The 288,358-nt window shown below is 37.8% G+C and overlaps 5 protein-coding genes across 7 annotated transcripts; 2 read left to right on the top strand and 3 right to left on the bottom strand.

Annotated features, from left to right (window-relative positions):
- Positions 1-45,059: 45,059 nt before the first annotated feature.
- Positions 45,060-102,324, top strand: CNGB3 (cyclic nucleotide gated channel subunit beta 3). Its single transcript, XM_086609325.1, has 17 exons — positions 45,060-45,075; positions 46,921-47,032; positions 62,395-62,546; positions 63,987-64,172; positions 64,647-64,855; positions 67,072-67,122; positions 69,062-69,148; positions 70,437-70,501; positions 75,760-75,882; positions 83,766-83,907; positions 85,836-85,995; positions 86,412-86,509; positions 87,588-87,671; positions 93,149-93,267; positions 97,777-97,923; positions 100,727-100,907; positions 102,085-102,324. Exons 1-17 carry the CDS (start codon positions 45,060-45,062, stop codon positions 102,322-102,324), a joined length of 2,172 nt encoding a protein of 723 aa, XP_086465451.1.
- Positions 102,325-107,178: 4,854 nt separating this feature from the next.
- CPNE3 (copine 3) lies at positions 107,179-140,606 on the bottom strand. The gene is made up of 16 exons (XM_086608722.1): positions 140,212-140,606; positions 130,711-130,850; positions 129,967-130,146; positions 128,546-128,620; positions 128,018-128,089; positions 127,114-127,197; positions 125,383-125,472; positions 121,811-121,909; positions 115,339-115,425; positions 114,676-114,735; positions 113,669-113,802; positions 113,161-113,215; positions 113,011-113,062; positions 112,228-112,361; positions 110,275-110,511; positions 107,179-108,876 (listed from the first exon to the last, which is right to left on the bottom strand). Exons 2-16 carry the CDS (start codon positions 130,840-130,842, stop codon positions 108,766-108,768), a joined length of 1,602 nt encoding a protein of 533 aa, XP_086464848.1. The 5' UTR covers positions 130,843-130,850; positions 140,212-140,606; the 3' UTR covers positions 107,179-108,765.
- On the bottom strand, positions 130,815-217,433 carry WWP1 (WW domain containing E3 ubiquitin protein ligase 1). Of its 3 annotated transcripts, XM_086608719.1 has the most exons (24): positions 217,375-217,433; positions 193,791-193,881; positions 190,188-190,326; positions 187,737-187,861; positions 184,853-184,990; positions 184,693-184,759; positions 181,955-182,136; positions 178,528-178,876; positions 176,304-176,399; positions 175,503-175,677; positions 173,069-173,123; positions 172,890-172,974; positions 172,662-172,790; positions 171,885-171,957; positions 171,724-171,795; positions 170,616-170,704; positions 167,801-167,960; positions 164,831-164,964; positions 164,596-164,736; positions 163,095-163,215; positions 161,665-161,769; positions 160,302-160,398; positions 159,910-159,982; positions 158,384-158,718 (listed from the first exon to the last, which is right to left on the bottom strand). In XM_086608719.1, exons 2-24 carry the CDS (start codon positions 193,858-193,860, stop codon positions 158,619-158,621), a joined length of 2,775 nt encoding a protein of 924 aa, XP_086464845.1. In that variant the 5' UTR covers positions 193,861-193,881; positions 217,375-217,433; the 3' UTR covers positions 158,384-158,618. The 3 variants fall into 3 exon arrangements, with proteins under 3 accessions (XP_086464847.1, XP_086464845.1, XP_086464846.1); XM_086608721.1 differs by lacking the exons at positions 158,384-158,718; positions 187,737-187,861; positions 190,188-190,326; positions 193,791-193,881; positions 217,375-217,433 and adding an exon at positions 130,815-130,850 and having other exon boundaries at positions 184,853-184,972; XM_086608720.1 differs by lacking the exons at positions 187,737-187,861; positions 190,188-190,326; positions 193,791-193,881; positions 217,375-217,433 and having other exon boundaries at positions 184,693-184,756; positions 184,853-184,972.
- On the top strand, positions 141,152-154,879 carry RMDN1 (regulator of microtubule dynamics 1). The gene is made up of 10 exons (XM_086608723.1): positions 141,152-141,289; positions 141,778-141,889; positions 144,525-144,612; positions 146,350-146,509; positions 147,187-147,276; positions 147,929-147,984; positions 150,075-150,162; positions 151,807-151,837; positions 152,584-152,717; positions 154,707-154,879. The coding sequence occupies exons 1-10, from the start codon at positions 141,155-141,157 to the stop codon at positions 154,743-154,745; spliced, it is 933 nt and encodes a 310-aa protein (XP_086464849.1). The 5' UTR covers positions 141,152-141,154; the 3' UTR covers positions 154,746-154,879.
- A 21,838-nt stretch (positions 217,434-239,271) lies between the features above and the next one.
- ATP6V0D2 (ATPase H+ transporting V0 subunit d2) lies at positions 239,272-257,703 on the bottom strand. Its single transcript, XM_009984387.2, has 8 exons — positions 257,574-257,703; positions 251,227-251,398; positions 249,093-249,271; positions 246,804-246,883; positions 244,874-244,951; positions 241,410-241,586; positions 239,958-240,035; positions 239,272-239,433 (listed from the first exon to the last, which is right to left on the bottom strand). Exons 1-8 carry the CDS (start codon positions 257,701-257,703, stop codon positions 239,272-239,274), a joined length of 1,056 nt encoding a protein of 351 aa, XP_009982689.1.
- Positions 257,704-288,358: the final 30,655 nt, after the last annotated feature.

The following is a 288,358-nucleotide window of genomic DNA, read 5'->3' as shown; positions in this document are numbered from 1 at the left end:
ATTTTATACTTGCCTAAATTCTGTCAGCTTTTAACAAGTCTTTGTTTGTTATTGGAGATCAAAAAACTGCTCCGAAGTAAAATATCTTACCTCAAGAAGCTATGTAAAAGTAAGAAAAAAAATCAGTGAAAGATTGCAATGGTTACCACCATTTGAATGTTATGGTTATGCACCATTCAAAACAGTAAGATACAAGCCATAGGCACTACCTCTGTGGAAATCAGGAAAAAAAAAAGGCTTAAATACATCAAGGAATCACATATTTTTCCTAAGAGCTACCCAGTCTGTACTCATAATGCTTAATGTGTAATAATATGGAAAGATGGATATTTTTACTATTAATTGAAGAAGTTCCACAACCTAACCTAAGGAAGACGTGTCATGTAACTACACAAAACAAGATTCTATTTTACGAAAGTCTAAAAGGGGTCCAAAAAGACATTACTTACACACTATCATATAAATGCTGAAATTTGTGTTGAAAATAAATTTTGATTAAGATTTTTTTTCAGGAATTTAGACATAGAATCATAGAATCATAGAATGGTTAGGGTTGGACGGGACCTCAAAGATCATCTAGTTCCAACCCCCCTGCCATGGGCAGAGAAACCCTCCACTACACCAGGTTGCCCCTTTAGCAGCTGACAGATATTATGATCTTAAATAGAAAAATATCTATTAATATGTATTAGAATAGCACCTTCAGGACAAAAACAGACAGGGTACAATAGCACTTCAACAGCTTTGATTAGGATCCTATGCACTGATCAAAACAGCCAATTTTCCATTGTTCGGGTATATTCAGCTAGACTGGCTGAGGAGCACAGATGCTTTAAGACTGAGGTCAGAGACCACAGAGGTTTGAAGTCGTGGAGACAGGAAATAAAAAGACTATTACTAGGATCAGTAGGAAAAGAAACTAAAAGGTATCTTAATTGCAGATAAGGTTGCTTAATTTCCCTTCCCCCTTTCCCCTCAGAAGATGGCTTCCTTCCTGGTGGTGATGAAACACAGAAGAACTTCGCAAAGTCAGCTTTCAAAGTGAGACATCCGAAGTACAGATACTCCCTGTTCCAGCCTCGCTCTTTCTAAATATATCTGGCTGCTGGGCAGTTTCTTCACTTTGGGGTATTGACACCTGCTGGCCAGTATAAAAATAGCAAACTGGTTTTTCTCAGGAACACAGTCCCAGTGCTGGATGCATGTGGTTTCATATGCTTTCTCAGCCATATGGTAGAAACTTTCTGATTCAAACTGGTTGCAAGTAAAAATTGTAATTTTCAAATTATTACATCTTTAAAAAATATCTGTTTGGGGATTTGTCATACTACTAATGCCAAGACATGACATCCTGAACAATGGAAGTGTTACCAAGTCTTTCCAAATACTCCAGTATGCTATAAACAACAAAAATGTTCCTTGGTTTATGATTTTTACAGATTTCAATAAATCCAAAGAACTGTGTACTCCAGATTTTCCTGGAAAATTTCTGTCTTTCCTGTGTATATGGAAATCTCTACCTTTACCTTCTCAATTGTTTGCTATGATTCATGAAAGAAAAGCCACTGAGGGCCAGTAACTGCACAGAAATGACATTTGGCTTGATGCAGAAAATTTGGAACCTGAGAGATCACCGGGGAAAATGCAATATAATTGTTATTTCTGCTTTCACTCTTCAAACTACTTTTCTTAAGCATCTGCTTTTTATTGTTCTCAATGACAGGATATTGGGTTAAACTGCCTTTTTGGTATGGTCCCATATGAACATTCTTAAATACCGGAAAATGTCTATTAATGAATACATGCTATCACAGATAAATGCTGTTCCTTGCAAAGTGGGTCTTAGGACACATTCATTTGTATTGTTTTATGATCCCACTGAATTCTGAGGCTCACAAGAATTTTCTACTTTATATCAAATGATATCTCAGTGTTTCCCCTAATTACAAAAATAAAGCTTTACATTAGATATTCCACTATTGGTACTCGTCCGCTTACATTTTACAGACTGTATGTTCAATATCCAAAAAGCAAACACATTAAGGGTGTAAATTCAGTTCTCATCTTTAGTGTGTGTTAAATCCCTGTACAAATTCCTTCACTGAAGAGTCTGAAGAGTAAAATGCTTTTAATTAACTGCAGAATAATCCTTAGAACATTGGCATTGACTTCACAATCTCCATCAGTTTTCTTCAATATTTCTGAATGTTCCTATGTAAACAAACCATAAGAAGGGTTAACATTTTTTCTCTCAATCTTTATTTTGGCTAAACTGTTGTATTCAGAGAGCATAAAAATTAATTAGCCATACTGATGAGGAAGACTGTAATCTGATTGTCATCATATTTTCACTGCAGGCAAGATGGAACCACTCATTTTCAGCATTTCAGCTCCCTTCATCTTATCCAAACAGTCTGAGCTACTGTAAATTGAAACGGCATGACGCATGATTGAAGGGACATTGCAATGCAGTATATTTTTAATGCCAGCTATTTTACATTTCAATTTATACAAAATCTTCTCCACCTTCTATAGCATTAGTAGACCAGTTTCCTAAACTATTTCATGAGATGAAAGAGGAGGAATTATAGTCATTGCTAGACAATGAGAGGCAGGTATTGAAACATTAATCAGAATGAGAGAAAAGAGAGGACATAAGAAAAAGAAAATATCTTTGTAATCTTCATAAGTGATAGTAAAACATTTAAATAAGAAACAATGTAAATCTGCACTGTAAACAAGTAAGTGTCATGTTTCTTATTGTGAAAAACTCATAGTCTCAGATAGGACAAGACAAATAAAAATCAATGATATGCATGAGACATTAATGAGGTGAGGGAAAGAAGAATGCCAAGAAGGAATAGTGGTCAGGAGCGGGTGAGCTAACAGTCAACAACCTGAACAATCAAAACATTCTGTGTTTTGACAGACTTTTGTAGATGGAAGAACATCCTTTCAATACTCCATAGGAATTGAGTAAGTTCCTTCATCATCACCAAGGAGATCTGCCCATATGAATAATCTTACAAACAAATGAATAAATAAAGCCCAGAAATTAACTGATTCCTTGCAACGTATTCTCATGTGAAGGAAACACTGATTAGTAGCTTAACAAAAATACAAACAAGCAAAAACATACAGGCGTGGCTGACTTTGCAAAATAAGTACAAATCCAGAATACATCATGTGATAAAAATTAATGCAAACCACTGTGTCTGGAAATATAGGTAGTAGCTTACACGAATCACTCTGTGGTTCATATTCTTCTCACTTGTCTTACTTTAATTTGCAATTCTTTTACTTATATGGTCAGAGTGTAACACTGTTTCTCTCACATAGTTGGCACTAGTTTCCAGGTTTTGCTGAAACCAATCAGAATTGTCAGAATGGAGGTAAAGAGAAAGTGAATGCAATGCCATGACATCTGGGGAACTAGCTCAATTTCCAGTCTGGTTTTAGAAACTCTGTGAACAACCAAATGCTCTTGGTTATCTTTCTCTGCTTCTTAGCTCTACCGTTTTTGCATCAAGAGGAGAGGAATGGCATTTGGATGTGTGTCATACCCGGAATGGACCCAGATGACATTTAAATATTCTTTCTTTAGAAGAAAACACTTCTGGGAGCATTGCTGATTTGCTAATGGTTCTATTATCCCTGTTACCCCTGCTGAGGCAAAGGAACAAGGAGAAAGCAGACGCGTGAGTTTAATGCACTTACCTAACACCACCTGAAACCTGGTAGCATTCCACTTCAGTTTGCAGCATTTATTTTCACAACACTCTTTCACAATTGGAGAATAATATTCCTCACATTATTCTTCACATTCCTTAGGGTGAAAGCAAGCACCTGCTTGTTTGCAAGTCTTAAAAAAAAAAAAAAAAGAAAGAAAAAAAAAGAAAGAAAAACGCATTAAGCACCGGGTGAAAATTAGCTGGTATGGAAGCACCTGAGTGAGAAATGCAAATTACTGACATCATAACCTGAGCAGCATCTGCATACATTAAGTTTTGCTAATTCTTACGGTCAGAACTCTTGGTTTCCTATCTGTACTGAAATTGCGCTCCTTATTTCACATGCAGGCTTGTCTGGGGTTCACAAGCTAGGCATCCCAGCCCCCTAGAAATGCTAAGAACACACCACCAGTGCAGTTCGTACAAAGCAGAGCAGTTTCAGCTGCTCCCATTAAATGCATCGCTTGAAGAGACAGAGTGCTACCAGCCTTATACTCTAGCCTAGAACTTTCCTCTAGGGAGCAGGACACCTGGATTTCCCCACTAGGTACCCTAACATTAATGCAAAGGCATGCTTCCTCATGCTTGTCTTCTTTTACTGTACCTTGAATCTTGTGTTCCCAACAGCACAATGGTTCAGACTTAGCAAAAAAAACCCCAAAAACCTGAAAACACCACCACTGCTCTCTACCCTGTTTGTATTAGTGCTCTCCTATAACACAGTAGATGTGTTTAGACCTCACAGTACCAAGGAGTGCACAGACCTTAAACTGACTGCTTTGGTTGTTAACCACAAATCTGTTACATGCCCTGAATAATATCACTTTGGTTTGCATTAAAAGAGACAGGGATGATCCAGTCATATCTTCAGTACCTAAATTCAGGTAAGGCAGAATTTCAGTGAGCTCCTACTGTGCAGCACAATCTGTTGGCCTATTTAGGCACCTGGCACTTGACGTGCTTGTGAATCTCAGGTTAGGTCTTGACTTAACTTGAGATTTTCACTTTTGGATCCAGCCTTCAGGCTGAATTTTTGCAGACATGCATCACAGATACTTTTTGTATCCAGAAATTCTGAAACAGTTACCAATATCTACTTAACTATATTGTCAAGCTGATGTAAAAATCAGATATATTAATTTTAACTGCTCAATCCCACAATAGACTCTGAATCATCCTTCTGTTTCAGTGGTTCAGAATTTTAAAACTTTCTTTTAATTACCCTTAGATTATAACTTTCATATCTTCTCTAACATGGACAATTTGAAGAGACATGAGACTGCCAGAGGGGAGAGAAAAAAAATAATGCAATAATAGGACAACTTATGAAACAAAAAATGTTTAATTTGTAGTCTGTATTTGTTTAATTTGTATTCTGTATTTGATTACATATTTCTCTGCTTTTTACCTTTCTGGATTTCCAGGAGAATTTTGTTAATATATACATTGACCTTTTGTAAACAGTATAGGGAGAAAGGGGAAAACTGTTTAATCGGTTTAATATTCATTTCAATCACTGCAAAGGTTTCAGGCAGCCCACAAAATATATACTAACGTGAAGTTTGTGGGTTTATGTTGGTGAGGTGACATGTAATACAATAGGTATCTAGAAGCTTAATTCATGAAATGTTGGACGATAAGCACTATTTATCTTTTCTCTGATAAAGAATACCACTTTAAAGAAATAAGACGTTTTTATATTGATTTGGAGTTTCTGCTTTCCTCTGGTAAGGGAGGAAAAGGGAAATGAAGAAAAAGGAAGTTAAACTTTATCCCTGAGGTTTCAGCAGATTGAGACAACTAATCTGTCTTTCCCAAAACTATATGAAGAGATGCCTGATGGTCTGCAACATGTGATTCTTGGCTTTGGGAGTGTCATAGGAGGCAAAGTTCAGTATTCACAACAGGCCTGCATTTACCTCTAGCTATAAGCTATAGAAATGTTGCACAGAATCTGCGTGTGGAGATCTAGGGTAAATTTTTCCATTACTAAGACGTTTCAGTTAGAGTGGAACATTAACATTTTTGTGTTCTGACGACAGGGAAAACCCTACACTTCTGATTATGGCATTTTAGTATTTGTGAACTCAGGTTAAATTAAGTTATTTAACCACTCGACGTGATCTTCCTCTGCAAATGAAGGAGTAGGACAGAATTATGACTATGTGAGTGTCTTGGATAAGTATTTCCATATTCTTACACAGCTGGATCTAAATTCATTCCTTTCTCTGAACTCCATGGATAAACAACTTTTGGTTTCCTAGCAACCTCGTTAGTCCTAGGTCATTTAGACACATTATTACAACTCAGTTCTAAAAGAGTTTCATTTGAAATTATAAAAAATAGCTGTGTTGCAGTTGCACAGTTCCTTTTGCTGTTAAACTCTTGCACTAAGCAGCAGAAACAAGCTGGAAGAGATGCTTCAAGTACTTTGTTAATTTCTCTCCTACCCCTTACACTCAGAGAAAGGATGTTGTGGTTATAAACCAGAAAAAAACAAAACCATCCCTTGCCCTTTGTGTATAACAGAAGCTTAAGGAGGGATACAGAAATGTCGCACTAAAGTGAGTCCAGCAGAGGTTACCCAGTTGGACAGTGGGCTGAAGCTCATGGCATGCAGAGTGAAACTGAGAGCCAGGTTTGATCAGCTTTCAGGAGAAGGCTTGTGGTGATCTAGCTGGAGATGCTGCCTAATGGGGCAGTGAGATGATGGAGTCAGACTGTTCTTGGTGGTGTACAGCAATAGGGTAATGGGTCACAGATAAAAGTATCAGGAAAAAAATCATCACAATGAAGGCAATCAGCCATAGGAACAGCTTACCTATCTGAATAATCTTCATCCTTGAAGATATTCAAAACTTGATTGGACAACGTCCTGAGCAAATGCCCTAGGTCATCCCTAATTTGAGCAGGGGTTGGATGAGATGACCTTGAGAAATCCTTTCATTATTCTACAGTTCCAGCTTCTGTACATGTTACTGTTGCTGAAGCAGCTGTGTTTCAAGTAGACAGATGTGCTAGGGGATGCCTACTGTACAGAGCAGGTCCCAGACTCAAGCCAGCAAAGTCAGCTTGAGGTTCTGCAAGAGACTTCGGCAGAAGCAGGCCCTAGACTTCAGTTCCAACTATTTGCATTTATTCATCACTGCCAGTTTACAAGTTCTGATACTCATAAAGAAATGTTTGAAGTTGCTTCCTAACAATTCTGCTTCATTTAAAGTATATGCAAGAGTAAAGTAATCCAAATTCAAGTGACTTGAAACTATGATTAATCTCTCCCCACGATGAAATATTTTGTTTCATCTCAAAAACTAATTTAATAGCTTTGCTTTTCCATCCTGCATTTGCATCCATCCCTATACTTCATTTTTTCCATCGTTTTTCTCTGACACTTCAAAGAAGGAAAATAGAGCATGCAGTGTAAATCAGAATAAGTCTTTCTTGGATATCTACTTTCCATTTGAAAAAAAAAAAAAAAGAACTATTACAGAATTTTATTATTTCCATGGCTGCTACTATCCTACTGAGTTCTATACCCCAAATGACCTCTTGCAGCAGCTCCAAGAAATAGCTAAACACAGAAGTTTGTATACTTCTAAGTCTGGGTTTATTACATTTGATATTGCAATTCTTGGATTTTTTGTTGTCGTTTTTTTTCAGACAGGTATGCATCAAAGCCTTAATCAAACCTGAAAGGGACTTTTGCAAACCACATAGACTTTAGGATCTCAACTTTTTATGTAATGTTTTTTGCATCTTTTTGAAGGCCTTCACTTTGTTAAGCCATACAAAAGAACAGATGATAATTTTCACTGTACTGAGACAAAAGACCTGAAATTTCTCCCTACAAACACACTCAAGACAGAGGAGGAGAAGAATAAAAATGTATGCATGACCAGCACAGAAGCATTCCCCAGGCATTGTGCCTGATGACCAGAAACAGTATCATTCTAGACCAAGTTGTTGTTCCAGCACCTACAAATCAATGGGAATATCATCAATTGTTTTAGACAGAGGAAAAGGTGGCATAGCTACACTGACAGTGTTGCACTCCCTTGTAAGGAGCATCTCATTGATTGTAGATCACTGCGTTTCAATAGATTTCCAAAGTAGTGTGTACCTAGTGGTGGCCAAGCTTCATATTCATCCCTCTCCAGGGCACGCTGCCGCTCTGAAATTCAGACTGAAGAAAATCTGCTTTCTCCCTGTTTTTCATTGTAAAAGATGAACATACTGCGTCTGTTAGAATTTATACAATCAGATCAGGCAAGGTTTCCTGCACACATTTGGTCAGTGTAATTCAAGGTTGGCTTTTGTTTAAGCCCAGTTCTATTTTCTATCTGAAAATGTTAGTAAATAAGGTGTTTCTGCATGTGTAACGTTATTCACATCAGTCAATGAAATTTTTAAGTGGCAACTAATTTGTTTCTGGTTTGATAAATCCTTTTTAGTTGAGATTTTGCATCTCAAAATTTCACATTATTTCCCTAAAAATGACAGTTTAAGAGTACTTATAGTTGTGATTTTAGGCTGATCCAGCAACTAAAACTCACACAGTCTCTCCTTCTCCAGTAAAGTAGAGAGGAGAGAAAAAAAAACAAACAAAGGGACTGAGGGTTGAGACAAGAACAGAGGGAGCACCCACCAACCATGGTCCTGGGCAAACCAGACAGGGCTTTCTCAAAGCAAAAGAGTTTATTAATGATTACTTAGAAGGACAAAGGGAAACAAAACCTGATTACTCGAGAGGACAGAAAGAAACAGAACCAGATCTTAAAACTGACACCTTCCCCCCCCCTTTCCTTTTCCTCCCGGCTCTACCTCCTCCCCCCAGCAGCACAGGGGGCAGGGACTGGGGGAGTGCAGGTCACTTCATTCCGTGCTGTTACTGCTGCTTCTTTCTTAAAGGAGAAGGAGTCCTTACACCCTTTTCCCCTGCTCCAATGGATCCCTACCCACGAGGAAAAATCCACAAACTTCTCCAGCGTGAGTCCAGCCCACTGGAAACAATCCTTCCCCACAGATTGCTCCGGTGTGGGCTTTACCACAGTCTCGGGTACTTAGGGAGCTGTAGCCACTCGTTCCGGCGTGGGTCGTCATGCAGACTCCAGATGCCTCTCTGCCTTGCCGTGCACCCCAACACGACCATCCTCAGGCTCAGGCATCTTCTCCCCACGGGCTGCGAGTGAGTCTCTGCTCCACCGAGGCCGTCCGGGTTGCAGGGGGGCCGCCTGCTGTCTCACCATCAGCCGCAGGGGAAACTCGGCTCCGGCACACCTCCTCCCGCTCCATCCTCACTGACCTGCTGTCGATGCGGCTGTTTCTTTCAGATCTCAGTCCTCTCCAGGTGAACTCCGCCCAGTGGGCACCCCAGGAGTGAGGTGCCCCGGAGTTCCCCAGCTGGCTCCGCCGCCGCCATTCTCTGTGGGCGGCGCTGGCCCGACGCAGGCAGCCGCCCGGCCGGGAGCCAGGGAGCGGGGGCAGTGCCCTCCTCCCTTCTCTGGTCGATCCTGGGCAAAGCACCTTTTCCGGTTCCCTTGTCCTGACTTAAATAGGGCAATTCGCAGAGGCGCCCTATTGGCTCAATCCCGAGGGGGGTGGCAGTCTGATCTGGTGGCCAGAACTAAGCCTAACCCGGTTCCAAAACCGGGGAGGTCGCAGGGAGCAAAACCCCTCTCCTGCCACCAGCACCACCCCCACCTCCACATCAAACCATGACACTTATGCAAATATTTTCTCTCTACAGCTAAACATCATAACTTCTGGGAAATTATATGCAAACATCACAGGTGTAACTATGGGTATGATTCTGACTAGACAATTAACATACTACTGTCAAGGAAAAGGATGTAGTGAAAGCCAGATGAGACGGAGCTTTCTAGCAAGTGGACCACTGTGCCTTATGGATGCACATCCAGAGGAACATCTGAGGTAGAAGTTTCAAGCTATCTACTCATCTGTGTTCCCTTCAGTCCAGTTTCCCCAGCTGAAAATTCAAAACCTGCTGAATTTTACAGCTTCCAGCAACTTAGTCTAGTTCCTTTACAGATATTTTGAGTATTTCTACATTGCACTGGATCCCAACTTACTGGTGTGTCTGCAGCTGGACCGCATGCTACTGAGGTAGGAGACCTAACACCATTCAGTTTTAAGGATGAAAGTATTATTACTGTTTCTACTTACCCTAGCTTATTCCTGCACTGGGTGGATCTTAGGTAGAAAAAAGAACCTGGGCCAAACTGTAATGATATCAAATACTACTCTAGTGACAACTGATTTTTTAATGGTGACAAATTGGAAACATACAGATATTTTCATCTGAGGAAGCAGAGCAATTACACTACTCACATAGTGCAAGGAAAATTGAGAAATACATCTGAAAACCTTGATGCTGAGATACATGTTTTAACTGCAAGAATACTTACTGCTCTTCCCGTATTAGAAAATGGTAATGACTGTCTTTCAAATACAGCGTTATTGGAGAGACCAAGGGGAAGCCATCTTCAATCTGAGCAGGAGTAAATTCTCCCTGATCTTACATTCTCTTTTTTCAGTAAGATGAGTGAGGAACTTCATATGCCTATCTGCCATCCTTTGGAACTCAGTATGCAGAGCTGCATATCTCATCTTTAATGTTTGAACACTAGAAACTCAAACTGCTAATAACTGCCTTAGGTAAGTATAATTTTCAGAACGTGACCAATGTATTTACTCTATTGACTGTACTCTCTGAAGTAAAGTGTGGTGAGAGAGATATCCTGCAGAGACTAAAGTAGCTATATCTACTTTGCATTGGTAAAACTGCCATCATCTTTTCTGTATTGCCACTAGCTGGTCTGATTACCCTCACAATGGAGCCAATTTTACACTGGAACAATTCTACCATCTTCAAAGAAGGTTGTCTACATTTAAATTTAATCTGAGGAGGCTCCAAACATGTATAGGATGATTTTCTGTTAATCCACAGAAAATCGTAAGAAACTTAAAGTAGGTCAGCTTGAATCTCAAACTATTTGATTTCATCTCTTTTTTTTTTTAAAAAAAAAAGTCTTTTACCACTGAAGAAGCAGTCAAGAGATTTGCCCATCATAATCATTTGAGTTACATAGACCTTTTTTTGCGCCCTTTTCTCCAAAGTTACTCATTTCTTCTAGTTTCCTGCTTTTCTACTCTCCAAGGGAAATTAAATCAGGACTAAATAAAATCCGTATTTTCAGGCTTGAGGTCTTAGATATACAACATTTTTGAACATTCAGCAGAAATTCTCCAGGGTTATAACAGGTATTACAGTAGTTTATCAAGACAGAACTCAACTGCAGGGGATTATTCAAAATAAATTAAAACAAAACATGAACTGTATTACTGGGATATACCTTATATTAAGTATACTTATTAGACTTCCAGGGCTTCCTTTTCTCCTACCAAAATGTTGGTGTGATTTTGTAAGTGGAAGCAGTACCATTTTGAGTTTTGAAGACACAACACTTTCTCCAAAGCCCAAGTTATTACAAAAAGATAATAGGCATTGGATGAAACACTTTGAAAAATATTCCTACATAGACATGTTTCTATATTTAATTGTTTTTCAAAAAAAAAAAAAAAAAGTTAAAAAAAAGAATAAAAAAAAAAGTAAAAAAAAAAAGTGTGGCCATCACTTGCCTTCCAAGTTATTTCCTAAGCAGAAATAGCAAAACTCAATGATCACTGAGTGTGTGTCCCACAGCAACTCTCCCAAGAACAGTAAATTATATTTCTTTTCCCTCCTCCAGATCCCAGACTTGTCCTTCATCTGGCTACACCACTATGACCAAGCACAAGTCACGATGCAGATGGTTGATTCAGAGCTATGGATGGACTGATAAGTATCATAGACTTCTTGGCTGGCTGATTTCTCTTTGAATCAGCTCAGGGCTAACATCTATCTGCAGCATGAACACAAGGAACACAAATTCAGATCTCTATCTAATTTAGTGAAAGTTTTATACCTTTTAAGTTTTTTTCAGATTTGGCTAAACAGGACAACATAAAAAAGAAATATTGGGATGAACTAAAGACAGGTAGTATGATTCTATAAGCCTGATTTTATTAAAAAGTCAGGCTAAAAGCATTATCGCTTTGTTATTGCAAGCAATGCTGTTCTGTTACAGTTTGAGTCACATTTGTACAGGATAGTTTAAAGATTTGCAAAAGCATAGAAATCCTGAACAGAAATATGCTGTAAATCCCAATAAAATATTGTTTATTGTCCCCTGGAAGTACTTGCACGTTCTGGTTCTGTAAAAACTCTGCCTGTTTTAAATGCTTAATGCAATGCTCTGTGTAACTTAGACCTTAAGCTAAAGCAGAACAACGGAAATGCTGTTTGCAGTATTATTTATTTGACCTGAGAATGCCTTGGGATTTATTGTAAATTTGGACCCTGCAGAGCTCTGGAAGAAGCTTTTAGTAATTCACTAATTTACTGTCTTTGGACACATCCTGAAAGATAGAGATAATCAATTTATTTTTATTTTTTTTACTTAGACTTGGATTCTTTTATGCTTACTTTGGCAAACACAAAACCATTTATAAGTAGAAAAAAGAACAAGTTTCCAAGAAATTAGTGAGGTTCACAGATGAAAGGGCTAGAGCAGTTACCTATAAAGAACTGCATGTAGGACTATTATTACTTAATTTCACAGTGAGTGATGCCTTCAGAAAGAAAAATTATTATCGTTCAGCCTTAGAAAATAGAATACTACACATGAAGAATTTTTAAACCTGTGGAGAAAGGAGCACTGAAGAACAGCTACCTTTATATAAAGTAATATCCACCTTGTCCATGAGTACATCTGATGGTCAACTGGCACATATCTCCCATGGGAACTGTTACCATCACTCTCTTAATCAATTCAGTTCTATGGTTGAGAGTACTTTTCTTCAAAATTTGTATCATAACTTGAGGATATTAACTCATTTAAAAAAAAAAAACCCTGAATTATTCCTGACATAGACTCTTTTACATCCAGTTCTGATATTTGTACTAAATAGTTTAACTGTACTGTGAGAGCTTTAAATATTTCTTTTATTGTAGCAGGAACTTCTACTTTTAGAAAAATGTGGAAAATCTTCAGCTACCTTACAATAATGAGTAGCTGAGGGTTAAGATGTAAAAGGTAGGTGGGGGTGTAAAGACTCAAGTTTCTGCATAACATAGTTTGGAGTTGCCCCTGAATCCCACTGATAGACAAATGAGATGAGTGGTTGTCTGTAGAACTGAATGATTCTACTTTCAACTGTCTGCTTTCCGTTGTCCTTCCTCAAGACAAACTTAATCCACATAACCACAAGCAACCTTTCTAAAAATAAAATAAGAGTTTAAAATCAGTCTATTTCCTGTTCTTTTCTTGATGAAATTATTCTTCCTTCACTTAAAGAGTGTTGCCTGTCAGATTCTGTATGTCCTTTTCCAGGAAAAGTTCAGTTTTGCTGAAGCAACATGTTCTGATGGAAAAGAGCCTTTCCACTGGAAAATTCCTTACTAGCTCTAGTTCAGTTCCCTTCCTTCAGGTCATAACAAGAGCTATAATATTCACTCCTGCTATGTTTTCACCATAACTTCAAACTGGACATGCTGCCATTCTAGCAGCATTATCCTGGGTCCCTTAAATTGCTGCCCCAGAGGTATTTTGCCCATCTAAAGGCCAGTTAAAGCTGAAGCTTTCACTCTCCCTCTATTAAAATGCCTGCTCTCGAAGCTGATGTGAACAGTAGCTACAGAAACTAAGTGACATGGCAGAAGTTTTAAAGCACTCGCAAACCTCAGGTGCACTGTGTGTCCTTCAGTGCCTCCTCCTGCCACACAGGAGTTTGTAACTGCGCAGAACTACACGGGGTCTCAGAGCAGCCGCCCCCTGCTCTCCCCAGCCCTGAGAGCCCAAAGCAGTAGCAACGGGGCCGATGAGACACGGCACAGCCTGTTGCCATCTGTCCCCAGCTGTGGTGCCTCTTCCAATCTAGTACAGCCATCCCACAGATTTGGAGGAAGCAAAGGATTCCTGCTCACTCTTGCTTGCCAGGCAGATTTTCTTAGTGCAGTAGCTGCTGCAAGGCAAGACACTGAAAACACACATTTCTTTTCTTCAGAGCCTGCTTTCCCTCTCATACTGCCTCGTTACAGCTCAATTCTGACTTTGTGCCATTACAAGCTCTTACAGGTTTGTGCTGCCCATGTACAGCAGGAAGTCTACATGCCCCGAGAAGTAAGCTGCAGATGGAAGATGGCTAGGCTTTGGCTCTCCAAATTTGTGCTATAGCTGGAAGAAAGAGTTCTACAAGATATTTGTTTCCAAATTCATAATTTCTCATTGTTCCCCATTCAAAAAAACAGTCTATGTGAAACTGAACAGAGACATATCACCATCCAAGTTCAATCAAAAAGACAAGAAATCCATCATACAATCAGGAGCACTTTATCACTTTGCATAGCTGGGAGATGTAAACTATTAAAAATACAGTACTCAATATATATGGTATGTGTAATACAATGCTGTGTAAAAGCTTATTTATGTGACAGTGGCCTTAACGATAAATAAAATGGACTTGACAAGGACAGACTTAATGATGTGGTGCTCTCATTTTAACTCCGATTCTGTCTCAGGACAGTGGATAAGAATTCATCCATTCTTAAATGGGTTCTTCTGGTAAGAACTCCCATTAACCTCTTGTGAACCTTTAATAAACTGAGGAGTATTGAAAATGTTCTAAACCAGTAAATGGTGAAAATATGAAATAAATGTTGCAGAAACACAAATCCGCTGGGATTTATTCTTTGAAATCTTTCACCTTGCATGGATTTGAAGACAAGGACTTTCTTTCCTTCATAATAGGTATAATTTGAGTGATTGATTGCATGGTTGAAAATTGAATTTAGTATTTTTGAAATATGCTTTGTTTAAGAACCCAATATATTTGAGACGCCTTTTGTTTATGGCTCAGTAACTGCTCCACTAGCTTGCTTTCAAAGATACAGCAATTTTTTCCCTCTGCTTATTGTCAGTTTCTCTAGAAAATGATGTATCTTGTTTAATGATTTTCTTCTCAGAATCTCTTTCAAGTACTTAAAAACTTTTTCTTTCAAATAAACAAACATATACAAAGAAACACTATAAAAATTCTTATCCCAAGGGATTGCAAGACTTCTGTTCCTATTCAAATACAAATTCTTGTCACAGACTCCATACAGTCCATGATTCACAAATCCTACGGGATTATTGCAAAGCATTAAAGACCTATACACACAGGTATACTTTTCATCAGTAAAAACAGTGTGAGAGGAAACTACAGAGAACAGAGATCACTCTATACAAGGACTTGACTCCAAAGTTTATGTCTTCATAGAAAGAAGCAGAGTCCGCAGAGAAATAAAGAAGTGTTTTATTTCCTTAATTTGTTTTTATTCCCAGGCAGACACTGAACAATTAAACAAACTCCAAAACAGTGGGAGAATCCACTCACTATGGCTCTAAAACACAGCAGAAATGGAAGGACACTCTTTAAAGTTAAGACATCTTCCAGGATTAAGATGCCTTTGGAACCAGGTGAGAAGGTGAAGAATTTTATTCCCCTTCTTCTCATCAGTAGAGTTTGGGGCATCAGAATTCATCATGACTGTGACATCAAGTTACATTTACCTGTTTGTCCTGATGTGCAGCCATGTGTAATCATCATGTTCTCTGTAGGAAGTTATCCTTTCATAATACACAAATATCTCAATATTTTTTTCTTTCTGAGGAATTTGCTCTCTTATCTTGGATTTTTGTACTAAATATCCCAATAGCCTCTTGGCTCTTCCAGTCTCAGCAGTCTTATTTTGAATAGCTTATTTAATTGCTACTACTAGTCCCCTTTTAATCATTCATGTCATGTTCAATCCATGCATGGAACATAACCTAGTCTCTTCAAGTAAGCCTCTGTTAAAATCCTATTTCAAGTGAGAACACTTCATTAATTTTTCCACATACACACATATTTCTTGAATTGATGAAAATATTCTCCCTTCTTTGTGCTTGTCTTTTATACCATTAACTCTTCTTAGCAGATACCATGTTTAATTTGTCTATTCAGAGTTGTGGAGTGAATTTCTGAAGTTGAATAAATATTTGCACTTCCCATAAAAGCATAACATCCTTTATATATGTTGGATCATAAATGGAATTCTGTATTTTAGCATTGCATGTGTTTTGTGTATTTTTGACCTTCATGTATGCATTTGGCACAGTGATGTTAAGAAGCACGAGTCTGTTAAAAGACAGGGTGCTTTTGAATAGCTGGTCAGATGAGAAGATAAGTGTCATAACATGGATTGGTATCATGAGCAATTTTTTTAGTCCAAGTCACAGAAAACTACATTTTGGAAGTCTAAGATAGACAGTCAATTTAGAGCTACATAAGCAAAACAGATAGTCATCTAGGACACCATGGCACTGCTAGCTACCCTTACTACACTAAGCTGTCCCGACTTCTGCATCTGAGAAAGTAACAAGGATGTATGTCAGCTACTAATAGGAGGGAAGGGACATCATCTCCCAACAGTAACCTCAACCCTTCCATCTGTCCACAATGCAGAAGCAGAAAACTCAACCACCCAGTGTGCTCTCATTCCAGCTCACAGCCTTGCTGTGACAATGTGGAGTAGATTCTTGAAGAAGGAAAACTCAGTTTTAACAATATTTCTGATAGACCAGGAGGCAATATTTGGCCCCCATTCATATCACATGTATCCAGTAACTAGGTCTGGTACCTGGAGCACATCAATTCATTAGATTAATCTAGCGTCCAAAGTCAGTAACCATTATAGGAGTTTTCCTATCTACATTAATAATCCCATTCTTTCCCAAACAAGAGTACAGGAATAACAACAACAACAAAAAAACAAACAACCCCATCACCCTTCCAAATTATTCTTTGAATTACCTTTGCAGAGGTAAACAAACAAAGTATAGAACAGCAGCCATGGTCTTCCACTGTACAGAAAGGAAACGGCATATAAAGACGGTGCAGGAGAACTCTAAACTACAAATTACGCTAAGAGCAGGACTTGGTGACTGAGTCCAGAATACAGAAAAGCTGTGCATCTTCTGAGAAGGGAAGGAAATACAGCAGGACACTCATCCCTGGGTACTACTGCAATACCACACCTTCTGTGATATGAATTATTATAGAGTTAACATGTATCACTGAACAAAAAGAGAAGAACTCTTGATATTTACATTCTTGTTTTGCTATAAGACATCTGAGAGACCATGTGAAGTAACTTCATCTACAGGCACTTCTCTGAATTGCCCAACTCACTATTCAGTTGTCCTGATTCCTTCCATAATGTTGTGAGAAGAAAGGCATAAATGAACCCATTGTCCCTTCAGGAGGTATGTTGCTCCCCCTCCAGATAGCTGGCATGAATCTCAGTCTGTGTGCTCAGCTCCCCAGTGAGACAATAGTACCTCTTTAAGACATAACAAAGAAATGAGAATACACATGTTACAAGATGAGTATGTAGTCAGATGTTGATATAATGAGGTATCACAAATGCTGAGGAGAAACAAAAACAGGGATAAAAATAAGGACAATTTTATCGAGAATGTTGCAAAAACCTTTCCCTTGCAATATGTTTTGTTTCTATGAAATAGAAAGTTTTTCATTCTTTTTGTTTAGTTTCATTACAAAAATAAAAAAAAAATCTGTATACCAGTGGTCCTTGCTTTAAAGGAATCATTTGCTAAAGGCATTGTGATTTGCTACTGAGAAAACTAGTGTGTAGGCTGTCGTGGTTTAGCCCCAGCCAGCAACTAAGCACCACGCAGCCACTCCATCACTCCTCCCCCTCAGTGAGATGGAGAGGAGAAAAATATAACAAAAGGCTCGAGGGCCAGGTGAGGACAGGGAGACATCACTCACTAATTATGGTCACAAGCAAAATAGACTCAACTTGGGGAAAATCAGTTTAATTCGTTACCAATCATATCAGAGAAGGATAATGTGAAACAAAGCCAGACCTTAAAACACATCTTCCCCTGCCCCTCCCCTCTTCCCAACTCTACCTCCTCCCTGCAGCAGCACAGGGGAACGAAGAATGAGGGTTGCAATCAGTTCATCATGCATTGTTTTCTGCTGCTCCTTCCTCTTCAGGGCTGGATCCTCATCCTCTTCCCCTTCTCCAGAGTGGGGTCGCTTCCCACAGGAAACGGCTCTCCGCGAACTCCTCAACATGAGTCCTTCCCATGGGCTACAATCCTTACCCACCAGACTGCTCCAGTGCGAATTATTCCCATGAAGTCACGGCTTCTTAGGGTGCAGCCACCTGCTCTAACATGGGGCCTCTGTGGGCTGCAGATGCATCTCTGCTCCACCATTGATCTCCAGTAGCGTGGGGTCTTTTCCCATAGGAGACAGGCCTCTACGAAATCCTTTGGGCACAGCCACTCCCTCCAGCTGCAGGTTCTCAATCCCCTTCTTAAACATGTTATTCACAGAGGTGCTGACTGGCTCGGCCTTGGCCAGAGGAGTGTTCAACCTGGAGCCAGGGAAGCTTCTTACAGCTCCTTTCAGGGGCTACCTCTGCTACCAAAACCCCACCACATAAACCCACCACATAACCGAAAAATGGAATAGAGTGATTTGAAAAGAAAATATATGCATACGTATAGATTTCCCATGTGACCTGAGAACTCTTGTTCCTAGAGTTTTCCATGCTGTGACGGCAGGTTTTAACCAGTGCCATTCAAAGCACACTTCTCATCATACACAGTCCACGGATTAACAGCTGTAGTACAACAGAGAAGAAAAAAATACAAAAAAAATGCATACAGTTATATTAACTTGGAATCCCGAAGCATAGTATCTCCTCTTAAAGAAAATGTAACAGTCAAAAAAAGAGTGATTTGCATTCCTGAAACCTGCATTTCAAAAATAAATATATCTCAAGGCAAAAACATCTCCCTGGGATACTTTGTCACTTCAGACCGCAGAACAGTCTCTTTATTTGAAGAATGATTTTCTGACGGTCAAATCAAGTTGGAAGAAACTTTGTGGAGTTCCAGAAGAAAAATAAACCATATCAATTCAGAGTTTTTAAACACAGCAGACCAGCAACTGAATATTGTCAAGGGAATCCTTTACCAAATTGTCACTTTCAAATCGATTGGATAGGTGTGTGACAAAAAGAAAATCAACATAAAAAGGTGAGCAAATAAAATACACAGCAGGATTAAGAAACAATTAATGCAACACAAAGAGATGGCAAGAAAGTGACTGACAATTTATAGACTGCTATTTATCAAAGGCTAAAGCATAGCGGGTGGCTGAGGTTATTGTATTTTTCTAGAAGTGACATACGGTTTCCTGGCAGATTCTGTAGCAGTAAGCACATCAAAGTCATTTTTAGATTTACATGTGGTTGGTTAGGCTACTGAATCCAACGGAATGCATAAACTCTTCTGTGTTTAAATACGTTCTGTATATGTGAGGCCATATAAATATGTCCTTATCCTACAGGACATATTTATCTCATGGTATTGTGCTACAGAGCAGTATAGCAAAATCTGCTTGCTCCTACCCAAAAAATAGACATTTAAAGAAACATCCATACTAAATGTTGGTATATTCAATATGAACTACTTATTCCATTTAGAAACAGCAAGATATAATTTCAGTCTATGTTAAAAGAAACTGTAAAGACTTGACATATCTTCACAAACAGGCTGCTACCCCTGTGAGTCCAGGATCATACCTGCACACTTAGAAATATTTGTAACTGTTTTTACCTCTTTGATCCTTCAAAACCAATACAGCTGAAAGCATATGAAAAGATTACACTTTTGTCCAGCTGACAGTAGTGCAATTATCTGACAATTCCCCATCACTTGTGCCTGAGGGCACCACTAAAGGAGGAGTAGTGCTGAAAGCAGAACTCGTTCTTTTACAAGAAATGGCAGGACAAATCAGTAATTTAACTACAGGCTACTCACATTTTCAGAACAACCTGGGATGGGAGAGTGGTTAGCTGAAAGTTTGACTAATGTCTAAGATGAAGTTTGATTATTTCCAGAAGACTGTAATACATATCTAACAACTGTAATAGGGAAGCAAGATCTGATGATGAGTGGCATCTTCTACTACAACGTTATGTGCTAGAATAAATTAATACATGAACAGTTTTAAGTACTATCCAGCAGGAGAGTAGAGACTTTAGCAGGAGACTAAGAATCTATAGCATTTGGTTCTAAATTTGCCAGATCTGGTCCCTAAGCATTCAGGATTACATTCACAGAAAGTATTTATGTGTGCCTTATACTGTAATAGTCATTTAGTATTTATTGACTTTAGAGGGAGGTAAGCAATGAAACTTAGCTTTTACCAAAGTGTAGAGCACTTCTAATTTACTGGTATGAAGAGGATGCATGAAGATACAAAACCCAATCTTTTTTTGAGGGTTTGATGTTACCTTCACAACCGCTTAATGTGTGTACTGGCAAATAGCAGGACTCTTCAACTCACGACCCACTAACTACTTTTGCTCAATAAGCAGGAAAAACAAATCTGGTGAACCATTGTCATCTCCTGCTTGGTTCTAACAAAGTTCTTCTCCAAAAATCTAACTGACGAGCCCTGGATGTACATTAGTGGTGCAAGAAACTTCATTGACCACTGCTCTTTCTAATAGCACACAAATTGAGGATCCAAAAAAGCTTGTATGGGCTGCTTTCTCTATGACAGATCATAGAATCATAGAATCATAGAATGGTTTGGGTTGGAAGGGACCTCAAAGATCCTCTAGTTCAAACTCCCCTGCCATGGGCAGGGAAACCCTCCACTACACCAGGTTGCCCAAAGCCTCATCCAACCAGGCCCTTGAACACTTCCAGGGATGGGGCATCTACAACTTCTCTGGGCAACCTGTTCCAGTACCTCACCACCCTCTGAGTGAAAAATATCTTCCTTATATCTAATCTAAATCTGCCCTCTTCAATTTTAAAGCATTGCCCCTTGTCCTGTCACTACACGCCCTTGGAAAAAGTCCCTCTCCAGCTTTCCTGTAGGCCCCCTTTAAGTACTGGAAGGCTGCAAAATCAAATCATAGAATGGTTTGGGTTGGAAGGTATGGCACCAATCATTCTTATCCATCTGGACTGAGTTGAGCTAATGAACTACTAATTAACTACTCAACTCAAGGTACCTATCCTGCCTACAAGAGGCAGGCCATTTCCTCCTGGCTGCGGAAGATGCAACAGCGTCCCTGGTGCCGCAGCCCAGGCTGGTGAGCAACAACTGGTGACCCTGACGTGATACATCCACGAGACCCTGGGAAGCCCCGACTCCCTCGCCGAGCTGAGAGCCCTGGCTGCAAAGGAGCCTGAGCCAAAAGAGCCGGAGCCAGGAGCTCGAGCGAGAGTCCTTCGGAGAAGAAGGTAAAGCTGCAAGCCCTGACGTGGTATTCGCGGGAGGGAAGCGTGCTGGAGTTGGATGAATGGGCCGGGTCTCTGCTCACCCATAAAGCCTTTGTGAAAACAAAAATTGGAAAACAAAAAGGGGGAATTATGGCACCAATCATTCTTATCCAGCTGGACTGAGTTGAGCTAATGAACTACTAATTAACTACTCAACTCAAGGTACCTATCCTGCCTACAAGAGGCAGGCCATTTCCTCCTTGCTGCGGAAGATGCAACAGCGTCCCTGGTGCCGCAGCCCAGGCTGGTGAGCAACAGGAAGGGACCTTAAAGATCATCTAGTTCCAACCCCCCTTACCACACCTAGAGACACTTTCTACTACATCAGGTTGCTCAAAGCCTCATCCAACCTGGTCTTGAACACTTCCAGGGATGGGGCATCCACAACTTCTCTAGGCAACCTGTTCAGTGCTCACCACCCCACAGAGTGAAGAATTTCATCCTTAGATTTAATTGAAATCTATCTTCTTTCAATTTAAAGCCATTGCCCCTTGTCCTAGCATTACATGCTTCTGTAAAAAGTCCCTCTCCAGCATTCCTGTAGGCCTCCTTTAGGTACTGGAAGGCTGCTAGAAGGTCTCCCTGATCCAGGCTGAGCAACCCCAACTCTCAAAGCCTGTCTTCATAGGAGAGGTTCTCCAGCCCTCGGATCATCTTCGTGGCCCTCCTCTGGACCCCCTCCAACACTCCATGTCCTTTTATGTGAGGACTCCAGAGCTGAATGCATTGCTCCAGATGGGTCTCATAAATCACTCCCTCGACCTGCTGGCCATGCTTCTTTGATGCAGCCAGGATAAGGTTGGCTTTCTCAGCTGCAAGTGTACATTACCAACTAGTGTTGAGCTTCTCCTCAAACCAGCACTCCCAAGTCCTTCTCCTATGGGCTGCTCTCAATCTAGTCTTCATATAGTCTGTACTTGTGCTTGAGATTGCCCCAACCCTCATGCAGGACCTTGCATTTGGCCTTGTTGAACTTCATGAGGTTCACACCCTCCTAGCTTGTCAAGGTTTCTCTGGATGGCATCCTCCCTCTGGAATGTCGACCACATCACATAGCTTGGTGTCTCAGCAACTTGTTGAAGGTGCACTCAATCTCACTATCCACGTTGCCAACAAAGATGTTAAACAGCACTGGCCCCCAGTATCAACCCTGAAGAACATCATTTGCCACTGGTCTCCACTTGGACATGGAGCTGTTGACCGCAACTCTTTGAGGTCCATCCAGCCAATTCCTTATCCACCGAGTGGTCCATCCATCAAATCCATGTCTCTCCAATTACAGACACAGGATGTTGTGCAGGACAGTTGTCAAATGCTTTGAACAAGTCCAGGTAGATGGACGTCCAGTTGCTCTTCCCTTTTCCACCACACTGTAACCCCATGAGAGAAGGCTTCTGCTATTACAAAAGTAATACTGGATTTTAGGATTCTCTGGTGTTGGCATGATAGGAATCAACATAAGCACCTAAGGAAGAATATAATGCTTTATGTGGAGGAATATAGTGTTTAATGGTTGTGGAGAAGCTGAAGAGGGAAATCAGAAGATTTAAGAGACACTTTGCAGAATGGGAATGGGAAGAAAGGAATTCTGAGGGATTATACAAGTAAAAAATGAATAACTATATGACTGATCATGGATATTCTGGGTTGACACTAGGTTTGGGGGTGAAAACGGGAAGTTTTGCTAAGCTACTCAAGGAACATTTTTCTCATGATACACATGGGTTGAGGAGAGAAAGACCAGGGTAACTTGAGGTAAGAGTAGATGCCATCCTCCATGCTCACACATGCTTGCACATGCTCACACATGCACACAGAAGGAAATAGAAGATGAGGTTTTCCAGGAGCTCACGGCACGTTGTTCTAGTCCACCTCCATCAGTCAGACGCCCTTAAAAACAGGGGTTCTTTGCTAAATACCAAATAGCCATGCATGAATAAATAGGAAAGTTGTAAGTAAGAACAACCTTTCCAGGATTTTATCTGAAGGAAAACTGACTACTGGTCTGCTGCTTTATAACTCTGGAAAAACTATAATTTTAAAGAGAAATATAAATCTGCTTTCCCTGATAAAATTTACTGCTCTTCATAAACTGCTTAATCACAAACTTACTAGTGCTTTGATTAATGACTAGGAGGAGGAAAAAAGTCGTACTTTTATCTGAACAAGAAATGGCAGGTTTGTAGCAGTGAGAGCTACAGCCACAAGCTAACTCTATAATACAAGGGAAACTGGCTTCTTTCCAGCTTTTTATAGCATGATTGAGCTTTTAAATACTAAATAAATCTCTTTTCCTACACTGCTAAAACTTTCATTGTTACAAGAACAAGCTTAAAACCTGAGAGGATATCAAATACATTAACAAAGTCTAATAAAGAAGGGGGAAAAATAAGCCTTATTTTAACCAGTCCTTCAGATGTTCTGTGGCATTTTTTAATTCCTTAAATAGAAGTAAATTCCAGCACTAGTGAACTTAAAAAGAAAATACTTATGCATCTTACACCAAGATATTATATCACCTTTGGAATCTCTTTGCCTGGGTTTATCTCCAGTACACAGTACTTCAGAGTCTAAGAACATTCAAGTGTAACTCCTAACACTTTAAGGCCACAGTCTTCAAAGACTTATGGACACGGTTGAACTTTAAACAGAGAAATAATTCATTTTTTTTCCCCTCAGAATTTCAGTGAAGGAATTTACCTTTTTTTGTTAGCCCATATGCACTTATCTCAGCAGACCCAGAAATCACAGGGCACAGTAGCTCATGGCAAGTAGAAGAATCACTAGCGTAAGTAACTGTCTCACACAGCTGTTGTATGTCTATGAGAATCACTCCCAGTGTTATGTGGGGACACAGGAGACAGATGTATTTCAATGAGTGCAGGCTAATTTCAGAACATTGAGTTAGAGAAGGTTAAGATACCCTTCTCTCTAAATTGTGTGACAGCTGTGTAGAGGTAACCTTAAAAGTAAAGAAAGATGCTTTTGTAGAGAAGTCGGAGTATTGATGTTAAAGATGCAATCAACTAAAATGAAAAGAAACCGATTAAGTTTAAAAGTATTGTGGTTAGCAGGGCTCTGTTGTAGGATTTTCCTATCTACAAGATAGAAAAGTCATAATTAAAAGAATTCTTTTTAATGAGGAAAGCTTGTGCTAGTAAAAATCTATCAACTTAAAATTTGAAAAGAACAGATCTTCATTCACATTGCCTTGAAAATCTAAGTAAAAATGGAGCATGAATTCTTCACAGCGCTACCAGAACATAAGTAAACTCCTTTCTGTGAATCTAAAGTGAATATAGTAGGTGAGCCAAATCAATAAAGGACCTTTTTTGCCATGAAAAATTCTTCTTTTTAAACCTATGTCACTGTTTAGCAGGAACGACTCTTAATGGTGAAATACTAGCCTCTGCAGCTTCTCTTAGAGCTGATATATGTTACCAGAAGTATAATCAATGTTAAATTTGCAAATGAGAGGTCCAGGAGATGCAAGTGGAGCTTGACTTGCTCATAGAGTCATCACTCTTCTACCTTTTGTCACTGAATCAAATGAGTTGCCAAATCTAATTCTATCTTTAATACTAGACCCTCGTGAAGTGCAGGACAAAAAGGCCTTGAGTACTGTACAGGTCAGGCTTATTTTCCTTTTGATTTTCACATATTTTATCCAGTAAGTTGAAATGAAATTCTTTGTACAAGATTTCCTGTCTTTACAGTAGAAGCTACCACCCTGCTCTGCATTTCCCAAATGATGGAAGTGCAGGCTAGCAATTGCTCTGCTCTCTTTTGTGTTTGAGTTAATCTTTGAACCGAATCTATATGGCTATACTGAATTCACAGGAATGTTGAGAAATATTTCTTTTCATCTTTGTTAAAAGGTCAGCCTAAGTACGCAGAAGAGTGGGAGCTGTGAATATGAATCCCTTTTTGTCAGAGGTCAGAACTGAAGCCAGGTTCTGTATTTGAGCTTAGGACACAATCTAATAGATAGTTGCATTAAAAATTCTCTGTGCTCTCTTTTAAAGAAGATGAGATGGACAAAAGAAAGCAGAAGCCAATACGCACTCTGAAGAAGTTAATCATGTTAGGCACTACTTTTTTTGAACCAAGCTGTTCACACAAAAAGTGAATGTTTGTCTAACATCTGTTTTTTGTAATGTGCTATCTCATCAGAGTGAACTGGGCTGTTAATTTGCTTTAGAAGTACGACTAGTACATGGATTAAAAATGAGAAGAATTCCTGTCCTTCCACCAGAGGTTTCCTCATCCAACAACCAATTTGGCATTCATGACAGCTGCAAAAGCACAAAAAATGCTAGAATCGAAAACAAATAGATTGGTCCTCAATCCATGCATGGCAGGGAAAGAATCCTCAGACAGTAATTACAACTTTACTATTAAATAGAGAAAAATACACAAAGGAACACCATAAAAGTTTGATGGACTGCTTGAAACTGGGGCAAGTCTCAATTCAGTACTTTATCAACTATATCAATTAACTTCATATTTAAAGAGGTTTTTTTTAAGAGGTTTTTGTTCTCCACTAAGCCACTGTTTGTGCAGTACGTGGTTCTCTGTTTGCTATGTTGTTGAGTAGTTTAGATAGCTTGTGTTGGTGGCATGCTTTAAATACTTATGTCAGTAAAAACATAAGGCTTAGCATCACTGCAGTGGTAAGAGGATGTTCTGAGGGTATGTAGAAATACGATGGGTTTAGAGGAATTAAACATTAAACATTACCACCTTTTGAGACTTTTATTCTTTTGATAACACAGTGAATTCTCAGCTTCCAGAAGAGATGCAATTTCTAACCAAATTTCTATTTCCATTCCTCATGCAGAAGTGTATATTATACAAGTGTTAACATACTGGCATGAAACACCCTAAATGCATACCATCTCTTCCTCCCCTTCCCCACAATGATCCTTCACTTACAAGAGCATACAGGAAAGCAGTGGCCACAGATGTTTGTCCTGCACACTTATTTCTGCTCGTCCCCACAGGTTCCTGCCTTGCATCTCTGGGTCCCCTTTTTCATCCACATGTTCATCTCCCAGTCTCTTCAAGAAGTACATCAAGCTTTTATAACTAAAATATTGAAAAGTAGAGTAATCTTAGGAAAAAAGTAATGGGACGGCACCACTTAAGTTATCACATTTGCATCAGTTTCTTAACCTTCTCAATTTTATTAAAAAGGGAAGCTTCAAAAGGCTACAAATATGGAACATGAAACTCCAACTGTATCCTGATCACTTTCAGATATTTTTCAGTGTAAATGAAATAAAATTTTCTTCTCTAAGACTTTCTCCCCTCTGTTCCTAGAAGAGAACATAATTGAGGAATGTTGAGAGCTCATTGGTCAAGCATCAGGCACCAAGAATGAGATTATATATTGAAAACCTTCTGAACAAGAGATACTTATTTTGATATTTTTTGTAAACAGAAAAAAAAATCCTTTTTTTTAACAGGATCTTCTTTTCACATCTTATTAAATAGTTTTGAGTTCCAAAACAGAACATGTTCTAGACCTAAATCTTACCAAAACTTGAGATTCAGTCATAGTTCAAGAATTTCTCTGCTTTTCACGTACATTGAAGTTTCCTTTCCCTGATGTGCTCACACATATGAAAGTTAAACTCACTTGAGGTTTTCTTACAGTTTTATTTCCTTTCTACCACTATGCAAAGATAAATACTACCTACATCCTTTTTGTCCATGGGTATTCTACATAAGAGAAACAATGATTAGCAGTTAAAAAAGTCAATGATAACCAGGTAATTGTGTGCGAAATCACATGAATAATTCCCACATTCTAGCTTTGAGTATAAAGTTATATGCAAACTAGTGGTTCTGAAACCAATATCACAATATCTTTTCCGAAAAAAAAATATTCAGATTTTTAAACTTTTTTTCCTTTTTTTGAAAGAAAAATAAAGAACAGATAGCAAGATGTGCTCCAGGATGCTGCTATTTGACAAAGCTAGACAACAAAGCAGCAGAACCACATCTTTTTTTCCAGGAGTCTTGGCAGCTTACCGAGATTTTCGGCAGCCTATTGTTTCAGTGTGTGCTCACAGGGTTCAGAGAAGATTTTACTGATGCTACTAGCATTTTGCAGAAAATAACTTTAAGAAAGTGATTTACTTTTCAAATTCTTGATGTAAATAGCCTTCAGGCAGGAAAAACAACTTTTCTAGTGGTTTTCAGTAATTTTTTTAGATGTGGTGCACAGTCAGTCCATGCAGATCCATGCTGAAGTACAGGCTGCAGTCCAGAAGACAGCCCTCTTGAAGAGAAAGGTTGTCTGCCCTCCCTATCTTCTTCCTGGGGTTTCCTACTGAAGACATTCAATAAAGGAGCCCTTGTTATCTTCACTACTGTAAACACCTGCAGCATATATTCACAAAAAAAAAAAATGTAACAGTACAGAACAATGTTTGAGCTTATCTCACATATTTTGAAAAACTGTAGTACTGGAACTTCATATTTTGAATAACCCCAGTCTCCCCAGAAGCAGCTCACACACAGAGGGCTTCCCCTGGGAAATATCCAGCAGACCATATACAGGCAATTTCCTACCTAAAGGATGTGGCAGCGAATCTATTTGCTTCTATAGTAATCTACTCTTCTCCATGGAGATGCACAGAAAATGGGAAGAGAAATGGAACTATGACCTCAGTAGTATAAGTTACTAAACAACTACATGTGGCATGAGAGCACTGCTTTTTAGGCTGTTTGCTTCTGACACAAGAATGACTTCTTACACATTCCAAATCAGTACTGCTTACCAACTAAGGTAGTGAGGAGACCCCAAGCTGCCATAGTTTGAAATTCTGTGGTCTTCCAGTAGGGGCTGCAAGAGGCGTAATTCTTCTAGCCCATGGCTGAGACTCCTCCAGGTAGATCTCATGAGCATCTTTCTGGAGAGGCTGTTCCTTTTTCCCCCTAGGTCCAAATACTCGTTATGGATATTCATTTAAGTGAGAGAAATAGACTTTTGAGCACTATCCTAGTTGATAAAGCTTTCCCATGTGATGAGTCACATTTTAGGCAGTAACACACTGTTACTGAAGAAATTCTGCCCATAAGGACACATAAGAAATACAGGCATAAACATCTAGTGTTGATGCCTTTTTCATTCTGAGGGGAAAAAAAAAAAAAAGAAATGAAAAAAAGAGAGAAAAAAAGAAAAAGCCAGAAATACTAAAAGAAGTGTACTTTCTACCAGTAGACAAGAACCTTTCCTCACTTTTCATTATACCTGCAGACCAATGACGTAATTAAAAATAAGTGGGCTTATCTTTTTTCTTCTGTCTTACGCCTCATTGCTTTGATTCACATGTTACTTTCATCACAAGAGGTCACTAGCAAGAGGTGGCATCAGCCATCATAATTTTGGCGGGCTGACAGTCGATTTTGTCACCTCCTCCAATCCACCCATCACGTTATGGCATGATAGTAGTATCACACTCAGGACTAGCCAGGATCTGGGGAAAGCTCCAAAAAATGAGTCTTTAGGATATGGTTCCTACCTTAACTAAGTAATTTTATACAGAGGAATGTGAAAAGGAATGAGAAATACCAGCACCCTGTCTTTTCCAGCCTATTGCCACAGAAGTGTTCCCATCTGTTTTTTCTTGTAAGCTGAACAAATCCTGTTAATTGGATTTGACATATAAAACTGAATTTGAAAGTAAAAAGTAGAATCTGCATTCCTTGAAGGTGAAAAATCAAGATTATTGTGTATTTCCAGATTCCTACAGACCACAAGACCTATTACTGCCTCAAACTTAAGATGCAGAGGCTGATTCTGGTACATTTGTGCCAGTGTATAAACTGCAACATAAGAAAATCCTTATGAATCAGCTCAATATTAGCGATATCAAAACAGCAAAGAATCATCTCTTAAGTAACCTTTATTATTTTTAAAGATATCTCACTGAATGTTACAGTTACAATGCATACATAGTTAGATGATAGCATCATCTGAGTTTAAAAAAGATGACAATGAGTAGATATGAAAAATCTGAGCTCCAGAACTGTTTTCTGAGAAAAAAAAAAATAGTCTTTCAACAAAGTCCTTGAAATTAAGACAGATAAATTAGTGCTAATATTTTTTTTAAATTCATAAAAATGGGCAAAATTGTCAAACCTTACACTGTGCAGAGGAAAAATTAGGGTAAGTGCCAGACTCAACTTCTGTCTGACTACTATTACAGAGCTCCAAAGAAGAATGTACTATACTTAGCTGTCAAGATCCTTGAATCACAGAGAGAAAGTGAAGAAAGATACTTATGAAAAACATCTGCACATTACGTTTTGCATGGTGGGAAGATCTAAATAGAAGTGAAGCTCAGACTTTGATCTTTTTAACATGCTACATGATTTAATGCAAAAATAAAAACTTCAGATGACATCTCTTGATCTGTACATTCAAACAAATGGAGCAACTGACACTGCCTGTTAAGGAATGCAAAGCAGTCCTTGGAATTCACTCTGTGCCTGTTAAATACAGAAGAAAAATGTTATCAAAAGTTTGGAAAGCCCATGCATATGCCAAATTTTTAAATGGAGGAGTAACTTTTCCTTGAAGGAAAAAAATGGGAAAGGGGGTACATAATTTATAAATATAGGATGTACTGCACCTATACCTAAAGAATGTATAAGACAAGTTTGAAATCCCTGTATCCTGTAGAGTTTACCATAAATACAGCATATATTAAGCACTGGTCAAAGCCAACATAGCTAAGAAGCTAACAGCACACAGGCTATCTGCTTTGCTGCTGCACTCTTAATCTTCTTACTTAACAGTGCATCTTGATATTCAATTAACTGAAGTGTTTTTAGCATCTTCAGAGCCTGATAAAAATAACTAAATAGCCATAGTACACTGAAAAGAAATGAAAAATTGAAGTAGATCAATCATCTTAACAGAGTCAGGAGGTGAACTTGTACCTCTGTTGGTATCAAAATATTAAGTTTGTTGTGGTCTGCTTATTATTCACAAAATCACATCATGTGAAGGAGTTTCAAACATTTATTTAATTAGTCACAGTCTAAACCAATATAACATTCATGAACCGTGGATGTCAATAGTTATTAACAGGTTCCCAAAGGTACTTTCCTTGTAATGTCTGCTACATTACTTTTGCATGCCTTTTAATTATTAATTAAAACCAGCATAAACGCTGTAATAAAAAAAGAATTAAAGCATGTTGTTGTTTGACATTTTTTAAAAGGCAAATGTGCATAATTTCGCAGAAATTCTTACTAGAGATATGTATTTTCTTTTAATAAATGCTACATTTTCATTGTATTTTGCTTTATGCACAACTTCACCACTTTTAAAAAACAAGAAACAAAATTACATATTCTTAAAAGTTTTAATAATGAAGATTTTCATTTTTATAATGAGAAAAAAGTTGCTCTCAAAAAGACTCAGTCTGTGGCTATTGTTTTCATGTGTCTATTGATTAAACTTTCCTGCATCAGCCAATTTAATCCACTAAAATTTCACACAGTAAAAGAAAAACTAACTTGTTTTCTACGATTTCTTCTGAGATTCTTCTGTTATGAGCCAATGTAAAGAGAACATGGTGGCAGAATTTCACATCCAAAAGAAAATAAGTTACCTATTGTCCAGACCTGCATAAATGAGAATATTTTAGATCTTAATTTATCATTTAGTCATTGAAACACTAAGGTTAAACACAGACTGAAGTATTAGCAAGAATTGCATTGCTTTTAAAGTAAAACAGGACACAGACCTTAATAAAAAGGGAAGTTCCAGGCTCTTCCTGCATCTAACAACTATGAAATCGTGCATGAGGGGTGATTCCCAGTTACAAGACTAAAGTGCAGTCAACTATTATAAGGTCTGCCTCTTAAGCATTGATGTAGGAAAAAGGCTTACAAACTAACCAACAAAAATTCTTGGCTCAATCTTATAGTAACTATTATGACAAAATAAGGACTGGAAACCATCTTTGCCGGACAATAGAAGCCGCAGGGAGGTGGCTATTGGGACATTTTCAATGCTTCAATGTAATTGCTAAAAATGTAATTATGGAAATAACTCAAAGAAGTAAGTTTCTGCAGTTCTTGATGCCTTGATGACCATCATAAATCAATTATAAGCTGTTAGCTGAAATTCAGAGCTTAAAGTGAAGGTATAGACTTGTAATAAATAAAGTAGAATTAAGGACAAGAAGAGTTAATTAAGTTGTAAAGATCCTTGTTAACAGGGTTTGAATCAACATGGCACTAGAAGTATTTGAAATTGAGTTTTACCTATAAACTAAACCATGCTTGATTATATAGAGATTTATATAGGATGACCCAAAGCCTATAGAATCTCAAAATTATGTCCTAGTTATAACTCTATAAAAATTTATATTTTACTAATTTGTAGGACGTTCATCTAAAACTTAATCTCATCAGAATTGTATCTCAGACTCTGCATAAAATAGTACTGTCTGTAAATACGTTGGAAAATGAAAGATGGAATTATTTCCATGTTTTAAAATACAAAAGGTGGAATAAAACCAGGTATAAACTTGCTAAAACAAACCCTGAGAGAAGACATTTTAGTGTCATTTACTAAAAAAAATAGTAATTAAAAAATAAAACTTTAGAGATTTCAAGACTGCAAAGAAATTAAACCTCTTGAGATCTCATGTAAGCTACTGGGTAGCTGGTGATTATTGGTCAATTAATCCTTTTCATTTCCTGGTTAAACTACAGGTGTCTTTAGGACTTAAAATTTCATTTCTAAGTATAAACTAAATGCTTAATATCCAATACATAAAAGATTAGATTTATTCTAACCAGAAAATTTCACTCTCCTCTGAATTCGTACACTGTATATAGTGTAACCATCAAGACTAGAAATAACTTCATCTACAACATAAACCAAAAGTACTAATGTGAGAAAAAGCCGTCACTGGAAAACAGACTGTGCAAGGAATTTCTTTAAGGCTTTAAATCAGAACTAAACCTGATTAAGTGTCTAATTGGCTTGATTCCTGTGGCCAGAAACATGTGCTGTATACCTGTTCTTGGTAAAAGAGTTATAGAGGCTTCTGGCGAGTTGAAGGAGCAAGATGTTTAAAAAACTAAACGCAGTATTTTCTAGACCCAAATTATCACCTGAGAAGCAGATTGCAAGAACGAAGATGTCCCTCCACCACCCAGGCACCTACAGGCCAGTATGGTTTTAGTATTGTTTAGTAATAAACTGAGTAATACTACCTTTTGTTACAAGAGCATTTATGTAAGTAAATGTCAAAGGTTCGATTTTCAAACATACTTACTGTGCATGGTATCAATTCTTACTTAGCAAAATCAAATAAATGCTTTTATTCTACTCCTCCCTCATGCCTTTTATGAAGACAATGTGTATTTCCTGCTTTTGCAAGTTGCTTTCCAAATAGGAAATACTGAAATAGTACAAATTATGAGAGGTCTTGATCAATGCTGCAAATATAGAATTAGAATTGTTGGTATGGCTGCTTTAGATGTGCTGATGTATTCCTCTTGGTCTTGGTCCCTGCTGGCAGAGAATGTCAGTATATCCTCTCCGAATATTGCAATGGCATACAGGTATATATCAGCCTGCTTCCTGATAACTATTGGAAAGGAAAAGTAATTTAGTAGTTTTTTTAAGAAGTATTTTATTTGGCTTGGTTTTACTAATATAACTCCTGTTTGATAGATACAGTAAGTCATGTTAGTCTACAGTCTATATTTTTTATTTAGTATTTCTTTACTGTAAAAGTTAACTCATTCTTTTCATTCTAATGAATGGAATATTTTAAAATGAGATAGAAGGATAGATACTCCTTCACTTGTTTTCTTCGAATTTTTGTTTTTTCCCGATAATGTCCTAGAGAGCGTTTTGGTTTTTTCCAGCTTGACATAATTAAAACTTTACAAGGCAAAATGGTAACAATTTAGAGGTTTACCAAATAATTTGGAACTGAAAAGAGTTCCTTAGCACAGCCTGAGCTATTAATCTGAATTCATGCTCAATGAAACAATTGAAACTCCACCTTTATAAAGTTAATTTTAACTAAGCAGTGTCTTTTAACATGTTCACAACATTTAAGCATATACAAAGACTGACGTAATTTCTGGGAACCTTGATTTACATGTACCAGAGTTCCATAAATTTTTCAGTTTTAAGCAAAATTGATAGAAACATAAACGTTCATAAGACAAAATAATTTCCTAGTACTGAAGTTTTTCTGAAGCTCATAGGTTTAATCCAGCCCAACTACAACTCAAATTTGATTTGTTGTTGTTATAAACATGCAAAAAACAATTGTTCGATGAACAGGCATATCCATACTGCCATACACACAAAATGGCAAAAATATCTATGTTCAACAAACTTCATATACTGCAGATCTGCAGGCAAAGTATATTTGTGCTTCTTTTAAGGTTCTGCACATCTGTTTTCCTGATCAATAAAATATTGTCTTCAAAGAATAAATATCCTGAATTTCAACAACTGACTTCTGTGCAGCCCGACACCTCACTTGGCAAACTGCTCTAGGAAAAAACGTATATATAGATTTCCCTGGAGACATGGATTACCAGGATCACCAGGACAATTCTGTACACCAGCACAACGCTCAGATCGTGTCTCTATCAGCCTCAACTATTATAGATACTGCTAAAATGGAGGCAGATGAATGGGTCAAAGATTAAGACATTTTCTGCCTGCAAGGAGATACCATCCAAAGAGGAAAGAAAAAATGTACATAGTATATGGTAACTGTATGTACATAGTATATGGTAACTGTAGAGCGCTATTCTCACATAAATGTTTTCACGCTATTAAGAGGAAGCCTGAAACAAAGAAGATAATCTTTACAACAAAGCATCATGCAAGTATGTCTAGTTTGCACAGAGATTGATTTGGCTTTTAATTTTCAATTGTATATATATAATATCTAATTTAATCATTTATACATATATGTATATTAGAAATTCAATGCTAGATTCTCTGGAAAAAAAGCAGACGGGAAAAAACAAATACTTTAATAGGAAAAGACAAACCCAAATTAATCTCAGAAACTCAAACAAAGGGAAGGTCATTGAGCTTGAAGAGGAAGAGAGGAAAAAAGTGCATGAGGACCTGAAATCTCCTAAAGTCAAATCATTTGCCATATGCTTATACTGTCTAATATCTTTGTCTTTAAGCCAGCATGAAAAGCATCAGGCAAATTCATTCTATCTGGGATAACAAATGCTCAGGAGCTTAATCTGCACTACACTCTTACGTATACTGTGAACATCTAAAACTTCCCATGCACTTCTCACTCCCTCCTCCAAAGGCCGCTCTGTCAAAGCTAAGATGAACCAAGATACAGGTACATGAGGGCTTGGTTCATGGATCTAAGCCAGCAAGTGTGGGAGGAAGTTCATTTTTCACAGCGACAGTTGATAGTGTTTCTATATTTTGTAAAGATTGAGATCAGTCATCACGGTACGGTAGCACGAAGTATACCAGGCCTATTAGCCTAGCAGAAGCTTTAAGCAGAAGAATGACTAATTCAGAGATGCAGACTGGCTTGCGAGTGGCAGCACTGAACAAGTAAGCCTTGACAACATGAAGAAGGCTCTGGGGACATGCAGAACTCCAAGCTCAGTAACTGGGTTTGCACAACAGATATGAGGTCAGCAGTTTCTTATTTCTGCATCCAAGTCCTTTTGTGAATCTATCTGGAAAGTCTTGTCCAAGAACACACACACAGCACCCAGGAACAAAGCTCGGTGCATGTCAACTTGGTTAATTGAATTCCTAGGAGAATGTTGTGGACATCAAACCATCCTTATCATTCTTAACAACTAGCATCTACAGTTTCTAATCCTATTTATTTTTTTCAAGGGTGAAAATAAAAAACCAGATGAACCAGAGAAAGCAGAGGCCAATAAGAAAGCAGAACCTGTACCAAAACAACAAGGTCAGTAATAAGCTATTTATGAGTATTTAAAGATTATCTGGACAAAATATATGTACACTACATAGGGCTGTAAATAAAACTATTCTTCTTCCAAATACTCTTGCCAGATGCTGATCTTGTTTTGTATTTGTGGAAGCAATTAAGAATTCTGAATTTCCATTGACCTCAAACTAATGTTTTGTTACAGAAATATGAGCACTATCCAACAACAATAAAAGGCAACACAGTTCCTTCATGAGCTTTTCTACTTTAATTAGCTGGTCCAACAAAATCTATTTCCTCTTACTGTAAATTATATTCTTAGAAACTTTACTTCAAAATAAAGGTATTTAGTAGCTTAAGAAATAAAACTGCATATTTTTAATGTACATTTTGGTTATACTTCTCATACATATTAAAAAGCCACAAAGATGAGACATTTTAAACTACCTGACATTCAAATCTTTTGTTGAACAGCCATTCAAAACGTTTTCAAAAAAAACCCAAATAAATAATAAAAAAAGAAAGCAATGTCATTACAAATTATTTGCCATCACCATTCAGAGGACAGGACATCTAGGACTAGAACACAAGAACACAGAGCTCAGGGCAGTAATACAAGATAATTATTTGCCTAAGTAGCTGGTTGCTGAAACAGTGGCAGCTGGCCATGGATATGCTGCCCCTCTCTTCTCCCACCTCCCAGTAGCCAAGCCTATTTTGCTTATACCACAATGACTGCTGCAGCAGCTAACACAATAAAGGCTCAGGATGGGTGAAGGATCAACTATTGCTGGGACATGTTCCCTCTTCCCTCCCTCACAGCATCAGTGGTGCAGCCTTTTCTTTTTCTGTCTTCCAGTACTGGAGAAAAACACCAAGTCCAGTTTTCCTTTCACCTCATGCTTTCCTTTGGGAAAAAAAATCAAGTTCATTTCACTGGAGCGGCAAAGCAAAGGCAGAGGAGCCTCCGGCTTTCTGTGACAGAGATGAGTTAAGGAGAGAGGAGCAACTGAAAAAAAGACTACAAGGAAACTTGCATAATCTTCGCCTGTGCTTTGTGTAATCATAACAACTATCACAATTCCTTTACTCATATAATGAAATCTTAAACAAAGTCCATATTATGTAATTATATTGTTATATAATGGCTATAGCACTTAATCAAGGTAAAACAAAATCTGACATTAATTAACTGTAGCAATAAGCCAATAATGGAAAAAATAAAATCTAGTGTTTCATGGCTTTTTAGCAACATTAAATCACAGCTGTTATCCCACAACAGAATGAAAAATATTTCAGAATTTTTTTTTGTTTCCATCCAAAATCTGATCTAGTTTTAATGTAATTCAGATTAATGTAATTCATGAATCTAAGTTTTTGGGATACTAAATACTTTTTTTCCTAAAATGTAAAATAAGTAGTGGCATAGAAGCAACTATCTCATCAACTACTTTAGGAAAATATAATAATATAGTTAGGCTCCTTGTTTGTTTGGGATTTATTTAAATCCATATCTTTCCGGAAGCTACTTCAAGTCTCATTTTAAACAGCCACAAGATAGTTTCCCTTAAAAGAAAAATAAGTATTTTTGTAAGAATCTCCTAAATAAGAAAATAAGAATATCTGTGGGTAAGTGAAGGGCAAGAGACCAGAGAAAGCATTTTGCAGTGCATGTACAAATTTGAAGAGAATTATTAAAAGCACAGCCAGGGCTCAACAAACACTTGTTAAGGGAGATCAGTTAAATGGAGAAGTTAAAACCAGTCAGTGAAAAGCCTTTCCAAGATACTCTCATTGGTTTCTCTGGTATAACTAGAATAAAATAGACCAGTAAAGCCTCTAATCACAGTCCCACTTTGCAGCTCCATAGCACTGAAACACAAACCAACAGGCTGTGCAGAGCTTATCTTCATCCCCTTCTTCTCACATGACCAAAACCATCCATCACCTTCTCCCTTTCTCCTAGCATTTCACAAGGCAGCACAATGTTCTCAGCACAGATCAGAACTCGGCAGGAGGCACAATTGGAGCTTGTTTGGTTAAAATTTGGCCACTTACATCACTCAGCAACACCTGGTACTTTTGGCTACTCATTGTCTCATCTCCACCTCTTCAGTTGCCTTCTCTCTCACTAGTTTGCTTTGTGATTTATTCTCCGCACAATTAGTTCATTCTGTAATTAATTCTCTGTGCTCATTTTGTTCCATAACGGATTCATTTTTTAATTTATTCCCTGCGTTTCTTTATGTACTTAACAAAGTGTGATTCACCTAACTACAGGTTGTCTGTGATACTGAATCCAATTGCTATAGTTTCCTCCCATATTTATCACCTCCCATAACTGACTGGCTATACAAATGCTTCACTTGTTTACCGTTGTTCAATAGCTCTGTTGGTGGTTATGCTATTTAGAAGGCCACATCCCGCCTCCACCTGCTAGATGGTGTCTGCATTATCATTCTCTGTATCACAATTTCTTTCGTCCTCCTAGCAAATCCTTCCAGTATGATTCTTACCAGCTCATGTCTTTTCTCTCCCTTTCTCTAAACTCTCTCAGCACCATATTTAAGTAGTTATCTTCTGAAGTCTGTCCTCATCTCCTTCTCAGTTTTCCCTCACCACAAACTGGCCTGTTTCAAATATTCTGGTTTTTGGTCCTCCTACTTCTACTTAATCAACAAGTGTCTCAAAGATTTTTTCCAGATTCACAGACATATTTATGCAGCTTTTACTAAAGTCCATACTGACATCGCTTTGTTCTTAGTAGGACCTGAGGGAGAAAACTAGACTAAAGCTGTCGTAGGTATTTCGACAAGCTATGTAGGACAAGCTACAACTGCACCTCTGGATCATAAACTAGAGAGAACCTCCCATCTGGGAGATTACCATGTTAATTTTCACTGGTATTTAGATCTTCAACGACTAGATGCTTTGGAAAGTACCCCCAGAGGATATATAAAAGGTTACATACCTGCCCACAAATTAAATGCAAGTACCATTCTATAGCTCATGAGATTTTGGTGCTTTCAACAGAGTCAGAAAATCTATATCCCAAGTAACAAGCCCAGATAGATGAGATAGAGAAAAGAAAAAAAACCCACAAACACAAACCCACACCCACCCAACCAAGAATTTTAATCAGCATCCCTGAACATGTAGCATCTCAAAGGAAAAAGGAAGGGCTGCTCAAAAGGAAATTCAATCCACTCCAGACACTCTCACAGTGAGTACACTTCTGTTTAGGTGCTCAAGGAACATTCACTTTTCCACTAAATGTTTGACTCAAAAAAGAAAAGCAGCAGACGCTGCTGTTAGCTGCCACCTTTCATATACTAGCCTAGCTGTTTTACCTCCACTCTTTCACAATAGGGTATTTAAAACCCCTATCTCTCACATTCCAGTAGAGTTCCGTAACTACATACATAAAGTCTAGGCTAGCAAAATGTGGAAGGAAATTCTCTGGCCTTCCTAATTGCTGGGCCATCATGCAGAAAAGAATGAAAAAATCTCTGAAGTCTGAGAAGATAGAGTATCAACACGGAGACCGGAACTAACCTAGAAGTTAATTGAAACAGTAACCTTGTAGGAGAAATGAAGAACTTTGATTTCAGCATGTATTTATATTATAACATTGTTGAATCGTCAAAAAAAGGAAAAAACAATTCTCACAACAGGTATTTGGCCCTATCACAAATAAACAAAGCCCAGAGCCAAGATTTCCTCTTGTCAGATGAAAGCTTTGATCATTAGCTGCAATAAAAGAGATGGTCACTCCCTCTTCCTGTAGATAGAAATAAAGCAGATGTACTTATTGAGGGTACCAAAATCCTGTTGCTGTGAGTTCTGTTGCTAGTTTCTGCTAATTAGGTACCAACTAACTCTATGTGGACTACGACCAAGTCCTTGAGAAGGGAGATTTGAATTAAATGTGAAATATCACAGCTAAAACCTGTCTTTGGCCTGTTATGAATCTGACTTTTAAGCTGCTTTACAAAACCTGTCCCCTAGCACCTCCAAATCCAGGGTTAAATAAGTGGTTTGTATTTCAAAAAATACTAACCAAGTACAGCATTTTTATATAATACACTGCAGCTCAATGAACCAAACCTGTCAATGCAAAGAGACTTTTAAAACATAATCTTATTGCTTGTCTTCTTATCCTTTATGCTCCTCACTGGCACTCAGTCACCAGGCAGTTATTATTCCCATAAAATGTATTTTTTAAAGATTACCAAGATCTTGAATATGTTTAATCAGCTTGCTTCCACTCCTGCTGATCTGAAGTCTTTTAATTCCTTTCAGATCTTCATTTTTCATATGAGTGACAGGCCTAAATGCTAGGAAAACAAACCCATACAATCTTTCTTTACATGGAAAATAAACTTTTATAATACTTTTGTTAGCCACTGAAGTTGAGGGTTGAGTTAAGACAGACCTACTTACTGATTGTTTTACTTCAGCCCCATTGATTTCTGAACATTTTTCCCCTGCACAAAGCATTTGTTCAAAATATTTTGCTTGGAAGGTCACAAAGGTGTATATTTTGTAGTGTCAGAGCTGAAGCTTCTTCTCTCCTTCGTTCAAAGATTTCTTGTGTGTTTATTTTTCTTGACATCTTCACGATCGTATAGCCATCTTTCAAATATTTATGAACTTAGCTCAAGAACATCTCTGGGAGGCAAGGACAATCATGCAAATGATTAACCATGTCAGAAGTATCCCAGGAAGTTTCTAGACCAGTTCTCTCAGTCCCATTCTACTGCTTCAAATGCAAAGTCAGTCCTTACTCCTGCTATTCAAGAGAACCTATTCGCTATGTTATTTCCAGGCAATAACATTTTAGAACCTGTTTGAGACTTCTAACCTATTTTGAAACTTTTAATAGTTTTAAAAAAAAAGAGGAAATTACAAAAAATCACCAATTTTAAATGCTTAAAATTATGTTTCTAAGGGATATACATCACTGAGATAGCTAAAATGTCTTTATGCAGTGTTTCCCATTTCAAAAAATGCTACCTTCATGTCCATGCACCGTTAAAATTGCCAACATCATTGACTGTATATTAACTAAAGTATTTTTATCATATGAGCACAAACATCAAGCTACACAAGGTTTTCAGGCAACCATTACATATACATGTTCAACAGAATAAAGAAAAGTATTCTTTTATCTTTGACTTTTTCTCTCCCATGACTGTCTTCTGTGTTTTTGCTGTGTTGAGAAGTTGACTGAAACTGCTCAGGCCAATCAGATTTTCAGGACTTTACCGAAGGAATACAAAAGAACAACATTACATGTTCTTTAAATAAAGATTGCCTACATTAATCTTGGTAATAAACATCAGAACTGAGTGTTAAGGTTTACAACTGTATTACATACACAGCATGTCAATTAATTATATTTAGTATGACACTGTCAGTGTGACATATTTTTCAAGCATCAGTTTATTTTAAAATGCCTAGATTTTTGTCATGAAGAATTTCGTAGTAGAAGAAAGTATTTGACCATATATTTAATTAATATAAAGTACACACTATACTAGGATGTTGTCATGGAAATATTGCTTCCATCAAAGAAAAATATATAAGCCAGTCAATGATTTGTAAATTGTCCTTTAAAACAATATATTGTGGAATCAAAATGAAGTAAGACTATTTCAGATTATGATCAAGGTGTACTAAAATGTGCTTTTGTACAGCCAAAAGAAGCACGGGGAACTCTTTGCTTTTTGAATGAGGGCTACAAGTAACTGCTAACTATTAAAAGTTCTGCTTTCACACATGCTCAACCAGTCCAGAAAGGGAGGGGAAGCATAGATAGGATTCTGGTCAGACTTGCTAGTACAAGGCAATTGAGCTGCCTGGGACATCTAAGGAAGAAAATCTCCCCTTTCTGAAACACGGTAAAGCAAAAGCACTTTTTCTCTTCTGTACTTAGGAATACATTTAACTACTACTATCCAGCTGGTGACATTTATTCATATCTTTACTCTAAAACCTAATATTTTTTCTGACGTTTTGCTTCTTTTAATTTTTTTGTAATATGAATAATACATCTGTGATGCTAAAGGCCAGTTATTATGGCTATGGAATGTGTATCTGGGCATAACTGATCTAAGAAATAGAACTTTTAAAGCCAGCCTAGTGACTGAGAGACTTATGTTTTACTACTTTCTGGAAGAAAGTCCCTACAGATTGGCTGACTGTCCCAGAGGCACACCTCCTGATGCTGAATAACCAGTAAGGCTGATGGTTTCCACAGTGCAAAGCATCTTCTTTCCTGTCCCTAAGCCTCCTGCTGCTGTTTGCAGGGACAGAAGCAGGGGTGAGATAGGAGAGAAGAGGCTGCTTGCTCAGGCAATCTCTTCCCTTGCTCTGAACAGCAGGCTGGAAGCTCAGCATCTCAGTCTGCATGTTAACCTTTGAAGGGAACGAGAGGAAAGAGCTGTCCTAGCCAGGCTGGAGAGGTGGTAATTGCATTTTGCAAATCTAGGGCTTTTGTAGAACACCAGTAACACCTGGAATAGGACAGGGAAGTAGAATAAATGATCAATTCATGTAAAATGACTGACTTAATCTGTCCTTCTGTTTGCTAAGTACTTACCATGTTAGAAAATAACATTTTATGCTCTACTGATGGAAGGATCATAATATTCATGGTCACAAGATAACAGCTATCTCAATGGATCCATGAGATTTGAGTGTCCTTTGCTGACATTGCCTATTGCCAGAAGAGAAGTCAGCAACACCTCTGTAGCACTAGGCTTATGACATAGATGTCTGAATCCACCAATACTTATTTACACTTAGGACTGAAGGCTTTAGAAGAATCAAAATGATAATGGTAAGAATGACAGCTCTGTAGGTCTGTGTCTTGGCATTGACAAATCTGCCTATACCAACAGCTTCCTATGTGGAAAAAGGTCCTTAGGACTAATGCTTACAGTTTTAGCACAGTGTGTACAGTGCTAAATTTTAGAAATATGACAGTGGAGTTGGTCCTGCATGAGCAGGTTTGAAATAAAAACAACTTTGCAAGCTCTTCCAATGTTATGCTTAGCCTCACAATATTCTGCTTTTTGCAAAGCCTGAACTCCTGGTTTCATGTGATTGTTACAGAGTTTTAATAAAACCCCAACATTCAGCCTTTTGAGTTGCAGAGGAGAAGAAAACTAAATTATCAATCAAAAAGGCTTAAACCCCATAGATAAGTACAAGTATTCTCTTTTTTGATCTACTGCAAGAATGTGAAATACTCTGCTACAGGCTATTCTGCAAGTGTGTGTGTGTGTGTGTGTGTGTGCAAGCACACAGTAGGAATTTGGAAAGACTGTCAAAGGCCTCTGTCCAAAATTGTGAAGTGAAAACTGAAGATAAAAACTGCTTTATGGAAACATGAACAAGGGAGCTGATGAGTCTCAGAATAAGTTGGATATACTCCTCCAACATGCAGAGATCTTCTGGCTACTCTAACCCTGCGATACTGTTCCAATGTTGCTTTACCAAAAGTATGAAAATAGGGGACAAGAATATAAAATGAAGGTTTAATAATTCTAACCTTCAGCTGGCAGCATCGTCAACTTGCCTAAGATAACACAGGCAAAAGACTGACATCCCACCAATAGCATTTTTTTACTATTATTTTGCTTGACTTCAGTCTGTCTGGGAAGAACAAAGACCTGTGGAAAACAAGAAAAATCTGAAAGACTAAAAAAGGGAAACGAATTGATCCTATAACCTGCATCTTGTGCTTTTCTCCTTGCTATCATAGGCAGATCACTGGTATGATGAGGTTTCAGTGGGCTTCTCGATTTAACCAGCTACATTTCTGAGGGATTCCATTAGGCAGTGTTTTGCCCACAAAGTCATACTTCCACAACTGGCACTTTTTTCCTTCCATCTTAATACAAAACCAGCTCACTTATCACAACTCAATTTTAAATTATATTATTCTTATGGAGAGGCCAAATGATCTAGAGTAAGTAGACAACAGTGGGCTGCATTCCTCAACTCTGACTACTAATACATTGGCAGCTCTACCTACCTATACTCCAAAATACTGAAAATGGAAATAATTTAGAAAAACTCAAATCCCTGATTTTGTTGAGTAAGCATGGATCTATCTGTTTTGAAAAGTGCTTTAGATGTTGGTGCCTTGGCATAATTCTGCCTCCTTTTTCTCACTCATGATCTCTTTACTAAGACCAAAGTCAAGTAAAGCCAATGGAAGATTTCTTTGTTTTCCTATAAGCCTTGCTGCCTACTTCATGGATCATTATTTATTCTAGAAACTAGTTGTTCTACTTTAAATGGCCCCTAAAATGACTACCACATTGTTCTTAAAGGCATTCCTTTGGAACTGGTCTCATAAGTCAGAGGGGTATGATCTAGATTTAAGCAGTGAAGAGTGAATAAGGTTTTTTAAGTGTGACTACAGAGATAGCCCTCACAATTTCACACAGTAAGAAACAACTAAAACTTGACACACATCTGGTAGTGCTGCCAGGCCATGATATCCTAATCCTAACACAAATAAGCCCTGTGCTGATCCTGGAGATTTATGAACTCTAAAAACTTGTGGAAGTTTGGAATATTCATGGGATTATAATGTTTTCCATCAGTCTGAGTCCAGTCAGAATTTAATGGTTGGTGTGGGTTCAGACCTCAGACTGAAATCCTTGAGAGTATCTAGCAGGCTGAGAAGCCATTTTCCTGCAATGAGATGCTTATGTGCGAGCACTGTATTTTTTTACTTTGTGGTCTTCCCTTCCCATACACATGTCATTCCAGAGATGGATTATCTTATTCAGGAGCCTCTTACTGTAAATAGTGAGTCTACACTGGCATTTTATTTCAGATTAATCATGCCCTTCTGAAACAAATCTCCTGGTTGACCCCCACTGTGCTCTGTTTTTGACCAAAAAAAACAATAGGATGCATGACCGGATTCCTTTAGAATAAAACTAAACCAGAAGCAGCACTCTGTGAGTCAATCTAATTAAGCTGCTGATGGTCAACCATTTCAGAGGATCACAATAGACCTGGTTTGAAATACAGCTGCCTCGAACAGATATATCTTGGATGCCAGGCCTCCAACACCATTTCAGTGTTCCGATTGTTCCTATCAGGTTGTATTCTATGCTAGTATAGATGTGATGTGGGGCAATTGTAACAAATGTAAGATGTAACAAAAAAAAAAATCCCAAAGTGAAATAATTACAGAAACATTGAGATTAGCCTTACTGTCACTCTCGAGTACACGGCTTTTTGGCTGGGGAAGTCAGGACAGGGACAACTGAGAAACTACAAACCATAAACTCAGAAGGGAGCAGAAACCACAGCAAGTGCTGAAATTTTTTGCTTTTGCATCTTCTGTTCTACGTCATGTTATGTTGCTGACAAAACCACAGGAGAATTGTGTGCCAAGGAAAGCATAGAGTCAGTAGCATCATTTGTAGACATCCCCTGGGGAAAGGGTCAAATAGAATTTTAACAGGTTAAGGTCCAGTAGCAAGACTCACAAATTAGTCAGTTATAAATAGGTTCAAAACCTCCTTATTTTCTGTAACTGCAGTTGCTCTGTGGTTTTCTTACAGAGGATGTCTATGAAATTCCTAGGAGAAATAAATTTTAGTTCACTATGAGAATGTATTCACTGTGCTAGGAGACTGAACCCATTTTAAAATTCCTCCTCCTAAAAAAAAAGTCTTTTTGACTGGAACTCACAGAAAATAATTTTGAACCTGTTTGAACAGTAATTTTGATTACTGTTTAATCAAACAGTAAGAAACCTTTTCATCCTTTCTTGAACCTCCTTGGCAACACAAACAGTAAAGTCCTCTTTGGAGTCCTCACTTCCCTGAATGTGTGCTATTCTGTATTTTGAAAATTCCATGGCAAATCCTTCAGGTAAGATGAAACATTCCCTAGTGTTATGTTTTCAACAGACTTTTCCTCAAGATAGTACTGCAACACTAACTGCTACAGAAAGGAGACAATAATCTGCATTTCCATTAAGTGGGCAAGATATCAATTTAAGCCATAAATCCAATTGAATATCAGAGTTTTAAATGGAATTCCTCACAAAAATATTCCCAGCTTACAGGTGATAAGTAATACAAATCCTACAGACACTATCTTCATGCTCAGTAGTGCTACATTTCCCCAAGACAATATTTGAAAACTAAGCCCTAAACTTGCTAAGTCAAAACTCAGTTGACCAGCACATCGGGAAACATGGATTTCTAATCCTTCTCTTCAGCTCTTTGTCTGACTCTGGCTTGAGTATTTCTGGCATCCACAGATACCTCTGTCTAGGTCCTTTCTTTAATCCTGTTTAAGAAATGAATTCCTCTAAGAGCAGCAGCGCTCACACAGGACATTCTTGCTTCTTAACCTCAATACTAAGAAAAAATACTAGAAATGCCCCACTGGTCCTGTAATCGATTGTCCATCTGGTAAAAGTCTGAAACTCAGCTCAAGACACATTATATCTCCTCTTTATAGATGACTGGAAGAAAATATTAGCCCAAATCTGAATAAATGGTGGTGAGAAGGTAGTTTGGTTGGTCAAGTGCTATAAACAAACTGACCCACTGTCCTTCACTAAGTTTTGTTTCAATGCCATTTCAAGGAACCACCTTCCAGCTGAGCAGCCTTTATCCCTCTGAAATGAATAACAACTCTCTAAATATGGAGATTAACTGTCAGAAAACTAATCTTACACTATCTATCCAAAATACTCAAGGTTTGATTTTCTTTGAGCTGTATTGAATTTAAAATACAACACACACAACAGGCTCCTGATTTATTTGCTATGATGTTTTGCTGCCAAGCTTTTTCCTCCATAATCATATTACTTAAAGTATTTATGAAGGTTGAGGTTGTTCCTCCCTCATGCAAACTGTGAGACTGATGACAGCTTTCAAATTATTTTTCACCATGAAAATGTAAAATAAAGATATAGGACTAATAGTAAAAATTATTTACATAAGGCCACTTAAATGGCAAGATACTATACCATTTGCATAGAGTTTGTTTCAAACTCTACAAACTTCCCACTTAAACTCCTTTTAAAGGGTTACTTGCAATAAAAACTAAGAAATAGACTAGCCAAAGTTCTACATGCTCACATTCTTAATGATGTATTTCAATCATTATTTACCAAGCAACAAACAGGACTGTCATGGCAGCTGAAATAACAAGAGGTTTAATGCAATTCAAACAGTGGCATATAAATAATGTCATTAGCATTTGCTATGCATAAGCAAAAAAGCTACTCTTCATTTTTCTTCCTGTATTTCATAAGGCATTTCTGGACAGATCTGTCTATCTGTCCTCTACATATTGTTTAAAATAAGCACACACTAAAATTCTATCATACTACATGAGTTCTTGTCGCTTATAAATATAGAAGAGCTCTGTATCGACCATTGTTGAGCTGATTACAGATGCATCTAGATTTCTAGGTTGGAAAAGACCTTAGAGATCATCGAGCCCGATCATCTAGTTTAAAAAGCACGAATAAGTTACGTATTCTAAAAGTTATGATTCTAAGCTTATCATAAACATATTCTGTACAGCTGGCACTGAAACAGATTTATGCAGGAAATTATTCAAAGGTCAGGTCACAAAATCAGTGTTGTGTAGTGCTTGTCCACTGCAGAAATAATGGCAGCCAAGCTGTGTTTCCTCAAAAAATATTATCATAATTCTTTAAAATCAGTATTTAAAAATTAAAATCTTTTTTTTTAGATACAGTACCAGCAAAAGCACCTGAGCCTTCAAAAACTGAAAAATCAACTGAACCAGCTAAGACAATTCAACAGGAACAGCCTCAGATCAATGATGGAAAAGAAGATGCTAAGTGAGTAAATTCAATTTAAAAATTTGAGGCTTTTTTCCTGACTTTCTGACTTAACATTTCTGTGTGCCATATTTCAGTTCTTTTAAAGTCCCTCCTGTCCTGTAACGATTTGAAGAGCTTTATTTCCATTCTAAGGCAACCATATATATCAGGTATTCATTTAGTATGTGCTTTTGATAATTCGTTATGTACATCATCTTAAATTGCAGGAATGAGGAAAAGGATTTGCTCAACTACACTTATATACTAATTTGAACAATGTTGCTGCTCAGTTACTATTACTCTACCTTAGCAAAGGAGTAAGTCCCAGCATGTTGCCCTGAGTAGCTGGAATGTTTGTCACATCATTCTAACTTAAAAGCTTTTTACCCTGCACATATTTTTGCTGAGTTATACCATTAAATAAGCATTCGTCTCTGCAACCAGAGGATTAGGACTGTCTCTTACTGCGAAGAGACAAATAAATTAAACAGTAATGTTCCTTCAACAGAAAATCTAGGGTCATTCAACCTTTGAAAAAAGCTTAGATGAATGTTTGTTTTGCTAAAATAGAAATATGAAGTATAGAAAACAATAATCTTAGAATAGTCTACATTACAGGGGCACAGATTCATAGAATCATAGAATCATAGATTCATAGAATCATAGACTCATAGAATCGTTGGGGTTGGAAGGGACGTTTAAATCTTTAAATCTAAGCCTTTAATCTCGCATGGGGTTATGCCATTCCAGGTATGGAAACTTGCATTTGCCTTTGCTAAGCTTCATGAAGTTCCTGGCAGTCTGTCCCACCAGCCTGTTGAGATCCCTTTGAGTGGAAAATCATAGATACACTCGGCATAGAAACTCCTCTTGCTTTCTTTTGCTTTCTATTATTTTGATTACCCTGATGACACAAAGCAAAAGTCATTCCCTGTCATGGAACTATTTAATTTATAGAGAAGATCATCTAGTTCCTCTCCTTCACCAGGACAGACTTTGTACTGCAGGGACAAGGAATAATCAAGCAAAATACTGATGCATACACCTTTATAAAATAATATATGTAATCAAAAATAACTCTGACTAGAATGACTGGAAATGTTATAAATAACTTGGTAACTTGAATGTGAATCAGTAGGTCGACAACTAAAACTTAGATAAAGCATCTCCCATTCTGTCATTGTAGGATATGTTATTAGACCCTTACAATTCCACTGGTAAATCTTGAAAACATGGTTAATATAATTACAATATGCTTATGAAACACAGGGGTATGTTGCTTACTAGTAGAAGACAAAATCTGTCTGTTAAAAGAAAATCAAAAATGTTCAGGTTAAATATTCTTTTCTTGGAGCTGTTCTGACTCACTGTCTTGTGTGCATCCAGTTATATCTAGTCAGTCTAATTTGAGCAACAGCTTCTAAAAATACAGTAAATCTTTGGTAAATGCTACTGTCAAAACAGTTACCCGCTAAATTCTGCAGTAGAGCTTGGAAGGCCTGGTGCTTATGTCATTGCGTTGGTATGAAACTAAACTAAACAGCTCTATTATGTGGCTTTCAGAGCTGGAGAGAGAATCATTTCAGAAATGTGCCTTCGAGAGAATTTAAGTCATTGCCCCTGAAGATTCATGGGAGTCTATTCAGACACTGTTCTTGATCAAGGTCACAACCTCATTGAGTCTATGTGTTCAAATTTGTACACTAGAATATTTTTAAGGAAATAACTGCCTTTATCACATGAGAAAAGCTACGTAAATGTGTATGCCTAAGGAGAATTCGAGTCAAATAGATGCATGTAGCCTACAAAAATAGCAGTAAATGAAACATGCGCAAATTACTGCCTAGCACCGAGGCCAACTAGGACAATACAAAATACCTCCTGAAAAAGTGTCGGTTGTGAATTATCTTAGCTCAATGCTAATTTATGGGTATTCACGTACCTGGGAATATTGGAAATAGTGCTAGTTTGACTAGTCAAAATCATATCAAGGACTGCTTGTACAACTCAACAGGATGGTCAACTGAGAGTCCCATTGTCCAGGAGTTTTCCCTGTCACTGTTTAATCTACATTTGGATAATGTCCAAATGGAGATCAATAACAAGTGGTGTCCTTCGGGGGTCTCTATTAGGAGCAATATTATTTAATATCTTTATTAATGACACAGATCTTGGGATTGCCCCAACCTACGTGCAGGACCTTGCACTTGGCCATCTTGAACTTCATGAGGTTATCACAGGCCCACTTCTCCAGCCTGTCAAGGTCCCTCTGGATGGCATCCCTTCCCTCCATCGTGTCCACAGCACCATGCAACTTGGTGTCATCTGCAAACTTGCTGAGGGTGCACTCGATCCCACTGTCCATGTCACTAACAAAGATGTTAAATAGCCCTGGCCCCACTACTGACCCCTGAGGAACACCACTCGTCACTGGCCTCCACTTGGACAACCAGCCATTGACTGCAACTCTTTGAGTGCAACCATCCAGCCAATTCCTTATCCACCGAGTGATCCATCCATCAAATCCAAGTCTCTCCAATTTAGAGACAAGGATGTCGTGTGGGACAGTTTCAAATGCTTTGGACAAGTCCAGGTAGATAATTTCAGTTGCTCTTCCCTTGTCCACCAATGTTGTAACTCATAGATTCATAGATTCATAGATTCATAGATTTCTAGGTTGGAAAAGACCTTAGAGATCATCGAGTCCAACTATCCCTAATCCCCATTAAACCATATCACTAAGTAGATCATCCACTCTATTCTTAAACACATCCAGGGATGGGGACTCAACCACCTCCCTGGGCAGCCTATTCCAGTGGCTGACAACCCTTTCAGAGAAGAAATGCTTCCTAACATCCAACCTGAATCTCCCCTGACTAAGCTTATACCCATTTCCTCTTGTTCTATCACCCGTCACTAATGTAAATAGCCCTTCCCCTACCTCCCCACCATCTTTTCTCAAGTATTTGTAGGCTGTAATCAGGTCTCCCCTCAGCCTCCTCTCATAGAAGACCACCAAATTTGTCAGGCATGATTTTCCCTTAAGGAAGCCATGCTGGCTGTCACCAATCACCTTTTTTACCATGTGCCTTAGTATAGTTTCCAGGATGATATGTTCCATGACCTTGCTGAGAAGAGAGGTGAGACTGACTGGCCTGTAGTTCCCTGGGTCTTTCTTTTTTCCCATTTTTTAAAAATGGAGGTTACGTTTCCCCTTTTCCAGTCGGTAGGAACTTCACCGGATTGCCACAATTTCTGAAATATGATGGATAATGATTTAGCAGTTTCATCTGCCAGTTCCCTCAGGACTCACGGATGCATCTCATTGGGTCCCATGGACTTGTCCACCTTCAGGTTCCTTAGATGGTCTCAAACCTGATCTTCTCCTACAGTGGGCAGTTCTTCATTCTCTCACTCCCTGCCTTTGCCTTCTGCGATTTTGGCAGTGTGGCTAGAGCACTTGCCAGTGAAGACTGAGGCAAGATTGTTCATATTGCTTTATCAACAATTATACTAATGTAATTAACTTATCTGAAATCAGTAGACTTCTTATATGTATGACAGTTTGCAAGATTGTGCACTAGCTGTGTCCTTCTTCTAGTTCAGCTTCATTAGAGTAGCTTTTTTCTCACGGTGCAGCACAGCCTCTATTATGTATTAATAGGAAAATAGGGTTTTGAACTTCATCTGAAAGAATAAATTATATTTTTATCTTACTAAGTGAACAACAGCTTTGACAAAGACTGCATTTACTCCTGAAAATGCCAATAGAAATTGTTTGTCCACAAGAAAAAAAAAAAATATATATATATATATTTCTGGCTTTCCCTTTCAGCACTTCCTCATTTTTAAAATATAGCAGGACACAGCAATGGACATTAATACACAGTAAAGAGACACAGCACTGGTCTCAGCCACCTGAACAAAACGTCTGAAAGAGGATACACACAGGAACGTCTGGTGTACCAAGGTGCTGAATTACAGCCAAGTGGCTGAAACTTTTAATGTCTGTTTCCTAATGGCTTAGACAGGATTGCACACAAGTCGGCCCTGTCTGCCAATATATTGTTTCTCCCCTCCACCTTTAATGATAATGTAACAGAATGATAGGCAATTTCCATGAATAGCTATTTGCTGAGCAATAATAATCTCTGGGAGGGAGGGCTAAGACTACACTATCTCTTCATAGCAAAAAATGAGAAAGCAGAACAACACTTAGGACCTAATTTGCACTCTAATAGAAGACAGTGGGTCTTATTAACAAGGAACTAGCACAAGACATCATTGCAGCCTTTAAAATGTATCGAGATTGCTTTCTGAGAGTACTATCTGGAATCCAAAATCTAACAACAAAAAATTATTAGAAAGACATGATTTAGATGCTCATAGAGGTGACATAGGAGAGGCAAAAGTGAGACCTTTCTATGACCCTACACTGAAGGTATGTGGTAGCTGTTGAAGGGAAGACTGTATAAAGTGTTTTGGTAGGTAAGAATAGAGGGGAGACAGATGCGTAGGGAGAAAGTAGTAGTGGATGCCTGGCGTCAGGGGATGAGACAAAGAAGTTGCAGCAAGTCCTAGAAAATTTAAAGTATGAGAAAATGGTAAACAAAGCATCTGAGAGCATAGATCAGAGAAAATGGAGGGATACAAAGAGCTTCAATGACCTCTTCTCTCCTCTGTGTCCTGTAAAAGCCTTTAAGCCTGTCTAAAGTTAGAAGAGTTTCATCATCCCAGATTACCAAAGTGATTGCAATGTACTATTTATGCTAAGGAAGTACTCTGAAACCCCAGTCAAGGATCATGAACACTACTCTGCAAAATGCTGTGTAAAACGACAATCTATATTCACAGGCTGCATATCCAAGAGTACATAAAAAAAAAAATACAGTGGGTAACCAGGACTTCAGATGTTTTTAGATTTCACCTCAAGATCTTACATATTCTGGGTTGTGTTTAGGGAGGAACGAAAAATTATATCTGATATGCCACCTTCAGACTCTAGGTATTATGAACAAAACATGTTCATATAAAAAACACTAAATTAATTTTAATAAAATATAAAAATTAGACAGAATACATTTAACATTCCCACCCAGTAAATGCACTCTTTTGATTCTGCTTTTGCGAAATGCAGAAAACCAGCTTTCAGCATTTTCAAAAAAAAGGGAGCTCCAGTGTTGTGAACTCTCGTATGAATGCAGGTGGTTCAGGAAGACTGAGTTTTGTGCTCATAGTTTGCTTTTTTCATAGCCACATCCTATTACCTAGAAGGCTACAACACCAGTCCTTCTCAGTCCCATAAAGGAGATTTTTTTCCTTTCTAATTTGTCTAATAGCAAAAAAAGATAACAAAACAAACAAAGATTAAGAGGTAATTTGCTATGTGGTGCATAGCCAGGTTAATAAAGAGAACTCCTGCTGGTAGCATGTTCTTAGTGAGTAATGCACTTCATTTAGCTCAATTACCTCAACCAAGAAAATTACCGTGCTTATTAGTGCTTGCCATCCACTAGTTGCAACACATCAATTCACCAAGCAGATGCATCTCTTAGCAAAACTATGTCCTATCACAAGAACAAAATCTCAGCACCCCGGTGAAACAGACCCAGTACCAACTCTCTGCAGCGTCTTCTCCAGAAATCCTTGATTACTGTAGGAGCACCAGGGACCCAAAAAGATGACACTCATGGCATTAAACTCCAATTGACTTGAGATAGGCAAGGACAATTCTGGGCACTTCTGAAAAATCCCAGTTTAAACATAGTTACAAGCATTTTTTATAAAGAGACTAATACCTTTCCTTAGTTGTTTCCAACTAATCACTGAAGTACTTGAAACTGTAAACAGATGGAACTCATCCAGTACATTTCTTAAGCCTGACTGAAAAGACATTAATGTATTAAAAAATTTAAATACTTTTCTCAGCACATACATTCCTTCTGCTTAGGACTTTCTTTCAGAGCTTGTCACTTTTAGTGCTTGGATTTGAATTTCTGCAATGGCTAAATTGAGAACCTGCAAATTAAATAGAAAGGTGATGGTGTGCTGCCTGTACCAAAATGGATTAAAGTTGCTGTAATCATTGCTGAGATGTATTTTCCTACAGCCTTTAAATTCTATCCGTTCTGCAGGATGCAGTTATCCATGCTATTTAAATGCCATTCACTCTGCACGACAATCAAGTAGGTAGCCTGAAGTTAAAAAAAGATAGCGAATTTGGAAGTTTTTCCTTGAAAACTAAATGAAGTGAGTAAAGGGACAGGAATGTCATTATACAGACTGACATGATGCTTTTTTCTTCTTTCCCTGCATTATTTTAAATTATATATTCATAATATACACATATATATATATTTCTGACTGTGTAAATGGGAGAAATTCTTTTTTTGGAATATGTGAGAAAACAAGGGTATAGTTTGTCATACTTTGCCTCTGATTTATTTCTTTAATTAGAAGCATTGTGTGTAAATCTTCCATTGACCTAACATTTTTCAAAGTAAAGATAGCCTTTTTCGTGGAGGAAGAAGTAATAATTTATTAAAAATATTATCTCTGCTATTATCTGTTGAGTCAATTGCAGAGAAAAAAGCCAAGCAATGAGCATTATGACAAGTACAGTAGTGTGTGTAATATAGTTGCACCAAACGATTGCAAATATATCAGTGTCTTCATAAATCTAAGAGACAAATAAATCTAAGACATAAAGCTTATATTCAGTTAGTAAAGGAAAACTGATTATTACTTCATGACTAGTATAAGTATTCATGCCTATAATTAATCTTGTCCAATATTTTTTTATTAAAATACCCTGTCTCCAGTCATTTAGTCATTTTCCAAATATTAGCTATTTAAGATTAAAACATCCCATTTCATGCAGCACAAGAGAAGAACACAGGAAACAGTGACAGACAGAAATATGAGGATCAGATGATAAGTCCAAGGGGTCTCACAGTCCAGTCTTATTCAGTGCCCTGGATAAATGATACTCAAGAGGAGATGTGTGATAATCTATTGTCCACAGGGAACTTCCCTACTTTGTTGCTGAATTTGAAAAAGAGTATGGCAGGAGCCCGCAGAGGGGGAAAGGATGGACTTAGTGGTAATTGAAAGTCATCTCAGAGAAATAGGTTCTTCCTCTCTCTCACCAAGTTTCTTTGTGATACTAGGAAAGCTGCATGAAATGAGTTCCTGCACAAGTGGTTGTATAGCAGTTTGGTACTAACGAATGTAGAATTGCAACCAAGTTGGTTGCACCGAGCTAATTTTGTATAATCAGCATAGGCAACAATAGTACATGGCATGAAGTTCAATATAGTGTGAATGTCTCCCAGGATTCCCAATAATGGAGCAACTTCAGTTGACACGCAAGCTGAATCTGTGCCACCAATTCCTTCTTTTTTATTTTTACCCTTGCTAGTTGAATTAAAGCTTCTGGAAACATATATCAGCTAAAAGATTGTTGTTCAAATGCTCACACCTCTCTGCACTGAACATTATAAAATTAACTAATATTCTAAGTCGTCATACAATTATTATTCTTTACCCAAATATTTTACCTTTGCAAAAAAAAAACCAAACAGTAATATAAAATGCAAATGTTCAAATGGCCAAAAAGTAAGATAAAAGAGAAGGGACTATTTAATACCATGTTCACAGTGGATAGGACAAATTGTACCTGAAGAGATTTATGTTGAGAAAAAATCGTACAATGCAGCTAGTGAAGCACTAGAATAAATTCTTAAGGAAGATTATGGAACAGCCATCACTAGACATATTTAAGAACAGGCTAGAAAAGAGTCTGTCAGGAATGGCATAGGTATACTTCATCCTGCTCTGATCTGTGGGGACTAGGATTACAGGATGTCTTGAAGTTCTCTACAGTCCTATGCTTGTGTGATTCTTTTAGGATCTGTATGAAAACAGATGAGAAATGCATCTATTGATAATTAACTTTCTCAAATTTGAGACATTTTATTGCAACTTTTTTTCAAGTTCACTATGGGAAATTTTGTAGTCTTTTCATTTTAGCTTTTAATTCCCTGCGTATTAATAAAAACTGAAGAATAGAGAATTTGAAGAAGGATTTGTGCTATGGTCACGAACTCTGTACAGCAATGGATCATACCCCAACTAAGGCATTTTTTTCCTTAGCAATAAATTATTGTATGCTTACATTAATAAAATATGAGTTTGCATTTAAATATCTGAATGTAACAGATGTTATGTGCATATGATAAGAAATACATTTTAAAATTTCTGATAAGAGACAAATGTCCCAGACAGATCCAATCGCTTACAGATAAGAAAGCCCTAATGACACAACGGCACCAGATAAGGAAATAAGTGAGGCAAGACTGCCTCACTTGTTATCATATAGTTCTTTCTTAGAATGTTGTATTTCTGTTATAAAGTGATTAGTGTCAGAAATTATGCTGCCCTTATTTTTGACATCCCAGTAAATATCCAGTGCCATTAATCAACTTCATATGACCAGTGACATTAAAGAAAGATGATTTTTCAAAGTTAATTGATACTTTCATCATTCATCCTACTTTCTTTTGCATAGTTCATACCGCAAAATTACTAATTAAAATAAAATCTTATTCACATTTTAATCTGGTACCTCAGTGAGGGTTCCATGTGTTCAACATTGAGACAGACTTCTCCTTGGAGAGCACTGTAAAGAAGATTAGAGGATTCACAGCCTGTTGTGATTGAATAACTAGGAAGATTGTCAAAGAAGCTGTTGTGACGAACCTTTGAACTAAACAGGAGGAATGTCATGCAGCCTAGATGATTAGATTTCAGTCTGCACTGCATCAAGAAGTTTCTTATGAGTTCAATGCCAGTAGATAACTCTGAAAGACAGTGGCTTCCCTTAACATCGTCCCTTCTATATCCATTTTGCTGTGTGAGAGATCAACATGAGATCTGGGAAATGGATGATCTCTGCATTTTATTTCAAGAATCATAGAATCATAGAATGGTTTGGGTTGGAAGGGACCTTAAAGATCATCTAGTTTCAAGCCCCCAGCCATGGGCAGAGAAATCCTCCACTACACCACGTTGCTCAAAGCCTCATCTAACCTGGCCTTGAACACTTCCAGGGATGGGGCATCCACAACTTCTCTGGGCAACCTGTTCCACTGCCTCACCAGCCTCAGAGTGAAGAATTTCTTCCTTATATCTAATCTAAATCTCCCTTCTTTCAGTTTAAAGACATTGCCCCTTGTCCTATCACTACACACCCTTTCAAAAAGTCTCTCTCCAGCTTTCCTGTAGGCCCCCTTTAGGTACTGGAAAGCTGCTACAAGATCACCCCGGAGCCTTCTCTTCTCCAGGCTGAACAGCCCCATCTCTCTCAGGCTATCTTCATAGGAGAGGTGCTCCAGCCCTCGGATCATCTCTGTTGCCCTCCTCTGGACTCGCTCCAGCAGCTCCATGTCCTTCTTGTGTTGGAGACTCCAGAGCTGAACACAGTATTCTAGGTGGGGTCTCACAAGAGCTGAGAAGAACACTTGCTTAGGGCCAAAATGAGCATAATTTCTGTACAAAGACTCTGAACTAAGAGAAAGTCATGAAATCCAATGGATGACATATGCAAGAGAATAGGTAGTAGGACAAAAGCAACATCAGTTTATATTCAAATTGCATTGTGAAGAATAACACAATCCTAAAATAGAATAAAAATAAAAATATATTTTATTCTTTTTTATTGCAAAGAAATCTTAATATACTGTCAGTATTTCAAAACTTGGAGCGAACAGAAAAAGATATAATCTTCAGGCTCACTAAAGATGGATAGCTCTCAAACACTTTCCCTCTTAAAAGAAGAGATTGTGAGGCAGAGAAAGATACTTGTTTCAAGACTGCTAATGAAAATTAAAATTTAATCAAGAGCTTTTTGAAATTCCATGAGATCTAACATGTCAACAGTTTGTTTCAAGACTGTAAGATACTATATTTATCTTGGAAACTCACTTTCTGAGCACTTCGGCTGTTTAGATTTTTGATAGTAGTGGGCTCAGTGGTACCTATACCAGTCACCCATTCATTTTCCAAACCTTTTTATATATTTCACGTTTGTTTGCTGAAAGGGATTTCTTGTCATGCTGTGTCCATTCTCTTACATTCTTGGGAATCACTATCTACAATATTTTTCATGATCTTAGCTAATATAACCTTTAAGTCTGTCACACTTGTTTCACCTGCTGCTGACCCATGTTAGAAGGCTGTCTAGAATCCCAGGCTTTAAAGCCTTTAAACTTTCTTCAGACGTTTAACTCATACTAATTTGTGATGTTTCTCATCACATTTATTCTTAGTAAAACATTGTTCCTCAGCTCAAATACCTCTTTTCTGTACATGGTTCTTCACCAAAATTTGAATTATAAACAATGATCCTATTGCTTTTCAATCTGTTTTGCTGTCCTTTTCAAAGCCAAGTTCGCAGGAGCTTGATCATTTTTAGAGACTTTATGCAGTTTACTATGTGAATTCACCTTTCGGTGTAGCTGGTCAGAATAACTTTCACCATTGCTTATACCAATATTAATGCTTCCTTCTCTGACAATGTGTCAGTTGCATTCTAGGGTTATATTTGCACCAGTGTTTTTTCATAGCCAGATTACCGTATTGGCTCGTAGGCACCTGTTGTTGACTAAAACACTTGGATATTTATCCTTTTTGTCATCTCCAATTGATGATCCCGTCATTTACAAAGAAGTTTTTACAATTTGTTTCTAAGTGAACATCTGCATTATGTAGCATTAGATTTGTTCTCATTTCTATTACTCAGTCTAATAAATCAATTTTTCCTGTATAGGAATCAGTCCTACTTTTAATCTCCAAATCCAAGTTCCTATCAAGCATCATTAGCACACTACTACATTTTGTACCAACATCAGTAAAGAAATATTAAGCTCACTCCTAAAACTCCATAACATTTCTGTGCAGGTAAAGGAGAAGGATAGACTACTTTCACAGACAATTCAGAGCAGAAACCTTAGTAATTCAAACCTCTCCTCAGAGAAGACTTCTATTGACTATAAAGGGAGCATAATCAGAATAGTTACAGTTAATACGAAGCAGATGACTAACATAGTTTTTTCTCTTACAGAGAAACATTAGGTTTCCTAGTCATTTAGGATGTGTGAGCTTAGACATGGAAATGGGGACAGACAGAAGGTTCTGGTTTCTATAACATTATTACCACAAGGGGATTGTCAGCCAAAACACTCTTTCATGATGCCTAGAACTACATTATTCTATCTCACTGAAATCTTTCTCAGCTATACCTCAATGTCATCATGTTTTGGGACATTTGTATAGCTATGCATTATCATAATCCTTCTGAAAATTGGTTATTTGAATTAGAGATTCTCCATAATTTATTCAAGACAATAAATTATTTTTTCAAAACACAAGTTGTAAATACAATCATAAATCATAATGTCAGTGCTCAAAAAGTCAGTAAAAGCTCTATTGCAAGATCAAGAATTTTATTTCCAGGTAGATAGGAGAAAGTTTCTCAAGTACTGCAAAAAGAAGGGTTATAACCGACATCAGCAAAAAGTGGTATGGATATTTTTTTTTCAGGCAGCAGCATACATTTATGAAATACATTTTCTCAGGGGTCCGTTGGTAGATAAAGATGGAGTTGAACTCAAGTATTTGGTGTTCATGACCAAAAAGCTAGAAAGAATTAAACTCCAGGTTACAACTCAGAAAGGGTAAAGTTGATTTATTCTGAAATAAACTATTATATTTCTTGATCCCTGTTTTTTTGATCTCTTAACACAGAAAACTTCAAAGCCACAGTACTTAACAGATGTACATACATTACACACTCAACATGGCATTCCATGGCCCGTTCTTTCAAGGCCAGCTTCCTCCTCTATGCTATAGGTGTCTAATCTTTCTCTTGGCATGGGGAGAAATTAAGGCACTGTAATGTTATTCACTAAACAACCAAGTTAAACCCTGCAAGTTAAAAAGATAAAACCTACAATAAAGTCATAAGAAAACGTCATTATTATTATACTTCTATTGTTACTATGTTGCTATGTTACACAAAATATGTGTGATGTTAATACAAACACTGTGTGCGTAGTACATGAGTTATCGTCCTGACTTAAGGTTTCCTAGGCCATTGTGAAATTATACTTCTGGAGGGAATAAACATTCTGCTCTGCAAAGGGCTATTTGGTGTAGTAAGTAATATAGACCTAGGCCTATTCTAACATATGCACAAAGGTCAGAGATAAATTCGCTTAGAGAATAACATAGCAGCTTCGAAACCAATCCTAGCATGCAGCACAGTCAGCACAGGAAACCAAAGGCAGAGTATCCTTCTGCCCAGGTAAGCAGTTGTGTTCGTAAGGGAGCAGATGTTCTGACTCTGCAGACCGACACTGTATGGCACAAACTATTCAGCTATATACACAGGCAGAGACAAACCAGGAATTGATCGATCTCCACAAGTTTGAACTTCCTCTGAGAGCTTTCAGAGAATAAAACCGAAAAGAGCCTAATATGGAATCATTACAGTCTGTAATTATAACTGTGGGATAAGAATGAACATAATTATGGATTCAAAATTAGGCATTATCTCCTTAACAAAGCATGCTAAAAACATAAGTCAAACTAACCTTCCCATAGACATAAGATCTGAATTTGACAGCAAACCAGAACCGAAAACATTGCAATGTAGCATGATGGGAGAAATTAAAATTGTTAAATGTAGTCTCTTCAAATAGAATTACCTTGGCAGGGTCTCTGACCTGGAAATTTACTCTTGCTCCTGCTGGCTGTCATATTCTGCTGGAAACTATGTGTTTATGTATATGAATTTATAAAACATATATTAATAGAGTTAATAAAAAGTATACCACCTGAAGAGCACATACATAGTGAAAGAAACATCACCAAGCAAAAAAAAAAGAGAGGAATAAAAGAGGAAAGCACCTCACCTCTGTCAGGGAAATGATCTCAGGCCAGTCAGGAAGTGCTGAGCCAGACCTTAATTTCCACCAAGAGCGCTGCATGCGGTGAAAGGCAGCTGCACAGCACTGGTGTCCACGCATTCATGGCAAAGCACCACCCAATGCAAGAGATGGAGTGATGTTTGAACAGGCTTCACCAGCCAAGGCAATTTAACGTGCACCTCCACAAGAAGCACAGGTACAATACACCTCTTCAAATTATCAGTATTTAACATGCAGCCTCCTCCATCTGTATTAACTAGAGAAAATTTAAAGTAAGTATTTCCTTACTGGAAAATAATAGAGGAGGAGATAATGCCAACCAAATGAGAAGTAAGGCAAGGAAAATCAATTTCTCATCAACTGTGGGGCAAATAACTTTAAATAAATTCACATAGTTTCTAATCAGTACCAGATGACAACATGGTTCCTTTGGGCTACACTGCAATGATAAAGCACCAAATTTATGACATAGACTTTAAACGTTTATTGGAAAAGTTGTGAAGAACAAGAAAATCCCACTCATCTTATAGCTTGTTCCTAGAAAGCAGATAGAAGGGGCCTTTGGCATGACACTTGTGATAAGTGTATTTTACTACAAGATAGCTAATGCCCTGAGCAATTCAGCAACAGCAAAGAGTAAGAATTATTTGAAATTCTATGCATAGAAGCTGAAAAACTACTTGTGACATGTTTGCTCAAACAAGAAAGGATTTAATTACAGTGCAGATGGCCTGAGCAAAGGGAATATGTGACACAAAAGGAACTGTGATGAGATTACAAAGTATATCAGAAACTGTTTGATTAATCTCCTGTCTGGGGAGCTTTAAGAAATAGACACTAGAGAAGACTTAAATTAGAGGAATGATAACCACATACTTCCAGACTTCCACTTCTTCTGCTTTTAACAGCTTATCTCTATTTTATCAAATGATTTTATTGCCGAAGGATTTTCACATCCTTAAATCATGCTTCCTTGGGCACCCTGATATGTGTTGTGCCTCCAGAAAACTGTGCTTCTCAAAAACTACACGCATTCCACTCTGACACTCTTCTTTTTTGGTTACAGCTCCTTCTGCTAGGAACTTCAAAGTAGGTTTAGGTCTTGAGGAGACATGCTGTTAATTCAAAGATCACTTTGGAGTGTATTAATTTCTTCCCTACTCAAGACTCTGTTATACCCCTTTCCCTCTATTCATCTTTGGGAAAGTTTTCTCAAGAACTTGGAAATTTCAGGCGTGCCTCACTCTTGATTTGCTGCTTCTCTTGCTGTAACATCCACATCCCTATAGTATTTGGGACACAGCTGATAAAATGGCAAGAAAGAATGAACAATTCTCTGCTGTATTCCCTGTATTTGGCATAGCTGGCAGGGTTTCGGTGCAGGGGTGGCAGTTGTGACCTGTGTTGGAGGAGACATTGAGCTGCCCTGTGCCAGTCACAGCCATTTCCAGACAGCTCTGACACCAGTATATGACACCAGCTGAGAACTGTTGAGTCAAGGATACAGAAGAAATCCCGTATCGTGGTCTCCACATAGAAAAGGTCCAAAGCATGGCCCATCTGACAGCTGGGTGGTACTCCAATACAGCCCCATTTTGCATAATCAGACACTAGAAAGTCATTGAGGATGAAATTTCAAAAGAGTTGATCAGGAAACACCTTCAGCAATATTTTATAATGGATGACACAGTATGCATAGATTCTACTAAAAGCATTAGTTTCAGTGAAGAATGTGAGACTGCAGGTGTTTGAAAATGAACAGTCCTCAGGTTTGAAGAAATGCAGTGAGTGACAGAATATCAGCTTAGTGTTACTATGACCCTGAGTAAACATGCAGTGGGGAACTTCTTAGTGGAAACACAAGAAGCTTCAGCAGGAACACTATTGTTTTGCTTCCACTTGGAAAAACATGCATTTTTTTTCCTCTTGTTATTTTTACCTCGTATTATTTTTACCTCGTATTAGCTGATATCCGTTACAAAAATGAGATTAAATCAATTTTTCCAAGATTAGGAAGCACAAAGTAAGCATAGTCTCTCCTCCTCTACCTGCACATCACATTCTCTAACTCAGCTTTGTCCTGTCATGATTAGGAGATTATGTCATAATAATGAGCACATTTTTATGCACAGTTGGTCAGAGCATAGTATTAGAGAACACACAAGATAAGCTCTAGGCCTTACATAGCCACAGTAGAACTTGGACATAAGCAGGAAGCAAGAGCAGATAACTTAGGTGTCCACATACTATGAATTAAGTGATGTGAGTAAGCACTGTGGCCAGTCAAGAACCAGTCTTAATGTCTGACTTCTGCTCAGAAGTAGATTTAGCACTGTTTCCTTGCAGTGCTTTCTAGTATATTATCTTTTTTTTTTCTTTTGTTTCAATTAGCACACAGAAACCAGCACCAGGTTTCCAAACAAATGAATATGCTGATGCCCAACTTCAAGACATCGTCAGAAAAATGCGGGAAAGGGCAACAGTCTATAAGGAAAAGCTGAAAGACCCAGTGCTGTCCTCCCCTGAAGGCAGTCCTACAGCTTGTAAGTGACTTTGGAAATAGCTATGCATTTGTTAAGCTGAAAGCCGAACATTATTATGTGGGAAAAGAAAATATCATGACAAAATTATCCAGTAAATATAGCATGTTTACCCACCAAAATGGATTAGTTTGTGCCCATTAAAGTCAATTTATCCTTATTAGTCTACAGTAAACCAGGTCCTAGGTATGAGCTCCTTTGAACCACATCACTAAAGAATCTGGGGAAAAATTCTTGAGCAATGTCTAAAATCATCCCAGTCAAGCAGCCTTATATATTTTAAAATAGCACCCAGATATGTTTATTCATGGGGATGAATCTGAAACATATGAAGAAACATAAATATCTTATGAGTAGATATTAGTCACTCTGAGATTAGATCTGCTGTGTAAAAGTAAATAAAATTTTAGCCATGGCAGCAATCTTCCAGACTCACCGAGGACTCTAAGTACGTACTTTGAATAGAGCAAACTCATTCAACATTAATTAAATATCTGCTTTTGACCAAATATGAAACATAAACCAAAGGTTATATTTTTCCTCTTTAGAGGAAATTTTGACCTCTTTTTCTTTCCTTTGCACAAAGAATTGAGTGTGATGATTTTATGTTCTGACATTTTTTAGAAGCTGTTTATTTCTTGCTTGTTTTTTAATATGTTAGTAAAAATAGTGCCTGAAGTATTATAAACTATACCAGCTGATAAAAAAAAATCTTTTTTTTTTTAAAAAAACTCATTTACCTCTTTTGTCTCTTTGTAGAACTTACAATCATTTATTTCCTAAACCATTATAGATCTAGTTTGCTAGTTTACTGCTGGGACTGTGTACCCTACTCAGAGGTAAAGCTACCAGAATTAATGGGGCAAATGTGTGGACAAAATTATCTGGCCCAAAGATGGAAGAACTGGGCTCAAAGGACTGCCACAAGACTTTTATAAGCCTAGAAACATGCAAAACCATAGACTTCCCATTAGGTTCACCTGCTGTATCTTACATATCAGTTCTCAGGAGAAGGGAGAGATCAGTCCATGGCACAGGCGTCCTTTCTTATCTCCATCCTAATGGCATGCATTATTTGCAAGAGTCATGTAAAGAGAATGCCCAATTGCATTAATGAATGATGAATTATGACTTGCCTGATTTCTTGTCAGTCTTTATGGCATTATTTTTTGGCACTGTCCAAGGAAATACAATAATATATATATTGCGCTCTGTAACAGAGTGGTGTTCTTGATAGAAGATTTACTTGATTATATAGGGGTGATTTTATTCTCTAATCTGTTTTCTAATGCACTCAGTATTATAATGAATTGTAGCTTTAGTCATCGCCAGGTGTTTTTAGAAGAGTTTTTAACATGATGAGGCTCTTGCACATGTTAAAACAGGGTGTAGTAATTGAGCCGTTATTAAAATGTCACCCTTTGCGGCATTCTATGTGGCTAGCACCATCAAAGAAGAAGCCTCCACCCCCACCAAAAGAAGAAAAAAAAGAAGAAAAGAAAGAGGAGGCAGAAGCAAAGCCAGAGGAGGATCATTACTGTGATATGCTGTGCTGTAAATTCAAAAAACCTCCAGTGAAAAAATACAAGGAGTATCTGCAGCTACCAGACAGCATAGATTCATACACAGGTAAATTAAAAGCTACGCAATAGAAGGGGGTAAAGGCATATTGACTCATAAAGAACATTTATTCCAAACAGGGAGAAGACATGAAAAGTGACAATAGCTGTAAATATGGTATGCACAAAGCTGGTATGCAAACAACCACAATTGAAACCCAAGTCTTGTGGTTCTTTATCTAGAATTTGTCCTGTTCGTTAGGGCCAAATAATTCCTTTGTCAGTTATAACATACACTGGCAGCATGCAAAATGTATGGAGTTTCTTCAGATGCATTAAATTCTACATGCTCTCATAAATCCATCTTTTTTCCCTTTGCAAATCCAGCCTATATCACTTTAGAAGCCTGTGTCATTGAAAAAGAGAGAATGGTAGGTTGCTCTGGGCAGAAACATTCCCAGAGACTGCAGTAGAATAAAAGTGTCTCTAAGAATGGGAAAAAATTCTAAGTTCATGCCTATAAATTCAATATTTTTGCTTTCAGATCGCCGTTATGTAGCATGGCTCATGGTCGTGACATTCGCCTATAATTGGAATTGCTGGTTTATCCCCCTTCGCTTTGTGTTTCCATATCAAACCCCAAGTAACACAATATATTGGTTTACCATGGACGTCCTTTGTGATATCTGCTACCTGTGTGACTTACTGATTTTCCAGCCCCGAGTGCAATTTTTAAAAGGTGGAGATATAATAGTAAGTATTGGAAGTGGGATCTCCACGGGTAGTAGTTGTGTGTTAAAGTACAATATAGAAGTTCCCTCTAATCTGACACATTTTTTCCTCCTATGTCAAATCTATGTAACTTTTGTATTTATAAAAGCATACCTATGTTCTTCTTCTCTGACCTCCATTATCCTATTTTGGAAGAAGGAAACATACTCATTGTCTACACTTTTAAAAAAAGAAAAAGTAGATTTAAAAGTAACAGATGAGAACAGTTGGAACAGGCATAAAACTCAGGAGTAAACAGGAGTAAACTGGTGCAGCTTCATTAAAATCAGTAATTATATGACTATGTACTCATATACATATGCATGTGTTTGTATGTTTGTGTGAATCTGTTGGCTTTCTGTTCACCTACTGCAAGAATCATAGTTGAAGACAATGCATATTCCGCTAGGGCTGGACAGGATATGCATGTTTTGTTACAGATTGTGAAGACTGTGGGCTTTTTTGATAAAATAAAACCAAATCCCTGCAATTTCAGGATGATTTGAAAATAATTTATTTGAAGGGATTTTTTGGGGGAAAAATATGTACATTAAATTTTACTTCTTGCTACTAATGCAAAACAAAACTCTAAGAAAGTATCTGAAAAAAAAGATTAAAGCTTGCCCTTATATCAAAAGGGCATCCAGAACATTAATTTTTCTTTAAATCTTCCCTATTTTTGACTCTTTAAACTTCTTATAGAATAAAACCCAATGAGGAAAAAAATGAGTCTAGATAACTTCAGTGTGACACTACTGTGCCCAACAGAGAGAAAATTCAAAATTATACATCCTCAAATGTAATTTGGAACCTGCTTTAGGTCAGTGCTTTTACATAAAATTTTACACATTGTGCATACAAGATATTACTGGTACCTTCACAGAGAAATCTCAAATGAAATGTGCAACTATAGTTTGGATAGACATTAAATTCAGTGCAGTGTAATGTACTTTTCCATACCAAGGCATTCAATAACTGGCAATCTTGCCTAAATCCTATAAAACTCAAGTTTTATGAACAGGTTAAAACCCTAAAGTAGGAAGCTTACTTTGTATTTCCCTTGAAGCTGTTTGTGCAATTCATAGATTTTAGTGCGTGAACAGAACATCTATTGCCTAATCTCCTGCTTAAACTGATGACAGTGAAAAGTTGGCATGGAAATACCTCAAGATTTCAAAGCTATTTTTAAAGTGTCCCTGGTATAAATACAGAAAGTATAATAATAGATACATTACTAGAGATACTTGTGATTGCACTTTCTTATTAAAGTATTAACATCAGTTCCCATGGAGAGCAATTTAAAAATAAATAGCTAATCATTGCTAATGAATGCAATGTTGATTATTATAATGCTAATAATGCTAGCATGTTATTGCTAGCTTTCAAAGAGCTGATTTTGTACAGCACCATCAGAAACATACTTTGTGTTTTTCTTGAAACCACTGAAGTCAAATGGAGTTTTTGGCCCTGAAATTGAAGGGGTTTAGGTCAAGCACCAACTGGAATAGATGTCTTGAGGGGGAAGATTTGTGAGAAAAATGTAACATGTTTTTCTAGAACAACAGCCAAACTTGGAAAAAATCAGACAAACTCCAAAACCTCATTTTTCACCTAGGTCTAATCAAATCTGGTCTAATGTAAACCAGTCTAATAAAAATGCTACTTCTTCCTACAGATATTTCTCCATTCATACTTTAGACCATCATTAATATACCTGTCATCATCCCTACTGCCAGAAGATCATAGAATCATAGAATGGCATAGGCTGGAAGGGACCTCAAGGATCATCTAATCCAACCTCCCTGTCATGGGCAGGGACGCCTCTCAACTAGACCAGGCTACTCAAGGCTCCGTCCAACCTGGCCTTGAACACCTCCAGGGAGGGGGCATCCACAACTTCTCTAGGCAATTTATTCCAAAGTCGTACCACCCTTGTACTGAAGAATTTCTTCCTAAGATCTAATCTAAATCTGTTCTCCTTCAACTTAAACCCATTTCCCCTTGTCCTATCAGTGGACACTCTTGTAAAAAGTCCGTCCCCAGCCTTCCTGTAAGTTCCCTTCAGGTATTGGAAGGCAGCTATTAGGTCTCCCCGAAGTCTTCTCTTTCCAAGATAATTATTATTATTGAGTAGCAGAGGCTCTTTCTTGACACTCTGTTCTTGACTATGCTTTTTTCTCCTTTCATTATCACTGTAGTCAGACAAGGTGGAAATGAAGAAATTCTACCACAGCTCTATGAAGTTTCGGGTAAGCAGATCCTGTGTTACTGATGTCAATATGTAAATTCTGGCTGTAGGATTTCACAGTATTTTTTTCATTCACTGAAAATCACTGTTGGTTTAAGAAGATCACCAGAAAGCATGGGCTTGATGGCATGTCAGTGCTCACCAGTTGAAGACCGCCATCTTCATAAACAGTGTTTAATTATAAAACAGACTAATTATGAATGTAATTATAAATATTAATTCTGAATAATAATAAATTAATAAAATAGAACTAATAAAATTCTCTGTTTTGATGAATTTGTGCAAGGTCATCCTCGCTCACACTGAAAGACAATAGCACAGTTTGCCAGAGATTCATTAAACAAAATAACAAGTCTTGACGTTAGATGATAACTCTGTTCAGTGAACTCTTATGCATGCTAGTGAATAGGTCATCACTCACACAAGTAAACAAAAATTCAAACTGAGATTTTTAGTGCTCATTGCACTTTGTAAAAACAAAGATGCATTTGATTTACGAAAATTGTTCATTTTGTTGCTAAATGTTGTTTTTGCCAACAGAGAATAGGTAGTCTATTCAATTCCTGACACGCATATAGCTCTATGACACCGAGACCACATCTCTGAAATCTCAGTTATTGGCCCCTCCTCTTCAGTAAATACTTTTGAGGCCTGCCTTGTTTCAGAGTTCAATTTGTCTCAGTGACTGTAGTATCACTGCTTATATACTTGAGGTTAAGCAATCCAAAAGTGAAGGATATACACTGCACAGGCAAGTGAGCAGGACAGAGTCAAACTTACAGCAAGAGAACTAAGTGGATATATGTGGTTTTGTTTTAAGTTCACACTTGCAGTATGTCTAGAGCTCTTGATTTCTGCAGAAACTAATGAGTTGAGTGTTCTCACCACATGCAAGATACAGATATAATCTGGGAATTTTTCATATGATTAAGTACTAATTAACAGATATTAAAGCACTACTGATATTAAAGATTAAATTTTGCCTTCTCTTAGACATGTGTCTGAGAGAGGGAGAGAGCTATAAAAGGCTATTTGTCCTCAATCAATTTTTTGCTTTGGTTTACTTTTTCACAGAGTTCAGGTATTAACTGCATCTTGCATGGAACAAAAGGTCAGTGCTGTAGGCTACTTGCTGCCAACACAAGCTATGTCTTTCAGGGCAAAGGCATTTCTGATTACAGTGAGATGAAGCCTACAGTTCTGCATGCCTCTTTTGTTCCCAAATGACATCAGCAACAGAGCAAGGTATCACAGGATCCTTAAAAGGCAAAGCCAAGTTTGCCACAGCTTTCCTTCTCTCCACAGAATTCTTGGAAAGAATAAAGTAAGAATAATCACACAGTTGATTGCAGGGACATGTTGAAAATTTCAGTGATACGGGAAGGAGAAGCATCCAAATATAACAAAAGACAGTATCTATTAAAAAACAAAAACAAAACCAAAAAAAAATAAACTTACCATCCTATGATGAATCTGTTGTTTGGAACACATGGCAAAGCATGCAAGCAAGGAGTCTAATTCATCGTGTTCGTCCAGACTGCTTTAGGCAGCGTGGTTTTAAAAGCTGTAGGACTACTAAGTGCTTGTGGAGTGCTCTCCCCACCTCCACTCACCAGCCACATGCCTACCATTTTAGTCTTGTCAGAACTAAAACTGAAATAACAGAAAGTATTAGTGAACAATATCTCAGATACTGTCAATAATCCCATGAAACAGATGCAGTGATCAGGCATGGGGGACTTAAAAGCAGGGCAGAGCAAAGCTGTTGGTGTTCTCAGAAAGATAATCTTGCCTGACAGTACTTAGAAAGTTACAGGCTTAGCATGCTGGCTGTTCAAATATTATACTTAGCTGTGATGCAATCGAAGTAGGGTTTTGACAGCAAGTAAATGCATTATGGTTATTGTGAAGTTTAAATTGACCTCTTTGCCCTTCAACAGCTTGATGTGATATCGGTATTGCCATTTGAAGTTTTATACTTCTTCTTCGGATTTAACCCAGCATTCAGAGCAAATAGGATGCTAAAGGTGAGATCTGTGTTAGTGATGGATGGCTAACCACACATGAATGTTTTTACAACCCAATGGAAAGTTGTTTATAATATTTAGGAACATGAAATTTAGCAACTGGAAAATATCTTCAGGATAAGCTACAAATCAGTAAACAAACCAGCAAAAAAACCCCGAGATATAATCTAGCCAAATGAAGCTCTTATTCTCTTGTTCTTCTTCTGACTCTATCCTTTCCTGCTTTCATACAGTGTTTTGTGATTAAGGCTGGTTTGTTTCCATTATTTAAATTAGACTAATCTTAAATTACCTGTTAGTTTTCAAAGATTAAAAAAAAAAAAAAGCTCACTTATTAATTTCGATGCATTTTACCCTACTGTTGGTATTGTCCGGTGTTTAAAAGCAAGGAAGGGAATTACGGAATTTTAAGGACAACATAAACTCTACACAGCATATTTAACAAGCATAAGCCCACTTTTGTTATCGAGTCCAAAGACATCTGGAGTTGTGCACTGAAGGAGTTGAGAAGGCATTAGGCAACAGCTCGCTCTCTGCATTTCATGGTACCTAGCAGGCCACTCTGTGGCTAAATACATTCTCCTTCACACAAGCAATATGTTGACAAAGAATTGAATTTCATTTAAAACTGGAGAGGGAACAAGAACTCTGAGAATAAAATGAGGGTGCTCTTCACTTCAGTTTTCAACAAAATTTAAAAATTCCATCAATCAGAACCAAAACAATATGAAAGAATGAAAACTTAAACACTACCTCATATTAAGCAAACAGACACATACCGAACAAAAACAAAGAAAAAAGCTACATGCAATGTCAAGGGCTATCACTGAAGGTAAACTACAAATAATTAGCAAGACGAATTCGATACAGCAGCAAATGTTACTACTTGGTATCCTCTAGTATGTGGTTGTTGATACATATAGTTACTTACTAAGAGTTACTGGAATTTCAGAAAGAGTAAAAGGGATTTTTATGTGTGTAATTCTCCCTGATAAGTTGCCCAAGCAATTATGTATGTTTGAGGAAGTAGGAGTCATTCATCTGCTGGAGTCTGACCTAAACAACAAGGTTATTTCTATAGTCGGATTAATGGGACACTCAACACCCAAAACATTGTTTAACTCAATTTTTATCTTTGCTTTGCAATTCACCTTTTAATTAAATGTTTAAAGAAAGTCAGACTACCAAAAAAGCCATTATTTCAAAATGTGTATGTGAACTAATGTCTGTAGAAAAAGATGTGTGGTGAGCAATAGTGATCGGATTACTTTAATTGTTTTCCATTCAGCATAATACATTCTTTGAGTTTAATGATCGTTTGGAAGCTATCCTGGACAAAGCATACATTTACAGGTATGTGCTTATTAAACTTTTGTAGCATGTAAATCTTGGCACAGAATGCATTTCATTTGATGTCATGACTTGTCACTGAAGCACTGGATGGAACTTTAACTGTTCAATTTCATATTTTTTTTAAATAGCTGTCTTCAATGTAATCATTAAAATAATAAATGTAAAGCCTCACTTGCATAGGAAATCTAGCTCAGTTCAGCTGGCGAAACGTTCACCAAACTTATGCTCCTGACAAAATTTAACTGATCGGAATTATCAGAAGGTTCTTTAGTGAAAGAGCCAAAGAATGCTTTCTTTAGGTTGTTAATAACAGTGCCAAATCCTCAGTAGCTGTTTATTTGTACTTAATAAGAGTTATAAGCTTGAGCCTGTGTCAACATTTTTCTTCAAATATGCTCTCACCATGAACCTGGCATATACAGAAACTTGATCTTCTACTGCATTGACTAAACTTGGAATGAGAACCAATTCAGCACAGATCTCAAATAGTGATTATAACTGTTGTCTGCTGCACTATGTTCTCACTTTCTGCATTGACTAGAATAATACTGGAACCAACTCAAGCAGCCCACGGACATGGGTATGGCAAGTTTCATAGGCCCCTCAGCAGTCAGTGATGCTGCTATTACCCAATGAACTTATCTACAGTGTCACCATTATTATCATCTACTGTCAGCGTCATCAGCCATAGTTGTCCTGTGCAATTCCTATACCGATAGATTTTTTTTCCTCTGTTCCAGTTTTGGGGCATTTCATAGATTCATAGATTTCTAGGTTGGAAAAGACCTTATAGATCATCGAGTCCAACCATCCCTAATCCCCATTAAACCATATCCTCAAGTAGATCATCCACCCTATTCTTAAACACATCCAGGGATGGGGACTCAACCACCTCCCTGGGCAGCCTATTTGTGTATCTATGCAGCAGAAATAAGAATCTGTTGGTTACCATCTTATTCTAGTTCAGAGATTATTGCACTTAAATGGCAGGCTTGGAATTTATACATTGCAAATGAGATATTTTATGAGATTTAGAAACTAGTTAATTTGAAAAAGAGTTTGAAATATCATCTTTTTCATATTTTCATGTACCTGAAAATGAAAAAAATCTAAAAAGTTTGAAAGTTCTGCAAAAGTATTTCTGAGATTCTGACCTCCACAAAGCTTATTCTTATGTTACCCTCTCCTTTCACTTGTTGAAGAGTCTTTTATGGTTTGTTTGGGTTTTGTGGTTTTATTTTCTTTTTTAAAATTCTTATTGGTACAAGAGAAGGCTTGTTTGAGTTTCCACAAGATAAAGAAATTACTTTTCAGTTTCTGAATCTCTACCTCCCTATTTTCTCCAATTTTTAATATCACTAAAAAGAATGACTTTTCATCTATTTTATTTGTATTTTTTAACTTTTTGTAATGTCGATAACTTTTTAAATTAATTAATTATTTTCCATATTATTTCCTTTGCTTTGCAGTTGTAATTCAACTACTTTTCTGTATCTCCTGTAGTATTTGCAGTGACTACTGGGAGATATTAATTTTTAATATCAATCGGTTTGAATCAAGTAATTAGCTTCTATGTAACAGTAATGTTGTGCGTATATGGCTTTTGAGGAAATGGGAACAAATTTGCAAACCCATTTTCACCCAAATAGGCAGTTTTGCAAGGGACAGTGTTTCACACTACGTAAAAATATGGAATAGGAAATAGTTGTTTAAAGGGCCATTGGAGAATGAGATGTGTATATCTTCAAACTCCTCTAACTTTGAAGGATGCGATATTGATTTGTATGTCAAAAAACAAAGAAGGTGCTCATTTAAAATGCTGAAACACACACAGGAAGATCTCACTGGTCCTGTAAAATGTATGAAGTAGTTGGAAAGACAGAGGCAGTTACTCTGCAAAGTTGTTCTGCCTTGTTAGTTTACACAGCTTTGTAGCATGGTATTGGTTAATATAATGTTAAATAATATAAGTAATAAGTAATATAATATAAGTAATAAGTATAATACTTATATAAGTAATAAGTAATATAATATAAGTAATAAGTAATATATGTTAAATAAGTTATTTCCTGGCTTGACATTTGGTGATGCTCAAGGGGAGGGCCTGTGCAAACCTCATGAAGTTCAACAAGGCCAAGTGCAAGGTCCTGCATGTGAGTTGGGGCAATCCTAAGCATAAGTACAGGCTGGGTGGAGAATGGATTGAGAGCAGCCCTGAGGAGAAGGACTTGGGAGTGCTGGTTGAGGAGAAGACGAACATGAGCCGGCAATGTGCGCTGGCAGCCCAGAAAGCCAACCGTATCCTGGGCTGCATCCAAAGAAGCGTGGCCAGCAGGTCGACCCCACCTGGAATATTGCGTTCAGCTCTGGGGTCCCCAGCACAAGAAGGACATGGACCTGCTGGAGTGAGTCCAGAGAAGGGCCATGAAGATGATCCGAGGGCTGGAGCACCTCTGCTATGAAGACAGGCTGAGAGAGTTGGGGTTTTTCAGCCTGGAGAAGAAAAGGCTCCAGGGGGACCTTCTAGCAGCCTTCCAGTACTTAAAGAGGGCCTACAAGAAAGCTGGAGATTGACTTTTTGCAAAGGCCTGTAGTGAAAGGACAAGGGGGCTTTAAACTGAAAAAGGGTACATTTCAACTAGAGCTAAGGAAAAAATTTTTTACGATGAGGGTGATGAAACACTACAACAGGTTGCCCAGAGAAGTTGTGGATGCCCCATGCCTGGAAGTGTTCAAGGCCAGGTTGGATGAGGCTTTGAGCAACCTGGTCTAGCGGAGGGTTCTCTGCCCAAGGCAGGGGGTTTGGAACTAGATGATCTTTAAGGTCCCTTCCAACCCAAACCATTCTATGATTCTATGATTCTATGATTCTATGGTTGGATGCCACAACTGTGTGTTGCTGCTTGTGTCTTTGCTTCCTGGTCACTTACATCTTCCAATACTAAATCACTTGCAGAATGTAAACTGCAGAATGAAAATATTACAAATTGAATCCATTTTCTACCTCATACTCTTAAGAGGCCAGAAACTCGAAATGTGTGAAATAGAGCACTCTTCATAAGTAAAATGCAATTTTAAATCCCACTGAAGGTGTGCAGAAAACAATGGTAGAGCACATGGACTTCAATATTGCTCAGCATATATAGGGTTAACAGTATTGACTCTTTATAGGCTTTCCTATCAGTGCATTGCTAAGGTTTGTGGCAGAAAAAAAAATGCCTGCATACTGTGCTGCCAAAATGTTATACTTCATATTTGCAAAAACACCTGTTAAATATCTCATGGCATGATACATCTCATGCTCTGATACAATGCTTAAAAACATACTTCAGAAAACACTGACTCCCAGTTTTTCAGGTGCTCATTTGTAAAAACATTTGTATAGCAAAGATCTTTCAATTGGCTTAACCAGAAGGCATTAGGGTAAAGAAAGGAAAAGGGCAAATGGAGAAGAGAGGTCGTTATAGAGAAGAGCACAAATGTGAGCTAAGAAATATAAAAAAAAAAAACAGGCTGTTTGTGCAAACTACTGCATTTTATTTCAATGTAGCACTGTTGTTTTGATCTGAGATCCTGATATGCTCACCATTTGAGTGATAAGGCACCAATTAACTGGCTAATGTCAAACTAAACTTTTTCACAGCAAGAGTATGTGCCTGGGTGAATTCTCTTATCAAACTCATTAGTTTGAGTTTATAGGAACAGAGCTAGAAAAAGTTACTACATCTTGTCTATCCATTGTGGTAGGTTTAACACATGCCTAGAGAAATATAATAGATACTGTAGTAAAGGCTTCCTGAAGCTTTACTCAGACCTCAGGAGTCCACTTGCATGGATTCAAACTTGTGCATAAGACCCAGCATGGTCAATACTGCAATATTACTAGATCACGTCAGCTATCTGCTGTTCTCAATAGCTCGCAACCCTAAACAGAGCTGTCCTGGAAGCATAAAAACATTTAAACAGAGAAGTGGCTTTCATTTGTCAACATCCTAAAGAAGAAGAAAGAGGGCTTACAAGAAAGCTGGAGAAGGACTTTTTACATGGGCATGTAATGCTAGGACAAGGGGCAATGGCTTTAAACTGAAAGAAGGTAGATTTCAATTACATCTAAGGAAGAAATTCTTCACTCCGATGATGGTGAGGCACTGGACCAAGTTGCTCAGAGAAGGTGTGGATGCCCCACCCCTCAAAGAGTTCAAGGTCAGGTTGGATGAGGCTTCAAGCAACCTGGTCTAGTGGAAGGAGGGTTGTAACTAGATGACCCTTAATGGTCCCTTCCAACCCAAACCATTCTATGATTCCAAGAGTACACGTAGGTAGATTGCTCAATGGGAGGAAGTGGCAAAGGAGGGTACCTGAAGAATCAGCAAAGGAGTGCATAATACAGAAGCAACCACAGAGATATGGTCTCCCATTAACTTAGTTTATAGACCTAACTTAGACCTTATTAAATTTTCATAAAACCATGCACTCAGTTACTGTGCACTGCCAACTACATTGAATTCTAGCTGTAGCAGATAAACTCATAATATACCAGCCTCCCTGTGTTTAGGTAAGTCCTGTACTTTTATTGCTTATTTATTCCTTACCTGTATAAATATTTGAGTGGAGAGTTAAATCCAGGAGTTCTTTCTTTTGATCCCCATGCACTGAACAGAGGATATACAATGAGGTCATTATTATATTAAACAGAAAGCTACTTGATGTTTAAGTAGTTCATCATTGGTGCTCTTCAAAGAACTGGCCATAAGCATAAGAACTGGGATTAGGAATGATATAACTCCTGCTGTAGCCACTAAATCATACTATTTAGATCTACTGCAGGCTTCCTAGCACAGCTCTTGTAAAGCAATTCATTTCTGACCTCAGACATTTCTTGGCTTTGGTTCACAAGTTTAGAGCCTATCTTGAACAGAGTTTAGAAAACACATTAATTTGTACCCTCTAGCCACACTAATATAGCTTCAAATTTCTGTAAATATTCATAGCCAGTTAAGGAAATGGATTATAAAGTCCTGAGTGAACCACAATTTAAAAATTACTCTGTCAAATATTTTAGGAAAGATATTTATTTGACCTTGGGCAAACGTGAGAGACGAGTAACTGCCGGCTATTTTTTTCATAGAATCAATACAGGTGGGGAACTACTCAGTGGATGCTTAACATAAATATTGTTAATTCAAAAAAGCAATGGGTTCCATATTAAAAGGAAGGGAAAATGTAAGGTTTTTTACAGGAATTTTTGACTTTTATAGGGTCATTCGAACAACTGGATACTTGCTGTTTGCCTTGCACATTAATGCATGCCTGTATTATTGGGCTTCAGACTATGAAGGAATTGGCAGCACTAGATGGGTGTACGACGGCAACGGAAACATGTAAGTCCTTTCCTCTTGCAAGAGATTTTTGTTGATTTTACTCCTTCCTGCATTCCCTGCCTTTTCCCATGTCTTTGCTTGCACGATATGCCGTTATTTTACAAGTGCTTGGATAGCAAACTTTTAGCACCATGACGGCAGATTAGCAGCTTTCATTACTCACGCATATTTGGAGGGCAGGTGCAGTGAATAATCAGTTTACCACTTTCAGCTTTTATAGGTTTATGAGTCAGTGCTAAGCACTAACTTAATTGAACATTTAGAAAGTAACAAGAGTCATAAATTAAACTTACTGATTGCATATGCACATGGGAACTGTTAGAAGGATTGCGGAACAATCCCTCAAAGGAATCAGAGGTACAGATTTTTTTCCTACCACACAGCATTGTGTCATTAAAATGCAACATTTTAGTCCCTCTAAACACCACAGTGATTGGTCTGAAAAAATTCCACTCACTTTCTTTGATCTTTTGAGAAGGTCATGCTTAAACACGTGGCAGATTGTCTCCAGTGGGAAGGACTGGATAATGGCACACTTTTCCACAAACTCCTTGTGACAGCACGAGGCTGGATGCCAAGTAAGGGACATTCATTAAGATGATGGAAAGAAAGCAAGAGAAGCAAAGTCAAAATACATTTTGTGTGTAGTTATACAAAAACATATCTAGTAGGTTTAGATGTATCAACTTTCAGTTCTTTTAAAGGCCATAATACAGTTAAAGCCACAGAAGCTCAATTTGTTCATTAACTACCTTCTTTGCAAAACTGCATATAATATACTACTGCTGTCATAAATCACCCTTTAAAGAATTCTTCATGTTTCTCTTGGAGACACGCTCCTTTTGCTTACAATTTTTTCAGGTTTCACGAGTTTGGTGTGAAGTCACTATCTTGAAGGATATGAAAATAGCCTTTGAGAGCAAAACGTGTTATGCAAAACAGCACTGATTTCTTATAATTAGGGTTCTCTCAAAAAAAAAAAAAAAGACACAGCTGAAGTTGCCACACACCACTAAAATACACAACTTGAGTACTGCAGTCAGACACATGCAAGCAGCCTCATGGAGCTCAGTGGGACCACTTATGTAAGTGAAGTTATATACAGGTATTTATTCACAGGATCAAAGCTTCCAGAAATCTGACAAGAAAAATGCAGAACAAATTTCCATTATAGCTATTTTTGTTAATGTCATTCTTGGGAATACTGGCCTCATAATTAAAAAATAAGGCAACTAAGACTGAGTAACCTGAAAACTCTGAAAGAAGAGTGTTTATTGAGTCTTCACGTTTTTAATGCTTCCTCAGAACAGCCCAGAGAGCAGGCAAGAAAGTCTTCCTGTTTTTCACAGACAATAATATTTTACATTTCACCCAGGGAAACAATTGGTAGAACTTATTTGCTCGCCTGATCACAGACAATGCAGTTGTGCCCAGAGGCAATGGTCAGCTTTCTTAATATTTTCTGATACCTTTTCCATGAGGAGACAAAAACACTTCTTCAATGATGTCATACTGAAATCACATGGGATTTAGGGCAGAATTTTTTATAAACAGTAATAATGACCTGATAATTCAAGGTCTGCATTAAACTGAGATGCTTAAATAAAAAGCATACATCCTGGTTTCAGCTGGGACAGAGTTAGCTCTTCTTTTTAGCAGCTAGAAGAGCTCCATGTTTTGGCTTTAGTCTGAGACTTACTCTGAGAAGAATGTTGACAGCTCACTGATGTTTATGTTGGCACTGAGGTCTCAAGGACTTTTCCAGCTGCCGTGTTCTAGCCGGTGTGCAGGAGCACAACAGGATAGGGCGGAGCACAGCCGGGACGGGGGTCCATGAGTCTCCTTATGATTTGTACTTAGATTTAGGATTGAGGGCCAAATTGGCCAATTAGTATTCCATATCATGCAGCGTCATGCCCAGTATAAAAGTGAGGGACAGCCGGAAAGAAGGGCCTTTGCTCTTCCGGGACTCTCACTCTCGGACTCTCGGAGTGCTCTCTCTCTCTGTCTCGCTCTCTATTTTTGGGCCTCTCACTCGTCCAGGATTGCGGTGTCGGGACTTATCTGTTTCGGGATTGTTAGTCCAGGACAGGACAGGCCTCGGTCAAGGGGTGGTGAGCAATTGCACCGTGCATCACTCATTTGTATATATCTATCATTGTACATATCTGTATATATTCATATATTAGTAGCAGTAGTATTAAATTGTTCTTATCTCAACCCATGAGTCTCTTTTCCTTTTCTCCTTTAACTCCCTTCCTCATCTCTGGGGGGTGGGGGAGGGTGAGTGAGCAGCTGTGAGGAGTTTAGTTGCCGGAACGGTCTAAACCATGACAGCATATTAGAATATATTCATGTGAGATTCCTTAAGCCATTCCTTAAGCCATCTACCTCATCTTGACATTGGTTGGTGAATGTATGATTTTATTCTTTTGCCTGTATCTAACACATACTGGATTATATGGTCCCAGGTACATGGAACCCCAAAGAGTATCCCATGCTGAGCCGCATTTCATAAAGTATAGCTTGGTATCCTACTAACAGCAAATGCCTTCTGTATGGGATAATCATTGCCTTAGAGAAACAGGCATGACATATTATCTGATTGCTGAAGATTTGAGGATTTTTGACAAAGAGGCATTGTGTGAACATTAATTATTACTGGAGATGTAATATGAATTTAAACATATCAGACAAGATACTATATATAGTATCTTATAGTATCTTATTATAGGTATATTATATATATATATATCTCTTATAGTATCTTATTATAGGTATATTCATTTCTTTGGAAAGCAGGAATTAAGAATAATCCAGGAAAAATCTATCAGAAAAAGTAACAAGAACTGCAGTATATATTATGGCACAGCAGTGCAGATGTAATTTCCCTTCACATAGCAGTCAGAGTTGCCAATGTTTGAAGCAAAATATGCCATTGGTCTCACATAGAATGGGAACACATTCAGAAAGAAGATAAGACAAACATAGCTTCTTAGCTAATTAAAAGAATGGCAGTAAGCAGTTTGATGGATAAACCAAATTTCTAGTGGTCTCAGATTACACTGACCCAAAGTAAATGATCTGGCACTGATTTAGTGGCATTAATATTTTATGTAGAATCCCCGCAGTGTCCAGAAAGTGTTGCTAGTTATGGTCAAAACCAGTCCTTAAAACTGTCAACACTACTAGGATCATTTTTTTTTCCTTTCCAGGCTAAAAAAGAATACACAGATAACAGTTTCCCGTATCAATTTGATTACATATATGTTCTTGAGCAGGCATACTAACCGGTGAACTTCAATTTATAACTAACAGCTGTAGATAGCACTCAAACCACAAGCAAAATTATCAAAGCAGCTCTTTTTGCAAATATCTGCTAGCTGTATTCTTTTCAAGTTCGTGTCCAGACTCCAAAGTGTTAGTGCCAGTCCAAGAAGATTTGAGGTGGTTTGCATGGCAGCCTTCAGTCAAAGCCTTTGACCTGAGGTGCAAAAGGCAGTCAACTATACCCCCCTGCAAAGCACCCAAATTAGCCACACGAGATGTTCCCAGCATTAAAACTGCACTCATCAGCTGGGTATAATTAGGCAGACAGACCTCAGTCTCTCCTAACACAGAAGATAGCATCCCTGATGCAACACCATCGTGTAGAGCCTATGTAACCCCTGCAACAGGATATTGAAAAGATCTCTTAATTATAGCTAAATGAACAATTCGAACTATATTTGTTTATTTATACTCTAATTTAACTATCTAAGTGCGTGATAGGTCTCCCTAATTCCTCAGGAAAATGGATAAATCGTCTAGAAAGGAATTCAAGGCAGGAACAGAATGTCATTGCTCTCAATTGTCCCATGGAAGTATCTGTCTCGTTCATCACTGCCCATAAGGGAAACTGAAACTTGGGAGCTGAAATTCTCATGCAACCCCCGCCAAGTCAGCATTAAATTTAGTCAAAACAAATCATTCCACTTTGCTCATGGTATATTTCTTCTGCTGTTTGCAAGTCATTCACAAGCAGTCCACAAAATTCTCCAGCATATTTATTATCAAGACAACTATTTGCATGTTGATTGTTTCTCTGTAGCTTGGTGCTTTCCTGCTCTGGGCGTAGATTTAGTGGATATCTGGAAGACCCAGAAAATGGACACTGTGCATCTAGAACAACTCTACTTGCTTGGTATGCGTTGCCCAATGCGCAGTAAGACTGGCATGTCTTAAAGGGTGTCTCGTGGGTATCAGCTACGTGTTGCACTTGCAATAGGTCTGACGTGTCACACTCGCAGTGCTTGCTACACAGAGGCAGTTTCGTGCCTCCAGACAACCTGTCTGGTTACAACCAACTCATGAGTATGTCAGATCTAAAGCTTTCAGACCTGCTACTTGCAGCCATACTTTTTAGATAAAAGCTTTGTAGTTTACACCATCCTGAGTCAGAGCATCATACCCACAGCCACTTGATGAATAAGTCACTCAAGAAAAAAAGGGTATCAAGAAGGAGGTCAGTAGAGTACCAGTTTATAAAGGCCACTTCTTTACGTTGTTTAAACCCATCCTGGTTGTAATCTCAGAGGAATCAAATGTGAAAGGCCTAAAATAATGCTTCCTTGGCCTGAAATGAATACCACCTTAAAATCTGATGGCCACATGCACAAAGATCGGATTTACCTGTACTAACCAAAACCATGTAAGAAGTTTAGCATATTCTGAAATGGACTTTTATGAAAAGGATATTTCTATTGGCATAATATTACAAGGTATCTATTTGCAGTGTTTCTGTTCAGCGTTTCTGAATGTTTTCATACCTAAGACTTATTTTAGGTAAAAATCTAGTAGCTTGATTGCCTGAAGGATAAACATACTCTCTGTGTTTTGCAGAGGGAAAATCCCTTTCTTGTCTCATGTTGTTTGCTTCAACAGAATTTTATAGCAGGCTAGTAAGCCATATGGTGAGCAATGATGGTTTCCAGACACTGGCTAGTAGGAAGCAGAGCTGCTAATACTGTTGAAATAGGAGTCTGTTTTTTCTGGCTTTCCTCAAATAAAATTTACAATCTCATTTCTCCCCTTCTTAGGGGAAAAAAAAAAAAAAAGCCAAAAAGCCTGCTTTATATTTCAACTGTGTAACTTTCATTTCAGATTAAAATGAAAACAATAAAAAGCATAAATGGAGAAAATATAAAACCTGTGCCTAAGAGATAGCGAATATCATGTGATTTTGCCAACAGAGTTTCTTTTGAAGTAAAATTACAGAAGAATAAACTGTATTAACTACATCTTCAGAAAGGGGTGGGCAGATCTGAAAAAAATCTCTCACATTTTGGATATACAACACTGCAAAGAAGAATGTGACCCCTAAATTCCTTTGAGGAGCTATTTTCTTTTTTTGTAGACATTCCCAGAACGAAGATTATATTGTCTATCATGGTGGACTTGGTAAGCTTGGCATCCGAGGCCATTGTGGGTGAGGGAGTTGGTTAATTATGTTTGTTTCTTATAGTAACTAGCATAGAAGTAATGTTAATTTCTTTACTTTTATATTCATAAATTATACATGTTTCAAGCACAATAGCATTCTCAGTTATGGCAAATGAATATGATATGAATATGGTTTACATGATAATTGTCAGACAAGCTAGAGACATCACTTTATGCTTAAATCTGCAATTCTTCCAAAAGATATCTGAGGCTTTTAGTACTATTTATTTATGCCACAGAAGTCTAAGTGAAAGCTGCCACTTACACATACTTTCCTGGAAGCATGCATAGGTGATGATTTTATTTGAACCCAAGTGAAAATATTATAGTGGTGTAATCCAGCTGTTCATTTTGCACCCTTAACAAGGAAAAAATATATGACATCAGAGAAGCAAAGAATTTTTTTACTTAAGGACTCTGAACGAAAACAGTCAGTTCTGGTTGTTAAAATCTAAAACTAGAAAACTATGGTAAAAGTGATCATTGTTACTGTATGTCAATAATCTGCAACTAAGTAAAAATTGACTTTGTAATGAAAAGCAAATATTGATTGCTTGGTAAAGCCTGACATTTTAGGTGAAAGTCTTGGAAACACTTTTGAGTAATTTAAATAAAAATTCTCATCAGAATTGGTTGTTATTGTGAGTTTATTTTCTAATATTTGCACAAAACTGACCCTCCGATTGAATTGTTACATGGACCATTTACTAATAGGAGTGGAGTTCATATTTTAATAAGAGAGGAGTTTAAAAGTGGAGGCCATCAAATTAAAATGTACACTTGAAGTCTGCAAGCAGAGCAGGTGGCCTCAGATTCAGGGTAGGCATGAGAAGATGCACGCAAGACTGTCTATTTTGAAACAAACATCTCCAAAAGTATTTCTTCTGTGGTTTGTTTGTGGGGTTTTTTTAACTTCAAACTCAATAAAATTCAACAAATAGAAGGAATCTTCATTGCTTCAGAAGCAATAGTCATAGACGAAATGATAGAAAATCTCATTGTACAATTAAGGAAAAGGAACTTCCACTCCTAATTATTAGTGAAGCTGAAGTCTGATTGTACAGAGGCTTAGGAATTAAAATTCTAAATAATAAGAGGCTTTTAAAAATATTCCTAAACCAATTACTTGTTAGCTCAGAAAAGAAGGAAATGACAGCACATTCACGACAATGATTTGAACTAATTAATCCCCAAGTATGGGAGATGCTGCATTACTAGTGGTGCCATGTTCTAGAACAAAATTTAAAACAGAATCTTAGAGATGCCAAGGCACTTCATGTATAGATATTTAAAAAGAGAGTTAGTATGATTATCCTCACAAAATAATAACAAAAAAAAATTCTCTCCAGGTTCTTAGTTGTTTTCAGAAACTTGTGTTATCTTACGAATAGAAACACACCACTTGAATGCAACAGGCTCTGTCATGCACAAGGCTGTACAAAGAGAGCTGTACAAACAGAACAAAAAAATCTTTGTCCAAAGAGCTCACGCTTCAGGTAGAAGAAGTGACAGACAGCACATGGGTACCGTAAAGAAGTCAATATAAGCCATATGTTAAAGCAGAGTCTTAGTGACTGACCATTGCTCACTGCTACGTTTGGTTACTAGATCAGAGAGTTCTGAGAAATGTCTTGAAGGGCATTAACAAGGTGGTTCTGTAGCCATTGATGAACAGCTCTTCCCAGGTAGGAGGGGAAATAGTGAAGAAGGCAAGCAAGTGTCTGTTAAGGTGACAGAAGAGGCAGTGGAGGCCAGACACTAGGAGAAGTTAATGCAGGAGCCAAACTTTCAGTGCTCAATAAGTGAAGTGGTTTGGAGAAGCTGGATTAACATGCAGCTTGTGGAAACGTGTAACTTCTGCTTGACATAGCCAGGAGGCAGGGCCAAAGGAGGGTGCTCAGAAGCAGAGTGAGAGGAAGACAAAAGTCGTTAAAGGGGTAGGAAAATGAATCAACACAAGACCAATACTGCATTTGTCAAGCCCACCATAAGGCTTCACCTTCACACTGGTGTCATCAAGTGACGCCATGGAAGAGACCTTTAGATATGTGTACATCTAGTATGCTACAGATAAACTCTGGGAAGTTTAGCATTCTAATGCTGTAATGTCCACCTTGGCAATTTGTTACATAAGTCCTTTGTAATGCTGCATAGAGTTACTGGAGAACAGTAACCAACCACTGCATTGCCCATCTATTCTTATTTTTCTGTCAGTAAGAACATTCAGCTCAATATGATTTACATAACCGTACCATTTGTAAAATTATAATCCTTTATAAAAAGTGCTGAAGGTCTTTTGGACTGGAAGTGTCACTGAAAGACCCAGCTCAGGTAGGTATATGCTTAACTTCAACCACATAAGTACCTCTGGTCAATAACAAAAATGCTGTCTGTACCCACAGGTACCTGAGGTGTTACTACTGGGCAGTTCGTACTTTAATCACCATCGGTGGCCTTCCAGAACCACAAACTCTGTTTGAGATAATTTTTCAACTGCTGAATTTTTTCTCGGGTGTCTTTGTCTTCTCCAGCCTAATTGGTCAGGTATATCAAAAAAAAACAATAACTAGATACGTACAAGTTACTGTAATGTAGTGATAAAATATTCTGTTTAATGGAGTTTAGTTCTGGGAAAAAGTTTAGCTTGCACCTGAATGTCCCTCTATTTAACTGTCATCCGTACTGATTCTTCTGACAAATATACGTGTTTAATCAGTTCTCAGTTTTGTAGCCCTTTTGCATACAAGCTGATTTAAAGCCAAGACTCTGCAGGACACGGATGATTCTTGAAACAATGTATAATTCCTTTTTTCTTCCTCATAGCCGAGGAGACAGTTCCTTGACATTCACATTATACTGTTAAATCTGATACAAAAATTATAATCGTAGGTATGATATTAACACGTACAAATTATTGAATAAGTCATACTTGATACTACTGCCAATGGAATACTGTGAATGGAAATGCCATTATTTTTATCAAAGTAGAATTCTGCTCTCTTCCATAAATTACAATATATTTGTAAACCTGAAAATTAACTGTTTTCTATTTCTCTTTGTTCTGATTTGGTGGGAGGGAAAAAAAATCCCATAGGACCACAAATCATTTATATTTCCAAATTAATATAACTGAAATATTTCTGTCTTGTAAGTATTAAACTTGGGCTTTTTAAAATATCTTGCTTATAGAAAAACAAATGCCATGGTCCCTATGTGTGTCTGTGTGCTATCGGAGTCCTGTAGAAATAATTCCAGACCTTTTGATTTATACATGTTTGTTATTGGAAGAATTATTATGAAAAAACAAAGATGAAAACTGAAATTTCATTTTTATTTCGAATACAGGATTTGAAAAGTTCAATCAAACGGTGAAAAAGTGGATATGTCTAGAAGAGGAGATAACAGTCATTAAATACTCTTGCCTGTAGGATTTAAAATTCATCCATAAACAAGAATTACCAAAAATAAACAAAAAGTAGTTCATATAAAATATGTATTCTGGAAAACTATTGAATTCAAGTATATTGGATAAAACTTTAGAGTTTACATATTTATATTTTTTTCCTAAATTGACATAACTGTCAATGAAAGCACCATTCCCTAAAAAGATGCTGCAGATGTTTTTGTAATGAGTATAGTCATTTGCAGACTCAAATCTCAAATCTTAACACACAAACAACTTCACTGCAGTTTGTTTTAATTCCTGTTTACAAAGAGCTCTTAATATTACCTATTTATTCCTGGTTTTGCACACTTGCCTAAAAATTGTTATTCCTGCGGCATTCAGTTGCATCTCTGTAATACAAAGCAGAATTCAGCCCACTGGCACACTAATCCTTGGCCATGCAATATGAAGTCATTCTATTAAAAACATGTCTACATAGTTATGCTTTTCAAGAAGGGATATCTATGAACATTAACTCATCCACTTTCTAAAAACTAAATTACATTTGTGTTGGTATGTTAAATGATGTTCCTGTACTAAAACCTTCAAGGTCACCTTTCAGCTCAAAGTGTATTTTAAGGACTGATCTGGATGCTTTTAGCTATTTTAACAGTGGTAGAATCTTAATTCTAGGGGGGACAGCTGATGTCACTAGAGAAATTTAGCTCCGTTTGCTTCACTTCTGACTTGCACTGCACACCAAATGAAGAGTAGCTTCATTATGGATTTTTAACAAAAGCCTTATCTATTTTTTTTCATCCATGTCCAGGAATGAGACAGAAGAATAAGCTAAAACTCACAAATGATTCCTTTAAAATCATAAATGTAGACTCTTCAACACAATTAGATTAAAGCTGTAATGCTTCTGAAAGCAGATGAAGCACCTATTCAAAACATGCAGCTGAATGTATAATTAATAAGTGATTTTGCAAACAAGTGGTTTATTCTTTTTATATATTGTTGACAAGATATTCAAATCAAGACTATTTTTTCTGAAATGTGTAGTAACAATAACTGATGTTTGCAGATGAGAGACGTAATTGGAGCAGCTACAGCAGGACAGAACTACTATCGTTCCTGCATGGACAACACTGTCTCTTACATGAACACTTATTCTATTCCAAAAATGGTCCAAAATCGTGTTCGAACCTGGTATGAATACACATGGGACTCTCAAGGAATGTTGGGTAAGGCTTTCCAATTCCAGTTACGTAGCAACTCCAAGTCAGAATGGCTGTATGGATACAGATATAGGGTGAAATTCACATTTCTCCTTTTCTGAATGGCATGCAAGAAGTGAGAAGAGGGTATTCAATTTACTTTAGAAAGGAAAAAAACTTCAAAAGAATATGATGCTTACTCCTTCACAAATTCTAGTAATTTATATAATATACTAGTTATAAATTTAGACAAGGTATGTAACTTAAACAACGGTATCTTAGTAAAATCATATTAGCAGCTTCCTCATTTGAGCTCATAAATGCTAGAATAACTCCATTAAGTTATTTCTCTGTACAATGCTCATTTTTATGGACATTCTTTCCTTCTTCCTTTATATTTTCTAACTAATAGAGTTTGCTTTTTTTTTTTCTTTCTGTTACAGATGAATCGGAATTACTGGAGCAGATGCCAACCAAAATGCAATTAGCCATTGCAATTGATGTGAACTTTGCCATTGTCAATAAAGTTGACTTATTCAAAGCAAGTAGTTTTACAGGAGAATGCAGAAATGTGTGGTATTCCTGAGACAGAAAACTTGTATTGTGCATCTTACAACACTTAAGAACATGTTTGTTAATATGGAAGGCAAAAGAGGTCTAAGAAATATTTCAATGGAGACGTGTCAGGGCAAAGCCAAGCGCCTGTCATTGATTTTTTTTGTGTCAAAGCAGGGACTTAAAAAAAAAAAAACAAATGAGATTAAGACACAGTCCTGTTGTATCAACATATTAAATCTGTTGTTATGGTCAGACTGTAAGTGATGCCAGAGTATAACTAATCTCAAGAGTCAGACGTATAAGAATGTCATTTTTAATACAGTCCACCTTGCTGTCTACCACCTAGCACTGCCTGAGAGATCACGAATGCTGTGTGTTCCGGCAACCTAACTTTAATCTAGTGAATGCTACCTTTTAGTAACTTCTTGCACAAAGGAGTTTTCTCTTTGTTATCATGACACTTTTCCAGAGATATAATTTAAATGTGGTACTCAAGATTGGATTTTTATAACAAAACCAAGGAGACACTGCATTTTTAGAAGTAGTCTCAACATACAGTAGCCTTAGCATTAATTTGTTTGTAAGGATAGTTGCAGGATAGCTGCAAAAAATCATATCTCTGTATAAACATTACACATCTGCACAGTTTGTGCCATATTTGTTGATGACATGGAATTCATAGATTCATACCAACATTTGACATGATCTGTTTTTTTTTCCTCTGGATCAGTAAAAAAAAAAAAAAAAATCACATAAGAGACTCATAAAGCTGTGAACATAGCACTAACTGAGCTTCCACAGCAAATTTAGATGTACAGAAGCTTACTTACTTTATAAAAAATGAAGAAATGGTTGACCCAAAGGGAACTTTATAATTACCTGAAATGACAATTCTTTTGGTCTTTTCTCTGCTCTAAAAGCTGATGATGTTTTGAGTTTGCATTCCACTTATGAATCCCTGGACCATTTATGTGTTGCTGGATTTTGCTGCCCAGTGTAAGCACTAATTATCACTTGTGTTACTGAATTAATAGAGCAATCAATTCTAACTATTTTAACAGGGGTGCGATACCCAGATGATATATGACATGCTGCTAAGGTTGAAATCCATTGTGTATTTACCTGGTGACTTTGTCTGCAAAAAGGTGAGCATTGTTCTCTATTTCAAATAATAATTATAGGGTGGTTTTTTTTAAAAAGAGTTCAGATATCGGTCATCAGTGTCCTTTAAATACAATTAATCCTGAGTGAATTAGATAGTATAAAAGTAATTAAGGTGCTCTGTGTAATAATAACAAATCTGTTCTCAAGTTTCAACCTAGAACAAGACAATATGGATTTTATTACTTGTATTATCAAACATAAAACTATATTAACATGGGAAAGTACTTTAATGTAAATATGGCTTATCTAATGATATATCATGAAGTTTTAATATTTAAAATGGTGCAAGCTTAATTTTTTATACATATATACATACAAACCTAGCCTACAGATTTCACTTTATGATGCTTTGCATGTGCTTCATTTGTGTATTCAGAAACTCTTAAGTGGAATTATCCAAGAATGAAGAAAATACTCTGGATCCCATACCGCTCCTCACAGCAGGATCACTCACAGCTCTGAGCCATCCCCAGACTTCAGCTGAATGCTGTCACACTGTCCCTTAGCAAAGAAGCCTATCTTTCTTTTAACATTTTGGCTCAAACAGTATAGTTTACATACTGTTATAGTAACACAGGTAGATAGCTCAGCTTCTGAGCAAGTGAGCCTAAGTCTCTTTTCAGAAGGCATGTAAACATACCTACAGACAGTGTCAGATGTAGTCACAGCATGGGGAGGGTGAAGTATCAGTACTGTTACTGTTCTGGCAAGTGACCCACAGTCCATATCACACCTAGAAGTTACCATCAGAACCCCTTAACCTGTCTTTAGCAGTTCTGGTCCAGCATGTTCACTAAGGTCCTGCTCCCTCCAAGAATTAAGCTGAAAGCTGAGTTAGTCCCACTGACTCCACTGTGTAGGAAGCTAAACATTTGTGAGTTCACTGAGGGATCAGGTGTGTCCCTTCAAAGACCAATCCCAGAATTGCTGTTGGCCAGGAAGGGTGGAAGAGTCGTTTGGTGTGTTTGCTGGTACAATGCCCAGCATAAAAGGATCTTAGGCTGTGGCAGGGACTCTGCCACAACAGAGACAATAAATAACAGTAACAGATTCAAAGTCTTGATACTACAGTTGGATCTAAATCGTTCTCAACAAGGACGGGTTATGAGAAAGGGAAGTATCAATTATTTCAGCTTGATTCAGACCTAGAAGGCCTCTCACTTGTATAGCTCTACTCTGTGGCCAACAACCACAGTAATCCTATTAATGCTGTAACATATAGTACGGAATAAGACTCTGTTGGAACTACCTCCACCAGACGTCTGTTGGCCTCATCGTACATTACCAAGGGGGCTCCGACACGTGGACTTGGAGGCGCAAGTGAAGGGGTAGGAAGTGAACATAGAAAGGAAGAAAAAAGGGGTAGGAAGAACATAGAAAGGAATAGAAAATCAGATTTGATTAACAGATGGCTCAGAGGCTGGTGCCATCGACGGAAATTTGGTTTCTTTGATCATGGGGAGGCTTTTGCTGAACCAGGTCTGATGGCACCGGATGGGACCTGCCTTTCTCAGAGGGGAACCAGGGTCTTAGCTCAAAAGCTAGCAGGGCTCATTGGCAGGGCTTTAAACTAGATTTGAAGGGGGAGGGGGGGAATATCAAGAACGGTAAAGAGATGCTGGAAGTACCTGTAGAACAGAAGAAGGGAATTTCAGCCACTCCAGCCAAGAAGTCAGATTTATACCGCTGTCAGCATGGCACCAGTGCCAGCACCGAGGGTCCAGAAGCTGAGGAAGGATCGCAGGTATGTTCGAACGATCTTACACTGCCGTCCAAGAGAACCCCTGTCGCTCCAGCCAGCGAGTCGGCTTTGTCGGAGGCCCAGCTGAAGTGTATGTACACCAACGCACGCAGCATGGGAAATAAACAGGATGAGCTGGAGATGCGTGCACATGAGCAGGGCTACGACCTTATTGGCATCACGGAGACGTGGTGGGACGACTCCTATGACTGGAGTGTCAACATGGAGGGGTATAAGCTTTTTAGAAAGGACAGGAAGGGGAGACGAGGAGGGGGTGTCGCTCTCTACGTCAGCAACCGGCTGGAGTGCGTGGAGCTTTGCCTGGGGTCGGAGGAGGAGCTGACAGAGAGCTTATGGGTCAAGATTAGAGGACGGGGACGGATAGGCAATGTTACAGTAGGGGTCTGTTACAGGCCACCTGGCCAGGAGGACAGAGCAGATGAGGCGCTTTATAGCCAGATAGAAGCAGCCTCGCGGTCACAAGCCCTGGTCCTCATGGGGGACTTCAACCACCCTGACATCTGTTGGAGAGACAATACGGCAGGGCACAGGCAGTCCAGGAGGTTCCTGGAATGCGTGGATGACAACTTCCTCCTGCAGGTGATAGAGGAGCCGACAAGGAGGGGTGCCATGCTCGACCTTGTGCTCACCAACAGAGAGGGACTGGTGGGCGATGTGACACTTAAGGATAGCCTTGGCTGCAGTGACCACGACACGGTGGAGTTCAAGATCCATGGGGCAGCAAGGAAACTATACAGCAAGCTCTGTGCCCTAGACTTCAGGAAGGCGGACTTCGGCCTCTTCAAGGACCTGATGGGCAAAGTGCCGTGGGAGGCGGCCCTGGAGGGACGAGGGGCCCAGGAAAGTTGGTCCACATTCAAGGAGCACCTCCTCCAAGCTCAGCAGAGGTGCATCCCGATGAAGAACAAGTCCGGCAAAAAGACCAGGAAGCCCACGTGGATGAGCAAGGAGCTCCTGGACCAACTGAAAATGAAGAGGTTAGCCTATAGAGGGTGGAAGCGGAGACAGGTAGCCTGGGAGGAATACAGAGAAGCTGTACGAGTGACCAGGGATCAAGTAAGGAAGGCTAAAGCCCTGAAGGAATTGAATTTGGCAAGGGATATAAAAAGCAATAAGAAAAGCTTCTATAGGTATGTAGGGGACAAAAGGAAGTCCAAGGAGAACGTAGGCCCCCTCCGGAAGGATACTGGTGCTCTGGTTACCCGGGACATAGAGAAGGCTGAGGTACTCAATTACTTTTTCGCCTCAGTTTTCACTGATAAAGCCTCTTGTCTTACTGCCCAAGCTGTGGAAAGAACTAGCAGGGACTGTGAGGATGAACCACCGCCCACTGTACTTGAAGAGCAGGTTCGGGAACATCTGAGGAACTTGAAGGTGCACAAGTCCATGGGACCTGATGAGATCCATCCGCGGGTCCTGAAGGAACTGGCGGATGAAGTTGCCAAGCCACTGGCTATTGTATTTGAGAAGTCGTGGCGGTCTGGTGAGGTCCCCGATGACTGGAAGAGAGGGAACATAACCCCCATTTTTAAAAAGGGGAACAAGGAGGACCCGGGCAACTACAGGCCGGTCAGCCTCACCTCTGTGCCTGGCAAGGTTATGGAGCAGATTCTCCTGGGAACCATGCTAAGGCACATGGAGAGCAAGTAGGTGGTGGGTAACAGCCAACATGGCTTCACCAAAGGCAGATCGTGCCTGACCAACTTGGTGGCCTTTTATGATGGGGTGACAGCATCGGTGGACAAGGGTTGGATATCATCTACCTGGACTTGTGCAAAGCTTTTGACACTGTCCCGCACGACATTCTTCTCTCTAAACTAGAGAGGCATGGGTTTGATGGATGGACCACTCGGTGGATAAGGAATTGGTTCAATGGCCGCACTCAGAGAGTAGTGGTCAACGGCTCGATGTCCAAGTGGAGACCGGTCACGAGTGGCGTCCCTCAGGGGTCCGTGTTGGGCCCGGCCCTCTTCAACATCTTTGTCGGTGACGTGGACAGTGGCATGGAGTGCACCCTCAGCAAGTTCGCCGATGACACCAAGCTGTGTGGTGCTGTCGACACGCTGGAAGGGAGGGATGCCATCCCGAGGGACCTTGACAGGCTGGAGAGGTGGGCCCGTACCAACCTCATGAAGTACAACCAGGCCAAATGCAAGGTCCTACATCTGGGTCGTGGCAATCCCAGGCACAAATACAGACTGGGCGGAGAATGGATCGAGAGCAGCCCTGAGGAGAAGGACTTGGGAGTACTGGTGGACGAGAAGCTCAATATGAGCCGGCAATGTGCTCTTGCGGCCCAGAAGGCCAACCGCGTCCTGGGCTGCATCAAGAGGAGCGTGGCCAGTAGGTCGAGAGAGGTGATTCTTCCCCTCTACTCTGCCCTCGTGAGACCTCACCTGGAGTACTGCGTCCAGTTCTGGAGCCCCCAACATAAGAAGGACATGGACCAGTTGGAGAGGGTCCAGAGGAGGGCCACGAAGATGATAAGAGGGCTGGAGCACCTTTCCTATGAGGACAGGCTGAAAGAGTTGGGGCTGTTCAGCCTGGAGAAGAGGAGGCTCCGGGGTGACCTTATAGCGATCTTCCAGTACCTCAAGGCGGCCTACAAGAAAGATGGGGAGAGGCTGTTCAGGAGGGCCTGTTGTGATAGGACAAGGGGTAATGGTTTTAAAATAGAGGGAGGTAGATTCAGATTGGATATTAGGAAAAAATTTTTTACCATGAGAGTTGTAGAACACTGGAACAGGTTGCCCAGAGAGGTGGTGGATGCTCCATCCCTGGAGACGTTCAAGGCCAGGTTGGACGAGGCCCTGAGCAACCTGATCTAGTTGGAGATATCCCTGTTCCTTGCAGGGGGGTTGGACTAGATGACCTTTGAAGGTCCCTTCCATCCCTAACCATTCTATGATTCTATGATTCTATGATTCTAAGTGCAAGCCCTACGTTGGCAGCGCTGGCTTTGCTGCTGTCGCTTTTCACTTTTAAAACGAAACTGCTGCTTTGCCTCAATTACTCCAGCTGCACAAGCGAAAAAATAAATATTTGCCTGTTTTACTGAGATGTTGTGAAGACTGTTATGGTCATGTTTGTGAAGTTCATTACGTTACTCATAAAAAGCAGTTTTCCTGCTTTTTGTTGTATATACTGATGTCATGCTTTGAATCATAGTAGATAATGTGGAACGGATAATAAATAAACTAATAAGTTCTTAAACCATCCAGTGATTTACACAAAAGTAGACAAAGTTTTGAATGATTGTTTATTATTATTTTCCTTTTATATTAGGTAAGTGATGATTGGAAATAGTAGTGTAAAAACTGAAGCTTGTTAGACTATGAAGCATAGGCTTTTTTGTACTTCTTTACAATTAAATATGCTGTTGAAGTACTTTAGTTTCCACCAGAACAGTTGATGGAAATGACTGCTACAGTCCCGATGATTATCTAGTCTTCTTTTTCCAAGCTGGCCTAGATAGCCTTACTCTCACATCATAATTATATCCGTGAGGGTCAGTCCTTGCACTTGTGCTCAGTGCTAAGAAAAGTAGAAAAAACATTTATTTCTCCATAATACCAGTGAACTGGTATATAAGAAAGGGGAAAGATATTTAAAGAAGAGTTTGTTTTGTTATTCTAACAAAAAAAAAACCACACTGCACTGCTAAAACATGAGACTTTTATGTGTTTGTATACCCAGGGAGAGATTGGCAGAGAGATGTACATCATCAAACAGGGGGAAGTTCAAGTCCTTGGAGGCCCTGACGGTACAAAAGTTCTGGTTACACTCAGAGCAGGAGCTGTATTTGGAGAGATCAGGTAGGTCCATTGCAATTTTTAACACTTTTTCTAGAACTGATCCAAAAAATCAATGGTTGCTTAACTTCTCTGTGGTTAAGCATGACAGCTACCATGGGAGGCTAGAAAGTTGGTAGGATCAACCAAGAGGACACTGAGCAAGGAGATGCAGGTCAGTGAAGGAAAATCTAAGTGAAGCATCAGAGACTAATCCAGCAAGATCTGAGACCAGTGTTTTGGGCAATGTATGCAGAGATATACAGACGGATTTCTCCTTCAGCATTTAAAAGATTTAACGCATCTTCCTGTTCCGAGACCTGCAATACAGCAGGAGCAAATGCATTTTATTGCCTGCAGAGTGAGACTAGGTGCCCTTACGCAGAAGATGGTAAAAATGAAAATTAATTTCCAACAAAGGAGATTAAAAATCCAAAATAGCAAACAAGATTGGTTCACTTAGGAGCTGAAGTAGGGATTAAGTTGCCAAAAATCAGGCATCTACATTTGAAAATATATTTGTTTAAGAGCATATGAAACAAGAAAAAGGTTGACAGACCATATTTTTGGGTGTGAGTTTATCTGGATGAGAAAATTTTTCTCAGATGGTTACGAATGTTTTTTATATTCTCCAAGTGGTTGCTATGCAAAATCCATTAACTCTTACATGCCATATTCACCAATTAGCCAAACGAGTGCTAGATTTTAGGCACTGCATCCCCTGCTGAGGTTGGCCTGAGGAAAAGTAATAAAATGCATGTGCTGCTGCATGTGATAAACTGGATCCCTGATTTCTTCCAGTTGCCTTCCTGTTATCGTTAATCCTCTTGCTGGTAGCTTTAATCTGCCTTTTGAAAAGTGGTAATCAGCTCTGTGCCAGGTTTACATTTATCTTCTCCTTGCGTCTCCCTTTGTGGTAGGGGAAATATTCCCGTTTATCCAGTGATGAGTGTACAGAACTTGCTTAGACCTCAAGTGGAAAACATCTGATATATCCCACAGATACAGACTTCTTTTCATTGAGTGGGAAAGTGAAATTATATCAGCTCTTTGAGAGAAGGTTATTTGAAAGGTATTTCTCTGTGCGACAACGTAATACCTGAGCAAAGCCTCAAAACAACCTACTGTATTGTAAGTTATGTGAAAAGGCTGAGAATGTACTGCTTTTCAGTAACGGCTGGATACTGACAAGATAAAAGAAAAAGGTACAGCAGCCCAGATATGTAGAACGCACACAGCTTTCAATTATTTATTAGTCTTGCATTTGGAGCAAGGACTTTATTTTTTAAACTGAGAAATTATAACAACTGTTTTTAAAACAAGGAAGGGATTTTCAAATTTTTGATCTAATATAGGTGAGCACTTGCTTCCACATAAAAGCTAAACAACGTCCTTTACGATTTGTTTCCAAATATGTGTTACTCTTCGCATAACTGCCAATACGGCCAGTAAAATCCTCCGCAATGCTATAACCCTACACTTCCAGTCTTGTTTTATTCATCACTGACCTACTGCGGCAGCAAACACATTCAGACACACATAATTTGCATATAAATGTCAAGCAGTGGATAAACTTGAGGAGAAAACACACAGCAACTGGCAGACATCTCTAAAATTGAAGAAAAGACATGAATTACTAAGTGTATCGGCAGAGGTTTATCCTCTTCCTTGTGGCAAAGTGTTAGAAAATAATGAGTTTGGATAGTGCCTCTCTATGTAAGTTTTGTCAAGGTCTTCTGAATACTGTATAGCAGAAGCAAATGAAAAAAAAATCTTTAATGGATTCATTTAGCACATCCAAGTTTTCCCCTCAGTATTCATAGCATGGTTAACACCTGATATCAGGCTGATTTCCTTCTGATTTCTGACTCAAGATTTGTTTAGAGAAATATGTCAGCTTCATTCCAAGTGGTTTAACTACATGATTTATAACACAACTGCTATTTAATCTCACTCTGTTCAAAAAGCATGTAAATGATGCTTAAAAAGTCTCTGAGGGCAAAGGAGTTGAAGAAAACAAAAATGTTTATTTCAAAAAATTTCCCTGAATTATACTAGAAGGCCAATGCAAGGCTAATGTTCAAACACGTCCTTTGCCAATTTCATCCTTGAAAATTATTACAGAAACAGATTAAGTAATAGGAGTTGCCTTCCAATTAACATCTTACCCTCATTACTACTTTCCTGTACAGATAATATCAGTTTGGGGAAGCAAAACACTCTCGGAATCCGAGGCAAACAGATTGCTGCCTTAATGAGAGCCTGTCTGCACAGACCATTGAGAAAGAGAGAATTTCAACTATAACACAACACTTCATTAGCCCAGAGAAATTTACACTTTAAGCCAGATGTCCTCATTCATCCATTTACTGCTATTTCACTAGAACGATTTCCTATCAGAAAATGGTAATTCTGGAAAAATGAAAACATTTCTCCATTATATGTAAATTTCTGACAGGAAGATCTCTAAATGTTCGATCTCCGCTTTAGCCTTTCAGCTGTTTTGTAACTTTAACTTTTATTAAAAAAAATAAAAACTAAAGGGAGCATTTAGCTTTGTGAAAGATTACATTTTCCACTTTGGCCAGGATTTCCCACAAAGTGGCAGCTGCTGCTTTTCAATGAGCTCTGCCCTTTGGTGTTTGACATCCTGCTCAGAAGCAAGATCCAGACCTATTTCCCTTTCCTGACTTACCAGTTCTCTCCATATGCACACAGGTGCTGAGCTGAGCTGCCATAACCCTGCTCTTTCAGCTGATATGCACTCCATTCCCTGGATTAATTTGCTAATTTCAATGAACAGTAGCTTCCTACAGAGATCAGCTATTAAAAAAAAAGAATAATAGATAAGCTGAGTCATCACTTCGACAACCTTATACCTCTAAATTAAATTTGCTAGCATAAGAATTAAAAAGTTATCATGTCATACTGATATTACAGCATTGCAGGCTAGCAACTGGAGTAAAAAATGTAAGACAAAAAAAGCAAATTTCTCTAATAATATAGATATCACAATACCAAGAACCACTGCAAGGCAAACGTAGTTTTTTTAAAAAAATTCCATCTATCACGTAACTCTTAGCACACTAGCCAAAACAGATTCAATCATGAAGTCCATAATGCTGTCCTTAGTCATTCTGCTTGAGCAAGGACTTCTGTAATTGTAAAATTCACCTCACATCATCACCATAATGAAAATGCTCATCTCTTTAGTCCCAGTCTGCCTCAATAAAATGAGCTTTCTGTTAGGAAAGCCTGAAAATGATTGTTCAATGACTTGTTGAGAAGTGATTCATCAGAACTCAAAAGCTGTTTGCAATTTTCTTTAGCTGCTTTTCTTATTGTGCAAATAATTTTATTCTATGTGAGGAATTGTACAGAATTTTTTTAGAAGAAGAAAATACACTGCATTTTCAGCTTGAGTTCATGTATTGATTGCTATCTTCAGTTGCAGAAAAACTGTGTGGTGTATAAAAATAGCCTTGTACACACAGTTGCAGAGGTCTCACACTATCCTTTATAATTCAAATATATTATCTCTATGATGTAATATTTATAATTGTGTTTTATATTTAATATTAAAACCAATATCCTTGATTAATATTTTAGATAAGTATTGATTCACGTTTTATGGGGTCCAGACTATCCTTTAATAATAACTTTCAAATTCAGAGATTACTAAATATTATTTTAAAATATTAACTCACTGCAAAACATTTAAGGGACAAATTTTCAGGGTAGATCTCCTTGAATACAGTGATAAAGCAATTCTAGTATAAGAGCAAAATGCAACTTCTCTTGCTTATCACCACAGCTGAGAAGGGAAATATCTTCACTTCATTTGCTTAATGCAAGACGGACAATTTAATTTTCATTTGTATAGCACCTAATTTTTATGTGGATATCCTTCCTATGGCCAACTGCTTTTTGCTAAACTGGTCTAACACCTCACTTTCAAAACAAAATAGCCTTCTTTTTCTGGCAGACACATTTGTAACCATCAGCTTGAGAGACCTTCCTAATCCATACCATTCAACTTGCCAACATTCAAATGTGAGATGCGGTATGTGAGAAAACTGAAAACCAGAATCGCACAGAAGTTATTCACTCAGGAAAATTAAAATTCTCGGAGAATCATTCGTTCATTGTAAATAACTGACAACAATGACCGACTTGAGCTGCTCTACCTCTGATGAAAATCATTTTCAACAATAAAATTGAGGAAATGCCAAGTTCACATGAGGACAAAAAGAAATGCAGTTCTTGCAGTGGGTGTCTTTTGGGAGAAACATCTTTATCTAGCAAGGCCTTTCACAGTCCTTAGCATCTACATACTCCTAACCAGCAGTGACAATTTGCCTTCCTGAGGCAAGGCAGTATTTCTAATCCCAACTGCAAAGGGCCTTTATAGAACATCAGATAGAACAGCTGGGTACGTAAGTGAGCTTTACAATGACTTTAATGGAGAACAGCAAAGAGAGTCCTCACCAGGGCAAGAAATGACGTGACTGACGATGCTTATTTTCATTCCAGCCTATTAGCTGCAGGTGGAGGAAATCGAAGGACTGCCAATGTGGTGGCTCATGGTTTTGCCAATCTTTTCATTCTGGACAAGAAAACACTCAATGAAATCTTGGTGCACTATCCTGACTCAGAAAAACTTCTCATGAAGAAAGCAAAGTATGTCCTAATAACAGCTTTTAAAATACATTATTTAGCTGCCAAATGGACAATTGTGGCTTCTAGACAGATTTGCGTTCATTTCTTGGAAGAGTAACAGATGTAAACACATTTGTATTTAGAGGTCAGATTTGCCTTATAGTATTTAGCGGAAGCCATAGTCTTGGCAGGGATTCCAACGCTTGTGGAAACGTGGTAAGTAGAACAAAATCCTGAATGTAGTTGCCTTCTCCAGTGCATTTAAAGTAACAAAACAAGTAAGAAACAGAGATGCATATCAGGACTCCTTACATAGTCAAGAAAGAGCCTGCAGGACACATGTAAGTTAAGGAATAGGTTTGCAAAGATGCAACTGAACACCTGCAATTAATTCTACAGAGATACATTTCCATACACTCGAAGACTTGTATGCATTTCGAAAATCTTAAAACAGTAGTTAGGAATGGATTTAAAGGCTGGAGCACCTCTTCCAACCCTAACCATTCTATGGTTCTATGATTAAAGTAAGGCCCAACAAGATGGAAGCACACAGTCTTGCGAGGTGAGCATTTTATTCAAAAGGATTGTGAAATGGGATTTCAAACCCAAACTGCTTTTCATCGTGCTTTGGCTTTGCTTGCCAGAATCACCATTTCCCCAGCTTTCAAAGAGTAAAGTATTGTCAGATTTTGCCACAGAATCATGACAGAATGAGTACCTTGCTACTTTGTAAAAGGTCCAAATACATGAAACAGTTTGTCATTATTGGTATACTTCAGCACTCTTGTTCTCAGCTGTTGCCTTTCATCACTATCAAAGGTTGGAAAGTTTCTCCCAGACGAGAAATTCCACCAGAGAAGACTAAACATAGCACAGGAGTGACATTTTGTTCAGTGGAAGTGCTAGCAGATGGTTATATTCAGCATGTTTCAGCAGCCTGGTTATCAGACGACAGACATCGTCTTGAGAATCAGAATGTCCCTGAGGAACAAGGGACCTAGATCCAGAATGGGCTGGTTGCCCAATTTTCAAAAGCGGCATCAACAGGTAGAAAGGTGGAACAAACCCACTGACTGATGGTCCCCATCATTTATCCTTCCTGACTTTCCTCCAGCTTCTTTCTTAACAGTTATACAACCATCATTACTTGTTACTCCTGTCTCTCTGTCCCACGCTACCTTCTTCTGCTTTCTTGCCCACCCTAATCATATCCTGCCAAGCCATTAAATTCTGCTTCCTCCAGATAGCTTCCAGATAGATGGATAATAGTCATCCATCCTTCATATCCGCATTCCCATTTGGGCCCAAAGCCCTCTCTAGATATCAGCCTCGATACAGGATACCCTGTTTAATTTTGAAGATATGCAGTACCTGCTCTGTGCTGGAGGACATGTATTCTGCTCACCTGTCCAGGCATCCACTAATTCCTCCAAAACTCCTGTGTTCTATGTATAGTCAGCCACGTCTCTACAAAAACTAGGCACCAACAGGAGATTTGTGAAATATTTTAATAAAGATTGCAGTTGTGTTCAGTTTTGGAATTAAGTTGTCAGTTGCTCTGCCCTGGAAGGCTCTGCTCCTTTACAGTTGTCAGTTGCTCTGCTCCTTTAAAGAGCACCTTGAAATAAATTCAATGGAGTTTTTCAAGCAAGAAATTTGTTCTATCGTCACCTGCCTGATAGTCACTGTGTGGTACTTACATAATAAACCCATGCAAGCTGCTGAAGTGTACTTTTTAAATTCATGACAACAAAACTTAAAAAAAGTAAAATCTTCACTTCTGAAGTCCCCAAAGTTACAAAGTAGAATACTCTGGAGAAAATTATAGTATTATGGGATTTATTGTACTTCAGAATGCAAGTAAAAGTTCATAAAAAGCCTTAAGTCAGGGATTTTGCAAGGATAGAAAAGTTGCCTTGAAAACTGTACAGTAACCTAGTGGAAATTGAAAGCATGGGAACCTTCTGCTTTTCACTGGATCCATTATCTATATTGGAGATATATATATACACGGATTGCTGTAATACATTTCTCTCATCTATATACATTGGATGAGGCTTTGAGAAACCTGATCTAGTGGAAGGTGCCCCTGCCCATGGCGGGGGGTTAGAACTAGATGATCTTTAAGGTCCCTTCCAACCCAAACCATTTATGATTCTATGATTCTAAAATCTTGGAACTGACATCTAATCTTTATCCTCATTGTTCATTCTCACTTCTCCTCGTTATCATTGCAAATCAGTACAGCTACGGAAGGGTGTGAAAATCTAGTCTGCCACATGATTGGCAGTAATTTTTATATCTTCAGGGTATCTTCTACTGAAGAAGACCAAAAATAAGTACCGCTGTCTAACCTGATCTGTGAGAGATGAGCCAGGCTGTAAGTTAGTTTCGTAAACTAGTATTTCCGCAAGCATCAGCTGGACTCCAAACTGAACACTAAACGCCCTCTGAATTTGTATCCAGAAGGACAGGTAAGAGACTGCCACCTCAGCCACAAGGCATCCATCCCCTTCCACACTACTTCTCACCTTATAAAACTCTGATCTCCTTTGCAACAACTTAATTTGAGCCTGCCCTTCTCTATTCTTCAGAATATAGGTAAGCAACTCCAAATTTGAACAGTAGTCTCCAACTCTACCAGAGCCTACGGTAAACCCCTTGCCCTTTCCAGTTTTGCTCTTGTCACTGGACCTGGGACCGAAAATAAAATTGGCTGGAAAAGTTGCCAGGTTTTCATCCCTGAATGTGACATTTTAGCTTTGCAGGAACTTTGCTTGGTTTCACAGCACTGCTGTGTGTTCTCATTCCTTCCCGTCTCCAGGGTGCTGCTGAAGGAGAAGGGGAAACCTCCTCCAGGACCACCAGTGCAACAACCACGGGGTTTGGCCAGTCTGTTTGGGCAGAAACAGGAAACTCCAAAATTGTTTAAAGCAATGCTTGGAGGTAAAGGAAGAGAAGGCCTTGCTAAGCTGCTGCAGCTGAAAAGAGAACAAAGCATTCAGGTAATGCCACAGAAAATAGTAGAAAATTCCAGGTGCTGAAGAGGGAAACAGGAAAGATACTGGGAGGGCCTGGGCAAATAGAGTGTAGATGAAAATGTACCCTTACTGCAATTAATGGCAGAAAGTCCCAGTAGCTGAGATATAATCACTGTACCTAATCTCTGTAAACACTAACTCTAAAATTTGGCTCACATCTTCCTGGACTTGGCCTCTATGCAGAGCAGAGAAAATAAGAGCAAAGAAAAAGCAAGGAAAAAAGCAAGCAAACAAAAATCCTCAAAGAAAAGTAAGGATAAAATAGACTTTAAAAAGCCCCTAAGGGCATCTGATCTTCTAATTTTATGTAAACAACAGCAAATACAGAAATATCCTAACACAGTAATCTGACCCAGCTGACTCAAGCACACGGTGAACTTTCCAATTCAAAGTCAGATTGTTGGTTGCCACAAATCTTGAAGATAAAATTTAAAGTTTAGCCCACACAGCTAAAATCGATTAAATCTGTAATATATTGCACTTATGAGAAAACTGTTATTTTAGCAGATGAAAAATAATTCCCACATTATACTCTGTTCAGAGAAATGTTAATGTCAGTAAGAACCTGCTCAGTTCTACGTATTTACCCAAAGGTGGCAGAATCCTTTTCTGTCTTTATAGCTGAACTGGCAGTGGTTTTATTTTTTTTTTTTTAAGTTAAATAAAGAACTTTGCTTACACAAATGAGTGTAACACTAAGATTGGAGCAGAAACACTGCTCAATTGAATGTGTACTTGTGAACTCAATAGCAAATAAACTGAGCCAAGGAATTGGGGCACTGAGCAATATGTCAAGATTTACATAACACTCTTTCTTTCTATACTAGTGTAAGTACCTAAAGGAAGGCAAAACCTAAGGACGGGTTGTGTGCCCCAAAATGTGATTGTTTCGTCCTGTATTAATAAGAAACAGATACTGGCGGTATCCACACGATTTTCCTAGGTTTTATGCTGACATTCTTATTCTGAAATTGCATTTTTTATTTAGAAACTGATTTTCAGCATCTAAACACAAATTTATCTATGTTGTGTACCATTAACCGCAGTATTCATGCTGTGCCTTTCCACTGCATGTACAGAATAGAACTAGTTCCTGAGTTTCTTCTGCAGCATTGGAAAACATGTAACTTCTTGTTTCCAGCAACCTAAAACTGAGGCAGAGAGTAAGCCTGAACAGGAGAAGAAGCCCGTGGAGCCCGCGCCCTCAGCTGCACCCCCTGCTCAAAAAGAAGAGCCGAATGCAGATGCTAAGCCTAAACCCCGTGCAGTTATGCACAGAGGAACCACTAACGAGTCTCTGATCATTAGTATGTCTCCGTCTCCCAGAGCAGAAGAAGGAGAGATCCTTAAGGTTGAAATTAAAGAGAAAAAAGACAAATAGATGGTGCTTTGGGCTGTGGCCCCATCTATTGTCTTGCTGAATTCAGGGGGCTAGCGTGACTTTGCTTTTGGGTACAGAACATAAAGTAGAGACCACTCGAGAAAAATCTACCCCACTCCTCTTTTTCCCTCCCTCCTCTTCTAAGACAACTGGAAAAATTATTTATGTACTTCCCTCTTAACCTTGAGTCTGAAGAGAGAACTTCCGATGTAATAGGAATCAGAGCTCATATAGTATTTCGGGACCACTTGTTTCTTGTTCGATCCATGCTCTCCCTCATCTCTTACTCTGTCTTTTTCCTGCTTCTCCTCTTCCCTCTCCTGTTTATCTTTGCTTTCTTATTGCTGTTCCTGTTGCTCAGTTTGCTCCTAATTTTTGTTTGTGTTCTTTTCTATTTTCTTTTCTGGTTCCCTATAGTTATTCTTTTTCTCCTCACTGCGCTACTGCTGCTGAGGTTACTTATGTTTCTCTCGATCCTTCTTTCTCCTCCCTTTGCAATTCTCATCAGTGACCTGCTCTTGTGACCGGCGTGGCTCAGTGCAGCGAGCTGGGATGCTGTGTGCTGGGATGTTTTAGTTTAGGACAGAGGGCTACAAAACCAAATCCTTGTCAAAAAATAAAAATCATAAAAATTCCCCAATGGAAGAGCGGATTGCGGAATTATTGCCAGCCCTCTGAAAGCACGAGCATCTGCTCCGGTTGTCTCTGACTCTGGTGAATAAATATGGCAAAGACTTAGATGTTTCCCCCACACACCCCAGGGCTCACCTTTAACTTTGGGCTGCCAATTTATACGCTTGATTTTCTCCAGGGATTGAGCATTAATAATGCCCTCTGAAGAGCAAGCAGTTGATACTGGCTAACTTTTTGAAGAATCTTGGTATCTATCTGGCCACTTGAAAAATAAAGGCTATTTCATAAAAAGCAGGATTTACACTTTCTGGCTTTGTGGTGCATAGTTTCAACCAATGCTCCAGTTGTTCACCTCCACAGACCTCGACTGACGGTACAAAGTGAGCCCCATGCCTTGCTGGGGCTGAGCTACACCGTGCCTGTGACCTAAAACAGATCCTTTACGAGCACCACAGCTGAGAGAGATACAGCTTCCTAGCACGGAGCTCCCGCACTGTCAACTTTCTGCATCGACGCATCACAGAAAGGGATGCAATACCAAACAAAAGACTGAAGCTGTGTTTTAAGCTTTTAATTGCCAATTACTTTTTTCTCTCCCATGGGTTTGAGTCTCCTCTCTTTCCCGATCCACTTTCAGTCCACACTTGATGAACAGTTCTGGGAACCACAACCATTATGCAGAGTCCAAGCCAAGAAACTGTAAGGGCAGGCTCCACACCTCCTCAGCTGACCAGCCAACCAAGGAAGGCACCATGACAAAATTAAACATTCACTTTGCAGGCGATACATGATCCTGCGGGCTATGCATTCTATAGGCCTGTTCTGTAAAGCCTTTGAACTTCTCTAACCACAAGCAAAGCTGGCAGCCCAACCACAGTCAGTGAGAGCTTTGCCTGAGTAAAAGCTGGATGACTGAATTCCATATATTGTATATTCTACACATCCTCTGACATGACCAAAATCCAAATCTATCTCAGAAAGAAAGTTCTCTCATATTAGCAGTGAGGTCAAGGTTCAACTGCTACATGGGAAGAATCGTCTTTATTTGTATGGTACTTGTTATGTGATATGCAAAAGAAAAGGATGTCGCAACAGAGGTAGAAAACGTTCAGATGCATTATAAAAAATTATTCGTCTATTGCACAGCCAGGAACGTCTCAATACAATCCCAAAATCAGAAATACTGCAGAACTGCTTCACAAATGAGGCCTTCAGTGAATAATAATGATCAATGAATTCATTACGTGATTCTCACATCTTTTTATTCAGAGTTGTCAAAACATTATGGAAGGGGGAAAAACCACATAAACCCCCATATTTTAACGTGATATTAAGGAGCAACGTGTTCTCATTGCAAAAGATCCGATCCCCTCTGCCTACACAAATGCTGCCAGGTAACTGCAAACGTTTTCACTGCTGGCTTATCCAAGTTCATCAATCACACACCGACACGTATCACAAAGGGCTGAGACTGCAGCAGCAGCCATTACATGGCAGCAACGGAGCATCCCATGAGTTGCTGCTTTCCTACAGCTCTGAACCACTAAGGATTGCGGGAAAGCTTTTCAGTTCTGTCTGCAAAATTACCAAGTTATGCACAGCTCTCACATTCCTTGCACCTGGAATGAAAGAGGAGAAACATCAGCATTTGTAGATCACGGCCACAAAGAAGTAACATCCATTTGGGTCTAGAACACGTCTTATGAGGAGCTGCTGAGGAAACTGAGGTTGTTTAGCCTGGAGAAAAGGAGGCTGAGGGGAGACCTTATTGCTCTCTACAACTGAACGAGAGGAGGTTGTAGCAAGGTGGGCTGTGCCAGGGGAGGTTCAGAATTGAGAGTAGGAAAAATTTCTTCACTAAAAGGGTTGTCAAGCATTGGAACAGGCTGCCTAGGGAAGTGGTGGAGCCACCATCCCTGGAGGTGTTTAAAAGACATGTAGATGTGGTGCTTAGGGACATGGTTTAGTGGTGAACTTGGCAGTGCTAGGTTAATGGTTGGTCTCGATGACCTTCAAGATCTCTTTCAACCTAAACAATTCTATGATTCTATGACATCCTACTTTTCTGTTATTGGAGTATTTTCTCATTCCCAGAATTCCTCCATTTTTGTGGATGCGCAGGGGCAGGAAGGGTCCAGGAATCCAGGTGGCAACTATTTATGGGGTGTTGACCAGAAGGAATGATACATCACCAGAAGGGACAACACAAAAAAGTCAATACCTGCTCCTTTTGTAAGATGTATTAAACCCTTTCAAGAACTAATTCTACCCTGTAGATAAATCTGGTGGTGAAGCTGAGTGAATTACTCTAGAGCACTTAGAAAACGCAACTTCCAGTAGCAAAGCTCACTAAAGTGCAACGCTGTGGCTCTAGTGTCTCTCAGCTTCCCAGTAAAGCATCTCAGACCTGACTACACTTGAGTCAAACTGAAGGGTGGAGTAGGACAACGTATTTGAAAACTAAAAATAACCAAATCTGCATGCCTCTCTACTTAAAATGTAGACATTGTTCTGAAAAAAAAGATTTTGAAAACCTGGTAATAATTGTATGAAATAAGCATGAACAGGAGAACTCTAATGTGGCAAAGAGCATGAAACAGACATCGCTAAAACTGTCGAATTCCAGAACATCTTTTTGCTAAAAGCCTATACGTGATGCTTTATGAAATATACACTGCACAGGCATAACCACTGAGTGAAAAAGCATTTTTCCTCTCATCCGATAACACTCGTTATAAATCTGAGTCGTTCAGCCTGTGGAATATTCACCATAGGAACTGCAAAAGCAGCATTTATCACCACACAGAAAATGCAGAATACAAAAGTACAACGGAAAAACAGTATGCTGAAATTATATTTTTAATGCATAGGCACTGTAAATCAGTTAACTTCATCAGAACTGAAATACATAGGAAAGTAAAAAATTCTGGATACAGATTATTTCTCTGCTGTACATATGTATATATTACGACCATAAAAAGGCAAGCATCTGAATATGAAGACTGCTATACATCATTTCTATCACAAGGTGGTGCAAGTGACCTACAAGCCCATTCACTTTACAAAACTTTTGACTATTTTGCTTTTGTCATCCTCAAGCTAGTGGCATTTTTTACATGTAAAAAATAAACAAACAAAAAATGGCAAAACAACAAAATAACACCCCTCCCCCTTGACTCACAACCTGCTGAATTCCTTGACTGAGAATATTACTTCAGCCGAACTTGGAAGTTTCCAAATTTTCCAAGAGTCTGTTAGCTGCAGACCTCTAGAAGTTATACTGGGAAAACAGTTCCTGTCACTGTCAGATCTGAAACACTTTTCTTTTACGCAGAACAAGGCACATTGAGAAGTAGGTGTCATCAATATGCTATTTAATTCCCTAAGCTTGAGGAAGATGGGGGTACATTTCCAAAAAGAGATAATGAACTCCCTACTGTAGAAACTCGGAATTTACGTACAGAATACAGACAAAAAAGTTTATGTATTTTATATGCAGCAGATATTCAGTACAATAACAGCTATTAACATACTTGAATGCATTTAAATGCACTTCCAGAGCAACTTACAATAGAACTGGTAACAGAACTCAGATGAAGCACTATATTTTTGGCAGAAAGCTCAGAGGAACTTCAGTGGTATCCTGTACTCCAAATCAGTCGTACTCGTCCACGTCAATGAATCTAGACAAAGAGTTAATACTGCATCCTCTTATCTCTGTACATGGAGCATATAGCTGAGAAACACTTCACTGTTCCAAAATCATACAGTATCAATTTGCTGCAGCATGATTTAGGTTCATTGTAACGACTTCCTTGATCTTAGTATTTTGTGTTGCGTATCTGGCATGACACGGCGTTATAATTTATGAATAAAGTAGGAACACATATGCACTGCATTGATAAAAAGATGACTCGATTTTGATATAAGCAAACACATGAATTAGATTTAAAAAGAGAAAGAGCTTGGCTTAATATGAAACAAAAACCCAAAAACTCTTCCTTAGTATTCCACTACTGAAACTATTTAGGACTTCCTTCCACCAAGGAAAATGGAGTGGAGAGTATCATATTCATTCATGATTGATAACTAGTCAACAGTCTACAAAAAACATTTGGTATGTTTTACAGGTTGTGTAAGAAAATCTCAATACGTATATCTTTCATCCATCAATGTTAATGTGAATCCGGATTTTTGATAGGATTATATTTGTACGGGGGGATAAACAAACCACACAGAGCAGCTCCAGCAACTAAAAAAAGTCACATACGAAGTCACATCCACTATGACCTGGTGCAATCTTCAGTGCCCAAGAATGCTAAATTCAGCGCTAGTCCATTCTGTTCTTACATGTGGCAGCTAGACCAGTCAAAATCAGATCAGCTGGGTGCTAACTCTAAACCTCTTCAAACGCGAAGCTACAAAATTAATGTTCAAGATGGGCATTTTGGAAGTGATAAATGAGACCTTTACATCCACTTACGTTACATGCACTGACAGGATCGGAAGAGATCCTCAGCAAGCAGTACGGAACTGGGAGACAAGAACGCTTAATCTGTCCACTGAGCAATAATAATATGATTTATACTTGGTGTAAATGGTGAAGAGAAAACTCAAGCCAAGAAATTAAACCAGAAATTGTTTGCCCTAGAGAAATGCAGTATGACTATAGGATTAGAGCACAGAGACTTTCTGATGTCTTCCTACTGGGAGGTAGAAGGGAAGATTGTTTTTTTTGCAGGCATTTTTCATTAGTGGGCTCATGACAAAGCAGCATGATTCAAAATACGAAAAACACTAATATAAATCAGGTAGCACTTTCAAGAACTCTTTGCTTGAAAATATGCAGTTATAAATCAGATAAAACTTTTTAACTGAAAAGTGAATTCCCATGTCAGAAAAAGCCCTTAAAGATCAATAGTCATGACTGTTTTACAGAAAACAAGCAAACAAAAGCAAAACCCCAACGAAAATAAAATCTGGAGTTCCTGTTTTCCAGCACAGGACACAGTGAAAAACATCTTACAGCCTTTACAGTAGTAGCCTCAAAGGCCAATAGGATTCTTCTAAGATGTCAGAGGTTTACCTTGATTCACCCAAGTATTCCTGTACTACTTTAGGAGACTGCATACTACAAAAAACATATATGTTAATGACTTCTTTGGCTCATGTTCACACAGTCCTGAATTCCAGGCATTAGCCAAAGGCACTGAAGTCGTAAATGTGAAGTAGGCATGCAAGGAGAGCCTTTACACTCTGTTCTGGCACTCGTCTAATTATGAAACTCCTGTGACAAAATTTTGTTATGGTGTCTTAATAGAAACAGAAGCCTGAAATATTCCAAATTTGCTGAATCACATACAAACTTATCTGCTTGGTGGGGATATACCCTCTTTTTCATTTCAGACTGGTTTTATGATCACTGAGAAACTGCAGCCCTTGGAGCCGATCCCCACAAAAGCAGTTGAGCACTCCCACTGGTCATATTTATCGAATGGGCAGCTGTTCCACTCCAGCCGTTCTCCCCCTTCTGTCTGCATATTCAACCTCTTTTTTTTTCCACTCTTACTTTTCACAATAAAATGCACCCATGTAAGCTCTAACTTTCCAATCAACATCAAATATTAACACAACTGCAATTTTGGCCCTTAAAAGGCACACTTGGCAAAGGATTTATAGGCGAAAGCTAACAGATGTTACCATACAGAGGTGTGTGTACACAGTTATACAGAAGTATCTTGAGAACTAGGGTCTGTAGATACAGAAAGTAAAGCAAGCACAAAGTCTCAGCTCCCCTGCTCAGCCCATTCACTTTGTAGCAGGATTCTTAGGAGGTTGCAGTTTGTAGGTGCTGAAGTAGTTCACCACTTGCTGAGGGACTTCTGCCAGGACACACTGCGCCAGAGCTTCTTTTGGAGACTTACAAAAAAAGAACACCAAGTTTCAGTTTTCACCAACTGTTAAAGTTGATCCTAAGATGGGTAATAAGCACCTCCTCTACTAGGAAAATTTAAAGTCTGACATTTTACAGAAGACTTTACACAGCGCCCTTGTGGGACAGACAGATGGAAGCTTCCCTGACATCTTTACCTTCTCACTCCCGTTACCACAAACCAACTGGCTGCCTTGTTCCACGGAATTAACAGGAGCCGGGCGCGAAAAGGGCTGCCATGTCTGAAGATACCTTTTGTCATATGAGATATACACACACAGATCTGCAGATGTCAGACTTCAGCCAAGTAAACACACTTCCGTTATCTGCTTAAGATGACCCTTCAGGGGCTTGCCTAATCACCTGCAACCCTTGGCACCAAGTGCAAGCCACAGGAACTGTACTGCTACAGAGCAGTAGTATCTCTTCTACAGATACTGTTTTTACTGTAAGACTAAGTATCTACAGGAAAAAAAAAAAGTGTCCCTTTTTCTAGAAACTGAAAGCTTTTGAAAATATAATTTTATACTGAATATTGACCCTAGTTAGTCTACATCCAAGTGCATTATTCGGTAGGCATATTCTATATTGATTTTGTGCTCTTTCTCTTTTCAGTTTGCCTGAGTTGCTCTGAGATTAAACAAAGAACTTGTAACAAAAGAAAAAATACAAAGACAAAATAAGGAGGTATAAGCAGCATTATTAAAAGGGTTAATATTAAGAAACAAAACAAAATTAGAACATATTAGGATGGAAATAAAAATATTGATTTTATCTTTCCCATCCTGACGAAATTTTGGGGTTTTTTTGTTGTTTTTTTTTTTTTTTAAAAGTCAACTGTTTCCAGCAATATGTCATTTAAAAGCCAGACTATATTAGCCTGTGCATATTTTATTGGATTCTACAGCAAAAAATTAGGGCTCCGTTCTTTCAATGCCTATTTTTTTGGTATATTTGCTTCAACAAGAACGAAAACTATTAGCAGTATTGTGCCCATACACAATTTCTACTGATTACAACCTTCCTGATTTAGTCTTGAATTTTGACACTGCACTAAAACGTAGGACTAATCCACATTTACAAATGGGCATCCACAATAAAAAACACTTTTCTATAAGAACAAAACCACAGAAGTTCCTCCTCCCAGATGAAAAATACATCCATTTGTTTAACCAAGTCTGAGGGAGATTTCCAAAGGTCGTTCCCCTGCAGCAACTAATGGAAATTCTACAGATGCTGAAGTCTTCAGTCCTTTTCTTGACTTATCTTAGACTTCAGAGTTCATTTTAGAGACACTGCAAAAACATAGGACTATACCTAGGATATCCTAGCAAACCCAGCATACCTCTACGATATACATTAAGCGTACCATTAAGATTACTTACATTTTGGAACTTCCTGAATGGCACAAACTGGACAATGTCTCTGACAGCTGGTTCTCCTGACGAGGACCTAAGAACTCCATTGTCACCATCAAGAAACTCCATAGCATCGAAGTCTGCTCCTCCAACACCAACAATGATAATGGACATGGGCAATTTCGAAGCATTAACTATAGCAGTTCGAGTTTGATCAAGGTCTGTTATCACACCATCCGTTATGATCAGAAGTATAAAGTATTGCTGTCAAATCAATAAACACCGTGTTACGGCAAAGAAACTACATACTGTTGTCACTTTTAGCATGTTAAATGCACTCACTGAATTTTACAATCAAACATCTAAGTTGTTGTCAGGCTGCACCTGTACAGTCCAAAGAAATTTATAACCACAACATAATCTTTTAAAAGAAAAACCCAATGGAATAGTCCTCCTCCTCTCCAAAATCCCCAGATAAACCAATAGTTAACCTATCTTCCAAGTACTTGTCCTGCGATAGAAGGCAGTTTGTTGAGGTTTTGGACAGCCAAAACCTGTGATACTTGTATTTATTTCCTTTCTGATCTATCGATACCTTTATAAAATGCTAGCCTTTGCTTTATTCAGTTAAGAACAGATAAATAAAAGAATTCTGCCAAGGGTAACAGAACATGCCTTCATTTTTTCAGTGTATCCCTAAAATCCTAAATATAGATTAAAACACATATTTTTGCGCTGAAAACCAGCATGGCCGTTTTCAAATTCTGTTAATCTTGTTTTCTAGCTGCTTTATGAAGTTACCAAGGCATCTGAGACCACCTTGCAGTACTTCAGTAAATTCAAGGACAACTTGAGTTGCTTCCACTATACTGCCAGGGCTTCTTAAAGTCGGCATCTTAGCCTCTGTTCTGGATTGAAGTAACAAGAACAAGCTAGAAGTACAAAGCTCAGAAATCATGACAAGCTTTTTGAACTTCTGGTCTTCTCTCGCTTGGTTTATTTCAGACGATTACTGGGCAGCACAAATTCAAGTTCCAAAGGTACTCCGAGTATTCTTAAAAGCCTTCCTCTTCAGTACTTTGCTTCCCATCTTCCCTTATCTACCTCTAAATAATTGGTTTTCCCTTATCTCCTGTGTTCAAGTATCACCTTTTCTCATTGCTCCTCACCACTCCATTCCCCGACTCCAGCAAGAATGACTACAAAGCAACCATGATCAGAGAAGGCTGTGATCAGCAGCATGATAGCACATCACATTGAATTTACTTATCTCTTCTATACTTCCTCCATACTGGAAAAAAAAAAAAACCCAACCAACCCCAAAGCCAAAATCCAATCCAAAATATGCACACTAGGCATTAAATTGCACACTATGCATTAAATGTGGCAAGGCAGCAAAACTTTTTCGATATATCCTTTCAGGCAGAAAAAATAATCTATTGCTAGGGAATTTAATAGGGAGGAGAGCACAGCACATACAGCACCTAAAGCTTTATAGTAAGGGCAGTTACTTATTTATGTTGGCATTTAGATGTCAGAAGCTATATCCTCCACTCCTTCATTACCTTACTTAGTTCTCTCTCTCAGCTATCTGAGGTGAAACAAGGTCTAGCTGATTTTTCCCAGCTGAGGTTAAATCACTCTCCTATATGCAAAGGCTTAAATTAGATTTTAACATCTGTATAGCACTACAAGAGCTCTTTCAATAAAAGATACCGTAAAGGTGTCATGTATTTTTTAGTTGATCTTTCAACTCTGAAGAGTTTATTTAGTTAATTTAGGAGAGAATTGTTGTATACAATCTGCAAAAATCAGTTAGCTTTTATTCGTTTTAAGGGCATCAGACATCAATTCACAAGGTAAATAGTCACCTGTCGAAACAAGTACACTTAAAAGCTTTGAAGAGAAAAACAGTATTTATAAACTAGAAGGGAAAGAAAAAGGAAAAAAAAATACACACACTACCAATAAAGAACTTACAGATGCTGTTTGCTGTTGCGTAGCTGCAGCAGCAAATCTTGCCACATGATTTATAATTGGAGAAAAATTTGTTGGCCCATATAACTTCACTTGAGGAAGACAAGCCCGATATGCATCAACAATGCCTTGGATTCCTAGAGAACAAAAATATATTAATTTTTTCATATTAGAATTTGGATAATTTGAAGCAGTCAATCTTCCTAAAACACAGTAAATATCAGTTAAAGTGATGGTGCAAATATTTAAAACTAACCATGATGAAAAATACAAAAGATTCAGGAGCAACGTAGGCCTTCAGCTTGACCAATGCTTAACACACATACTTAACATGCTTGGCTTTATGTGACTAGAAAAGCTAAATAGTATGGTCAATCCCATTTATCTGAATTATAACAGTTCTCTCCGCCTGGCAGCTTGTGGGAGTTAGCAGTGTGGTCAGAGAGGCCATGTTGAACAGGGACTAACAGCATCACACTCAACCAGGTAACTCCACACCAGCAGCGAAGTAGAATGAAGTGGCTTGACAACATGAAAGAACCGTTCCCAGCTTACCTGTACTGTGCCCTCACTGTTTAAAACACTTCTTTCACAAATCATTATGGAAGAGAGATCAAATGCTATTTCTAATAACTAAGAAAAGGGTTATAAAATTGTTTCCTGCTACACAACTAAACTCATTATTTAATTAGAATAACATGCTTCACAGTTCACCTTTCAAGTGTTTTTATCCCTTCACGTTAGACATTTTACTCCCTAGGTCTGACGTTACTGTCTTAGACTTACCATTACAGAACGGGTTTGATGGGTTAAAATTTAATGGGAACTCATGTGACACCTGTCAATACAAAAAAGAGATAGTCAGGACTGTATGTACAATCTCCTGAAGTAAGTGCTTTTAGTTGTCTTATGTAGTGCATTTACATATTCCATTACCTGAAAGGAAGGAGGAATTTGTGCACCAAATCCAAAGGCTGGAAACATCTTATCTCTAAAAAAGCAATTTTAAAGAAAATGAAGTGAGTGCCTTCCTTTAACAGCCGTCATAGTTCAATAAGTTTAGCTAATCAGTGCTGCTTTTGATCATTAAAAATGCTGTTTATTAAGCATTAAGAGGCAAAATTAAATGGAAGTTCTCCTCTGTAATTGTTTCTAGGACCAAAACTAGTCTTTAACATCAAATCGGCAAGAACGCAAGCATTTATTTAAATTAATGCTGCTCTTTATATCACAGATGAAAAGCCTTGCTTGTCTGCTGTAAACAGAAGCTTCTGCTTGTGATTATGTGATTGTGCAGTGATTATGAAGTCTTTTTTAGCTCTACATTTCAGCTCAGAAGTTTCATTCCGATATATCTGCTGGCATCTAGAACACTGGTTTAAGAAACTATCACAAAAATCTGTAAGTATCTAAAAAATGATTTAAATAAAAATCTAAAACTTACGTATCATAATCCTGAATGACCATTCCTACAGACCAAATTGCTGTCAGGTATTCATTAACTCCATTTGGGCTGAGGTAATGCAGAGAGTCTGGAGAGCGAGGGTCTCCATTGGAGCCTGTAAAATCTATTCCCACCTGTCAAATGCAGTATTTGTATCAAATTGCTGTTAGAGGTAAACTAATGTTTCTTATCTCTGCCAAAGCTGAAGTGAAAAATCACAAAAGAGTTGTAAACAGTAGCTACCAGGACATCTACAAATCTAACAGGCACTAATACTGCACTAATACTTAGATGTAGGTTTCTTGAAATATTTACACTCTCAGAACAATGCCACCACAAAACTAGCAGAAGCTCTGCACCTCTCAGTAGGGCTGAAATGACAAATGACTTTCATCTATCACGTTTTCACTGTGTTTCCTTTCAGTTACCATTCACAGCAGCTCTTCAATAGCTGTTAAATTAACTTCATCCTGTATCTTGCCATATATATCCTTCCTCTCAGAAGTATGACTAGCCAGACTCCACAGAAGCCTAGAGACAGTGCAGACATCTTACTATTACTTGTGCTGCATTCAGTTCACTAATTATGTAATTTAAGTGTCTTAACCCATATGATGGCTTCTGTATGTTGCTTTCATTAAGCAAAGGGCCTTAATAACCATCAAGGGCAAAAGTGAAATATTAGGTCAGAGGAAAACGAGGAAAAAGAAAGAAAGAGCCCTTAAGAAAAGGAAACTCAAAGTAAATCAGAGACCTGTAAATTTCTCCTTGGTCTCCATCCACACAGCTCAGCTAGCTCCTAAGAAACATAACTACGGATTCAGAACTTTGTGTCATGAGTAAAGAAAATCTCTTTTTTCTAAACAGACTAGATGGACTCTGGCAAAATGGCTTCCCCCCTCCATGCTACAGAACAAAAATAAATAATACTACCATAATCAAATCAACTACATACTACAGTTTGTTCCAAAACTCAAAAGCTACTTTATATAAATGATTTAACTTACTGTGAAATTCAGCTGACACCCACCCATGATGTAATCAAGGAATGTGCATTCTACTATGATCTAAAAATAGAAGTTAAAGATATAAATTAACTTTTTTTTTTTTTAATGGGAGAAAAGTAGTATTATTGCAGCAAGGTTTGAGGTTCCAGATTTGCTATCTTTGCCCACGCAAAGCACTACTTTTACTCTATAGACATCCCTCCCACCCACCCACTGCAGTGAGGACAGGTACAGCATGTGCCATCACACACTCAGTGCAGCAGAATCAGGCCTTTTAAAAAATTACAGGCAGACAACACTGCAGCTCCAAAAGCACTACCATTTATAAAACAACATATTATGACAGATTTAACAGATTTCAATTCACCATAAAACGGTGAGTTGGGAAAAGCAGTAGTTCAGGAAAGCCCTTACGAATTAGTAAGGGACCTTAGCCATACACACGGCATCTTCAAGAGAGAGCAATGGGACAGGGGAGGACAGACACATGATTCAGCTGTCAATCTGTTTCCTTATATAAAACAGAGCCCTTAAATATTTACTGTGTCTGGAAATTTCAGATATTTTAAAGTTTCTTACAGCTTGAGGGTGAAGGCATATAGACGAGAGCTGTTATGCCTGAACAACTCAAAACAAAGAGTCATACCAGATTATATTACTGACCTCACAGTGCTTAACGCTCACAATGCCAGAGTTTTTATAGCTTTTTTTCTTCTGTCTTTTCTTTTCATTGATGCACTCAAATTCAACCTGAATGAATGCAAACAAATCCAGCAAAAGCACTATAAATATCAATAAATAAATAAAGTCTTTCTATAAATATATTAATAACAAAAGGAGGGCTAAAGATCACCTCCAGCCCCTACTGGACTCAGGGGGTACGTTAGTCACTAGGGATGAAGACAAGGCTGAGGTCCTTAATGCCTTCTTTGCCGCAGTCTTTAATAATAAGGTCAGCAGTTCCCAGGTGAGCTGGCCTTCGGTGTCTGAGTGCAGGGAGGGAGAGCAGATCGAAGCTCCTGTGATCCAAGAGGAACGGGTCAAGGATCTGCTCCTTCGGCTGGATGCCCACAAGTCTATGGGGCCTGATGGTATCCACCCGAGAGTCCTGAGAGAGCTGGCGGATGTCATTGCCAAACCCCTGTCCATTATCTTTGGGCAGTCTTGGCTCACTGGGGAAGTTCCGCTGGACTGGAGGCTGGCGGATGTTACCCCCATTTACAAAAAAGGGCAGAAGGAGGATCCGGGGAACTACAGGCCTGTCAGTCTGACCTCGGTGACGGGCAAAGTCATGGAACAGGTTATCTTGAGTGCTATTAATGTGCACATACAGGTTAACCGGGTGATCAGGCCCAGTCAACATGGGTTTATGAAAGGCAGGTCTTGCCAATCAAACCTGATCACCTTCTATGACAGGGTGACCCGCCTGGTTGACGAGGGAAGGGCTGTGGATGTAGTTTTCCTGGACCTCAGTAAAGCCTTTGATACAGTTTCTCATAGTGTTCTGGTGGAGAAACTGGTAACTGCTGGCCTGGACAGGTACACCCTCCTTTGGGTTAAAAACTGGCTGGATGGCCGGGCCCAAAGAGTGGTGGTAAATGGGGCTAAATCCGGCTGGAGGCCGGTCACCAGTGGGGTTCCCCAGGGCTCAGTGCTGGGTCCAGTTCTGTTTAACATCTTTATCAATGACCTGGATGAGGGGATTGAATGTACCCTCAGTAAATTTGCGGACGACACCAAGCTGGGAGGCTGTGTCGATCTGCTCGAGGGTAGGGAGGCTCTTCAGAGGGATTTGAACAGACTGGATCACTGGGCTGAGGCCAATGGCATGAGCTTTAATAAGGCCAAGTGCAGAGTCCTTCACTTGGGGTATAAAAACCCCAAGCATCGCTATAGGCTCGGGGAGGAGTGGCTGGAGAGCTGCCTGGCGGAGAAGGACCTGGGGGTGTTGGTTGACTACCGGCTTGATATGAGCCAGCAGTGTGCCCAGGTGGCCAAAAAGGCCAATGGGTTTACTGGCGTGTATCAAGAATAGTGTGACCAGCAGGAGCAGGGAAGTGATCCTGCCCCTGTACTCGGCACTGGTGAGGCCGCACCTGGAATATTGTGTCCAGTTTTGGGCCCCTCGCTTTAAGAGAGATATTGAGCTCCTGGAGCGAGTCCAAAGAAGGGCAACTAAACTGGTCAAGGGGCTGGAAAATAAAACTTATGAGGAGCGGCTGAGGGAGTTGGGGCTGTTTAGCCTGGAGAAGAGGAGGCTGAGGGGAGACCTGATTACGGCCTATAAATACTTGAGAAAAGATGGTGGGGAGTTAGGGGAAGGGCTCTTTACATTAGTGATGGGTGATAGAACAAGAGGAAATGGGCATAAGCTTAGTCAGGGGAGATTCAGGTTGGATGTTAGGAAGTATTTCTTCTCTGAAAGGGTTGTCAGCCACTGGAATAAGCTGCCCAGGGAGGTGGTTGAGTCCCCATCCCTGGATGTGTTTAAGAATAGGGTGGATGAGCTACTTGAGGATATGGTTTAATGGGGATTAGGGATGGTTGGACTCGATGATCTCTAAGGTCTTTTCCAACCTAGAAATCTATGAATCTATGAATCATTTATGCCAGAAATTTAAAAATTCTTTATTCTAAGACTGATACTTTGGGCTTGTATTAAAAATGCAGTTTCAGTTTATTTCATCAAGCAAAATTAAATGCAGCCTGCCCAAAACCAGCAAGAAAAAAATGATTATCAAGACAGAAACCCTGTCTTACCCAAAAGCTTAAAAAAACATTTGTTTAGACAATTGTATTTGGACCAGACAAAGAAATTCTGTACCATTTTCTCTCTAAGAATTCTGCTAACAACTTTCTTTTCGTTAAAGATATGGTGATTCGGGCAAAGCATTGCTGTCTCCAGCAGCCATGGCAACAATATATGAAATAAGAGGTATAAGTTGAAGTTTTCCAAAACCAGTTGTTGAGGCTTCATCAACTAAGCCAACACCTTAACCTCCAACTGCAACCAACAGCTAGCCAGGTTAAGTAGCTCTCTGTCATCACACAGTCATGACGCAGCATGTCTGGTGAATGAACAGTCTGAGGAGGTATTCCAGACATGCCTTCTGGCTTAGTGCCAGAACCAGGTTCTGCTCCTTCGGTTTAAGTTAATTAAGTGATCTTGCAATTAATCTCAAGCAAAAAAAATACACTGACAAGGTCATCACCTGAGAATTCTACAGGCCTCCTCTTTACCTTCCTTTTTTTGGACATTTCACCACCAGCTTCACTTCTCTTTGATGGAAATTCTCTTTCAGAGACTTGGTTTTGTACTATGCCAATTGGTGAGGTATCCACTAAAAACGGCCATGGAATACATAGCGCGTACAATCCCTCAACTACATTTTATAATCCTCCAACCAGAGCGCACTAACATCATGCCTGAGAGGAAGATATGCTCTAAGGGAAGGGGTGGAGGCATTGGGGGGGTGTGAATCAGCAATCCTTCACAGAATGAAAAGTCACCAATCCACTCCAGTCATACAACATCAGTTTTTTCAGCAACTGAGGATATAGAGTCAAACCTATGCTCACCTCAAGTAAACCTGAAAGAAGTTGTGCCAAATATCCCGCAGGTGCAGCTGATGCCAGAATTGTGAGAGTAACTAAAGATCACACTTTGAGTATATAAAGCCAAATTCTAAGGTGCACTGAAAATATTTTATAGACATTATCAAATTAATCAGATCACACAGGATTATAGGTTAGCTGCGTTGTGCTGTCTCACCTTCATCTTACGGACATAGAAATACGTTACTTAGAATAGGTATAGCCACAGTTCTTACGAAAATAACTTTCTTAAAGCATTTCCAAAACCAGCACAGGCAGATTATAACTTAAAATACCTTTTCCTTAAATTCAAAAGAGATTACATGTATTATGCTTCTAGGGGAGCAATTAGCATAGACGTTTGTCAACAAGGACCTCTTCTTCCGAGCTCAAGACTGGTGCATCCCAACAGGTAGGAAGTCAAGAAAGGGCACCAAGAGACCTGCATGATTAAATGGGGAACTGTTGGGCAAAAAGTGGAAAAAGAGAGTGTACAGATCATGGAAGGAGGGGCAGGCCACTTGGGAGGAATATAGGTCTGCTGTCAGAGGATGTAGGGAGGCAACTAGGAAAGCTAAGACCTCCTTGGAATTAAACCTTGCAAGAAACGTCAAGGACAACAGAAAGGGCTTCTTCAAATCCATTGCAGATAAAACTAGCGGCAATGTAGGCCCACTGGTGAATGAGGAGGGTGCCCTGGTGACAGAGGATGAGAAGAAGGCAGAGTTACTGAATGTCTTCTTTGCCTCAGTCTATACTGCTAGAGGCTACCCTGACGAGCCCCGGAACCCTGAGGCTCCTGAGGAAGTCAGGATAGAGGAGGAGTCTACCCTGGTTGATGAGGACTTGGTTAGGGACCAGTTAAGCAACCTGGCCATCCATAAGTCCATGGGTCCTGATGGGATGCACCCACGGGTGCTGAGGGAGCTGGCGGATGTCATTGCCAGGCCACTCGCCATCATCTTTGCTAAATCGTGGGGAATGGGAGGGGTGCCTGAGGACTGAAGGAAAGCAAATGTCACTCCGGTCTTCAAAAAGGGCAAGAAGGAAGACCCAGGTAACTATAGACTGGTCAGCCTCACCTCCATCCCTGGAAAGATAATGGAACAACTTATCCTTGGTGCTGTCTCTAGGCATATCAAGGATAAGAGGGTCATTAGGGGCAGTCAACATGGCTTCACTAAGGGGAAGTCGTGCTTGACAAACCTGATAGCCTTTTATGAGGACATCACTCAGTGGGTGGATGATGGTAGAGTAGTGGATGTGGTCTGTCTTGACTTCAGTAAAGCATTTGACACAGTCTCCCACGGCATCCTCACAGCTAAACTGAGCAAGTGGTCTGGATGATCAGGTAGTGAGGTGGATTGTGAACTGGCTGAAGGATAGGAGCCAGAGAGTAGTGGTCAATGGGACAGAGTCCAGTTGGAGGCCTGTAACCAGTAGAGTCCCTCAAGGGTCGGTACTGGGACCAGTATTGTTCAACATATTCATCAATGACTTGGATGAGGGAATAGAGTGCATGGTCAGCAAGCTTGCTGATGACACTAAACTGGGAGGAGTGGCTGACACATCAGAAGGCTGTGCTGCCATTCAGAGACCTGGACAGGATGGAGAGTTGGGCGGGGAGAAATTGAATGAAATACAACAAGGGCAAGTGTAGAGTCTTGCATTTGGGTAAGAACAACCCCATGTACCAGTACAAGTTGGGGAACAGCACAGGGGAAAGGGACCTGGGGGTCCTGGTGGACAGCAGGATGACCACGAGCCAGCAGTGTGCCCTTGTGGCCAAGAAGGCCAATGGCATCCTGGGGTGTATTAGAAGGGGTGTGGTTAGTAGGTCAAGAGAGGTTCTCCTCCTACTCTACTCTGCCCTGGTGAGGCCGCATCTGGAATATTGCGTCCAGTTCTGGACCCCGCAGTTCAAGAAGGACAAGGAACTGCTTGAGAGGGTCCAGCACAGGGCCACAAAGATGATGAAGGGAGTGGAGCATCTCCCTTATGAGGAAAGGCTGAGGGAGCTGGGTCTCTTTAGCTTGGAGAAGAGGAGACTGAGGGGGGACCTCATTAATGTTTATAAATATGGAAAGGGTGACTGTCATGAGGATGGAGCCAGGCTCTTCTCAGTGGCATCCAATGATAGGACAAGGGGAAATGGCTATATGCTGGAACATAGCAGGTTCCGCTTAAACATGAGGAAGAACTTCTTCCCAGTACGGGTAACAGAACACGGGAACAGGCTTCCCAGAGAGGCTGTGGAGTTTCCTTCTCTGGAGATGTTCAAAACCCGCCTGGACACGTTCTTGTGTGATCTGATCTAGGTGGTCCTGCTCAGGCAGGGGGATTGGACTAGATGATCCTTTGAGGTCCCTTCCAATCCCTAACATTCTGTGATTCTGTGATTCTTCTCAAAGAGTCTGTACACAACACACTTCACGGGAACTATCACAGTTCTCACAAAAAATACGTACTTGAAAATGTGAACACACAAACCTGATAGGTTTGTTTAACTTATCATACTGCTCTGTAACAAGCGTGCAACTTTTTTTTTTTAAATGAAGTAAAACATCTTGCTAAAAGATTCATAAAATCTTCATTAAAAAAGCAGAAAAAAATATTTTTTTAAATCCTCCTGCTCCCCTGTTTTAGGTTTTTTTTGCACACTTTATTATAATTAAGTATTACTGTCAGCATTTAAACCTAAACTGGTATCATCTGGTCCCTGAAAATCTAGAAAAAAAAAGAGAAAAACACCTAAGAGCTCCAATTAGGCAGCATATGAATCACATATGTACCATATGAGTCCAAAATTCCTTACAAACCTTAAGAGGCATTAAACTAAACCATGCATAATTCAAAATTAATTCAGAAACAGGTATCTAGAAGAAAAGCATGGCAGGGCACAAAGCAGCAACCAAAAAACCACTACAGTCAAGGCTGACTTCACTTTCAAGAGCTCTAAAGTATTTAGTACAAATTCAACACTCAAGATATTAGAAAAGTACAAGTAGGCACTCAATATATTCCATTATTATTAAAGCAGGAGCAGTCCTGCAGGTTTTACAGAAATAAAAGAAAAGATAGTAAAATATTTCACTATACATACATACACATCCACGAAACCAAAAACTTTTATGTTAAGGATGCTATGCCACCTTTCTTCTTCTTAATGTAAATCTTGTTTATTGAAAGACTTGCAAATTGTTACAGTTCCTAAGAACAGGAAGGGTAATTTCACTTTAAAGAAGAGCCACATAATGTAATATGTTCAAATGCATTTTTGTGCAGTGCCATAAATGTCGAATTTTTTCATATTCACTCAAATATACATGACAGTAAGTGCCATACTTGAAATAAAAGATCGAGTAACTTAACTGCAGTGACATTTGTACTATGTATAATGTAAATGCTGACTCAGCCTCAACTACAGTAGCAACCGTTAAGGTGTAGTCTAACACAACCTCGATACCTGCAAGTCAAGTGACACAAGCTTTGCTCCAAAATGAGTAAAACACACAGCCAGTTTAGACTATGTAAGACTTACAGGTGAGGATCGAGATGCTTCCTTCAGTTTTGACATTGTCGTTTGAAAACTTCCGATGAGGTCATGAGACCCATCACTATCGTAGTCATAGCACTCAACCTAAAATGAAGTGTTATTTAGTGTTAGTAACAGAAATGGCCCTACAAAAGCAATAAACACTGCAATAAACAATGCGATGGCATTTCTAGTTCAGGCAAAGCTGAACATCCAAAACATTCCCAAAACTCTCGTGTCATGGAGTTTTTCTCGCATTGCAGTCTTAGAATTGCAGAGTTGCATTTAAAAATTATGGATTAAGACTGGGTAAAAGCCAATATACCCAGCTTCAGATCTGATCTTCCACTGAAGTGGAGACCAGAACACTAAGTGGAGTCAGGTCCCACATGAGCAGGTAACATCAATTATATCGAACTGTGTTTTGGGAGTGAGGGGGTGTTAGGAAGTAGGAAAATAACCTGTAGGGGTTTTTTAATTTCATCATGGATTAACAGACTTAAGTTTTTCATAGTTATTAAGGAAATTTAACTATTTCTGAGCACCCAGCTAAAAGTTTAGTACATCGGTTGTTCAGTGATCATGAGAGTCTTATTGATACTATATTACTTTACTAATCTTCAAGGTAGCTCAGAATTTATAAGTATACGAAGGTTCAGTCCTAAATCTAGAAACAAGACTTGAATATTTTTTTTAAGATTAGCATATTTTAAATCATTATGATCCACACTTCATGGATCTGAATGTCAACTAAAAATCCCTCTTTTCCTGTATTGAACATTTAATGCTAAGTTCTACTGTTCAATCAACTCATCTTTTAACACCACAACCCACCAAAGGCGGCAGAACAAGTGAAAAATAGACTTTTTCTGTTTGAGAACCGGCAAGTCTGAGTGAATATAATTTTACCACTGTTAGTTTAACCTCACAGTGTCCTCAATTTCTGTTTTTTAAAAGCTCAACTTATGAATGTGCCTTAACTGACCTTCTGGATAAAAAGCTGGGTATTTATCTATAATAGCATATGCTAATTCCATCCATTTCTGATATTTTATTTCAGTTCAGCAACACAGCCATGGCTAGTTAACTTAATCAGATCACAGAAAAATAAATTAAAATAATTTAGTAATTATAATTATAAATAATAACAATAACAAATCAAGAGTCAAAGTAGGAATCCTCCATCATTTGGAGTCAAAACACAAACTTCAAGAAAAAATTTACTGAATATATATGGCTTAAACTGAACAGCTATTTTCACACCCACCTTTCCGGAAAGAAAAAATCCTATGTTATATTCAAGAAACAATTCAGCTGATTATTTGCCCACTTCATTTAGGAATAACAAAGTAAAATAAACAACCTTAAGATACAATTGAGTTTCTGAGAGGAATTAAGTTTCTGAAGACGAAGAATAATGTTGAAGTATAAAATATGATGCATAGATTGCAAGTTCTACGCTGTGCAGAACATGCCTCTGTGCTGCAGTTTGCTCTACTCCTACAACATTTTTAATTCACTAATAAATAAATAAAATGCATGCACATGCACTGAATAGCAACTTAAATCTCACACAAGCAGCCACAGTACCAACAGACTAACGTTCATGGCAGATACTGTGTAAAAATTCTTTTGACGGCCATAAATTAAGCCAATCAAATACACAGTCAAGTCCTTCTGCACCAGAAAATTTAAAACTGAAGACATTTCCTGAGCCAAAAGTTACGATACCTGTTCACAGCTAGCACTGTTATTTCGTTTTCCTTTTAAAGGGATTAAAGTTTGTCTTGCTTGATATACTTGACTGATGTAAGTCAATTTTCAACACTCACTCCAGGCAAAACAGAAATATTTCTTTTGTCCCACATACGCTCTCTTGGACACGCAATAGCGCCAAGGAATCATGTGATAAAGTTTCATATATTTTTTCCCCAGCAGAACTAGGCATGCTTGCTCCAGATGAAAGGCTCACATTCTCAACACAGAAAAACTTCACTGACTGCAAACACACTCACATGGAAAATAGCAATAAACCCAGAAGAAACAATCAACTTCGTTTGTGCACTGCTGAAGATACACAAACTAAGCCATTAAATAAGTGAAAGCCACTCATTATGGAAGAGTTGGTGGTTTTACTTACTATGTCAAAGAGCCCATCACGTGTACAACTGTGCGCATACAAAAGCGTTAAAAGCATTGTTTAATCCTTCAACATTATAATACAATTCTGTCTGCATTTTAAAGTTTGAAGTGATAGCTCCTGGATTTCTAAGTTAAGACATAATCCTACTGTCTGTCTGCAAGCCCATAACTTTAAGTAAAACCTATTTCCTCTGGAAGCAAACCTACACTTGTGAGGTAAGATTCCGAACAACAGACTTTATTAACACGATGACAGAGCTGAGAATAACTCCATTTTAATAGACATACTTTAATCAATAATGTATAGCTTAAGTATGGCTGCTTACTGAAAAAGAGAAATATATTTACAGTATATGGAGATGTAACAGCTGTCACAGCTACTTTGGGGAAAAGGGAAGCAGAAAAGAATAAGAAGGAAAAAACACAGAAGCAGCAAGCGAAGCAGATTCTGGGCTTGTAAAGTTGTTCATTAGTCTGCTCTATAATTATATATTTAAATCTATACAGGTGCTGTAACACCTAGATCCCTGTGGCTGTTAAGCATTTTCCAGGACTGCCTCAAGTCATATGACTAATATCTGTCACATGCAGATCATGCTCTCATTTTTCCTTTCCAGAGGAAAGCACGGCAAGTACAATGGTTTGTTTCATCTGGTGTTTTTTTCAAATGCTAAAATATCAGGTTCCTAACATGTTCATAATAGCTTATAAATGACATTTTGATCGGTTGTTTAATTTCCCTTAAAGGGAATTCCTGAAGAAAAACATTCAGACATTAAACATAATTTATTCAAGATAAGATTTGAAAACACGAAGAGTTAAAGACCATTCCTGGTAAAAATATCACTTCACAGGTTTGGCTGACTTCCTGACAGAAAATTCAGTTTCATCTGAGGAGAAAAGTTGCTACATTTGGTATCCACAAGAGACATCTGGTCCACATCTGTTACCTCAGCTAGTATAATAAGTGTAATTAATTGTATCAGCTAGGATATTGAGAATTTCATTAGCACTACCTGTTGCCTCAGTAACAAACTATTACAAGATCCATAACACAGAACAAAACATATTCTAGCCTTTAGCATGCATCTTTCACTATACAGTACTTTTTCACCATAAATTTTGGCTGATGCAACATTAAAACTGTACGATCTACATAAGAAACTGAATTGGACATTTCAAAGCTACTTACGTGAAAGTCTGGGCAACCAGTTGAAAAGATCAACTTTTAGCAGATAATGAGTCACAAATGTGAGATTTATTTTTTTTCCCAAAACACGCATGTATCTCTCTGACTTTCAAATAAAATAAGAAACCTAATACTTTCAATTCAATTTGAAACAAAGAGGTAGTAACTAGAATAACACATCTTCCATTTATTACATATTCTAATTTTTTAAATGCATTAATTCATATGCACATTTCATATACATTACCTTGATTGATTTATCCATGTCACTGTAACACAGAGAATTGAGAGAGATTTTGAAGGGCCTCCAAACAGGATTCAGGTTGTTTTTAATGACCTGTTAAAAAACAAACAAACAAAAAAACCCAGAATAGTATTGTTCACAAGAGTGGGAAGTAGTCATTGTAATTGATCGTAGCTTCATGCCACGACTTTTGTAAGCAAAACCAGTTGACTAATACTGCTGTGAATCACCTCCTGCCATTCAAATTCTAACATACAGAATATAAACAAACTAAACATTCCTAACATGCAGTACCACTATCCAAAAGAGATGTTATCTTTCTACTATGTATTTTTCTAGACTGCATTGTGATCTACTATATCATTTAGCTACTACACTGCAAAAAAATAAATTTCTTTATCGTTACAAAGATACTGACATTGGTTGTGGGTTTTTTTTTAAATAAACACACACATATATACATACGCACAAACACATCTAAGAGCATGACTTAAAAAAAACATGGAAAAAGATTGCATTGGAATTTCTGAATACATCAATGCTCTGGACATTACAATTCACTCCAGCTTATATTTATTCTGAAATGCCACTTATTGAAATATTCCCTCAAGAAATCCATTGTATAGTTAAGCAGAAACAGTGCATGAGGATAAAAAGACACCCTTCTGCACACAGTCTCTCAAGCTGAATGCTAAATAAGTGATATTTAAGAATAATATTGAAAACATCTTCAGAATTTGTCAACTGAAAAGTACCTGTAATATGCTCAATACACAAAATAATGATCTTATAAAGCACAAAAAACTACACACAATAAGCAATATTTCATTAATAATACCTAGTAATAGTAATATTTATACTTCCAGCACTGTAGGAATACAGAGAAAGAAATCCCTCTTTTGCAAATGAAAACAGTAAATAATAGTTTGTAACATAAAAAGGTTTTTAAAATCTGTAACATAAAGAACTAATTCTTCAGCCAGTTCTCGATTGGAAGAGCAAAATCTGGATTCATTATTGAAATTGAAGATGACTGAAATCCTCATGGAAAAGACATATTTTTATGCAAAAGAACCACCTCATCAGAGAAACTAATTTTATAAATCTGACACAAAAAAAACCATCCATGCTTCAAAATTAATACATTCACCACTTCAAATGTACCTCGGTTGTGACTAAAGCCTGAGCAAACACTACAGTGAGATATTTTGAACCTACTCCTACCCTGTGAGTTGCTGCCACAAGACCTCTGCATCTCCTCCTGCGTGGAAGGCTGCTGCTCACCAAGCACATTTCTCCTCACTCAGCATTCTCCTTGGCTTGCCCTTGCTATGCAAGCGTTCAGTATAATTACTTTCATTAGTAAACGGTACAGCTAGGTGACACTGACATAAGAACAGCACAGACACAGGAATGCCCAAGTTCTACCCTCAGGGTAGCACTGAGACACATGCCCCTTTGTGACTAAGCACTATCTTTTCAAAACATTTGCAGAAAGTTAAAAAAAAAAAAAAGGTATTTTCCTTTAAAATAAGATGTCATAAACCAGAATCAGGGTAAGACAGACTTCCTGTCTTATCAGAAAATCAGTGGAAGAGCTGAGGTGATTTCTAACTGCATGTCAACTAGCAGACCATTCTCCCTCCTTTTTGTAAGGCACTGTATCTCTAGTGTTGTGGCACACTGGAAAACAAATAACCTTAATCTCTAGGTTGTTGACTGAAAATAACCTACCTCTGTTCTGTGAACCATCACCCAGTTTCCATCTCCAGTCTGCTTGTGGAATTCCAGATAAGGATCTGACTTACCAAAAAAATCCTGTATTTAAAGAACATGTAATTATCCTAGAAGAGCCTCCGGCATGAATGTCATTAAATGCTAGTTAAAACACACTCAGATTAACAAAAAGTAAACTAAACATTCGGGGAACAAAAGTTTTAGGGGAAGAAATGCAAGTCTGATTATATTACCATTTGTGAAAGAGAGGAAGAAAACAGGGCACAGTCTGTCAATTGAAGATAAAAGTCTGCAGTGTCCACATACTAAATACCCAACAGTTCAAGCAAAATAAGACTTACACTAATAAGAACTATGATGGATAGTTAGGAAACTAAGGACTTCATCCAGTTCAAAAAAGCATCATTAAATCGATTGGGAAAAATAATAATTTTTTTCATTTTTTTTAATTTAATTTTTAAGTTTTTCTAAATACAGTATTTTTAGTCAGCCTCCAAATATTTAACATAACAGATTTATACATTCCAAGTACACTCTTCACCATTTATTTCAGAGTGATAACACGTGATCATCTATACAACTATATCAACCAATGGATATACCAAAACTCCCTTATCTTTATGATTAAAACATAAAGATTTACATTTAAATGTAAGCATGCTATTCACAGAATATCCCTGCAATGCACTTGTCTTAGTTAGAAATATGTTATAATTCATTGCAAAACAGTCAATTAAGTTACTCTAAAGCAATCTTTCTTCAATTTCTTTTTTAATGTAAGAAAAATCTTAATGGATTTAATTATTTCAGAAAAAAAAATAAGAACCAACATTTTCATCTTTCCTGTTTTGACAAGATTCTGATTTTACTAGTTTATCAAAGAAACAGCAACCACAAATACCTTATTGTCCAGTTTCCTCGCTTCTACTTCCAATATAACCACCCTGTTATCCTTCACTTCTTCTGCTGTAATCTAGATAGGTAAACAAAATAAAATATTTGTTTTGTATTCAGGAACTAAATAGATTTCTCATATTCACAACACTCCTATAAGAGGTCCATTAAAAAAATCGCCCTTGATTACAAATGAAGCATTAAAAAATGGGGTCGAGGGAGGGAGGAACAATTGAAATTGACATTGAGATTCACTAGATGATGACACTGACAATTAAAGATACTGCCCAAACAGTAGCACATCAGATGCCATAATTATTTTGATGGATGCAATGAGACTTACAGATGTAAAACATAGACTGCTCTCCTTTTGGATTACAAAGTAGTATTAGCAGAAGAAAAAAACAAATGCTTTAAGATACTTTTTACAGCACTGCAGATTAGACACACTATGTTAAAGCTAGTAACTAAAATAAAAAAAACAAACCACAAAAACATTTAAGGATGAACGCACTGAAGAGATTTATTGTCTTACCGTAATACTTCCTCTACCAGCAGGTCTGCCATTTTTAAGCACTAATGGTTTTGTTAGAGTCCTGCTAGAAACTATCTGCCAAGACAAAATTTGAGTATCAAGCATTATTAGTGCAATTTATCAGATTTTCAAAGGAATGAAAGAAAACAGTGAGGTATTTTCATTTCCTTCATCATGAAGATGACAGCATTACATTTATTTCCCATGATCTCCTATAAATAAATTGGTAATACTTGATACACTTCAAAATTCTAAAATACACATGCAGATCAACGCATGGAGTTTCAGGAGTAATATGAAATAAAATGTCTTGTAGTAACATGATACACATTTACAATGCGGGTGGTGAAACACTGGAACAGGCTGCCCAGAGGAGTTGTGGCTGCCCCATCCCTGGAAGTGTTCAAGGCCAGGCAGGCTGTGTGAAGCTTTGAGCAACCTGATCTAGTGGAAGGTGTCCCTGTCCATAGCAGGAGAGCTAGAACTAGATGATCTTTAAAGTCCCTTCCAATCCAAACTGTTCTACAATTCTATAATACCTTAAGTTCCAATCTCAAGTTGTTCTGAAGTTTTTCATACATACCATTCAAACACATGCAAGTCACGTTTCACAAAGGGCTTCAGTTGTAAACACAATGTTTGTCATGCAAACAAACATCAGCCTCCCCCTGCAGTTTCTAGTGGATTTTATTTTATCATCTTCAGGCAGTGCTGTCTCAGAAACGTGTCTACTTATTTTACAGGTCCTTCTTCACTTTAAGAATGAATGACTAATTTTAAATTGTTAATGAATTTCATTTCATAATGCCTCCATCTTCATACTGTACTTAAAATAAAAATACTTCAGACACAGAGGAGGAAAAATCCCAAGACGACTCTCCTGAGAAGTGCTTTCAAAGGATCTATTAGAAAGAACAAGTTAGAAAGAAGCTGTCCAATCGTGACAGCATCAATAGCAGAATTTCGCAGGGAAATGGGAGTGAAATCAACGGTAGAAAAAAACAGAATCACCGCTTGCCTTGACTGGAAAGTAAATTACAAAGTTAATATGGCCCTTGTAAACATTCTTACGTTGCTATATACCAATTCTCTTCTTATGCAGCATAAAAATAAGAATTTGAGTATTAAAGGACATAAACAGTAATGACTAGTTTGTGCTCATTGACAGTCAACTTACTTTCAGACAGAAAGTAACAGACTGTTACCGTTCTAGAGCACATTTCAGGGCATCAAGACCTTTTCCAAATAAAACGTATACATGCTGAACTCAAGCTTGAAAAAAATAAGTGAAGGGAATTCTGTTCAACTTAAGAGTATCCCAACTACACAAGAACACAGTGATAAATTTAAGATAAAAGTGGTTAATGGTTTGAATTCACTTGTATTTTCTTAATTCTAGGGGAAATCATCTGCATACTTACTTGTCCCAGTGTACATTCAAATTCTCCTAAGAAGTCATCATCGCTCAGATCGAAGGTTTTGTTATCGATGTCATATATTCCAAATTTGAGTTTCTGAACAAGCTCAAAATAGTAATCAATTAAGAATTTCTTGGCAAACTTCGGGTTCAAGGAATTCTTAACTCTTTCTGTGCGATCCACCTGCAGTTAGAAAAATATCACTTTATCCACTATTTCACCAACCAATAAGCACTCAATTTAAATAACGTATTATTAAAGACTTTCAAAAGTTCTTCTTAATACAACCTTTCATCAAATATAACTAAACACATTATATTACAAAACTCACTGCTGTAAGTCAGAGGTATTTGAGGACCTGTTTTCCTTTGCTCCCCATAAGGAATATCTATTCCTACACAGGAAAGACCAACGTAACAGTGATATACTGTCAAATCCAGGACGAGATCCTAGTTTTGGTGTTCTATATTTATAAAAGCACATTTAAGCACTTGGAAGGCTTCTTCTGTTGGTCCACACATGGATGGGGAAACATTGCTAAAAATCAGAAAGGTGTAAGTATTTATTAGAAAACTATTATTAGTGTGCTACCTGTATAACTATTATAGGCATAAGCTAATGAAAAGTATTCAGAGGTGCTGGTATATAATTAAAATATTTTAACAAAATCATACACTCCAGAGTTTTAAAAGGTCCAACACGGCAGACTGTGTTTTTAGCAGATTCATGAGAAGCATCACACTGTACCTCATACCAGTGCTGACCACTCGTGTTCTGGAGAAGCACACACAGCGGGTCTGACTTAGAACCAACATCTTTATCCAAGAGATTGGTGCAGGCAATAGTCAACTCCACCTTTGTCACACACTGTGCCGCCATTTGCTAATCTAGAAAGCAGTAACAGAAATCATTATTTTAACAATGGACTAAAAAGCAAACAATAGGATTGTTACGATGCATTAATTCTCTTACTGATCATTAGCTTGTCAGAAGGGAGATTTGTGGCTACAAATGCAAATTTTAAGATTTATAAAGTAACCCTAACCATTCCATGATTCTTAGAATGCTTGAGGAACCAAATGGAAAACAAGATACACCACAAAGAAAGCACAGTGGTTTGAACTGCTGACAATAAAACTTTGCAAGCCTTAAACTACATCCTGTAAAGCTCACATGAATGTCAGTATCTTATAATGTAAATATTAATAATAATTCAATGAATAAGGAAGAAAATCATATGATATACTCCCCCATCAAACATTTGTAACAAAATGCTGAAGCTGTGAGCATGGCGGAATTGGAAAAGGAGTTTAACTGGGTAACAGGAATAGATGATGTTGCTTTAGTAAATCTTTAAAACAACTACAATTTTTAATAATAAACAACTTTGAAGTCAAGTAACAACTGAGAATTAGGAGGAAGTGTTCTTTCTGCAGATTTGTTTGAAAAAAGAACAACTGAAAGCTTTCTCACATTTTCTCTTAAGTATCTCACTCATTTTCCACTGAAACTGAGAAGACCAGAAGATATTACAAACCTACAGAAACAACTTCACTATCAGTTATGAATTCCACTCTGGGATAATGTGCATTTACAAGCCTAATTAGGTCTGAGCAGCAGGTATTTTTTATATAAAAAAAATCTCTGTAACTATACTCTTCAGGAATACAGCTGATCATTTCCAACACCTCTTTGGGAGGTGAGCCTCTACGGGCCAATTGCCCTTGACTCAGAGACTAAAACTTCCAAATCTTTCCACAAGCAGCCTATCTTGGAAGCTCCCAAGCCCCTTCAGCTTAAAGTTCTCCTTCTCTACAGTAAGTCCACAGTCTAGACACAGTTTCTCTCTGGATTAATTTACCTTGAAAGCGCATGAGACACTAAACAGAATAAGGAAGGAAACATCTGCTTCTACCTAGTCAGCTCACTTGCATCATACACATATAGTGTACCTGAACATGAAACTATACTTAACCCAACCCAACTCTCTTCCATTCACTGCATTCATATGAGTTTTGGTGGAAAGGAACTTTGTTTAGAAGCAAAAAGGGAAAGGAAGATGGAAAAGAGGAATGATGAACTGAAAACAGGAGAAAGAAAATGCTGTGCTCTGAGGGAATCTTCCTGAGGCTTCCTGTGTTCCACTAGCACACACTTCACACATTGCCTCTCCATCTCTGTTTTGCTATCTTAGAGATGGACCTTTTGGAGACTGAAGTAAATATAAATGATTGGTAAAGAAACCATTCAAACATCCATGCACATATATTATTTTAAGAAGCATGTCAGATTCACAGAAATCCTCTGGCATCTCCCAAACACCTTAATGTGAGTCCATCTTTGAGTATCTTTTGCTTCCATGACTCTACCAAATCTAAGTCATTGTCCATGAGGGAAAAAAAGTGAAGCTCTAAGTGTTTAAATTGTTTTTAAACCAATGGGGTTTAGGCTTAAAAAGCATAGCTTTAATAGGCAGTCTGCCTCCTTTCTCCTAGTTTTCTTTTTATACTGGTATTTTCCACTCCCTGTTGCTTTCCTGGCTGCCAGACAGAGCTCATTAACAGTCAGCGGCTTTGCCCATAGAATCCAGCGCAGACCAGTGCATGACTCCTTAGTGGTTGCTTCCAGAAAACAACTTTCTGCTGACAAAATGATGCTCTAATACTCACTGAGTAGAGACAGCAAGTAGAAAGAGTTTTCATGGAGTTCGACAGAATTCAAACTTGAATTGAGGCATATTTCTCAAAACAGTCAGAATTTTCTGTTCTATCTTTCCTAAAACTCATTATTACAAGTCTCTGAAAGGATTTGCAGCCACATTTCTTTTATTAAAGTAACATTTCTAAAACCACTGGTAAACAGATAGCATCCAGTCAACCTAAAACTCTGGTCCACTTTTTCTACTTAGCCTCTGTGTGTGTGTGCATGTTGCACTTCTCTTCTATTACAAGTACCTTCTCACATGAATACATCAATTCTGTTACTTCCTCTCCCCCTCCTCATGCCACTGACTCTCCCACTATGCATCTAATGTGGGACAAGAGCATATTTAGCAAAAAAGGTACTGTGCAAAAAGCATCCTTTAACACATATAGAAAGGAAGAATAAAAAAAGCTGCTTCCCTTCTCTAAAATGCAAATGTTCTTGTTTGAGACCTAATAATTGCATCCATATTAGATAAAAGACAACTTATAACAAGAACATGCATTTATCCAAGTGGAGGATACTCAAGTTGAAACCCAGATACAAAAGCAGAACTTCCCAAAACCTGAGATGGTCCTTTAATCTCTTCCATTTCCAGTTTTGCAAAATCCAAGATGAAAAACAATGCGGTGCATTTTCCTCAGAGGTGTTGAGAATATTAGGAATCAATATTTGTAGAATGGGTCGAAGACGTTTGTAATATTTCTAACGCATTTCACAAAGTAATTTGGCTATTTTACTTGGAAAAAAGACAACATGATTATCCATAATACCATAAGACGAATACATATTACGGTACATAGTTGTATACAACCTGATTTTCAGTAACATTATGAACATTAAAAGTTAGTAAAATATGAGTGAGAAAAAGTCATAATCTCATTAATCCAAAACAGTATTTATGGTAGTGAAACTCAGTACAAAACCAACAGATACTTCTCTTAAAACATTGCTGTCATCACTGAACTTGCAGAGGGCACACAGATGCTTCACATGTGTGAACTCAGAAGTCTTTTAAACAGCAATAGATGCTGGAGCTCTAGTAGGCAAATCAGATGCAAAATATTCTAAGTACATGACTGGATTCATTGCACATTTGAGATACTGGAATAACTTTACATGGACAGATGATATTGTTTTGGCGCTGGCAGGATGAGCCTTGACTACCAGTAAGTTACATCACATAACAAGAGACTTGTTTATTCAATTAATTATTGTTATGAAAGTAACTATGCTCCCTATTGGCCAAATATTATTAAAACCTCTGCTTTTCTCAAGCTATCAACTGTTTGTCCTCCATGTAGAGTACACCGTAAGTGAGGTAAAGCGCACCAGAATGGGGCCAGATGAGAGCTCAATAGTCCTTTTTATTCAAACAGCTTCTATGACAACAAGAGTGTAAAACACCAATAATTCTGGACAGGAGAAGACTGGAAATTACTATATAAACTGCAAGGCAGAATTTGTGACATCCAGACTCTGAACTGCAGCAACTTGCGGTCCCAAGGGAAGTACCTGTTCCTCATTCTATGCCATGTCTAGGCTGCTCAAGAGCATGATTAGGTCAACTAAGTATACTACAAGCCTTTCCACTTGAATTGTGATTAACAAAGCAAAACTGTAAGTCAAGGACTAGTCTCATCTTGCAGTTCCACCAATCGTAACGTTCTTTGAATTCCTCTAATGATTTTATTGAAGATAAGTGGCCTCCACCAAATAACCCAGCCAATGCCTGCTTTTCAAAAGAAACCATAAACATGGCATTTTACTTGGAAAGGAACAGATCTGTTATCAGAATAATCTTCTAGCAGAGCACTTAGGAACTGTTCGACTGCAGCAATCCTGTCAATGCTGCAATACTGGAGGAGAACACAGGCTTGCCTTCCACTGCAGTACAATGACATATTCATAGCTATAGGTGCTTCCCAATCTGACAAGCAGAAATACATAACAAGAAGACGACAAAAAGACTATGAAGTGAGCACTGCTCTAGCTGGGTTTGGTATCACTGCGTTCAGTCACAAGTCTCAAACCTGTTCTGATGTAAGCTGTTACTGTCATAGAACATTTCCTGGTTCCTATGAACTACTAATAACAATAGACCAAAAATCCGTATTTTGCAGTCACCTCAGGGTCCAGACGGACACGGAAAAAGCAGAGGAAACATTTCAGAACTTGCTACTAAAGTCTATTCCTGATCAGCTCATCTTCTAGCTATAATGCTACACTGAAGCATTTTATGAAAACTGTGTGCCAGACTGAAAAAGTCAGTACCATATATAAGCAGTGCTCTGATCCTTCTTGGATTATTAAGTACTTCCCATAAACCTGGGCAGATGATAACATGGAAATAAATTAATTACTCAGACAGACTATACAAATGAAAGCCTTGAACCAACTAAAATCACGTTGTCGTGGGTTAGGCCACTCCGGCAACCAAACCCTACACAGTCGCTCACTCACCCTCCCCCCCAGCCCCAGGGATGAGGGAGAGAATTAAAGGATAAACGGGAAACCCGTGGGTTGAGATAAGAACAATTTAATACAGATGATTTAATACACAGTGTAGATGCTCACCACCCCCTCGTATGCGAAGCCCGTCTCGTCCCGAAGCAGCAAACCCGGACAAACGCGAGGCCCCAAAATAGAGAGGGGCAGAGAGAGAGAGAGTACTCCAAGAGTGGGAGTACTGGGAGAGAGAGGAAAAAAAAGGCAATAGAGCAAAAGCGCAGAAGCGGCGAAAGAGCCAAAGCGCAAAAAGCCCTTCCTTCCAGCTGTCCCTCACTTTTATACTGGGCATGACGCTGCATGATATGGAATACTAATTGGCCAGTTTGGCCCTCAATCTTAAGTTCCACCACAAATTACAAGGGGAATCGTGGCCCCCTTATCCCGCCGTGCTTCTGCACTCCGGCCAGAACACAGCACACTGAAAAGTCCTTGGAGTTTCACTTCCAACTACAAACATCAGCTTGCTATCAACATCCTTCTCAGAGTGAGCCTCTGAGTAAAACCAAAACACGGAGCTCTTCTAGCTGCTAAAAAGAAGAGCTAACTCTGTCGCAGCTAAAACCAGGACACAGGCGCATGAAGCTTTACTGTCCTGAACATTCAGTGTATGCAATTGTTCAGTCTCTGCTCTTTCAGACAGGACTAAGATAACACTTCTTGCAAAGAGAAATTTTTGGGGTAAAGGTCTCTAGGCTGGTACTCCTTAGAACTGCTTTTATTGCGTTTCAGATCAAACAGTTACAGAGCTTCTTGCAACAGCCTTTCGCAAGAAGGGTTCCGGTGAAGAGCTGGCACAAAGATGGACAAAACAAGATTTAAATGAAAATAACCTGGGAGACAACATCCATCTGACAATATAACCTTCTCAATCCATAATCTCATCATAATCCTCTAGCATCTCTACATAACAGTTGCATATGCAAAGAACAGAAAATGACAACATATTCCCCAAAAATGCCACGTCTGCTGCAAAATGCTGAATATGTAATTGTAACAAACGGATCCTTCTTTCCACTTTTGGGGCTAGTAGTGACACATTTTCTCATGATCTCATGGACTTCAGGTATATAAATGTATATTTAAAAAAATCTCATGGAAATGGACCACCTCACAGGAGCTGACCTTTCATACAAAGTTACAAAGGCCAAGATTGTTTCATAACCTAATTTCAGCACTGCATTTGAAAATTAGAGGCTTCTCTAAAAATCATACCTCTAAATCTGAATTCTGACTCCTCTCTCTCTTTACAGGCAACACAGCTGCTGGTAAAATTCTCATGTGGCATTAGCTGATGTGCTCACAAGTTGAATGACAAAGCAGCTCAAAGTAATACATCTCAACTTGAATTGTTCTGTAATATTTGAAGCATCACACAAAACCCTGAGGGTAAATTGTATCTTCTCACATTCACTATTTAGTATGCATGAAGGAATCATATCGTTCTTAATTGAACAAATGAGATTATGCTGATGAAACCCTAATAACGCCATGTTTTACTGGGGATTATGCCAAACAAAAATAAGAGCTGGTAGGAGTAGGAAAACTGAGGCATAAGAGTGTGTGAGAAGGGAGACTCTGTTTTCTCTAAGGGAAACAAATCATCTGTTTGTACAAGCTTCATCATACTCTGGCAGATCAAATATTTATCTACTGGATTGGTAGCACACTGGTGTAACAAGTCAGGCAACTATTTGTAGATAGTTCATGCATATAAAAAAAAAATCTATAATTAAGTTATATAGCCAAAGAACATATTTGGAACTCTATTTTTAAAAAATCCCACCGCACAGACCAGAAACTATTGACAGGAGTCCTAAGATGACTTAGTTCACAAGATTACTTAGAAACAGCCATTTCTAAATATCCTTCTGTTGACCTTTTTATTCCTGAATATATGTGTTCTGAATAGGGTTCTTCCCTGCATCCTCCTCAGTATTTTAAGAATTTTGAGTGACATTTTCATCCACACGAGCTAAACTATAGAAGGTAATATTGTGCCCTGAAAAAGAAAATCGAGAAACACAGATCTTCTGAATTTAAAATCTAGTTGCTCTAAGAAGACAGCATTCAACCAGGGGAAAACATGTTTCCTGCATATATGTTTTATCAGAATATTTTTATTTCAGTTACTTTATGGAAAACAATCTACCAGCTATGCAATTTGAATAGTATCTTAAATCGGGCATCCTTCATTGCAATTTCTCTGTGTAGAGCCACTGACTGACTTTACATAATTAATATTATCCAGAAGAAAGAAAAACTTGTATCTCACTAAAACTTGCAGCACTTTATTGCAGAAATAAGATGTAAGTGATCACGTGTTTTAGACTAATCCTTCTTACAGTCCATTTCAAGTCTGGCATGTTGTAACACTTCACTGTTACAAATACCAGTTCTTAAAAATGAGTTTACGGCAACTTAACCTCAGAGGTCTGCCTCTGGGCTTCTCAGCAGAAGGCTAAAGCTTCAGCAGGAGCATTAAAATGTGAAATGAAAGGAAATTAAAACCATGAATTGTTATTCCCATATATCAATCAAAGTAACAGGTTCTAATGCATATACTTTGAGAATCTACAGCTCCTTTTAAAATAAATAGCCTATCCAACAGTTTTACGTTTCCATGAGAGTAGCACTGTAAAGATAATAATGGGAAAAATAGAGCCTTTATAATTTATTTAAATATATTTCCCTTTATAATGGGAAATCCAGAGCCTTTGTTAGAGAGGCTCTATAGATATATGAGATATATGTAGGAAAATGAGATAGATGAGAAGTCCAGCAAGAAAAGTCCTTTAAGATTTTAAGAACAAAGATCAGGTTACTTTTTTGTCCTATTCCTTTAATGCTTTTTTTTTTCCCAATACGGTGATAGTGCTTAAAAGTAAGTAGACCAAAATCGGAGGCTCGGAAGCTCCCAATGTGGCTTATGCTCTGAGAAACCTATGCTTTCCTACACTGCTAAAGGTTGCCTAAGAAAAATCCGTAAAAACACCATTCCATAATGGCCCAGCATGCCATTTTGTATCTCACTACCAACAGTAACACTAACTTCAAACTGACAATCACAAAATTACACTTTACTATAGCCCAGATATATTTCGAACCGTCCTATGGGGAAATCAAGAGCTCTCCAGACAGATGTCCTTCAATTCTGTATCATAGCAGCTCCTTGCACTCTGCACTCCCTGTTCCTAAGAGGCATAATACATGCTCTGCATATGCACAGGCAGTGGCAATCATGCTAATTCCTGGAACCATCAGATTATTGCACATGTGCTAATCATCTACTGTGAGGACTTGCTAATAACCCTCCTGGACGTGAGAAGCACCAGAAGCAAGTTGCCGCCACTAGAACTAATTCAGCTGGCTTCCAACTATGCCTTGAATAAAGTACTGACTGAACATGTGCACTTGATCCAGCTATAGAATGGGAAAGATCTACAAGATACAGTGTTCTTTCAACCATAGAAGAAACTATGAAGCAAGTGATCCAAATCATTAAGACTATTTCTTAAACAGAAGCTTGGACCCAGCAAGCCAGCCCCAAAACTCCTACATTCAGAAGTCCTTCAAATGCTTAATAATGCCATTTTTAAATCCCTGAGCAACGGCATCTTATCTAAAACAATATTAAAGACAAACCAAGACATTAAATATAAAACAGTAAAGGGCACCATAATTCTACTTCCTGTCTATTTGTTTCCACAAGCCACACCACAATTTCAAATGTGATGCTAGGAGGGGCTGTTATTATGTCTTAGCCTAATTGATCCAAGAATAGAAGTAACTTTGTTGGGTTTAACAGAAAGTTATTTATCTACAAATACTAACTCGATGATGTATTATTTATGTTGAAAGAACACTCTTTCACTGAAAAATAAACAGAAATAATAAGGAAGGAAAAAAACATATCTTACTACTTAACTTTTCCCTTAAAGGTATTTCCTAAAGGAAACCATGGTAATGACAGCATCTAATTCTAAATCAGAATAAGGGGGGGAAAAAAAATTAAACTCCACTCCAGGTAATAACATTAACCTATCTGTGGAGTTGAGATTTTAGTTTTATTACCCCTAAAAGAAGGATCTTTGGTGATGTTCATACAAAACAGCTGCTACAGATTCCCTCTAGCCTTAAATTCTGGGAAAACATTAATGCCCTGAGCATAACACAAGGCTGTAAAAACACTGTGGTACAGCATTGCTACCTTGGAATTCTGGAAGATGACATTTAATAATGGCTTAGTTATTCAACCTACCGGAAATGGACTTTTGCTTTCAACAGCTGAACTAAAATTAGTCTTAACAGTCACATATAATGGATTTGTATAGATTAATTCTGAGATATTTAACACAAACATACTTGTTGGAAAAACACTGCATTGTCCCTAACACTGTGAAAGAAAAACAAGACGACCTCTGTCTCATTCTCCTTGCTCCTCTACACATCTCTTTTGCATAATTTTTTGCTGGTGTTCCACATGCCCTTTGAAACATCTTGCCTTTGTGATTATACATATATAAAGTTAAAATTTAAAAACTGGGAAAAAAGAAATTAGGATTAAGTTTGATTCTAATTACTTTTACTAAATAAACTTTTTTTGTACCACCACAGAAATATCTTTAACTTGAACTTTCAGGGACACGAAACTCCCAAAAAACCAAACTCAAATTTTGGAGGTAAGGTGATGCATATTACCTTTGAGGATACTAACTGCACTTTGAAGATACGAGCATGGAAGTAAAAGTGAAGAGCTTTTACATTTTAACTTTTCCCTAGCGGAAGAGTAAATTATGACAACATGCGTGTCAGCTAAGGTTTGTCTCACACATATCGTGCAACTGCAATGAAGAAAGAACAAACAACCACCTGCTCTAACAGCAGCTCAGCAAGAACAGCAGATGGGTTTTTTTAGGAAAAATGGTGACTTCTAACAGTCTCCTTCCTGAAGGGTGTTTCATGGTGTTACACCGCCACAGAGACCGACACCCAGGACTTCTGGCACACAGCTTTAACTCCACAGGGTTTCGCTACCTGAGGGACGGCGACTCAGACGGCTGGTTCCTCGAGCTCCGCAGAAGTTGAGGCCCAATTCCCCGCAGAGGGCTGCCTGTCTCTCGGAGCAGGAAGCGGGCCAGGCACACCTGGAGGAGACGTTTCACCAGAGGAGACGGTCAGGACAGCTGCCGCCCGCGGCCTGAGCCGCCGCCTGCAGCTGGGATGGGGCGGCCGCCCCAGCGCTGCCGCCCACCCGGCACGTTTCTCCGCTGTGCGAGGCGGCAGCCCCGGCCCGCCGGAGGGAGGAAGCGACTCAGGCGGGCGGCAGCTCGAAGGAACGGCGCGCAGAAGACATCAGCTGCCTCTCCCCCACAAAGCCTAAGCTGAAGCACGGCCTGCGCCGCCGGCCGGGCAGAGGACTCGCCCCTGAGGCACAGGGAAGGCAACGGGGCCCCGTCAGGCGACGGGCCGCCACCCAGAGGCCCCCGAGCGCTCTGCCTCCCCCGCGGACAACGCCCAGTCCCGCCCCGAACAGCGGGCATGGCGCCCAGCGCCGGTCCTCCGTGGAGGAGGTCCGCCCCCTCGTCCCCCGCGGCCGGCCCTCTCACCTGCCGGGAGCGGGGTAGCGACGGTAGCGACGGCAGCGCCCAGGCTGCCAGCCGCCGCCGCCCGCCCGCAGCGGCCTCACCCGCACCGACCACCGCGGGCGACGGGCAAGTGCGCAGACTCGCCCTCTCCCTCACACCCACCCCGCCGCCCTGGGCTGGCGACCTGGCCGGCGCTGCGGCGTCGCTCGGGTCCCGGGTTCGCGCACCGGCTGGCGCTCGGGGCGGGCTGGCAGGCGGAACGAGCAGCCGCTGCCCTTGTTTCCCTCCTGGCCCGGGCAGGGTCGGGGGATGGACTAGTTCCTCCGCTGGCGGTGGGCGGTGCTGGTGGCGGCAGTCGGCGGCGATCGGCAGCGATGGCTGCTGCTGCTGTCATGGCGGCACTGGTGCTGCCGCGGCCCTTCTGCCGCGGCCCCGCCTGCCTGGGAAGGCTGCTGCGGCGGGAGGCGCGACGTGCGGCCGGAGGGGGCCCGGGGCGCGGTGCCCGCCGTGGGGGCGGCGGGAGCGAGGTAGCCGGGCCGCCGCTCTGGGGGGCGGGGGGCGCGGAGCGCGGCCGCTTCAAGGGTCTTCTCACCGGCGTGGGCTCGCCGCTCGCCTTCCCGGGGCCTCTCAGCCGGCGGGGGGGATGGCGAGTGGAGGGGGCAGCTGTGGCAACTGCGGCATCGCGGGGCGTAGCGAAGGGCCAGTGTGTTTTTGCAAAAACTGGAATCCCTGTGCTCGCGTGGAAACCACAAGTTTGCATCTTATGTCGTGTTTGCTCCATATTTGTGGTTTATTTTCAGCCTGGCGCTCTGTTCATATTTCAAAGCGTAATTATGAGCTCCTCTTGAAAAAAAAAAAGAAAGCACCCTCCTGATGACGTGTTTTTTTCTTATTCAGTTTGGTGTTTGGTTTAACTTCTAAAAGTCTTTGTTAAAACTGGTGCTACAGATAAGAAAAACTTTTTTTAACTAAGAGTGACAATATGTATTAATACATATCTTATGATCCCATGCAGGTGCTTAGAAAAAGCCTTCAAAGGGGGTTTGCACTCTCAACAGGGTCCTTTTTCCTTTATGAAGCTCACAAGCTGATTTCTGGCTTTGCTGAGGTTCATGCAAGCTTCAAAGGTAATATTTTCAAAATTTGAGGTACGTAGGTTATTCTGATGTGAACTTTTAAAAATTTTTAGTGCCAGGACTATCTAGGGAAACAATGCAATGTGTTCGATTTTCTCCATTAAGACTGCATGCGGTGTGTTTATATGACAGGATGCTTTTGAATTGGTTCAGAATAGCCTTACAATATAGCAGTTCAACAAGTGATTCTTTCAAGTGTCACTGAAAGCAGATCTAGTAGCTATCCTGTCTAGGATATAACACACGTGCGGGGTGTATGATACCTAACTTGTTGCCCAAGCTTTAAAAAACTTACTGAGAAAGAGAACATTCAGTTAGGAACGCAGACCAAACCTTAACTTCTAGAAATCCTAGTTAGTTCAGGTTTTCAATATGAACACAGTGCAATTCCCATTTAATCTACTTGAGCAGCTCTGAGATTGCATTTCAGAAGAAAATTGAGAAGTGTCTTGTATTTTTATCACATTGAAAAAGGGGAGGAAAAGGCTTGCAGACTTAGAACTTGTCTATCACATGGTAAGTTAAGGGTTTTTGAGAGTAAGCCTAACTGAAAGGTATTCTTACTCTGTAGATTAGATAGTAATTTAGATAACCTGTTTCTCAGTATCTCAAAAGAGAGAAACATCTTAGATTTTGTGCTTATAGAAATAAAAATTCAGACAATACACTTTTGAATGAATAAGGGACTGCTTCATTTGCTGTAATAGGAGGAGGTTCAGCGAATAGATTTAAGATGGCTATTCAGTGCACAAAAATTTCCCATGAGGAGGATAAATAACATTACTTAGTTGCTTCTGGTCCTTTTTAGTGCTCTCACTTGAATCTGGCACTTACATTGCCAAGACAAGCAATGTTGGTGTGCCTTCTAAGCAAGACAAGTAGTAGATGTGGTGAAAATACAAGTAAAAAAGAAATACCTGAAAAATACTTTTAAAGAAATAAAAATCTAGTCATTTACAAAAAAAAAAAAAAAAAGATCACCTGTTGGGAGACACGTTCAGAAGTTTGAGTTTTGAGGATTTAGTCATTAGATATATCAGTAGTGTTCGGAGAGTCTCAATGAGCAAACATAACAGTTCACTGAAGATAATACTGGAGGCGGACCATGAAGCTAATCTTAGACACTGAAATCCAAAGTCCACGTAGACCGTTACCTTATCTTATCTTTGAAATGGTTGATAAAAGGCATTTAGACATGGCAGAGTTAAAAATTATCCAGAATGCTCTCCTAATCTTCAGTCATTTATATTCTAGGATCTTTGTAAGCCAAATAGGAGGGTTTTGTGTTTAGTAGCCTTCAATGTTTTTTTTTTTTTTCTATAAGTAAAACTGCTGCTGTGAAACATCAGCACCGTATTCAGTAGATAACTTGAAAAAAGAAAGCTTATAAACATGATTCATTTTTACAAAGTGGGGGAGGAGTGGAGATGACTAGAGCTTATGTTTTGACTTAAAAGTTTGATCACGGACTCAGGAGTAATACCAAAGAGATGATAAGCATAGCTGAAAGTTCTGTAAGAAATTAGACAAGGCTTTTGACTTAAAAGGTAATTCTTTCATGTTTTAATGTCGACAGAGGAGTAAACTCAGTTTGTTCTTCTCCTGAACAGTTGTATACTTCAGTAGAATTATCTCCCTGCTTCCCTTTGGGTACTTTTCCTCCTAATTCTATCTGTTCTCATGCTAGAATCCTGTGTTGCATCATGTTTGATATTTCTCTTTCTGGAATGCTGTTCGATGTACTATATACATACTATATTTATTTATATATTATTATATTCAGCCAGTATTGGAAATCATAATCCCCCATTTCTGTTGTGTTTTTAAGTATTCTCCAGAAAAAGAATTAAAGTATCATATAAACAATGGGTACTTAGTTCATAAATTCATACTTCAGAAGGCCAATTCTGATTTTTCAAATTATTTTTGCTTTTAGTATCTTGAACACTTAGAGGTTTTAGTAGGTGAACTGTATTTTTTGGAGTCGTATTTGTGAAAATATTAAAGACTTCAGTCACAAAACCTTTAGGCAGTGTTTCATTTTGGCTTGTTGAATAAGATAATGAGACCCACTCAATTCGCAGTCATGGTCTGGCAAAACTATGGAACCATATTGAGAATGAAGAATATTTTTTTTAATGTAATTTGTTTTCATTTTTATTATTAGATTTAAATTCTGGACATGTACTATTGAAGAGGTTTTGTTACTCTCGGATCTCTACAGCACTTGCCCTCCTGGTCATATTTTCCATATCTTTTTTTTCCCCCCTGCCATTTTTACAAAGAGAACGAATTGCTTCTAGTAGTCTAATGCATTGAGAAAGACACTTTTGAATGTTAAATCCATTAAGCATCCAAAGCTCTATTACTGAAAGCTGTTTTGTAGTTCCATGAGAGAAGTGTGTATTCTGCACTGTTTCTCTTCCTAGTTGTTCATTGTAAATGTAGCTCACTCAATCCTGATGCGCGTATAAATTGTTTGGAATGATGGCCTAAAACCCAACAACATCATTTGTTCTTTGTGTTTCAGCTAGGTTGTCTTGCTCTAAAATGTTTTGTTTATGCTATAATGTCCTAATTACATTATTTGTTTTTCTGTTTCCACAACTGTAATTCCTTCTTTAAGTGGAAGAAGTTATAGAGCAAGCAGACTACCTGTATGGGAGTGGAGAAACTGAAAAGCTGTATGGGTTGCTGGTTCAGCATAAAAATAGGTACTTGACTGCATTGAGACATTACTGTGACTTCCTTTCTGTGCTCTTCTGTATCAATTTTTCAACTAATGCTCTCATTGTGGCATGCTGGAGAACCTTGCTTTTCATCTTTATGTAAGTAGGAAAGAAGGACTCTTGATCTTTTTCCTCCTAATGGAAAAAATGAACGAAGAAAGGACTGGTAGCTGTAGAAGGTGAGGGTTAACACTCAAGTTTTTCAGTCCTGCAAAGGAGGGGGTTTTGCTTGTTTGTTTTGTTACTTTAAGAATCCTTTAAAATATAATGCAAAAACTCCTAATGTGTCTACACATTACTAAAGACCAAAGTACCTAGAATAGAGGTGTCGAAAAGTTTTCAGTCCCTGTTTAATTTCTTTTTCACTGCTAACCAGCTGTTTTTTCAGTTTTCATTTGTCTCATGTTAGGATTTGAGTCTAAACAAAACAGGATTTGAGTCTAAACAAAAAAGCTCCTTACTCACGTAGTTATGTCTTAACTGCACAGAACATTATTGATAAGCGAACTGAGACGAGCTGCTTAAGGGAAAAGTACAAAATGCATTGCAAACTGAAGAGTCCATTCCTTTGGAGGAGACAAGGCATCTCACTCCTAGAGCATTTCTGGAGGAAATAACTGTTCAGTTGTTTTCTGTTTGGTTTTGGTTTTTTTTCTTAAGTCTTGCCAGGGGCACAAGTATAAAGCCTGGAAAGTTAAATGAAGGTCTTAGCCTGTAAGGGACACCATGCCATAAACAAGGTGTAAGCTTGCTACTAGGTGTATAACAATACTAATTATCCTGTGAGGAGTTACAATTCCAGTAGCAGTACTCAACATTTTTGTGACTTGGCTGAAAAATGAGTCTGCTAAATTAGAGGAAGACTGCTGCTCTGTGAGCAGTGACTCAGTTTTACTCCAGATAAGAAAACTGGCTTTTATTGATGCTGTGAGTTTAGCAATAACTCATGTATGTTTTTTAATATTTTTAGTTTCTGGTAGTTTTGACTTCAGTATTTCTCTTGGGGGGAGGAAGGGCAGGTGGGAGGGGGAGTTTTACAGCCAGATAGCCAGAACTTCTGAAAGACTTTCTAAACTTAAATACTAAAGTCTTTATTAAAATTGTAAGCCAAAATTAAAATGGTAGTTAGGTAAAAGTATAGTAAAGTGCAAGCAGTGTTTGAAAACAGTACGTTAACAAAATAATAAAATTTAAAATCTCTTGGCTATAATAGCAAATTTTTGGCTATAATATACTATACACTATTTGATATAGTGATATAAATAAATGTTTTTTCACTGTTATTCTAGGAAGAATTTTATTATTTAGGTACAATTATGGGGAAAAATATGCATAATATTTTAAATATTCCTAGTAAATATTAATATCATATCAGTGGAATGCTGCAAAAAGTACCATCTAGCTAAGAAAAAAGCAGTCTTTGTTTTCCTTCTGGTGTGATACTGCTGGGTTTTTTAAATCTGCATCTTTTTTGAGAAAACAAAGCCGTTTCCTACAGATAGGTTTGCTTCAGAGACCAGAATGGCAGAACGAAGGTATCATCAGACTGTCTGTAATGGAGGGCTTTCATTTGTTGTTTGTTACCTCGGGGTTGTGTGGAATGACAGATGATATGCTGTTGTCTTACCACCCACTTGAGATAACATGTTGAAAGACTGGTTTAAGACGCTTGCTTTGTTTGCGTTATTGCTTTAAAACGAGTGTGTTTCTGTTCATAACTAGTGATGACGCAGAGCTGTTATGGCGGCTGGCGCGGGCGTCACGGGATCTAGCTCAGCTTAGTAGTACTTCTGCAGAGGAGAAAAGACAACTGGCGTATGAAGCCCTTGAGTATGCCAAAAAGGCACTTGAAAAAAATGAATCAAATTTCGCAGCGCACAAGGTGAGCCAAGCAAAATAACTGAACTGAAATCTTGTTCTTTGATTTCTGCCAGTAGGAACTGAACAAATGCCATTCTGCTGTTTCAGCAAACTTCAGCATAATCCAACATTTCAATTGAAAATGAGTGAGACTTCTAATTTTCCCTGACTTTTTTGGAAGATCAGAGTTCAGACACTTGCAGCTAAATTTCCTGTATACAGGAAACAGGAACTGGTTAAATGTTTGCAGAACCATGGAAAGAGGTGACTGATCAGGTTGATTACAGCTGATGTAATCAGCTCATCCTTCTCTGATGTAGCCTTAAAAACACTGTACACGCTCCACGTTCAGCATGCCCTTTCTGTGCACAATAGTAGCTCTGTAGAGTTGCACTGGAAATACTTCAGGCTCTGGCTTTGTTCTGCTCTTTTTTTTGTGTTGCTTCTGTCACTGGCAGAGAGGTAACAAAGTGTAGGCAATTGTGTTGGCTCTTGGACAAAAAGAGGACATTGATTCCCTTCCACATGCAGACCAGCAGGTTGCTCTGATGCTGCCTGAGCTGTTCATAACAAATACTTCTTGCTTGTTGTTGTTAATGGTGGTGGCAGCTGTTCTGTTTTGTTGATTTTTTTTTTTAATTTACTATTAATAGCTATAGTGCTTTATTAAATGTTTTATTTTTGTTCTTTGAATTACAGTGGTATGCAATTTGCCTCAGTGATGTTGGAGATTTTGAAGGAATCAAGACTAAAATCGGAAATGCCATTGTTATCAAAGAGCATTTCCAGGTAATGTAAACAGTTTTTTGCATATGGCTGCATTAGTATGTCCAATATGTAGATTGTGTGAGAGTTGTGAACTATTTTTTTGTGAAAATTTGCAAGTATAATTCTGTTCTAATCTCCTGCTGACACTTTGTTTCTTGGGTTATTGTGACAATCCTGAATGCCCCAGCAACAACGAGTACAAATTATCTCCTGCAATAAACTAAGTCCCTATAGATGAGAGTCTTGAAATACCTTAAGTGCTTTTGACACCTCTTAGGACTAGATAAAATGTAACTGTGCTATTGAGAAACGGCTGTGTGGCTGTCCTTTTAACTGTGGATTGTGTAACAGTGAAGGACAAATACTGGAGAAGATAAAGGACTACTAATTTTATATCACGAGGAATAGTATCAAAATCTGAACACGCCAAGTCTCATGTGAAGCTTTAAATGACCTACTAAACAGAAGTGCTTAAAAATCTGTCAGTCTTTAGTTTTTTGGAGGTGAACCAATTCAGTTGTGCACTGAATAAATACCGTATCACCTTGAAATTCTACACCGCATTAATCTGGTTTAATTAACAGTAATATAACAAGTCTAATTTTTTAATGTATTTTAATGCAAATGTGCAGAACAACTTTTTACATCTGTTGTTTTTTTTTCTCCTCACTAGAGAGCCATTGAACTCAATCCAAAAGATGCTACAACAATTCATCTTATAGGCATTTGGTAAGGCATATTTTCAAATAGAAGTTAGCCTGTAGCAAAGAAAAAATGCCAGAATATAAAGTGTCTCGTATGAATTGCAAAAATGCTTGGAATAATTCAGTGGCTTGTAATTAATGCAAACATGAAAACCTATTGAACAGGTATAGGACATCATGCCTTGATAAAGTCTGGCTGGTAATTCTTATGCAGTTGAAAAAGCTGAAAAACAATTGTTCATTCAATTTATTTATTTTACTGTGTGGAACCGTTACAAACTCATTTTGCAGATGCGAGTATGTTTCTGTAGCAGACATCAAAGTGTCATTGCCACTCATTTTTTTCTACTGGTGAGAATGGAGAGAAAACTCAACACTGAATTTACATTGAATTTCAGAGATGGCTGCAACTTAGTACAATCTGTGTATAGTGAAAAGCTATCAAAAGTGATATGTGTTGCTAAAATACCTCCGTTATTATCTGTCATGATACTGTATTTTTAAAGTTACATTTAAGTAAAGGCAGCTTATAAATGCATATGCCATAACAAAAATCTCCAAAATTGAATTTACTGCTCAGTGAAACTGGTACTAAGAATTACTGTGACATAGCAGGCAAAGGGACTGGAAATAAAACTTCTCATACTAACCAGGGCGTTCTGTGGAAGCGGTGTGGCTGGAAGCAGTACCTTTTCCATGTTAGTGAGAGACTCCAGACAGCATTTCTGGTTATTTGTCTGAAAGAGACCAAAGCTGCTACATTGTTTTACAGGAAGACTCTAGAGACTCAAAATAAATAAAGCCAATGTATTTGTAGCTTAAAAAAATATTTCTAAAAACAACAGCCACCTTCTCTATGTTTTTTTTCTGGACTCTTGAGTATCACAGTGAATTGCAATGTACTGCTCCAGATTTTTTTTTTATTAGTTTACAAACTTACTTCAGTTTTCCAGCATCCACTGGTCATTTCCACATGACCTAACCATTGCAATAGTCCAAATTTTTAAACAGAAGCGTGTGCTACCAACTAAATGAGCCTCAAGGTCAGCTTTGAGATAGGAAGCCTGTTCTAGAAAGTACTTAAGACATTGTTCCTAAGGAAAATTAGCAAAGATCAGAAATGTGAGATTATTATTTATTTTGGCGCTATAATATCCCCATATTGTATACTTAAATATACTTAGTATTGAATCCCAGAGCATCTTCATCTGAAACTGGAATTTGGCGTCAGCTGATTCTTGAGTATCTTTCTCCTTTACCTTTCTAGTCTATCCTGAGTTGAAACACTGATTGGCATGTCTGATAAGGCACGCCTGATGGCAAAATTTCAACTCAGACTGTGTATTCCATGCCTCGCCCCCCTCTTCTCTGAACACTTCCATATTTGTATTTATTAATTTTTTCACCTCTTCCTGAATGCTCTATTTTACACAGTGAAGAATATTCTTATAGTCATTGTGGGAGGGTAATAAAGGGTAATAAACAGCGTTGTTTAGTGTTTATACCTGGAATGTTCTACGTGTCTGAAATATTTAATAAATGTTTAACTCTTTCAGCATGTCCAAGATAGATGACTGATTACCTTTGTTATTTAGTAGATAGGAAAGCAGCATAGAATGGTCTAGCCTAGAACACAGTAGTTTGATTCTTGGGTTTATTTTCATTCTTATAGATAAAAGAGTCTTTCAGGAATGTACTGCAGATCTGCTTTATATTAATAATTGAGAAAAACAAGGTAATGTTGAGGTAAGGCAATGACATTGCTCAGTCGTGCCCTCTTTTTGCAATTGTATTAGAACAATATCAAATACACATAAATCGTTAAAATCATTCAAGCTCAAAAGCTGCCTCATGATTGTAACTCTTATCTGTTCTTGTCTAATGCAATAGCAGTTCCCAGTAAAAGACACACCAAAACTTCTTTAGCAGAACTATGCAGCAACTTCAAACATCTTGCTATTCTGTTGTACAGTTACCAGAACTTGCTGATAGAACTTGCAGTGTGGTTGTTGTGATTCTTGGAAACAACAATTACAACATCCAAGATACAAGAATGTTACTCAAAAACAAGAGAAAAATGTGAAAGGTATATACAGATGTTTCCTTTTGCTCCAGGTGTTACTCCTTTGCTGAAATGCCATGGTACCAAAGAAAAATAGCTGCAGCGCTATTTGCCACACCACCAACCTCCACGTTTCAAGAGGTACAATATGAAAATGTTTCACAGATTGTTATTCCCCCCACAAACCTGTTGATACACCTTTAATAATTTTCCTGACAAAGCTGATCTCTGCTTATAGAATGTGTGGACTTGTGAGTTTTCAGCTGTCATCAATAAAATGAGAATATAACAGGAGAGTGAGGGATATCTAAAAACATCTTAAAAATCTTTTTTTTTTTCAGCTGTAGCACACATAGAATAGTGAAAATTATTTCATGTAGTTTGTGGAGCAGAAAACAACAAGCTATATGTAACTCAGTTTGGATTTACTATTATGTTCTATTGCAGATAACTGTCTGTACTAGTTCCACTGCTGATGATTTATATGGTAGTGTTATACCATGCACTTATTTGATAAGACGATTAGAATTTTTCCCTTTATATTAAATGCAAAGAGTAACAGCTTGTTTTATTACTTACCATTAACAAATACTTTCTCATCCCCTGGCTACATATGGTGTGTTTTTTTTCAGTTGAAAGTATTTTTGTTCATCTTTGCTATGAAAATTCCTGCTGTCATACACCCTAAAACATACTGTCCAGATGTGTATCTTCTGGGGTGCCTAACACAGTATGCATCTTTTAAACGCTTCTACATACATAGAAACTTGAAAATTAAATTAGTAATAGGAAAGTTTGCTGCAGCTATTATAATCTTTGTTTGTTTAGATCAACCAGTAACTGGCCCGCTATGTTTTGTTCTTTTAAGAGGTGAGGTGGGCAGGAGTCACTGGAAAGTAGTTGTAGAAGGCTTCTTGCAGTTACACAGAAAGCAATTTAAGCTCTGATTGAAAAAGAAATAAAACTTTTTAATGGAATGTCAAGCTTGTAAGTTTGCTGAAAATCACTCACAAAAGAATACAAAGTGTCAGCCAGGATTTTGAATACTGCAGAATTATGCCAGTCCCAGCATCGAGTTCTGTAGCACTTAAGTGGCTGAAAAAGCAAACTTGTCCCAGAACCTGTAGTTGAGCCATACCCTTAGACTTCTGCAGTTCCAGTACAAAATCTGGTTTGTAGATACTTCCTCACTTTAAGTTCTCTGACAATATTTTCCCTCCAGCTAGTAACATGAGAAAGAGGTAGGAATGGACTGAAATTTCTGATGTGCAGGATGGGAAACTAGTTGAAAAATGCGTGCGGATCTCATGAAGGTTGATTCTCAAGTAAGAGGATACTGACTGGTGCTCTGTGGGAATCAGTTCTCCCTGAAGTACTTGTCAACATCAATGACCTGAATAATAAGATTTGTTTCATCTATTAAATTTATACATGAGAACTGGCTGGGGGAAACTGTAGATATGCCGAAAGGTAGAAGTAAAATGCAAAATGACCTTTCCAAGTTGAAGACTGGAAAAACACAATCCAATTTGCTAGGGACAAATACGAGGTACTAAGGGAGGAAGCAGCAGGGGAAGAGTTGGGTAAGTACTGCTTCTGTTGAGATGATGTCGAATCTGATTGTACACTGAACGAGAACCATCAGCAGCATGCTGAGTTAATAAAAATAAGATCATGGACAGGAAGTCCTTCTTCAGCTATGTTAAGCATGCACATAAGACTTTAGCTTGACTACTCTGTTCAGTTTATTCTCCATTTTAAAGACGGCAACTTTATCTTTCGCAGGCTCTTCGTTACTTCCACATGGCAGAGGAAGGTAACACTTCTAACTTTTTTGGACAGAATAGTATCTTTTATGAATGATGACTTGCAATAAACCTCTAGCTTTTGGTATTATCTTAATAGCATATGATCTGCTGATACATTGATCAGCCTGTTGTGCTAGTCAACACGCAAGATTTAAATTGAAATGTTTCATCAGAGATTCTCAAAGCATGTTACACACTTAATATCATCACTTATTTTTTTGGAATAAGTATTAAAGTGAAATTTGTACCTTCATTAGTAAGAAAATACTCTTCCTCAACACATTTAACCGTAATGCAGGGGAAGAAGCAAATAAAAAAGAGAATTTTATGTCACTTTTGCTAAATTTTCTTGAAATTCAAACGTCCTCTGTATTCTAAATAGAAAGTCAGAGAAAGCACACTCTTTTTATTATTTCAGAAGCTATTTGGATCAGAGTGCCAATCTAACTGGCAGTAAAACTGTCCACATGTAAAAGAAAATAGGGACCTATCATTTATCCAAGAGGCAAGCTATAAGCAAAACTGACTAGCTGAAAGTTAATTTAGTATATTAACTAACAAGCTGCTAGCTAATGTAACTGTGTATCAGACCAAAATCTAGCAAGTAAAAGTTTCACATGGGCTTTCTTCTGATCCAAAGTCAGAATGCTATTCATATTTTCTGAAATAAGTATTTAGAGGAGCGACACTGTATCAGGGCTTTGATAGCATGTTACTCATTCTCATTCAAAGCTTTTCTTCTGTCTCCGTACAGCTGACCCAAATTTCTACAGCAAAAATTTGCTCTTTTTGGGGAAGACATACTTGAAATTAAACAATAAAAAGATGGCTCTTCTGTGGTTAAGCAAAGCGAAGGAGTATCCTGCACATACAGAAGAAGACAAACAGGTAGGAAGTTAAGAACTGTAATAATACAATTATATACTGCAACCAACATGTGTGACATCATAGCAGTGGAATGTTTTATAAAGTTAAATCAGAGTAAATTGTAGTTCAGCACCTATATTCCAGGATCACACCCAGACACCAAAAAAATTCTAGTTTGTTGGTAACTGCCTCTGAACACAATGGTTGGAAAAGTTCTGTTTATAACACAGAACGCACACTTCCTCCTTCAGGATGTTTTTGTAGTGCTAACAACAACCTGCCCTTAACTCTGTTGTTGAGGCAGGCACCTAAACTAACCTATGTGTATGTGAATACAGATTCACTTTCCATATGCTTAAAACTGGAAAGGTAGAAATCAGTTTGGAAGAGCTAAAACCCACATGAATAGGAGGAACTAAAAAGCATGGATGTATCAGAAACTTACTAGAACCATAAAACTTCACATTTCAGTCTTTCCAGGCTCCGGGGGAGAGATTCAGACTATCTAAATGGAGACAAATGAAAGTAGTGCATCTTTTGACAGGACATCTCCAATGCCAGGTGACATGGAGGCATTTAATTAATCTTTTGAATTGCTCAGAAGGATCCTGGTTTGGATGGGTGGGCACCTGCTTCCTACCTAAACATGTACAGAGTACATCTAATCCATTAGACTTGTTCAGACCTAATACTGCATTCAGCATAAACCACAGCAGTTGCAGTTATCTTTCATAAACAATCCTGTTAGCATCAGGACTAACAAAACCTGATTTCCCAACTGATTTTTCTTATGGTTGATTGACTCTAATGCATTTAGCATTAAGCCGCAGGATGAACTGTTACAGAAAACATCCAAATGTGTTGTGACATTCCGAATGTCTTAATTTTAAGAAACACTTTGGTAGGATTTTGCACTTCACACCTCAGAAAAAAATACTACTCGGCTTTCCCTCTGCAGATTCTCTAGTAAGGCTTGAACTGTTTCTCCCAAAAGTGAGCTCCTTCAGTAACATCTTTCAGTAGAAACACGAGTAAGGGTTCTGTTCCTCCACTGCTTTGCAAAATATGTAGGAATTTAATAGCCTAAAGGAGTAGTGGTCTCAGGTATGTATGAAATTAGTTCTTCTGACAGTTATTAATAGCTGGAGCCACATGTGAAACCAGTGATCCTAAAAGCTCACCTGTCTTTGGAAACCACACAAAAGGAGTCAGTAGTGGTTTTTGAGCAGCAGCCAGGTTGCTGAACTGCTTATCTGCTGCAGGAGTGCTTGGCCTCCTGCAACAGACATCTATCTCTTCCTTACCTCCTGGAAGAGCACAGTGCTGCTGAACTGAGAGAGGTGGTATCCTCTCCATTCTGTGGGTGAATGTGTAAAACACAAAATTCACTGGGAAGTAGACTTGGTAGTCCAGTAAGAAGGAAACTGGCCTGTGCCAAGAAACTGGAATTCTTGTCTCTATGTTTGGCAGAAGTAGGCAGCAGTGAGTTTTCTGAACATTTTTTACCTCTGAGAATCTGCAGTATTTATCTGGCTTATGTTGTCTGCACTGCTTGCTCTCTCAGGGCCAGAAGTTTGCTGATTGGGTTTTGGTTGGTTGGTTGGTTTTTACTATAGAAGTTAGAGGTCATACTAAAATTTTACTAGATTTTACCGAGAATCCCTAGGCAAAGGGAGTCTCAGAAACAGTCTTCTCACACTTCCTCAGCCACTGTCCAGTTTTGCTACGTTGGTTGGTTACAGTCAGGTGTAGGACAATTTACTACATGCTACTATTGGACTACAGCAGATCAAGAGCTAATCATCTGTATTCAACCCAAATGAGCTTACTACATGCAGTAAGTGAATTACTCTGCAGGCACTGGCTTCAGTGGTTTTATTCTCATTCACGTTTCAAGTGTTGAGCATCTTGAACTACAGAAAGGAAAATGACTAGTCGCAGGAGGGTTCTGAATTTACGGAAGTGTGGTGAAACATCTGGGTTGTTAGGAGCATATTTGTTTTCTTTCAGGTACAGAAAGAAGCTTTGGAATTGCTAAACTCTATATAAGAAGAAAGAAGTTAATGGAAATTCAGTGCCTCAGATTTGAGAAGCATAGGAAAAAAGACCCCAAATACTACTTTGCTTTATTGAAGCTGTTAATAAACACGTCACCTACACTTGCTGTCTCCCTCTCGTTTCAATTAAACTGTCAACTAGAAGATGTGTTTCGTTATGTGATCCTGTCTGCTGATTTACACGGGAATAAAGGGCTTAATGGACAAGCAGGATACGTGTTGGAGGGGAAACACTGCGACAGCAGTTGCGCAGGTCTTTAAGTTTTTTACACTGTTCAGCTACGAGTTATGTATGCGGAATAATAAGAAACAACTATCATAACTTTAAAGGAAGGAGCTGCAGGGCCATGGCATAATTATAAACCTGCAGTTTTTTCCAGAGGTTGCCACAGGTTCCGTGGGGTTCAACCGCCTTCAAGAGTAACGTATGTTCATATTATTAGGTACTCCTACAGACTTCTCATTACAGCTGCACAAGCAATCTTAATTCCAATACAGTTAAGTGCTAGTGTTTCACTTTGCAAAAAGTGCTGTGGTTTAAAAAATAAAAGTGAAGTAGGGAATACCTAAAAAAAATCCTTTTATGCATGATATCAGCATATGCAGGGATCAGCTTTCTGTGAAATATGAATACTTATTTGTACATTGAGAGGCTGTGAATTCTCGGGATTTAGTGGCTGAACAATGTTTGCCGGACATACGCATTCCTTCCCCAGCCTATGACAACTGGAGGAATGCATATTCCCAGGACACTAGAAGGGAACTACAATTTGGAAGCGCACAGACTTCTGTTTGTAGAGATAAAGTAAAACTTTCTTCTTATTCTTGCTACTATTTTAGCAGGAGCTTTCACTAGAAAAATAAGTTAACTTACGTTAGATATCCAGCATACAAAATGTTTACGGATTTTTCCAAACAATGTATTATGATTACCCAAGAGGAAAAGAGGACCAAACAATGAAAACATGGTAGGCAATCAAATACCCATGGTATTGCCAGTAGAAAGTCTAACCATCTAGAACAAATTTTCAATCCTTTAATAGAAAAGGATCCTACGATCAATAGGAGGAAGATGAAGCAAGGCATAAATTGCTTAGACTAACAAACCAAGCCTAAGCCAAGTCAGTAGTAAAAATCCACAGCTGAGAGACGATCTAGAGCTTTAATTCCAGCCTCAGATCACAGAACTAGTTACAAGGTGGTTTTCGCCACTACGGTAAAGTAATTCTTATTTTTCTACTAGTAGAGCATCAAAATAAAGTATTCGATACATGAAAGTCCCAGGGTGGATGACGTGTAGTATTTCAGAGGGATTCTTCAAGTTTTCTGCGTTCATGCACTACAAAAACATCTGCCCTTGATAAAACCACTTCTGGTAGCCGTGTGGCAGAGGCACCTGATTTCTGTGCCTTTTCTGCTGCAGAAAACAGTTACCTGCACAAGGACGAAGGCTATCCAGCTACCAAGCAAACATTGTGGAGTGTTTTCTCTAGAGAAGAGCAGCTGAGTTGCTTGCAGGAAGAAAGGAACAAACAGAACCCGTGAGCTACACAGTAGCTCCTTCAAGTAGTATTGCCTCACTGGTTCCCTCAGCTGATCTCCAGCCTTTGCCGCTTTCCCTCTCTTCGCCATCTTCCTCCCTCCCCCTAAGTACAGCTCAATTGTGGGGAACGCAAACAGGAAAAGTTACAATGCAGTATTGCCAAAATTCCCAGAAAGTCCAAGATAACTGTGTGCACGTACACACACAAGTATATAAATTGTGGGTTTTTTTTCCTCTGAAGGGCTGCGCTTTCTCAGTCCATCCTTTGAAACCCATTAATAGATCACACCCGTGTGCAGAAGGCCCCTGGGTTTGGTTTTTCCCTTGGCTACCTGACCCTTACCCACAGGAAACACTACTGCAGCTGTAAGACAGCTAAAACTACCAGAACAACAAAGCAACTACGTTGTCGTGATGTGCTGTCTTCTTTATTATTTTGTTCACTTACTCACAGATTCACAAAATTCAGCAGTTGGTAGTGGGTCACCAAGTCATTCATTAGTGCAAATTCATGAAGTTAACTCTACGACATTTAGCCCTCTTAATTGCCTTTTAGGCAAGCCACACACTTCTGTTGCCTGGCCTCTCACCTTTTTTTGTTGTTGTGGTGGCTTTTTTTAAAGCTTCCTCCGTTCTAACCAGCAAAAGTCATACTTTAAGTGGATTTGCACTTGAAATTAATTTAATGCTATATTTGTGAATGCAGAAGATATTTGGTGTGGTATGGAAAACCCTCAAAGTGGTGGAAATTCTTGAAGCTCTTACAAGAAAGTTCACGTAAGGAGCAGTCTCTAGGGCCCATTGCACTAGTGGTGGTACAAAAGCTATGTACAGGTTAACATCTTCATGGTAAGCTGTGCATATTGAATATAAAGCCTCAAGAGAATCCAAAGTGTAGAAAAATAAAATTCTGGCAGAATTCAGTTGCTGTGTTGGAAAGATACATTAAGAGATACAGCTATTTCTTCTGCATGTACACTTTTAACAGTGCAATATGATATGTTACAGAAGTGTTTTTAATCATATTCTAAGAAATCATTTTCATGTGTGTACAAAATTCTGTGTAAGTTAAATGAAATTCACAGTTAATATTTAAAGCAGTTCAGCAAATTCCCTCAATGCCAATGAAACTAATTTTAGAATGGCTTTATGTTCTTGTGCACTTAGAACAAACTTAACCTACATAAAAGGACGACCAGTTTTAGACATACTTAATTCAGGGACATCTGAATTTCTGTAAGAACTTGAAAGTTATTTTAAGTATTTAAAATACTTAAAGAGTACTTAATACTTCAGAATATTTTTATCTCTGCAAAGCTTATGTAACTGAACATGAACACAGAAAGCAGCAAAGTTCACATTACCTTTTGTATACCCTTGTATCTCAGTTTACATTAATATACTCTGTAAATTTGTAAAAAGAACCTCATGGATTGAAAAGGGATAGAAAAAGCAAACAAAAAAAAGAAACCTGTAAGACACCAGACCAAGGAGAGAATGTGTAATAGTTTCTCTTTTATTTTTTCTTTTAAGATTACCTAACATCCTCGTGGTAATAACCCAAGGTAATATGTAAACAAATTTCAATGCTGCTCAAATGAATTAAAATACTCTGTTCAGCTCCTACGATAAGTCAGAACAGTGGCACCGATTTCTTTCAACATTAAATCACATTCATCTTCTTGTACATGACTCTTGTGCAAGTAGTAAAGGCTTTATTCATGACCTTGGCTACATCAGTAGAGAGGGATATATCAGCTATTTATGTATTTAAAAAAATTAAACTGACAGAACAAAATATTCTGTCATCTCAAATACCAGCAGCATCTTTCTACATATTTAGGATACGTTTGGCCTAAGCCTTCAACACCTTTTAGAACAGCCATGCAATAAAACAAACTTGGAGATGTTTCTTAAGAGAGAACAAAGAGCAGTTTAAACATTTTTCTGAATAATAAAGCCAAGATAAAGCAAATCCAGGCCCTTTTAAATGGCTGCAACTTTTCATACACTTAAAGCTCTATAAAACTAGAGCCTATTTGTATATATATTTATATTTTTAATATATATTTTAAATAAGTCTCTTGTCTGCTTTCAAAATTTATGAGGGGTTTTTCCGGTCTTTTGGAAGGGCAATAAATAAAAGTAGAAAAGGCTGAACTGTTTTGCATATCTTTGTGGAAGAACGGAGAACAATTATACTTTTAGAGTTCCAGAAAGATCACTGTACAGAACAAAAAGCTTATATACAATTAAGTGTGCAATTTTAGGTTGGCTGGGCCTTTCATTATGCAAGATCTCCTTTTCGACTAGAAGCCACTTCTACTCTTGACCAAATCCCTCTGTTTCTTCAATGGCAAAGAGCAGCTTCTCTTTAAGTTGTTCATAGCTTTTATAGGGTGGCAAATCCAAACGATTAAAACTGAGCAGAAAAAAAAAATAAATTTTGTTAAGTTCATCTAAATCCCATGTAGAACTCGACTGCTATAGTAGAAGTTAAAAATATTCTGATCTAACAAACAGAAATGAAGAAATAGCAATCGGTGAAGTTTCACTGCCTTGAGATTTCTATGAGCAGTAAGAACAGGCAAAGCTTGAGAGGAATACTTTACGAAACAAAATACTGTTACCACATCAGATAAAAATAGAACCTCTGAAGACTAAAGTCAGCCCAAGACACAAAGAACTGTAATAATGAGAAAAGGAAACGTTTACCATGAAGTTTAATATCATCCTAGTTTGATGCATCTCCAAATTCCAGAAAGAATATGAAAAAGCTGAATTTTTCCCCTTCCTATGCATGCCTGGCTATAGGGTTTTTTTGTGTTTTTTTTTTTTCCTCGCTAAAACTTTCCCCAAAAGACATCTGCCAAAATTCTTTTTCATTCCATGTCTTCCCCAAAATTATCTTAGACAAAGAGGGACGTTTAACTCTTGCAATCATCACGTGAAAAAACAGCAGTGGTGGAGAAAATGGAAAAATGGAGGATTCCCTGAGCTAGTTTAAAAGTGTGATGAATGTTATTGTCACAATGTAGCCTAAGGAAGGTGTGTCCATTTTGCACACAGTATATACAGGGAACTGATCTGTGTACCTGTTGCTCCAGTTGGGCATAGGAATCCCAATCCAGTAATAGTCTGAAGCCTGGCAGAAGAAAGCATCTGCGTTCTTGGCTGAGCATCCTTGTTTTGAATGTTTGCTGTGATTTCTTCCACACTACTTTCTCTCATGACTATGCATTTATCTTTTATAATATTACTGTATAATAAGTGTATCTAATAACTGCATATACCTAATACCAACACGACTTTTGTTCAGTTATTTAGCATTCTCTGAAACAAAGAATTAGGGGAACGGCTCTCAGTGCTATGCAAGAAGGATGGTATCGTACTTTTGATAGATCTGATACTGACCAGCTGCGTACAGTGCAGTAGCAAAATCTGAGACTAGCGCGACCAGAAAAGTTTTCCATACTGGCATGTCAGAGCAATCAAAGCAGCTGATGATGGAGATAGAGAACCGATTTGAGTTAGATTTCACTTGATTCAGTAAATGCAAGACCAGAAGAGAAAAACCACTAAAGGTAGAGAAAGTTTACACATAACAACTCACCAAGTGTGACTTCTTGGTAACCAGGTTTCCTTACCAACTTTTTCAATGCAGAATTTCTGAGGACCATTACTTCCTGGGAAAGAAGATTTTTAAAAAGTGTCATCTGTTCCTTTTAAGTAGCACGTGATATATATGTGACATAAGACACAACTCAGATACAGCAGACAGCTCACTAGGTGCTACTCAACGTTACATGAATATGAACATTTTCCTCATAGAATTGAGCTAATTTCCTAATAATTTATAAACGTATTCATGGGATTTCTGATACAAAAAGCCCTTCTAGATCCAAGCTGACATACATGAAGTTCCTGCTATCCGTACACTTGCAGCATGATTCACTTGCAAACAGAACAGTTACAACAGAAAAGTTTTCGTCACCTTTTACTTACCCATAAGTTCAGCAAATCCACCCAGGGGTAATCTGCAAGTGCCAGTGACAAACTGCAGAAGTCGCATGCGAACCTCATTGTCTGTTTCTTTTACAAACTAGGCACAGAAATTCAAATTACTTAATAGAAATCTTTAACATAGCTGGAGAAAAACAAAAACCCTACGAGACTGCTGAAAAAGTATAATTCCATTTAAAATGACACCACCTTGAGAACAATTTGCCTTTCTCTATTTCAGTAAAACTGAGAGTGGAGGGAGAAGACAAGTGATTTCAGATTATAAGCACTGTTAACGATTATCATGTGAAGGCTGGAAACATCAAATATGAAGAATCTTTATCTTTTTTATTCTACGCTAACATATAAATCATGTTTATTTATATGAAGACTATTGCCATTTTGATTAAATGCAGCAATAGCCTAGCCACAGGCTCTGAAGTATTCCCTGCATCTGGCAATCTCAGTGAGTGAAAACACCATCCATAACAGCTGCATCACTTTGTAAGGAAATTCACTGGGAAAGGGAAGAGGAAATAAAAAGAGGAAAGATGGGGGACATCTCAGTAAGAGAGGGGGCATTGACAGAACTAGAGTTTTGACTCAGAAAAACTTGGATAACAAAATTATTATTTTTGTTCTATAAATGTTAAAACCATATCAAACTTCTTGGTTCTTGTTCAAGTTACTTGAACTTCTGGTTAAACTCTTTCAGTCCCAAGCTTCTTAAAGAGAGATCATCATCATCAGCTCTTAACATTATTCTGACAATATAAATAAGCTAGGAAATAATTGATTTGCATAATTTTCTTATAGTAACTTCATCAAAAGCATCTCTGAAATGGTGATTTATCACAGGACAGGAACTGCCTAGCTGTGACTTCTCTTTAGAGAAATTCATAAAAACCATGAACCGATATAGCATTTTTGGAAGTTTTTTTCTGAAAATAATTCTTAGCCACATTAATTAAAATGTGAGTTATAATCAGTCAGTGCTAGACTGGCACAGTTAATATGACAATAATTATAAATAATATGGGGCCTTTCAGATGTACTAGACAGAAGAACACTCAGAAGGTAGATCACTGCTAACAGTACAAAAAACTGCGTTGTTGTACAATCAATATGGACAAGAGACAGAAAAAGTATTCATGACGCAGCCATCCAAATGTAATGCAGGTATCTATTTGCCATTTCCCACCCTAAAGTATGCTTCCTAAGAACCAGTAACCCTCCTGTCCTTCTCTGAAAAGCAAAAAGAAAAGAAGCAGCGAGAACCCTCATTCAGATGGCATCCCTCCTCTCCATGTCATTTGTGTTACAAAACAAAATCCGAAGAAGCCCAGAATTTTCCTGATCAACATACCTGCCAGAACCATATGATCTGCTTGCTATTCCTTGTATAATGACGATAAACAGTGTTCCTCTGCCAGTCTGCTAAGTCAACTTCTTGCATACCACAGAGCATAACCTAGGAAAGAGAACAATTACTTGACAATATACATGTCTGCACATGTAAATTAAGAGTTAATTTTGTATCTTGTATATGACACCCTAACAAAAAGGGAAGTTCTTGCTCAAAAAAAAAGACTGGCAACTTCTTCACTGTACTCCACAGTTAGATATTCCTTTATCCTAACTTTACAGAACTTCTCCAAAATTGTTTATGTATTTAAGTGTTCTGAAAGCCTGCAAACCAGAAACTTACATTTCTTCCAACTAATAATTCAATAATAAAAGACGTTATCTTTCTCATAAAAGGAAATTTTTTACTACAGATATTACCCTTCCCATTAAAACCTTGCCTCATATTCCAGGATGATGATGACTACATTGTTGCTACTGCTAGTAAAGATAAAATACACTGCAAAGTTTAAGTCTGCGAAGTATTAATTATGAGAGGCAATGAAAGCTTAAAGTCCTAAAGGCAAAGCCTCCTAGAAAACTGAACACTAAATAAGAGAGATCAAAGTCCGTGCTCTGGAAAAACTCCCATTTAACTTAAGAGGCTTTCAGAACACAGCTAATTATATACATGGTACCAGAAATAAGTAAGCCTAGCACTACCAGAACCTTTTATCCTTGCCCCGAATAGCAACCCCAACAGTGAACACAGGTCAGGCTGATTGTTAGGTAAACATGGTGCATGCAAGCCATTCCTGTTATCAGCCCTTGGGTTATATATTGAGGATCTGCAAAATTCAGTTTGAAATCTTGTTGGTTCCTCCAGCTTTCTGTCCTTAAGTGTAATAACCGTAGAACCTATTCTAGACTATGTGTGTGAAACTAAGTGATCACTATACCCAAGAACCAATTTCTGTGCCATCTGTTTGAAGGTAATTCTACCCATCTACCAGAGAGGGAAAAGTTTTCTGTGACTAATAGATCCACCTGTGACCTCATATTCTGATCCTTTCATAGAAACTTGCAAAACACATTCGAATACTGAGGATGGAATCTAAAATTTCCAACTGCTGAACAACACAAAGCACCGATTCAAGAGAGATACTGGCTTTTCACCATGATTCACTCTTAGTGCTCCTACTAAACTCTCTATGTTCCAGAAGCTATCAAATGCAGCATGCCACATGAGAGATGTTCAAGGCCAGGTTTGATGAGGCTTTGAGCAACCTGGTGTAGTGGAGGGTTTCCCTGCTGATGGCAGGGTTGGAACTAGATGATCTTTTAGGTCCCTTCCGACCCTGACCATTCTATGATTCAAGCTGACCTATCCATTTAATCATCCCATATGTATTACCTTTGAAAAAGGTAAAAACGTTAAACAGAAAACCTCACCTCCAGCTCCTTTTCATCAAAATAGTGTAGCCACTGTAGAGGAACAACTTCATTAAAACCATCAAGAAAAGCTTTGGTTTGTTCTCTAACTCCCCGAGAAAATCGCCACTCAGCCATTAGCCTGGGACAGGAAAAAAAAAAACAAACAAATTAAACATCAATTAGTACTCAAAATGAAGAAGTGCAAATATGTATGATTGTGTGTGTGTTCCCACGAGGTAACGCTCCCTCCAGTTTTACTTTCTTATACTGTATGATTCCATAGACTATAAGGGACCTACCATACTTTATTATGGTTTATCACAAATCTCCAAACTTAGACAACAGTAAAAGTAGCAATATGCACTTATTACCATTCCAGTTTAAAAAAAAGAAAATATTACTAACTTTTCACTAATCAAAATTCAGCAGCTTTTTTATAAAATAATGCTACTTGGGCTTTATGATTTTGTTACAGCAAAATTTGCTTTAGCTTAAAATGTGCATAATTCTAGTGTTTCAATGGTAGAAAAGAAAAATTTCTACTGATTTTAAAATATTCTGTTCTTGAGCAAAAAACACCATGTAGGCAGAGAATAATATGAAATACTGTTGCTATAACAGTATAATACCTATAACTATGGTTGCCAAATACTTCCAGCATAATAGTAATTTTCTGTTTTGAGCTTCTTATTTGTGCTAAGATTTCAAGGAAGAGGTAGGTAACAGTTTTTAAGTTTCAACTAAAACAGTCAAGCCATTTCTGAATAAAAAAGACAATAAATATATATACACGCTATAGAAACCATTTACTGAGAAACTAAAGTGCTAATTTAAGTGGGATCTTTATGTGCAGCACTGGACATACACTGCATCACAGAAAAGGATCTGTGTACATCTGCTTTTGAGATCACTCTGAACAGACAGATCAGAAATGCAGGTTCAGAAAAAGAAAGGCAGTGATAAGATTAGGAGAGAAGCAGGAAAGAGCAGCGTAACAGAACAAAGAAAAAATAGTTTAAGACACACCACATTATACACCATTCTGATTTTCAGTTTCCATAGTGACAGCAAAGCTCTGAACAATTTTGAAATCCTCTGTCAAACACGTCTTCTCTCCACCTGGATTTGTTACCTGAAGTTACTGAAAATGGATTTGCTCATTTTCAGTTTCACCTGTTCTCTCATTGTACATTTAAAAACAAGACAGGCCTTCTTCTCACTATCAGGTCTTCTCTCTCTTCTTCTTTTTTTTTTTTTTTCTTTTTTTTTTTGGTGGGGGACAGGGGTGGGCAGGGATAGAAGGAAAAGGGGAATAAGAGAACTCAAAACGTACCAAGAGATCATGTGTACTAAGATACTAAAATGTACAAAGATATGATTTCAGTAATAGCCCCAAGAACTACATAGTAATAGAAAAAAAAGAAATAAAAAAAAAAAACAAATCATATACTGTGACAAAAAAGACTAGAGCAACAGAAGAAACATGGAACACTTATTTTTAACATCTACACCTTCCTACCCAATATATTCTTCTTTGTTTTCCTCAGTTACCAAGATATTTGAACCTCCTGATTTCAGCTCATGTGAGGTTACTTTTCCCAAGAGCTCCATATCCACACAGAAGTACATTTCCAAGTTACACTCTTCAATGTTATTATCCCTGAATGAAAAGGGAAAAAAAAAAAGCACAATGAATTCTATGTAAACAAAAAAATCCATAAAGCATCACACACACAAAAAATTAATCTACAAACCTTATCCAAATCAGGGAGTTGTAAAATTCAGTATCAATAGATTCTAGGTCCTTAATAGTAAGTTTCTTGCTCAGCATTCGTTTGTAGAAAGGCAGAGAAAAACCAGTGTCAATAAATTTCCCATGAAACAATGCCTGTTGAACCGAAAAAAGTCTGTTTAGCTTTTATTGAGCTACTGAATTATTGAAGTATTTCTGGACTTGAATTCTTTTTTTTTTTTTTTTTTCTATCTCCTTCAAATAACAAAAGGCACCAACTAGCAGTAGCAGCTTGGCATTTAAAATGAACAAAGCATTATATCAAATGGGATGAAAAAAAGTGATTAATTGTCAAAATTTATCCAATTACATGTTAGCATTATAATACAGAAATTCTTTGATTAAAAAAAACCTTCTTATAAAAGGATGAAGTCTATAAAAAGAGGAAATGACTAAGTTTCCTCTTTATTATGTGGATAGGTATATATGCCAAGTGTTATTTGATCTTACTTGATCATAATAATTGATCCTATTTGAGTACTACTGCCATTTTTCACTACATACATCCATCCTGCAAAATCATCCTTTACATAATGCTACCACAGCTTGTAAAAAGTCTAACAATGCAATCACAGACTGCTTTGGAAAGAGCTTTGGGAATCACCTTTTTTATAGGCAACAGAACTGAGAAATTAGATTCTCCCTTCTACTGCCAAAATGAAATTGAAAATAAAACAGAACACGGTCACACTTGTCTCACCACACATGCAAAAAGTGTGTAAGCTCGTTTCTAGCACTGAAGCACAGCATTAGACACACACACACAGAGCGTTAACCTCTGTACTGAGTCAGTTCGTCTGAGAGCTAACAGCACAGCTGTCACGATGCAAACTCTTCCTGATCCTTACCAAGTACACTTTCATCACTGAAATACCTCTTTAAAAAAATCACCCTAAACATAGGCCACACATGGCATTTATTACCTGTCCTTCCTCACAGCTGAAATTCTATGAGCAGAAGAGCCAATGTAATAGCCCGTTTCATCTAGAAAAAGGCAAGGCTCCATCTTTTTTCCCCACCTCCTAATCCCCCCCTAAGGCTTACTCTAGCATGCATTTGCTCTTGCCTTAGGAGACCTTAAAAAGGTTCTCTCTGAGGCATTTATTTATTTATTTATGTGTGTATTTCTTTTTAAACGAGTCTACACTTCTCATGGCAGAGCAAGCTGATAGAAACATAAAAAATAAATGTCAAGTGCAGCATCCAGCCATATGACTTCCTGCTTTTTGTGTAAGTAAGCTCTTAAATCCTCTCATTTAATGTTTATGATAACCTTACTGCAAAATATAAAAGTTGCCTCAGCCAACCTCATTTAATAGCTTTTTGTTACAAAGTAAGATGTGTATTCTTTAACCCTCTTTCAGCCAAAAATCTCTGTGGTTATTTCAGTACTTAAAACCAAAAGAAGCCTTTATGATCTGAAAATCACAACTATTTTAGAACTCTGAGAAGGACAGAAACTACAACTGCACTCAAAAAGCCTATTTAGACTCCTTAAAATGATTCCCACTTACATTATTATCTGAGCTGTTTTAAACCACTAGAGGGTATCCCGGGAAGTACTGCAGGAAGTGCCATCTATTATAAGCCATGAATATACTCAGACCTTGCAACTGAACACATTAGGCACACTACACAGGTCTTTCTCCCCTCCCTCCTCCAGCCCTTAGAGAATTTAAAATAAAAATACAGAAGTACTTCAGGAAAGAAAAGTTTGCCTTTTAATTACCTCAAATATTTTAAGTTCTCTTCTATGATCTGTACTTTTATGAAGTAGTTTTTCCTAAAGGTAACATTTCAATTATGGATTTATCTTATGTGCAAGATCAAAAAATCACCGACTAAAAGGAACAGAATTTGGCTCTAGCACCTAATTGGCTTTATCACGTCTTCCTGCTAAATGGCATTATAGCTTGCTGAGGGTTCTAAAAGAAAGAAAAAAGTTGGCAGCCTATTGAAAGTGTTAACCCAATGAAATAAATTTTCATGACAGCACATAAATGGAGAACTTGGCCATAAAATTCTCGAAATCAGACATGTTATCATCAAAACTGAACAAATTTATTTCTCAAGAACCATCTATAAGAAAAGCAAAACCAAGAAAACTCTCCAACCTAACTTATTTTAAGTCTGAAAGTATTTTTCCATTTATGTTACACTTTGCTTGTATTTATTCTAATTTCATATAAAAAGCCTGAACAATAGGAGAAGACGACAGTCTCTTCAATCTGAAAATGCACTTTTATCTTCTCTTTTTGTTTTCACCATGTTCAGGGATGTTGCTGAGGGCTACCTGTAGACATCATGATGATTATGCGGAAAGATGACTGTATCACTACATGGAAGGAAAGAAATGTGACAGAGCAGGAGTCCACTATAGAAAATTGACTCAGTGACACCAGAAGAAGAAATGATACAACATGCCTCATCAGCTTTTAGTTTAAAAGAAACCTGATGGCAGAAAATCAGCTCCCTGCCAGCTTCTGCTCTCCTCAGTATCTGACCTTTGTATCCACACACGTACATTTAAATTAAGGCTCACTGTGCTCTACAAAATATTTCTAACTCATTTTTTCTAATACAGTACACCAAGTCTAACTGAGGAGCCTTTTCCAGAAAATACTAGTCACATTTTTCAGAGCATCAGTATTCAGACACTCAATCAAACAGCGGTTGGCATGAAGTACACACATCCAACTGATAAAAATAAAATATTATATTGAATGTCATATTAACTTTCATCACTATCCCAGGAAATTTAAGTGTGTAAGAGACTTAACTCTTAGGGAATATTTTGGCTCAATAACCTTACATGCCTTAATCTTCAATTTCTAAGAGATTAATATAACCTTTAATAACTGTAAAAACAAATACTGTTCAGGAATAAATGTATAGCTACAGCAAATAATAAAACCTTAAAAATCTAACCTACCATGGCAATAAAGCGCCCAATGAAACAGAAATATGAAAGATGGTCAGGATTGATTGTTGATGCTGGATTTATCTGCAGGCAATAGTTGCTCTTGCCAGCATATTCAAATAGGCAGTACATAGGGTTCAGTACTTCATGGGAAAGCAAGAAAAACCATTCTCTAAGGAAAAAAAACACGTATACACATAAAAACCATCACATACAGATGTTTACCACCATTCCCCTTAGGTAACTAGCAAAACGGTCAAAAGATATGCAAACTTAGAAAAATAATATAAACAGTGTTGTATTAGAATCACAGAATAATATATGGCATTATATACTTCTTAAATATAAAAAAACTCATTATTAAAACCGTTAACATTAGAAAGTCATGGTTTCCAAAGCTTAGAAACGATTGTGAAGATTGTCACCTTGAACAGACCCTCATAGCGCAGGTTTTAGCTGCATATTAGTAACATTTTTGCCTACGGAGTCCTTGCCTCAACCAGTACATAGTATTTATCCTCCTTATGGCTGCTTTACTATATACAACTCAAATCTTTATTCAAAAAAAATTACATGGGCAGTGCTTATTTTAAACAACCTAATTAAAACAAAACAAAAATACCCCCAAGCACAGCACACCTTATTTGCTTTCCCAATCTGACAGGAGAACACACGCTGACTTACTGTGGTTTAACAAATTATCACGCATCAAATAAGCCCACAGGACACAAAAATGTGAAAATATTATTTTTGTTGAGGTTTAACTAACACATGTTATTCTACCACTTCCATAGTTTCCAACTCGGCTGATCTGAAATACTAATAGAACCTGTTATTTCAGTGTTAGGATAGCTGATATTTAAAATATTTGTTGCTTTATAGTATTTGCATATAATCGGAGACCTCTGAAGCAGTTATATACACTCAGGCGTTTTTGTATTAGGCCCTAAATGCTTGGAACTGAACAACTAGGCTTAGGGAAAAGCCACAAAAAAAAAAACCTAACTAAAAGCATACCCTACAATAACTTCAGGGACTGAATTCTGTTCTGACTGCCTTTCAGGTGTTACACTTAAGATGCTTCTTTTCTATCCATATATTTACCTGAGATCAGGGAACAGAAACGAGAGGTTTGCTGGCATGTTTCTTCTAATGGTTCTATGAAACCCGACAGGCAAGCAGAAAGAGTTTCAGAGAAAGGCAGCTAGGATACGGTAACGCTAACAGGGCTCCGTGTATCTTTTACAAAGCACGAGGATGTTGTACAGCATTCTATGCAAGTTTTATACTGAGGCAATTATATTAACTCTGTATAGAAGCATCAAATTTAATAGATATTTAAATTAGATGAACGCCAGATAGTAAGGGAGGAAACAAAGAAATCAGTCATCAACAAGAAGCTTGCAGAAGCAATGAATTTTCACATCGACAGCTAGAACATCACAGGACATAGTGTCAGATTGGTCCTGCTAAACACAAGGTAAAATTCTGGAGGGAACACGGAGTTTAACCTGCTGAGAGACAGGTGATAAATCAGGTGTATCAGCTTTCTATATTTGTATTAATGCAGTAATACATTAGCAAGTCAGTACATGAACATTTACTCAGTGTCACTTGAGAATTCTCAGCTCAAGTTACAATGAGATCCTTGCTGCTTCTCAGTTTCACATTCAAAATCGTGGGCAAGACTTATTCCTAAACTATGAAATTATACTACTTATTTATTTGTTATCTAGTTATTTATTCTGCTACTTTCTGTGACTAACACTCTTCACTTCAGTTACTCTTACACCACTTCCTTGGAATGCTTTTTTCTCTGGAACAGATTTCTTGAAGTCTCCTGGTCCTCATCCTGTGCCTAGGGCCATCATGACAGAGACACCAACCAAACAAAATCCGTGCAAAGCAAAAATTGGATTCCTCCCTGCAGTCACCTCTCAAAAGCTTATCAGATATTGTAATTCAGAAGCATAACCATCCACATATCCAAAGCAGCTCACCCTTCAGAAGCAAGCTTCCTTACTTGGAAACACAACACATTTCACTGAACTTCATTTTAACACAGTAAGCTACACAAAACCAAAGCCAAGACCAAAAAACATTACAAAAAAAAAAAAAAACAAACAAGAAAAATTCTATCACCTATGACTATTTCTAATTCCTTGGATTTGCAGTAGCAATGAGATTTTCACCCTAATAGTAACATTTCAGTCAACTAACTGGCAGCAGTAGTCAGTGGTTGTCTTCTACATGGTCAACAGATGAAACTCACTTTGTTTATGGTTTTCCTGTTATCAGATTTTTCCCTCCAAGTTTCACTTCAGATTCTAGAAAAACTTGTAGCCTAGCTGTTTCGCATTCCTGCACAGCCTACTTAGTCTGTCTGTCTGCTGTTACCTCATGCCTGCCCTCTCATCTTGTTTGTGTTCTTTCCGTTGGTATCAGCCCCAAGCTGGTGCTTGCTTGGTTTTTTTTTCCAAATAAGCAAAACACTCTATTTTTCCACAGTCTCCTCATCTAGTAAAGTAGAACTTTCTGATAGAAAGTTTCTGAAATAACTCAGTCTAGAGCAATTAGTCAATTTAAACATCAATCTTTGTCAAAGAACTGAACAACTGAGTCCACAGTTTTACTAATGCAAGGTTATAACCCATAACAATAGCCAGTGCTGCTAGTTCTACCTCCTTGATACATTAAAGGGAACTAAAAAAGGTGACCAGGGTCAGACTGCAAAAGCAAGCAGTTTCTTTGTTGACAGAATGACATTAGAAATCAAGGTTAGAGTGCTATCAAAAAAAACCTAACTGTTTTAAACAAATTTTCTTACCTTGCCAAGCCACCATAATCCAATCCTTCTTCTCCTCTGAATATAACATATAATCTTCTCCTCAAATCATAGGGTTTTAATGCCATAATCTATAAGAAACAAAAAAAAATTGTAATAAGTTATAAATTACACAGTCAATACAATCACTCCTTCTTACTCAGATTTTATTTATTTGATACAAAAATGCTGTCTATGTCAAATGTTTACACAGATTTGACAAGCAATTAGACCAACTCATGGAACATGCAATCAATGAACCATACACAAAAATATCAACTCAGACTTAAAATCCTTGAGCAGCAGACTACTAGCAAGTGGGAGAGCATATCTGGAAAGTATCACTATATGGGTGCCCTGTTCTTATACTCTTCCTAAGGCATTCTTTATCATTAAAGAAAAATAGGCAAAAAGGTATTTCATCTGCTATATTACAGATTAAGAAAATCACTTAGAGTAATTTACTTTAATCCAAAATAAGTATAATATACATTCATTAATAATATACTTTTTACTTATAAAGAATCCCTCTCAAGTGGTTTTGATGTGGTGACAGTGGCAAGAATTTTGATTGCTACAGAGAAAGAAGGAAGGAACATACGTCGGCTGCAGACTGTAACAGCTCAAGAACTGCAAGCTTCAATTACACAGATTTAACATTTGAAGGACAAAGCAGGACACCAGTTTTAACTGGAGAAAACAACATTTTGTAATGTATGTAACCACACACAAGAATCAGAAAAGCAAAACCAACGTGGTTAATATGGTATGCAATGCGGTTAGACTATAGAATTCTTTACCACAGGATGCTGTAGATGCAAAAAGTTCACAGGAGGAGCACGGACAAGCTCACAGAAGAGAAGTCCCTTGAGGATTACTAAATACCCAGAAACCACATTAAGCTCAAGGAGCATTTCAATTGTAAACAGTTAGGAGCTGAAAGATCATTTGGTAAGAGTACTACATACATTACTTCCCTAAGAATCCCCCTTTGGCTAACACCAGAGGAAGACTACTGCGCCTGAAGGACCATTAGGCTGAAGTGGCTATGGCCACGTTCCTTCTCATGCTTTGTCTTGATAAACAAACACAGCAATCTTTGCAAGCTTACTTGCTGGAAGGAATCCTCAAACAAAGTCTGTCTGGATACGTTGATTTTCACATGACTTGGCAGTGCATTGGACTGTAATCATAAAGCAGCAACATTAAAAGGCAGCACACATAAATGTAAATTCAAATAATTTCAAAAAGTAAACAATTACTTAACAGTACCTGACACAAGTAACGGAAATGAGCAAGTTTCCACCTAAAGCTACGTTCATAAGCAATTTGTGGCCCTTTATTTCTGTAAGGAAATATATTTGAGATACATTAACCATATAGACATCAAACAGTGCTTTCAATGCTGAACAATAGCATGTAGATTTCAAAAATATGCAGAAATTGTTATCGTAAGATATGATCAGAAACAAGATGCAGTTGATGGGTTGGTCGTCCAGTCTTCCTTTCTGTGCCACTCCCCTCACTTTTTTTTTTGTTTGTTTAAGATGCTAGTCAATTTGCCAAATTTGAGAGAGTGGCAGAGATCTACTTCTGACTAAACTATTTTTAAAAAGATTGGGATGTAAAATTTTTGAAAAGTACTTAGAACTAATTTGTTTAGACATTACTGTTGCTAGAGGGTGTATAACTATAAGCAACAGTCATTACAATCATTTGCTGTTTCTTTAAAAATTTGATTACTAGTTACATTATTTCAATATTCACTAGTTTACCTCACTATCCCCTCTATTTATAAAACAGCTACAATCTTGGTATTTGAAAACTGTATCAAAACTATTGAACTTCAGAGCAGTACAGCAAAGTGTGTCATGGATAAGCTGACAATTAAAGCCTAAAAACAAATTAAATTTATAGGACAACAATTTGTTCATCATTTAGTGCTCAATTCTAGCTAAAAGTATAGATTGTTTTCTAGTATGAGAAGACTTCATTATTAAACTATAACAAGTTAAAAATATTAAAAAATATATTTAATTTCTCACTTACACAGAAGATTTCCCAGTACGAGGATCATTGAAGGTGGTCGTTCTTGTATTATGATCAACAAAGTATCTGACACCTTCTCTGGTATATCTGATTTCCCAGCCCTCTGGAAGAGGGTCCTCATTTTGTAAACTGCAGAAGAAATCGCAGACTGTATTTCTTCCGCCCGTATCATGACATAAAAAGATCTTGCTTAATTCTTATATCTGCACAGGCAATATACACACCTACCCTTGAGTTCGAGGGTCTTCCCACTGTGTTGTCTTTGTGTTATGATTTACAAAATACACCCTATCATTTGAATCCACTCTCCTTTCTAGAGGAAAAAAAAGAAAAAATCCACTATACAACAACTGCATTCCAAACTTCTGTAACTGTCACTTCCTGAAATCAACAGCTAATTAACTTACCCCAGCCTGGTGGTAAAGGCCCAAGTGGATCATTTTCTGCTGACAACATTGAAGCCTATTTAAAAACAAGAGGACATTCAGTTAGGCCAAATATTATTCATATTTTTTTCCTTAACATGTTTTAAGATTACCACTAGTTCTGAAGACTATCCATTCTGAAAAAACATCATGCCATTTTTAGCCTGTTTTTGTGAAGAAGCATAGATTACGTAAGATATGATTTGTGCACTCGCCTCCACCGTTTCCAACTCAATGTACCCTTCCTTTCCCTTCCTATAGCAAACTTGAGAGAGAGCCAGTGGTCTTAAAGACGTACAGTTCATAGAAGGGTTGCAGAAGCACGTGTAAGCACATAAACGCCATGTTCTTGCTTAAGAACATGCTTTATCGTAAAAAAACGTTTTCAAGAACAGTGATTACTGCCAACATAAGAGTTTTTTGCTTCCTCATTACATGATGTCCTCCCTGGATGTTTGGCTATTTTCAGACATTGTCATTCTTTGCAAATGCAGCTGCATTCATTACACTATGTGGGTGGTTAAGATTATACCGACATACAGTAAGGTTAAAAGGATTTAAAAAAAGAGGAAGAAAACAGATTCCATTATTATGTAAAATGACGCTAAGCTTGCAATATACTATAACCTTGCAGAAGTCCCCCAGTAGCTCCCAACAACACAAAGCAGGGGAAAAATAAAATGTAAAAGGCAGAATTTGCCTAGACCACAGGATCCACACTCTGATTTATAACTAAAAACATCCACTCCCTAAAATCTTTTGGATGCTAAAATTCTTTTTCTTTTTTGTGCAGAATGTAATTTTAATATATGGAAACCAATCTATATGTTCCAAAGAGTATCTTAAGGATCACCTTGCTACTAATACTGCTTTATAGAGCATTTGCAATCCAAAAATCTCAAATCCACTTAAGAGTTTGCAACAGCAAATTCAGGAAAAAAAAAAGCTATGATATTTTTCCTGTGAAACAGAAACAGAGCAAGGATCAGAAGAAAATGCAATAGTTAGACTCAAAATCAAGCTGTCTCTTTGATTTGGCCACCAGCTACTAGATGTGAACAGAGAACTATCGTTTTCTGCTTTTGGAAACTATACAGTCACAATGACCCTGCAACCAAAGTCTTCTCTGTGGTGAGTACAAAGAGAATAATGCACAACAGAAAATTATGTCTGCCAAAGAACTAAATGGTGGTTTGATTCAGAGATTTCCGATATTAATGGGTCCAAGGATCTGTGTGTGGCTGCTGGCTAGTGCATATTTAACAGAACACACTGAAACACTAGGTAGTGGCATGCGATGATCCAGATTCAATACCAAAAGGAGTACAATATATTAACTCAGGTAAAAATAAAAGTAACTAAAATAACTACATCCTATTAATTTTTCTCTCTTCACAATAGTTTAGCTTTGACCATTCAAGGTAATTGAAACATTCTCTTACTCACTCAAAGTATTAATTCTCTTTTTCCCAAAAAATAAATTACAATCTCACTTATAAACTGCTATATAGGCAGAGACCTGATATGAGTTTTCCTAGATGTTTAAGCAACTGATCAAAGTAGTACACAAGTACAGAAAATTGCTCAGCGAGAGTTCTCGGCTTGGTGGGTTTCAGCTGTGATTCTTGGATTTGCATTAAAAGTTCCAGTTCTAGTCCAATGAAGCTGTTCAGACTTGTACTTCAATGTTTTTTTCTTTAAAACACTCCAGCTTTGCTACTTATCACTTACTAGGTCTCTGGGATTGGATCTTTAAGAGACCATAAAATATTCTTAAAATGGACTATTTAGAGTGACAGTGACATGGAAGCACCATCATTCTTAACTCTGAATAAGCAACTATCCTATTTAACCAGTCACAGAAAAAAAAAAAAAAATCTGTCTCAAGAAATATCTTCTTTGAAGCTACTCATGATATTTTCTTCAGGCAGAAGTAAGCAAGCAACTACCTGAGAGAAATGGAAAACCATGTAGGAAATTCCAGAGCTGAACCAGGTGCATAAGCTTCAGAATGAGTTCAAAATAAAAGAATTGCCACCTGTACTAATGAATGATTTCTAATCACTAAAACAGTTTTGAAGGCCATTTAACGTTCAGAATGCCCGTAACTCAGCTTTTACGTTCCTTTTCAGTTAAGAGTCTGCTTTAATTTTACCTCTTACTACTGTTGTTAAAAGCCTTAAATATCATGCAGTACACAACGCTCAAGTTAGGGAACAGATTCAGAAGGGAGTACTTTTTGCCTTTAAGAACAATTTTTGTTAACATTTTTCAACAGAATCTGAATCTGCATTACTTCTGCCAAATATCCCATAACACATATAGTTGAATAGTTACGAAATCACTTTAGAAAAAGTCAGAACAAGAAGTATATCTATACCTCTTTACTTATTTTTAAATTTTATGTAAAAGTTACCGAATAGAGGTATCGTTGGTTAAATTGTTGCATAGCTCCCTGCAGTTGATTCCGTTGAGATTGCCATTGCTCAAAGTTCCTGACTGATTCCATTGTTGGTCGCTGCCACGTTGTTGTTCTGGTGTTGTGGTCCACATAGTAAACTCTCCCACGATCATCAACTCTTCTTTCCCAGCTTTCAAGAAACACAAATGTTAACATTCAGTAATACTACATAACTAATTTTCTTTTTATGCTGAATTCCTAGACAGTACTTGAATGAAGCACTGGAGTCACAGACATGACTTTAATTTCTAAAGCACACAAAAGCACTCTCTAACTTTACTCATAGAAGGACAGCCACATTGAGCAAACATAGACTTTAAGCAATAGGATGCTCAGCTCTCTGCCACCTCATTCCCAACTTTGTAAATTCCTGTGACGCTAAGCAATGTTGGCAGGTTTCACTTAGCCTGAAAATCTGAGGTTTGGAACCAGCACACCACACCTAGTGGTGCCACCTAAATAAAGGTGGTCAAATGTGCGTTTTTTAATGCTTAAGTTTTAAAGAAGAACAAAATAATTTAGTAGCTGTATTTGAACAAGTGATCAGAACAAGCAACATACACAGTACCATCGTTCCTATAACAACAGCTGCAATTAATATAATTCTAAATAAACTAAAAGCTAGAATTTCTTAATATATGATGTGTAATACAGATTCAATGATTTGCTTATAAAAGCTGGTATTTTTCCTGCACCAAACAAACAAACAAAATAATAGTACTTCTATCATCTTTAAATCACAAAGGTCTACATTACCCAGGAGGTAAGGGCTGTGGTCTTTCCCATGTTGTAGTTCGTGTGTTGTGATCAACATAATAGGTTCTACCATGAGGATCCTTTCTTTGCTCCCACCTTCAAGATAAAAAGACTTTCATTTAAGTCAAGGTGAAAATGCTTCATTAGGACTTTTTTCCCACTAAGCCAAAAATATACCCTGGTATTGAATGAAAATACTATGATCCAAAACTTATTCTAAAGCACCAAAGAAAACACACTAGAATACCTATCAGTTACCACTCGAACCGATATCACCATAAAGACTTCTTTAAGTGACTTGGTGCATAAAATGAGCATACATCAATATTCACAAGCATTTTCAAACTCTATTTAACATACCTGAAAATAAAATCAACTAATTATCTGCTCAACACTTGGATGCTAAAATAACCTCATTCAAAAAGTGCTTAGAGATGCATTCTTTGCATTCCCAAGTACATGCCTCTCTCAAAAAAAAGGACTTTACTTTTTCAAGCACTGTTCCCTATTTCCAACAAACAACAGGATCTTTCAGAGTGAACCTGAAATGTGTGCTATCAGATAGTTTTCCTGTGTTTCTATTTCCTATCCTGGTAAATTCTCTATCTGATATCCCTGGGGGCTATTTCTTCAGTTTTAGTTGCAAAGCAAACTTACATCAAAGATGGAGAGAGGACCAAACATTAGAAGCAATTGAGGTTTCATGCTGCAAAGAACTGCCATATTGCAATAAAAGTATTTATAAATGGGAGAGGAAATCAGGAATGTTAGACAAAAAGCTTAAGCCTTTGCTTGCATTAGGTATATGTTTGTTTCTCTTATATACATAATTAACTAGCTCCTAAAAACTTAGGCAAAACACCTTGCCTGCTACTTATAGGATTTGACCTCACTATTACAGAGTATCCTATAAAACTCCTAAAAATTGTTTTTTGCAGTTCAAGAGGTGAAATGCTAAGATTACAAGAAGATGAGAGAGGAGCATCAGCACATTACAGTGTTACTAGGGCTAAACACAATGGAGACAACTAGACATGAGGGGGGCAGAGGGAACCACCAAAAAAAAACCCCATAGAAACATGATGAGGGAGGAATAATGAAAAAATGCATTTGGCCATAGTGTGCGCTATACCTGGAACTCATGACCCTGTCCTCAATGGAACGCATACAATGCATTTGGAAAAAACAATGTGTGGAGGACGGATGACCCCAGGAATTCCCACCTATAAAGAGCTTCCATTTTCAAAGCAACTGAAAATTAAAAACTTTGTAACTCTTCCCCAGAGTGTGTGTGTATATATACACACACACACACACATATACACAATATTTCTATCTTTTAATATGCTTGTTTTCATGTTTATCCAACTGCTGAAACTCAAGTGAAGTGTCACTAACAACTTACTGAACCTCCTTCAGAGGGAGCAGGTACAAGACAGGCTGTCTGAAAGATCAGCTACAATGATACAGGGTATATACACTTCGGATTAAGAAACAGTTTCTGTGTTCAGAAAATGCTAAAATAGTTAATATTTAGAATATTACAGAAATGTCAGTATTTCCAATTAGTTACTGAAGGCACCTTTTCACCCAAACATGAAAGCATCTACAAAAAAATTTTAAGATCGATATATATGTTTGAACATGCAATATATTTTCTTTTAATGTCTAAGCATATCTTTAATTTTACATTTAAGGTTTAGGACTATGGAAGTAGTTTCTAAGGGTCTAGTAGACTTAAAAGTTTCTAGGTATTCTGAGCACATGCATACACTTCAAATTTGTATTTTTAGCTTTAACATTATTGATCTAATCGTTACACAGCAAGCACCTACAAATACTTCCAGACTAGTTCATTAATTTTTTACTTCTCTGTACTTTGGTCCCTACCATATTCTCATAGGTCAAGAACCAAAGGAGTAATAAATTATGACCCAAATAAGTTTGAATATATCAAATTAAAAGTCTTCATGTCTATAATGCCTAAGAGTTTGTCTACTTAGATCACAACACTGTCTCAGCAAATCAGTTTTTGGTTGTTACCTTTTGAGACAAGAGCCACTAGCCAGTTATAGCAGCAGTACAAACCCCATTTTAGATCAAATAACCCTGTCTCAGCCAACTGACCTGCATCTGGCAATCCCAGCATAGAATTACATTTCTGTTTCTTTATATGCATGTTCAGACGAAACACAGTTACAGCATTAAAATCAAGCCCACGTACCCTGGTGGCAAAGGTTCTGTGCTGGCACTACCAGGCTGCTGTCTTACAGGTTCTGTAGATGCACTTGAGGTGGAGGAGGATTCCCTTGGTTTTGCCGCATCTGCTGCTATACTGTTTCTAGCATTAGATTGAGCACAGTCTGTTGCAGTTGTAGGTTCTAGTCCAGCAGACACAACAGGTAATGCAGAAGTGTGGCTTTCAGAACAGCTAGTAGCTTCTGGTGTTGACTGAGGTTCTGCTGTAGTGCTAGTACAATCTGAAGACATGGGAGCTTCGACTGAACCTATCTGAGCCTCAGAGACAGAAGAATTACCAGCTTCTGGTGCAGAGGCGGATGACTCGCCATTAACTGAGAAATGGGAAATAAGAACATTTGTGTATCAGAATCTGATGAGATTTGCTTTTCAGACCAACTTTTGGAGTAAACAACACAGAAAGAATGCGTTTAAGTCACAACTATATGCCATAAGCACCATTTTTGTCTAAGATGACAAAAGGTCACAATTCACCTGCCTCAGGTAAAGCTGTAATTAAAACTTAAAGTCTGCAAGCCACTCTCTATACTTTCCTGCAAAGGTAATTTCTTAGTTTCTGCATATCTTGGTCAACTCAATGTTATACCTTACTCTTTAGATTAGCAAAAGGTACTCATCTGCTTTCCAGAAAACAGTACCGCTTTATTTGCTTTGAAACTTTAAACTTATGCCAATTTCAGAAAATAATCTTGAATAGTATGACATGAAAGAAAAATATTAAGAGATAAATAACTCTGTGGAACTTGGAAAACTAAGAAGCAGATCTTACAGATGATTTTTTTTTTTTTTCCTTTTTCTGAGTTGAGGTATAGAACCCTACAATTAAGCAAAAACCAACTGTGTATGACTTGGAAAAAAAAGCCCCCTCCAAAAGAAGCATTAAAATATTAAAATTACTATTTGGCTAACGTAATTTACATAGTTCAATGACTGAAAAAAATATTTTAGAATCACAAAGTAAAACAATTTCTGTCTTTTAAAGAACAATACAAATGTCATCCAACTCAAGCAAGCATAATCTCATAAAAGCGCTTTATTTACTCCCAAGCCTACTTGGCCAACAATGCGTCAATACCAATCATCTGCAGAGCTTAACAGAACAGTACCTCAGCTCAACAAGACCTTGTCTTAGGCAAGCAAAATCAGGCATGGCAGTCAGTAGGACTCCTATTAAAAGTCAAGGCCCTATTAAAATCAATGCAACATCATTCACAGCTTTCATTTTCTACACCACTAATCAACACCAGACAGTGACAATTCTATTTAAACTTACCAGTTTGTACCTCTTCTAGAGTAGGAACTATTCTTCTACAAGACTAAATATAATATGCAACATAGACTTCAAGTAATTTTCTAACAGCATACTATCAGCTTACAATTGTAAGGACTGAGGCCGATACAATTGCTATATACTTATAACCTTATTGATACAGATTTGCACAATTCAGTTCTAGACTAGTGCCTAGAAAATGCTGTTCCATCATTTTAAAGACTTCATTTACTTTAATTCTGTATAACACTCTTCAAAACAGAAGAATAGCTAGATTCTACTTAGTACTTGCAACATGTATATAATGTCAGCAACTACTTCTTTCCCAGACTGTTAGAAAAGCAGGTCAAAGCATTACAAACAATACAACTGTTATCAGCAATTTATTTAAAGTAGCGAGCCAGTTTCTTTAAGGAATTATCACTGGGCCATAAAAATTTTCTCAATACGCATAACAATAAGCATGATTTTACAGGCAGCAGCAGATTTGTAAGATCTGTAAAGATTGCTGTTTGAACACAACTCTTCCAGTGTAATACATGACTACTCCCAGTTCACAAAACCAGGTTAACTACATCAAGATATGTCAAGACTTTGTATTATTTCAAGCAAACGTAAAACATGGCATTAAAAAAAAAAAATCATAACTACAGACAATCTGATCAAGTTTCTTCAAACTTCTGCTTTAACTAGCAACAATTTTACTTAAACAGGAAAAAAGCCAACTGAAATTTCAGCTTTCGCTAAAAAAAAAAACCATTCAATTCATGCACATGAAAGAGTGAATAGGACTACATAACAAAGTTAGAAGCAAAATGACTGACAAATCATCAGCTCTTTCAGTAAGCCGATCTCCAAAACAGATCTATAAAACATTACATCAGCTGATTACCTCAACAATTAGATCTAAAACAGCAATTCTGGCATTACCTGAAATTACAATCCTGCTACACACAACAGTGGGAAAATAAAAAAAGTCTGTCATCAACAAATGCTGGAGACCCATTTTATATAGCCTTGCCTTAAAAAAGCCTCCACCAACCTGTGTAGTAGTTGAAACTGTTATTTCAGTGCCTCAGTGCAAGCTCAGTGATGATTTCATCAATACTATTATTTGAACAAATCAATTATTTTTGCAATTACCCTATCCTAATACAGATTTCAAATGGATCTCTCCACTATTGAAGAAAAAGGGAGCAATGGCTAAATAATATATATGCCCTCTGGCCTTCAACCGAAAAGAGACAGGAATCAAATTCAAGTTCTCCAAATAGAGAAAAGCTTCAGAGAAGGCTTAATTTAATTATTACCTTTTAAAGTTCATAATTGTTTCTGCTATCTTCCCACCATACCCACATTTTCTAATCTATTACAGAAAGTTTGACAGTCTCTGTTGTACTGTTAACAGCTTGCCTATTTCTATTCAAGGTCATCTTCTTCCTCTCCTATCACTGTAATCTCTCTCAAACAGCTGGAAAAAAAAAAAAGCAGAAAGTGCTGAGAAAGCACAGTCATTATTAGATGCAAAGTTTTGCCAGAGGAATAAAAATTAAAGACAACTCCCTTTTCACTTCTTTTACCGTACTGAATGTTACAAAGTTTTGTGTTTAAGAGGAAATTGAAATTTAGTATTGGCCAACACCTGTTTTGAAACAGCATACACTTTGAAATAATGGAAGGCAAGGAAGCCTGCAATGTACCTCAACTCAGAACACAGCAGCTCCCTGACAGTGCTAAAAATCAGATTTATCTAATGGCAAAAAAAACCCTTAACTATAGTTACTCAAATTAATTGTGAAATAATCTGATTTTTTCCTCCAGACAATCTGTAATATGGTTTAGTCATATGGGACACAGTAATGGAAGCTTTGGATGCTTTACATCTTTCTTCATCAGAGGACTGATGGAAAAGTATGAAAGTTAGTACATTTAAGAATGGATCTACTCCAGAAAAATTCACAGAAGTGGACACATAAGATTATAAATTCAAGCCCAGAAATGTCGTTTCAGTATTTCTGAAATCTAACAAAAAACATATAGAAAAAGTGGCTCCAACTTCAGGTACATTTCAACCAGATAAAAAAGCCTTATGGAGCATGTTTCATAACTCTCCCGTTCTTACCAGTGCTGTCGACAGGCTGAGCTGAAAGTGGTTTTGGTACTGGTGTATTTTTGGGTCTGGCTGCAACATGAGTAGGAGATGGTGTGCTGTCTCCATTAACAGCTTCTATACAGAACACATTCTCTACTACAGAGTTGGAAGGTACTTGATTGTCTATCCCGTTAGAGATGTCACAAGCAGATCTTGGTAAAAATAAAAGATCATGTAGGTTACTACAAACAACATGTTAAATAGTTATGCAACTAAATCAAATACTACACTACATCATGTGTACGCTACATCAAAAAAAACCAAAGAAAGAAATGGAAGTAAATTCACGACAGTTTATAACACAATGTTTGCAGCCTAGATAACAGTCAAGTGCAAGACCAAAACAATGAAGCAATACAAGGTAAATTTTGGTTTTAAGGATTTCAGATACTTAAAACAGGTACCTAAGATTTTCCATTTCTACTTCATCTTTAACTTGTAATGATATATTAGAATTGAGCTGGGCAGGCTGATGTGCCTTACACATCTTCCAAAACTGCCTAAGGTACCCTTCCAAAGCACAGCTATGAGCAAGAAAACTTTTTCTCCCTCTAAGCAAGTGGAACAATTGGTTTTGTTTGTCATATCTCCAAAACTTATTCTAGGTATAACATAAGAAAGTAACCAAACTGTCCCTCAGTAAGAGGAAAATGAGCTTCTCTATGCATAGGCAGGATGGGACATCATGAGGACAGACACATCGGTAACCCTATGTCTATAAGGCCACATGGAAATAAATGCAGTGTAAGGGCTTGTGAGTGGAAAGTCTTGGTCAATTACAATGTTTTTACTTAAATCTATCCCAAAATGCTTAAAGTCACCCAACAGAGGCAATATTGTGAAAATTACATTCAATGCCAACTCCTCATCTCAAGGAGTAAAGGCTAAAAATTAGAGAGAAGTTAAACATGACAAAAAATATGAGAATTGCTAGAAGCCCTACTTTGCAGAGTAAGAAAGGAAGAAGCAGCATTTCCATGCTACCTCACCCAAATCCAAAGGAGTAGTATAAACAGAGAATTAAAGTATTATCCCTTTTCACCTCTAGACTACAAACCAAATTTGCTTCCCAAAAACATGCACAGAAGCTAACTTAAAACTTTCCTTCATCTCTCAATTTTAAAACTGTAAATCAAAACTCCTGGATAGTTGTTCAGAAAACTCCTGCAATCAAAATATCAACATCAAAAGCAGGATCCCAGTAAAAGCCACACCTCCAGCAACAACAGCTGACTGAAAACAAATGATTGTTGCTACTGTTTCAAAATGGTATGCAGATGTGTTTCAAACCACTTTTAACATTCTCAAACCCTTCCAACGAAAACTGAGGAGAAGCAACTTTTTATCCTTGCTCCCTCATATTGGGCACCCATGGGGGAACAGAGACAAATTTCCACATATTCAAAAAAAGAACCAAGTCAAGCTGACAAGGATGAATGTGCCCCTGTCACTCAAATACATAGCAACTCTATGTTTTGTTAGTTCATCATGTGTCAAGAACTTGAAGAGAAAGTGGTTCATTGCAAGGTAACTGAGCAGGCTGGTAACATTAAATTGATGTGAATGCTGAGGTCGTGATGAGGAATTTCTTTAAGAGACTTGTATTGAGTTTAGGAAGCAGTATTCACAACTAAGGCAAAAGGGTGAGCGACCATACAAGTGCGTGCAGTCACAGGACAAGGGGCAATGGCTTCAAACTGAAAGAAGATAAATTTAGATTAGATCTAAGGGATAAATTTTTCACAATGAGGGTGGTGAAACACTGGAACAGGTTGACCAGAGAAGTTGTGGATGCCCCCATCCCTGGAGGTGTTCAAGGCCAGGTTGGATGAGGCTTTGAGCAACCTGATCTAGTAGAAGGTGTCCCTGCCTTGGTGTGCCATAAAGGGTTGGAACTAGGTGATCTTTAAGGTCCCTTCCAATCCAAACCATTCTGTGTTGACCTATTCAACTCACTAGTGGTGAGAAGGCAAACAATCTAATCCTGCTTTTCTCCAGGCAGCCCTTGAGTTGGTATAAAAACAGAGAAGCCAAAACCAAAGCTCTAAATTGATCCCAAAGCCTTTTTCTTGTCACTTCAGGTTGAAGCACGCAAACTCTTTGCTTCAGTGTTCTGAATACTGCTTCCTAAACTCAATACAAGTCTCTCCAACAAATTCCTGGTCATGACCTTAAAAAGGAACTGGGTGAGGGGTAATTAATTTCAGCTTTTTTTCCTTCTTCCTTCCTTCAGATGGTACATTGCAACAAGTTGGTAGGCATTAATAGAAGCATTTCTTAAACAGCACAAGAAAACAAATGGACTAAGTACACAAAAAACCACACTGAACCACTGCTCCCATAATCTCTGCTGCAGCATTTAGCAGACCTCCGATCAGCTGAATTTTCATGTTCAGAGGGCTACACATCCAAGAGGCAATGATAAAGTAGTGCAGTGCAGACTCTACCAGCAGAGGAAGAACAGAGTTGTAAATTTAATTCTTCTTGAGCTAAATTATGTAATTATCATACAAGTAATGTCTCCAAAACCTGTGGTAACATAATTTAGGGCTTGACAGTTAAAAATCTCTTTCAAAAAAAAAAAACAAAACAAACAAAAAAAAAACACACAAAAAAAAAAAAAAAACCCACACAAACAACCCAAACCTTTCCACTGATAAATTTGCTAATATACTTCATATAGTGTAAAACACAAAAAAAAATCCAACCTGGATGCACTTCTTGCTGAAGCATCTCTGTTTTCATGCACAGCCTCGCCATTTTGCTGAACTTCTACTGGTAAGAAACAAATTCAGTAGAAATATTTTATTATATCTGTTTGAAATCTTAATCAAAATATTACCATCTGATTTAATTATTTTAACTTACTGGTTGCTGATGAACTGAGATTTGTAAGAGATTCTTGTTCAACAACCAAACCATCTAGCACAACAGTCAGTTCACCTGTTTGCACCATGCCACTCTTGTTTTCCAAAGAGAGTTTCAACTGTTCTTTCACCTTCTCCACTAAAAACGGATTTGGGGTGGGTAGGGGGAGGGAAGGAGAGAAGGGATAAAGGAAAGATTAAATTCTAAACAACATCAAAACAGACTTTGAACACAAAATGTGATACACGTACTTAGCTGTACAAAACTGAAATCACTAAGGGGCTGTGTAAATTTTTTATCTGCTGTGGGTAAAAGCACAGTTTTATTGTAAAAATAAATTGGCTATTTACATAGTATATTCTGTAGGTATGCGATAGGATCCACACAGTTTCAGTACCTTGCTATTAACAATTTCTCAGGTTTGCTGTTTCCACTAAGCCCTTTTGAAATTATGCACTACTTACACAACACGAGAAGGCTAAAAGTCAAACGACTTTTGAACTACACATCCAAATATTACAAGTCCTGGGGAACCTCACTCTACAACCAGAGGCTATGACCATTTCTCATATCACCTTCCAAAACTAATTCTAAAATACCACTGAAAAGAACATCACTTTGAGGAAGTAAATGCAAAGACTGCACAGAGCCCTTCCTCAATTTAGAAATTACTTTTAGTAAATCCTTACTAGCATTTTCATAGATCCCAACTCCCAGGATTAAACAGTAACAGAGAGGATACCTCAAGTAATGAAAATTCAATTAGAAACTTTTTTCACCGAAAGAAACTTCGAGCTAATTGAGATATAAAAAAAAAAAAATGTGTACATGGTGCAGTAAAAGAATTCAATAAGACTGATAAGCAATGCACACATTTGTAGAGACACATACATAACCCAGAAGTAAAACATGCTGTGGATGCTGCATAATTCTTTCTAAATCAACTATTAACTAGTACAGCAGTTAAAGCTACATGTCATAAATCCAAACACAGTCAGCTATGAGTTCACATAAATCAGGTTAAAATGGTTAAGGCCTATTAGTACTTGTGGTCTCAGATTAAAAGATTAACTTTCAAGACATACCACCATACTTCCCTCCATAAGATAGCATTCCAAGTTAAAGTTAAAGCTCACTGTGCAATTCTCTGCATTAAACTAGCATTTCCTTATTTTTGTCATTCTTAATATATCTCATAAATGAACAATAAACATGAAAACAGGGAAGGGTACAATAAGCTATTGCCAAATACCCACAAGCTGTTACTTTAAAGAGAAGGTTCAACAGTGTAGTTGGGCAGCAGCCACTAGCAGACATCCACTGCTACATTACAATGGCTTTCAAAGTAATTTAAATTGCTTTTATTTTTAGCAAGCACAAAGCTCCTAGATCTACAGAATTACTGATTTAACAATCTGCATTTTGGAAAATGATACTACCTGAGAGAAAGAAGAAACTAGCCTACCATTGAGTTTTTAAATTAATATATTTATAAATCATCATTTCTGCAAAGGGTAATCAGTTTAGCTTCTGCTCTATTGACAGGTTATCTATCCAAACCAGATCACCAGTTGGCTATAGTCCACCTGAGCTAGCAAGAAAGCCGGAAGGGATGTGGGCAGCAATTCAATACTAGTGGTGTTTAGCAGGAGAAGGTAACAGCACTAGTTCCGAAGTTTCTGCATTTACAGGACTCCTCTTTTAAATTTTCTTTAGCAGAGAGCCTTTCAAGTGCTGCATTTTAGATTAGGTAACAATAACTGAACAACTGAAGGATACCAATCAGATTATTCTACCACTGAATTCTTGGATAATCTGGTCTGTGTCAAACTGCTGACTTGCCCAAATCAGAAACATCACACATTTATTACTTTTGGTGCAATGTACAGCTAACTCAGTCAACCATTCCCTGAAAAAATTTGCCAAGTTGCTGGATCCTACATGCCCTGGATCTAAAGTAATAAAATATTAACTATTTTGTTAGAAATAACTAAAATATTAACTTTTTTTGCTATCATTATTACAACCCAGTTTCTTCGGTACAGTTTATTTTAATTTTAAAAAGAAGCAATTTTTCTGCTTAACTATGGAATTTTGGGCAAAACCTCTAGAATACTGCTGAAGAAATGCCACTTGATTTTGAATTCTGTTTCAATTTTCTGTAAGAATCAGAAAAATGAACCTGTCTTCCAGCTCTCCTTTCCCCTCACCTCCCTAAAAAGAGCTCTCAGGTTTGTATATCTAACTTGTGAGAAAGGTTAGAGATTGGTTTAGCTGGAATTTTACTGCCACTATAGAGTGGAATTTAAAGTGTGGATTCACCATCTTCTTGTACTAGTGAAAAAAATTGTAAAATGCAAATCAGATAAAGAAGACCTGTTTTAATTCTATTAAAGACAAAATTAGAAGTTATATAATACACAGCAATCTCTAATGTACTAAAAGGAAGTTCTCAATTGTTTCACTAATCTGGGCAGCTAAATTATAAGAGAAAAATATCTAGCCTATTAGTGACTCCAGAGAAAGTAAACATGAAAAATTACATTGCTTTTCTGAAAATTTAGACTTTTTTTTTAATCAGGTTTAAAACAGATCTTCTAGTAAATTAGTTACTAATTTGCCACAAAACATTGTATTTAATCACTTCTGCTTTTACTTAATTTGTAGTAACTCATACTCTAATGTTTGTTTCACGATTACTATATCCCATCGTTACATTTAAATTGCTCTCAACAGCACCGACATCTCTAGAAGAGACAAGTAAAGACATCAACTGAAAGTCAGTTGTAGTTACATATATAGTTAGTAGTCTGGTTGCCAGTTTCATATATAGATTAGTAATAATAATTCTACTTTATTCAAAATATCCTTCAAGACAACTTACATTTTCTATTGTGTATTTCCAAAGCTTGTCTCAAGTCTACAGTGGCTCTTCCTAATAAAGCATCTGCTTTTAAAGTGTGATGGCTCCACACTCTAAATTCCAGCGTAGTCTGTGGAGTCACATTCCTGCATATAAAATACATTTTTTTAAAAAATAGATACAGATTTTAAAGTATTTCTTCTTGTTATTAGAGGAGTATTTGAACTTAATTCACTTTCTCATAGTTATTGTATTTCTTGATACTAATTAACTGAAGGAAGTTTTTGTACTACAAGGGGAAATTTTTAACTAAGAACTGCAAACACTGTGATATTTATCTTAAGATCAAACTTAAAGTGCATTACTATGACAGCATAAGGAATTCGAGGAGTATAAGAATAACCTACAGTAAGCTCAAGTCTCAGCTATATAAAACATATCTTACTTTATTTATGAAAGACATATTTTCCTTTTTCCTCACTATTCCAGAATTCGAACTAAAAACTCACATTACTAAATGTGGAGAAAAAGGTGGTAAGTATATTTGTCTGTCATTAAAACGAAAAATACTAAATATTTTTTAAAAAAGTAAAAAGCAACCGATCACCTACTTGCAAGCAGGAATAACCCACTTAATAGGTGTCAGCTTACCAAGAAAGTGTTGATAAAACATTATTTGTGAATCCACAAATATATATAAAACCATAAGGCATACTCACAGAAATCAGAGGGGAAAAATCAAATTATGGAGCTAAAGTAAAAATTGAGGGAAGCAGAAAGGTAAAGGACCCAAATCCAATAATATTATGATAACCTTTGGCAGTGATCTCTCCCTTGCTCAAGAAGGAAAACAGGAAGCTATGCTAGGTCCTGGAGAGTAAGTTTTGTAGTACAGGGTCTAGTACTGCAAGAGTGCTCCAGGCTGTGAAAAACGGAGTAGAATCACTGTACTGCAAAAAGTCAAAGGCCACATATCCATCAGTATTGGATACAGAAAGTTATACCAGCATTGATGAAAACAATACTAAAAACAACTTTCACCCTCCCAACAACAGGGCTAGCTTTATAGTAACTTGAACATGTTGGAAAATGTCCATCTTTTTTTTCTGAAACCCGTCAGCAAATATATTTTTGCATTTTGAATGGCTGCCTTGGAAGTCTTACTAAAAGACCAGTTCAACAAAAAAAAAAAAAAAAAATCACCTACACACAGAGAGTATATTGCTGGTGCTCATGCAGACCCTGAGAAGTGAGTAGAATTTGGTAAGCCAGAGAGTTCACTTATCCTCAAAGAGACTGGGCAACTTAAGCAATAATACCATTCCAACAGCCAGAGGAAGGAGGGAGTCAGAATACCTTACATATATAAGGATATGATCTTAAGTAGGTAATACTGATGATAGAACAAGTCTGTCTGGCTGTGCTGTGCATGCCAAATTACCTCATTTCTATCAGCTCACCAAATCCTGCCAAATCAAACCCGCTTCCCCAACAAAAACTCTGGTTTCTGTGAATATACTGATGGCTCTGTACTTGTGCTGATAATAACTCCTGTAAATCATTGTCGGGTATAAGACTACATTATTCTCTTTTGCAATTTTGCAAAGAGGTAATAAGCTGTATGAAACCTGAAACATTGGGAAACGTGGCACAGGAATACCCTACTTGCTTCAGCCCACGTTTGTAGTTAATAAGTGTTCCCAAGCAAACAGCTCCCCAAAGCTACATATGTTGTACCACTCCCCACTCCCCAGCACTGATAGTTACAGGAACCTGGCACGGTTCCTACTACTAACAAGGCTGGCTATTACAGAAAGACAGGTCAGATGCTGTAAAACGTACTGGCCCATGCTCAATGCCACTTGATAGTAGCTATGTTGTTTCCAGACTGAAATCTGAAGCAGTGCAATCTTGCTTGTATAATAATGCGTTCCAGCCAACTGCACAGTGCAAGATCGCCAGTTCTCCACAGAGTCCTACTCAGGTTTATCTACACATGTTGCACAGCTAAACCAAATTAAATCACAAGATTAAAAAGGTCACTTTGCAGTAAACTGTTTCTGTGTGTGTATCCCTTCTTTAGGAAATTTAAAGGGAAAAAGTGACCTTCCTCATAACTACTATAATCCAGCTGAGATTTTTTTCCTTTTAAAGCTGAGAATGACATGGTTACAATGAGTAATATCTTCCAGAGAGGAATCTTGAAACTTGAATTGTCCACAGGACTAACAAATACCAAGAGTATATCATGTACAGCAACTGTATGCAAGGAACACTCTCTGTACAAAAAATATTTTCAAAACATTGTAGGAATTGAGAAAAAAAAAAAATCATCTGAGATAAATATCATCTTAAGTCTGCATTTAGTCATCAACAGCCAGAGAAAACTATGTAGGGAGCCAAGCTTAGTAAATATTCGCCTGCAACGTCTGCCTAATAAATAGTATTAAACAACCAAAAAAAATTACTTACACTGTCAGCTGCTCATCCCATTTTGGATTTGAAGAACTACTTGATTTTGCTGTTTTCTTAATTTCTCCATCTGCAGTTAATTCTGTGTAGAAAGTTGTTCCAAACCAATTCTTTTTCCGTTTCAGTTTGGCACTAGAAACTAATAAAATACATTGCCTTATCTATAACAGCATACAGTTGCTGAAAAACAGAAAACATACTGCCTACACAATGAATGAAACACAGCATGGCAATGTTATTCCTCATCTTTTCAACTTCTGCTGAACATAAAGAGGTCAATGCTAAAATGGTAGTTTTTATTTTCAAAAGCTACTTTGTCGGATCGTTGAACCCAAGCGTAACATATTCTCTTCACCATGTGCTGGCAGGATGGGTTGGAGAGACAGCACAACAATTATTTTAGGGATAAACACTGAAAATCATATGTGTTCTTTTGTTTATTTTCTCATTGTTCTTCTTACTCTTCCCTTAACTGGAAAATATCTATGTATGATACAACTGAGAGATTATCAGGCAGATTTTCTTTTTTAAAATTATATATAGTTGTGAAAGCATATGCAGTTCAGGCCTATTTGAAAATGTCCCTGGATAGCAAAGCCTGTATACAGAGCACCATTTCCTTGCCTGTATTACCTGTGTGGATAACCTGTGGTTTAACACATCCGTTTACTAAAAGTAAGAAATCAACTCTCAAATTTCCCCTATTTAAACAGCTTTGCAAATTAACTTAAAAGTTTCAGCTAAATATTCAATGATTAAGAAACAGTAAATAAGCTATTTTTTACCTCTGAATCACTGGTGACGTCCTCAGTGCTCCTGAACACAAATCTCTTCTCCCACTTCCTCGCTCAGCTGAGGAAGTCACTATAAAAACCACCAGCAGCCTAACCGCTAACATTTTAAATTCTATTTCAGGCAGATGTCTTTAGAAGACCACATCAATGGAGTCACAGCTGTACCTACCTCCTGACTACGCCTTTTCTCTCATTCCTCCCATACTTCAGTGTGGTTCACTTTCAAACTAAAGCAAAGCTGAGTATTTTCAGCCAGTTGGAAATAATCCTTCCCTGTCACTTTTCTGTACAGTATTTGCTAATTCAAAAGTAAGTAGACGTTAACTAAACTGTCTAAGAGGGAGACAAAAAAGGTCTATTATGCATTTCTGGATTACAGTATTCTGAGACGTATACATTAGTCACTTAAAAGTTGGCAGGATTCAACCATCCAAGATTCTAAAGGCATCAGCCATGGACTTTTACTTAATTTCAATTAAAAGGTGCATACTTAATTCCCTCACATTTGAAAAGTCCAGTTCAAGTCATGTGTCATAAAAGGAAACTGCAGCCTTGATAACCATGAAAGATTAAACCTAGAAGACTAAAAACAATTTCACACACAGGTCACATTTCTTCAACTGAAATCATGATATATTTTAAGCTTTAACAACCTCTACTTCTTCCTTTATACTTTGCTTTCTAAAAGCAACTGCAACATTTGTTAAAATATAGGTATTTAGTCATAATATCAAGCTTCCTCTTAGTTTTTCCCACTTGATCTGATTTTGTTTAAAGTCATTAAGTTTTAAGTTCCCAAACACAGAAGGAGACCGTTACCATTTTTTGGTTAGGACTTCTCTTAAAAAAAATCAGGAGTAAGTAAAAAACACTAGCAAAAAAAAAATTCAAAAAGAACAAACAAGACAATAAATCTCACCAAGTATATTTGGAAAAATTTTGATGGCCAGACTTGTCAGCAACATGCTGTAACTGTCTAAACTTGAACAAGTCACCTAACCACTCCATATGAATTTCCTTGTCTACAAAATGAGTATATGCTACTTGCTGCCTTTTATAAAAGTGCTTAAGTATAGTTTTGAAATGTAAGTCTAAATCCTACAGCAGCATAAACTAATCTGTAGGTCAGCAATATTACAGTCTCACATTGTCTCCCACTTCTTTCCCTGCACTGACACTAGCATTCCTCTGATCTTGCAATAAAGACTGATCAGAGAACCAAACCTTCAGAAAACTAATCTTGAAGGTTGTACAGATTTCTTCCCACTTCAATCCTTGAACCAGATCTCTTGAAGTCAAGAGAACCTCCAGTGCCAGAAAAATACAAGACTACTTACATAAGGAGCAGTACAGTACAAGATATCAAAATGATCATTACTACATACACAGATCTGAAGTTACGGGTCATTTGTATAAGTCTGTTACAGTTAAATGTATTTCAATCTACAGGCGGCTCCATCCTGCTATTAGCTACTGCCAGTTTTGATGATTCATCACATTATCAAATTATGTGATCCTTACACAAGGTTAATCAGTTTTAAGGTTCATATCTAATTTGATAAAATATTCATTTTGAGGACTCTCCAACAATGCATCTTTTCTCAGATAACCTGGCCATCTCTGGACCATCCACCACGATGTATCTTTCCTGAGACACAGCTTTTTTTAAGACCTAGTACCTTACTCATGTTTTTTTCCAAATTCTGTTCAAGATACCCTTAATATATTCCTAGTCATGTATTCCTCCTTACTTCAGGGTTCCCAGATTTCTTGGGACCCCTGGAAAGTTCAAGTTATTTATCAATGGTAAAATAATATTTATATACATAGACACATGTACATTTATGCATATATATATTTATGCACAATATCTAACTACTTACTGGTAACATTTTCACTTTTAACTTTTTTGCCAGATACTGAGACGGCTGAATTCTGCCTCAAACTATGAGAATCAGCAGAGCAAAAGGAAAAAAGTAGACAGTCAGAAGATGCCACATAGTAAATTCCAATTGGACAGGAGGAAAACCATTTTCACAGTCATGTGGTTTATCACCAGAACAAGCTGCCCAGGAAAGCTAGCAATCTACAGCCTCTGAGATACTGAAAATTCAACTGGACAATAACCTGAGCAACTTGATCCAACTTCTAAGGTAGCCTTGCCTTCAGCAGAAGATGGACCAGGAAATCCCCAAAGGTCCATTCTAACCTAAACTATTCCATATGGCTGTGTTATCCAACCTGCTGCCCTAAGGATAATACAGAATACTTACATTACTCTCAGCAGATGTTTATCTGATATGTAATCAAAGACCTTAATCTTTTGAAAGGCAAGCAGATTTTGTGATCTCCTCCAGCCTCACTATAACATTGCATCTGTTTTCAGCTTTGGGTTCACTACAACTGCCCATCTTTTTTGTAGAATTTCAATATTATGTGTTCCCTCTATAGAATTTGTGTCATCATTAACTATTTGTTCCCAAGCAAACTTCCTTACATTTGTCCCTACTGTTTTATTGAATCTCTTTTTTTCTAATTTGAGGAAGCCATTCAGCTCTGTCATCCAACTCACTGTATAACTTCTACCTAGCTTCAATTCATCTACATATATTAGTCATATTCTTAACTGTAACAATCAAGTTAAATATTAATTAAAGTTAATTTAAATATTAAATTAAATTAAAATAGTTAATCAAGTTAATTAAAATATTAACTACACTGATGCAGTTTTTACACTCATTTGAAGATTGCTTTGATAGAATATGTATGTCTTCCTGTAAAAATCACCATGACACAAATCACTACTTGCCTGTTACTTGCATCTGTAATCTTCCATTATGGTTGTTACTTGTATCAGATCTTGGTGAGGCTGTGGCCATGTCAGAGGTTTAGGCTTTAGCCTAAAAAAACAAAACACACAGGTAGGTTACTAAAAATTACTTATATCTGCATGTTAGTTACAACTATTTAAAAAAACGCTCAACTAATCAGCAAGTTACCAAATGTTACTTAGGTACAGTAGAACACAGTCTTTCATAACACCAGTTAAAAAAAAAACAGTTACTTTGGAAATTTGTCCCATGTTACCTTTAAGGATGCCAAGACCCTTCAGTAACACATACATTTACATAGTTTAGAACAACTGTGTAAGGCAAGAGAAAAATTCAGCTGTGATATACCAACATTCCTATCTCCAGAAAGTATGCTTATGGTCCAATTTCAAATGAGCTAAGCACCAACAACTTCCAACGAACAAAACATCTGAAACGTTTACATGATTGAAAATCAACTGTCTCCAGAATGAGATACTCAAGCAATAACACAAGTGATTCAGACAACAAACATTTGAATTCTATCCCTAGATTTCCAACCAGCTTTCCATACCACTGCTGTCCACCCACAGATCACTTCCCTCATCTATTGAGACAGTAAGCACTTTACAAGGAGCACCCCATCTTATCATTCGGCAACTAAAACGGTGTGGCTCTGGTCCTAGCTGGGGCATCCCAGCTCATGCAGACAACATAACCCCTGCTCTCCTGAATTACTACACTTGAAACAAAGCTAGAAGTAAAATACTCATTTTCTATCAGACAACTATTTTTCCATGAGAAAAGAACATGTACATTTAAAATACACTTTCCATGATCTGGATTAACTTCCATATGCTTACTTCTTTGAACATTAATTGGTATCAATAATAATATGGGAACAATTGTCACCAAACTTTTTGGATTGTGCACCTTTATCAGTAAAAAAATTTTTGAGCAGGCACCTCCAATATGTGTATATTTATTTATAAATTATATATATGTACTTCTGTACTCAGATATTCTGTACATTATAAAACATACAAAAATAAAAATTAAAAATGATGAGATAAAGATGAAATAAACAGTATTTTTAAATAAATTTATTATTAATCATACAAAAAGCTTTTTCGTGCCTGCTAAAAAAATATTTTTTTTGTTAGAGCTATGTGATTGAATATGCTTCATTTTTTAAATGTTGGCTTAACACTTTGTAATACAGGGATTTGAAGGTCTGGTTCTAAATTCAGTTTATTTCAATACTTGGTTTTAATGGCTGCGATAGCTGGAAAAGACAATTTACAAAGATATGTACATCCAAATGAAAGTGCATCACTGGCTGCACTTACTAAATCATAATAATTCATTTTTCATTCCAATCCACTAATTATACAAGGGTTTTTCTTGAAATCTGGCCAGTACTCTTCCATCTTCCCTGATACCAATCAGTTGTTATTGCAAACTAATGGAAGGTGTTGCATTTTTGTATTTTTAACAAATGGCTTCAAGAACTCCCTGAAACTTTTCATTCGGAAGACTTTTAAACTGGTGAGGAAATTCTATTTCCAAGTTGAAGTGTACAGACATGAGAGTTTTTATAGATGACACACATCTTTTCTGGCCAGAGAAATCACACAATGATGGAAACACTTCCAAACATTCATTTTCAAAACGCTCTTTCCATAGCACGAGTTTCTTTCAAAAAGCAGTCATCTACTTGCTTATTGTTAAAACGTCACCTTTACCGTGAAGGGACACATTAAGTGTTTTGATTTCTTTTTTTTTTTTTTAAATACCTGTTAGTCATTATACTGCTGACAGCCACTTCTCATCACAGAACAGGTCAGCAAATTGAGAACGCTCGTCTTTTTGTGAACAACAAAAAAAAAATGTGTAATTAATCTTTAAGTTTTACAACTCTTACAAGCACTTTGCCATGATAACCAGTGAACCTCTGCATGGTACAAAAGATTTTCACAGTAAGTTCCCATGTCATTACAAATCATTGTAAAGATTCTACTATTTAAAGGTCTTGTCTTCATACAACTAAGCACATTGATGACATCCAGCAGGACTTTATGCACTTCTGGCTCTAACTTCTTTGTTGCTTGCCTATGCATGATGCAGTGAATCAATGTCACACGTGGTGCTCTCCTTGTAACTTTACCCCAGCATCCTTTTTCACTTCAGTCAAAGCAGCCACTCCATCAGTGGTTATATTTGCACAGCTTTTCCATTTAAAAAAAAAAATGTTGTTACTACAGAAGTCATTTACTGTTAAGAATGTATCTTCCATGGTACATCTTTCCTTAGTGACTTACTTCTTTGTGTATTTCATTATCAAGATAGAATCTAGCAACTACCATACACTGAGCCACATTACAAACATTTATATTGCACAGGAAGTCTCCCACACTGTGTAATTTGTTGTAGTATTTGTTCCTTCAAATCTTTAGCAACGTTTTCCAGACATCTTCCAACAGTATCTGCTGACAAAGGAATGTATTTTAGTTTCTCACCAGTTTTCACATGCTATTTCAGATATTTTTACTGCAGCAGGAAGATCAAGTGTTTCCCCAATGGTATGTGCCTTCTATGTCTTTTGCTATTGAGAAACCCCCAAAAAGGCTTCTAAAGACCTATCATGATGTTTAGTAAAATCTCATGAAGTACTAGACTGAGTATCACATGACTTTAAATACCACTGAAAAAATTGTAGACATTTGTCTTCATGTTCTGGATGCCTTGTTTTTAAACGTCTTGCTAACTGTGATGGGTTCATACTATCATTAGCTGACATTTCAAGGTACAATATTAGCTTAGTGTAAGGTTCAACATCAACGATGGTGGATGTACACCTGTATTTCAAATAACCCAAATCTTTTTGGCCAACATTTTGTCAGATCTAATTGCCATTGTTTTTACCTCATAATATGGCTGACCAGAAGCTCATACTAGGAGTAGGAGAAGCATCAGCTCTGCCATGTTTTTGTTGTTCATTTGTGCTCATAGAAGCATAGCATGGTTTGGGTTGGAAGGGACCTTAAAGATCATCTAGATTCAACCTCCCTGCTATGGCCACAGACACCTTCCACTAGATCTATTTACTCAAAGGCTCATCCAACCTGGCCTTGAACACTGCCAGGGATGGGGCATCCATAACTGTTCTGGACACTGTTCCAGTGCATCACATCACTCTCAGAGGGAAGAAATTCTTCCTTATATCTAATCTAAATCTGCCCTCTCTCAGTTTAAAGCCATTGCCCCTTGTCCTATCACTACAGGCCCTTGCAAAAAGTCCCTCTTCAGTTTTCCTGTAGGCCCCCTTTAGTTACTGGAAGGCTGCTAGAAAGTCTCCACAGAGCCTTCTCTTCTCCAGGCTGATCAACCCCAACTCTCTCAGCCTGAAGAGGTGCTCCAGCCCTCGGGTCATCTTCGTGGCATTCCTCTGCATGCGCTCCAACAGGTCCATGTCCTTCTAACATTAGGGGCCCCAGAGCTGAACACAGTATACATTATTAATATTATCTTCAATCCGTGGTCTCTTTGCAGGATTTTGCAAGTCACTTGCTCATTTTGTGAGGGTTAGTTTAGTTAAACTAACGTAAACCATAAATCCATCTAACTGGAGACATGTAAACTACTACTGTGACCCTCACCACGTTGTGGAACAACAAATCTGCCCTCAGGACACCTCACAAACCATACATGACACAGGACCACCTGACATATGGGTCGAATGAGGGTGCCAGTATCAATACGTCTATTAAACAGAGCTCAATTTCTTTCTTATTTTTCAGACAAAATGTAAGTCCTAGTATTTTCTTCCTGCACCTCGATGGATGGTCTTGCACATCCCGCTTTGGAGGTCACTGACAAAGGAGCAACACATGCAATTAATTCGATGGCAAGTAAACTCAAATTCTTCACAAGAAACCAAGATCTGCAATCTAGTTCTAAGCACATATTAAAAAATTTAGTTTAGGTATACTTTTGTAACTGACAAAGTTTGATTATTTTTACTGGTTCCCCCCCCCCCCCCCCAGCCTCTTACTGCTTAACCTGCATAGATCTAAAATGCTAGGGGGTTTTGGGGGGTTTTATTTGGTTGTTTGGTCAGGTTTTGTGGGGTGTGTTTTTTAACTCTACTCCTAGCATGCACAAAGCAAAACGAATATAGAAATTATAAAGAAATAAACTGTGTGCCAATGTCCTCAGGCAGACAGTTCATTCCCTAATCTTCTCAGACTTCAGGTTTCGGGTGCTGATTTATCTGCAAGGCATACCACCTGCCCTAACCTGAGTTTCTGGCTCTGCTTGCTCCTAAGCTGCTAACTGCATTTGGCAAACTCGTGTTTGCCAATCTCCTGATAACAGGGAAATGAAAATTCACTACACTTGGCTTTGCATCTTTCCACTTGGAGAAAAAAATGACCATGATGGCTAGAAGAAATTATTACAGTGTCAGGGAGATCCAACAGAGGATGGAAACGAAACAAAGTCAGGCTTAGGGTTGGCTGAGGGGCTGCATGTTTCTGCAACAACTACATGACTGCACCCGATGTCAACAGTGCCCTGACGTTCTGTTCCTGCCCCTGTAAAATGAAAATCCTTCTAGAATAGAAGTCTATCTTATATTCTTGCCAATATGGTACACCTAGGTACATTTACACAGCAATGACTACAGTTCCAAATTTTTAGTATGTTGTAAACAAAATAATGCACTAACATGTATGTCAAATACTATTTAGAAAAACAAATTAAAATACATGGAAATGAAAAAAAGCATTCAAAGTTTTTAAAATAAACATAGCTTTTCATCAATACATGAAGAAAGTGTTATGTGTATTTTGTATTCAAAAGGGCTTTACTAAACAGAGCAAAGTAGTTGAACTGTCTGATTCTGGTCTCATCATGTTCCAAAGCTGCAGCCTAACTCATCCTTTTTAACTGGTTAAGAATTAAGGAGGAAGGAAACACTACATCTTCTCTGAGTCAAAAGAAGAAAATAATCAATTAGTTTTTCCAGTAACTTATTTTTCAGGAATACGTTAAAAAAATTATGTCAGACTTCAGTCGTAAGTTGTTCTGATCAGTAACTATCCAACTTCCGCTACTGACATTTATAAATGAAGTTCACAGGTTATAGTCTAATTAACTCTGATGCAGGTTCCCAGGGAAAGAGAGCCTGCTCACTTCACAATGTTTGTAATTTTCATTCATGATCAAAAAAGCTACCCTTATACTAGTGTAAAAACAAACAAAGTCTTCACTGCCGGATGCACACGGGGTCACATTCACTCCCAGTTGAACACGGCATTCTTCCACATATACAGAGCCTTCAGGAAGAAAAGTTGGCTAAGTTACATTGTACAAGACGAAGGATATCATCGAGACCTTTGGACACCTGTGACTCCCCGACCGCTGGTCTGGATATATGGCAAATGCCGCTGAACAATCAAAGAAAAGAAGCATAATCCAAAACTCAGCCCCTCAGCCTTCGATAGGATAACTATTACCATGATGCAGCCATGGGGGGTATGGGACACAGGGCAACAACCTTATTTATCACATGAACTGACTGCAGCAGTGATAAAAACAGTATTAGAGACATTGTGCACGGCACTAGTACTGACTGTCATATTCAAGAAAAGGACAGGACAAGAAAAGCACTATTCGAGGAGAATAAAGACACTGAAAGAGAAGTCTAACAACAACAAAGAACAGAAGTAAATCTGCTCATCTTCTATAAGTGTATGAGGAACATGTTAAAAACAAAAATAAAGGCTACTGAATTAAGAAAGTAGTGTTGACATAATGGTTTCAAAAAAATCTCCGGTTTCTGGGGGGCAAGGTGGCAGCAGAGAGAGCAAGTATATACTGTTTGAAACTAAGCAGGGACAGTAAAGAAGTCACAAAGCAGAGGGACTGACACGAGTTGCACTAGGATGGGATTACACCGTCATTCTCTTGCCTCATTAGAAGCAAAAATTTTCATAAACTGAGAAAGATTAAAAGAAGTTCTACAACTAGAAATTCTTCAAATACTGGAAGCTTCAAGGATTAGCAGTATCTTGTCTTCATGAGCCAGAAGAAACTATGTCTATGGCCAAAAATAACCAAAATTTCAAATAAACAAGTTGTCTGATCTTGGTGAAGGAAGGGATGAGATGTCAGCTACACAAAGTGAAGTGATGATATTCATTTGGAGGACTGAGTTTTCACAACCAGAGACAAATATCAAAAGCAAAATACCAGTACTTTCTTGATCTAATTTGCAAGAAAGCTTATATGAGGAAAAACAAAAACAAAAAACCACACACACAAAAAAAACAACACTGGTGGAGAAGAAGCACTTTTTTAAATGAACAATTTTTAAAAGTTTTATTTCAAATAATGCAAGCCCTAACCATAAATAGGCAAGGGAACACTATGTCCTATGGGCACTATTTACTGCTTTCTTGCATCATGCACACTTTTTTTCCCCTCAGTCTTAAATCCCTTTTTCTTGTTATTCAAAATAAATGCCCAGTTGGGCTACTGAATGTTGATTAAGGGTTAAAACCTTGGAGTTTATCTCTACATAATCTTAAAAAGAGGATTACATACAGTAATGTAAGAGTCGCCATCCTTGCAGTTATAATCTTCCTGAAAATCAGGGAATTAATTCTAACAGGGCTACAGTCACCACGCATCCCCAAATATGAACTTGCTCTACCTCCTGATTCAAGTTTCAGGTTAAACTTCATTGGTCTAAAGGATGTGAAACTTTACTTTCAGAACTATTTCACTGATATGCACAAACCCACCCCCTTCCCCACCCCCAAATTCCTGGACACTAAAAATGAATTAAGACCGACTCTTGAGAACCGCATAAAGATGATAAGTTATCACAACGCTTCTGTCTAAACCATCCTCATCATACATAACCGTTACATCAACTGGAATAGTACAACCTATTTATTAACCCCTATAACAATTATTTTTAAAATTAATATTACTTCAGTTGTATAAATTATTTTGGGTAACCACAGATCAATTAGGACAAACTAAGACCCTGGCAAAACCACAGAATGGCTGATATTGTAGTCTCCCAAGCACATCCTCCTTCCCACACCTCACATGCCAGAAGATCACAACAGTTACAGTACACAGAGATTCTGACCCCTACAGCCTCCTGAAACCACTGGTCACTTCTCCAAAACCTTTAGCAGAGCTGGAGTAACTGGCCTTTTTACATTATCAAAAAAGACAGTACAATAAAAGCACAAGATAAAACCAAAATTAGGTGTTAATAAGTGGCAGTAAAACCAAAACTAGAAAAACTAGAGACAGTATAGTAGCTTTTAGGATAATGCAGTTCCTAAACCAGCACACTAAAGGAGTTATACAATAGTCCAAAATAGAAGAGATAGCTTTTAAAAGCCATGAAATTGTTGATACAAAGAAAACTTAATTTTCCACTTTTCCTCTTCAATTCTTAAAAACCATTTTCCTTCAATGAGGAGAGGGAAGGGAGGAGGGGAGTCATGACTCAGTCAAAGCCACTGGCTATTGTATTCGAGAAGTCGTGGCGGTCTGGCGAGGTCCCCGATGACTGGAAGAGAGGGAACATAACCCCCATTTTTAAAAAGGGGAACAAGGAGGACCCGGGCAACTACAGACCGGTCAGCCTCACCTCTGTGCCTGGCAAGGTCATGGAGCAGATTCTCCTGGGAACCATGCTAAGGCACATGGAGAGCAAGGAGGTGGTGGGTGACAGCCAACATGGCTTCACCAAAGGCAGATCGTGCCTGACCAACTTGGTGGCCTTTTACGATGGGGTGACAGCATCGGTGGACAAGGGTCGACCAATGGATGTCATCTACCTGGACTTGTGCAAAGCTTTTGACACTGTCCCGCACGACATTCTTCTCTCTAAATTAGAGAGTCATGGGTTTGATGGATGGACCACTCGGTGGATAAGGAATTGGCTCAATGGCCGCACTCAGAGAGTAGTGGTCAACGGCTCAATGTCCAAGTGGAGACCGGTCACAAGTGGCGTCCCTCAGGGGTCCGTGTTGGGCCCGGCCCTCTTCAACATCTTTGTCGGTGACGTGGACAGTGGCATGGAGTGCACCCTCAGCAAGTTCGCCGATGACACCAAGCTGTGTGGTGCCGTCGACACGCTGGAAGGGAGGGATGCCATCCAGAGGGACCTTGACAGGCTGGAGAGGTGGGCCCGTACCAACCTCATGAAGTTCAACCAGGCCAAATGCAAGGTCCTACATCTGGGTCGTGGCAATCCCAGGCATAAATACAGACTGGGTGGTGATTGGATCGAGAGCAGCCCTGAGGAGAAGGACTTGGGAGTACTGGTGGACGAGAAGCTCGATATGAGCCGGCAATGTGCTCTTGCAGCCCAGAAGGCCAACCGCGTCCTGGGCTGCATCAAGAGGAGCGTGGCCAGCAGGTCGAGGGAGGTGATTCTCCCCCTCTACTCTGCCCTCGTGAGACCTCACTTGGAGTACTGCGTCCAGTTCTGGAGTCCCCAACATAAGAAGGACATGGACCAGTTGGAGAGGGTCCAGAGGAGGGCCACGAAGATGATAAGAGGGCTGGAGCACCTTTCCTATGAGGACAGGCTGAAAGAGTTGGGGCTGTTCAGCCTGGAGAAGAGGAGGCTCCGGGGTGACCTTATAGCGGTCTTCCAGTACCTCAAGGGGGCCTACAGGAAAGATGGGGAGAGGCTGTTCAGGAGGGCCAGTTATGATAGGACAAGGGGTAATGGTTTTAAAATAGAGGGAGGTAGGTTCAGGTTGGATATTAGGAAAAAATTTTTTACTATGAGAGTGGTAGAACACTGGAACAGGTTGCCCAGAGAGGTGGTGGATGCTCCATCCCTGGAGACGTTCAAGGCCAGGTTGGACAAGGCCCTGAGCAACCTGATCTAGTTGGAGATATCCCTGTTCCTTGCAGGGGGGTTGGACTAGATGACCTTTGAAGGTCCCTTCCAGCCCTAACCATTCTATGATTCTATGATTCTATGACTCCTCTACAATAAAACCAAAAATTGCAAGGTTGGAAGTAAGCTTCTTGATGTGAAAATAAGAACAAAAAACAGAAAAGAAAAAAGAACTTTTATCTCAGATGCAACTAAATTTCTTAGCAGATTCCTTTTCATTCAGACTTCCAAAATTTGGAATTTTTACTCAATCCAATTCTGATGTGAAAGTCTATTTCACTATTTACCAACAATAAAAATGGCGATGATTACTAATCTTAGAAGGACCAAATTTAAGTGAACACGCTTAATGCCAAGACCCTTTAAATTTACATATATTCTGATCACATCCCTACCAAAGGCACAATATTTTTCCAACTTTGTTACAGCAAATTGCATGTATGTCTAATTAACTGATTTTTTCAAAAAAGAAAAAGCTACAGATGTTAACCATATTCCATACAGAAAGAACCAGTAACTCTATATCATTTAAAAAAAATAAGGGTGTCTCCTTTTGAAATTGGGAAAGTTTCATCTCAGAAACTAGTTACACAGAAATAAGAGACCAGATGTGTTTCAGAACTGAAGAAGAATCTGTAAACCCAAAGATGTGTTGCTGGCTCATGTTCAACTTGGTGTCCACCAGGACGCACAGGTCCTTTTTTGACAGCAGAATGTCTTGCTTCTTCCTGTTAAAACTCAAAAGTACTACCAAAACCATCTTCCATCTCCCGATATCCCTCACTCCTTTACCTAGGAGTGGCTCACAAGTATTCTCAAAAACACGAATTACTTGAGGCTGAGATGACTGAAAAAGGACCCAAAAATGTTAAGTAGTAAATCCAACTTCAACAAAACAAAGGAGAACAAAGCTATAAGAAAGTTCTCATACTTTCTGTTATCATCAACACACTTTTTGGAGTGAATCTTCAGACCAGCCAAAACAGTAAGGGACAGAGTAGCATTTCACTTCTCATGTTTTCATGGAGCCCACAGCACATACTGATATGTATAGATATACCATGGCTTCCTTAGAATCTGCTTTGACATTAGTAGAGTTTCAGGTTCAGTGACTTACTCAAGGTCTAGAAGGCCCTGTAAGCAAGGCAAGGCATTAGTTCTTCCTAATAGTTTCTCCAGAGATACTTCAAGCTCTGTGATACACTGCAGATATTTAGTTACTAATTTCCAAGATACCAACCTGACAGCAGACCCGAGCAGATTCGAACTGAAAAGCAAACCGTCATTCTTCCTAAATCACAGAACATCCTGAGATGGAAGAGACCCACAAGGATCATCAAGTCCAACTCCTGACTCCCCAAAGGGCAGCCTGAAAGATAAACGATGTATCTAAGAGCCCTGTCTGAACACTTCTTAAACTGGAAGCATTGGACAGTTCCCAGAGCTACGCTATCATTGGTACTAGCAAGATGTAGTGCAACGAATCCCATGACTGGAGTGCTTGGATGGAGAGCCACAGGCTGTTCAGGAGGGATAGGCAAGGCAGGCAAGGTTGAGGAGCTGCACTGTATGTAAGCAGAGGGTTTGATTTTACAGCCCTTACAGTTAGTGATGATGTAGCTGAGAGCCTCTGGGTAAGGATGAGGGGGATGGAAAACAAAGGAGACATAGTGAATGTCTCCCAGTGACTGCCCAGCCAGAATGTTAGCAGTGACAAGTTATTCTGTAGGCAACTAGAAGAAAACCCTGGATCGGTAGCCCTTGTTGTTAATGGAGATTTCAACTTCCCATACATCAGCTGGGAATATCCTACTGCTGTGACGAGCAAGTCTGGGAAAATCCTAAAGTTTGTGGAAGCTAACTTCTTGTGACGAGTACTCAGTGAACCAACTAGGAAAGATGCTCCTAGACTTGTTAGTTATTTGTGAATAGAGAGGGACTCATAGATGTGATAGTAGGTGGCTGTCTTGGCCACAGCAATCACAAAATGTTCAAGTTGAAAATTTTCAGTGTAATGAGGAAAAAGGCCAGCAGAGCTGCTACTTTGGATTGCAAGAGAGAAAAACTTTATGCTATCCAGGCAGCTATTTAGCAAAGCACCCTGGGAATCTGCTTTTTAGGGCTGAGGAGTCGCCAGTGCTGGTCAGTTTTTAGGAACCACCTTGTAAAGGCACTGGAGCAGGCAATTCCACTGTGCTCTAAGTCAAGCAAGCAGGGCAGAGGACCAGCTTGGCTGAACAGCAAACTCCTCATGAGCTCAAGAGGAAAAAGAAATTGTATGATCTCTGGAAGCAAGGTCAGGCTTCCCAGGAAGATTATAGAGCTGTGGTTCATATATGCAGGGAGGAGACGCAAAAGGTCAAAGCTCAATTAGTGTTGAAACTGGCCAGTGCTGTGTCAGATAACACGAAGGGCTTTTTTTTTTTAACTACATTAATAGAAAGAGGAGGTCTAAAGGAAACGTTGGACCAATACTTGTTGAAGACGGTCACCTGACTAATGGGGATGAAGAAAAAGTGGAGGCATGATGCTTTTTTTGCCTCAGTCTTTAATACTACTAACAGATTTCGGGCTGCCTGGTCCCCTAAATCAGAGGACTACGAGTGCAAGAACAGTGACTTTCCATTTGTGAACACTGAAATTGTAAAGGATCCACTGTAGCAGCTCCATGTTCACAAGTCCATGGGGCCTGATGAGATTCATCGCAGAGTACTGAACGAGCTAGCAGATACTACGGCAGGACCCCTCTTGATCATCCACCAAACGTTTTGGGAGTCTGGGGAGGTCTTTGCTGACTGGAAGTTAGCCAATGTTATTCCAATTTACAAGAGGAGCACGAGGGAAGACCCAGGAAACTACAGAACCGTTAGTCTAACTTCAGTTCCTGTAAAATTATGGAGAAGATTACACTGTGTACTACTGAAAGGCGTTTAAAGAACAATGCAATCATCAGGCAGAGTCAACATAGGTTCACAAAGGGAAAGTCCTGTTTAAGTAATCTGATATCCTTGATAAGGTCACCCACCTCACAGATAAAAGGAAGGTGGTGCATGTAGTTTTTCTGCATTTCAGTAAGGCTTTTGATACCATCCCTCACAGCATCCTTCTGGACAAGTTGTCCAACTGTGGGATGAGCAGGTTCATGATGTGCTGAGTGAAGAACTGGATGAAGGGCAGACCTCAAAGGGTTGTCGTAAACTACAGGGGGCTACATCTGGCTGGCAACTAGCCACCAGCAGTGCTCCTCAGGGCTCAAATCTAGGGCCAGTCCTGTTCCATATATTTATCAATGATCTGGATGCAGGAGTTGAATGCATCATTAGCAAGTTTGCTAACAGTACCAAACTGGGAGGTGCTGTTGACTCTCTTGAGGGAGAAGAGGCCTTGCAGAGGGATCCAGATAGATTGGAGCATTGGGCAATTATCAATGGCATGAAATTTAACAAGTTCAAGTGCCAGATTCTGTACCTGGGACAGAGCAGCTCCAAGCACAAGTATAAATTGGGAAGTGAGTTTCTGGAGAGCAGCCCTGCAAAAAGGGATCTGCAGATGCAGGTTGACAGCAGGTTTAACATGAGTCAGCAGTGTGCCCTGGCAGCCAAGAGGCCAAACCACATCCTGGGGTGCATCAAATACAGCATAACCAGTTGGTCGGAAGAGGTGATTATCCCTCTGTATTCAGTGCTGTTGTGGCCTCACTTTGAGTAACTGCATGCAGTTCTGGACCCCACAATTTAAGCCAGAGGAAGGCAACAAAGCTGGTGAAAGGGCTGGAAGAAATGTCCTATGAGGAGCAACTAAGGACTTTGGGTTTGCCTAGTTTGGAGAAAGCAAGGCTGAGCAATGACCTCATTGCTCTCTACAGCTCCCTGAGGAGGAGAAGGGGAGAAGGAAGTGCTGATCTCTTCTCCCTGGTATCCAGTGACAGGACATGTGGGAACCATTCAAAGCTGCAGCAGGAGAGTTTCAGACTTGACATGAGGAAACATTGTTACCAAGAGGGTGGTCAAACACTAGAACAGGCTTCCTAGAGAGGTGCTCGATGCCTCTTTGTCAGTGTTTAAGAGGCATTTGGATAGTGCCCTTAACAACATGCTTTAACTTTTGATCAGCCTTGAACAGGTCAGGCAGTTGGACTAAACGATCGTTGTAGGTCACTTCCAACTTAAATAGTGTATTCTAGTCTATCCTTGCACACCAACAGGCTTGGGGCCATGACCACTTCCTGGGGAGCTTGTTCCAGCGCTTGACTATCCTTTCAGTGAAGAACTTCTTCCTAATAGCCAATCTGGACTTCCCTCGATGCAGTTTTAAGCCATTCCCTCACATCCTACCACTGGACAGAAAAGGAGATCAGCATCTCCTCCACACTTCTTCATGAGGAAGCTGTAGACAGCAATGAGGTCACTCCTCAGTCTCCTCTAAGCTGAACAAACCAAATATCCTCAGTTGCTCCTTGTAAGTCATGCCTTCTAAGTCAAACCATCTTTGTTGCCCTCCTTTGGATGCATACTAATATTCTTCACACACTAGGTTTGATACAAACATTTCTGTATTTCTTTCTTAAGACAACCTATAGGCAGTTCCCACTCCCTCATCCCAGAAAATAAATCTTTGTCCACTCCTATCGGCATGGAGAGTAAGCTACATACAAAACCATTTAATTTTCTGTGTTTTTTCAAGCACATTCACTGAGCACTGTTTCAGATGCTGTAATATTGATCCACGCATCATCTACAACATACTGCCAGACTCATACTACGGTCTAAAAAAAACTGCAGTACAATTACAGAGGTTTAAAAAAAACCAACTATTTTTCAGAGTGTAATGCAGAAGGTCCAAACAAATGACAGGCTATGAATCCACTGCACACATGTGGCTGTTCTGCTTTGCCTTAAACTAGCAAAGGCCTTTTTAGCCTGGTTTGCCAAGCAAACATCACATGTATGACTCACTGTCCACCTGCCTCTTCCCGCTCTTCCTTTCATCTCCATTCTTCTAAACGAATTTGTTCACTACCAGACCCAGTTAAAACAAACTGAAAAGTAATGTCCTCTGATACACTAAGTTCCCACAAGCTTCATGAAAATCAACAGCTAGATGGAAGAAAAGGACACAATTTCCTGCACTTGCTGAGCAAAGGGCTGCAGCACGAACTCAAGCTACCTATCCTGCCTGGCTCAAAGGCTACGCAACCACAACACAGCTCTAAACCAGTCTGAGCTAGAGCTGTGCATAGTGGCTTTTTTTACTACAAGTAAGAAAGGTCTAGAACTGCAGAGGGAAAAGGAATTGTGACGATGTAAGAAAAATTTGGATGAAGCCTAGTTCCGCTGCTCATAGAGCAACTTACTGGCAAAACATTTAGGTTACACTTCACTTGTGAACCTTAATCACGATGATGCTCCTAGGTCCTACCACAACATCAAATAATGAAAAAATATTACAATGCCTTCTCTGTGTATTAGAGATAGGACCACATGCACAGTGAAACAAATGGAGTAGACAACTTCCAGGTTGCTTGAACAGAAAGGCAGTAGTTAAAGGCTGACACTCCAATACATAATGTCAAGAAATCAGAGAAAAGTATTTTCTCTCTCATTTTAATATTCAGCTGAATAGCCTTCATATCTGCCAGAATACATAATACACTAGCTACACACTAGTCTTTAGCCTCTCTGGGTTGTCTTCTGCTATGGGTAATCCTAATGGTTGGTACAAATTATTGTTTGTCAGACTTTCATCAAGAGCAATGTAAAGTAATATACCAAGATATATCTCAAAAACACAGGCAGATTTTAGTATGCCTACACTGCAAAAAGAAAACCTTTTCTTATTTACATGTAGGCACTTTCATATTAAGTATTACTTCCATGTTAACGATATGGAAAAAGGACAAGTATGGGCTTCAGAACACATAGGAAGCCTGAGTAAGTACATCCCAAGAGTGCCCAGATAGCTTACAAAATCCATTCACAAGAATTTGTGCCCATCACCACCACCTTATTAGTCACAATAGCCATGACTACCATAAGCACATCTCTACTGCAGTCACAGCAAAATTAACAAACTGATAAATTCAAAAGGAACATAAAACAACATTAAAGACGTTAACCAAGAGTGCTGCTGTTTGTTACATCGTTCCCCTTGTTTTTGTAGGAATATGAAGAAACCAAGATTAAGGATACTAATAATGGGAAATACATTAATACTGCTTCACCAAGTAGTCTCTCAGTCTCCCCATTGTTCTAGTAAGTCAGTAGAAGATAACAATTCAAGGAAGAGAAGAGAAACCTACTCGGTGTTATGGGCTAAAGTGGCAAAAAGGGTCTTTGCATATTTTTCAGCATTTAAGAGGTTTGATGTGATCCATCTTTCCTCAGTAACTCTATTTCAAAAAATAGCTCAAAGGGGTATAAGTAGAATTCACTTCATGTTCTCACTTTCTTTTCTCTGAATATCTGCTTTTTAAAATGTGCCATGCAAGCCTCTTTCCAGCTGTCAATCTCAGCAGTGTTAAAACACTGAAACATGTCTGTCCTAATTCCAATCACAGACTGCACTAATCTTACCTCTCAGTACCTGAGAGCACTCACCCAAGCACTGTCAGTTATTTTTTGAAAAACAGTCCTTCAGTCTCTACAGTGCTGGAGAATTCAACCTGATTCTCAGTCAGACTCTCAGGTGATAAATAATTTTCACTTCTTAAAACAGAGCTGCCTGCTTCTACTAATTATTTTCCAATATGATTCTCATCTGAGTTAATCTGATTCCAGGATTTAACTACACAGAAATTACAAGTTGAGAACACAAAAATGAGTAACACAAGTCTTAGCAGAAGAGCCCAAAGCTTGACTTCTCAAGAGTCAATACTGAACTACATCAACACATTTCACATTAAGGTTAACTCAACGTTACAAAAGGAATCAGTGGGCTATAAGAAAACTACTTAAATTTTGTAGTAAAACAGTGTTTGAAGTATTAGTTATTTTCATTTTAGGTGAACAGATGGAGTTCATGAGAAATGCAGGTACTCTCATGAGGGTCAGTATCCTTTCTGGTGAAAAGCTAAAGACTAAATTATATAACTTAAAACCATTAACAGCTAATTCTTGAGAACACTACCTTGAAACTAAGTGATTACAAAAACTGTACAGAAAAGGTCACTCAACTCCCCACTGAAAAAAAGGCAATTTTCAAAATTACTCCTTTATTCATGTTGATTTTCAAGGAACTTTTGAGGCAGATATTAGAGACTGAGGAATGACAAAGGAAAAGGATCTCCAGCATCCTTAACCCATATAACCTCCATTTGCATGACATGGTCAACACACACACATCTTCCAGTCTGAAGATTATGACAAATCCTTAATCATTCTGCAAGTCATCTTCCACATAAATCAATCATCCTCGCTGTCCTTCTTTGTACTTTCTCCAGGTCTACTGTGTATCTTTTGAGACAGGGTGGAAAGTGGAAAAGATGAAAAAATGCACAAAGTATTCATTCAAGATAGTAACGCACTGTGGACATAAACAGTGGCATGATGTTGTTTGTTTTATTCTTTATTCTATTCTTACATCTTCCACATCAACCTTTGAAATCATCACTTTCTAAGCTGGGAGAGTGTCCAACACAAAAATGTTCTTACTTCTCCTATGTTAACAGGGAGGGATTGAAACAAAATTTTCAAGCATGCAGGAAAATAAGCCCAAAGTACATGTCTCTAATAGAGATTAATTTAATCTAATTTTAATTTCTTATAGCCTTTCAAGCTTCAAAACTGAGGCAACCAGCAAAACAGATTTACTCATAATAGACAAGAACATCAACCGACTCTGAACACAAGCGGTCCCTGGTAGTTAAAAAAAAAAATTCTAATGCTGTAGTGGGCAGTCTAGACTAACTTGCCCATAGAAAATATTTTAAAATGAAGTCAGTTTATGCACTGAAGTACAATCCATATAATCTTTTTATTAAAACTCCTATTATTTAGCAACAGATTTTCTCCTTATCTATATAACCACCTACTCCTTATTTTAAATCATACATCAGGCAACCCCAATGGAATCTTGTAAGAATTACTTCTTACTACGCACACTTAGAACTAAGATGTTTAGCCGTATGACAGAGGGTTAAAAGCATAGGCTGAAATTTACTTGTATTGTATTCAAAGATCTGTTGGCCTCTGCTGGAAGCCTCCTCTCCCTTCAGTTCTCCTCATGCTAAAAGTAAACAATATTTTCCATTTTATTTGCACAGAAGCAGTACTATTCTAATAATTTTCTCCTGAATCAGTTATTTTTTCATGGTCAAAGATGGAATACAAATAAGAAAGAAACACAACCATCTAAAAGACCTAAAGCTAGGAGGTGTCCACAAAGTACCAGAGCCACTTGCCATACAATAGCAACATTTAGCAGTTTTCAAATACATTTATGTAATTACTATAAAAACAGTATGCAAGGTGGTATATGTAATATTCTTAATATATTTCAACATTTATTTTTTATTCCATTCCCAATGGGACATTTTCATAAAGCAATTCATAATTATGTCAGGCTTTTATTATCTAATACTTAATTTACACTCCATTTTGACAAATACTTCTAGCTACTCCTTCCAATATGTATTAAGTTTCCTATGTTAACACAAAAAATGTACCTATCACCAAATACTAAATTAGCCACTGTTACATCCCTCTGAAGTTTCCAGTTCCATCACTCAATAAATAATTTCCCTACCTACAGATTTTGCCAGTTCATTAGAAGCAGTCTTTTTGACAAGGTATGAATCAAGACTCCAACTAGTTTTCTTCTCCATAGCTATTCCCTTGACAATGCAGTTTTACTCATGATCCAATGACAACATAGCTTTGTCAGCAATCTCTCACACGGCATTCAGAGATATGATTTATTTTATTTTTGAAATGACACACAAATATCAGCCTTCCACCAGATTCTTCAACAGTAATTAACTTTTCCCTGTCCTTGTAACTTGCACCCAAAAGCCAAAACGCACTTATTTCTTTTTTTTTTTTTTAATCCAAAATCTTTCCAGCTACTACAGTAAGATAGTGATTATTTTTTTAAAAGAAACAGAAGAAGGTAGTTGGATGTGGAAAATAAAAAGTGCTAAGAATGAAGGAACAAAGGGATTGGAAATTGGAAATTTAAGAAAAAAACCAGCTTCCACACTTCCGGTCTGAGGGGAAGAGAATAGGGAAGTTTGGCAATCCTGTTGCTCTTCATCTTCTATTTAGCTTTCCTCTTTTATTTTGCTTTTTGACTGTTATGCTTACACAGATATACTTTAATGTCACTGTGTATGCTAGAAAATGCAAGAGTTAATTCCAATATATCAGTTAGTAAAAACAAGATCAGTTTTTAAGACTAATGTATCTTGATCTGTTCAGCAGCTTTAGTTCACGCTTATAAACAACTAAAAAAAAACCTTACTGAATTTCTCAAGAACTAGCAGAGCACTATTTCAAAACTGGACATGTGTTCTTTTTTCAGTTCTGATGCCCAAGTATATTATGCAATTTTACAGATTACAAACTTTATCCTTCCTGTTTACTTTTCCCTATTCTAAAACTACAACTCCTTTGATTTTATTATACTGAGAAATCACTGGCTACCTTGAAATGCACATACAATCCAAAGTTCTCTCATATTTTTCACCCACCTATACAAGGAACAGACAAAAAGATTTAATTTGTTTCCTTTTTGAAGGACTCTTCTGCTAATCACCTGCTCCATTTAAATGCTTACAGAAAAAAAATCTTGGTTAGAAACCCCAGTAACTACAAACGTTCCCGGAGTATTCTCTATATACTTTTGTTTGTACTCACAGCAGCACAGATAAGAGCTCTCCTCTGCCCACTGCAGGCTGCAAGATGAAGATACTTCAATGTGTAAAACAAAATCATTTGCTGTTTATTTTTAAAATATGACATCCTCTTCTTGTCATTATTTAAATTGTTTTCTTCCATCTCCACAATGATTTCAACAAGATAACTCTAAAATCCTAATAGAAAAAAGTAGATGGAGTAAGTCTGTGCCATTACAACTACTTGAGAAGGTCAGTTACAAACACATATTTGTATTCTCAATACCATTTACATATAAGACAAATAAAGAGAACGTCCTACTGTGTTTTCAGTAACAGATATTTATATTTGAAATAACTATTCTGAAGTGATTTGAGCTAATGAAACGAAACATTCCTTGCATTAGGTATCAGAGGCTGAATTTTACTACAAAAGAAAAGACTGTTGGCCATACTAGTTACATCACTCCAAGATAACATCATTAACAGTGTGGACGTTAAGAATTCTTCAGGTTTTGAAGTGGTTAAGTTTAAGTATGCCCAGGCTCTTGTCACTTAAAGCACCTCTAACATATTCCAGCAATAAGAAAAACGGTGATTAATAAAAAAGGTTTCAAAAGTCCAAGAATGTAATCTGCTTTGTTAAACACATGCTTCACTCCAATTCTTACCAAAGACTTTATTTTAGTCAAAAGCAGCTACAAAGTAACACAACCAGCTATTTTATTCAGTTTATTTTTCAAACCCAGTCCAAATCATAAGTTAAATCCAAATCCATATTCTCTTTAGATAGGATTTTGAAAGTGCTTTCTTGACAATACTGAATTATCAAACTGTTCATTAGATTACAAACTTTACACACTCGTCAACACGGACTAAAGGCAGAGAGAATAACAAAAAAATCTTTTGTTTGCCACACATCTACTGTTACAGAACCACAGCAGTACATAGTCATGCCAACTTGCAATGATTAATTGCTTCATACTACATACCACGTGTAGTAGCTACTAAGACCTACATGTAACACCAGGATAAAGGTTTCCCTGACATACTTTCCCTGAAATGCCGAGAAATTAAAAAAAAAAAAAAAAGCAACACCACAGCACTCTCCCAAGTAAATAATTCTGACATATTGCAACTCTGACAGCTTTCCTGGAATCTCTAGCGCTCCTCTGCAAAGAAACACTACACTTGCAAAACAGAGCTAAACTGAAGTATGCTTCTGGTTAAACACTGGTCCTCAAACACAGCAAAAACACATCCCAAGAAGCAATAATTAGAACTTTTCACTTACAGAAAGCAATTAAAAACAAAAACTTAAAAGTTAATGCAGCAAATTTTAGCAAAAACCATGCCATGTCACTGTTGTACAGGGGAAAAAAAAAAAAAGAGGGTGCACCACTCATAAAATCTGTTCTTTTCTACAAGCTTTTGGAATGCCTCTTCTGAACACTTCAGCTCCTCCTGATGAGGAAGAGGTGACTTCTCTCTCCAGCCATATCATTTTCCTTCAAGAAAACAGGGGTGAGATCTCTAATACTTCTGATGGTCCTTACCTGTGACTATTTGATGTCACTACAGGAAAATGGCAGCAGATTATGATAAATCTGAACTAACACCTACAGACAGTGGCCTACTGACGCAACTTTGAAAACAAACTTTTAAAGAACCACCTGATGTGGCCAACTCTTATTGTCTGCATTTGTACATACACCAAAGCAATACAGAATAATGTCACTAGACATTGCTTCGCTCAGAATTCAAAGGAAAAGTTTGGCAGTTCTGGTTAACAAGTTTCATAAGGAGAGAAAAAATGACAGGATTTTGGTTAATCTGACACTACCACAGAAACTGGGGAACCCTGCCCCAATTTACACACTTTCATACAAGAAGGCACCCTGAAGCAGCTTTTCTACTGACTTTGAGTACTGTGCAATTAAAGCAGAGCTAGAAAGCCTTTTTTTAATTGAGGTTAAAATTACACTGTGCAGAAGCAGGTAAGAGCAGTACCAACCCAGCTTAAAAAGATAAGACATTTTAATCAGTAGCTTCACTCCTCCTCTTCAATCTTCAGGAAAAAAAGAGTCTTTTTAACCAAGTTAAAAATAACTTTCAAGAATGATTTAAGCATAGTTGGCAGCAAGCACCTTTTTGTTGTTTTTGTCTATCACTTCATCCATTCCCTCTCCAGGCCTTCTCACTTCATTATCCACATTTCACCCAACTAAATTCCAGGATGAACTTGAGTTTTTGGGGGGGATTTCGGTCGTGGGTTTTTTAAGTTAAAAATGAACGCTTGCTCTGAGTGTATAAATAGTAGCCATTTCCAATTAATAAACATGGCTTAGGTCATGATTTTTTTTTATGGTACCTTAGTTTTCAAATCTAGTGCTTTAATGGCATAGGAATACAGAAACATAAAGAAATGGAATGCAACGCTAACTTTCTGTCACAGATCCTTACCCCCAACTCTTTTTTGTATCCAAAGACCAGGAGAAATCTCTTTCCCCATACACTTTCTTTCAAGAGAAAAAAAAAACAAGGAAAGTGGAAAGAAATTCCAACTTATCAAAATTTCCAACTTCATATGGAAATATAAGAAGGGAAATGAAAAGCAACAGAACTAACAGACACTCCTCCTTCTTTCAAGGGTTCCACAGACTCAGGAAAAAGGGTTGGCTTTGAACTCTGTCAGTATTCCCATGATTTAAGAAGCACTTGTAGACAGGTGATTATTCAAACTTTATTGCCAACCATTTAACAAAAACACACAGGCTGACTTACAATGTTTTCTTCACTCATGTTTAGCAACAAATGTAAATTATTTTTCCAACAAAAATAATCCATTTCCTTTTGGTAACAAAGGGTCCCATGCCGAGAGATTAAATCGGTCCGGAGTGTGTAAAATTGCTTTCATGTTTTCAAGTATAATTATGTAATTAAGGGAATTATTCTACACTATTATTGGAAAAAGACTACTGATAGTTATAAGTTACTCCATCTAGAAGCATTTACAGGATCAGATCTTTAAAATATAACTCAAAATACACACTAAAGAAGTGACAAAAGGATTCTAAACCCACAGTTTCACAACCAACATCAGTTGCAAGTATTTCTAGTTGCCCGATTTGAAAGTATCTTTATCAAGAGTCCAGATAAATTGTGTTTACAACTATAAATTTTTTCTTAAAAGGATGAAAAATACTTCAGGGTTTTTTTTTTTATGCAAAATCTCTTTAATGTTTATTAGTATTAAAGTCAATGAGAAATAATAATTCAGTTTATACCTTGACCAACATGGACTCTGATATGGCCACATGCAAAAAAAAAAAAAAACCACACACACAAAAAACTCAACCAAGCCAACAGAACAAGTTAGCAAAGCATTATCTCACCAAAAATCATTTTGTTCCTATGTCAGAAAGGGATTAAACCAGTTTTAAGGGGAGACTCTTATTACTATGAAGGCCATATTGTCTTTCACATGTATGACCATATATAACTCAGCCACCTGCAGTCAGTGACAGTATCACCTAGTAAGCCAGTGCTACTGAACTTGCACAACCTGGGGTTGTGTTAATGCAAAATATCCTGATGATTTCCTACGGGACACAGGTGCCATGTGCAGCAAAATATGACTGAAATACGAAAAACTCTTTTTACAGTTTAACTGAAACATCGAAGAGCTCCCATTAAATGATTAAACAGTGTTAAGTCCTTTTCTCTCTTTGACGCACAGTTTAAACATTTATAGATCTGGAAGCAGAGGAGATCATCCTAGTTAAACTGGGAAGAGAATTGGTACTGTTCCAAAAATAAGACACCTACAAATAAACACAACTAAATAAACACTTCCGCTGAGTTGTAACATTTTGCCACAACATAAACAAAGATAAATGACATAAATAGGTCTTTTGAGGTCTTGAATTCACACAGCACAACACACCAGGAGGACCCAGAGAGACTGGCAGACACGTACAACTTGAGCAGTCACCGTAAGGACTTCCTACCCTGCTGTGCCCCCTCCTCTTGAGGAAGCACACGACACATACCGTGAGGGGTGACAGCAGCCCGCCGTGCAGGGGAAACGGCTCTTCACCTCCTCCCTCCCCAGCTTCACCGGAGGAAGGTGAACTGGAACGTAACAATATCCTTCTCCTCCGCTTTCACCCCGCAGAAGAGCAAGGGCCGGCGGCGGAACTGCCTCGCTGACTCCCGACACTCGCAATCCACTGGGCGCTGACAGCGGTCAGGACTCACCCCCTCCCGAAAGGCCGCAGACAGGAATAAACACGGTTACCCGCCTGACACCGGACACCGGCCCCACACCTCCGCGAGCTCACCCCGGCCCCGACCCTCTCTCCTCCTGCCAGGTGCGGGCCAAGAGGCCCTCAGCCCTGCCCAGGCGTGAGCCAGGGTGGGAGACGGCTGGGAAACACAGCAACCCTCCGGCCACCAAACGGCGGCATCGAAAGGGGAGAAGCAACAGCCGCCACCCCCCTCCCCCGGGGCCCGGCGGGTGCGACGAGTCGGAGCGCCGGAAAGGAGAGACCGAGACCTTACTACCGCTCCCTTCGCCATTTTAGCCCCCACGCCCATTCTCCTCCTCCCCGCCCCTAAGTGACAGGGGCAGCTCGCACCAGTCCAGAGCCCACTCCCCTGCCTTCGCCGCCGTCGCTTCCCCACGGCCGAACGGCGGCGAAGAGGAGCGAGAAAAACGGCAGCCGTTTTCCTCCTCAGGGCGGCCGAGCTCTGCCGGGCCAGACCGCAAAGCGAAACGGCTGCGGCACAGCCTGTGTTGTTTCCTTACCGTGGCCCGCAGCCTCACAGCTGCTGCCGCCTCCTTCTCCTTCCTCCCACCTTTTTCTTCTTCTTCTTCTTTTCCTCCTCCTCCTCCTCGCCGCCGCGGCGGCTCCTCACCCCTCCGCGCCGCGCTCCGCCGCCGCCACCGCGCAGAATGATGCCATCTCACAGCGGCATCGGCAGCTCCTGCACAACAATCCCCCTCCCGCCGCGGCCGCCCCTGCTCCTGCTGCTGCTCCCGCCGCCGCCGCGCGCCCCCAAGGGCCGAGCCAGCCTCGTGCGCGCGCCCCGGGCACGGGGAGCAGGAACTTGTGGAACCGCCGCCGCCGCCCGGGCGGGAGGGCCCAGTCGGAACCCAGCAGTGCGCAGCGGCGGTGGGAGGGAAAAGGCGAGCCCGCACCGAGGCTCTTCAAAGGGGCCAGCTTATTCCTAGCGCCTGCCCCGGGCTGAACCAACTCGGGCGCCGCGGCGGGGAGAAGAGCGGAGCGGACTGAGTCAATCGCTACGAGAGCGGGGGAGGAGGGGGCCGGGCTCCCGCGCTGCGGTGCTGTCCGCGGCGGAGAGCGCGCTGGGGCGGGATAAGGAATCCTGCTGTGAGGCGCTGCCCCCCCCGAGAAGGCTCCTCTAGGGTGGCGGCGCCGGGAGCCAGCACACCCCGGCGGTGTGCGAGCGATAAAGACGCGAGGGGAGCGGAGGGGAGAGGGGGGGCCTTTCCAGCCGCCTCCCTCCCGGGCTACGCAGGCAGGGTGGGACTTGCGCCCCGCCGGGGGGCTGCGCCGCGGCCGGGACGGTCGCCCCGTTTCGGAGCCAGCGGGGTTCGTCGGGCTGGTCCCCTTCTTCTAGCGTGTGACCTCTTCTCCCTCTCCAGATAACTTGTGCTTTCCCGCACTTGGGAGGGCGGATGGAGGTGGCTGAGAGGCAGCTCGCCGCAGCCCACGGCGGCGGTCGAGCGGCTGACGGGGCCGCCTCGCCGCGGTGCGAGTTACCTTCGACCCCAGCGGCACCTCCAGCACCGTCCCCGGCCCGGGCAAGGGGCCGGTTGTCGTTAGCCACCGTTAAAAAAGCACAGGCGTTCCCTACAGACTGACTAACCTGGCAGAGCTTTTCTGCACAAACGTGGGGCTTAGGTGGTGTCTTGCGTTGAAGACTAATGGAGCTTGAGCCTCACAGCGCACGACGTGCGATGGAGGCAGCCGTAGCAGGAGCTTTTGGGCATGAGCAAGGCCTTTGAGTGGTTGTCTCACTGTTAAACTGAAAGGAACAAAGCTTACAGTATGCGACTCTGAAGCAACTTCCAGCAAAGTCTGGTATTTTGTTGTTTTTAAAAAACAACGTGAGGGCCAGCAATCTGATTGGGCATGTGAATTCCTTCAGGAAACAAAAAGGAAGTTCTTGGAAGTACTACTTTCCAACCTATTGATTCTTAGTAGCAAATCTATAGGAAAACCACAAAGTTTGGAAAAGAAAGAAACGTGAACATTCAACAGTATCTTAGACTAGACTCTTCTAAAAGAAAACAGTACTAGTCTCCTCTGAACTGGTAATACCAGTACAAGTGCTGGACAGCTGGTAGTCTGAGTATTTGCATGCAGCAATTGTAACAAAATGTGAACTGTACACTGACAAAATCCATCGTGGGCACTAAGACTAGCTGTTTACAGTTAGCAACCTAATTAATCCATCTGATTTGCAGAATTAAAGAAATACTGCTTTCTGTGCATCAGCTAAAGCTTACTTTTAAAGAAAGCTACAGTCCTGCTTTTGTTCTGACGTTGTCCAAAATTAATTACTTACTTACTCACTCCAAGGGACTGCTTTTATGATCCTTTGATAAGTACTTCCAGAGTCTGCTAGTAGCTCCATCTCCCTCTTGCTTGCTTATTTGTTTTTCTGATGTAAAGCAATCTAATTGAAACCTAGAGAAAAAAATACCTGTACTTCTACATAGGAACACTTTTTAATGGGGAAAAAATTATATTTAGGAACTTTCCACTGGATGCAGCATTATATTCCCAGCAGCAAAAGGTGGATGAATATGTAAATGGCAATATTTCTATCTCTGCTCTTTGCAAAAGCTATTAATTTCTCTACTCCTAGGCTTTGCTTGTTACTGATACCAGTGATCTGATACTGAAACTTCATGAAATGTATGCGTGTTATTTCTTAATAGATTCTATGGGTAAGATTGCTAAGTGCTTCTTTCTTGCCTTATGAAGAATGAAAAGTGTGTAGTGACTTGAAACAATACTCTATACACAAGTTATGGGCTTCTCTGGCTTGCCTCCTCCCTGTTTCAAAACAAGCTTTGTCATACATTTGTCTCACCCTGGGGAACAGTGACATTCCAAGTATTATTCCCTCTTAAAAGCCATTTGATACACTTCTGAATGCAAAATGTCGCAAGTTTGTTAATGTCACAAGTTTGGTTTTAAATGTCTTATAAACCCTCAAGACTCTTGCTTTTTTCCAACTACTTTTAAGGCAGTAGGTAATAAATAAATATGTAATGGTTAGAAGCCATACGTTGAAAAATTGCTGAAAACATTTAAGTTACGCTTAAGAGTTATACTTGTTAAGTATCTGAAAAAGTACAAACGTAGTTTTCTTCATTTTGCAGATAACCATCTCTATCTTTTTTACTCTGCTGTGGCCAGTAAAGATGACAGATTCTATCATACAGTGCTGAAGGCTGGGAGGAATTAACGCAGGTCTGGTTGCCTCATTGCTTCAGAGCTTTGCTCTTCAGAGGGTTGAAATACACTGTTAACCTCGGGTAAGGTCTCATAAACCACTAAACTTATCAAAACATAAATCAACTAAAGTTGGAACTTTGCAAAAGAGTCTGCATGAAGATTTATTTTAAATAAATATAAAAGTAGTTTCTGTATAGGGTATTCCTGAGGCTCATAGCCTCAGGAATTTATGAGCCTATTGAAAGTTTCTAACAGTGTCTCCTTGGGTGCATTTCTGACATTTTTTTTTTTCCTTTTTTCCTTGCAAAGTAAGGAGAGTTTTGGAGAACTCAGATTCGGAATAGATATCCTTAAAACAGACTGCAGAATACACTGGGTTTATCCTTGGATATTAATAGATCTTTTCTGGCATGATTGAACAATGTACATATGATAAGCACTGATTTTAGGACGGGCTTTTGCAAAATCTAGGTTATAGAAAACTGGAGGGTCCACCGGCTGGAGCTGTATCTTTCCTTTTCAGTAAATGTGTTTGCTGTTGTTACTGCACACAGACGACTGGCAGTGAGCACAGCTAGCCTTTAATTGGAAGGTCTAGGTGAGTGGCAGTAGTTTTGCTCAAACTGTACTTCTGGAGAACTCTTCTAGAACTTAATAGGAAGCGAACCAGTAAAACTGTAAATTAATGTCTCTAGTAGCACATAAAATTACTATACAATACCATCTATTTGCATTTCTGCTCTTTTTTTAAGTTCTCAAACGTCTTACAAAAGCCTTGTGTTAAACTATAATCCTCTCATACTACAGAATAGTTTAAAAAATCCTATCGAAAAGTAAAAGTGAAGTGTAATAAATCAAATTCCTTAACAGTAACGCAGTAGTAGAAGATGAGGCTGAAACCAAATCTTTCTTCCTTTAAGAGACTCTCAAATACAAGCTGTTTTCACCTGAGTAAAGGCACGCAAAACTAGTCTGTCTATACATGTGGTTTCTGTTGTTTGAAATGAGCAAACTTTTATAATAAATTCTTAAATGCAAGTGGTTAGGTTGGTTGCTTATGCAGCCCTAATCTTCCACTGTAAAAATCCAAAAAGCAGTACCCAATGAAAGTAGAGGGAAAATTTCTCTGGCAATTGTTGTTATTTTTTACATGGAGATTTATTATTACAAAACTCATACGGAATAAGAACATTTTGGGATAAGTTTCCATGGATCATATTCAAAAAAGCATTTAGGCAACTGAAATGTGGTTTAGGTAGAACTTAAATTCTACCTTCAAGACACAAGCCTCAAAACCCTGTGGATGTAGCCACCCGAGTCTGCCAGTGGATGCAGTCAGTGTGCCTTAGCATGTGCAGTGGGCACCTGATGTCTTCACTGCAGCAGAAGAATTGCTACTGGCTTATGCCTGTTTTGTTTGGGATCCAGACAGTGGGTAGTGTATCATCTGAAATCCGTGGAGGGGTGGATCAGAGAGGCATGGTTAGGGGTATATCCAGTATACAAAAGATCTGAAATCAATACAAAGTACAGAAGTCTGGTAAGGAACAGGAACAGAGGGAAACATGGTAGCAGTGATCACCAGGCCTACAGTATCATAATGATTAGAGAACTTGGGACCTAGAAAACCTGTGTTCTGTACCCACCTACGCTCAGACCAATTTCTCCTCTCAAGGCAGACTATGACTAATGACTGCTGTCTGATTTGGGATCAGGGTTACCCTTCTTGTGCCAGCTCTGTGCAGCTTTACAAAGGCACTCTGAAGTAGGGAGAGAGAGTATTGCCGGACAACTGAGCAATTAGCTGTTGCTGGAACAGCTGGAAAGTTTTAGTTTCTGGTCCTTCTTCCCAACAGTGTTCAAACATTTTAATCAATGTCTTTTCAATGCACAATATTGGCTCCTGTTCCAAGACAATAAACACTCCCTATAACAACTGAATGTCTGCACTGTTGGCATTCAGTTGGAGTCTCCTCATATTTCTCTCTCTGCTTCCATGATTACTATGTTCTGAAAGCAGACTAAGTGTAGTTGTGTATATGTTTTATTTATATACATATATATGTTTGTGTCTGTAAAACTATACCTTAAATACATATTGTCATTACAAAATATCTTATTTATGTCGTAAGTAAGGGGCAAGAGTTTGTCCTTATGGTGGTATATGGTTTTTTGACATTATCCTTAAAGTAGAATCCTACTTTAGTCATTTTTTTACAGTGTATAATTTAAAGTCTATAGTTTTACAACAGTTAGGGAACTTGAGTACTACACCATCCAGTTATTTACTATCTGATATTTCCTCCCATCTCTCTGAGGTATGCGTATGTTGCTTCTCATTTAAAGTATGAGATATGGATTCTACTATTATGTATGCAATATTTGACACAATAAGGTTGTAGTCTGTAAAACAAGGATTTCTGCATACGTAGCAGAGTAAATAATACGTAACAGTAAACACCTTGGGCACACTTAATGCCTAGCAAGAGTCTGGTGTCTGATTGCATCAAAATGATTGGATTTTTTAAGCAGCATTGTGGAGAAATTAAAAAATGACAGATTGCAAAGACTTGACTCCAGTTAGCAGAAATCAGTAAAATTGCTTGCCTCTGATTTTAGACAATATTGGTTTCTTTATCAAGACATTTGGAATTATAAAGAGAATCTTTTTCCTACACCTTTTTCCTAGACCAAAAGAGGTTAATTCAAAAGTTGAAACTTTAAGTGATGAGTGAAGGAATGAGAGGGGTAAAAGCCATTGATTTTTATCTACAGTTCCATAAAATGTTGTTTCCTGTGTATAAACACCTTCCAAAATGGCTCTGAGTTTTGAGAATACGATTATTTCAATACCTTGACATTGTCATCTTTTCAGATCTGTTATTCATCATTGAGGCACTGCTGAATCAGCAATGAATTTATTAGTTTTTCATGTAAGCCTAGAGGTTTGTGTGCCAAATATTAAAAATCTATGAAAACAACTTGTCAAAGTGGTGGTGTTTCTGGTGGGCTATCTCTTAACAGCACGGGATGTATGACTTTTTTTGTGGAAAAAAAAAAATTTACAAACCAGTACGTCTCATCTCCTGTTGTAATGAACACAAACATTTGCTTTAACTCCGGTGCTGCAAGGTCTTCTCCAAACTCAGAAAACTCAGATTTTACGTGAACATATTGGAATGCATTTGAAAGGCAGACAAAACATACAGTTATGTTTTTATCAAGTACTGGGGTTTTGCTGACAATAGCATGAAACATGTTAATATAAAATCACTTCTGTCTTGGAATCATAGCAGATAAATGTTGAGCTGCTGTTTGAGTCTCTTACTTCATACAGGGTTACTCTTCTGAAACGTGCCTGCAGTTCTGGCTCGGAAGCGAGGCTGAGGTAGGGTAACTTTGGGAGCAGATAATACGTAGGCTGGGTGTGGCTTAGGTGTCTGAGGAGGTATACTATAGAGACAGGTGATGGAGAATGAGGGACACTGGTCCTAGCATATGAGAGTAAGTGGTATGCAACAGGAGAGCGTGGGAGCACAGCACAGCATCAGGCTGGGGCTGGAGGAGGAAAGAGAGTAGGATTGTCTAGAAGACATGAAGTACGGAGAGGGCATTTAAGTAAGGGGAGGAGAATGGTTTGTTTTGTTGTGTTTGTATTTTGGTAGCAAGGTTTTCTATTTTTTTCTCCTCAATAAATGGACAATGAGCTTTGGAAAAGAAAATCAGAGTATGGCAAATTATTATAGCCTCACTTCCTGTCAAAATAAGATACATGTTTATGGAGTGTGTGTTCAGTGACTAATTACCCCATGATTAGTATTATTACTCCATAATAACTTTTTTTATTTCAGTGACCGACTTCAAATATATCTTACAAAGACTGATAAATTCCTACAAACTTTGAGAAAATAAATGGCAGAGTATAGCAGAAAGCGTCTGTAAATGTCCCCTGGAAGGGCCACAGACAAAGAAAAAGCTACATCATTAAATTGCACACTATTAACCACTGGAGAATGGGGAGCAGAGAGAGAAAGAGTAAACAATAAGCCAGCCAGCTCTTATAAATGCCTGCCATAAGAGAAGGCTTCAGTTAGAGTTTGCATTCTTAGGCACCAAAGTCAATCAACCATGAAAAACAAATCTTTAAGAGACCAAGCTTCATTAATTCCAGTACTGACTGAGTGATGTGATTTAATTGCAGCCCCACCTAAAGCAATGCTATGCAGCCCATAATCTGCAGATAATTGATGGTCAATAAAATATCAAAAGGGAGCTCAAAACCCAAGTCAAACCCAGAAATGCCTGCACAGCCGTATTCTCCTATGCATACAAGTGAAATGGAAGAGGAGAATAAAAATTAGGACAAATTTTTAATCTTTGTCTCTAAAAGAAGGCCATTGTGGCTGGTTCAGTACAGTAAGCGCAAGATGATCTCCGAGTTTGTTTTTCTCTCAGATGTTAAGTGTTCCTTCAATGAAAAAAGCTGAGAGATGTAGTGGTCTAGAGACCACAGTCAGAGAATAAAGGTTCTGATTGTTGTAATAGACCACATGTCCTTTTTTTCTTATTGCCCTGTTTAGGTAGCATAACTGAAAATGCTCCAGTAGATGTTATTTGTGTTCCTCCTGTGTGACGGCATGACCTAAGTGAACCGCAGTCAGCCATCGGTTTGAGCTGCAAGTTACTCTCTCTTTTCTTGATCATTCTGTGAGCATTAATCAGAAAAACTAAGAAATCTGCATCTTCAGCTTGGTATTTTCTGAGACTTAACCATCTATTTTTTCTCTTAACATTACACTGGTTGTTATAATGTTCATGGTTATCTAAGAGCTGAAAGCTCATTCTTCCTTCAATATAGAACATGTGCATATTGTGTTTCTGTGCAGAACTCTTGCCATGACTTTCTTTTATTCTAAGGAAAAACAAAAATCTTGAACCTCAGCTTTCTCCTGACCTGCCTCTCTGACCTTTCTTGGATTCTTACCTGCAGGCCTTTTTCTCTCAAGCCCTTGTACTCCTTTTGTCTCTGAAAGTCCTCTCTTCTTTTCCTGAACTGAAGATAAGAATTAGACTATAGTACTGCATGTATATCAGTAAATAAAATAGACTTACAGATCCATGCATGTCTTTTAACAACTTCTGAAAGTCTTTTTTTGTCAAGTATTTACAGTATAGTACTGTTTTGTTTATTTATGTGTAATTCCAATGTTTAATGTAAGTTAAATGCATTTCCATTTTAAGTCAATACACATCCTTGGTAGAACATAGTAATCTTGGTGAACGATTCCTTCCATGACTACTTAAGCTATTAATAGGAATAGACTAAAGAATGTTTAACTTTGCCACTTTTGACTTTCTTATTATGCTCTGGTTTAATGCAGCTGTGAGACATTGTCCCCAGATTGTTATTAAAGTTTCACTAGCAATTTGTGTATGTTGTATATTTTAAAATGAGATGTAAAATTTATACTTATGTATACTTAATTTGCTATTTAAAATCTTTTAGGCACAAAAGGCAGTAGTAAGATTTTTAAATTGTTATTTTTAAAACTTTTTTTCTCTTATGACTTACAGAGGAGAGTTTTGACCAATTAAATATTAATACGGAATGTTGTTCCTCGCATGTTCACTGTAGAAATCAGTGTACTGTTGCTCTTTAAAAGCATTTAAAAATGCAATGCAGTTTTTCTTCCACATTCTGCACATTCAATTTAACATGTACAATTTGTAACACAAATCTGATGGAATGACAAAAGACATGTTTGAAACAGAGCTGCTCTTCCCCTCTCTTTTGTCTTCTGAATTCTCCTAGATGACATCGGTTGCTTTGGTAGGCCAGTTTGTGACATGGTCACTAAAATATTGGCGATGTCACAAGTAATTCAATGAAGTCTAAGTCAGTATTTCCTGCTGCAGTCTCAGCTGTTTGCAGTATAGCGGGGGGAAATGAGCTTGTGCTCTGAGCAAAAGCTGATTTTTAGTTCAGAAAATACAGGGTTTTCTATGGCTCTTTCTTTGTCTGATGTAAGACTATGAAGAAGAGGCTTAGCCAGAATTTTCAAGTGCATAGATTCCTATATACAAAGGTATGTGGAAGATATACGTGGGAGATAAGCTCAAATAGATTTGTTTTGTTATGGTTTTAAAGGGTGAGTCCTATCTCACATATCTGTGTATGAACTGTAGGCGTCTCTTTTGGCTCTCTACCAAGCACCGAGTGAATTATAGAACTGATGGGAGATACTGTGCACTAAAAGTCTGCTTTATGAACGTGGCCTCAGGGACAGTTCCTATTTTCAGAAAATAGTACTACCCATCAGCTTTCTTTGGTTCACTGGGTGGTAGGTAGGAGAAAAATGAAAGCAGGGTTGAAAGGAGAAAAGTGATGGAAGATGGATTGTTTGGGATAACAGAAATCAGAAAGATTGATGTCCATATACATCATTACTATTATTATTACTATTACTATTACTATTACTATTACTATTATTCCTGATAACAATTCTAACTATTCCTGAGAGAGAAACAACATATAGCATGTGGAAATGAAACATACACCAGCATAGTTCTTTTTAAGATGTGTTATTTTCCTCTCTGGATTTAAAAGACAAATACTACTTTGGTATTCATGAAGGAATGATTAACTAGAGAGAGTAATATTTACCTGGAATTTGTTAAATTTAACAACAGTATCACCTATAAAAAAATAATAATTTTATAATTCAAATGACTCATTTTTAGCCCTTTTCCAAAAAGTTACTAGTAAATTACATTGACTGATGTAACTGTTTTCAGACAGTTGATTACTGTAGTTAAGTCTACACAATGTTGAAAAATGGTTTTCCAGCAATATCCAGTGATGTTTCTTCATACTTACTTCCAGTAAAATAACAGTGTATTTGAAAACGCTGAAACGCCCTAACTTGTGTTTAATACCTATAACAATATAAAAATGTCAGTTAGCAAAACCAAGTTCCCTAACGATATAGATTTTACTAAGAATTAAATTAAAAACTACAGTTAGGAAGAGAGGGCTAACTTACATTTCTGAAATATGTCTTCTATTTTCTCCTCTCTTTCCCAAGATGTATCACATTAACTTTGTTAAGGAGCGTGCTAGTCTTGCTGTATTCAGGGAACTCACAGACCAATTTTGTTGATCTGTCTTGGGATACAAGTTTATTTCCGTATTTGTTTTATGAAAGTAAAATGCAAGCAAAATGAGAGAAAAGTTAATGAAAGTGGAACTCAATGAAGCAAGAGGAGTAAAAGATTCATATGGCAACAAAGTGAGGGCTCATATGATTTCAGATACATAGTTTTTACTGGCTTTGCATCTGAGTGATTTTGTACACCCGTGAAGGTTCAAGGTCAGTCACTATTTGCAAGGGAAATGGTAAGAAGAGCAGAAAGAAGTGCAGATATTTCTGTATAAGTAATATCCCTTCTAAGGCAGAGATAATCCAGAGTTATTCTGAAATAATTTGCTCATAGAAAATGACTGTTTGGGCTTTCTGCAAAGCTATGGCAATCTGTTCTTGTTAAGTTACATTAGTCTCTTGGTAGTAATTGAATCAGATTTCTTTCCTAAAATGTTGTGCATAAGAGTGATCCACACACTTAGCCTTTGCTGTTTCCAAGGTATTACTTTTCTTTATTCAGCAGCTGTGCTTGTTGCATTACCAGTGGCCAAATAGCAAACACAAGACTTGGACAACAGCTAAGATGTTGTAATTGCATTTTCAGTCACTCTGGATTACATTGTAATGGAGATGAGACAGCATTTTCTTTAAAAAAAAAAAAAAAAGCTTGAACTTCCAGGCTTAGTGTAAAAATTACAAGTTTTTTATATTTAAATGAATTCTAAAGTTTCACTGTCATTTTTAATATACTTAAATACCTGCAAATAAATAGTTGGTAAGAAGACTGAGCTGTAAGCAATGTGGTTTTTTATTCTGGCCAACATAACTGGCTGCATAGGTTCTAATCAGAAGACTCAAGTCAGATGATCTTTGTGAAAGAATTTAATTTTGTAATCATTAGTTAGTGGAGTTGACTCTTTGTCCCATGATGATCAGTTATTACAATCTCCTCTAGACTTTAGCATTGTCAGCATTTCAGTTATGAAAGGGTTGTTTTCTTGTACTGCTGACCTGGAAGGTCTGCGTGGGTTTAATATATTATTTTTTCTGCATGTTCTAATGCAAAATCTGCCATCTAAAAATCCAAAATCTTTATTTTTTTGTTGTTTTTCTCTTATAATTAAAAAAAACTTTTGAAAATCACTGTTAGGAGATTGTAGAACAAGTGCGAACTGCATCGGGGAAAGTCATTGTATGAGGAGATTTTCCATTGAGTTCAGTTGCTCACACATTGAGGAAATGAACAGACTTAGACCTGACCAGTAAACTGACTAATTGTAATTCCTCTGATATATGTAATCCCCTCAATGGCATGAAATATTGGCAATTTTATGAAGACTTCTATAAGGAGTTATCAAGATGCGTAGCAATAATGATCTGAGTTTTTTATTTTGCTTGTAATACAAAATTAGTTTATTCTGATTTTTTTTTTCCTTCTGTGTTTTTGCCGGAGGACTCATTTTCTAGCTAAGGTAGTTCTGCCTGGCAAGGTAGTATAATTCCTGAGCATCTAGCTTTCAAAAGCCAGTGAGGCTTTCAAAAGCCAGAAAGGTTAGTTTAGTTTAAATTCATCAAGTCTTATGTGTTCATTACTCTACCTACATTTCTAAGTGCACTTTTACCCAATGCTCTCTTTGAGAGAATAAGGGCATGAAATAGGATAAATTTAATGTTTCATTGCTTTTGGATGGGAGTAAGTCACAGCTTGGAAGCAGCTCATTAATTAATTTCATGTAGCTTGCAGCCTGGAAGAAAGTAGGAACGAGATATTGTATTAATGTGGCAAAAAGCAACCCTAATCATGTGTGTTATTATTGGTAATGATAACTTGTGTCTTTAGATAGGCCCTAAATACCTGAATATCTTATATAAGAGGCAGGTAAAAATTTTTTGCTATTGTTTTAAGAAGACAAAGAAAGTGTTTTGATTTTTGCTTCACAACTTAAGCTTCATCTTGACAAAAGGTTTTTTGCCACCGAACAAGTTTTTGTCAGCTTAGCAATAGCTTTCCTGTTTTCTGGTCTTCTTTCTGAGATAGGATACCTTCACTATTGAGTAATTTCTTGTATTAAGAATATAAGAAAGTGCCTGACTGTGGAGGGCTGGAGCGCTGCTATATCGAGCACCATGAATGTATACACAGACACAGGACCATTTCAAATTGTCAAAACTCCCGTTAAGTTGGTGGATTCCATTTGTAACAGGGAACTGATAGATTGTTTTCTGAAATTTTGGTATTATTTATGTTAATTTATAAATTTATGTAATATTTATGTTATTTATGTAATTTATAAATTACTGTGTTACAGGTAGAGAAGCCATTGAGCTGAGTGTGAGCATCATTTTTCTTAGCCAAGGAGAAACTGCACCCAAACACATTTGGATGAAATATGATTTGGTCTGCATTACTGCTTATCTTGCAAAAATCACCCATTGCAGTTAGTATTAACTTTATATATGTTCGCAGATACTTCCTGAAACCCAGCTTTTTTTACCTCAGATTCAGACACGTTACTTGAGATAAATACAATACTGTCTTCAGGCAAAATTTCTATAAAGTTGGACAGTTTGCAAGTTTGAAACTGGTATCAGAATACCATTAGATTATGTCATTGTACTTTTTCAGTAACAGGTTTTGGTATTTGTCTGTATATTTCTGAATTTCTGATTTCGTAGAGACAGACTGTCTAACTGTTTTTCCTTCAGTGGAATTAGATCATTGTCCCCATTCTGGATGCTGTGTGACTCTGCCAGAAAATGTCAGTTATTTGCTCTTTCTGTGACTTCAAATACTGTCTGCTGTCTGAGTAGTAATCTGACTTTGTTTACCAGCATCGTTGAGTAGGTGATAGAACTCTTTTAGGAGACTTACATTTCCAAAAGGTTTTATTTCTTTTTCTTTCTGCTTATATTGTGTATTTTGTAATTGCACAAACTGAAATGTTTTGAGAGAGTGTTTAATAATCATCATTCTCATTAATGTGCCTGGTGCTGTGTCAAAACTAATCTTAATTGGTGCACTTCAGAAGATGTGTACTAACTGGAAAAAGTCCAGAGCAAACCAACAGATCTTATCAGACATCTAGAAAATGTGATCTACAAGGAAAGACTGAGATGGTTTAGGTTGTTTAGCACAGTGAAAGAGAAAACAGAAAGTGTTTTCAGGGTAGTTATTCTTTGATGATAATTTGACCTACTCTTAGGGGGAGAACTGTGCATTATTGGTGAGATTATTTGGGAAATAAATATTTTAAAAAGAATCTTCTGATGGAAATGCTGGGCTAGGGCTTGAGAAATGTGGGCTCAGTTCTTGTCTCTTTTGCCAAAGCGGCCTTGGGAAATCACTCTGTTCTTTGATCCACCAGCACTAACGTGTTAATATTTTTCCACTCTGTGTTGTTTATAGGGCTTAAACCAATTAGGACTTTGGCACTGAAAATAGAACTTTGGCATGCTTGGAGCTTTTGATTCTAAAATTGCTTCAAGCAAATGTTGTTCAGCCTCTGACTCTTCAAAATGTCTAAAATCACCTGTCATTTGATTTCAAAGTTTTCCAGTTGGTTTGATGGATTTCTGCCTGTCTTTTGCCCAGCATGAACAAGTTGGTGACGAACTCTTGCTTAAATTCACTTAGGAGCATGAACTGGTGCAACTCCAAGTTATTTCCTGACATGCAGAGCTACTCTGTACATCTGCAAGAAGTCTAGAGACCTAAAATCCGTTGGTTTCAGGACCCACTTTCGTCTGGTTTCCAGTGCCTCAGACTTGCAAATTCATGCCTTAAAATTATGCTGGTTAGGACATTTAATTGAGGCTGGGTTGTTCAGCAGCCAGCCAAAAGTGTTTCAGCTGTTTCGCTGTTGGCTATAGATAAAGAAGTGATTCTGGCAGCGGAGACCAACCCCAAGATCTCCCTGCTGAGGGATTTAATTGATAGGTTAATGCAGTTGTTGGCATCTATACCTAGGAGCAACCTTCTTTTCCAGCATTGGATAGCCCACTTATGCTCCAGAGAAGTATAGCTGTACTCTGCGCTTAGCACTTGCTGTTGATCAGCAATCTACGTCTCTTTGCTCAGTGTGCAGGATCCACTTTGAGTTGCGTAAGCTGTCCAGACAGTGCATGGGAAGAAATAAATCTTAATGTTAGGGCACCCTGTGAAGTGGCCATGTACCTGGCAGACTTTCCATTTTTAGCTCTTAGATTGTGTACTCTAACTGTGGGTGAAGGGACTCATTATCTTGATTAAGACCTATAGGCGTTGTAATACAAATTAAAACATACCTACATACTTACCTACCTCACCTATTTTGTAAGTAAAATCAAAGAGTAGAACATATTTGAAAGCTTCTGCATTTTAATTGCTATCACTTCATTAGAATACAAGTGAGTATTGTTTGGTAAATATGTTTTGTCTGCAGCATTTCAGAGACTCATTACTCGTATGGAACTGTATTATCACTTTTATTCCCAAAGAGCACAAAGCCTAAGTAGAAGAAAAAATGTTGCAGTAGTTTAAACCTGTTAGAAGCAGAGAGCTGGGTCAGCTTTGTCCTCTGTCATTCTCCTCAGATGGTACATTCTCCATATTATCAATCTCAACATTTAAACAAAACCAGCAGCTGGCTAAAACTGAACCTAACCATGATTAAGGACATGCTGATTATGGTTGTACATGCATGGATCTTGTACCTCCTTGGTTGCTGTCACTGCTTTAAACTCCTGTTCCCACCCTTCCCAGTGTGAATAGCCATAGTTATGACTAACTGCAGTGAACTTTTCAGCGTTAGGGGTTTTGCTTAAAAATACTCTGGGATATTAAACCAGATATTATGTATTAATAGTATGCATTTCGCACCCAAAAATGTGAGTCTCTGCCGTATAAAAAACTTAATTGGGTATTATTTCTCACAAAATGGCAACTCGCTGCCTGTCCTGCTGCTGAGAAATCACAGAAACATCAGATGAGCTTAGTTTTCCCAGTGACCCTTAACTGTTTAACTCTCCTGTAGTGGCAAATCATATCTGATGCCATTCATTGGGTGGTATTTAAGAACAATATGGATCTTCCCATCGCAGTGGTTTTCTTTTGGAGTTGGTAGTCTTGGCTGTCAATAAAGGGGCTTTTGAGACTAATCCTGTGTGCAGTTCCTTAAGAAAACAGCAGACTTTTTTTTAATTTGTGAGATCGTTAGGGCAGCATATGGACTACTTAGTGTAATTCCAGTCAATAATGCCTATTAGTAAACCACTCTTCTCACCTTCAGTTAGCTTTGTGTTTGATTCTTGTGTTTGCACTGGCTTTATAACCCTAGAGTTTAAATATCCGCCTCCTAAAAACACATATGCCGTCCATAAAGTTGTTCCAGTGGATATGGAATACAGCAGCTTCCATAAGTAATACTTGTAAGTAATACTTACAAGAAAGAACTTTCTAGTTTCTTGTTTTCCTGTTTTCCTGCTAGGTCTCAAATCAGTTCAGGGCTGTAGAGTTCACAGTACTCTGAGTTCTTGAATGAATGGTTGCAATCAGTTTTAGTAACATAATTTTATTTTTTTTGAGTTAGTTCCAAGAAATGTGGAGCTGCCCACTTCAAGGACAAGACTAGACGGCTAGATGGAATATTTGTTCAAGGTCTGACCCACACCTCTTTAAGACTTGTGCAATGAAACATTTCATTTGCTGAGAGACACTTAGATAAAATAGCATTGAGTGCACATGTGGTTAGAACACGTAGGTCTGATTGGAAAGGCACGCATTTTGATCAGTGAGTTAATACTTTTGGCACAGGTTTGTTTTAATGCAAAACTTGGCTTGTTCTTTGATAGGGATAAAGTGCTGAGAGATTAACTGCAAACTGTAACTTATTTGTCAGGATTCAATAGCAAGGACTGATCTAAAAACCATAGGAGGAAAAAGCTACACTGATACCATTACATTTAGACTGATAGCCTCTGTTTCACAGTGGAGATTGTAAACTGTTACTGCTCTTTTTAAGAGAAAAACTTTAAAGCCCACACCTTTAAATGACATTCTTTGCATTAGAATGATAGAAATAAGGCTTTGATATGTAAGTCATGACACAATTTTGTGCAGTCCATTTTACTAGCATGCTTTAATAGCAGTGACTTTCACTGGTTTCAGTGGCTTTCACCGTTTGATTTCTGCATGCTAATATTGAGCAAAATTAGGAAGATTCATGGAGCTGGCTCCCAATAAATTGAATAGATCTGTTTAATTAGTCAGATGGTCAAACCTCTGAACCGAAACTGAAGTGCACCTACTCAGACGTGCTCTAATTGTAGATCATGAAGACCAAAGAGGGAAGTGGTGGTAATAGTGTTGGCAGTTTCTCAGTTATTGTCTCCTGCCAACAAAGAGTGGTAGAGAAATGTGCTCAAAGAACTTGATGGCATCATCTGATTTCAGTAGGAGCATTGTCATTTTTTTTCAATAAGAGCAGATTAGTGATTACCTACAGTAGCTTTTACTGTATGTATTTATGTGCTTTTGTTAAATCATTTGTTAATTTCTTGTGCCATAAAAATGATTTTATAACATATTGTTTATAGTAATTTGGAATTCGTTTGTGTTTTTCCTGCATCTGTGAAAGTCATAATATTTGCTATAAATAAACTTCATCTGTTGTATTTTGGCTGGTTTGGCTTCTGCACATTTGTAATAGTGTTAGTACTCCCTCTTCATGTAACAGATTATAGATAAAACACTTTGGTTTTGTAACAGCTTCAATGGCTCAATTCTGTATTTGCTAAAATATATACATATATTTCATTAAGCCATTTCTGTCAAAGCTCTGGTTAATGGGGGAGACTTTTTAAAAGAGTAATTTCAGCTTTTTGAATTTTTAGAATTTCCTTACTAAGGGCAGAGAATATGTGTCCTCCTTGTCTTTGTTTCTTGTTTTTTCCAGATAAGGGACAGCTTTGTCCCTAGACTCTGCCATACTCAAGCTTGTTTGGGTTTTTTGGTTAATACAGTCAGAGGTTGTAAACAAGACTGGTATAGAGCTACTTGACTGAAGTATTGTTGTAGGTATTAAGAATTTCTGTGAGCTTAGATCAGGCCTGTAATTTTTTGAGTGCTCTCATTTACCTCTTGTGCTGTATGGTATGAAGAGAATGATCTAAATCAATTTAGTTGAAAATGCAAAAAGAGTTTCTTTTGCTTTATTTGACTTTAGTGGATTTTATTACAAATCTTTCAAATAGTTTAATTGTTCTTTATGTTTTCACTGGAAAAAAAGTGTTGTGAAGCAACATTCTGTAATTTGTTCTAGATTGATTTACCCAGTGTTTGCTCTCTCAGTTTCTAGCCAGTATGTGACTCAGTAGATAATTTTGTAGTCGATGCACTTGTGTGTGTGTGTACATGCATGTGCACATAACAAAACAGAAGCTTAAGAGAACAATATGGCACAAAAGAAAACCACGATGTACATTTTCAATACGGTACTAATGAGATAAGAATATTTAGGGTTTTTAGATTGGAAAACAAGAAAATATGGCCATTGACTTATCAGGGACCTTGCAACTTCTACCTGCTCCTTTTCAAGTTCAGTCTGACTTGCTGTTATATAACTAGCAAGTTAGAACAGGTAATGAACTTCCATAGATTATATTTTTGTTAAGCAATGCATAAAAGCATTGCCTAGTTCCCTGTATCCCTGTGTCTGCACAACAGAACTCAGTGAGGGTTTCACTGGCTGCCCTGAAGTTGACAGAGATGAACATGCAGCAACTTGGGCTGAGCATGAAAAGGGGCACGTACAACAAAGTTACAAGTTCCTTTGTTTTGAAATGACCGTTTTCTTCCATTTCAAAAATATAACAGTTAGTTTCACCTTGTTATTATCTTGACAATAAATAACCTATACTCTTTTGTGTGGTATTTCGCCCTTAAACTTCACTACATTACGCTACTGCTACATGTCAGTACTGAGACAGCAAACAAAGATTCCACCAAGCTTTTTAAAGAGCTGGTGACAACAGATTCCACCATGCCTAAGGGTGAAAGCCACCATTGATGGCAGACAATATTTGCGAAGACAGAGTAAAAAAAAAATTTGAAACAGAAATACTGCAATAACCACTGTCTTACAAGGCTGTACATTTTAATCATTTTTAAAGTTAATGCTTCAGGCCTATATCTTCCAAGAGACTCAGAACTTTAAAGTTTCATTTTAACAGATGAGTTATGCTATAAAAATGGCACCTGTCAGTAGGCTTGTGACTTAAATATTAATTGCAGTTATCTGTTGCATACTTTCAGAGCAATTAGTTTTTCTTCTTCTTCTTACTCCTGGAGAAGCTCCAAACTAATAGAAAATAGGGCGCTCGTGTTTCTGGCTTGCGCACTAAGATGGGATTGCTAGCAACTGTGTTCCACATCCAGAATGTTTGCATTAACACTGCCAGCTGAGTTATGTGGGTTGGAATTTTTTAATTTTTTTTATTGAAAATCCCAATAAATACGAATTCCAAATAGTCAAATGCTACTCGCTGTGTGTCATTGATATGAAAACTTTTACCTGGATTCTTTGAGAGATTTGTCTTGCTATTTCTTGAATCCCATTTCTTATTTTCTCTTTGTCATTTGGGAGCTATCCCAGTATATTGCATGATTTTCTATGTGTTTGAAAATAGGTTTTTGTGTCATTTAAACTGTTTTAACTGCCTGGTAGATATTATTGCCATTTATCACATCTTTTTTTCTGTGATTTATATTACACCGTTTCTCCCCACTCTTTGGTAAAGCAATCCAGTTGTCCAGTTGCACAATTCTGATGCAAATCCAAATGATGGCCAGCTATCACTCCATTCGCATATTTTGAATCAGCTGGTTTGGTTTTTAGTAGAGTTGTTGAAGAGTTAAATATACTCTGTAATTTAAGCATACTTAGTAAAATCAGAAAGCATCATATTGTCAGGTGTGAAAGAAAATTAAGTTGCACAATATTAGCTTTAATATCCATAAATGTGCAGAGTAAGCCAAATATGGTATTGGATTGTTTTTCGTTTACCTGAAAGTCATGCTGGAATTGATAGAAACAGAATAATAGAGTCTACTGTTGTCAATTGACTGTGAGTCCAGAGCTAGTCTTAGGACCACACTCTGATGTGATTCATCCTATAAATCTTCAGTTCCTAACATGGACACAAATTGTCATTTGTGTAGGAAGGAGGGATTGGGTATGGGAAGGGCTTCAGACACTACAGCCCAGTCCATCTGCAGTTCAGTGCTGCTCAGCTGTTTGTGAGCAGACGGCAAATGCTTCAAGCCTCAGCTACAGCAAATGATGGGAAAGAAAGATTCACAGCTCTCAGAGCTCACCAGAAGCTCTTTCCTGGTCCTGCTCTTCATCTCGTATTGAAGACACAGGCAAAGGAGCGTAGTCAGCATAATCATATTGAACAAATTTGTCTGGATAGGCTTAGCCATTAAGAGTGTGAACATGAATTCCTATTGTTTGAGAGGTGTAAGCAAGAACAAGAAAACAAGCTCATTGCCTCATGTTCCACTATCCTACAAATTGGCATCATTAGGAAGTTAATGATGCTTGTAGCAGTGATTCTGTGATGTGGACTTCCACTATAAGATCTTGTTAGAGATGATATATGACCATATTTTTTTAATATTTGTATGTATATATATATACACATACACTAGTGCGGAGACTAATTTTCTAACAAGAGAAGAATGTAAATTATATTATTTATAGAAAAAGTGAGGTGTTTGAGGACTTGTAACTTTAAAGTCCTAATTCCTTTCTTAGTCTGTTGCTTTTCTTGCTAGTTCTTAAATTGAATATAATCATTGCCTAGTACATCCTGTCCTTATTTAGCAAATATCTAGAAAGTTGTTTTGAAAAAAACATCAATCAACAGTGACGCTGTCCTTTCCATAGTCTAAAAGACCAGTTTTGCTGACAACACAATCATGTAAGCTGCAATTCCTGCTCATTTCTTTCTGAGCCAACAGTATCCACAGACCGTAGCAATAGCAGCTGCATATCTTCCCTGGCACGGAATGATTTAGGGTGGAGAGCAGATTCTTTCCCTTTCAAATCACTTCAGAAAATTCTTGGCAGAAAGCCAGCTGATTTGTTTTGTTCAAGTAGGGAGGTTTGATTTATCAGTACAGAAAAAGTATTCATGCACTGTGCTGAATTGTATGAATTCAGTTTCTGTGTCCCAGATCAGTTGGCTTTGTTATTTTTCTGCTCACAACAAATTTTTTAAATGCAATTACTAAAAAATACAGAAAAATGCTAATTTTAGAGAATGCAGCCTTATTACTTTCTTCATTGCAGTTTGTGATATAGTTTGTGATACCGTTTGCAATATAGGTGTGAACTGGAAAGTGTTGGTCACAGATTAGACTGGGAAATACAAATTAAGAAATGCAAGATAGTAAAAGAAGTACAAGGAAGCAACTACACATGCCAAAAGGAAATTTCAATCCACAAATCTTACAGTTCAGTTTCTTTTTCCTTTTTTTTTCTTTTGCTTCTGAATTACTAGATCTACTAAACAAAGAAGCCTCAATTTAGAGATGAGTTGTATTATTTTTCTATACACTTACTTCTTTATAGTCAATTTTTCTAAATTCCTACTAAATTATTTCTAAAGAAGATTCTCTGAAAGTATTTTTTAAAGTAATAATGTAAGGTTCTCTGTGATTCACAATAAAGCAAAATATTAATAGTCTTCTCAGTTCTCTATTAAATCAGTGTGAGATGTTCTGGGATATAACCCTTTAGTTATGTTTACAATTTAGGAAGCGTGGTTTTAGCTTTAAACATGGTAACATTTTCTTTATTTAAGTATTTATGCATGTGCACTTGTATATGTTTTAGAGGGAGATATATTATATCTTAGTTCTTTAAACCATGATGCCTGAATGTTTTCCATAACTCTGAGGTGTTGACATCAGATATATTTTATTTTTCTGTCTGCTCAGCAGGAAATGGATTTTATTTCTGTATCGTATTACTGGAGGCATAGGCATCTGAAGATTGAGATTTGCTGTTGTGCAGCCTGAAACTAAGGAGTCATGCAGAAAATCAAGGTACAGCCTGTTTCAAAGATAAGAGGGCAAATTTTTTCAATGGAGTAGGAAGGCAGAATGTTGATATGGCTTTCAAAATCCTTCCTTTTTCTTCAGCAGAATTAATCTTGTCCTGCTACAATCTGGCTTCAGCTATTTGCTCTATTTTTAGTTACCAATCTTAGCCAGGTCCTCAAATAGCTCAGAGCTGGTGTTGTTTGTGTCTGATGTAAAACTGATATAGACTTGGCTGGTATTTTCATTCATGTTTCATAATCTTCCCCAGAGCATACATTAAGACAGTGTCTTTGGTGTGCAGGGAGGAGACATTTGTATTGCTGTGGAGTAGATCAGACACTCATTGTTTGACACTTACAGTGCTCCTCATGTGACCCTAAAGGAATAAGAGAAAACATTTTCATGGAAATGAAGTTACTTATTTACTATTAACTGGAGAGAGGTGTCACAGTTAAAAAGGTGCAGGAAGCTCTCTCTTGAGATTCCTTAAGGGCAATCTCAGAGTAATCCTAAAGTTTTTCTCTTATTTGTGTACTGAGTCCTTCATACAATCTTGTGTGCTATGAAGACGACCATAAGTGTAAGACAGAATTAGTGGTTTACTTTATTTTTGAGAAAATAGTTAATTCAAAATTAAGCCATTAAAGAGCTTTTTGAACATCATTGATATAAAGCTTTCTTCCACAGAAGAGAAAGAATATGGATATAAGACCTTGCAGGGAGCTTTTATTGATCAATTAAATTAAAATGGACACAGTGAAGAACAAAACTACCAACAAAAACTATGAATAATCTCATTAATATTTCCTGGTAAAGTAGTCATATCTCTAATTACATTACTTTTTCTTGCACTGGTCTATATAAGTAGGATCATTAATATCATTTAAAACATCTGATAAGAGTTAACTTTTGAAATAAGATTTTTCTTCTTTCCTATGAAATAATGTATCTTTCAGACATTGAAGGATTATAAATTCTCAGATTTAGAAAATTGGAATGTAGTTGTTAATTTTGGTTCTGTGTCTCTGAGAAATGCATTCAGCAATCCACACAATATTCCTGCATTCTTGTTCCTTTAACTTTACATAGGCATAAAATACTCCAAAATGAAACTGGTTGTTGAATGCAAGCACATTCAGCTTTACCTGTGGAAAAGGTGAAACAAGTGTTATGATAAAATATTAAAGAAGGCAAATGTGATTTTTATATGTTAGCTTTTATGATCAAGATTTCTATGTAACTTTGCAGCCGACTATCTTTGGGAGTCTCTTGAATATAAATATAATTGAAATGTGATCTCTGGTTTAATTTCAATAATAGACTACAGCAACATTACAGGTAAGTAAAGGACAGTGGTGAAATTCCTTCTTCAGTAGACTATTCAAAAGAAATTTCATTAAGCAGTTTATATGAGATGACTTTTGGATAGGCTGTCAGGGTTGACAGCTCTATAACTAGTGTTCATAAGAATGTCCTGGGATTTATTTTATTTTAAAAGGTAAATCCCTCTATTATAATTCAACCAAATGTTGACAGCCATAGAAATACTTTATTCTTGAATACAAAGCTGAATGATGCAGTATAGTAGAATCAAAAGCCCATTCTTGTTTTAAATTTTATTCTGGGTGGATAACTTTCATTTTGATATTTTAAGGTTAGAAGCTCTTACCTCATGTTCAAAAAATGCATCTTCCAGTGTCTTTTCTCCAGTGCCACTCCCTACACCTTCAAACACAGCCTTGTATTCCTAAAAGCATAGACAACCACCCAATGAAAATAAGGTACTTTTGCATTCTGTGCAGCACAGGTACCTTGCATTACTTCATTAATTAATCTATGTTAAGTAATCTTTCTCTATAGAAGAACTTGTATAGATTACAGCTCTACATAAATCAAAAATTAAACGCATATAGTCAGCAAAAGAAAGAAAAATCACATTTGTTCTTGTATTTCTTACTGTCATTTCCTACAACTTTAAGTAATTTACTGAAGGCACTAAAAGAGACTTATTGTAGAATGACACATGACTTTTCCGTCCTTTGGACAGAGAGCACTGAACTTCTTGTACAAATAGTATCTATCAGAGCCAGAGCTGTAGATGTAGCCAAAACCCTGAACTCTGCTCTTCGCACGGCTGCTCTTTTTTTTTTTTCCAGTAGTCAGTTGGATTTGCTTTGTCTGTGTTAATATTATATCTAAATCCGTTAGTCTGTTATGTCATACTGGAATATTCTGCACATATATATTTGACTTTATTTCTTATATGTTACGTTTCTGTGTAATTTGCCTCTCCGTGTAATTATTTTGGTTTCCTATAAGGTACCAATGCGGTATAGGTCTAGTACAATGGTTCACAAATTCATCTAAATATCCCGCCATCACATGAATAGACTTGCTCTGTACCACATTGACGTGGTGACACATGCTTCTAACATTCTGTTTATGCACAGGAACAGATGTGCATCTCCAGCTTTGTTTCTTCTGTGGAAAAAGCAGTAGACAATACATCATTTTGTTTTGTGTACCTACTTAGAGGTAAATATTATAGGTAGTCAGAGTAGCATAGTTAATTCATAGAGCAAGTGTTGCATATTGGCTCCTATTTGTAATAACACTAGTTGCATCAGTATTAACAACTTCACCTACTTTGATTGAATCAGTGATTTAGAGAAAACTTTTCAGAAGGGTATTTTTATGGAGCATTAGCAATAGATCAGGTTTCCACTCATCTCTGACATGAATTGTTTGATCAGCTTATTTTAAAATGTCTTATGCTTTTGCTCAAAAATCGTAGAGGGAGCAGCTGTTAAGTGAAACTCACTTTGGGGAGGGTTAGTGAAGTAGGAAGAGTTTTGCTTACTGCAATGTGATTTGGTCTTGTTTAAACATCACTGTAAGAAGATCTTTGTACTGCAGTAAGGTAACGATATACCTTATGTCTTAATACCAAAGGCCTTTGATTCCATATACGTCTTTACGGGATCTTTTGTACCTTTGCTGATTTTTTTCTCTCTTAAAAATGCTTTTAACTTACGTGAATACTCTTTAAAATTTTGCTGACATCAAGAGGTATTAAGTATTGGTATTTTGGCTTTTTGTTTTAAGAAATTAGATTACATACTGCATAGTAATCTGCAACACACTTCACTTGCTCGTAGTCATCTGCATTGGCCAGCAGGTGTAAGCCTTCTGGATACAGTTTTCCACAAGTTGGATACAGCTTCTCTCGATCATCTTTACTCAGCTCAGTGCCAAATGAATTAATGGTGATGATAAAGGCACGTCTGTCTGCCTCAAACTTAATGGGCAAAACAAAGAAGAAAGAGGTGTTATTAGAGATCTCATTCTAAATTAAGGTGAGAGTGGATTTTTTTCAGTAAACTAAACTATGGAAACTTTAAAAAAAAAAGTGAACTTCAAGGCATTAGAAACATACCTTATTTTAAAAATTGTAAGCCCATATTTGCAAATACTTGTTAAATTTTAACTCAAAAAACAAACTGTGTTTTGCAAGCACAGCTTTTATTCTGTGATTTTTAAACTGAAAATATCATCTCTGCTACTTCCTCATTTCCCTGCTTAGTTGCACAGATGTTAACAACAAAAAAATCTCATTGCACACCCTTCTGAAATTACGAAATAATACTCTTACAAATAATAGAGGAAAGGAGCAAGAATCAATAGTACTGTTCTGGTGTAACTCAGAGTGCTGTTGAGGGTAAAAGGTTGAGTGGAAATTCTGAAAAAAAAAAAAAGAATTTCTGAATGCATATATTTAAAACTATAATTTAATAAGGTGGAGGGGGCTGTTTACTTACTATGTTGAAGTTTTTAAGTGTTTCATGTAACTGTTATTTTTTAACAAACAGAATCTAGGACTATATTTCTTCTGCCAGATTTAGATGCTTGTAGTATCTGTATTTTCCCTGCAGCAGTAAACTGAAAGTCATTCTAATGTCTACATCTCATGTTCTTTTGTACAAGGCAAAATTTCACTTGCCATTCTTCCAGTATGAATTGAAAATGTAATGGTAAATAAAAATAATCTTACTCAGTTCTTTCTGATTTAAATCTATTCTTCTGTCTTGAGATCTAAATGGGCTATAGTTTTATTTCTTTCATTTATTACTTACTTTCATCTTGTAAGAACAGCAGAACCTTTGCTAATTGCAGGGATTACACAGGAAAATCTTCCAAATGAAACATATATAGTATACACACATTTTAGGCATCTTGCAAAATTTCTTATGCTGTGAATTTTTGAACTGGTTTAAGCAGAAAGATATTCTCTTCTCTTGAATAATAAGACTGCAGTTGCAACACAGTTTTACAACTGTAGCAGATAAGCACATATTCACAGATCCTACTCCTGTGTACTGGAACACGCTGTCACAGGGATCCAGCTGCCCTCTGGCACTGACTTCAGAGTAAGGAAAATGAATAAACAATAGAGAAATAATGAGAAGAAAATAAGTGTGCTTGAAAAGATTTCTAGCTAATGAATAACAGGGCCAAATTTCACTTGCCTTATTAATATAAACAGGCATATCAATGCTAGCGAAACTGTTTTGGAAAGACAAATGCTTTGTGTTTTTAACTTGTTAAAGCCATGTAGAATCTAGTTGTTAGATCTGTAATATTTTATTGGGAAAAAAGCATGCTCAGATGCAATTGCAGCTAATAGTAGCAGCTTTGGGGCCTAATTCTGTGGCTCTCAGTTTGAGAAAATTTGCAGGATTGATCCCATCCATACCGACCCCTCGGTTCATCAAATTATTGGCACATGAGGTTCTCCACGGTGAGTAAGATCATGAGGCAGTTATTTGGTGACTTGATTGCTGCAGGCAGAGGTGAGGTCACAGGATGACCATTTCCTAAGTGCTTTAGTTTCTATATGGGAAGCTGAAGTAGCATTTCTGCTACTTGTGAATTAGTATGGGGCCCTAATAACAGACATAGCAGTAGCTGCAGTGCAGTACTGCAGTTTCTTGCCAGGGTTAAGCATGCAACGTTTGTTGTCCATGGTGAAAGAGAGATCATCAGCACTTTTAATGTGAAAGGCGGCCCCACATTGGTGGTCAAGGAGTTGAGGAGGTAAATATCTCAGCCTCATTCAGATAGAGCCAGGTTGGTAGTCTTACATATAAGATTACAGAACAAATAGCAAGTATTCTTTTGAGTAATTAAACTTTGGCTTTTTGTGAATTCGACCATTAACAATCTACTCTATGTGTCTTCAGATTATTATTAAAATGTTGTAGAAAAGAAAATCTTCTACAGAAAAGTTTATCCTCCTAGCTGATTGACATTAGATAGGGATTTTAAAGAAGCTTATCACAGACCAAACTGTTACAACTGGTATAAAGAGAGTTTTACAACATGCTTAGACTAAGGTTGATAAGTAATCTGCTCTCAGCATGTATTTCTAGCTAAAAAGGAACTTTCTGAAAAATCTGAATCATCTGTGGAAAATGTCTTTACCTCTGCCAGCCAATCTCTTTATTTTTATTTTTCAGAAAGGAATAGTCAAAATACTTAATTTCTGGTCAATTTAACTTGATTAAGAATATTTTCTTTAGAATATAAACTGAAACATTATGACCTAGTTAAACAAAATGAAATTGCATTCCCTTTTAGGACATTGTTTCCTAAGATGTAATTTAGGTTCTTTCTTCCTTCAGGGGTGAGCTCTCAGGGTTATTGTCTCTCTCCTATAATGCAAACTTTTAGTGTGATGTCATTAGAGCTCAGTGAATTTTGTTCAGCCAGTTTCCAGGGTGTAAGCTTTGCCTATCCAGGAAAAAAAAAAAATCTTGGAAGCAAATGGGTGATCTGGCTCTCAAGCTCTGAAAAAAAATGTGATAAACCATGTGAAAAAAAATGGATCTGAATGCTGAGAACTCAATTTTAGAAATTTCTACATCTTTTATTACAGTAACAGATACAAAAATGTCATTCATTATGCTGCAGGTAAGCTTTGGGGAGGAGTACATTAGGAATTTTGTATGTCATAGAAAAATTAAATATTAAACTTTCCTGAGTTGAGCCAAAAATAAAATATGTAATGTTGGAATTTCTGTATTACACTAGTTCCAAGGATCACTCAATTCTAACTTCAATCATTAATTTTAATAGGAGAGTAAACAAACATAACAGTGCCTTAATTAGTAAATATACAGTAATGGCAGACCTTAGCTATCTGAAATTTAATTTTGAGATAGGAAGTGTAAGAATAATCCACTTTTTTAGTTTTTCTACACAATACAGAAAAATGTTAAGAGGCAACAGGTTGAGATTGGTTCTTGAGATTAGTGAACCATTTACTCAGTCTTTGTTGTAGAAAAATACTAACTGAAGCTAACTCCACCTGGGTAATGGACTAGCTGCTTCTCTAGTCAAGAGGTAAAAGCCATCCAAGAATAAAGGCTTCATTACATCTTAGAAAAACAGCTGTTATTCAGATGAGAAGCAAACATTTGACAAATAGCTTTGTAAATGAAGAAAGAATGAACAGGAAGAACAAAGTAACCTAATTATGAAAACATTGTGGCATACTTACATGTACGAAGACTGGATTTTTCTTACCTCAAGAATAGGTCTCATGATTTCTGCTGTTGTACCACCTTGTTTTTCGCAAAACTTATAAAATGCCTCAAGATAAGACTACATGAAAGAAGAAAAGAAATATTTTAAATGCTACTTAAGACCTGAACCAGCATAGCACAGTCATGAACCTAATTTTTAAATACTTTCATTAACTTTGATAATTCTACCTATGAATTTAAATTCAAGCATGTGCTTAATTACTTTGGTGGCTTTAAAGTCGAAATATTAAAATGCAAATGTCTTGTCATTACAATATGGGTTCAAATGTTTTTTAACAGTTGTTATAGGACAAATACTATGTTTTCTTTGCTCTCTAAAGAAGGAACTTCTTGAGCTCTGTTGAGCTTCCACTGCATAATAAGCAGATGGCTGAAGGAAACTCTGTATTTATAGTGTGGAGGAGGGGATTTGGGAATATGCCATGGCTGTTGGGCCAGCACTATGAGGATACACAAATTAATCCCTACTGCTCTACCCTGAACCCTGGATTAGAACAGAACAACAAAGCTTCTGTAATACTGGTCTGCAGAGCTCTCTGGTCTATTAAGGTTTCTGGCCTTCACACACGTTTCAAAATACCTGTGCAGGAAGGGCCCTAAATATCTCAGAGATGCTGTTCCCCCTGCCTCTCCATCCTTCAAAATACTGTCTTAGAGAACATTTATGTTATCGAAATGCATTTGCTGTGACTTCCCACAATCTTGTTAAAAGAAGCTGTGACTAACTATGCAATTAAGTGAATTTTAAGTACAGACACCTCAAGGGGAATCTGCTGCATGGGATTATGCGTTAGATTCTGTATGGCATTATCTGATAGTAGAGCTGAAACATAATTGATCACATTGACAACTGAAGCAGAGGAAAAAGGATATATTAATAATTTAGATGTGTTTGCAGAATGATCCCCTGATACAAGAGTGAGAAGAAAAAAAACAAAAAAAAATGTATTTTGTAAGTGTAAATGTATAATTATCCACACAGGATGTAAGAATCAAATGCATATATTATCAAATGGAAAAAGAGTGTCTAGTTTAGTAGTAATGTGAAAAAATTAAAATACTTGGGTGTAACTGACATTTTGAATGAGAGGAAGTAGCAGAATACTTAAGTCAAATATTGCCTTGGGAATTTATAAATATCATTTGTAAGACAAACAGAAGAATTTTTTTTCTTTCCCCCTAGTGCAATCAGATCACTGTAAGAATACTTCCTGCAGTCTGGGGCATCCACTGTGAAAGAAAGATAACAAAGAATTTGGAGAGAATTTGCCAAGAGGAACCATTAACAGAATGAAATATGTATAGCTTTTAAAGAGACCATCCTAAGAGTATTGACCTGTGCACTAATATTTGTAAAGTACTTTGAAAATGCAAGGCATTTTGTGTTAGATGCACATCCTTACAGCAGTGTGTTGTAGCAATGCTAAAGATAATTTTAAAAGAAAATTATACAAAACTCCTAAGTAAAAAAAAAATGTTAGCTAGACTCAAAACAATTAGACCTTTTCAAATCACATCTACCTTTAATAAAGAAAAATAAATGTTAGCCAAACGCCTGTCTAGGCTCACTTAGGAGCTAACGGTTCTGTGGCATTTGGTGGATAACTGAGTTATTCATAAACAAATGGATCTGCATATTAGCCTGACATCTAAAACATTTTCATTAATGTGACATTAAATTAGAATTTGGATCCAGACCTAAAATTTGAAAACTCTCCAAACAGTGGAGTAGAAATGAAAGGAGCTGGATTTGATTCCTGGACTTGTCATCAACCAGGTGACCTCAGGCAGCTTGCTTTCTCACCATGCTTCTATTTCCCTATCCATAAAACAGGGTTAATGATACTGACCTCCTTCTCTGTGACATTTTGAAAAACCCCAAGCATTATCATTAGGTTGCAAGAACTTGCCTTGTACAGTTTGTTGCGCATTATTTCAATGTTCATTTCATCCAGGTCATTTTCAGACAAGCAGTCTTGAAAGAAAGCAGCTGAAAGCAGAGTTTATTTATTATATTGTAGTATAAATCTACATACTGGTAATATACATCTCTATTGCAATTCACCAAGGCAAGGATCTGAGGTTTCTGTTGTACAAGAAAGAGTGATATAACAGAGAGGAAGAGAAATCCTCTTGATTTTCCCCTTATCCTCCTACTCCCTCCTTGTTAATGAGAATCTGCTGTGAGGGGAATCAATCAGTGCCACAGCCAGAGTCCACGTCTCTGGAGAGTCAGATGGGAAATGCTAATAAAAGCCCTAATCTTCTCTGAAGTATATGGTTTGGGCATTAGGGAGATTTTCTAGTGAGGAACATGAAAGATAATTTTTGTCTTAAATCATGCAGGTATTCCACAATTGTTAAGGAGAATCCTCTTTCCTATTTTCCCTCTTCTTCTTTGCGTGTGTTTGTAGAGGGCAAAGGGCAACAGGTTGCAGCTGGTAAGAGGGACAAGCTTTGACCTTGACCATCTAGCTTCCAGGTCCTCTGCAGAACTGGCTAAACAGCAGGCTTTCGAACAGAGAGGCAGAGGATGAAGCTCATTTAGAAAAAAAAATTCCACAAATTTACTACCGGCTGTGTAAATAAAAAAATATTATTTTACGTGTTTTAAAACTAGTTTTCTGCTCATATTTGGTCTTCTAATAGATTCAGCGAGCAACAGGTGGCAGCTGACTGTGGACAAACCCCTGCCCTCGCAGGGCAGCTGCAGAGGGGAGCCCGGGGCTGCCCCGTGCCAGACGCAGCGCATTCCATCCGGCTCTGACAGGCCCACCACAGGGCACAGCTGAGCCCCTCAGCCAAGCTACTGGTGCCACTGGGAAAATGTGTTTAAGAAAGGGCAAAAGCCACAGGGTGTAGAGAGGAGGAGGGAAAAAAATGTTGAGAAACACCAGGGTCCGAGAAGGAGGAGGAGTCACTCCATGGCGTTGGAGCAGGTATTCCCTGCTGCCTGTGGAGGACCTGCGCTGGAGCGGACGCTCCTGACAGGAACCACAGCCCTTGGGGAGCCCATGCCAGAGCAGAGGATGAGTGTGAGAAGGAAGGAGCGGCAGAGAGAAATCGCCGTGTCCTGACTGTAAGCTCCTGCCATTCCTTGTGCCGCTCATTGCCTCTCCAAAGGAAATGAGCATAACCTGCAGTGATAACAGGGAGGCAAAGGAGAGAAGCCTGAAGCAAAGGAGTGGGAAAGGAGGAGGACAGGTGTTTTCCCTAAGCGTGTAAATGTTTGTTTCTTTCCGTTTGTTTGTTTGTTTCCTAATGCCTGAATCTATAGTTTAATATATTAGTATCAATCCATAATAAATCAAGTTAATTTTCCCCAAGTTGAATCTGTTTGCCTGCAACAGTACTTGGTAGGTGATCTCAACCCACAAACTCCTTTCCATGCCCACACTCCATTTTTTCCCCTCATTGTGCTGGGGGCAGAGGTTGAACGAGTGGCTGAGTGGTAGTTTGTCTTCTGTCTGGGTTCAACCCACCACACGTTCTTGAGAAGCTGAACCAAAATCCACTCACAGTGATCAAGATGAGGGCACACAGTGGTTTCATACATGTTCAAATCTATCCAGTTCCATCATATTCTCAGTATCCTTCCCAGCAGTGCCCCACAGCTGGTTAGCTTTTTGTTTGTTCCTGTTGGCTGCTGCAGCACATTGAGCAGAGTTTCATCCCAATTTCGGAATGTGACATTCCCAAGCCTCGCTCTGTTTTGCTTTCAGATCTAGTTCTTTAAAATAGGGTTTTTCTCTGCTTTTGAATCATGCCCAAATCCCGAGAGGGAATCTGGATTCTACCACAACATCTAATATTTATTATTAACTGTCTGCTTCTTGATCCTTAGTGAGGGATAGGCAAGATTTCATCTTACATTTTTTAATTATAGATGCAGGTGTTGAAATAAAAATCTAAATGTTCTAAATCAGTGGCTACTTTGGGTATAAAAGATATCCATTACACTTCTTGAGTAGCATGTTTTCTTTTTGTCTGCTACCCAAGGTTGACATAGAAGCTGTTAATAAATGTTACTTGAAAATGTCCTGGACATCACTTCAGAAGTGCTTGATCCACACTTCATGTTTTGTGTTACCAAAACACAGCATATCCAGTGAAAAACATGCCACTCTATCTGAGATATTCTTAGGAATATAGAGTGAGTATTTTCAAGAAGCAAATAAGAAATAATTTAGTGTTCTTACCTAATGGTGTGTCAACCAAAATTGCATTGAACAGCTCAGTGGGGTTTGAGGCAATGCTGACTGCTTCCATTTGCTCAAAACTCCCCAGTGGATGGCACTTGGGAACAAGTTCAGCAATGGGCCGCTGATGTAATGTACCAGTTATTAAAAGAATTACGTTGTCAATCATGTAGCTGTATCTGTATTAGAAAGAAAATGTAAAAGAAATTAACCTTATCTTTATAATGAATTTTCCTTTGAAAAAATGCAAAACCAAGATTTTTGAAAATTAGTAATAATACTAAAGTCAGAAATTACTACAGTATTTGTAGGTTTGTTCATTCACTCTGTATCAATGTGTCATTTATCAAAAACAAGCATAAGTTTTTAAATAGCAAGTAGGTAACATACAGTATTGATTTTAAATACATGACAGTTTCAGAAAGAGACACTTTTAAAGAAGGGGAAACTGAAACATGAATATAATAAACATAACAGCTGTGAAATGTAGATTCACTGTAACAGGTGACAATGAGTGGTATCAAGGTATCACCTGAGCTAGCAGCTTCTCTAGTTTGGGATTTTGTTATTTCATATAGATCATATGGACAGAGAAGTGGGTGGGATCTCGGAACTAAAATTGCAGAGTTCATTGGTCAGATGAACCAATCTTAAGGCTTTCTTCTCACTCAGCTTTAAACGTCCTCCCGTGAGGAAACTAAGACCAGGTTCTCACAGATTTCTTCTTTATTGATAAAAGTTTTGTCAGTGACCTGGAAATGTGAAAGCTATTCCCTTACAATGCTTATAACAAGGATTCCAGTCTTCGGCTTGCACTATTGTTTCAGAACACAGTTGGAGACATATAGGGATTAATATGATCTCACACCAAATCTGGGAGGGGGGGTCAGAGACCTGATGAAATGTTGTTCAATGATTTAATAATTATGGTAAGTATCTTAAGCTAGTGTCTCCATTATTAAAAAAAAAAACAACAGTGCGCGGAGATTGTGCATACACATGTACACAGGAATGTCAATCAGTGTGAGAAAAGAGCTGCAATAATTTTCATATTTTCTCTTTTATTTCTCTGAAGCAAAATGTAAACATTGTATGCCTCAGGCCACAGCTGTCCTAGGGCAGCCTTTGAGATCCTGTTGACATATTCACCTAAAACTGGTCAACTACACTTGACCCTCCCCCCCAAAAAAAAGAATACTGATACTTTACTTTGCTGTTATGAAAAAATACTCCTTAAAAGTAAGCTGACCAGTCTACTGTTCTTGTTACAATATATTAAAAAGATAAGATCAAGGGGAGTAAACAGGTAAAATATCCTGCTGACATTTCACTAATCCATGTTGTTATACTGTTATAAAACACGTCCTTGTTCTTAATGTTAAGCCTTTCATTGACAAATTTCATCTGTTTATAACTATTGAGATCAGACCTTTCTCTTCATCTGGCTTCAAAGAGCACTTAGAATCGTCAAATCATAGAACTGTTTAGGTTGGAAGAGACCTTTAAGATTGAGTCCAATTGTTAACCTAACACTGCCTAGTCCACCTCTAAACCACGTTCCTAAGCACCACACCTACACATCTTTTAAATACCTCCAGGGATGGTGACTTGTATTTTTTAAATAAGCTACTTGAAACTAAGTATCTTGCTATACACAACATAAAGTTTTTCTGGTTTTAATGTTCAAGTTGTATAAAACATATGACAGGTGTATGATGTGTTGCCTTTCCACTTTTAAAAAAATCTAGAACTTGCCACATGCCTGTACGCAATGAAATTGCTAATCTTGCATGAGTCAACCCCATAAACTTCAGTTTTACAAGTTCTCTGACGTAAATGATGTTCAAAAATTAAAACCATTTTTCTCAATCTCTACAACTCCTCCTTCCACTGTGTCCTTTAAAATGTGCTTATGTCCTTTAAAATAAGTGGTTGCAAAGACAACAGCTCTTCATATATACATTTTCAGAACCTACATTTGCAAATCAAGTATGCAAACTTTGCAGTATAAAAATAATTTTGGTATTTTTGAAATTTCATAGAAATTCAAGTACAATGCATTTACACTGTTATAACTTGTTGCTGTGCTTTTACTTTGAGTCTATGTGGTAAGCTATGTGGTAACATTACTTACGTAATAAAATTCAGAAAAGTGGCAAGTGGTTCAAAAGCATGGTTTCTGAAGTAATGAAATTCCGTGAGTAGCTTTGCTTTCAGTTTATCATCGATAGTAGAAATAGTGAGAGGGCCGGTTTCGTTAGCCAAGAAGTTGCCATAGTCTGTAGTCTGTAGATGTAACTTCAGATCTGAAATTAGATTGGAGGAAGATCATGAGAATAAACTATCATTATATTGTCTACAAACTAAATCAAAAAACTTTTAAAACGTTCATTTCTAATATTACATTTTCATGTTAAGTGTCTGATCATACTCTATGGAAAAGGTTTTGCCACAGAATTAACATAGAGTAAATGCATAATTACTGCAGATTTGTACTGCCTGCTACCAGTAAGACTTACTGAACGGCACAGGAAAGCACAAATAATTTACACCTTTGTCAGGAGTTTCACTGCCAACTTTCGTTTCCAGCCACACCATACACAGTGTTAAATACAGCAGTCCTGAGCCTCCTCCCAACCAAGTTTGCTCAATGTTTTGATTTCTTGGATTTGTTCAGGGCACCACTCTTGCACCATTATAATACATTAGTTTTTTTGTCTCCTGCATTCCTATGAACTGCTATGTATCAATAGGAATCATCCTTTAACTTTGTTAAGACCTTAATCTTCATATGAAACATTTAAATCTCTGGTAAGACTATAATCTTATGTTATCAGATTGCCTCAAGAAGAAGGAGAACACATCTTGCCTGGCTCAGATTCTGGGCTCCAAATGGCTTCTGCAGTGGAGCACTTGAAAGCGCGCAGTTACGTTCTCTTAGCATTTCTGGTTGGCTTTGCCTGATTTATGGTTGCTATTACCAGATCCTAAGAAGCTATTCCAGAAGCTTGGGTTATCATGACATATTCTGAGATCACAACCCTGATAACTGAGGAAAATGTGTTGATTAGACAACGAAGTTGAAAGAAGCTTTTGTAATATGAAAGAATTCATTTGACAGGTTTCCTCTGCTAGCCATTTTCCACGAGGCATAAGTAAGAATTTGATTCAGTTCTTAGTGTTCAAAGTGGTTTAACATTTCCTTTTAGAAAAGCCATATTGCATAATTATGTTCAAGTACTGTAAATTACAGATTGGGATAATGTTGTATGGTTTGGGCATTCATAATGATTAGATTTCCAGATAAAATATGAAGTGATATTTAAAGAAAAGGACAGCAATACTCCCACTGTCTGAAAAAAAAGGTGTACCTATAAGGGAAGTTAATATGCAATTAGCAAGGTGTGCATTTATCAGTATAGTAGCTGCTCTTTCCTAATTCCCCACATCTATACTTTCTTAGCATGCCACAAGATTGCCTACACTGAGACTTAAAGTACTAGTACGTTGCAAATTCAAACTCCTACATCTAGCGTTCTAGCTTACTGAGATAGATAACCCTCAGAATTTTCTATGCAGTTTAGCTGCCACTTGAGCTCATTTTAGCAATTCCATCAACAGACTCTTGGATAGGACAGCCTTACTAGAGCTAGCTCTCTGGAACTGTTATCATTTCTCTAGATCTTCCTCCAATAGACTGAACTTATGACAGCAGTGTAAACTAATTGCTTCTTAAAATTCTATAGGTTGTCACAAAACTGTTGAAAAAAGAAGGCAGAGGTAATTGGTCTTTCAATGGTCAGAGACAGATACTAGGAAATAGTCACAGTTTCAGTGCAGGCTTCCATGTGGGAATAAGAGAATCCAAGTATGAAAAAAGGAAACCGCTTAATCCAAGAGAGAGAGAAATGTAAAGAAGATTAAGAGATAATTAAAAATGCTGAATTATGCCCAGAAATGAGTCTAAATATGTAAGACCAACTTTTAGAAAAATCACTAATATTTTCCTATCACAACTACATTTCCTGTGAAAACTGATTTTTGCTTTCTCTTTTTATTTCAAAGAAGGTAAAAATACTTGGCATATGGTGGGATTAGATAATACTACCTCACTACATGCAGAGAGCTGAATCAATTTTTTCTGCTTTCCTCAATTCCTTTTTAGATGAACCGTTGATATTTACCTGGAGTCATACCCTGTCAATGCATTCTGAACACGGTGGTTTTCAGAGGTTTAGTACCTAAAGCAGACTGCAAAACCCAAATATCAGCCCAAGTATTGACTGTTCTGAAGTGTGTTTAACATCATCGTGAGATGAACAGAAACCAAACCCAGCTGGTTGAGAGTAGTTTGACAAGACTGTATTACCTTCCTCAGTTCTTTTGTTGAATGAGTGGCTTCAAAATCTCTATTCTAATGAAAGGCACAAAAGATACTAGCTACAACACACTAAATAGCCCCACCTGGCTCTCAAAAGCTATGGAGGAAATACTGTGCCCAGGAGTATTGGATTTATGACCCTGTCACTTCCACAGCCTGCTTTAGAGAAATATTTCTTCTAAACCATTTAATAAATGCCAGCATGCATACTGTATGTTAGAAAGAATATTCAACCCTAGCTTGTGGCCTTGGCGAAAACAATTGAGAAAATAGTCACGCTCAAGCTCCGATACCATGTAATATCAATCAGGAATGTCACAATCAGAGTTCACACTACGGCAGGGTTCAGTGCAGCTCTGAGGTTGCTCTGCTAGTCTTAAATGATATTATCTTGGCCGTTGGCATAAATAAGACCTGGAGACTAGCACAGTCAGACACTTGTACTAGTAATGTGACCTGATGACCAGGCAGGAGTAGATGGCTGAGCACTACAGGGGCTTCAGACATTCCTGTTCATCAAAACTTTTTAGTGAAGGTCGCTGCTCCTTTTCTCAGGAGCTCTTGGAAACCTACAGAAGAACCTGGGCTTTTCAGCATGTCTACAAGATCCCTAGGAAAGAAAATTCCTGTATTTCAGCTATCAGTGTTATTGCCATCCATCTGCACTGTGTAATTCCTCATACAATTATATGTAGGAAAATCATATGTAGGAAATGTACGACTTTAAATAATGTGATTTTAAATCACGCGATTTTAGATCACATGAGTTTACTCGTGATTGAACAGCAACCAAAACCACTTAACAGTATGTCTAAAGGGAATTAATGCACAGAGGGAGTCTGGTTTAAGATGAATGCAGTTAAGACAGGAACGATGCTGATCAGGAAGAAGGAGTACTGCGAGAAGTTGAACAAAGCGTTAACCTGATCTCCTGGTATCAAGCACGTGGAGTCTTGTCTGAATCCTCATTTTGATAGCCAGCTACCCCCAGTTTTCAGTTGCACTGTAATTTCAGCTGCCGAGTGCTGGCGTGTCCTGGCTCTGACAAGTTAAGTGAACGTATTTCAGTGAAGTTAGTGAAAGCATAGCTGGGCTGCTTGTCCTTCTGGGACCTAGTCCCCCTTCTAGAGACCAGTAGTCTTTCCACCACACATTGAAGCATGGAAAGAAGAAAGCACTGGATTTAACCCTCCCCCATATTCTACTTCAAAGACTGTCATCAGAGTTCCTCTGAGGCTCCCATTACCCTGAAACAGATGATGATGTAGGGCCAAACTAGTAGCATGCCATGTGGCAGAGGTTTCAGCCAGTGTTGTTACCCACAAGACAGCTCTATGGAAATTATAATAATTCAAACAAGCCCAAAAGGATGTCTAAGTTAAGCTGAAGGCCTCTTCTCCTCTCTGTGTGGCCCTGAATTGAGAGGACAAGGTGGTATCATATGTCAATTAGCATCCTCCTTTTTTTCTTTTCCTCTCACTGCTATACTTACTCTGTGATTATCAAGGAGGTGTAGAGCACTAACCTACAGTTTTTCTTGTGGTTCTTCTGTACTGAAATTATGGTTTGCCCTCTAGAGATATCAAAACCACTTTGAAATTAAAAGATCTTCTTGATTCTATTTATGGGTTACTTGGGGTTGGTTCGATTTTTTTTCTGCTTGTTTGTTTTAGCATATTTATAATATTTTTAACTTAGGCTGGTTTTTGTGGTGTGGTGCTATGCCACAGAGTGCAGAATGGTGTAAATTTATTATCTTTCAATGTGAAGACTTGAACTGAAGGCACTATTGGACAAGCACAATAGCACTACAGTACAAATCCGCAGGCTGGATCTTTTAATTGGAAACAAAATACAATGTATGCATAAAGCTTCATTTTTTACTTTAGAGGTAAGAGTCTAGTTTTGGTGCACTATACGCTTGTGGTGCAAGTTTAATATTACAGCATCCTATATGTGCAGAGGGGTAAGTGTGTTTAGCCTCTGGTACAAATCCAATACTTCTCATATTTTCGTTATAAATAGTACATTTGATAGGTAACTGGTGAGAATCTGTTAGCTGTCTAAAAGATGTAGAAAATGTTACAATGTAGAAAGATGTAGCTGAATGGAGAAAAAAGACGTGATAGTGGGTAGTAGAGATGTGCTTGTAGGTGGGTTGATGAAGGCTGCTGCTTCTGTTGCTGTAATAATTTGCATTCTAAAATTGAATGAATATTAGAAAGAAGAAAATTCAAAAATAAAAAGGTCCTTGTTCTTTCTACTGTAAATCCTACTTAGAAAATTATTTTATTGCTCTATTTTGATCTGCCCATGTATTGCATGTTCTTAATAATATTGAAAGTTTATGTATCTTAGAAATGTTTGAAAATTACTTCCTGGCTGTAAATAACTTTATTGTAGTGTGACTTAAACTTTAAATAGTTTTTCTTAACTGTTCTTAACTTAATATGGCAAGTACTCCTCTGAGAAGGATGAGGGAAATCCTTTTTTCTTGCATGTTTTAAAAAATATTTAAACCTGTATGTTTTCATCTTATTCAGAAGTAATCAAGATTTTATGGGGGAATATTCTTCATGAAGCCTTTGATGACATCATTTATTCAGCTCCTCTGCAGAGAGAAGTGGAGTAAGAGCAAGGTTTAATAATTCCATCGTTTTGTCTTTCGTGTCTTTTATAGATGCTTGAACTTCTATTAGCTTTTTCTGAAGTCTATAACTTCATGGAGCAGGACTTTTTGACTTAATTAAATACAGTATCAAGAGTGTCTGTACAGACTTTTAATTTGTATAAATCACAAGTACTGGTACAAATAGGCAACAGAAACTGTTGATTTTGTCCTGCTGACATAAGGAATAGATTTCAATTCTCAGAGTAGGTGGATATATGTGTTCTGTGTCTAAACTGTCGTTTGAAATGGAGAGCTGATACAACTCTCCAGCTTATCAGCTGAAGTAGGTACATGCACTTGGTCAGTTGAGTAGTCTCTAGATCCCATTGACTGTACTGACAATCTCTTCTTTAACTGAGAGGAACTTTATCCTGCTGACAGGTAAATACCTGCATGTATCTATTTAAATGTAGTTGGTTTAATCTGCCAGATGAATGGCAAGCAGTCTTCCCAGACTTATGTTGTTACTATATTAATAGCTTAGGCAGCCTCAAAACTCTGTTATATATGGGAATCATCAGGTTCTGCATTTCTCACTTCCCCAAATTCATTACTGCATACACAAAGCAACCAATGCTTAAAACAGAATGAGCTTATTATTTCTCCTTGTTCCTTTTTCAAATTAATCTAATATACTGCATATTACAGAAATTTCAGTGTGCAACCGTAGCTTTTATTTTGGAGTCGGGGAAAAAAACTTTATGTTCCTTTAGAAAGGTGATAAGGTGATTTTTTTTCTATTGCATTTTTTCCTGCCAAGTTTCTAGAGGTATGTCATATGATTCTTGTACGAGTCTGTCTTCATCAGGCTGTGACCAGTCTTGGCCACAGAAAGCTGTTTTGGAAACTAGCGTGTGTTCTTTTTATTACTGTGGCAAAGTCACCTTGAAAAAAAGCACTTTTTTTTTTCTTTAAAGCTTGAGAATAGTTCAGTTTTATCTTTGTGAAGTCTAGTTTTCTCTTCCTGGTAAGTAAAACATCCCCCACTGCCCTAAAACTCACGAAGTAATAAAGTACTTTATAGAGAAACTCAGAGCCAAATGGTAAGCTTTTAATAAGATTTTGGGAACTATTTTATCCAGCTCAAATGATATGAAACTTCTATACTTGAACAGTTCTACAGTGTGGTTAAAATCTGTTAGAAGGTTACCAGTCTCCATAGGAACTCTATGGATGAGATTTCCAAACGTTATCAGTAAAGTAGAAAAATCCCATCATCTGGATTGCTTTGCAAATCACAGTCTGTACAATCCTAGTGTAATTCTTATGGAAAGCTATTAACTTAAATATGAAAACAGTTCTTCAAAGGATATCAATGTTATATCTGGTTTCTAAGCTAAGCTCTCAATACTTCAGTATTTTACCTTAGCTTCTTCAAAGATCTAAGCACTAGTATTTCTTCCTAAATAAAATAAACCAGCAGACTTACCTTCTAGTGTCTCGCACTGTGCTAAATTGACGTAGTCTGCACTTGTCAAGATCCCGGCTTTGAACCCTCGGACCAGACCCTCCAAGTAGCCATGGTCCACGTTGAAGTAAAACTCTGAGTACCCTGGCATGGAGAAAAGGAGAGTTAATCTGCTGAATACCTGATGGTACTGAATATCTGCCACCAACTGTTTTCCTCCTCTTTGGAAGCAGTGACAAACAGTCACTGATTTCCTGCCAGCCTATGATTGTGTTTTACCAACTGGTTTCTTCCTGTTTCTTGCTCCTAGCATAGTTCCAGTATAGCTGATACTTACACAACAGCCAGCTAGCAAATCCAACTCCCTCCTGTCAGAGCCGGAAAATGAACCTATTATTGTTGAAAGAGAAGCCAAAAAGGAAGTATAAGACTTAACCATTGCTCACAAGAATGCTCTATACTAATTGGAGAATGAGACAGCATATTACAAAGCCTGAGAGCATTTTTGCATTTCTTGAATGTATTATCACAGAATCACAGAATCACAGAATGTTAGGGATTGGAAGGGACCTCAAAAGATCATCTAGTCCAATCCCCCTGCCTGAGCAGGACCACCTAGATCAGATCACACAAGAACGCCTCCAGGCAGGTTTTGAACATCTCCAGAGAAGGAGACTCTACAACCTCTCTGGGAAGCCTGTTCCGGTGTTCTGTTACTGTTACTGGGAAGAAGTTCTTCCTCATGTTTAAGCGGAACCTCCTATGTTCCAGCTTATATCCATTTCCCCTTGTCCTATCATTGGATGCCACTGAGAAGAGCCTGGCTCCATCCTCATGACAATCACCCTTCACATATTTATAAACATTAATGAGGTCCCCCCTCAGTCTCCTCTTCTCCAAGCTAAAGAGACCCAGCTCCCTCAGCCTTTCTTCATAAGGGAGATATTCCGCTCCCTTAATCAACTTTGTGGCCCTGCACTGGACTCTCTCAAGCAGTTGCTTGTCCTTCTTGAACTGAGGGGCCCAGAACTGGACACAATATTCCAGATGCGGCCTCACCAGGGCAGAGTAGAGGGGGAGAAGAACCTCTCAGGAAGTTATCTCTGAACACCTGTTGAAAAATATTTCTGCACTAAAATGGTGGTCTGTGGTAGAACATAGCTTGTTCAAGGAACTTAGATGGGTTTTTTTGGTGTCTCCCTATACCTTTTGTTTTTTAAATTTTTTGATTGCTGGAAATTTTCTGCTGCTTATCTCTGTCAATAAATATGCATGCAAATTATAAGATCCTTCTAGTAATTACAGTAAACATTAGATCAGGCCCATAGGTCAAAGGTCTTTGAAGAGTTTGACTTTGATTAGCCTTTAAAGTGAGTATCCAGAACTTACATCAAAACTGTAGTTTGTCCAACTTCCAATCAAAATACTCTGGTTATATTCTTTAAGATGTGGAAAGAACTCATATTTTTCCTCTTACAAAATGAAGATTATAAAAATAAGAATCTTGATTTGAGTAATGCAAATTTAGAGCCTTTTTAGGCTTCCTGATTTTGATTCAATTTAAACTCAAAACTGCTAAATCAATCAGTGACTTTTATACTGAACTGTTAAGTCTGCTGCCTTTCAGATTTAGGTGCCCCAAAGCTGACAGTTCGAAGCAGCTGTATTTCTGTAATCAACACAAAAACTCCTTTTTCTCCCTAAATTCACTCGTGTATGCAGCACGTCTGCAAGCTGTGCTAGAAGGGAAAGTCTTGTCACACTCTGGGTGATATTTAGATATGTAGTTAATTGGAGCTCGAGAACATTGCAATGAGGTGTCTGACGACTGCTGCATGATTGGAGGGTTAGCACCAGCAACAGAATCTGCAACACCTCTCTGCCATCCACATCTCAACACTTAGACTCAGTTTTCAGTGCTTTGAAAACGTTTGGTGAATTGTGTCAGCAGAAGACGTGTGGTTTGGCTTTTCTATAGATCCCTTGTGCTGAAATGTGGCTGCAGCGAGAGCTGTGAGTCGGCAGCCACGGGGACAAGGCTGTAACTATGAGACTTTCATCCCTGTCCTGAGCTGAGACTGATGACAGCTTGGTACTCACTAGGTGATTCCTGTCTACGCCGCCTCGCCCCTGGCACGGCAAGGCTCTGCAGGCGGCATGAGGAGGCTCAAGGTGCCTGGGTGTTTGCTGTCCAAGCAGCCACCCACTGCTTCCTCTAGGAAGAAGGTCACCGGCTAGCTGGCTTCTTGGCTGGCTGGCCAGGAGCCTCCAATGGTCAAGAAGTGGCCACGAGCCACCTGGCAGGCCAGGCTCAGCCAAGGGAGTAATACTGATGCACCTTGAGGATCAAATTAAAATTGTCTCAGGCTCATTATTACCACGCCTGTAACCGACTGCAGGGGAAATAGCGACAACATTTAGACATTTATAAAATTAAGTGCTCAGATATGCAAACTATAATTAGCTGAGAGTTCAAATGGTGCATATTGAAGGTTGCTTCTTGTAAATTAGGCTTACAGTTTTAAGTCGGTCAGTTCTTAGCATTGCAGAGTTAACCCAGCTAAAGAAGAATGAGACAGATGTGGCCTATTAGACAACAGAAATGTAACAGCTCCCTCCTCCACACAAACAATTTGGTTTTGTCTCCCAAGTCTGCATGCCAGCACAGCTCAGAACCTCCTCGTGCAAGATGTTTCAAAAGCCAGGGAGATTTTTTCAGGATACGTGACCACTGTCAGTGCTTCCTTATTGACACATGAACATAACCACATTTTAACTTAAACTTGCTTTTCTTTTGTTGTTGTCATCATTGTTCCAGCGTGTTTCACTCAACAGCCTCTGATGATACAATTTTTTTCAAGGAAAAGAAACGAGGAGAGGTAATAATATGAGGGAGTCATTATTGTGTACACTAAGAGCACTGTTTGGTTTTAATCCACACTCTCTAAAGTGTGTGTTACATAAACAAGTAATGTCTCGCAGCAGCTGAATTCAGGCCTCCCCCAGCTGCAATCACAGCACACCAGAATGTGGCACATATCCAGCTGGTGGTGGTCCAAGGCTACGTGAGTGACGAGCTTCCAAAACCTCAGACAGCAGAGCCAGTGCAGAAGTGTCTTTGCAATAGATCCTAAATTTAGTAAGGTGCGGGGTCATGTGAATACTGCCTGGCAGGTGCAAATGCCGCCCCTGGTGATCCTCCAGGGAGAAAGTGCTGCCACGAGGTCTGTAAATACTGTCATGAAGTATAATTACTCAGCAAAGTTGTTTCATCAAATTGTGTAATTTTGAATGATTTCAGGAAATTTGCAAATCAGGCTAAAGTCTTGGGTGATTTTATCTATTAAGGGATAAGGTGTCAGATGATACAATTCAGGTTAATAGGCTGCATTCAACAGCATCAGAAAACGTTTTTGAGAAAACTTTTTTTGTTACAAGAAAAATTGATGAAAGGAGACAGACTTAGCAGCAATTTAGACATCAGACATATAAATAGCTAATGCACTAAAATTTTTTATTAAATATATGTATGTTCAGTACCTTTTGAAATCTATCAACACCATATTCAGTATAGTTGAATCTAATGGTTGTTCTAATTCCTTAAAATAAGTGGCTACTACCATCTGATTTCTTTAACATTTTATAGTAGGTAAGCTGTTATTAAAAAATTATAGTTCTTTATATTAATGAATTTATTTAGATAGAGCTGTGAACTGGCTTTAACAAATTACCGTGTGAGAAAATACGATACTCTCACCTGTTAAGTTTGTGGAGTACAAAGGTTGAGATATTTTTAAAAGAATTTTTTAGCAGTGAGCTAAGCAAATACTGATAGCACGTTTGGGAGGAGAAGTTAATTCAGGTTAAGCAGAATTGTCAACACAAAACCGTTCAAATCTAAGAGCAGAATTTAACCTTTGATACCGACATTTTTTTGAGAAACCGTGAAACAAAATGCATATATTATTTAACCACAAGAGGTCATCATAGCACTGCTGTAAACCACCTTTCTCCAGTTTTTTTTCACCTTCGCTAAAAGAAACTTGGAAAGAAATATGAAAACAGTTTTGGCTTTTTAAAATTTGTTTTCAGCTAATCTAAAGTTAACAATAAAAACCACATTTACCGATTATTTCCTCAGAGGTGATGAACAAAATATTTCCATTTAACCTGTATTTTTGCTGTATGCAAAGATTTTCCCTGAGCTTCCTCTTTTTTTTTTTTTTTTCTTTTTATAAGTGTTGACAGCTCCTAGCCACGAGGTTAACACTGAAGAACAAATGACAAAGAATCAGCAGAAGAGTGAGTGACTGGTGTTATACCAGTGGAATGTTGACTAAATCATATGAGTTCAAAGTTACTCTTTTTTCATTAAAAGTTCTCAAAGGGCATTTTTTTTGTCTTGGAATCTCATTTAGAAGTATATTTATAGCAGGTTTAGCCAGACAGATTTCTGCTTAAATTGTGGTTTTGCTTATCCAGGAACAAAATTCACTCAAGTCTTGACTGTGCAATTGCTTATGCACATAATTAGCATTATGCTAAGCCAGATTCACTGTTATCAGTGTATAGTGCTGCTTCCATGTGTGAGTGAAACAGATTTCTTCATCTGTGCATATATTGACTCTCTGTGTTTGGATGTAGGAGATTTCTGACCTAACACTAGCTCTATATTCTCTATGTTTGCTGTTCTATTGGTGGAAAGTGAGTTTCACTCAGTTATACATCAGAAGTGTTTTTAAAAATACAACCTCTTCTTTCAGCTGTTCCCCGCCTCCCTCCCCGGAAAAAAAGGATTTTTTTAAGATCATCCTAGTTAAAATTGTTATGAGCTGTGAACTATTCAAATTAAAACCATTTTAATTTTCTAACACAACTTAATACTGTCTAAACTGAACAAGAGACTTTTGGAATGCAATGCTTCCAGTGTTGTTTTTGTTACGTATCTTTGCACTGGCATTTAAAGTCAACTGCATCAAAACTCCTTAAACTTTGTAAATTCTGGAATGTTCTGCTATAAATTTCTGATGGGTGTGAGCCATTCCTAAAAGTCCTTCCAAAGTATGATCTGTTGAAATCCCTCATTTTCTGAAATAATAGCAGAACAATTCTGATTGATTACGATATATAAACTGAGATTCAGCCTTCCTGAGGTGTTGTGTACTTGTAGCTCTTGTAAGATGAATATCAAACGCGATTAGATACCCCATGGACCCCAGCCCTCTAAGTAGCTAGAAATGTGCTAGTATGGGTAGCAGAGGCTACAATTATGTTGGTCCTAGTTTCTGAGCTTCGCTCAACTTCTTTCAGCCATGGAGAAACAGCCTAAATGCAGTTGTAGCTATAACTACTTAAAAAATAAAATAAATGAAATAAAGAAAATAATACTTACATTTTTAAAAATACATGAAAATTGATAATTATGATGGGCTATACCTGTATGAGCACAACGTAGTTGCCGTGCTTTCTAGCTATTTTTAAAGCATGATAAAGGTGCATTTCCCAGCAGATCTCATCGCTGGCTAAACCCTTATGCACAGGAGGCAATGTTCTTGTGCCAACGAAAATGTTGTACCTAGCTGACACGCCCAGTGCTATCCCACACCCCAGCTAATTTACACTGCCTGTGCTGAGCGTCTTCACAGCAGTTATGCACCCGCAAGCTCCTTATCGCTTGATTAGCTTTTAATTGAGTTTACATAAAACAGATCTTTTACTCCTATTCCTTGTTAGAAGTGTAATTTTGGTGTTGGGTTAACAAACATCACTCACTGATGTTATAAAATATCAAAGAGCTTTCTTTCTCCCCTCCCTTGCCTTCAAAAGATAATCTAGCAGTTTTGTAGGTCAGCAAGCCTTTTGGATTTTTGGTCTTTGTTCAAGGAATTACATGCCAGTGTAATAAGAAGGATTTTATCGGAGACTTAAAGTGGTAAGTCTGTGGAGAGAAGCCAGGAGAAAATCATTATCAGTAGATGTAAACCTAGAGAAAAGCAGATTTGCAAGAATTATCAAAGCTCTGGAATGCTTTCAGAAGAGAAGTTGAAATTTTAGAAAATTTATGTACTCACTTACAAAATTGGACTACTTTGGTGTGAATAATTTGTACTTTTGGGTGCTGACACTCACATGAACTTGACAGCCTTCTGCTCAGGACTCGAGTTCTGGCTAATTCTCATGAGGATGGCAAGAATTCAGATCCTGTGTTTATCTCTAAGGCCCATAAGCCTTTCTCTGCACAGTGGCAAGTCTTTTTTCTGCTATCTTAATTTTTAGTCCACTTCCTGAGAAGTTTTTATGCAGGTGAGCACACTTTTCTCTTCTTCATGGATCAGTTATTCATTAACAGTCACAAAATTCACAATCAACAGGTAGTATCCCGATTCCTTTAGGTATCATGATATATCCTGAAAGCAAAATAAGGATGATAGAACTTTTAAATATGAAATGCAAAAAAAAAAAATCAATGTGAAGTGCAAATGATCCATTACTTCTCTACAGTTATAGTTCTCTGCTGTACCAACTGCCCGCTCTGAGGACCATAATTGGGATGGTTTCCTCATCTCCCTAATGATTTCTAACACAGATACGAATTCCTACAGCTTTTTTTACTGATAGACCTACTGACCATTAATATTTCTTTTTGACTGTCAACTTTATCTGCTTCAAAAAAACAGCCAGAAGATGTACATGACTGTAAAATGTAGCATTCTGTTAACATGGCATAGATTATAAATTACAGAAGGATCCATATTTGTTTCTTGCTCTATAAACATAGAAGTTAAGCACTTTGAAGCAATGAACGTGACTGTGAGTGTACTAATGTTTCCCTGTGTATCGTACAAGACATCTGCTACCTGTCTTTTTATGGCAGGTAATTACAAACCTCATTGGAAGATAAATGGAATTGAGAAAATAAATTTTACTGTACTTTGAAATGGTAGTTCCTTACAGGGTAGAGTTACACGATATTAACTTTTGGATATCATTTAATACATTATATCAAAAGAAATCTGTTTCCACTAAAGTAGTAACAGATTGTCAAATTTCAAGTTTAAACAATGTACATATGTATAATTACTTTTTCTGATGTAATGGTCTTTGATGTTTCTGAGCTCCTTCAGTTTTAAATATTGATATAAGGAATTTACTAAAGGCAGAACATTCTTATTGCTATTATGATTTGGTTTTTTCCTTTTGCTAGCTGCCACCACCACCTATCTTAATTCATTTTATTGAAAATGGATACCAGAAAACAAGATAAAACTCAAATTATAACACAGATTGGATCTGATTATCACTTGAGAGAAAAGCTGCAAGTGTGAAACCTATTAAATATTCAGATCCAGAATGAAAGAGAATAAAATTAGAAGCATTAAATTTTTACTTTTGGCTGTCTTCATATTATGCTGTCACTTTAAACTTGGTTTCTAAACTACTGGATAGTAACATATTCCATCTACATTGAGTCTCTGTTATAAATAATTATTAAATAGGAAAGAGCAGATATGTATTCCAGACAATGAAGAGTCCTCCTATTATTTCTTCCCTCATGAAACCTAAGTTGTTGCACCAGTTTTCACAGCATTTTGTATTACTTTTACAACTTATGTAACTTATCTTACATTCTACATACATTATGTACAAATCGACAATGTAGAATACATCATGTAGAAATAATAATGTGCACAAGTACGAGTCTCTTCACATGGGCTAACAAGGGCTGTGATTTAACATGTGAAATCCAAAAAATACCCCATTCGTTAATCGGAGATAGGGTCCAGAATGAATGTATTGGTTTGTTTTTTCTTTTTTTTTCTTTTCATTCAATATTCAATATAGAACAAACAACACAAAAATGGATTTGAAATCAACAGTCACTGGAGCTATTGTTTCCACTTCTGACCTGACTGGAAATGAAGCACCTACGGAAGAAAAAAAAACATCTTTCTGGAGGACATGGTTTTCTAGCATTTTTAGCTCTGTTGACTTTCTCACTGCTTAGTAAGTAAAAATTATATGAATGTGCATCATTGAAAATGAAAAATCACAATTTAAGAAAATGAATATGGGGAAGAGGACATTGAGAGAGATGGCTGTTCTTAAATATTGTGAAGATAACTTGAATAGTGTCCAAAAAAGAAAAAGGATGATACTGAAGGATGGAAAGGTCATTAAAAATTCTCAACAACCGCAAGAATAAGATAGAAGAACTAGATGAACCGTGAGGATCACAGAGGATTTTATTGCAAGAGGAAGCAACCAGGGATGGGATGAACACTGGGACAACTTCAGTCCTTTGCAATGGAGAACATTTTCTGCATCCTGTTTTTTGTAATCTTTATTACAGTTCAACTTTCCATTTATGGTTTCTATCTGAAAAGGTTGTGAATAGAGTCTTAAAGATGTGATGTACTGCAAAATCAGAACTCTATGTCAACAGAAGGATGAACAGAATTTAACTCATTGATGAATATAATTTTTTAGACTCTAATCGGGTAGAATCAAAAAACATATTGTTCAGCTTCAGACTTGAAGCCTGATGTGTTACAAATTTTTCACTAGATGGAGCAATAGTATCCTTAAAATGCTAGCAGTTCACTGAACAGCTGTGCCAGGACTTCTAATATGCAAGGACATTCTGAGCTGAATCAGTGTGTATTGTAAATGGGGCATTTACACTTGGAAATTTATTTTTACTCAATTTGAATATTCATTTTTAATTTCTGATAAGCATTTTGCAAGCTCTGATACCTGTTGAGAATTATTCAAATGTAAGATTAATAATTTTAGTTCTGTTTTATTCTCATCTTCATTGTATATAACTGATGGAAAAAGTAACATAGGAAACAGTGCAGATAACAGCTTAGTACTTACACCTTTTTTTTGTTTAACACGTAGTAAGATAGAAAACCAAATTCTGGCTCATTTGTTACATAGATATTTTGGTAGTTAAAATTCTCTGTAATGTCATTTTACATAAATGCAATTTTTTGCAATCTTTTCTTTACATTTTGTTCAAAAATCTCTTTTCAAGGTAGATTACTTTAAAAGGTAGTGATACTTAAGCTAAAAAATAAATTAAGAAGCCTTCAATCACAGCATATCTTCTCAAGATTTTTGATTCAAGAAATATTGGTGGTAAGGTCTAGAATTTTTCAAGACACGGCATAATGACAGAGAGATCCTTCTCTTGATTCCTGGATGAATAATGATTCTTTATCAAAGATTGATGAATCTTTTCTATAGGACTGTATTTTCAGAAGAAAGATGACAATACTATTTTACAAGAAAATGTCAAGGTGATAGTTTTTTAATTTTTATTCAGTGCTCAATAGTATTTATTTATTTTACATTTTAATCCATAGATTTCGGTTCACAGCTTGATCTGTGCCTGTTATGTCATCCCAGTGCTTTGGCTTCAGGCCTAGAAAGTAATACCTGAACATGTGTTATTCTGATGAATGACTGTTATTTTTCAACCTTGCATTTGTTCAATGTTGGACATTTTTTGAAAGAGTAATTGTTTACACTAATGGCCAGAATTATTCTGTAAAATGAAATCAATATGTCACTACTGATTTGCAACGAGGAGAGAATTTGGTCTGATAATGCATTTGTTTACTTCATTTCCTTCACATGTAGCAGAATTAAAATGTTGTTTGTTTAATTACATAAAAGGATTAGAAAATAAATTACCATCAGATACAATAAAGACAGCTTAGAACTGCTGCTGGAAAGACTGATAAAATAAATCCTAAATTTAGAAAGAAAGCATATAGAAATTATATTGTTACATTTTAATGAGTGCCTTACTAACTGTGTAAACTCTTTTGTTGATGGATTGCTCTCTCTCTGACACATAGGAATCTCATACATAAATTCATCTCAGTGTTCAGTAAAATGGCAGAGCTGGTTTTAAAAAGTTACTGTGTATTTTTGGAAATCTGGATATAGAGTTCTTTGAGCTGCTTTATTCATTCCTGGTTAAACAAAATTGTGTATCAGCACTCTGCAGCGCCGTGGGTGACTGAGCTGCCAGAGCACAGTTGTAAGGACTTGAACACTGGAAGAAATGCAAGTTCTACTCAGGGTAAAAGTTCTTAATAACACATTTTCCTACAAACCTGAAGGAGCACATCAATCATGGGAGAGGTTGTTTCAGGACAGCAAATTCATTTTTATCTTTTCCAGTAATATTCATATACTTCAGTTAAAAAACGCAAAAATATTTAATAGTAATATAATACTATATAGTGCAAGTGCAGTAAATATTCTGGAGCTGCCTCCTTTACTGAAAAATACAGGCTAAACCTTCTTTAATGCCAGGACATGATTATCCGTATGTAAAAGGATCCACAGAACAGGTAGGAGAGACAGTAAAAATATTTTTACCCCGTTACTTGGGCAGTTAGGACCTGATTTAACATTAAAAAGTACAAGCTTGGATTCCTGTGGCTGCAATATCAGGAATATTGAATTAAATGTCTAGAAGCTTTGCATCTCTGGCCCTCTTAATCCCAGACCCATTGCATCAGAAAGCAAGTTAACAAAATTTTCGCAGTCTTATGGACAGAATGAACGTCAGCAAACAGAACTTTGACTTCAAATAGGGAAAGAAACAGTGAAACTTAGAGATACTTGTCTCTTTTTAAATATAATCATTTTCTTACATAAATGAGTGAAGTAGCTGCTGTTTTCACAACAGTAATTTGAAATAAATATGTTTCAAAATCTTAAAATACTTTGACAGTAAAGGATCTGGTCCATGAGACAATTAACCAGCACATTCCTCTCTAGATAAATGAAAGGAGATTCATCCAGCTTAGGCTTTATAACAAAATGTGATGGTTTTATGAAAACAGTTATAGAAGACAGGTAAACAACTTCTTTAAAACTAATACTGTGAAATGGCTGGTTAATTCCCTAATTGCCATGTGCTCTATGTATTATCTTGAGCAAATTACATTTACAGTTCCTCGCCTTTGATATTATGAACAATAAGCAAAGTAAAGCAAAGGTTTTAGCTGGTACTGTACACACAGTCTTTTCACTCCAATTGGTATATATGTGAACAAATGATTAGATATGGAAAGAACTCCAATTGTAGAGAAGATAATTTACCAGAAGAAAAGTTAGGTTGGACTTCTCACTGGAAAAATTGCTTTAACTTATACTTCTCTACGTCTTCTACTATTGCGATTTCAGGTAAATCTACCGATTCCCATAGAGTCACATCAAGTGTGCAAATGCGGAAATTTGAAACAAGTATAACTAAAAGGTGCTCCTGAAAAGCAGACGGTTATTATTTTCTTGAATTTAAAATTAAATTAATCAAAAAACTGAAATCTTTCAGCAGAGCTTGCTGAGTGATATATGAGTTAAGTAGATAGATTGATTTTGCTGCTAGATTTTTGATCCAAGGAATTTAATTTAACTATGATCCAGAGATGTTCCAAGTGAAAAGATTATGCTTCTCAATGACTTCGAAATATTTGTGACTATAAAACAAGACACCATGACAGAAATTACCATGATTAGTTTTTGAATTATTGTGATTTTTGCATTCTGTTTCAAATTTTTTATGTTTTTCTTCCTTTTCCTTCCCTTGTCCTGCAGAGCAAATAAATCTTCATTATTACATGTTGGTTCATTACTTTACTCGGTTCATATTCTCTGTCAACGCTTCTGTTCACTGATTTTTTTCTAATTCATGATGCTATGCATTAATGCCTGCAAAGATTCAGCAGAGATGTCTTTCTGTTCCTGCATTGATTCTGTCACATCTGAGCGAGTCTGTAATTGTTTTTGGGTTTAAAGGTTCTTATATAGAAGGCAATTTGTCCCACTTTGTCTGGCTTGTGTAGTGTCTGCTCAAAGCTGCCAAAGACATTAGTCCTGGTTATTTTTAACTGAGTCTTCACAGACTTAACAATGTAGATTGGCCTCCTTGCCAGTTCACCGACTTCTTAACTCAGATTCAGTTTGAAATTCCTGACATTAGCTGTAACTGAGGAGGCAAGTTGATGGAATATCTTTAACTATAAAAATATTTTTTGAGCCTGGATTAAGATTCTGCTTAGATTCTGCTGCAGGACTGAGATTTTAGATCAGATTCACCTGCTGGCAGACTCTTTAAAAGCTGGGTTTTTTTTCTCTTAGAGGTCTTTATAAATGACAACTGTCAAGGAATGTACAATTAAAGTTGTTCAGCAAGCATGGTGTTAATTAGAATAAAAACACACCTTTTCATAAAGATAGTTTCAGCATGACTATGTAATTCAAATTAGTTATTTCATAATTTCATCATTTTATTTTTCAATTAGGACAAAGAACTTATTTACATTAAAGATGTAATTGAACATTTGTAAAATTGAACATTTTAAGTAATCCCTCCGAAGTCAGGGAGACAGTTCACTGCATGTTAGCAGTCAATTATTTGAACCTGATTACTCATTAAAAGAATTAATTTGAACTTTATGATTTGAACAACATTTTTTATCTATTAAACAATTAAAAATTGAACTACTGAATGCAAAGGTGAGAATTTGAAATTGCAAATAGAAAGGGCCTTGTAGCAATTTTAGGGAAGAGATACATTCCTTTCTAACTTATTCTTTAGGAAAATAAACCATAGACTTATACAACTATTTCAGAATGAAAGAGGACTCTAACAAAGGGCAGAGAAACAAAACTTTGGGGAAGATGAGCTGGATAATCCATTATATACTTTACAACTCTAGTATATATAACACAAGTATTCCAAAATGATTACCTATTTTTCCATTTCACAAACCTGGTTCAGCTGTAAGTATTGAGAACTATAAATGCTAAATGTCTTTGAAAATCTGATACGTGGAGGACAGTTCCCAGGCTAAAGGAGGCTGTAATGCAACTGACATTGTAATCCAAATGACATTGGTGTGACTGGCGTCCTAATTTCTACTTGTCTCTGGAAAATGTGCCTCAGGGTGTCTGGCACAGAGTGACCTCAAATTAGTGGCCTTTTCTGGAAATCTTTTGTATGATTTTATGGCTACATCTACCTCATCAATCAAATCAAAATAGACTGATTACTGAGTAAAAAGTAGAAAGACTATATTCAATCAGCAGCATATCATATCGCTTAAGTTACTGTTAGCAATATTTCCAGAAGTGCCACTAAGGATAAAAATCAAAAAGTGAGATAAGAAGAAATGTTAATTGTCATGTGAATGCTGTGCGTTTGAGAATTAGCTGAATCATCTCCTGAAAAGGGAATTCCTGTTATAGTAGCAGCACAGTCATTATTGTACAGAGGTCAAGCACGTCTTCCATGGGCTAACATCTATATACAGACACATACACACACAGAGATACATACATAAAGTACTTCTGTAGAGGGAATCTATACAAATCCTGCAGTACTAGCTCAGAGGAAAGAATGGTTCATTTCTAGAGTTCTCGTTCTGTTCTTATTCTTCTAGCTCTGGAGGTGACGTCACATTCCCCCTCTTTCTGTTAAGAGCTAGGAAATGGTGCTTCCAATTAGCAAAAATGCCAGCAAGTTTCTTCTGTAAGATCTTTAATTGTTATTATAAAAACAGTTATGACTTTTTAAAAATATTTTCTCTTTTTACGGGAAAGTTTTTTCATATGGGATGAGCTCAGCTTAGTTGTGTAGAATAAAAAAACATCTAATCTCAGGTATACTTAATCTTGACTGTCATCTGCAAGTCAGCGTATCTATTGCCTGCCTTTTAGCATCCTGATTATCAAGTCAACATTTTCTTTCGGCAGAGTATGGCTTATTGATGGTACATTCATAGGTGATGAGCGGACTTATGTATAAGCTTTTTCAGTAGATAAAATTGGGACAAAATGGCCTTTGCATGAAATGAAATGTGTTCAGATCTTAAATTAGACTTTGTGCTGTGCTCTGAGTGCTAAAGGAATATCTGAAAAAAATGGAGAGTTGTTTTTTAAGCACTTCTGGTATCTAGGAGTGCTTTTAGTTACAGTCTGTCTAATGCTGGTTTTCCACAGATTTATTTTTTTTAAGTCATATAAAATATAACACTCATATCTTTCAGAATTACAGCTTTAAAAGAACAGCCTAATTATTGAAATATCTAAACAAGAAAAGAGTGAAAGTTTAATTGTTGTCTGAGCTCTAAGATTTAAACTAATGACTTTAGTGAATGGAACTGAAACTCTGGCCCTGCAGTTCCTTTCCTTGCCTATTGTCCTCTTCTCTATCTTTCTATATGTTACACTTCTATGTTGATCAGTCTTTTAGACGAAAATTACGTTTAGTTACTAGGACAAAGACCTGACACTTCAATTCTATCGTATATACTTCATCCAGTTGCACCACATGTAAAACATGGTGAATTAACAGAAGACATTCCAAAACACTCTGGCTTGAGCAGTGACAGAAAAATATCTGAAATAAATACATGGTACCAAGTGGGCTAATTGATAATATTTCACCTTTTCATCAAATCTATAAAATCTTTACAAGGTGCTTGAAAATTGTAAAACAGAGTATCAAATAAATCTATGCCATCATAATATCCCTTGCACTCAACATTCCTTCCTCCAAAATGCCAAGAATCACAGAGATCTAGTAAAAACATTTGAAATTCAATGTCCATTTCTGGTTTATTCAAGCCCTAGTGGGTAAAGTACTTTCGTCTTACTCCAGAAAACACAAAAGCACATATCTGCATTCTCTCAAAATTCCTTTCTCTAATGGTACAGCAGAGTTGGAAATATCCTGAAAAGATCATCTAGACCCCTCCCTGCCTGTGGTAGGATAAGCTACTTGTGACTTCTGACAAATATTTGTCTGCTTTATTCCTAAAAACTACCTAAGAAGTTTGTTGTTGTGTTCCACTGTCTATAGTGGAACTGTCTATAGAAAGCTTGTCTTAATACCTAATATGAATTCCCTTACTAAAATTTGAAATTATTGCTTATTTGTCTTATCCAATATAGACATGTAGAATAAGTACTACTATTACTGTTATGTAATTATTTAAATATTATTACAATAAATGTTTTTCAGACTTCAGATCATTCTTTTTGCTCTTCTTTGAATTCTCTCCAGTTGCTTCACAATTCTCTTGAAGTGCAGCAGAACTTAAGCAAATGCTTCGCCTATGTCTGAGCTAAGATGGATTAAGGAATGGTTAAGTGTACTCCAAAGTGAAGTTCTGGATTTTATAAATGGGAACCTTCTGATAAGGCTGTCTTTATGATGCTATTATACACTCTTGTTGTCTCGAGACATTTATTGTCTCAAGTCTTTGAAGAATATTCAGGCACCAAAAATTGACCTTTGGCCAATTACAATATTCACAAGATAAATTACTGTTATCTCTGCTTCTCCATTCCAGAGCGGTGCTACAGTTCATGTAGACATAAATGAGCTAGCTTAGCTACCAATACCTCCAGTAGAGCACAAGCAGCATGGGCTTCAGCTGCAGCAAAACTCCATGTCATCTGAGCTACTTTGCTTTTAGTACTTGATCTAAATAGCTGTTTGTCCTCCTTGTATTGTGTTGTAGGTGTGCTCTAATGTCAGGTTCCAAGGCATAGTAAACTAAGAAGACATCCAGCTCAGTAGGACAGGACTCCACGATTGACTCTGCAAAATTTTTACATGATTTGGAGATTAAGGATATTTATTTTTAAATATATCCAAATAGAATCAGAGGTGAGAAGCATGTGGAAATCTGTACGAGTATTTTTGTGATCCTGCATGTGTGGTATAATTTTTTTTTTCAGCAAACAATGATTACTTCACCATTTGCACTAAATTATCTCTATTTAAAGTGAATTTCAATGAGAATCTTAAATCTTTTTTCTGCCCTCTACAATGTAGATTGTTCTTTGGAGTATCTATTCTCTGTTATTCAGGCAAGCAGCACACAAACTGAAGTTTCCGTTTGCTGTGTGAGTGAAATGAGTCCCATTTTAGGCTACTTAGAGTCTGAAATAAAAGAAGGAAATAACTGTTATTAGAATTGATAATGATTTAATTTATAAAATCTAAATTAATTCAAAATCTATATGCCTTGCTTCAGATTACAAGTTACAGAGAAGCAGTCTGATGTTATCCCCTGTGGACAAGAGGCATTACAAATGTTTTAAATAGTCAGATTCTGGCACTGACGAAGAACTAGGCAGACCATAGATCTCACTCGGTTGCTATGTTCCTGGAGAGATAAAAGTAATTCTCTGAAATGTCATCATTCTATTTCCGAAAGTTGAATAGACGGTATTTCAGATTAATTTAAATGTGTTTCAGAATAGTTTGTTTCCTTACCCATCTCCAGACAATTATGGTCTTAATCATTGTCTGCGCACTCAATCACATATTACAGCATAAATCCATTAAAAATATATAATTTTGTTGGTTTAATTTATTGTAACTACCCAAACACGTTGATTCAAGACATAACTGCTTATGTATAATACTTTTGATCCAATGTAAAACTTCTCTAGTGAAGCACCTTTTTCCATAATCTTCTTATGGAAATCCTGTGACTTGTTGTGACTTGCCTTCAGAACTGTCTTTCCAGGTTAACTTGACACGTAAACCTGGCTTAATTAACTCAAGCAGAAGAAAATTGTATTATTTCTTGCTGTCAGCCTTATGGCTGTCAATCTTTACTAACAATGTTTGTATAAAGGCTATATATATCCTCTTCTTATGTATTGTATGATTTTTAGATGGATTCAGTGGAGTTCATATGTTTGAGAATATCCATACTCTTTCTCATTGTTGAAAGGTTTCTTAAAGTCTTCCCATAGACTTCTGAGAATTTGACATTCTCATGAATGTACAAAGCAATTACATGTAAGATGAACAACAAAGAACTCCAAAGAAACCTAAACCCTAAGTTAAAGTTTTTTCATATTTTTTTCTAAGATCAAATTTTGCTATGTACACAAATTGCAATTTTGTCTCTGGAGAATGCAGAATGCTTTTTCGTAGCATCTTAGATTTTTTTTTTTTACCTTCTTTTCTTTTCAAGCAAACTGAACATGAGTCAGCAGAGAAGGCCAACATGGTAAGGGCAATCAATTCGCTGTCTTCAACTGTATAATGGGAATTCATAGAGAAAACAATACCAGACTCTTCTCAGAGGTGCACAATAAAAGACAACACTACAGATTACAGCAAAAGAAATTTTGACTGGATATAAGGAGCAAAAAAAACATAAACCGACAATTTGCCAGTATAACCAAAGGCACTGCAAATGAGACCTTGATGGTATCTGCTCAGCTCTGACTAGGTTAATTCAGTATTAGCTGGAAAACGAAGAACTACAGATGAACCTCATTGTGCAACTGCTGCTAGCTTCACACATTTTGTAACATTTTAGGGGCAGAGGACCAGAGAGTAACAAAATCCCTAGGGACAATCAGTGTTTGGTCTTAGACAAAGGAGAAAGTCAAAGAGTTTGGCCTGGGGCTGTGTGATTAGCAAGGCCATTGACAACTTATATTTGCAATCTAATTTAGAAAGCAGTAAATAATTAAGACAGTGGTCCCTAGCGGCTGGGAATAGAGAGAAACACCATGAAAGGAGATCCAGACATATGTGTTAGGACCAAGCTGCCAGGCAGGACCCCACAAATTGAGCAGTCATAGTGCCTGTCCTCCCAGGTTCATGGTGCAGGTCTATGCTGAACTGGTCCAGAGGAGCTGAGTTCTGATTTGTGAGTGCATGATATGAGTGCATGTGGCAGAACAGAAATCTTGGAAGGGAAATCATTGCTCAGCTGCTACATGCATCCTGTTAATAGGAAAGTTAGTAACTTTTGGATTATATGAGATGTATGGCTCTGGTTTTGTCTTTACGTCACCCAGTTCTTCTGTAACACTATCTTTAGAGATTTTAAAATCTCAGCTGAAGTAATTTGATGTAATGTCAGGACTGGCTCTGCTTTAAGCGGGGTTTCAGAATAGATAGTCTCCATAAGTCTATTCTAACCTAAAGGATTCTGTGATGTCATGACTACAATTTACAGCTAAAACTTCAAGAAGTCAATGTTTCATGACTTCTTAAAATATTTTACTTTACTTGTTATTGCAGCAACAGAAACTACTTTACAAATGCCAAAATCCTATGATGCACGGGTACGTGATGACCATGTACCATCGCATTCTATGACTGTCATATCCTATGATGTACATGGTTAAAATTACAGAAGAATTACTACTTTCTGTAAGTATTGAAATGTTATTCACCGAGGAAGATAACGAAATACTAAACCTCATGTAATTTATATGAAATCAATTTAACCCTCATAAAAATATTTTTTGGCTCTTAGATAAATAAGAATCACAAAATAAATGTCAGTAAGTGATCAAATGGCCAAATACCTCTCCCAGGCTAGTATGTCAATTAGTGCAAGATCCAAGAAGGATCAGAGACCAGTCTTTGAAGAGTGCTTTTCAAGAGAATGGAGTACTGTTAATATTTTTCCTTATTACCTTTGCCTTTTATAAAGTCAAAATTTTGCTGCCTTACATGAGTTTTCCTACACAGCAACTTCTCCAGGTCTTGTCTTCTTTAATATGTCTCTGGTCATCCACTCCGGACTCTTTCACAAGACATTGGGTGGAAACGTAGGTACACATACCATGCAGGACATGGAGAGTGGATCCAGCACATCTTGTACATGTCAGACAATCTGCACATAAACTGCCAGCAGAATCTGGTACATTCTACGTGTGTCAGACTTAGTGCTTATATGCTAGTGACAGATGCTCAGTGAGTGCAGAGAAATCTGAGTCTGGGATGCAGAATCGACATGGGTCTATGAATGGCTTTTCATGGAAGATTTTCTGCAATTTTCTAGCACCATCAGAGAAAGTGCTCCAATCTGGAGCCTCTGGCTTTCCTAACTCCCTTTTTTCTGCTCAGACAAAATTTCCACGTGGAACAAAAAAGGAACCATCTGAAGAAAACTGGTTACACATCTCTAATCTCCTGCTTATTTCATATTCTGGGAATGAGTAAAGGGTCAGTGTATATATTTCCCCTGGTAACTTGAAAATAACATAATTCCTGGGACATACACAGATCAGCTGAGTACTTGTCCAGGCACTAGTGTATGATCTGTTCCAGAGATTCCAGTAGTTCATGAATTTTGCTGAATTTTGACATGGAGCTTGGATGAAGGCCTCAGCATCCCTAACACAGTCTTTGATGTTCTTTGTCAATGAATCCTTCTGATTGTTTTTAGACAAATTTTGGCTTGGTTGGTGTATCATCTACAGTAACTTCCCCTGTGGAAGGAGCTCTAAAGCAAGGACTAAATGCAAGTTGTGCAGAGTTATTCTTTGTGGTTTGGTTTTAGTTCACCTAAACTTGGTACCATACTCCATACTATGCTTCAGAACATGACAAGTAGCTCTGTTTTATTTATATACAATAGTGAGTTCAAAGGCAGTAAATAACTGTCAAGGAAAAAGAACTACAAAAGGAAAAATAGATGATTACTGATCAAAGGACTACAAAAGGAAAAATAGATGATTACTGATCTTTTTTGGTTATAGCTGACCAGAAGATAAAGCAAGACATAAAAACTAGGAAATAAATAGGAGTGATATGGATGATATAATTTTATTGTTAGGCCAATCTATCCCTGTGTGAGGAGATGAGGAAATTCTTCAGGAGGCATTGTCCAGAAATTTGTACAAATGTCAATAAAACAAGATGTGAAAGATCATCTGTACAGACAGGGTTTAAGTCAACAGTGACCCTGTGTTCTTTCAGTATCATGGTTTCCTTGATCCCAAGAGGCTATGAGTGATCTGGGACATTTTTTTAGTAACTTTTTGCCACATTGAATCTCCTGCAGTGACATTACAGTGCAAAAAAAAGTCATACACCTGTATCTGATGTCAGAATATTTCTAAATAACCTATGAACCACTTACAAGATAAGCTTATGGAACACCATGCAATACCTTTAATGGAACCATGATGAGGGAAGTGATTTGTACCTAATGAGTCTTGATGAGAACGAAGTTTTAATGAAATGAAGTAAAAGGCTTGTGGGACAATAAAGCATCATGACTGATAACAGAAATTTAAAAATTTCATACCAAACACAGTACATAGCTGTATGTTAGATCATGCATGTATTGTTTCCTTAATCTTTAAAAGAAAGATGATAGGAGACACGCATTTTAGAGGGAAATGCTGACATAGTGTTGCTTTGAAGTTTCTTACTTTCAAATGTTAATCTTAACTTTGACCTTCCTATCACTTTATATATTTCGCTTGTTATGTTTCATTCACATTCCTATGGGCTTTTTACGGTACTTAGTTATTTTACCAAAAATGCCAGATCCCCACAGTAGCCTTCCCTACAATTTAGGTTAAGATAGGATTGTGTTTTGCTTTAAAGATGCCACTAGGTGATTACATTTTCCAAAATCCCAAAAGAAAAATTTACTTCTACCACCAGTCAGCTAAGGAGCTTTGAATAACTATGGATCCAAAATTCAAAGGAGAAGTGACTGGTTAGAAACCAAGACTTATCTTGAGCTCTGTGCAAGTTAATATTTAGCAAAGCAAGATGTCACACAGCTGTGTGAAAGTTTTTAAGTAAATAATCTGAGTCAATATTAAAGATTTTAACTGAAGTCTATTTTAAATAGTCTCTGTTTTTCAGTCAGCTGCTTTACAGCAAAAATACCAATTTCTAGTCCTAATTATGCCCAAGTACTGACAACACTGCTGCCTGTGTGATAAAAGTGTCTTGTTATTAGAAGATCTATCCACTGTGAATGATTTAATTTTCTGCTCCTGAAATCATTTTAAATTATGTTCTTCATAAGAAAGTAACAGCAGACAGAGGGTTATTATTTGGACAAGCCTCTATGAATGAAAATTCAATGGCCAGACTCTCATTTGTCTGCCTAAAGATGCTATAATATTTTAGGTTCACTTCATTTTGGAAAGTTTGATGGTAACAAAGGAAGACAGTCTGCGCTGGAGCTTGTCTGGTGTAGGGAGGTCCAAATTCCATCTCCCTCATCTAGCCTAAAAGACAAAAAAGTTAAATCCTACTAACAATGGCAATATTGGGCTTCCTTGCAGAGAGACTTTAAATGGGGTCTTCACAAAGTTTTGATGAAAGTGTCTTATGCCTGACTGGTGTTCAACTGCTTTTCAGTTTTCTGGCAGGCCCTTCACTAACATATACCTGATTTTGGTTCCTACGTATTCCTTTTCTATTGTGGCAAAGAGACCTTTAAGAAAGGCTTAGCCTGTGGTTTGTTTTGCAGCGGCATGTGCAGAACTTAACTTTGCAGAACTGGACATGTCTGGAAGCAGAGGAGATTGTTAGGTTGTGTGTGGAGACGCAGTAGCAAATGTTTGTCCGCTGGTGAGAAATATGGCCTGGCAAAAGGATCGTATTGACAAAATGCAGTTGAGACTGGAGCTGTGCAGGCACCAGTTCTGCAAGCCACATGGCAGCTTATTAGGAAACATGACTTTTGTACATTTTGTTATATAAAACAACCATGAAAAGGTTTTGAGTTACTGTACAGCTAGAAACTAATAATTAGAGACTAATTCTTCCCAGATCCACTGTGTGTGTGCTTGGTCTGTGTGTGCTTGGGATACCATTTTTCTGGTAAAAGAAAAGCAAAAATGCCAAGTGCTCCTCAAATGCTTGTCACAGAACACTTCAAATGTGATTTGTTAGAAAGTGTTAAGAAATGAGGAAGTTATAACCTACTTTTCATGTCTTATACAACAAAAAAAAAAGATAATTTGGAAAGCTTGGATGCAATTAGTACTTATGACATAAATTATGTGGCAGCATATATTTAGGCAGAAGTAATACATGTAGAATAGCATACCTTTTGGCTCTCTTTAATGCATTCAACCAGTTAAACATATCAGAAAGGATTATAAGTAACAGTTCAATTCCTGGACATCTTCAAACAGCAGGCTGCTTTTTCTGGGTTGCTGCAAAAGGGCAGATTGCTGCCTGAACCAGAACAGTAGGAAATTAGTGCTAGCAGTAATCAGTTGTTGCTGAAAACAGTGGAAGTGGTTGATATCATTGACAATTTGCCATCAGTTTGACTTTGTATTAAAATCTATGGGTGGTACTGAAGTATTTTTTGGAAAAGTCTTTCAGAATATTCTGCCTGAGAATCAATGCTCTTCCTGTACAATGCTGTTAGTAGATCTATGTTGTCTGGCACTGGGATGTTGCTGTTCCTTTTGTGTGTTAAAAAGTGGGTGGCTATGTTTTTTCAATATTTGGGATAGTCAATGTACAACTACTTAATGGCAATGTTATATTTCCTATGTCTTCTTTTAAGAGGCATTTTGAGTCTTTCAGGCTTCTGTATAAATTAATTTATTTCTATTAAACATTACTGAGACATCATAATTTGTTTTTTGTTAAACAGAAGCTTACAAACCAACCATATATAGTTTAAAACAGAAAACAAGAACATTCGTGGCATCGGTTTAAGAAGTTTCATCAAATTTCCTTCATTCATCTACACTGGCACTCCAAAGCAGATTCTAATTGGGAATGTACGTGCTGTTCATCACACAATGATGCAGATGCAGTATCTAGGTCTCCAAAACATGTGACTTCAGTGAACACTGTACGGGTCAGTTGCCATTTAATTTCTGTTTCACTAATAATCATAAAGAACGCCATAGGGCATTAACAGGCAGTAACAAAGCAGTGGCTTTTGAAATACTACTCTCAAATCTGAATGAAAAGGTCTGATAATTGGATTTAGCTATGTCAAATCTTGGCTTGGATTTCCTGTGTTTTCCTAGTGACATTCCTCCATGCTTCCAATAACATGGCAATTTCTATAGAGTGTGTTTGTGTGTGCAGGCAGGCAGCTCCCTGATGACATTTCTCTTTTGTCCCTGCAATACAAAGAGGGATATATTACTCTGCTGAATACAAAGGACTAATTCTACTAAATCAGCTTGTGGGCTCATTAGTGGACATAGCAGTTTGCAAAATTTAATTAACAAAGATTCACAATCACCTTTGCTAAATATTATTAATTATTCGGGTTTTTTTATTATAAACCATTTCGCACAATTGTCTAACTGTTAAAATTGCATGTGTTTATAGAATATAGTGTTTTCATTGTGATGACTCCAGTATGAAGAATACAGTGATGGCAGAACTTTTCAGAATCATTTCGTTACATGTGAATTCAAAAGGTTTGTTATCACAATTCCGTGAGATTCTTTTTCTGACCACAATACATTAAAATGGTTTTATGGACATGAGCATATACACATTTTTAATATATTGTTGTCATTTTAGAATGTTAATAGCTAATAACTAACTCATTACAAATGTGTGAATAGAAAGCAGACATGACAATAAAATAATTATGTTATCTCTAGTCCAACTAGGGAATTGATAAACTACTTAGTATTCATGATACACTGATTCCAGTTACTGTCTGGTACTTCAAAATACTAGTGTTCAAATTAAATTGCATAAAAGTGTTATTTGCTCTTCCATCAAAAGCAAGATAAAAGCTACTAAACATGCTACTCTGCAGCATACCAGTGGTCTCAGCTCTGTGCAAAACAAAGTACTTCAGATATTTTGAATATTTGAAAAAATCCTGTTTGCAAGTTTTTAAAAACTGCACCTGAGACAAGCATGGGATAGACAAGGCAGAATATCACTTCGAGGTGGAGAAAAGTTCAAAACATAAATGTATTTGCAGTGTGTATTAAAAAGGTTTTTAAGTTTGTGAACTACAAAGTCCTCAGAGAGAGTTCTCACACTCCACTGTGTATATCCCATTTTGGAAACAACCTGTTTACCTGAATTAGAAGTAGAACTTCTAAATAAGTTCTAGAATGGAAGCCCAGATGCATTGCAGACTACAAGCTCCTCACCAAGATGTTTGCAGGATTGTCCTGTCTACAGCATGATATTGCAGCTCATGCTCTCCTGTGAGTGTCTAGCTTTGCAAAGTGATGCCTACAGAGTATATATTTAATATTTGTTGGTTTTCTTTATTAATGTAGTTTAGAATAAACACCTTTGAAACTATCATGACTGATGATAAAATTCTTGACTAAATTTTGAATATCTGAATTCTTTTGAATATATTCTGTTATCTATCAGTCTTTTTCATTTATCACTTAATCCTCCATGTTAATTCACGTCTCCTAAAATGATTTTCCATTAAGATAGCTGTATGTCATTGCTTGCCTGATCATGTAGTTCAAAGCATAAACAGAGCACTTTCATTAGAATAAGGCCCCCAACGTAGGCAGTAGGTTTAGTAATTGTATCTGAAGGCTCAGTGTTACGATTTATGACTCAAAGCAGAGAGCACCAACGTGCAAAATCACTGAAGTCTGCACCTGGATGTTGTCAGTTCACAAATGTACATGAAAATCAAGATCCATGTCCAAATTCTTTTGATAAAAATAATCTTATCAGAATTCTTTTACCTCCTACATCATATTTACATAAGTGTGATAAATATCCTTCATTCACAAAGTAGGCTTTAGGGCCTCTTCGCATTACTGCAACCAAATTATTTGGCATAATCCCAGCTTCACTTTCTTGCTGCTGATATTTCCCATACGGCTCTGAACACAGTAGACTATATTTTTCCATTATGGAAACATTACTGTAACTTACCAATTTTCCCCAGAAAACGCTTTGTGTTTAAGTAAGTTGGTATAAAAGTCTAAGACCTTCTCAGCGGCCTTTAATTGATAGGAAACGTTATTTTGCTGTATCAAGACAAATAGGTTTTTACAGTTAGGGTTATTCTGCATATTCATAATATTTCTATTTACATTTGTTTTCAATATTATTATATTAAAATTGTATTTCCTATTAAAATAGCATATGTTCATACAAGCTCAGCATTTCATTTAGTGTCCTTTTCACAGTGAAATAAGTCAATTAAACATGAGTTTATAGTGAAATAAAATAAGGCCACTGCTGAAAACATTTGAAACCTCAGCTATAATATCTGAACACTTTTATCTTTCAAATTTGAGTAACTGGGTTAACTGACAAAACGTGAGCGAGCAGTGAAAGAGCATTTTTAAGCTTAGACTCATTTACGTTTCTGTTGTTCAGATCCAAACCAACTAAGGATTTCCAAAGTACCAGTGGGGTTTGGATATTAGGAACTCTGGATTCCTCTCCTCTGCTTCTCTCCACTTACCTGGCCTAGAAACTGTGATCATACCTCAAAGATTTGCTGCTGTGGGAAGGGCAGCAAGACGATCCTCAGGAGTACATTCAAATCAAATTCATTTAGTGAATCTAAAATATAAAATGTGTGAGGAGGGAAGAGAAAGACTAAGAATTTGCAGGTTTGAACCTTCCCTCCTACAGAAGTCCAGCCAGATGCTTGTGGTCAGTGTAGTGCCACATCTCTTCTTTTGCAGTTGGAAGAGTCTTGCATTTAAATGTAATGCATTCCAAGGCTTGCTAACATATCTGCTGCAAACAATGTTTTTTTCTATAAAAATACATCTTCCAGTTGTGACTTCACATTCTTAGGCAAAGCAGCACATTGAAGATATCCAGTAAAATGGGAAGAGGTGGGAATGTAAGTTTATCATGTGGTTTTACATTTCATTGCATTAAAAAAAGGTGATTTGTAAGCAAGTCTTTGAAGTTTTAGCATGTTGCACTAAGATTTTAATGTGTCATGTCCGTTAACTACAATGTACTTAGTAGAGTAGCAAATTAAGCATGTATTCCTGTGAAAGTTATTTTAAACACATAATATAGAGTCCTTATCATGCAAATAAGAACATGGAATCTGTGTCCCCATTTTTTCAACAGCAAAAAAGCAGCAACTTCTTTAACAATCACAAGTATGTACAATATGTCATACTAAATTATTAAAAATTTACAACAACATAAATTTACACGATTTTCTCATTCATAGGTACTAATACGATCACTCACTATAAGAAATTAAATTTTAATAAAAGCGAAAATTATGGCTACATTATTTCAAATATTCACTCATTAAGATCAGGACTCATTCAGAAATATACATAACCTGTTTCATGGATGGTGTGAAATTCCTGAGATTCACTATTCCTTAAGTGTGAATTGCTCCTGGTTTGGAGGACCTGATTATTACAGGGTCTGCCCATTTGTGTCGGGGTAGAATTAAGACTTTAACTCTCCAGACCTGTGCTCTCCTATGGAAGACACACTTCTAGGAAAGTGGAGCCTCCTTGGGATCTCCCCTTTCAGGTAACTGGCCTAAAAGCGTTTGTCAGATGAGGGGTTTATTCCCCGGGCTCTAATAAAAAGTATTTTTTGGCATTGGTGACAAAAGCTGACTCTATAGCCTCATAGATAAAGCAGTCACCTGACTGAGAAGTAGCCAATGTCTGGGTTTGTTCTTTGATAAATAGCTACTTTTACCTTTATCATTTCTGTAAAAAAGACTTTCAGCTTATGTTTTGAAGTCAACTGTGTGGGCATGGCTCAATTCAGAACTGATCTCCAAGTAGGAAATTACAAAATTAATTGTGGAAGAATTCACAGATATTTGAAGGGGTTCATAACAGCTTTTAAGCTTCTTTTGGAGAAAAGAACATGGGGAAGGAAGTGTGAGGTAGAGTGTGACATTTTTTTTGTATGATATTGTGATTGCTTTGATATGTTATGTCAGTGACAATCCTTTCATCTGTACAATTTATAGAAAAATTATGCCCAAACCATGGGTGTTACATCATGAACAGAAAACTAATGACAATTCAATTCCCTGCAGTACCAAATCTTGTTGATCCAAGAAGCGCAACAGGAGTATTGCTTAAGGAGGAAGACATCGCATAGGGGTACCTATGCACAAATCGTCCCCGATGCTGCTCCACAGCTATTGGTGCTCCTGCTGCCACAGGTGCCTGGCTGGAAAGGCAGCCAGCCTGTGTCTGTGTTTGTAAGGAGCCAGACAGAGAGGAGCACATAGGGGAAAGCTGCTTGTCCCTGGAAGGGATTTGAGGCAGGGGGAGACACAGGCTCCCATGGGCATGGGTCACTGCTGCTCTGCGTCTTTGCTCGTTAGTCAAACTTAGGTAGAATGCTTTTGTTTTGATTGAATATGGTTCTGCATCCTCCCGCCACTCCACAGAAGTACGAAGGACTATATAATATCACTCAGCTGTAAAAAAGGTCATTTCTACATGAAATTTGCAATGAATAGACTATTCTACAAGCCATGCTATTGAAAAAGTGTAGAAACATAATTAAATGGGAATATTTAATAATATTTTAAAAACCATAGACATGCTGCAAAATAGCTTTGTGTTCAAAAAAAACACAAAGCTATGTTTTGTTTTATTTTGTTCAAAAGAAATAATTCATCTGAACCAAATTTTTAACTCAGAGCTTTGTCTTAAATCAGCAGCACACAGTCTCATCAGCAGTGTGAGCTAATATTAAGATGAAGTTAAAATGAAGCATCAAAAATCTTGGAGAAAAATACCTGAGCATCAGTCATGATGGTAGTGGGTGGGATGACCTAAGTTGCACAGCATGGATGGTGCTAAGAAGTTCTATCCATCTTGGGCAACAATTGCCATGGTGGCATTGGTGGCAATTTTTTTGTTTTGTTTTGTTGGTCTTGTGCTTTTTATACCATTCTTTTTATTTTAGCACTGGAAAAAGACATCATTCTGGTGGTACAGTTTTGTAGTACGATGTGCCACACTAACAGAATAGTATGTTGCATGTACATTCTGGTTTTTATATCTTAGTTGCCAATTCATGGACAAATACAAGAAGACACTGCAGTGCAAAACATCTAACAAGGTGATCAGATACTTGGATTCTGCATTTGCTGCCGAAACAGGGTCTGTTCAGATCTGTCACAATAACCCTGTTGTGCAGTGAAATTCTCGCACACTGTATTTGTATTTTGAATCAATAGCTGCCCTGTAGCCAAGGTTACTATGACGCATCACCAAATCCAGGGGAGAAACAGAATCTCAGAGCTGAAGTTGGTTAGAAGCTGGATAGATTTGTGGTGCTTCGCCTACCATGGGATATAATCAACGACATGATATGTGTGTCTATAAAAGCAAATAGGGGTGAAAAGATAATGTGTTAGATTCAGACATGGATAGGAAAGGGTAGGGCTAATCACATTGCTAGTTTGGATTTGTTTTTTCTTTCAGAAGTTTTTAATTTTTTCTACTCATATTTGTTCCCTGCCATTCTCTTAATCTTCTGTTCTTAATCTCTTCTTCCTTGCAGACTCACGAGGCTACCTGAGGCTTTGCTCCTTTCAGTGTGCCATTGTTGAATCTCTCAGGGCATTGCATTTCTGATGCTTTTTATGGCAACTGAAACAAGAATCAAGGTTCAGATTAACAGCTGCTTCTTGATACTACCATGTTGTTGTACAACCTTTTTTGGTTGCCAGAGTTCCAGAGTGGACCTCTAAGCAGTCATATTGCTCTTCCAGTCATGGGACCATGACAGTCAATGGTAGCATTCTTGTTAAAAAAAATTCACCTACCATAAAGGCTTGAAAATGTTCCAGTTGTGTTTCTCCCTTCTCAGGAGGAAGGACTGGAGCTTTTTGTGTGACCACTGAAATATGCTTTCAACAGATTTCATTTCATATTGAACATGGACTCAATAAATGCTGCTGCACTGCTTTTCAGGCTGGGATGTTTAAAATAGTTCTTAGTAACTTTTCAGTGTGACATTTCAATTCAGTACTTATATTTTTTGGAAAGCAGAAGCAGATTTCTCTGGGGGTAGGGCGTTATGTGCTAGAAGAGTTTGGAAGACAGGTTTTTTCCACTGAAGAGGAACATGTGGTGCAAAGCTATTCAGCAGCTTTTTAGAAACACGATGAAGATAGTTTTTCTCCTTTTTCATCAGAGTTGTTGGAAGAACATCTCGTTTTCCATGAGACTATTTCTACAGTAATTTCATACAAATTTTTCGCAATCTTTGGTATTCTCTTTCACTTCCAATGTTTATTACCTGATTCTTGAGGGATGCAGAGGGAACAATGATGCAAAAAGACCAATGTAGTTGTGTACCCCAATAGCGTATGAGGCAGAAAGCAGGAATATATAAAATATCTGTGTCTTTGAGCTTGACTGAATGGAAACTGCCACCCAAACTATTCTAAAGAATTGCTTTGATGCAAGGTGTAGGCAGTAGAAATAGTCAGTCTTTGATGAGATAAATTTCTGACTTTAGGATCTAGTTTTCAGCTATAATAATATCTTCCTGGCTTTTAACAGATGCCAAGGAACAATACTAGGGACTTTCATCTAATTTTTATTTCTTATGTTTTGTTAGCTACTGAAAAGCAGTGAGATCCTATATCCTGGATGTGGGGAACACAGGAGTGTTTTGGGGTGTTTCTTTTTTTTCCAGTTTAATTTTGTCATTTTACTGAAGAAGTTAGAGATATGCACGAGAAGCATATATCTATATCTGAAACCAAATGAACATAGAGTTCCTAATTACCTCCATAATCCTTCTGAAAGGCTGTAGGATTCAAGCAGCCTGTAAAGGTTTCGAGATACTGGCGGGAAAGACCTGACAAAGAGCAGCATGCTTTTGGCCATGGGAATGGAATGACAGTGGCACTGGTTGCTTCAGTTCATCCTCAAAGGACATTTTTTAGAAATGCTTATTTTTAATTGTCCCAAGTTTTCAAAACTGTTACTGCTGTGAGCTATGTTATACATATCTTTGTTGATAGACAATGTTTCAAGACACACATTGGAGAAGAGGTACACCAGGTATTTTTGTAAGTGAATTTTGCTCAGTTGTTTTCCCCTTTGAATAAAGGGAATATGTAGACTTTCACAGATTAATTTTGATCTTGTACAGGCTCAGCCTGGAAATCGGCAGAAAGACAGTCATTAAGTATACTGTTCTCCAAGGTCTAACAATGCATTTAGTCTTTCTGTCTGCTCTGACACAGTTGTTTCCAGCCCCAGGGTTGTGTGACTCCAGAGCAACACATTGCGGCATTGTGGAAAGCACGCTGAATATTCTTTCCCTCACTGGTGAAGAATGGCATTTGTTAAAAAAAAGGTTAAAGGAATTTTTTTAGAAGTTTCATTCTCTTTCATATTTCAAGGGACTTCCTTGCAAATCTCTCCCTGTCAGCATCTTCAGCGATCTCATTCTCAAATCCAAACCATGGAATGGGTTAATAATAATATTGGAATGTATTTCCAAATATCTTTATTTTTTCATGTAAGGAGTATACCAGTATAACTGTCTTTGACTTGTAGTTTTATTTGTAGTCCATTTATTAATTTTGACAAAATAATCACTTTTTTGTGTGTCCACTAATACAGTAATGAACCATTTCCTATACTCATCAACATACTAGGAGCTTTTATTCAAAGAATTGTGGAGATAAGTAATTTGGCTTATCAGGTAGTAGGGGAAAGTTCTTTGTGTGTCAAGAGCTGCAAAGTGGTTTATGGCTGTAACAAACATACTGCAGATAAGAGAAAATAAATAGCTTTACATTTCACTGATGTTTGTGGTTCATGTTGCAACTTCAGTGACTTCTAAATTTATTATCTATTAAAAAAAGTTTTCCTTTTGCAATAAAGCAACCAAAAATCATCTGTCAGTTGAGCTGCTTCTTGGTTTAGTTCCTTGAGCCAAGAAAAAATGTCTCCAATTTGTTTTCAGATTAAACTATATAGGTAGAAATGTTAATGGCGGAGTTTTTTCCTTTTCTCCCGTCGTAAATTTTAATCACATTAAATACATCTTTCAGCACTACTGAGAGAAA

The sequence above is a fragment of the Tauraco erythrolophus genome, chromosome 3 (genome assembly GCF_009769465.1).
Source record: "Tauraco erythrolophus isolate bTauEry1 chromosome 3, bTauEry1.pri, whole genome shotgun sequence".
In the NCBI taxonomy this organism is placed as follows: Eukaryota; Metazoa; Chordata; class Aves; order Musophagiformes; family Musophagidae; genus Tauraco; species Tauraco erythrolophus.
Note: the sequence above shows the minus strand (reverse complement) of the source record. Positions and strands in the feature narration are given on the sequence as shown.

Excerpts from the sequence above, each read along its gene's own strand:
- CNGB3 (XM_086609325.1), top strand. Across the intron at positions 47,033-62,394 it reads GATGGAAAAGAAGATGCTAA|CACACAGAAACCAGCACCAG; the intron begins GTGAGTAAATTC and ends TGTTTCAATTAG. Across the intron at positions 100,908-102,084 it reads AAAGAGAACAAAGCATTCAG|CAACCTAAAACTGAGGCAGA; the intron begins GTAATGCCACAG and ends TCTTGTTTCCAG.
- CPNE3 (XM_086608722.1), bottom strand. The coding sequence starts at position 130,842 with ATGGCGGCACAGTGTGTGACAAAGGTGGAGTTGACTATTGCCTGCACC. Across the intron at positions 115,426-121,810 it reads AAGCATCTCGATCCTCACCT|GTTGAATTTGAGTGCATCAA; the intron begins GTAAGTCTTACA and ends GCATTCATTCAG. Across the intron at positions 108,877-110,274 it reads CATTCAGGAAGTTCCAAAAT|TCTCCAAAAGAAGCTCTGGC; the intron begins GTAAGTAATCTT and ends TTTTTTTGTAAG.
- RMDN1 (XM_086608723.1), top strand. The coding sequence starts at position 141,155 with ATGGCGGCACTGGTGCTGCCGCGGCCCTTCTGCCGCGGCCCCGCCTGC. Across the intron at positions 147,277-147,928 it reads TTATCAAAGAGCATTTCCAG|AGAGCCATTGAACTCAATCC; the intron begins GTAATGTAAACA and ends TCTCCTCACTAG. Across the intron at positions 147,985-150,074 it reads ATTCATCTTATAGGCATTTG|GTGTTACTCCTTTGCTGAAA; the intron begins GTAAGGCATATT and ends CTTTTGCTCCAG.
- WWP1 (XM_086608719.1), bottom strand. The coding sequence starts at position 193,860 with ATGGCCACAGCCTCACCAAGATCTGATACAAGTAACAACCATAATGGA. Across the intron at positions 178,877-181,954 it reads TCAGCCTGTCGACAGCACTG|TTAATGGCGAGTCATCCGCC; the intron begins GTAAGAACGGGA and ends CCCATTTCTCAG. Across the intron at positions 164,737-164,830 it reads AACTCCCTGATTTGGATAAG|GGATAATAACATTGAAGAGT; the intron begins GTTTGTAGATTA and ends CTTTTCATTCAG.
- ATP6V0D2 (XM_009984387.2), bottom strand. The coding sequence starts at position 257,703 with ATGCCAGGGTACTCAGAGTTTTACTTCAACGTGGACCATGGCTACTTG. Across the intron at positions 246,884-249,092 it reads TTTGGTTGACACACCATTAG|CTGCTTTCTTTCAAGACTGC; the intron begins GTAAGAACACTA and ends CTCTGCTTTCAG. Across the intron at positions 244,952-246,803 it reads TGCGCAACAAACTGTACAAG|TCTTATCTTGAGGCATTTTA; the intron begins GCAAGTTCTTGC and ends TCTTTCATGTAG.